The following is a 234,125-nucleotide window of genomic DNA, read 5'->3' on the forward strand; positions in this document are numbered from 1 at the left end:
GCCAGAATTCCTTCTGAAATGGAAAAATGTTGGTGTGATGATGTGATCATAGACTAAGTACTGTATTTGTTTCCCTTTCACATCATTCTAGTGTGTCTTACAAATGGATCAGAGTTCTCATCAAGAATTAAGCATTAGGAAGCTGCCAGGCATTCCAATAGCACTTGGCTTATGTGACTTTGCTCTACAAAAGTAACCAAGTTATGCTAGGTGAAGTTTTTAAATGGTTTTATCCAAAAATCTAGAGGAGAACTTAAACCAAGTGCATGAGGCCTCCTTAGTCATTATTTACCTAATCCAGGACAGAAGCCCAAGATTCTGACCGCAGACTGAGCAGCAGACCCCTACAGGGCTGTGGAGATCAATACTCTAACCACTCCTTGAGGGATCCCAGCCTCCCTCATCTATTCCTACCATGGCCACCAGCAGGAAGTGAGGCCACAGGCATCCCACAGGCCAACTTGTTTCTCGAAAATCCACAGCTGTTATCGGACACTGAGCCTCTGTCTGACAGCTTGACTGTGAGCAATTGGCTGTCTTGAGAGCTATACCACGCAGGGCAAGGACATTCCAAAAGGCTAGGACAGGCAGGTTATAACTTTTTAGGGGTTTGGTCTTGATTCCCATTAACAGTTCTAGAACTCAAACCAGGACCAAAAATTCTGTATATTTCCACTGCTACTCAAATATATAGGTACATGCATAGAAAATGATCTAGAAGTAACAATAGTAAGCTTGAGGGGGGTGGGGGGACTTTAACTTTGTCTGTAACTATTGAAGTTTTTATAACTTATATTATCTATGTAATTTAAAGTCTTAGAATTCTTCTGGGGTGGGGAAAGATTGATAAATTCACCGCTTTGTCATTTTATAAGAGCAGTTGTTCTGAAGGAGTTAAGGACAGGAGAATTTGAGAGAAATGAGGGTCTTTCATTCTCTCCTTAACTATGGAAATCTGGAAGCAAACACAGCACCTGAAGACGGAATTAGGCTCTGAGTAACTCTGAATAGGGAAGGTAGCTTCGTAGTTGGGGAAAGAAGCTTCAAGAAATGGGGTTTGATGGTCTACTGATCCAACAGTTCTCACATTGGATTATTTCTGTTCTAACTGCTGAGTGAATGAGAAGTGGAAAAAGATCCAGAACAAAGAGTGACCACATGACTGAAGGAAAGAGATGACATCTGGAAGGGTGGACATACACTGGACAGTCCATGGAGGCAGGAAGGCGAGCTGGGGGCGAGGGGCAGGGGATAGGTGCCAAACCGTCACCACCATATTTTCTTGCTAGTTGCATTGGCCTAAATATTGTTCATTTTGAAGATTCAAGATCTTTCAGGTTGCAAGGAAGAGGGGCACATTCAATGGTAACTCAGGTAATAGGGAATACACCATGTAGATTTCATGCAAACACACTGAGAGCCAGGTGAGACCTTTAAGAAAGAACTTCACGGAATCTGTGTGTCAGCCCGAGAGGAAGGTGGCAGCATTTTACTGGCAGAAAGTGAAAAGAAAGGGCACCGTCAGGCTTTCACTGACTCCCCACTGTGGGGGGGATTTCAAAGGTTTGTGTTCTTGAAGAGCTCACTGTTTAGTGAGGGAGCCAATGACGGTAATTCAGTGTGACAGATTCCGTAAAGAAGTGCAAAGTGAGGAGGGAACGGAGGGGAGATTGTGACAAAATTATCTGGGCAAGTTTTCTGAGGATTTGCTAACTGGGTTGGTGCGTGCAGGATAAGTGTGACTGAGGGGCGCTGAGGATTCAGCCCCAGTAGGACAAGAACCAGGACCACCAGGATCAAAGATTCAGACCTGGTAACAGAGAGGGTTGTAGAGCTTCAGCATAACAAAGAATACCCTGAGGTCTGCTTAGGGGAACATCGTAAGAGGTACCGTGTATGAAGTTAATAACTCCCACAGGACAGGCTTCCCGGGTGGCGCAGTGGTTGAGAATCTGCCTGCCAATGCAGGGGACACGGGTTCGAGCCCTGGTCCAGGAAGATCCCACATGCCGCGGAGCAACTAAGCCTGTGCGCCACAACTACTGAGCCCGCGCTCTAGAGCCTGCGAGCCACAACTACTGAGCCCATGTGCCACAAATACTGAAGCCTGTGCTCCTAGAGCCCATGCTCCATAACAAGAGAAGCCACTGCAATGAGAAGCCCGCGCACCGCAACGAAGAGTAGCCCCTGCTCGCCACAACTAGAGAAAAGCCTGCGTGCAGCAATGAAGACTTAACACAGCCAAAAAAAACCCTTTAAAAATAACTCCCACAGAAGAGACTGAATTAAAGAATCAATCTCACAAGAAAGCTGAAGAGTTGGGTCACTGTTTAGCATTTTGAGAAGCTTGCTTCTGAACTGGTTCAAAGATGCTAACAGCAGAAAGGCAGCAGGGGGCTTCTTTCTTTTCTCCTTCCTTCCCTCCCTCCCTCCCTTCCTCCATTCTTCCCTTCTTTCCTTCCTCCTTTCTCTCCCTCTTTGCTTCCTTCTTTCCGTCATTAAGGAATTGTTTTTCAGGAGAATCAAGAATGAGAATATTTCATGACCTATCATTAGGAAATTGCAGTCAGTGATTCAGTGCAGGAGAATGAGGTACTATGTTAAGCTAAAGGCAATAGAAGTTCACAGAAGAAACAGGGGCAAATGTTCCACTAGGGAGAAAGCAAGTCACTAAAATAAAAAAACATAGCTATTAAATACATCCCACTTGTAAGTATTCAGAATTTCCAAGTAAGAAAATTAGACTCCTTGATGATGCCCTTAAATTCTATTATTTTTATTCTGGGTACAATCTGACATGTCTGACAAGAAAAAAGTAATGGAATAATTAATATGATCCTAGTTTTTATACATATAATTGTATTTTTCGCTTTATTAAATCTTAAGATATTATTGTAAAAGACATTACTAAAATTACATGTATATACTCAGTTCCAAGAATAATGGTGTGTCATTCTATATTTGAAGAAAAACATCTGTTTTTAGAGAAAACTTTCTTCTCTAATGCATTTATTCATTTAGTTCATTTGTTCTTTCCAGTTCTTTGCATGATTCTCTTTAGTAATAAAGTGAAGGCAATTTACCCAAAGATTAATATTTTCTTGCTAGTTGCAGTGGCATGAATATTGTTCATTTTGCAGATTCAAGATCTTTCAGGTTGCAAGGAACAAGGGCACACTCAAGAGTAGCTCGAGTGCTAGGGAATGCACAATTTGGATGAGGGAAATGTCTCAGTATCAAAGCCAGTAGGTTTCAAAGAAATCAAAGCAGTACGAAAATCATGTGTTAGGAGCTCAGAAGACACGGAAGTTGAGAGTCTGTTGTCCCCTAGGTTAGGGCCCTGTTCCCATGGATACTCATCAGCGTCTCCTCATCCATTTCTCCCGTAACTATTTTTTTTTAACATCTTTATTGGAGTATAATTGCTTTACAATGGTGTGTTAGTTTCTGCTTTACAACAAAGTGAATCAATTATACATATACATATGTTCCCATATCTCTTCCCTCTTGCTTCTCCCTCCCTCCCACCCTCCCTATCCCACCCCTCTAGGTGGTCACAAAGCACCGAGCTGATCTCCCTGCGCTATGCGGCTGCTTCCCACTAGCTATCTATTTTACGTTTGGTAGTGTATATACGTCCATGCCACTCTCTCGCTTTGTCACAGCTCACCCTTCCCCCTCCCCATATCCTCAAGTCCGTTCTCCAGTAGGTCTGTGTCTTTATTCCTGTCTTACCCCTAGGTTCTTCATGACATTTTTTTTTCTTAGATTCCATATATATGTGTTAGCATACAGTATTTGTGTTTCTCTTTCTGACTTACTTCACTCTGTATGACAGAATCTAGGTCCATCCACCTCACTACAAATAACTCAATTTCATTTCTTTTTATGGCTAAGTAATATTCCATTGTATATATGTGCCACATCTTCTTTATCCATTCATCCGATGATGGACACTTAGGTTGCTTCCATGTCCTGGCTACTGTAAATAGAGCTGCAATGAACATTGTGGTACATGACTCTTTTTGAATTATGGTTTTCTCAGGGTATATGCCCAGTAGTGGAATTGCTGGGTCATATGGTAGTTCTATTTTTAGTTTTTTAAGGAACCTCCATACTGTTCTCCATAGTGGCTGTATCAGTTTACATTCCCACCAACAGTGAAAGAGGGTTCCCTTTTCTCCACACCCTCTCCGGCATTTATTGTTTGTAGATTTTTTTGATGATGGCCGTTCTGACTGGTGTGAGGTGATACCTCATTGTAGTTTTGATTTGCATTTCTCTAATGATTAGTGATGTTGAGCATTTTTTCATGGGTTTGTTGGCAATCTGTATATCTTCTTTGGAGAAATGTCTATTTAGGTCTTCTGCCCATTTTTGGATTGGGTTGTTTGTTGTTTTGTTATTGAGCTGGACAGGTACATGTAAACAAATGAAATTAGAACACTCCCTAACACCATACACAAAAATAAACTCAAAATGGATTAAAGACCTAAATGTAAGGTCAGACACTATCAAACTCTTAGAGGAAAACATAGGCAGAACACTCTATGACACAAATCACAGCAAGATCCTTTTTGACCCACCTCCCAGAGAAATGGAAATAGAAATAAACAAATGGGACCTAATGAAACTTCAAAGCTTTTGCACAGCAAAGGAAACCATAAACAAGACCAAAAGACAACCCTCAGAATGGGAGAAAATATTTGCTAATGAAGCAACTGACAAAGGATTAATCTCCCGTCATTATTGATCAGTCAACTCATTGAGTCTTGCCATTCTAACTCCCTTGAGAGGACTGAACTGATTTAGCCATCGCTGTCCAGTAGAGGGCTCTTTTGGTAGTCAGAGTTCTTGGCTGCATGTAATAAACTGCGCCATTTTCTAGGGCTGCCCTAGCAAAGTACTACAATCTAGGTGGCTTAAATAACAGAAATGCATTATCTCACAGTTCTGGAGACTAGAAGTCTGAGATCAAGGTATCGTCAGGGGTGGTTCCTTCTGAGGGCTGCCAGGGAAGGATCTGTTCCAAGCCTCTCTCCTTGTCTTGCAGATGGCCATTCATGTTCACATGGCACTCTTCTTATATGTGTCTGTGACTGAATTTCCCCCTTTTATAAAGACACCAGTCCTAATGGATTAGAGCCCACCCTAATGACCTCATCTTAACTAATTACACCTGCAGTGATCTTATTTCCAAATAAAGTTACATTCTGAGGTACTGGAGCCTAGGGCTTCAAACTATGAATTTTGGGTGGACACAATTCAACTGATAACACAAACCCAAATCAAAACAGTTTAAGTTAAAAGGGGATATTACTGCAGATCTTCAGGAAGGACAGGGGCTCAGGGACAGTGGAAACCAGAGCCTGGAGGACCACCTTGACTCTGGTCTTTACTTCTCTGTAACAGCTTCATTTACTTCTCTTTCATACAGTTTACATCCACAGGGCAGGGGATGTGATGATTGACAGCTCCAGAGATCCACATTTCCATCATCAGAGAAGAGATGAATAATAGATTCTCTGGCTGCAAATTAAAACATTTCAGGATAAGGGCTGTGTTGTTCTGATGTGGTTTCAGAGCCCACCCCTAGACTAACTGCTGTGGTCACAGTTCTTTCCAAATATGTGCCACATGGTCAGAAGGAATGTTTCTCAAAAGAAGGAGGATATTTTTCTTGGTGGAATAAACAAAAGATACCTATTACCTTGTCCCTGGTGGGTAGAGTTCTCACAAAAGACCACCTCCAAAACTGCTTCCTGCCATTGGACCAGGTCCCTAATAATCATCTAATCAGTGTGGCTATGGTCATGGTGCACTGTGAAACCACCTGGTACCAAGCATGGCATCCTACATACAGGGATCTCTTTAGTAGGGATATATGGACAATGTAAGCTTTTTTTTTTTTTTTTTGGCTGAGCCGGGTTCTAGTTGCAGTACACAGGATCTTTGCTGCCACGTGCAGGATTTTTAGTTGCAGCAATGCGAACTCTTAGTTGCATCATGTGGGATCTAGTTCCCTGACCAGGGATCGAACCTGGGCTCCCTGCATTGGGAGCATGGCGTCTTAGCCACTGGACCACCAGGGAAGTCCCAAGGCAAGCATTCTAAGATATCTCAAAATTGCACAACGTAGCAAGAAAGCCCATCATATAGATGAATTTTATAAAGCCAGTTTATAAGTTGTTTTCTTATATATTTGCGCTCTCTACTTAAAGTCAAATGCAGAGGAAAATATCCTAGTTAATTGAGCACTGCACATGTAACATTCTCCAGTTCATTCAGGTTTTACCATGTTTTACTTATTCTGAAGTGTTCTGGTGACTAGAGATCATGTGTCAGATAAAAGAAAAAACCGAACACTACATTTCCAGAAAACTGTCCACACAAAAACCTGCACACAAATGTCTACAGCAGCTGTGGTCACAGTTGCCAAAACTTGGAAGCGGCCAAATTATCCTACAACGGGTGAAAGGATAAACAAACTGTGGTCCATCCAGACAATGGAATATCATTTGGTACTAAAACGAAATGAGCTGTCAGGCCATGAAAGGACACGGAGGGACCTCAAATGTGTATTGCTAAGTGAAGGATGCCAGCCTGAAAAGGCTGCATACCGTGTGTTCCAGCTATATGACACAGTGGAAAAGGCAAAACTATGGAGATAGTAAAAAGATGAGTGACGTGAAAGATAAACAAAGCCTGATGCTAGTTCAAGTGATAAGGATTTTGGTCAGTTGCAAAAGGGAAAAGAACCCAGCGTGGATTGAATTTGACCTTGATCCATGCTGAGGTGACTGGGTGTTTAAAGGGAGAATGAAGATGGGAGGAGGGAGACGGGGTGGGTCCATGTGAAACCATCTGGGTTTGCTAAGTTAGGCTCCTTCCCTCCCACAGAGGCTGGGAGAAGGGGGCCCTATCTTCAGACGTTGGCTGGAACAGTCACCTCTTTGGGCAACCTTGAGTTTTCTCAGGCAGGCACTTTAAGAGGGGGTAGGATCATCCTAGCGATACGAACTTGAGATGTTAGAAACCATGATAGTGTTTGACCAAGTCTTCCTGGGCCAAGGTTGAGGCCTGGTGGAGAAGAGGGCTCAGAGGAGCCTGGGTAGAATTTGGAGAGAATTACTGTCAGTGGTTACCAGAAGCTTGGTGGAGCACAGGGGACTTCAGGGGTAGTGAAGTTATTCTGTATAATACTGTCATGGTGGATAGATGTCATTATACTTTGTCAAAACCCACAGAATGTACAACACCAAGAGTGAAACTTGGGGCTTCCCTGGTGGCACAGTGGTTAAGAATCCGCCTGCCAATGCAGGGGACACAGATTTGATCCCTGGTCCAGGAAGATCCCACACGCCGCAGAGCAACTAAGCCTGTGTGCCACAACTACTGAGCCTGTGCTCTAGAGCCTGTGAGCCACAACTACTGAGCCCGTGTGCCACAACTACTGAAGCCCACGCACCTAGAGCCGATGCTCCGCAACAAGAGAAGCCACCGTAATGAGAAGCCCACGCATCGCAACGAAGAGTAGCCCCCGCTCGCTGCAACTAGAGAAAGCCTGAGCGTAGCAACGAAGACCCAACGCAGCCAAAAATAAAATAATTAATTAAAAAAAAAGAGTGAACCCTAATGTAGACTATGGACTTTTGTTAATAATAATGTATCAACATCTGCTCATCCATTGTAACAGGTATGGCACATTAATGCAGCATTTTAATAACAGGAAAAATATGTATGGTGAAGAGGGGGGTATATGTGGACTCTGTATTTTCTGCTAATTTTTTTCTGTAAAACTAAAACTGCCCTAAAATAGTCTATTTATTTTAAAATGGAATTTTCAGGTTTTTTCATTAGGTTTGAGTGGAATCATTAAATTTGAAGTGAATAACGCTAGTTGTTATTTTAATATAATATGTTACAGACTTGAAGATAACTTTAGCACGCTATGTGTAAAGGAAAAGTTACGATTGAAAAGTTGATTGCTTCAAAAGTATTGCATAATGTTAAAAATGTTCAAAATAAAAGGTAGCTTCCTACCCCACCCAGGTGATTTCTCTTAGGAGTTTGAAATCTCCCCACAACTACCCTATTTTGGTCCTCACAAAGTCTTGCGTGTGACGGCAGGGAAGCTATTATAGTTCCCACCTGGAGTCACTGAGGCGGTTTTCAGAGTTTGGTTTCCATGAGAAAACACCCAAAAGGCACCTATTCAGTGCCTGGCACAGAGGTCCTAAAGAAATAATATTTTCCCTCTCTATTGGAAAAGGTACCTCTTTATTTGGAAAAGGTACCTCTTTGAGGTAAAGCATTTTAAAACATGCTCAAACAAAAAGACTGAGGCTCTAAAAGGAAAAAGTTTTTCCCAAAACTGAGACAGGAAGCTAAGGAGCTGGGAGACTTCCTTCTTTATTTCCAGGGGCTACTAGCTTTATTAAGGCGTTAGCACACCCAGTCCCAGGAAGGCATAGCCTTTTGATTGAAAATACCCAGTATTCGGTGAACATTGAGAAGGGCGCCCTATTTGGGTAATGCCTCAGATTAGATAACCAGCTGTCAGTAATTTTAGCGTTTGCTTGGTTTTATGAAATCTTGTATTGACTGAGGCATTCTGGTTCAGGTTTTGTTTTTTCATTCTCCACCTGTTTGTGGATAGATTTTTCTGAGTGGTGTGGAATTCCTTATTTTACACACTTACTTACATTTCATGCTAGACATTTGATGAAGGAAATTGAGCTGCTCTTTCTATTCCCTTATGAGCAGGAGATCCTGGGGTAAACATTGCTGTGTGACAAACCAGGACCAGTAGGAGTACTATGGAAACAAGCTTTGAAAAGAGAGGGAATTACCTAAAATTAGATCAAGCCAAAGCTGCCCTATTAGGTAAATCCTGTTGCTAAATTGCTTGCGGCAAGCGAAGCATGGGATAACACTGTGTTGGATGAAAAAAAAAAACTTTTTTAAGCCTTAGCAACAGGAAAATGTGTCAAATATCTAGTGTTATCAAGTTCTCTCTTATTTTTCTTTCTTACTTTTCCAACTTGAAAGAAGACATGGGGAATTATATATAGACAACCGATTCAGGGCATGGGGGTGGATGACCCTGTTTTAAAAAATGTTTGAAAGTAAGCACGTTAGTCACTTTGAGATCAAGTGATATTGCTGAGAAATTAGTGATCTTTTTCTAGAACTTAATGGACAGACTGTTTTCAAAACTAACCATTTGTTCTAGTTGCCCTACTTTCATTAGGGCATTACGAAAGGCTTTGAGGCATCATGGGGATTGAACTTCCTCAAGAAAAGGGCCATAACACAAGTAAGGGACGGGAGAACTGGGTATCTTGGCAAAGTTGCAATTACAGCTGTTTGTGATTTCTACAGGAGTTCCTTCTCCAGGGCTATGAATTCAGCCCAGTAGGAGAACTTTGAGCTATTGATACATACTTTGTCTAGCTATCTCATGCCTCTTGGGGAAATCTACAGGCTGCAGAAGGTCCCAGTAAGTGGGGAGACAGGACATTGTATCGTTCTTTTCTCTCTCCCTCCTGCACCCACCACTTATAGCATAGTCATCTGACTTAAATCAAAGTAAGAGCTCATAAATCATTAAAATCATAATTTTGAAAACTATGTATAAATTTGGGAAAATGCTTATGATGTCATATTACACAAAAGAAGCAAGACACAAAAATGAACTTTGCTACACACCACTGTAAAGCAATTATACTCCAAAAAAGATGTTTAAAAAAAAACTTTGCTGTGATTACGACTGTGTAATACTTACGGATACATATGAACGTGGTCTCCAAGACAGCAGGACAAAATGAAAAACATCTGGTTTCTGGGGAGATTTTTAAAAGATCTCTGAGTCGGGTTTGCTTTAATCTTGCTGTAGTTGGTACAAAAAGAAAAAGAAAGGCAGAGTGACATTAAAAATATTGAATAACTGGTATCATACACCACGGAGGCCGCTCCAACAAGCTCCCATAATTACAGAGCGAGCCAGATGGTGGCAGGTAAACACAGCCTTGCAAAGCCGGGTTGCACTGAGCATTTCCCATGGGTCTGGGGGTTGGGAGTTGCTGCAGTCCCAGCAGGATGCTAGTGGGTAGATGCCCCCCAGCGATGCCTTATCTGGAACCAGAGCAGTGGGTGGGGTGGGTGTGAAGCACTGGGTGGACTCCGCCATCACCTAGTAACCAACCAGCACTGTACTATTTCCACACTTTGGCAACCGGTACAGCTGTACCAGTGCCTGCAAGCAGATAGCACTCCTGATTAAGAACCATCCTGAAAGAGAATGAGATGATGCTTTTAAAGCCCTTACTGACTATAATGCCCAGCACCTGGTAAATACTGCATACACACTGGCTGTTGTAATAGTGCTGTATTCCTGATTTCACTTTTGTTCTTATTAATAAGCAAAAAAGCACACAGCCTAGGGGTTCCACCAGGAGAGTATGGAAGTAGGGTTGTGCCCATCACACTTTTTTTCTTTTCTTTTTTTTTTTTTTTACAGAAAGAGGTTTATTATCCCTTAATTTCGCTGTCCCTTTCCCCCAAATCTGCCCATCAGGTATTGCCTAGCTCAGCAGCCCTCTGGTCTTTGGTGGGGAGATGGGGACAGAGAAGAAGAAATAGCAAGAACTTGAACCTGGGAAATGCTGCTTCATGTCAGCACTGTCCTTCCAAACAACATTCATGGAAATACATTTCCCTAGACAATGAGGACAGGGGCCAGGAGTTAGGAAACTCCAATAAGGGTGCCACGTACACATCAGAAAAGCAGACACAGTGCTACAGCTGATCTTCTAACCTTCTCATTTTATCCATGAGAAAACTTAAGCTCCAAGAGAGTAAGTACCTTCCTCAACTTGGTAAGTTACTTTTTTTTGGTAAATGCATTTTCTTGTGTGTCGTTCATTTTACTTTATAAACACAGATACCTACTTCCAGGTATCAAGAATGTGTTAAGAAACACGGCTGAAAAGCACAAAAAAGGATCAGCAAGAGTCTGTCATTACACATAGTGCACAGAATGATTAGTGTTCAGATGAGTTCTGGAGGGGAACAGGCAGCCTAGGGATCCCCTCTAGCTATGACAGGCCCAGTCCCTCCTGGTAGAGGAAGCCAATGCCTGTTACTCAAGTTCCTCCATCTCACCCATCATGGGGAGTGGGGGGTTTCCATTACAAGCCCAATGTGGCTCATCCCCTTCTTCTTCCCAGGAAAAGGAGCCTTGTGAAGATGCCCCCAGAGTCATGAACACTGCAGCCTCATCAACACTCACGTCTGTGGGTTTTCTCCCTACAAGCACCATCATTTCCAACAGAACGCTGTGCTGTTTCTAGTGGCTGACATTTAGTGTGTGTTTATCATGTGCCAGGCGTTGTACTAAGCAGTTTATATGGATTACTTCATCCTATCCTGTTAGGAAGATATTCTTATTCTGTGCATTTGCAGATGGGGAAACTGAGGCTCTGGATGGATGGATAAGTGGTGGGTAAAGCTGAGGTTCAAACCCATTCTTAACCATAAAATTGCCTTTACGAATGATGGTCTAAAATAAGGTAAATTCAAACTTCTTCAAATCTAGGGATCGATAAACGTAAAATAATGATATCTAACACTTATAACAAGCTTATGAAATAGGTGCTATCATTACCTCTGGTTTATAGAAATGCCTAAAGTACTTCAGGCTCTTTTGATAAAACCACATCCAGAAGAAGGAGAAACACACATAGATACAAGCACAAGACATAAGCAAACACACGTGCATTTAGACTTGGATGAAGAAATATACTCATAGGCAGAAGCATATTGTCTTCATCAGCTTGGACTGCTATAGCAAAATACCACAGACTGGAGGGCTTAAACAACAAACATATATTTCTCACGGTTCTGGAGGCTGGGAGTCCCAGATCAAGGTACTGACAGATACGGTTCTTTGTGAGGGCTCTTTCCTGGCTGGCAGATGGCTGGCTTCTCCCTGTGTGCTCACAAGGCCTTTCCTCTGTACCTGCAGGAGGAGAGAGACAGCTCCAGAGTCTCTTCTTATAAGGGCACTAATCCCATCACAAGGGTTCTGCCCTTATGCACTAATCTAAACCCAAATACTCTGAGAGTTACCTCAGTAACCAGAGGGGGAAAAAATTCCCATTATAAACAGGTATTTGTTTTGCAGACAAAAGAGTATTTTCCTTGGAACCCCTTACTAAGACACAATTCCATGAGAGAGGTATCATTAATCCCATATTACAGATAAAGAAACCGAGAATCAGAAAGTTAAGTAATTTACTCAATTGTTTTAAACGCTTGCCAAGTTCGGGGGACCCCCTTCTATGGAATAGGCATACTTTGATTCCCTCTCTCTCTCCTAAACTTTTTTTTTTTTTTTTTTTTTTTGCGGTACGCGGGCCTCTCACTGTTGTGGCCTCTCCCGTTGCAGAGCACAGGCTCCGGATGCGCAGGCCCAGCGGCCATGGCTCACGGGCACAGCCGCTCCGCGGCATCTGTGATCTTCCCGCACCGGGGCACGAACCCGTGTCCCCTGCATCGGCAGGCGGACTCTCAACCACTGCACCACCAGGGAAGCCCACATGTATATATTTTCAAAGATAGCATGACGTGACACCATAGAGCTTTTGTGGCTACCTAGTCTCTTTTGAAGAACTGTTAGAAAAACTAGATGATTGGCAAGAAAATCTATAGAAGGGAAGGAGGCAGGAAGATCCACGTTTTCAGCAAAGATGGATGGGTGCACTCGAGCCTCAATTAGCCCTTGTTCCCAAATATTTCAAATATTACTTTTTACTCTAAACACTTTTGGGTTGTTTGAATCTTTTATGAATAGAATATATTCCTGTATTGTTTAGCATAATTAAACAAATTAAAATGCCTACAATTAAAATAATACCAATTTATTTTATAATATTCATAAAATTCAGAGAAGTAAAAAAGATCATAAAAATCACCACTAGGGTCGTTTGAAAATGACTCTAAAGGCAAACTCATTTGAAAGATTGGTCATATACAGGATTCTCTTGCTCTGCTAAGCTTCATTCTGAAAATCAGCTACCCATAAGATATGTCATGAAACCCACCTCCAGATAGCTTTAATCAGTTGACTTAATTTTGCTGGCAGCTAATAAAGTCCCATCTCAAAACACTTCTAGTAACCACAGCTGATTGCAAAAGTACTGAGGGAACATTGTGATAGAAAGCTGAGCTGAGAGATGTCTAACGCACGAGAAATTTCTCGACTGGTATTTAAAAGAGACTTTGACTAAAACTGATGACTGTACAGCCTGATTCAACCAATAACGTGCGGCATTCCTGCCAAGTTTATTACCTGCTTAAATCAAATCAATAATCTTGGTTATATAAAGCACGGTTCAGTGGTTTCAATTTTCTCTTGTCATCAGAAGGACTGAATAGGAGCTGGAGTAACTAATGGAAATTCCTTTCATTCTTCATCAAGCTGAGTTAGAGGTTTCCTGAAGCCAGATTTTCTACCAACTGTATAAATTGTTAAAAGCCTCACACCCAGAAAGCTATTCACTGCCATTTTCTTCCTTGATGCACTTTTCCTTAGACCTACACTGTACTCTTCTTTGTTAGCACTGTTACATTATTCATTTTAAAAGTCCCATTCATTTTATAAGTGTCCTGGGGCTAGGATGCTTCTCCAATCCATTTTTGTTTGGACGGCTATCCCATTACCGCATTTAGGCCTCATAATGCCAAGAAGTCATCATTAATGGCACAGGTAACAAATCCAGTACTATCTGCTAGGTACTTCTGTGATCTTTAGAAAACACCCAGCACTGTCCGCATGAAGGAAAGGAAACCCAGCGAGACTGGGTAACTTATCCAGCTCATGGCAGTCAATGTCTGATGGATCTCCAACTTCAAAGTAATTTTGCCCCAGCACCACCTGGATTCTGGTTCAGGGCAGCACGATGCCTGGTATGCAGTGACAAAGGATGGAGCCTGGCTCTGAATCCAGGCACCCGAGGCAGTTTTCAGTCTCTCTACACCATTGACTAAAAACAGCTTTATTAAGGTATAATTTACACACCATCAAATTCACTAATTTTTAGTGTATGATTCAATGATCTTTAAAACTTTTACAGAATTGTGCAGACATCACCACAATCCAATCTGAGAACACATCCATCAAAAAAAGCCCCCCAGCCCATTTATAGTCACTCTCTGGTTCCCCGCCCCCATTACCAGCCCCAGGCAACCACGAATCTGCCTTCGGTCTCTATAGATTTGCCTTTCCTGGACATCTCATGTAAATAGATTCTCACAATACGTGGTCATCGTTTTTGTCTTTCTGACCTCACAACGTTCAGATCATCATTTTGACGTGGCAATGTATTCCGCTGACTGCTGTCTCTTTCTGCCACGTAGTCACATCTTGCCTTGTTGAGACTTAAGCTCCCTGGGGGTAGGTAGGCACAATTTCATAGCCCCTGTAGTACACTCTCTCAGTGTCCTGTCTCTTTCTCCTTGTTCAAACCATTTCAGCGCATGCCAGCCCAAGTTCAAACTGCTGGAAACTTCCTGTTTCCTTTTTAAGTGGAGGGCTGTTGGGCTATCTTTATGGCAGGGGCAAGGAATTAACTTTCCCTGGGAGCAGCCCTAACCAATGGCTGACTGGACACAGTGTATAGATACCCCAAGTCTCTCACTTCTCAGGAGCCCTTGGAGGTGTGTGTTCTGTACTGACTCTCAAAGAGTTTCCCTAGAGAGACCAAGTTCTCCTTGTCCACAGTAGCTCCTGGCTTGATTGCTGACCCCATACTGGCTGCCTTGCCTTCTGAGTCTCCCTCCCCTACTCCCCTTCTAGTGTTTTCTTTTCCCTCAAAATAAACTACTTGCACTGGGATCTTTGTCTCAGTGTCTGATTCTGAGGAAACCCAAATTCAGACACTTCCCGCCATGTGCTCAATACATATTGAGCCCAGGGTAGATGTCTGTTCCACCCCAAGCTTCCTATTTCGCTACTTTCATCAATTCATCCCTGTTACATAATAGCCAACTGGTATAGGGTGGCTATAATAAAAAACAGATAATAACAAGTGTTGGCAAGGATGTGGAGAAATTGGAGCCCGTATACAACTGTGGGAATATAAAATGATGCAGCCACTGTGGAAAACAGTCTGACAGTTCCTGAAAAGATTCAACATAGAATTACCATATGACCCAACAATTCCAATCCTAGGTACAAACCCCGGAATCCACACAAAAACTTGTACATGCATGTTCATAGCAGCATTATTCATAATAGTAAGAAAGTGAAAACAATCCAAATATCCATCAATTGATAAATGGACAAATGAAACATATTATATCCATACAATGGAATATTAGCTTTTAAAAAAAATGAAGTACTGATTCATGGAAGTACAAATGGATGAACCTTGAAACAGTATACTAAGTGAAAGAAGCTAGTCAGAAAAAGCCATATATTTATGGTTCCATTTATATGAAATATCAAGAATGGGAAAATCTACAGAGACAGAGAGTAGCTTAATGGTGGCCTAGGGTAGAGGGAGTGCAGATAGAGGGTTTGGGAAATGCCAACTAAAGGGTATCGTGTTTCTTTGCAGGGTGATGAGAATGTTCTAAAATTGATTGTGGTGATGGTTACACAACTGTGTGACTATAGCAAATTCACATTGAATTGTATACTTTAAATGGATAAATCTTACAGTATGTGAATTATATCTCAATAAAGCTTTTACTTTTTTTAAGAAATGCTAAGAAGTGTGGTTATTTACGAAATCTCCCAGGTCACCCTCCACTTATGTTCACAAACATGCCTTTGTATCTTGGCCCTCAGATTTCTGGCATCAAGATAAGATGGCAAATAAGTACATGTAAAGATGTTTCACACCATTAGTTGTTATTGAAATGCAGATTAAACCATAATGTGATATTACTACACACCTATTCAAAGGTCTAAATTTAAAAGACGGACCATACCAAGTGCTGACAAGGATGTGGAGGAACTACAGCACTCGTGCACTGCTAGTGGGAACGTAATACGGTATAGCAAGTTTGGAAGCACTTTGGGAATTTCTCAAAAAGTTAAACGGACACCAGTCATATTATCTAGCCATTCCACACACAGCTATTTACCCAAGAGAAAAGGAAATATATGTCTATACAAAGATTTGTACACGAATGTTCATAGCACCTTTGTAAGAGCCCCAAACAGGAAATAGCATTTTATGTACTGCATGTCTGTTTACCCACAAAATTCATATGTTGAAACCCCAATCCCAATGGGATAATTTTAAGAGGTGAGGCCTTTGGGAAGTTATTAGGTTTAGATGAGGTCACAAGTATGGAGCCCCCATCATGGGATTAGTGCCCCTATAAGAAGAGAAAGAGAATAGAGCTTCCTCTCTCTGCCCTGTGAGGAGAGAGGGAGCTCTCTCCAGAAGAAGAGAGCTCTCACCAGAATCAGGCCATGTTGGCACCCTGATCTCAGACTCCCAGACTCCAAAACCATGAGAAATAAAGGGCTTGTTGTTTAAGCCACCCAGTCTACGGTATTTTGTTACAGCACCTGGAACGGACTAAGACACAGCCCAATGGATAACAAATGGGTTAACAAGTCTTGGTACATCCATACAGTGGAATGCTACCCAAGAATAAAAAGGAATGAACTACTGATACCCACAACAACATGGATGAATCTCAGAAAAATTATGCTGAATGGAAGAAGCTAGACAAAGAAAAAGTACAACGATATGATTCCACTTATATAAAACTAGAAAATGCAAACTAACCTATAGTGATAACTGATCAGTTGTTGTCTAGGGAGGGGGGTTAGGACGAGAGGCAGAGATTACAAAGGGGCATCATGAGAAGACCTGGGGTGTGATGGAGATGGTCACCATCTTGACTGCAGTGATGGTTTCAGGGACACACACACACACACACACACACACACACACAAACTTAAACTGTACACTTCAAATATGTGCAGTTTATTGTATGCCAATTATATCTCAGTTTAAAAAAAGACATCTCCAAGCTCTGGGTAGTTTACTATAAAATGTGCTAATCATAATCTTAGATTTCCATATTCCATTTTTCAGGATGAATTTAACTATATTGTTAAAAAAAAGAAAACCAACCTTTTTAAAAAAATTTCTCTATGTTTTTTCTCTTTTTGATTTTTAGATTACTATATGCACAGATTTCCTATGGTCTGCTATACTTAAATAACAAAACAGGGTATAGAAGAGAATATGGGTGAGCTAAAAACCATGCAAGGAAATACAAAGGTCATCTAATCTGAGGAACTATTCAGTTCATAAAAGTTTATTTTAACATTCCACCAAATGGTCGTTTCAACTGTGCTTAAATTTTAAAAGATGAGGAACTCACCTTTTCCTAAGACAGTCTATTCCATTTGGACAGTTTTATATTAAAATGTTATCTACATATTGAGCTGAAATCTGTCTCTCTTTTTTTGGCTGCACCGGCATGCCATGCAGGATCTTACTTCCCCAACCAGGGATGGAACCCGTGCCAGAAAACCAACCTTCGATACCTACATTTTTTAATCTTCAACTTCCCACCTGGCTCTTGGGTCTGCTAGCCCCTCTGACTTTGGCATCTGTTGCAGCCACAGGTAGGAGATTCCCTTTCCTAATCTGAGCCCCAGAAGAGCTCCACCAGCTGGGCTACTGCTCAGTCTCCTGCAAAGAGCTTCCAGGCTCGAAAGGGAGCAGACTGGTGGTTACAACACAAGTAACAAATACAATGATAGAGCTCTGGGGCGCAAAGCCTAGGCCCTGACTCGCCCTACAGGCCTGGAGGAAGGCTCTGAAGAGGAAGTGTTGTCAGAACTGAAGAGTAGGAACTGGTGAGGGAGGAGGCTGGAGAGCTACATGGCGTGCAACATAGCCAGAGGAGAGAGGAAGCCCAGTGGGTTTGGGGGAGCTCAGGCAGTGGTTGAGAATGGTTGGCAGAAAAGAAAGAGATGGGATGGGGGGTGATGATGGGGAGAAGGAAGCTGTGGCGGGAAGAGAGGAGGCTGGAGAGCTGAATGCCCTGGATCTGAGGGGTACCGGGGACCCACTGAAGATCTTTATTTAGGGGAGAGCTATGATCAGAGTTTCAGCTTAGAAGGCAACTTTGATGTAGGCAAATGCTAGGATGGTATAAATAATTCCAGCTGAACCTACCTGGTCTTACATCTCTGTATCCTTCATCACTGCTTGTATTAGTGTTCTGTTGCTGGGTAACAAATTACCATATACATCATGGCTTCAAACAACACACACACTTACTAGCTCACAGTTTCTGAGTCCAGGCTGGCTTAGCTGGGTCCTTTGCTTAGGGTCTCACAGGGCTACGCTGAAGGTGTCTGCCGGGCTGTGTTTCCACATAAAGCCTCCAATGCAGGAGAATCCACTTCCAACTCATTCAGGTTGTTGGCAGAATTCATTTCCTTACAGGTGTAGGACTGAGGTCCCTGGCCTTTGCTGGCTGTCAGCTCAGGTCCTAGAGGTTACTTGCAGTTCCCTGCCCCATGGACTTCCTCAGCAGGGCTTCTCCCTTCATCAAACCATCAAGGACAACCTCTGTAGTTCATGCCGGCAAGGTAACACCTTATGTGTGTGTGTATATATATATATCTGTATATACAGTGATATAATTGTACAATGTATATCATAAAGTAATCATGGGAGTGACGCCCTACCCCTTTTACCATATAACATAACCTAATCAAGTGGGGTATTGGTTAGAAGCAAGTCAAAGTCCCTGCCCACCATTCATCAAGTGAAAGGGATTACACATGGCTTGAACTTGGGGGATGCCCTAGAATCTGTCTTCTGCACTGCCCAGATGTAAGGACTTTCAGCCTCAGGCTCCTCGTCCAGCACGCGGGGAGAGACGTATATATCTTCATAGTTCTTTGCTGCCACTTCCAGACCTTGCTCCTCCACCCTCCAATAAGAATATTGCTCCTTCAAACTCCACCGTTTGTCTCTGTCCATCTTTTTTTTTTTTTTAATATTTATTTATTTATTTGGCTGTGCCGGGTCTTAGTTGCGGCATGCAGGATATTCGTTGCAGTCTGCGGGATCTTTAGTTGCTTTAGAAACTCTTCTGTGTCATATTATCACACCCTAGGTGATGTCAGGGCTTCAGAAAAAATAAAAGCACATAGCTGTCCTTACATAAACATTGGAGACTTTTGCCAGGCAGGACTGGGGTGTGGTCTAATACATGTCATTGAGGACAGTAAACTTTGTTTACTTAGAGTCAAATCCTTAACATTTTCTACTCATTAAAGGACAAGGGAAAATAGTAAGTATAAGATCCCTAACTTGGGAGCTGGTGACCCACATTTACCATGGTAGACACTAAATATATAAATTACTTCATATGCTTTTTCTAATTATTTTTAAATTTCTAAAACTATCTTGAAAAATTTCAAAAATATAGCAAAGTTGAAAGAATTTTACAGTGAACACCTATATACCTATCACCTAGCTTCTACTACTAAGATTTTATTATATTTTATCAATATCTATCCTTTTGTTGTTTCCTCCACCCATCTACAACCTATTCTATTTTTTGGGGGGGACAAAGTAAATTTCAAACATCAGTACCCTTTCCCTTAAGTATTTAATTAAGCAGAGTTCAATATCTGCTTAGTTTTTTTATTTTAGTGTAAAATTTACTTTCAATGAAATGCAACTCTTAAGTGTACATACACTGTTTTGAAGATGCACATTTAGGGGTGGGATAGGGAGGGTGGGAGGGAGACGCAAGAGGGAGGAGATATGGGGATATATGTATATGTACAGCTGATTCACCTGATTCACTTCGTTATAAAGCAGAAACTAACACACCATTGTAAAACAATTATACTCCAATAAGGATGTTAAAAAAAAAGAAAATGCACATTTACCTGTGAGAGCCTAGACTCTTAAGCACCAGCGGGGCAAAGTTTAAGGTGCTACTTGCCTGATTTGCTTTTATTTAGGCTCGGTGGCAAGGCCGGGACTCACCCTCAGGGTCCTGCATGTAAAGTTGGATCCTCTTTTTACTTAAAATTTTTACATTTTGTTCATCATGGATTTTTTGCATTGACTCTGGTTTCCTAAAATCGTATTAAAATATTATTTATCTGAATTATGGAATTTTTTGCACGCTGATGCCCCTTAAATTTTGCAGTAGGAGTGAATGCCTCACTCACCTACCCTGCTAAGTAGGAAGTCCGAAGGGAGGACCTATTTGGAGCAGAAAAAGTCTGGAACAGGAGCTGAATCCACTTGCTATTCAACACAGAAGCCAGGTGGTTCAATCAATAAAAATCATAGTTCCGGATCACTTCCCTTGCGTACTTAATTACTAACCCCGATTGATAAGCAAGGCACTATCTGGCGATGACAGTCACAGAGCAAATGCCCATCCACTGGCAACGTTGAGGAGCCACATTAGGACTAACATTTTCCCGAGCTCAGGAATGGAAGTAGGAGGGTCCCAAATTGGGTGGCGTGGCCTTCTGGCGAGTCTCAAGAATCAGAGAAGACGTTGTGGAAAGAATTGGTTTTGTATTAGTAAGCAGACCACTGGAGCTAGAAACTGGGAGCTAGTGGTGGCGCTCTGCTGGGCGGAGTGCCTTACCTGAGCAGCCCGCTGGGCGTGAAATTGACTCGGAGCCGGCCACACAGGTCAACCTTCCTGCCAGCGGACGGAAGGCTGCGGCTTCCCGTAGGGCGATACCGCGCGCAGCCCACCTGCCCCGGCTGCAGCCCGGACGCGGGAGACGGGCTCTGGGGGCCTGATGGGCTGTGCGCTGCTGGGACTTTGTTGCAACGCACTGATTCTTAGCAAAATGCTTTGTTTGCCTCTGGAGCCCGTAGCTTTGTTCCAGGACCCGGGACCTTGATTTTTAGTGATTTCACAACCTGGGCCATAGCAGGGTAGTTTCTGTATGATCTAGCTCTAGGAAGTAGGAAATAAAAACGGAGCCCATTACTGCTGCACAGACCTTCAGCGGTAGGGGGAAAAAAAAAGTGCATTCTAACGGAAAACGATGCATTGTCTATTAACATACCCTCTGTCTTAGCAGATTCTGATTTTTTACTTCTGATTCTGAGCTATCTGACGACTCTAAGAGCAGCAGATAACTGGTAGCCATGTAAATTCCATCCTAACTGGAAGAGGTCCAGCTGACTCCCCCTCCTCTGCTGGTGGAAAAAAAAACAGCTTTGCTTCCTTTACTATTCATTTCAACTTTGCTTTTACTCCATGTATATTTGTGCTTCTTGACTTCTTAATTGAAACAGCCATAAAATCTGCCTGATTCTCTCACTGAATGAGGAGCTAAATAGTATCTCTGACATGTGTCCGTTTTTTTTTTATTTGAATGAGTCATGAGTTTATCTTCTCCTGAAATTTGTCTTTAACAGCCTCCACTTTCTAAGTCTCTCTAGGATGATAAAGTAAACACTCAAGTTGGTTTGTGTAGCCCCTCCAAGGGGAAAGCATGCGTTTTGGGGAAGCAGGAAGGGATGGGGGCTCACATTGCCTGAATATGTTCTGTGCACCTGCTACTTTACAAACAAAATTGAATTGAATATGCACAATCCCAGGAAACAGCAATTGCTACTCCATTTTATGGAGAAGACAACTCATGTTCAGAGATAATTTCAGAGATAAATACTATTCAGAGATAAGTATCATCGGAGATAACTATTATTCAGAGAGTATGTTCAAAGATAAGTAATTTGACAAATATCACTTAAGATTTGCAGTTAAGATTTGAAGTCATACCCTTCTAAGCCCCAAATTATGTCACACGGTTGCCATCCAGTGTGAGAAGGTGGCCCTGCCATGTGTAGAGTTTTTAGGTTTGAGGAATATTTCTCTGCCACGTCCTGGGTCACAGGGATACTCAGGATACGGGTCTGGCGTACTGAGGAGACCGTTGTTAATTTGTTCAACAGAGGAGAGGCCTTACCAACGTCAAAAGGAGAAATAGGTGGGGTTCACCGGTTACTGCATTTCCCTCATTCTCTGATCCTGCTTCACCAGGAAAACCAGGCAGAAAGCTGTCTGTGAAGTTTGCTGTCTGTGAAGGGCCGTGAGTTGGGGGTTAGACTATTGATGGGAGAAAGAGAAGGGCAAACAGGTCTTGCCTTCAAACTGACCTCCTGTCAAAACTGTTCTGTAAAATAGGCAATTGAATAGCCCAGCATGCAGTTTGTTGGGATAATTTAACAAATATCAGGGTGATCAGACTCTCCGAGAAAAGACAGTTGGAAAGGGTTTCTTTTGCCAAGAAAAAAAATGACTTCATTATGTACACTAGGAAGCTTTTAGATAATGTTCTAGCTGGGTTGGCCAAAGACCTAGAAAGCCCTTCCATACCGTGATCACTATGGATCACAGTATTTGGCATTTTGTGTATATTTGTAGTTGTAATGTGGTCAGGTTATTCTTTATATTAATTTCCATTTTGTGCTCATTGCATTCTTTCATATAGGACATAGAAATTTCAAAGTAGCTCCAGCTATAAGATACAGTTTAAAAATAGCTTTAGTACCAACTGTTCATTTAAGCATTTAAAAAACGGTATGGAAATTTTAAGAGTCAACAAAGAAATAGTATAGCAGGCCAGTAAGTATTTCCATATTCTGATCACTGTGCATACATTACTACTATTCTAAAAATAATATGAATTTAAAGGACATTTTTTTTCTCCAATGGGGGAAAATCACAGTAAAACAGGCAGCATTGTATGTGCAGCTTTGCGTAAGTGCTCTAGTGTCTCCTGCTGGACACAGTTGAGTACTGCAGGTGAGGCTGAACTATTGGGCCACGGACTCCTTTGGCATTCTGCTCACGCCTACAAACTCTTTCTCTGGATAATGTTTTCAAATGCATAAAATAAATGAAAGAGAATAACAAGGGAAATAATTATATTGAGTAAATCAACTCTAATTCAATTAAGAAATTAAATTAAAAATAATTATATTGAAATATAGTGGTGAGGATATAAAAATAGCTTAAGATTAATTTATAAGTTACTTATTACTCAATTAAATAAAAATATCCAGCTTTGGGTTTAATTACTGTAATTTCAAAATAGTGATGAGCTTAAGCAATATTCTGAGATATTTTTAGCAAACATAAACTTGCATGAAAATATCTGTGATTTCTATTGGTGACAAAGTTTTAGGTAGTGTGTGTATTCACTTCCTAGGGCTGCCATAATGAAGTACCACACACTGGGTGGCTTAAGCAACAGAAATTTTTTGTCTCACAGTTCTGATGGCTAAACATCCAAAATCAAGATGTCAGCAGGGCCATGTTCCTTCTGAAGCCTCTAGGAGAAGATCCTTCTTCGCCTCTCCCAGCTTGTGGTGGTCCCAGCCTTTCCTTGACTGATGGCAATGTCACTCCAACATCTGCCTCTGTCTTCACATGACCATTTTCCCTCTGTGGCCGTGTGAATCTCTCTCTTCGTATAAGAACATCAGTAATATAATTAATATAATATGATATAATAGATTAGTCTAATTCAGGACACCCTGAATTCTATCCATGGAACATAGGTTAAGAACCTCTAAAAGTTATTTCCAGTTAATACGTATTTATCACGTTCATACTTTGTTCCCAGGAGAATCTTAAGTCTTGAGAAGAACGTGAAAGATGTCCCAGCTTCCTAGAAGGGATAAGACTTATACCTGTAGAGCAACCAGAAAGCAATATAGGGCACTGGGAAACATTGTGGGATGAATTTCATACTTTATGGGCTCAGGGACTGAGAACTGGGAGAGGTCACATGGGTGGGACAGCTGGGCAAGTTTTATTGAGGACTTGGGACTTGATGTGGGTTTAGGATGGCCGCAAGATGTGAATCATCAGGACACGTGTCAGACCATGGAAATGGTATGAGCTAAAATAAAACCTCAAGAAAGAAAGTCAGACACCCCAAAAAGATTTAATAGTCAACTAGCCTAAAAATTAAGTTTGGAAAAGCTTACCAATTATAAAAACATATCATTATAATCAAAAGTATTAATTGAATTCCCAGAAATAAAATTGCCTGGTGTGATCAATTAGAGTTGACCCTTGAACAGCTAAGGTTTGAACTGCGTGTGTCCACTTGTATGTAGATATTTTTCAATAGTAAATATTACAGTACTACATGATCTGTGGTTGGCTGAATCCAAGGATGTAGAGGAACCTCGGATACAGAGGGCTGACTATAAGTTACATGTGGATTAACAATGAACTATTTACAAAATTAAGTAAAAAGTTTCTGCTGAAATGATTTGCAATATCTATTTCATCATTGACATATCCCGTGCAACGTCTTAATTTTCCTAATCTATAAAGAGCTCTACAAGCCAATAAGAAAAAAGAACAAGAAAAATGGTCAAAGAAGACTCAACTGTACACAGAAAGGAAATAGAAAAGCCTCTTAAACATATACTAAGACGTTCAACATCACTCTTACAAGAAACATTCAAATTAAGTTATATTGAAATGCCATTTTCATCTCTCAGACTGACCCAGATCAAAACATTGGATAATATGCTCTGTTGGTAACAGTGTGGGGGGATAGACATTCTTATAATATAAGAATATATTGGTATAATATCTTATACCAGTGTAAGTTGGTGTAATCTTTGTGGATGTCAATTTAGCAATATTTTATAAACACTGTAAGCACACTTACCTTTTGACCCAGAAGTTCCACTTCTTTATCTTACAGATATATTTGCAAGAAATTACTTTTGTGAAAGGTTATTAACTGCTCCATTGTTTGCAAAAGATTGGACATGATAGGAATGTCCATTAACAGAGCACGTTAAATAACCTCTGGCACAGATCTATACAATGAGATGCTAGGCAACTTCATAAGACAAAAGAATGAGAGTTCCTTAAAAACTACTATGGAATGATTTCCAAGATACGATGAAATGGAAAAAGCAATGATGCATGCACATTTTGGCTCATCTATGCATAAAGCATTCTGCAAGGATACACATGGGGCAGACAGCTCTGGTTGCCTCTACAGCAACTGGATGGTGGGGGGTGTGCATCTTTCTGCACCTTGTGAATTTCCAACTCTGTGGGTGCATGACCTATGCAATAAGCAGACTGCATTTTGGTAAGATTTTCAAATTACAAGTGTTGATATTAACTTACTTTTGCTTATCCATTCATTCTATTCATTCAGCCAGTAGTTATGCAGAAACATGAGCACAGTGGGAAGGCCCCGTGCTCTCCTGGGAGAGCTGCTTCCAATTCACAGGTCTTTAGAGCTTCAGGCGTCTCAGGATGGACAACGTCCCACTGGAAACCCTTCCCCGACTCACGGTGACCAATTCTCAACAGTGCAACCTCAGTGAGTTACGATGCTGTCAGTCTCCTCTGTGTCTCTCTCTGTCTCTGTATCTCTCTATCTCTGTCAGTCTCTCGTGTCTTCAAATGTCCCCTCCCCATAAGCAGGGGACTAAAATAAGCAGGGCTTGTGGTGCAAAGTGCCATCCCAGTGCTGTCCCAGTGCAGCACCATGAACCACTGAAGGGCCTGACCAGGGTGGGGCGTGAGCAGATTTTTTGGAGATAAAGTTCTCTAGGGTGGAGCACGTGAGGGCAGGGATACGAGGTAGGTACCTACTGCAACTTTTCCAGTAACGTTCCACATGAGTGAAAAGCAAGCACATGTAGAAAAAGATGACTGAGGTGTTATCCCAGGTTCTCTTCATTACGCATCCCTGGACAGGGATATGTGAAACCGCTCTCCCGCAGAAATAAATCAAGCAGATGCCACAACACCTGGAAAACATTCACCAGCACTGCAACATAACTGCAGAATTCCCCAGGCCTGCAGCGACTTGCCTGCACCGTCATCCTGCCAGGCCTGGTCTGTCAGTCAGAGGTGTCCACATCTGATAGAACCAGAGGGCATCTGGTTCTATCAGATGCCCTTTGTCCTGGTGATGTCAGCCTCACCTCTGCCTCCAGCCCCAGGGAGGGTGAGCAGCTCCAACAAGATTCGCTCTGCTCGGCCCTGATGGGTCTCACCTGCAGCAAGCGAGGCTTGCCTCTTGCTTCTCACCTGTGGTCGGCTGAAAAATGGCCCCCAAAGATCTCTCCATGTTGCAGTCCCTGGAGCCTGTAAATGTCCCCTTCTTTGGGAAAAGGGTCGTTGCAGTTGTGACTAAGGATCTTGAGATGAGGAGGATGACCTAGGCGGGTCCTAACTGCCATCACATGTCCTTGTAAGAAAGAGGCAGAGGGAGGTTTGACACACAGAGGAGAAGGCAACGTGAAGGTGGAAGCAAAGGTTGGAGAGATGCGACCACGAGCCCAGGAACGCCGTGGCCACCGGAAGCTGGAGGCAAGGAGTAGATTTCTCCCTAGAGCCTCCAGAAGGAGCAAATCTCCAAGACACCTTGATTTGGGCCCAGCGAAACTGATGGTGGACTTCTGGCCTCCAGAGGTATGAGAGAAAAAATGTCTGTTAGGCACCCAGTCTGTGGTGCTTTTGTTACAGCAGCAGCAGGAAATGAATGGATCTCCCAGGGCATCTCCAGAGGCTGGCACTCAGCAGACAGCCTAGGCAGGCATGGGTTACGGCCCCCAGGGGCCCCCTCAACCAGTGGGGGGCCAGATAGTGAACTAAGCAAGGGGTGCCACTCTCTCAGTCCTCCCTGGGCAGGTGGACAACTCTGAGATCATCCTATGCCCTCTGCAGAGGCTTCTGGTGGGCAACTCGCAAGCCCGCCTTCTATGGTTTTCCCTCCTCTTATTTCCCTTCACCCGTCCTTCACTGCTGCCGTCTGGGATCACGTCCCATCAACCAAATTACCTGCAGCACACAACCTTTGTCTCAGCTCAGGCAGAGTCCCCCCAAGGCAAAGGCAAGTCTGTACCTCCAAGACTTGGATTCAAGTGAAATCCAAGCAAAGCCTTACGGAATTTTAAAAAATATGAGATTAAAGGATCAGCCAATCAGGAACAGTCTCATGAGCACTATCAAATGGGCAGCGTGACACCAACCATTCCCTTCTTTACACACATTCTAAACCGGCATTTCTCGGACTAGGAGTTTATTAAAAATAGTTGGCACAGTTGATGAAGGAGGCACATGGCCCTTAAGAATTAAATTTAGCTATGTTTTCATTTCAGTGATAATCTAAAAAAAAAAAAGATAGGACCAACTGAATGACTCCATCTGGGGAAGCCCCATGCAGGGGGGTCTTTGTGATATGTGGATGGCTGCGATGACGCCCGAGATCACCTGTGCTTACAGGGTTTTACTTGTAACGCGGTTTCTCAGAGAAGTCTCAGTTTTCTTTGGTTCACAAGGAAGTCTTTTCATTTAAAGGGGTCCGCGTGTAACTCAGGTTTGTGACCTTGGAGTGTTTCCCTTTATACACACACACACACACACTCTCACAAAATCACACACACAAATATATCTGAAGGGTAGTTGGGCTCATCAGCACACAGCTGGAGGGTCACAGTTACCAAGGACAGATTTCAGGAATCAAAAGTTACCAGCAGAATGTAAATTGGTGCAGCCACTATGGCAAACAGTATGGAGGGTCCTTAAAAAACTAAAAATAGAGCTACCATATGATCCAGCAGTCCCACTCCTGGGTATATACCCAGAAAAAATAAAAACTCTAATTTGAAAAGACACATGCAACCCAATGTTCATAGCAGTGCTATTTACAGTAGCCAAGACATGGAAGAAATCCAGGTACCCATCAACAGAAATTGACTTAAGAAGATGCCATATATATGCACACACCATGGAATATGAGCTATAAAAAGAATGGAATAGTGCCATTTGCAGCAACATGGATGGACCTAGAGAATATCATACTTCATGAAGTCAGACAGAGAAAAACAAATATTATACCATATCACTCACATGTGGAATCTTTAAAAAATAATACAAATTAATCTGTATACAAAACAGAAACAGACTCACAGACATAAAAAACAAACTTATGGATACCAAACGGGAAAGGAAGGGGGGAGGGACAAATTAGGAGTATGGGATTAACAGATACAAACTACCATGCATAAAATAGATAAGCAACAAGGATTTACTGTATAGTACAGGGAATTCTATGCAATACCTTGTAATAACCCATAATGGAAAATAATATGAAAAAATATATATACCTATAATGAATCACTTTGCTGTCCACCTGAACCTAACACAATATTGTAAACCAACTATACTCCAATTAAATAAAAAGTCACCCACCAAGTCAAGCTTCAGTTATGTGAGAATCACAGCTATGGTTCTGTTTACACTTCCAGTGTGAAACTGTGGACCCTGTATCAAATCAGGAGGATGCATGCCAGCCCTGTTGCTCTCCATAATGTGTTACACCTGAGCAAAATGCTTTTTGCATTGTTATTTCCTAAAAATGCTTTGGATCAGATTAATTTGCCCAGCCTTGCAGGCCCACTTCACCTCCCGGCTGGACGTCCTGGTTGACCTGCACAGGTGAGTGGTGCAGGGGTGCCGGGAACCAACAGCCTGCCCTCCGATTTCCTCCGTGAAACTTTGATCTGGGGAAATGACCCGGCCAGAGGTCCCAGCAGCTAGTTTCTTCTCAACAAGACTAAAACCTAGATGATTGTATTTCTTCAACTAAATAACAGAGCACAGAACAAGAGGTCAAGAAACCCAGAGAAATTCTTTTCTCTAAATCATTTGCCTAACTTAAAAGGCACTCATCACAAGCTGCGAGGCTGGAAGTATCCCGGCAGCTTTCTCTGTTGCGTTTTTGATAGGAGAGTGATTTTACTTCTGTAAGAAGTGTGCGACAGGCCCTGGTGTGTGCAGGCACATCAACTATGGAGAGAGAAAGAGCTGTCAAACGTAGCTCTGCTATATAAGTAAGGTCTTGTCTTTGAGGCCTTAGGTGCTGAAGGGTTTCTCTAAGATGCTCGGGGCAAACGTTCAGGCAGTTGAGTAAAAGGGACTTGGGTACACATATGCATAGAAAAGAGACTGGAAGGAAAGACCGCAAAATATTAACCAATGATTATCTCTGTATGTTAGGGTTGGCTATAATATTTCTTTTCTTCTTTATGCTTGAGTACATATTCCAAACTGAATGCAAGGAGCATCAGTTACTTTTATCAGAAAAATAGTTTTAAAGTTCACGTTCTTCAAAGACAATCCCATCTGAGATGGACACAGGTGAGTGACAGGTGGGATGTGGATGAGATCAGGACATCAATTCATCAACACTCTTTATCCCAACCTCAGCGTGTGCCCAGCACGGTGTTGGGTGAGACAGGACAGGGGAAAAAAAGGGAATGGACACTTAGTATTTACGAGATCCCAGACACAGTCCGTTCATATGTTACTCCCTTAACTCCTGCAAAAACCCGCTGGGTGGGCTGTTATTTTTCTCACTTTACAAGGAGGAAACGGAAGCCCAGAAAGTGAAGCAACTGGGCCAGGTAGCAGCAAACCCTGCACCTCCCACCCTGGCAACTCCGGGCCCATGAGAGTTCACTCACCTTGGGCAGAGGGTGCAGCAGGAAGCGGCATAACCCAGCGTGCCCTTCAGTCACTTACCGACCAAAACCAACCAAAACCGCCTGGACTTTCTCAGGAGGCAGAGCCCAGCTGGAGGCTGTTACCTGCCTGGCAATTGAAGGCAAACTGAGCTGGAGGTGGGGGAGGGGCAGTGAGAGGTGGGATGGCCATGTGTCCCCAAAGCCCTTGGAGGCATTGCCAAGTAATCAGTGAAATGCACTTAAAGCTTAAAGACTGGCTGCCGAGTACCTTATGAAACGGAATTCCAAGTTGGACTTACTCTTATTGTTCTCTTTGTGCTGTAAATTCAGGCACTGTACTAATAAACCCGGTAAAAGACTAAGGCACGCATAAGACTTTTTTTTTTTTTTTTTTTTTTTGTGGTACGCGGGCCTCTCACTGTTGTGGCCTCTCCCGCTGCGGAGCACAAGCTCCGGACGCGCAGGCTCAGCGGCCATGGCTCATGGGCCCAGCCGCTCCGCGGCATGTGGGATCTTCCCGGACCGGGGCATGAACCCACGTCCCCTGCATCGGCAGGCGGACTCCCAACCACTGCACCACCAGGGAAGCCCCATAAGACTTTTTTTTAAACATTAAAACCCACTAACCTCCCCGCAGATGTCAGACTTTTAACCTGATTCAGGGTCTGTGGTTCTCCTTCTGTGTGTAAAATCTACGTGAGCAAACATCAGCTTACTGCTGAGCGTGAGTCTTCTGACATCAGCAAGGAGCAGCTTGTTCTTCTCGGAAATTCAAGCTCTGAAGCCTGTTTTTCTTACAGAGAAACAGTAAGGTCACCGAATAACCCAATAACCCATCCCTGAGTCCTGAGGCCTTTCTGACCTATGAGTCTTTGAAAGCACTTCTGTTTACTTCTCCTTTGTGGTGACAAGAGTGTGGGTGTCACCTCAGGGAGCCCACTGAGAAACTTCACTGAGTGAGGTCATTTGTATGAGTTAGCCAGGGTTGTCGTAACAAAGTACCACAGACTGGGGGGTTTAAACAACAGAAATTTATTTCCTCACAAATCTGGAGGCTAGAAGTCTGAGATCGAGGTGTCAGCAGGGTTGGTTTCCTCTGAGGTCTCTCTCCTTGGCTTGTAGACGGACGTCTTCCCCCTGTGTCCTCATGTGGTCTTCCCTCTGTGTATGCCTGTGTTCTAATCTCCTATAAGGCCACTAGTCATATTAGATTAGGGTCCACCCATATGACCTCATTTTAACTTAATCACCTCTTTAAAAACCCTATCTCCAAATACAGTCACATTCTGGGGTGCTGGGGGTTAGGGCTTCAACAGATGAATTTGAGTGGGTGGGGGGACACAGTTCAGCCAATAACATTGCTGGGAGGAACAGAGATGCCATAGAAATGCTCTGCTTTATCCTTTATGGATCAGGGATCAGCCTATGGGAGGCCCCGTTAGGAGGCGACTTTCTCCACCCACTGTGAGCTCAGGAGGGAGGCTCTGGTGCGGATGCTCCCAGCCCTCTGCTTCTACTAACTGGGACTCATGCTTCCAGCTCAGACCATGCTCTGAGGAAAGGGATCCCTAATCCAGGCAGCTCAGATGCCCGCTAGGACCCTGCAGATCTCTGCGACAACACCTTGCCGTCCTGGAAGAGGGCAGAGACATTCACACCAGAGCAACCCAGGTGATGGGCACTCTACCTGCCCACTGCCTTGAAGCAATTCTGTATCCACAGGAGTTTGGGGCTGGGGAGGAGGGGGTCTTACAGGTCATCCAGAGTGCAGGGCACCATGGTGATTTGGAGACACAAATGCCATGCAGAGAGGCAGTCAGGGCCGCCCTATCCGGCTGCCCCCCATCAGCTCTAGAAGGCTGCAGCTGGATTTATTCACTCATTCAACTGAACTCTGCAGGGGCCAGATCTGCGCCGGGCACAGGTGCTTGTGATTCATTCACCAGCGAAACAGACAACGCATGAGCTCATGGAGCCTTTATTCCAACACAGAGGGATGGGAACAGACTCGGGCTGCACCCAGAAGTGTTTCCTGTGAAATGTCCACTCCGTCCCAGGGAACTGGGGACTCCCGGCCTCCTCTGCTGAGGGTTTCTGGGTGGTTTCCTGTTTCAGCCCCACAGCCAGGGGAAATTTCTGCTTTTTGCTCTTCTGAACTCTAAGCTGAGACACGCACATGCTTGATGAGGGATTTTTCTGGTCAGAGGAAAGTTTTATGTCCTGTGTGCATTTCTTAATATACTCTGAAAAACTCAGTTCAAGTGTCACTTCCTGTACGAAACCTTGTCTGAGCCCACCAGCCCTGCTTCTGTGCTCCTGCAGCGTGTCACCGTGTGGTGCGGTTGTTTGTCTGGATGAGCGTGTCACCGTGTGGTGCGGTTGTTTGTCTGGATGAGCTGTACGCCTCCCCCAGCCGCTGGGTTCCACGGGGCAGGCTCTCTGCCTTACTGTCTATGTACCTGCCCTAGGGCTACTAGTGTCTGGCACAGAGAATGTGCTGGATTAAATGACAAAACAGAAAACCAGGTGGAGTACCTCCACCCTGCCTTCGGTCTGGTCCTTAGGGTCCAGCACCATCATACTCTTTTTTTTTTTGTTTTTTGCGGTACGCGGGCCTCTCACTGCTGTGGCCTCTCCTGTTGTGGAGCACAGGCTCCAGACGCGCAGGCTCAGCGGCCATGGCCCACGGGCCCAGCCGCTCCGCGGCATGTGGGATCTTCCCGGACCGGGGCACGAACCCGCATCCCCTGCATCGGCAGGCAGACTCTCAACCACTGCACCACCAGGGAAGCCCCATCATACTCTTTCTGATACCCAGATGGTGGGTCTATGACCATGTGATTTCAAAGCAGCAACGAGTATAAAAAATATTTTGAGATATTGGCAACAACTAAAGTGTGGTGTGAAAATCTGTTATTTCTCTCGGCACGGCTAAACCTTAGGGATTGTTGCCTGTGTTCATAATAGAAGGCAATGCTCAATTTCAGTGAGAGGTTAGGGAAAATAAAGATGTAAATTTTTCCTATTTAAGTTCATGAACCCTCTGAGTTTTAGTCATAGATTCTTTGAAGGATCCACATACATGTGATTAAGATCCTCCAGACCAGAAGTTTCATCCCCCAAGTCGTACTTAGCCCTTTCCCCTTGTAACCCCCAAGCCAGCTCGGGTGCAAGGTTCTGTCACCTCCCAAACCTTGGGTTGATCTAGAAGTCAGATGCCCTCCGCTCCTATGCTCCACCTGCATGGCATCCTCCAGCTGCAGACAGAAGTTGGCCCTTTCCCTGCTCCCCCACTGGGCCCCAGATGTGCAAAAGCATCAGTCGCAGGTAACTACACCAAACAACCTATAGCCCAGTAGACAATCCCTTCTCCCCAGTGGCCCTCCTTGGCCGCCCCAATGCCAGGGTTTGCTTCCTTTTCTTTTTCTCCTTTCTCCCCAGCACTGCCCAGTCTCTTTGGCTTTCCCCTTCTACCTTTTCTTCCTCTCCTTTTCATGCCAGAGACAAGTCAGCTCTGTCCCAGCCCTGCCCATCCCAGCAGCTCAGGTTCTTAGCCCAACATGAGGCTCTTCTTGGGTAGACATTTCAACAATTGCAAACTGTTTATCAAAATGTTTCTTCCAAATGCACCTAGAACTCTCCTCGATATTAACTTGGTTGAATACAATTTTCTCCATCTTATTACAACAGGGTCAAAGGTTCTTTGAAGAATCTTGCTCCTTTGGGATTTTTCCCCCACTGATGTGCCCTTCTTGGAACAAAGATACGATCCGTATCTGTCACTATCTCTTCTGTTTCATTAGCCATTGGCCTCCTGTTCATTTGGGGTGATCTACTATATCTCAGTCTCTACATTAAACACAAATACTTCATGACAAGTAGGTTTATCCAACAAATACAGGAATTGGTTATTAGGGAACCTATCAGTGTAATTCACGGAATTGAGGCATAGTTATTTCAGTAGGCACTCCAAAAACATTTGACAAGCTGGATATTGTTGATAAACTCTTAGCAACGCAGGCACAGAGGCCACATTCCTAACCCTAACCAGGGTCTACCAGAAGTTTGCAAAAATCATGACATGTAATAGTAAAACACTAGAAAGAAGGGGTACCTGCCATCACCGCTTCTCTTCAACCTTGTAATGTGGATCCTTGACAATGTAGGAAAATAAGACAAAAGGGCCTGAATCTAAAATGAGAAGAAAAATATTGTCACTATTGCAGGTGATGTGATGAACTACCTAGAGAATCCAAGACCCCGAATGAAAAACTAATGGGAGAATTTGGGGAGGTGGCTGGACACAAGACCAACATACACAGATCAATGGCTTTCACATCCATTTGTGTGGGTGTTTTTAAGAAACGATAGAATATAACAACTACTGGTGAGGATGTGGAGAAATTGGCTCCCTGTGCATTACTGGCGGGACTGCAAAATGGTACAGACACTGTGGAAAATGGTGTGATGATTCCTCAAAAAATTAAACAAGGAGTTCAAATTCAAATTCTGGATATATAACCAAAGAAGTGAAAGCAGAGACTCAAACAGATGTTTGTACACTGAGGGTTCCTACTCTTCACAGCAGCAGTATTCACAGTAGCCAAAAGGGTGAAGCAACCCAAGTGTCCATTGACAGATGACTGGATAAAACAAATGTGACATACATCATACATGTACAGTGGACTATTATTCAGCCATAAAAAGCAGTGGAGTGCTACGTTGGGGACGAAACTTGGAGACATTATGTTAAGTGAAAGAAGCCAAACACAAAAGGACAAATATTGTGTGAGGTTCCTAGATCAAATTCATAAAGATAAAAAGTAGAACAGTGGTTGCTGAGGGCTGGAAGTAGGGGGAACTGGGGTGTAAGTGTCTAATGGGTATAGAGTTTCTGTTTGGGAAGATGAGAAAATTCTGGAGCTGGATGGTGATGATGGTTGCCCAACAATGTGAATGTACTTAATGCCACAGAACCATTCACTTAAAAAGGGTGAAAAAGGTCAATTTTCACCTTTTATGTGTTTTACCACAATTAAAAATCTATGGTTTTCTTAATCACTAACTCTAACTTATTAGAAAAGGTAAGGGGAAAGGGATCCTACTCACAAGAGCAACAGAATCCATAATATAACCAAGACTGAAACCACTGACTCTCCTGTTACAGTCACTGTAGCTCTACAGGCAAATAAATGAACAAAGCTGAATGCAGAGTCCAGAACTCCCCCTCATTCCACTTCTAAGAATCTGTCCTAGTAACAAAAAGTGTAGACATGTGCCTGGGTACATATGTACAAGGAGGCCCACAGAAATGACATTTGCAGAAGTGAGCAACGTTGAGAGCGATGTAGGATAAAACCCATGGTTCAGTGAGGAAAGTCACCTCCCATTTTGCAGCTGTTTCAGAGACGAATCAGAGCTCTGCGTCCTGACCTGCAACGATCCTGGTGATATATTGAGAAGCAAGTTTTCACATAATTCCTCGAGCATAATCTCATTTGTTTATAGGCAAAATAAAAGCTATGTAGTTGTATATTACCTAGAGAGGTAAATGCATGGAAAAGTGTCTACAAGTATGCATATCAGACCGTTGTGATTTGTCCTAGGGGAACTGTCCTTTATGAATTTTCTATGAGAATGTATTCAGGTAATACTTGGGATTTTTTTTTTTCTTTAATAAAGTAGGAAGAACCAGTTTTCTCAGTCCTGTGACAAGCTGGTGTTGTCTATGCACCTACCAGGTCCTCTCTGTGGAGCCAGCATTAGGGCATCGGTGGAGGAGGTGAGGACGATAGTTACACGCCTCCTGCTGGCCTTCCAGAAGAGGAGGTCTGCGTGGGGCTGTTAAGGGAACACCAGGATTCCACCTGAGACCCTCCCTTCTGGTACAGCAGTCGGTTACTTTGGGCGTCCCGTAACCTTTAGCACAGTCATCCTTGACTTTGCCCTTGGCTGTACATTGGAATCCCGTGTGAGGACTGACAAGCTCCTGACCCTAATCTGCACCAGGGGATTCCCATTTTTTTGGTGCAGGGGTGGCCCTGACCTTGGGCCATCTCTCTGAACTCAGGGCTCCTCTGTTCTCCTGTTACAGCCCTCAAGGTGTTACCTAGTCCGGCACTTCTCGCTTATGCAAGTGATATCTGAAACCAAAGGAGAGGCTTTTTTGACATTTGACCTAACTGGTTTCTGCTCATCACTCTATCCCATTGAGATGTGTTTTAACTTTTTCCATCCAGAGAATCTTCCTGCGTCTCCATCATCATGATGGGACATTCTCTCTGTCTCCTAGGCACAGAAGCCTCACCCGGACCAACCTCTCATTCATTTGGGTCCTTGGAGGAAGGCATGGTTTCTGTATGACTAAAAATATCTTTCCCTTCCATTAATAAGAAACCAAGACCCAGGAAGACCATTCAGCAACAAAAAGAAACAAACTGCCGAAACATGCATGCCACACATGAACCTCAAAATCGTTATGCTCAGTGAAAGGCACCGGATGCCAAAGGCCATGTAGTGGATGATTCCGTTTACATGAAGCATCCAGAAAAGGCAAAAACATATGCAGAGAGAGCAGATTAGAGGTTGGCCGGTCTGGGCTGTAATGGGAGGGGGTGGCCATAAACAGACACAAGGGATCTCCTGGAGGTGCTGACTTGAAACAAACCAACTGCCAGATATTTCTCTAGCGAAGATGGGTTTATCTGGGATCAGCAGAGAATTACACTTCCGCCTCTGCAGCCATGGCGAGCCACGTGCAAGTCTCCACACAGCAAGGGAAGGAGAACTCTTTTATAGAGGGGAAGAGGAAGTCTGGAGGGCTGCTGTTGTAAACAGAGTCCATGGCTTTTCATTGGCTGAGTTCTTGCCAAGAAAGAAGAGGAGTCTGTTTCCTTCCTGTTGGGCTCTGCTATGGCCACAGGACATGACAGCTGCCCCTTCTGACTATTTAATCGAGGTTTCTGCTCATTCATTTTTTACAGGTGGGATGTTCCGGAACTGGATCGTGGTGATGGTTGCCCAACTCTAAATTTACTAAACACCTAAATACCACTGAATCGCACTTTCATGGTATACGGATCCTACTTCCAGAGTGCACCAGACTGAGTAGAATTAAGCCCTCTTTCAAATGGATGCTGTTGGAGAATGTTAGACAGCTGGGGTTCCATGGCTGCTTGGGGGAAGGGTGCAGTTTAGCATCTCAAACAGCTCAGCCTTGGCTCCCAAATCACACACCCCTCCCAGCCAAACCAAAGCCCTAGGCCAGCTGGACCCACCCAACTTTTTACACTGCGCCCTGGGGTCTCTCTCTGTGCCCAGTCACCTTGGCGGAGGTCCTCTCCTAACCTTTAACCTTTGACAGGGCTCCCGCCGAGGGCGGCGGGCTCTGCATCTCCACCAGGTCCACACAGCTGCCCGACTGGCCTCTGGCAGAGTGTCAGGTGCCCCTGTGAAGCCCGTGAGGTTTGTTCTCCGAGGGCAGCGGGAACCCGAGGGCACACCACTCACTGGCTCCCGAGCTGACTGGTTAGAACAGGGGAAACTGTAAACCCATTTTCAGGGAGTGACAGAGGGAGAGAGCTGCTCAGTTCTTAATGATAACTGGCCCCCTCCCCCTCCCCCTCCCCTCCCCTCCCCCTCCCCTCCATCTTCTCCCGGCATCCCCTCTGCTCTCTCCTTCCCCTTCCCCTCTCTCCTACCTCCTCCCCTCCCTCCACCCTCCCTCTTCCCACCTGTATGGTATTGGGCACCATCTCCTGTGCAGACACTGAGCTAGGAGGTGGGCATACAGCAGTGAGCAAAGCCAACCTGGACCTGTCTTCAGAGTTCACAGTTTGTTGGGGGAGATATTAACCTAATAATCACACAAATCAAACGCTGACACACACATAAGGTGTTGGAAGGAAGGGCCCATCGGGCAACAAGAGGTTCTAATTTACAGGGTCCTTGAAGAGCACTTGGCCCAACAAGGTGATACTGAGGTGGAGGCTGGAAGGCTGAGAGGAGCTCTAGGTGAGGAGCAGAGAGAAGGCCCTGGGTGAGGAGGTGCACCTGGGAGGAGTGAAAGGCGGTCAGTGATTGGGGGGGAGGGGGAATCTAGCCCCTCCCCCAACAACCTCCACGGCCTTTCTGCCTCTTCCCACCAAAGCCAGGCCCCCGAGGAGAGATACACTCCCCGGAAAAACAGGGGATGCCGTGCAAATACAGCCTCACGTCACCTGCTCTCCACCCTCTCCCTTCCTGCTGCGTCTACCTGGTCAAAAATGATGAATCTGCCGTCGGTGGGCTGGGGGCGGGGTTTATTCTAAGACCTTGGGAAGGCACTGCTGAGGTTTGACTAGGGTGAGACACACCCAAGTGATGTTATAACACCGCTGATGGGTGAGGGGCGAATGACGTGGGAGCCCTTTTCAGCCGAGTGGCCCCGGGAACTTAGGTCCGAGGTGAGATGGATCCCTTTCCTCCCAGGAGCTGTCTTGGTGGACGTGGTGGTGGGGATTGGCTGGAGCTGGAACGTGGGGACCCAGGCCAGCGCACTTGACGCCAGCCCTGGTTTTGATGGTGAGGAAGGGCCCCCTGAAAAGCCCTGCCAGGGCCCTAGATTTGGGGACGCACTTCCTCCTCCCCCAGCCCTCCCTTCCCCTCCCCCCCACCTCGAGGCCCCTTCTATTTATAGCGCTTCCTCTCCAGATCTCTGAACTTGAAAGATGTCCTTGAAACACACACAAAAGAGAAAAAAAATTCTGAAAAATGTCAAACCACAGGTTCTTTCCCCACTCTTCAAGTTTCTAGGTTTGTACTATTCCTGGTTGACCCTAAAGTAGAAAGGGTCAAATGGGTGCCCCGAGTTTTAATGGTTCAGAAGGTGCTGGTTGTTGGGTCCTGGCTCTGGCAGCCTCCTGGGGACCAACTCAAGGGTCAGGGGACTTGAGATCCTTTCTCGTGGGTAAAGTACGGGGCCACAAACACACAGCACCATCTAGCCTGTAACTTTGACAAGATCAGCGGCAGTGATCTCAGGTGGTGAGATGGAAGTTGGAGAGTACACTGAACTGGAAGCCAGGATGTCATGGTCTAGTTCAAGCTGTGTTTAGAAACATCACTTACATCTCTGAGTGTACCTTCCACTCTGTAAATTTAAAAAGTTGGACTAGACCCGTGTTTTACAAGCTTTTTTGACCCAGAGCTCACACACCCATAACAAAAGTCCCATGAAATATTCAATAGTATTTATGTTTATTGTGACACTTTTTAAAAATTCTGTTCCATTAAAAAAAAATTTGATCATAACCAACTAAAATAATTTCAAAACTTACTATAAATGGTTAAATAGTAAATTTTATGTTATGTATATTTACCATAATAAAAAAATTGAAAAACCCATTGTGAATTTTACAATGGCTGAAAAACACTGGGCTACACCATCCCTGAGTTCTCCTCCAATTATTATTTTTAAAATCTAATTGTGCAATCACAGAGGAAAAGTGCCTCTTTGATAAAACGTTCATTAAGCTTAATTTTTTTTTCAGATAATTAAAAATGTTTTCTCCCTTGCTCTCTTTTTCTCTTTTAAATATCAACTAAGTATGGCATCAACTAAAACTGCACCCATGCATACTCTGTGGCCCAGCAATTCTGCCCTGGGCATATCCCAAAGGAAATGGGTGCATATGTTCCCCCAAAGATGTGCTCAGGAATGTCTGTAGCAGCACTATTTGTAACAGCCTCAGCTGGATACAACTCAGATGTTCATCAGCAGGAAAATGAATAAATAAGTACTGATCTATCCCAGCAAAGGAATAAAGACAGCAATGGGAGTGAATGAACTACAGCTATTAACAGTATGGATGAGTTGCACCAAAATACTGTTGAGCAAAAGAAGCCAGAGCTGGAAGAACACATTCCGTGTGATTCCATTTATATCAAGTTCAAAACCAGGCAAAAATAATCTAGTATCATCACTAACATAGTAACCTTGGGAGTCAGTGACTGGATGGGGCTGCTGGGGTGCATAGACTCTTCTGGGCTTTTTATCTAGTTGCTAGTACATGGGTGCCTTTCGTAGGGGTTCATAATGAACCCCCCGCCCCAAAATGTGTCACTTTTCCATGAGGATTATTTTGAGCTAAAGGCAATCGATACCCTGCGGGTTCTAGAGAAATTACTGCCCCTCCCCTAACTACCTAAAAGAATTTCAATTGTGGATTTTTCCCAGAAAAAGAGTTGTTACCAGAGTTACCTTTTACCAAAGTGGCCCTATCTGTATGTCAGGGAAAGCGCATCTAATTACCCAACATCTGCTCTTCTTCTTATCCCCACATGAATGACCCTCCCGTCCTTGGAAACCCCAGGTCCTGATGGCATTCCTCAGCTCAGGATGGCGTACAGACCTCATCTTACCTTTCTGTCTCTGACCCTCTCATGTATGTGTGGGTCTCTGACCTTCTCCTGTATGTGGGGTTCCTGTATATATGAAACTAAATGTGATTTTCTCCTGTTAATCTGTCTTATTTCAATTTAATTCTTAGACCAGCCAGAAGAACCTAGAAAGGCAGAGGGAAGTTTTCTTCCACATCCTCACCATTCATCTCTGGGAAACCTCCCTGACTACTCGGGACCAGGACAAGCATCCCCTCGGGTGGTCCCTTAGTGCCCTGAACTCACTCTCTCAGCTGCGTCTGTCTCTCCATAGAGGTCGCCTGCCTGCTCATCTGTCCACTTCACCAGAAGGAAGGACTCTGTCGCTGTTGTATCTCTAGCTGGTTCTGGAAGTTCAGCATAATGTAGACATTCACTCCACCTGAGGGAATAAATAGGTTACTCAAGTGTCTAGAAGTCTATCAAGGATTAAATGGATTTTAAAAAGGAGGAAGAAACAAATACATCTGTAACCACCCCCAATCCTTCTCCTCCTCCATCATTAAAAAAAAAAAAAAAAGGGCTTCCCTGGTGGCGCAGTGGTTGGGAGTCCGCCTGCCGATGCAGGGGACGCGGGTTCGTGCCCCGGTCCGGGAAGATCCCACATGCCGCGGAGCGGCTGGGCCCGTGAGCCATGGCCGCTGAGCCTGCGCGTCTGGAGCCTGTGCTCCGCAGCGGGAGAGGCCACAACAGTAAGAGGCCCGCGTACCACAAAAAAAAAAAAAAAAAAAGGATAAAAGGCATTAGTTTTACAGACCCCCGCTCCCCTCCCCCAGCAGTGGCTGTACCCAGAACTAAGCCACGTGGTGCCTCTCTGCTTATGCTTGGGGCTGAAGATGCTCATGGAACAGAGCAAACCACAGAGATGAGATAGGGGTGCACCCCTGCTTCCCTTGGGCAGGCACAGATCACATCAGAAATCAATGCCCTGTGAAGCTGCTTTAAGGGTAACACCCAGGGCGGTCGCCAAGCTCAGACATCACCAGCCTCAGCTGCAGTGGCTCCACCCGCCCCAGAAACAGCAGCACCGAGTCCTTCGTGTCCTTCATATCTGGGTGATACTATCCCTTGGCCACCTCCTTAACCTCCAGCCCCAGCTGCAACCTCCTTGAAATTGAACCTATCAGAAGAAGCACCTGGATCTTTGATGAAATTGGCTGTGTGGCCTTAGACAAATCACTTAACTTCTCTGAGCCTCATTTTCCTCATCTGTAAAATGGGACGAATAGTGCTTCTTTGTCGATGAACTGAGGTGTAAATAAATATATAATAGTTAAGGGCGACAGAGAGTAAGTCCTCAATCAAGGGTGCCACTACTATTACTGTCATTGGTATTGATTTTCTGGGCCAGGTGGAAGATGACAAATATTATAGATTACAAGGAAGGAAGTTGTCAAGCCACCTTGAGAAAAAATCAGGACAATCAGTGGGTCAGGGAGTCGTACCATAGGTCCAAATCCTAGCCTTTGGGGGACAGTATTTGCTGAGTCATCATGTGTTTGGGGCTGAGAGGAGGTGGGTGTAGGGATTAAAGGGCTCTGCATTGTGAGGAGAGCCCTGAAAAGGAACCAGGAGCTGAGGGTTCTGGTCCCGTCTCGCTGGAGAAAGCCAGGAGGATTTGGGGGAAAAAAAAATCCCATGTGTCAGTTTCTTCACTTGGAAGACAAAAATGTCAGACTAGATCAAGGGTTCTCTACCTTTTCTTGTGCCATGGACCCTTCAGGTGAAACTAAGGACCATCCTCAGGGTGATGGTTTAAAATGTATGAAGTAAAGTACATAAGATGACAAAAAACTGCTCATGTTAAAATACAGTTATCCAAATGTTAAAAACCAGATTTCTAATATGATGTTCCTTCCATATGATTATTAAGTAATAACAACTGTAATCTCAAAGCAGTGATGTGCAAACATATTTCAAGGTACTTGAATCACCTGTAATGGGCTATGAAGAGAGTCATGATTTCTGTCAGTGACAGAGTCACAGGTATACTTCATTCCACTGTGACCGGCTGCCAGGGCCTAGGCTGACAGGTTGCAGTTAGAGCCTAGTGAAAATAAAGAGGTAATTGTTCTCCCACCCAGGTTCACAGGCCTCCTGAATCCTGGCCTCCCAGGGACTAGGCGAGGTCTCCCACACCTTCCACTGTAGCAGCCCCTGTAGATAAAAGAGCCGCTGCACTTCCTACCGCTGAGGAACTCAACAGCTGGTTGAAATGAAACACCCCTGCCCAAGAAGTGACTGGAGAACAGCCCCTGAGAGCGTGAAATCCCATGCATAGTACAGGTGGTAAGCACAGGATGGCGGCCAGCGAGGGCTGCTACTTAGACTGGACAAGATCATAAAAGGGCAGGAGAGATGGTAACTTTGTAAGGGATCTGCTAGGTTCCAGGCCAAGCACGTGCTAGGGGACTGAGCAATGTGTTTCTATGAACACAAGGAGAGCCCACCATGTACTTTTCAGTCATGTGTACACACGAAGGGGACCAGAATATGCCACCCACTTGTGCCTCTTTGGCATAAGGATTATTTTGAGCTGAAGGCAACTAAGAAAAATAGCAGACAGAGAAGGAAAAAATATCTCTGCCTTCTTCCTATTTGGCTAAAAGCAGGATAGAAATTTCCATTTGTAAAGGCATTTCACCCTCCTTACCAGGAAGACAGCAACTCTTAATCATCTGAGAGGACTCTAGACTCTTAGCCCAGAGCCAAGAGAGGAAGGTGCATGATAAACCTTACTAGACAGCCCTCAATCTTCTACTCCTTTCCCCATCTATTACGGCATCCCCACACTCCCTCCCTGCTTTCCTCTGTCTTGTTAGTTTCCACCACTTACTGCTCTTTGTTTTTTTTTTAAACAAATTATTTATTTATTTTTGGCTGCGTTGGGTCTTCCTTGCTGCACGCCGGCTTTCTCTAGTTGTGGCGAGTGGGGGCTACTCTTCGTTGCAGTGTGCGGGCTTCTCATTGCGGTGGCTGCTCTTGCTGCAGAGCATGGGCTCTAGGTGCACGGGCTTCACTAGTTGTGGCATGCGGGCTCAGTAGTTGTGGCTTGTGGGCTCAGTAATTGTGGCACACGGGCTTAGTTGCTCCGTGGCATGTGGGGTCTTCCTGGACCAGGGATCGAACCCGTGTCCCCGGCACTGGCAGGTGGATTCTTAACCACTGTGCCACCAGGGAAGCCCTACTGCTCTTTGTTAAAATGCTGTATAAACTTATTCCTATCCACTTTGGTTCCTCACTTCTTTTCTGTGAAGCCTCCCGGGCCAAGTCAGAGTAAAATTGTTAACGTCAGATAAAATGTGTGCGCCCTTCTCCTGTTTGTTCATCCTGTTCGTTAGTCTCTTGTCCAATTAACTGACACAACTGCAGCCACTAAACCCAGGAGGGCAGAGGAAAAGTTTCCCCTCCCAGCACACACAGGTACATATGTGTTCCCGGCTCGAAGCTGGTGCTCAGTAAACGCTTGTTGAACGACCCATGAGTGAACAGTGTGGGGTGAGGGTATTCCACAGTTTGTTGCCCTTCGTAGGCCTGCTAGTCTGCCCTTTTAGTGGGAGAGCCCTAAATGTCTTGAGGACACGAAGGAAGGTTCTCCTGGGGTTTGCCTTCTGTGTGTAAGTCAGGCACCTCTGGAAACGGCATTAGTTCTTCCTTCTGGGCCGTGGGAGGGAAGTTGATGGTAAAAGGTGCAGGTAAGACAGGGCTTCTTTACCAAACTTCTCTCCAACTGATCTGGAGCTTTGGGGGACATCTTTTAGGGACCAGTCTACACAAGGGAAAAATGGGGTCCCATGGCCTTCATCAGTGGGAGGTCAGTTAGGGGGGCGTGTTGACCCAAATTCTAGACAGGGGAGGGGTGGCGGGGAACCGAGGCGTGAGGGATGTCACGCCAGAGACACAGAGCTCGGGGGTGGGGCTGGGGTCCAAGGCCGGGCTGGAGAGCCGGCTGCTGACGGAAGCGCCTTCCTTCCACGTGCAGAGAATGTTCAGAAAGAAGCTCACGCTCACATCCCTGGGGCGGCAACTTGGCAGCGTTACAGCCCTGATCCGGGGGTGGGTCTGATGCCTCATTGATTCGCCAGCTGTGTGGTAGGGAAACGAGGGGGGCGCGGGGAGAAGGGGTGGCTGGGGAACACCCTGGTTTCATCTGCTGTCCAGCCACCGCCAAGTGCAGCCCTTGGGAGTGCAGCCCATCAGAGCTGCACGTGGGCTTTCGGGCTCCGTTAGAGCGCCTCGCCTGGATCACAAACCCAGGGAATCCCGAGCCAGGCCGAGTCTCCCCTCGCTTCCCGACCCCCAGCCTGAGCTTGGCAGGGTCCCCAGACGGTACTTCTTGCTTTACTTCGCTCATCACCCCCTCATGGGGGGAGGGGAGGGGGGGAGAGAATGCTGGCTGCTTCTGAAGTTCCTGACTCTGGTGGCTTGGGAGTAACATCTATGGCCTAAACCCCTGCCTGTGGGGGGCAAAGAAATGGAACAGAAGGGAAACCGCTTCCTAGAGCAACATCCCCCCACTCCCTCCTTCTCGGGAGGTGTGGGAGACAGGCCTGCGTGGGAGGCCATGTGTCTGAGCGAGCTTGTCCTGTGGCAGGAAGATCACCTTGGCTGATACCCCGGGTGGTTTTTTTTCCCCTTTCTTTCTTTCTGTTCTTTTTTTTTTTTTCAGCAGGGGTGGGTGAAGGGAAGAACAGTGTGGAGGCTAGTGCGGTGCACTGATTCAATTCCTGCAGAGGGGAGAGTGCTCGGGGCGCCTTCGATGCTCCAGGGCCCCCTGGGAAGGCAGCTGGCCGCTGCACGAGACTCCGCCGGGCTCCCTGGCGTCACCCTCGGTGAGTGAGGTAAGTGGACCAGAGGTGAGTCTTTTCGGGCACCGCGGGAAGGACGTCCCTTGCTGGGGCTCAGAGAGATTGTTTTGCTCTTCACACACCCTCTCTTTCTGCTTCTGTTGGGAACAGGTAGAGCATCCCTATCGACCCCAGCCACCAGCCAGGACCCCTGCCGTGCCTGACCGGGAGGAAGGACACGTCAGGCCAGGAGGACCAAAGGTCAGTGTCAGTCTCATGTCATGGAGCAAAACCGGCTGACAGAACTGGGCTGCTTTCACTGGACCACACCCTGGGGTGCAGACCCTTAGAACCTTCTGGAAGCTCTCTGGATCATTCTTCCCTACATGGCTGCACTAATTGATAACCCCTAACAGGGGCACACCTGGCCCTCCACAGTCACAGCTGGGTGAGTCTCAAAAGGCACATACTCTTGTGAGTGGGAAATGCGTCAGTAGCTTCATATTAAGACGTAAAAGACTGTAGGGGAGGGGACATGTCCCTTCTTCCCTTCTGGCTTCTTTGGCTGGCCTCATCACGAAATGGACAAGAGACAGATTAACAGGAGAAAAAAAACAAAAGCTGAATAATGTGTATACGTGGGAGAGACCCAGGAAAACTGAGTAACTCGCCAAGATGGGCAAAACCGTCACCTTAAATGCTTTCCTCAGCTGAAGACAACAGAAGATGTTAGGAGTGGGGCAGCTAGAGATGAGAGGCGAGCGGGAAGAGCACAGTAAACAAGGGTAAGGGAGCTCTGCAGATTTAAGTCCTTGCCTTCTGCGTTGACTAGAGTTTCTACAGACTGAGTCATTACCCCTCTTCTTGGTACGTCAAGGGAGACACTCTTACAGATATAAGCGTCTTTTACAAAGGGCAACTTCGACTTGGCTTTCAGAGCTTCTTCTGTGCCTGTGCCTTCTTAAAAATAACTAGCTTAAAAGAATCCTTAGGCCAAACACGTGTATTTTGGGGTGGCAGATTCTGCTCCCCTACAAACCAACAGTGGGTCATTTCCTAAGAGCAGATGGGATGGAGTTGGAGAAATGGGATACTTTGCGCTTGTGGGGGGAGAACCTGGGGGGCGGGGGGGCAGGGCAGAAAGGGGCCAAGGAGCACACCTTCAGCAGGTGTGGGCCAGAGCCCACGGTGCACAGAGCAACCGAGCGGTCAGCCACTGGGCAGTCAGTGCTCCTGCTGGGGAAGGGACGCTCACACGGAGGTCTGCACCCGCATCGACAAGCAGGAAGGCCAGAGCGGCAGGTCCGAGGCGTTAGGGCCCCTCTCTCGACGGCTCCTCATTTGGGACTGATCTCCCCGGACTCACATATGTGACAGCACCCGCCTGCCCCTCTTCGGGATGTGGATGTGACTTCTCCGTGGGTGCCCTGGGAAGGGGGACCACGGGGCTCCCAGCATCACCCACCATCCAGACAGCTTGTTTTGTGCCAAATACCAAAACAGGAAGAAGATTCGGAGAGGCCCGAGGGGCACGGGGTTACGGAGGTTGCTAAGGTGTTGAGGGGTGAGTCACGGGGAGCAGGTACCTGTGAGTTGCCCTCAGATGCTCGAGCACCAGGTGTGGGGGCTGCTGCAGAGACCGGAGGTTTCGGGGAGGAAGTGGTGCTTGGTGGGGCCTTGGGGCTGTGCGGTGTACCCGGCGCCCTGGGCTGCGGGCCGGCGTGTGGTTTGCCCTGGGGAAGAGGCCCAGGAAAGTCAGGAAGCGGGGGACACTTGCTCAGGGTGGTGTTTCCTTAGGAGCCAGTCCCACCCCTGTGCCCAGTGAGTCGTGAACAGACAGGAAAAGGGACACAGAAAGTTCCAACAGGCGTCAAACCGCTGCTCTGTGACTGATTGCCAGTGATTCCAGCGGCTGAGTCGACCTGTGGCTGAGACCCTCCTGAGCTAAACTGGCCCCTTGAGACACCCTCCTCGCCCTGCTGGGGGCACAGAGCCCATCCCCTCAGCTCCCACCTCAGTGCAACCTGAGGACCGGATTGTTCAGTGAAGGGATGAATAAGAAGAGCCTTCCCTCTGGATTCAGAGCTGGCAGGACCCCTGGGAGAGCGTAACTACCCACCTATCTCTATCTAACTATCTATTAATCTATCTCTATCTGTCTATCTAGTCACCATCTCTATATCTATCTAATCTATTATCTATCTACCATCTATTTACCTACCCACCTATCTAACCATCTATCTATCTATCTAATCATTCTCACTATATCATCTCCATCTATCCATCCATCCATCCATCATCCTGAGGTTCAAAGGACTTTTCAGTGTTCCTCTCTCTACTGTTCAGATGCACTTTTCTTACTTTCCATTTGAATGGAGGCCCTTATGCACATAGAGACAGAGCTCTCTATATGCATAGGTTGCAACGAGGCATAATCTACAGCAGGATCCCTACGAGCTAGCTCCAAATCGGTAAAGGAGGGAACAGCTGTGTCCTGACTCAAGTGAGGTTTTGGGGCTCACGGAGCTGGTGCCCTTCAAGCCAGCACGTGACTGCAGAAGTTCAGCACCTCCACCTGGATCTCTGGTCCCGTGAGCTATTGTGACCCTTGGGTAAACAGCACACCCTCTGCAATAACAGTGCTCACGTGTGCCTCACAGGGACAGTCACTCAGGCTCCACCTGCTGCACAGAGAGCATGGGTTTTCTCCAGGTATATGCCCAGTAGTGGGGTTGCTGGGTCATATGGTAGCTCTATTTTTAGTTTTTTGAGGAACCTCCATACCGTTCTCCATAGCGGCTGCACCAATTTACATTCCCATCAACAGTGTAGGAGGGCTCCCTTTTCTCCACATCTGGAATCTAGAAAAATGGTATGGATGAACTTATCTGCAAAACAGAAATAGAAACACAGATGTAGAGAACAAACTTATGGATACCAAGGGGGGAAGTGGGGTTGGGGTGCGTTGGGAGATTGGGATTGACGTATATACACTACTATGTATAAAATAGATAACTAATGAGAACCTACTGTAGAGCACAGGGAACTCTACTCAACACTCCATGGTGACCTAAATGGGAAGGAAATCCAAAAAAGAGGGGATATATGTATACGTATAACTGATTCACTTTGCTGTACAGCAGAAACTAACACAACATTGTAAAGCAACTATACTCCAATAAGAAATTTTTAAAAATAATAAGAAAAAGATAATGATAGTAGTAGTGGTAGTAGTAATAGAACAATAATCATAATAGTAATAATGTCTAACATGTTAAAAAAAAAGAAGATATATAAATGGCCAGTAAACCTGTGAAAAGGTGCTCACTGTCAGTAGTCATTAGGCAAATGCCAATTGAAACCACAAGAAGATACCCCTGCACACCCACCAGACTGGTTCACCTGAAAAAGACTGACCATGCCCAGGGCTGGTGAGGATGAGGCGCCACGGGAATCCCATACGCTGTCGGGAGTACGCAGAGCGGCTGCTTTGGGAAAGTGATGGCCAGGACCTACCTACTAAAATGAAACGTGCAGAACCTGTGATTCACCAGCCCCACTCCTAGCTATGTACAGTACTCAGCAAAATAGATATTTATGTGTCATCAAAGACGTGTGAACGAATATGTATAGCTGAACTTGATATAACAGAAATGTTCACCAACAGTAGGATGGATGTAAATAGGTGGTGATGCATACATACAATGGACTATCATACAGCAATGAGAAGGAACAAACCACAACTACACTACAGCGTGGGTGAATCTCACAAACTAATGCTGACCCAGAGAAGCTCTGTGGGTGAGAATACACGCACCCATGGCGTATGATTTCATTTACTTAAAGTTCAGAAGCAGGCATACTGAGTTGTGATTTTCGAAGTTAGGATATTGATTACCCTTGAGTGGAGGTAGAGGCTGGGGGGGGCAAAGGAGAGCTTCTGGGGGTGCTGGTGAGGTGTCTCCTAATCTGGGGGCTAATCACACAGACGTGTTCACTTTATGAAAATCGTCAAGCTCTACTTTCACGATTTGTGCACACTTTTGCATGTGTGTTGTGATTTGTAAATGGCTGCAAATTCTTTGACCTGCCTCCTATTGAGAGATGGGAGCTATGTCTCCTCTTCTTGATTCTGGGTGGGCTTGTGACTCACTTGTAACAGCAGAAGGCGGACATGATGATACCACACTTCCCGGGCCAGCTTAGAAAAGCTGATGCAGTGTTTCTGAGTACAGTGTGTTCATAGAAAATCTGAGGGTCAGGAAGGCCCACAGATCAGGGGATGATTGCTGTTGAAAAAGAGAGCTCGTTACTTACAGACCCCAAGAAGAGGGGCCATGCCACATCACTGGGCAGCCCCTCCAGGGTCAGCCAGGCCCCAAGATGTCAGAGCACTAGAATATAGACAATAAGACACGTGGTTAATAGACGGAGATTCTACCTGGTTTCCGGGACACTTTCTTTTGGAGCCTCCACCTACTGTGTAAGAAACTGAGGTACCTGCAGGCCACCATGCTGCGAGGAAGCCCCTGCCTCACGAGGAAGCCTCGTGCAGGTGCTGTAGCTGACAGTCCAGTTGAGGCTTCGGCCCAAAGTCAGCGTCATTTGAGTAAAATCACCTCCGGGTGGTCCCAGCCCCTGCCACTGAGTAACCCTCAGCCGTCGATTCTTCCCAGCTGAGGCTCCCAACAGTGGGCAGCAGAGAAAAGCCAATCCCACTGTGTCCTGTTCAAAACCTGACCGTGAAAATAATAAAGTGTTTTAAGTTGCTAAATTCTGGGGGTAATTTGTTACATAGCAACAGTGAGTGGAACGGTATGTCACACGTCCACATAAATTTACTTCAAAAGAGGTAGGCTTGTATGTACCACATCTTCTTTACCCATTTACAAAACAGAAACAGACTTACAGATATTGAAAACAAACTGATGGTTACCAAAGGGGAAACACTGAGGGAAGGGATAAATCAGGAGCTTGGGATGAACATACACACACTACTATATATAAGATATAACCAACAGGGCCTGCTGTAAAGCACAGGGAACTCCATCTGTGATAACCTATATGAGAAAAGAATCTAAAAAAGAATGAATATATGTATATGTATATGTAACTGAATCACTTTGCTGCACACCTGAAACTAACACAACATTGTAAATCAACTATAATCCAATAAAAGTTAAAAATAAAGATATATGCTTTTCACGGGCATGTGGCTTCAGCAAATTATTAAGTATTACTCAATAGAGGCGTTAACCCCACAGATACAATGTTACATTTTAATTTTTTGTCTCCCCAAGGACCTCTATGACATGGCTTCCTGCACGGCTGACCCAGACAGCCTCGTCCACCACGCCGACTCCTGCCTTCCTCGCCACCCACCCCGGGTGGCCAGCGTGATGCTCTCTTTGTTCTACACAGCCCTCTTGGTCTTCGGCACCCTGGGAAACATCCTTGCCCTTCGCCTTGCTTATCAAAAGGGCAAGAAGATCAACTCAACAAATGTCTACCTGGTCCACCTGGCAGTGTCCGACCTCCTGTTCACCCTGGCCCTGCCCGGAAAGATCGCCTACTACGTGTTGGACTTCAGCTGGCCTTTCGGTGAAGGGCTCTGCAGGCTGATGGCCTTCATATCCTATGTGAACACTTATTCAGGGATCTACCTGATGGCATGCGTGAGCGTGGACCGTTACGTGGCTGTGGTCCGCACCCACCAGTGTCTCCGGCTCCGTGGACCCCGGCGGGCCAGGCTCATCTGTGTGGCTGTGTGGGTCCTGTTGTCTCTGCAGACGGCGCCCCTGCTCCTGCTCTCCATGACCAAGCTCGTGGCCGGCAGGCTGACCTGCATGGAGTATGACAGCGTCCAGCCAGTGCTCACGCTGCCCGCCGTGGTCCTAGTGATCTCCGCTCTGAGCTTCTGCGGGCCGGTGGGCGTCATTCTCTTCTGCTACGTGAGGATCACCATGAAGCTGTGAGGACGGCCCGGGACAACCCTCTGACAAGCGGGAAGGGGCACCACCGCAGGGCCTGCCTGCTCACCCTGGTGGTGCTGGTGGCCGTGCTTGTGTGCTTCATCCCCTACCACTTCAATGTCATCCGGTTCATGGTGAGAAAGGTGCTCCACCAGCCAACCTGCCCCGAGCAGAGGGCTTTCAAACTGTGCCTTCAGCTCACGGTGTGCCTCATGAACTTGAACTGCAGCATCGACCCCATCATTTACTTCTTCGCATCTACGCGTTACAGGAAATGGCTCCTCAGCATTTGGAAGCTCAAAGCGTCACATCCTCCGACTCCCCCGCCCCGGGAAAAAGTTCCTCAGAAGCACAAAATATCAGCCAGACTGGAGGCTCCTTGCCCTTAGAGGAGAATGAGGTCTAATAGGTCGTGGGCTTTAAGACTGCATCTGGGGGTAGGGGGTCCAGGGTTGGGGGCTCAAAGCTTATACAATTTGGACGGGTGTGGGTTCTTTAAGAAAAAGAATACAAAACAATAGATGTAAAATTAGGTACAAGGTCTTGGATGGTAAGTGAGGAGCCCTGGAGCTTGCACTCATTAGCTTTACGGTGAACCGACCTCTGATGTATCCTAACAAACGCCACTGCGTCCTTGGCCTCTGAAGGGTGTGCGGTTTCTTCCAGGAAAAGAATATTTTCACAGCAAATGCAGTCACAACCAAAAGAATCATTGGCTGAGTACCAGATCCACAATTTAGACAAGGTTTCCAAATTGGGGTGGCAAGTTGTTGGAAAGAGTAAAAATAGTCCCCCCCTCAAAAAAAAAACCCCTAAATTTCTAAAAGCTTGGCGCTAACGTTTACAAAAATGCCAAGGTTCTCCTGAGAAAGTCAGAAAACATGGGGAGGACGCACTGACTCCAAGTTACTGGCCCAGCCGCCTCTGGCGTCGGGGGAGTGGGGCGAGGGACTGGGTGTTGTGCACTTTTGTAGGAAGAGTCTGAATCTGGTCCCAAGCCCCTTATGACATGTGTGACTGGGGACATCGCTGGGGGAGAAAGTCAGGAAAGTGGGCACGAGCTTTTCATTTGTTTTGTGTGTGTCAGAAAGTGCTTATCCATGGGAGTGTTGTTTCCATTCGGTCAAAACAAACCTTTCCGGCGCTTTCTTGAGTTTAAAACAAGGCACAGAGCGTTTCCACTTGGGCGATGTTGAGTTCTGTAAAATAAAACACGCATTTCCCTGCCAACGTGCGGGGAGCACCAGGGCCAGTGTGACGTCTGTCTCCGCGGCACGGGCCCAAAGCAACATGCTCACGGCCTCCGCGGCGCCCCCTTGACCCTACCCCAAAGCTCCGGCTCCAGACGGGTCCCCCCTGAGGTCGTCCCTGGTCCCTGACCGACAGTGGCCTCCTGCTCCAGACGATCAGCTGCTTCCACCTCCCAAGTTCCAAGTTTGGGGCACTTGACTCTCGTGCGCAGAGCTTCACGGTGGCTCTCCTGAGAGGGGGCTGTCTCACGGGGCACCAGACTGTCAGCTCCTGAGACGTCCGGGGCACGGCCTCCTCCTCTCAGCCCCCCGCATCACAGTCCATGTTACTCCTGGGACGGGAGCTGGTGCTCAGTCCGCCCTCGCTGGTTTGAGCTGATGAGCTTCCTTCTTCTCATGCTGCTGTGTCCCAGGAGAGGCTCTCAGGGGCTCATGTCGAGGCTCTGGGCGCGCTTCTCTTCCATCCAGCCCCCGACTCTGGCTCCGCTGGGCTCGGGGACGGGAGGACACTCAGCTCCAGAGTGACCCACAGACACGGAGCTGTGGCCCCTGTGGCCAGACAGGTCCCAGCACTGAACATCGATCCTGGGGACGTGGTGCTCGTGGTAGAGGGTGCTTCCTGCCTGCGGCTGGGGCAGGAATGGTGTTTAAAGGCTGGAAGAATTTGCAAGTCTGCTCTTGGGGCCTGTGGATTGAAGGTGCAGAACCTCAGCTGAAAGGCCCATCTCTGCACCCTGAGTACCTCTCACAGGAGCCCACAGCTCATGTCCACACCTGGCTGGGGTGAAAAGCTCACACACCCTGTTTGCACTAACCCAGCCCTCATCAAAGGGCATGGAGGTGGCAAGAGAGGGCCTGGCCAGCCTGCAGTTTGCTGCCCTCACAGCCAGGGGCTTCCTCCGTGGAGAGCGGCCAGGCCAGCAGGGCTGCAGACCTGTCTGACTCCGGACGTTACAAATCCTTCTTGGCCATCCTCCCAAGCATTTCTCATCACCTGTCCTCGCTGCTCGTCAGGCTCCTCACATCCAAAGCTGCTTGGGGCTGGTTTGTGCTGAGCACCTGGAAACAGAAAGGAGGAAGTCACATCCGGAGGGCAATTGGGAACCAAACAGGATCAGGAAAGAGGACGAGATCGTGAGCTCCGGCCGGAAGCAGCAACAATGGGTCGGGGAAAGCCGAGGCCCGGTGCACTGCCGGCTTCCAGCACTGCCGCAGGAGGAGGGTGATGGCTCTGTATTCAGACAAGGCGATGACGGGTGTGACTTACAAAGAGGGAAATCTGAATTCTGAGGACTGAACCAGCCAGGGATGTTCCAGAGCCGGGCTCAGAGTGCAGACGCCCGAGCTCAGGGACTCAGGAGGGAGAAGCGTCCTGCTGAGGACTCACACCCACGCCTGAGCCTCATTTTCCTTGTCTGTAACAATAGGGACTATAACATCTACCACATGGGGTCAGTGTGTGTGTGGTGGAGGTGGTGTTTCATGAACCAGCACCTGTGTAAACCACTCAAAACTACAGACAGCATTTAAATGAAAACTGGCTGTGGCTACGGAAGTTTGCCAAGTGGGCTGGCACAACTCATATCAGCAGGGATAGACATCTCATCATTACCGGGACCAGAAGGTCCCAATGCCCAGGCCACACCCAGGCCCCCAGAGCAGGGGTTCTCGAAGTGTGGTCCCTGGAAGAACAGTGTCACCACCACCTGGAGACTTGTTAGAAATGCACATTCTTGGGCCACGGCAGACCTGCTGAACCGGCTGGTCTGGCGGGGGGGCCCAGCGCTCAGTGTCCTAACAAGCCCTCCTGCTGCAGCTCAGCCTTGAGAAAACTGGCCTGAGGGGTCCTTGGAGACGCCAGCAACTCTCTCGCCCACGGTATGAGTTTGCTGGGGCTGCTGTAATAAAGTACCATCAACCAGGTGACTTAAAACAACAAAAACCTTCTCGTGCAGTTCTGGAGGCCAGAAGTTCAAAATCAAGGTGTCGGGAGGGCTGGTTCCTCCTGAGGCTGTGAGGGAGGCTGTTCCAGGTCACCACCAGCTTCCGGCAATTTGCTGGCAGCTGTTGGCATTCCTTGGCTTATAAAGCATCGCCCCATCTCCGCCTCCATCTCCACATGGTCCTCTCCCCACGTGCCTCCGTCTTCATGCGGCATTTTCTTCTTTTGCTAAGGACACCAGTCATTTTTTTTCAACATCTTTATTGAAAGAAAGTATAATTGCTTTACAATGTTGTGTTAGTTTCTGCTGTATAACAAAGTGAATCAGCTGTATGTATACATATATCCCCATATCCCCTCCCTCTTGCGTCTCCCTCCCACCCTCCTTATCCCACCCCTCTGGGTGGTCACAAAGCACCGAGCTGATCTCCCTGTGCTATGCAGCTGCTTCCCACTAGCTATCTGTTTTACATTTCGTAGTGTATATATGTCCATGCCACTCTCTCACTTCATCCCAGCTTACCCTTCCCCCACCCCGTGTCCCCAAGTCCATTCTCTACGTCTGCGTCTTTATTCCTGTCCTGCCCCTAGGTTCTTCAGAACCATTTTTTGTTTAGTTTCCATATATATGTGTTAGCATACGGTATTTGTTTTTCTCTTTCTGACTTCCTTCACTCTGTATGACAGACTCTAGGTCCATCCACCTCACTACAAATAACTCAGTTTCGTTTCTTTTTATGGCTAGTCGTTTTGGATTAGGCGAACCATTATGACCTCATTTTAACTTGATTACACCTGCCAAGACTTCACCTTAACTTGATTACACCTATTTCCAATTAAGGTCATAGTCACAGGTTCTGGGGGTTAGGACTTAATCTTATTTTGGGGGACAAAATCCTACTTATAACACCCACCCATTTCTGAGCACCCCTGTTTCCAGACACTCTTCTCTGACTCTCATCCCATCCCTGACCCCTCTCCAGCTCTAAGCCCCTATTATACCACATCAGAGCCCCATGTCCAAGATGAGACTTGGAGGAAGGAGTAAAAGGGGTCTGTTTTAAACACTAGTTGGTCCAAAAAAAGTTGAACTGCCATGGTTTGTTTTTCAGGTCCAATCAAGACAACCTCATGTCAAAATGGAAGCATCAGAGTGACCCCCTCGGAGGGTCCCCTCACTCTGCATGTGGGACCTGAGTTCAGAGGAATGTGTAGGGCCCAGGGCAGCATGGGCTCTGTAATGAGGAGCCCTGAGTCCCATTCCGGGGCACAGACAACCAGAGGAGGTGTCGGGGAGATTCTCCCCTTGGGTGGAGGGTCTCATGATGATGTCTAAGCATTTTAATTGCTTGACATTTTAAGGAGGAAGAACGGAGTTTCATAAATTGAGCTGGTAGATACCCAAATGTCTCTACGGGCTCTCGGCATTCTCCAGAAATCTCATTTTCACTGAGAATTCCTGCTCCCCTGGCATCGCCACAAACCACAAGTTAACCACGGTCCAGCTTTCACTACAGTTTTCTCTCTTCGCCAAGTGACTGCATACGGGGCAGACACAGAGACAAAGTCCCTCTGGCGTGTGTGTGGGTTGTGGGCCCAGGCTCAGGGATGGACTGTGCCCCCCCGTGGGGACTCCAACCCTGAAGGTCAGGTCACACCTCAGGCCACATGAATCCCTCGTGACAGGGATGCCGTTTCCTCTGTAATTGTTGAAATCTTGAGGTCTACACCACCTTCCAGTGCTCACATTCTTTGATTCCAGGAAGCCCGGACATGTGCCCTGTTGCCTTGGTAGCTCCGCAGTGGGGCAGGCAGGGGAGGTGGCCCGTCCCAAGCCAGTGAGGCGCCCTCCTGCGTGTCTGTCTGTGTGCTTAACGCTAATGCTTCACAGTATTCCCTTTGGCCGGCTGCACACAAAGGGTAAAGTCCCAGAAACTGACAGAGGTAGGACATTACCAGACATTCAGTCCCAGGAACACTCATCAGCTCTATCTGCTGCTGCCCCTGACAGTAGGTGGCAGCTCAGGGGGACGGGAGAGAGCCCTGCAGAAAGGACAGGCTGGCGACACGCCGCTTCTCTTGTAACTTACAATTCTGTCTCGGGGCCGGATTCCTCCCCAACATTCACTTCTTCATTAATTCATACATTTATCAAGTATTAGCCTAGGCTCTGAGGATACAGTGGGGATAATGGAGCCACGGCCCCTAAAACTCATGGATCACAGACCAGAAGGTGACACATACAATTGTAACCAGACAAGGACACACAATGTGCTAAGTGTCCAGTGGAGACTGATGAACTACAGGAGGAGAGGTTGGGGAGACCAGGAGGACTCCCAGGTTTGGGGATAGACAGTTGGATTGATGGTGGTATCACTCCCAAGGTTGGGAACAGAGGAGAAGCTATAGGGAGAAGGTGGGCTTGGGTGCCCCTGGGACGGGCGTATGGAGGTGTACAGTACAAAGCAGGACATCTAAGGCCTGAAGCCTAGAAGAGAAGTCTAGGGTCAGACTTCAGTCAGACTGGGGAGCATGAAGTGGATGTTATTTCCAGGGGGAGTGGACGGTCTGCTTTAAAATGTAGGTTTTATTATTATTCAGGTGCGATGAGGCAGGTTACCTGCCTCCTTTCTGCATCACTGTGGAGTCGGGTGAGAAGGGGCATTTTGTCAGTGTCGTGTCCTTTTTTTTTTGCGGTACGTGGGCCTCTCACCGTTGTGGCCTCTCCCGTTGCGGAGCACAGGCTCCGGACGCGCAGGCTCAGCGGCCATGGCTCACGGGCCCAGCTGCTCCGCGGCATATGGGATCTTCCCGGACCGGGGCACGAACCCGCGTCCCCTGCATCGGCAGGCGGACCCTCAACCACTGCACCACCAGGGAAGCCCGGGAGACGTTTTTGACAAAATCAAAGCAATGGATTCTGAGGCACAAAACAACACTCTGAGGCACAAAGGAAATCCCAGAGGTGCTGCCAGCTCAGAATCAAATACAAAGGTCAGGAAAGGGCCAGGTGACCGTTATCAGTGTACTTCCTTCCAGGTCTGCTAAGGCAGTGTGTGTATGTGCGTGTGTGAGGGACAGAACAACAATCCAGAAGCTGGAAAAGGTATTAGGGGCTGAATTGTGTTCCCCACTTCCCAATTCATATGCGCAAGTCCTAACCCCCCAATATCTTGGAATGGGACTGTATTTGGAGACAAGGTCTTTAAAGAGGTAAAATGAAGTCATGAGGGTGGGCCTTAATCCAAGATGACTGGTGTCCTTATAAGAAGAGGAGATTAAGACACAGGCACACACAGAGGGATGACCATGCGAAGACAGAGGGAGAAGACGGCATCTACAAGCCAAGGAGAGAGACCTCAGAGGAAACCAGCCCTGCCGACACCTTGACCTCAGACTTCCAGCCTCCAGAACGGTGAGGAAATTAACTCCTGTTCTTGAAGCCCCCCAGCCTGTGGGACTTCATGGCAGCCCCCGCCAGACGGTACAGTAGTCTTCATCTCTCCACCTGATTTAAGGAAAGTAAGTGGATCCTGGTCTCTTTCAAACTTCACACCTCCTACCACCTGTTGAAAGAATGACGGAAGCCAAGACACAGTGAATGTTATTATTCTCACCGGTTTTCTTTCTTTCTCTAAAAGGCCTACTGGGCCCCGGGCAGCCTCGGTGAGTCGCTGGCAGCTCCAGAACCTGGCCTCAAGGGCGAAAGGAGGATGTTCATCAAGATGCCGGCTGATGTCCTTCCAGCTCTGAGCACCGGGATTTCTGCGGGCGCGACGGGCAAGCCCAGCAGGCGCAGCCTGGTTTCCTGTGAGTCCGCGGGGTTTGCCCGGTGCCTGTCTTGGTGTATCTTTGGCAGCTTTCGTTTTGACTTCGGTGGGGGGACTTGATTCAGTTCAGAGGTTTAGCCTCAGGCTGGTGTCCGCCCTCATCTGGGAAAACAATGGCTGGCGTGGGGCTGGTATCAAACAGTGTTGGAGAGAAACCTGAAAAGAGAGGGGAGGAGGAGAGAGGAGGGCAGAGCCAGGGAGAGGGAGGCTGGGGACGCCCCGCTCAGCAACAACTGCGCGGAACGTCTGGTCGATGCTGTCGGGGCCCAGGGCAGGGGGCCCCCAAATGTGTCCCCAAATGTGCACCAATGGCATATTGGTTATTTTGAATTAAAGTTACTTAAGAAAGAGCTGATGTAAGAGGGACACTCTGACCCTGTCTCTGTCTCCCTGAAGGCAGGAAATAAATCTCTCCTACGAAAGGTCCACTCCCTGCACCTGGAAGTAGAAGGACACCCTAAACTCCAGAGAGGGAGAGTTCGGGCAGAAAGCCTGGATAAGCAAACCTTGTTACTTATTTCATTGACTACCCCATGCCCACATTCTGTTTAGATTCTTCACTAATTAAGCACCAAAGCCAAAGTGTCTTTGTCCTGTCATTTCCTCACAAATTTGTTTCTTTGTCTAAAAAGTATAGAAGCTGCCTCCTTTGGCCACTTCTTAGGTCTTGTTTCTATGAGACCTCCCTGCGTAAGAATTCATATTTGTTTCTTTCTCTCCTGTTAGTCTGTCTTGGGTCAATTTTATTATTAGTCCAGCCACAAGAGCTCAAGAAGGGTCAGAGGGGGAAACCCCCCTCCCAAACAGTGCTCTTCCTAGGACCTCGCGGTTGGAGGCAGGGAAGCTGGGAGCTGGGAGACAGGCTTGCTGCGCCTGGGATGCTGAGCAAGAAACCCTGTCCCCTAATCGTGGCACTGGAACTGGTGACACCCTGTTACTCACTTGTTCCAGCTCAGTGAGGTTTTGGGGGCCATCTAGGCAGCGGAATAAGGAATCAGGGGCAGAGGCCACTAAACTTTCTTACTGCCGCCCTTTGGGAGACCTCTTTGGCGGTTCTCCTAATATGAATGCCTTTCTCGTTATCCTTGATTGATGCTACGATAGAAATTCTCTTAGCGGACCGCACTTAGCCATCTCAGGAGTCGTGTGGGTCTGAGGGTTGCCCACCACTCACAGCCTGCTTGTGACTGGTGGCCTCTCCCCAGCCCCTGTTCTTCTGTGCCCAAAACTGGGGCCCTGTGCACCCCAAGAGACAGCTGTGTTTGTTCCCAAACCTTTTCACATCAGTTGCTATCAAAATTAAATAAGTATTACATAAACCAATTAAAGTATAAAGGCAAAAAGAAAGAGTTGTTGTTACAAGAACTCAGTTGAAGGCTTTCGAAAGTTTGATAAAGGTGAATTGCTTACAAAACCAAATGTGCTGTCAAAATAGATATGAGTGTAACATTTATAGGACGTTGGAAGAAATGTAAAAATCCAAGATGACGCACAATCTGATTGCTTTGCTGAGTTCTGGGGCTAACTGTAATTAAAAAATCCAAACTGGAACTCATAAATGATGCAATATGGGTGTGGATTATGAAAGACACAAGTTTCTAATTAGTACAACTATGATTAAAAAAAATAAAAAAGGCCTTGGCGACATCAACACCAGAAGACTGGTGAATTAATTACATTGACAAGTTTTAACTTAAAATATTTACTATATGGGCTTCTGTGTATACATACACAATACATAAGCATATATGTATGTATGCACATATGTATGTATATATACAGGTCTTCCTTGATTTATGATAAACCCACTGTAAGTTGAAAATATCCTAAGTCGAAATGCATCAATACACCTAACCTACCAAACATCCCAGCTTAGCTCAGCCTACCTTAAACGTTCTCAGAACACTTACACTAGCCCACAGCTGGGCAGGATCATCTAACACAAAGCCTACTTTTTAAAAAAAGTGTTGAGTACCTCATATAATGTACTGAATACTGTACTGACGGTGCAAAGCAGAATGGCTGTCTGGGTGCAGAATGGTTGTTGACCCTTGTGATCACAAGGCTGACAGGGAGCTGCGGCTGCCACTCCCAGCATCATGGAAGAGGATCGGACTGAAAAGAATATTGCCAACCTAGGAAAAGATCAAAATTCAGAATTCAAAGTATGGTCTCTACTGAATACGTATCAGTTTCATATGATCTTAAAGTCGGAAAATTATAAGTCAAACTACTGTAAATCAGGGCCCGTTTGTGTGTGTATATATGTTCTGCATTTTACCCAACTTTGTAAGATTAACTGACTAACTACCAGTTCCCAGCCTAGGACGAGAGGGCTTTTGGCAGGTGCCATTTGTATTAGAAATAGTGGAGCAATATTGTCAGTCATAAGAAATATATATATTTGGTCATTCAGATGACCAAAATTATTTCTCATATATATTTGGTCTGCATCCACATTTCCTGGCTCACAGCTCCTAAACCCTTGGAATATCCTAAGTGTAGAGAATGATGTAGGTGTCTTCTGTTATAAGAATGAGGTGATTTTTGGAAGCATCTAAGGATGGGGGCTGATTGCCAGGAGAACTAACCATCTGATTAGAGGGTTGGAACTTTCTGTCTCACCCCCTGACTTGCAGGGAGGGAAGAGGGGCTGGAGGTCGAATCAACGGCCAATTGCCAGTGATTTAATCAATCGTGCTTATGTAATGAAGCCTCCATAAGACCCCCAAGGACAGGGTTCAGAGGCTTCTGGGTTGGTGAACACGTAGAGATCTGGGGAGAGTGGGGCTCAGACATAGCGCAGAAGCTCCGCACCCTTTCCCCTTACCTCACCCTATGCATCTCTTCATCTGCCTGTGGATTCCTATCTTTTAATATCCTTTTAAAACAAATCGGTAATCTAGTGAGCAAATGAGTTTTCCTAGTTCTGTGAGCTGTGCTTGTAAATTAGCCGAACCCGAGGAGGAGGTTGTGGGGACTCTGAGTTATAGCCAGGTGGTCAGAAGTACAGGTAACAACCTGGGCTCGTGACTGGTACCTGAAGTGGAAGCATCTCGTGGGACCGAGCCCTTCACCTGTGGAATCTGATTCTATTGAATTCTTGGACACCTGCTGGCATCTGAGAATGTCCTGTCGATGTGGGGAAGCCTACACACACACACACACACACACACACACACACACACACACACACACACACACACACACACACACACACACACACACACACACACAGAAGTAGGTCCAGGAATGCTTTAGAGTGGCCACTCCCCCAGATGGCGGAGACTGTATTTTGTTAATTTTTCGCATCCTCACTCACTCACTTGTCGGACCCCCGGGGAAGTGGGCGAAGCTGGGGCAGAGCTGGTGGCGAAGCCCTTGCCCACAGGGGTTTAGTGCGGTTATTTCATCCCTTGGTGCGTGAGGCAGGCAGTGGTGAACGACTGGCATTCATAGAATCGCTGGTTACCTGTCAGGTTCACCAGGAGCGTCACTCAGCTCAGGTTCTGGGAGGGTCCCCTGGAGCGCTGCAGCTGGTTCTGGAACGCGTCATCCTGCTCTGTGGGGTGCTGGCCCCAGGCCCCGGGTCCCAGCCCCTTCCTCAGTCCTCAGTCCCAGTAGGTCTTTGTCCTGCACCTGAGGCGCTTTTGTGTTCCCAGTGAATTTGAGGTTCTTGATGTCTTGCTTCATACAAAGAATTCAGTGGGAGACAAAGTGATAGGTAAGAAGTGGATTTATTCAGAGAGAAACACACTCCACAGACAGAGTGTGGCCCATCTCAGAAGGCGAGAGAGACCCGAAACATGGCGTGGTTAGTTTTTATGGGCTGGGTAATTTCACCGGCTAATGAGTGGAGGATTCTTCCACTTATTTCGGGGAAGGGACAGAGATTTCCAGGTATTGGGCCACCGCCCACCTTTTGGCCTTTTATGGTTGGCCTCAGAACTGTCGGGGCGCTGGTGGGTGTGGCATTTAGCAGCTAATGTATGACAATGAGCGTATAGTGAGGCTCAAGGTTACTGGAAGTCGTATTCCGCCATCTTGGACCTAGTTGGTTCTGACCAGTTTTTGTCATGTCCTATGGCTATGTCATTCTTTCGAAGGTTGTGCCTTGCCCCCTTCCCTCCTGTTTCAACTGGACCCCACCATGGTTAGGCTGGGAGCATAGATGGGACCGAAGTGGATTAATTCCCACCCAAGCCACAAGCCCCACCAGATATCACAGTCCAGAGGAGGCCTGGGTCTGGCACTCTGAGGATATCCACCAGCTTTGGACAGGTGGGATAAGGTTTGGACCATGTAAGGAATCTCCCGGAAAGTGTCTGAATCCATGGAAAGTCCTGAGGACATGCTGTGCCCTCCCCAGATCTCTACCAGGAGCTCGGCTGCAAGTGTCCTCACTGTGAAATGAGTGGCACAGTAGGAGAAGTTCCCCAAGGATGCTGTCTTCCCCCCACCACCCCCATTCTAATGCCCTGGGGCTGCAGCCACATTCTGCCAGCCTGGGCCCTGGGGCCCTCCCAACGTAGGGGATGCACTAGGCCCTCTCGGTCTGAACCTCTGGAAGAAGTCTGCAAGCTCTTAAGGGGGGATGTGAGATTTCTTTGGAGAGTTTCAACTTTTTGTTGAATATTTTGTAATACAGAAGAGTACTGTTGGTTAGGTTTCCTCTAACCTTCTAGGTTCTTCAGGCTGGTCTAAGAATTAAATTGACATTAGACAGAGAAAATACAATTTAGTTTTTCGTATGTACAGGAAGCCCACATACACAAGAGGGTCAGAGACAGAAAGATAAAATGAGGTCTAGACGCCATCCTGAGCTGAGGAACGGGGTCGGGGCTTCTGAGGATGGGAGGGTCACTCACAGGACGAGAAGAAGAGCAGATGTTGGGTAATTAGATGTTTGTCCTGACACACAGATGGGGCCACTTTGGTGAAATTTGTCTCTGGTAATAATTCTTTCCTGGGAAAAATCCCGTTTCAACTCTTCTAGGTAGTAAGGGGAAGGGCAGTAGTTTCCCTTGAACCCACAGGATCTCAACTGCCTTTAGCTCAAAATAATCCTCATTATAGCTCATTCTGAACCCCTATACTACGTACAGCATCTATGTAAAATATTAAAAACAAGAGTGAAACAGGCACCCTGTATGCCCCATGCCCTCTTCCCATATATCCACTTCCTTCCCTCCTCTGCCCAAAGCAACAGTATCCTCAAATTTGGAGTGGTTTTGAGCTCCAAATTTAGAAATTTCATAGATGTTTAAAATGGCCCCTCATAGAAACACTCAGAAATAAGACAGGCTGGGAGTGGGTGTTGGGCTTTACTTGTTCTGCTGACACCGGGGCTGTCTCTGTCCACTCTGCTGAGGGGCTGGCTTTTCCAATTATTTGCTTGACTGTTTTGCTTGAACAAAACAAGTGAGCTTTGCCTCTTTAAACAGGTCCTTAAGGCACCAGCAGGTGTTGATTTATGGACACTTGATTTAGGTGTCATATTTATGTCTGTGTAGATTTAAACTGGACAGGACCCAGCCTGCTGAGGAGGGAGCCCTGACCCTCCATGCCCACTGGGGGGTTTTGAAAGGACCTCTAACCCTGGCGGCTTGATGCACAGGAAAGGCTGGGGTCAGGTACAGGCTACCGAAAGAAGGGTTTTACAAAATTTGCACAGAAAGTACTAGGCTGAGCAATGTTCACACACAACACAGTACTTCTGTGGAACGTCACTGCATAATCTTACAATAAAAACTCCGCACACACAGCTCTTAGAATAGCAAAAGAGCAAAACTGACCACGGTCCCCTGTGAAGAAATGAAATGGAAATCTTGTAGGACGGAAAAGTCAGACACTTGGGCTCGGGTCCCCCACTGCCCACCCAGGGGGCCCAGTGCATCTCCGCAGGGGCAGGGGGACCAGAGAGGCTGAGGAGCATGGAGTTGGGACCCCGTTTCCCACCACAACACAGGCCTTCGCCCCTGGGTTCCCTGCGGCCTTCTGATAACTCCTCCCCTTTACCTTTGGCCTGGAAGTGAGGGGGAAGCGTCACAGGGATCACCTGACAGCCACAATCTTCCTACTGAACTCAAGTGCTATATTCAGAATAAGGGGTTTACAAAGGCTGTGAGGCGGCACCACAGGAACCCAGGGCCTCCGGTTAAAGACCCCGAAAGACATCAAGGCCAGTCTACCGGGCCACTTTTGAAAAGGAGACTTGACCTTAATGCCAATTTAATCTCACGGGGAGACACTGCATCACCACCAAGGCTCCTGAGAAGTCTGGGGGGTCAACATCCTTACCTTGAATGTTGACAGTGTTAGGAGAGCAGCTGCGGTTTCCCAGGAACCCCGGGTAGTTGGGGAGAGCTGGGTGGACCTGGCTTTGGGGACATTTAGTGGTTTGGAAAGACAATTCTGGCCCCATAGGAGGAATCCTGGCCTCGCACAGTGGCCCCGACATGGTCGGAGCTGCGGGGAGTGGGGCAGGAGGCAGGCGGCCAGGACAGTCCCCAGGGGAAAGTCTGGAGGTGGAACACATGAAACTTTCCTTCTTTCCTCCCACTGCCCCTGCAGGTTGCATGTGGGGCTGGAATTCCCCAGCAGGCTATCAGAGCCCAGCTCTAGAGCAGCCAGAGGGACAGATGCTAACTGTGGGAGGGGTGACCCGATTCCAGGAGCAGCCCTGGGCAGGGCCTGAGGGACTGGAGCACAGGTGCTCAAGTTCCCTAAAATGTTTACCTTTTGAATCCGAACTCAGTCTAGGTTTATGAATCAGGACTTCGAAGGCAGGGTTTCCTTTATCTGGGAAGGGGAGGGGTGGCTCACTGTGGACAATTTCTTCTTTCTTATTTTACAATCTGGAATCTGCTCACTTGCACATCAGGCCCAATCTGATAACTTTTGCACAAAACCAAAAGCCTAAATGATCTTTTCTTAGGAAACCAAACCGAATGGCTCGCTGATGCACCCCTACGGCACGCGTCCCCATGCATGAACGCAAATGGGGTCCTTTAGGGGTCCCATCAGCCTGAAAGACTTCCGGGTGTCTTGACAAGAGGTGTGGGTGTCCTCAGGAACTCACACTCCGGCGGTGGGTGCTGTTTGTGTCAAATGTGCAGGAAGCAAGAGCAGGTCAGGGGTGGGAACTGCAGCAACTGGTCCGAGAGTGAAGTCAGACGTGGAGGGTGTGCAGGGGTGTGGGTGGGGTCAGGGACGCCCTAGAGGGTGGTGACAGACGAAGGGGGACAATGGCCTGGAAGCTGCAGGAAAAGGATTTAAAATAACGGGTCACCGCTGGGAAGGTGAGACCTTGGCAGCCGCAGGGAACTGGAAGAGATTGAAAGAAGCCAAACCTGAGGGGTCCTGGCTCTGCCACCGTCGGTGCATGTCCAATGGTCACGCCACCTATACGGACCTCGATTTCTAGTAAAGGACTGAAGTCGAGGGTCACCGAGGCTCTTTTCAGCTGGACAAGGCTCTCTCATTTAGGAGGGAATCCTGACAAGAAAACAAACAAGAACTTGGGGTGGTGAATCCTCTTTGCACCTCACCCTGTGATCCCAACAGCGGGCTCTCTCTGCTCCCCATCCTCTGAGAGAGAAGCAGTGAAAAGTCTCGAGTGAGAATTTTGCCTCCGGTTTGATTTCGCTTCACTAGGCGCTCTCTGGAGGTGAGAAGGAACTCAGGAGATGGTGTATTTTTGGATACGGTCGCTCTTTTTTGCACTGGAAGCCCAGAGGGTGGGTTTAGATTTGCTGCAGAGGTCATACACAAATCCGCACTCTTTGGCCCTCTAGTCATGCCCTGCCAGTGACCGTGGTCAAGGACGTCCCATCACTGTCAACTGTACTTACACCTGAGATGGGGACACTCAGATCAAGTCAGGGCCTGTGCTTGGGACCAGCTAGGCTCCCAGAAACTCACCTCAGCCCTATTCTGAGCAGCCTGACGGCCCCAACAAGCCTCAGAATGGGGCCTCACAGGGCCAGTCCTACTTAAAGGAATCAAAGGACTCCTCTCGCTTCAAAGAAAGCACCCAAATCTTCTGAAGAAAGATGAGCAGTCTGATAAAAAAAACATTTTTTTTTGTTTGGATAGTAAAGAATAGTACAGACTAGAACAAAGTTTTATTTAGGTAAGTCTAATAAAGAAACACCAAAAAGTAAAACACATTAAAAACTTTATTGTAAGTACCACGCATGTCTAAATTTGCATCAGTTTGCAACCCTTCTGCTGGCTTTGCAGAACACAATAGTTGCAAGTTTCCTTAAATCTTGCTTTAGATCTTTTCAGGCTCATCTGCTCCGGCCACCCCCTCCTCCCCACGGTGGGGTCAGTCTACCCTGCCTCAGGCTGATATCCGATCACCCCAGGGCCAGGCGGAACCTGCCTCCAGAGGGGCTGGCCCTGCAGCTAGGACGCCCCGTACTGCTCCAGTGAGCCCACTCTTCTCTTTGTCCCATTTTTACTCCTAGCCTGAGTGGCTAACTGTGCATATTCTAAGCAAAATTAACTCCAGTTAAGTTTCATGGAGTATTCCAGAACCTCGAATCGGTACCTGATTATTATTTTTTAATGGAAGCAGGGAGTAGTTGGGAAAAATCCCCTAGACTGGAGTGGGCTGGAACAGGTGGAAGAGGGTTCAGTTCCCCGTCTCTCCTTCATTGGCCGGGTCTGGCCAACTCTGCGTGTGGCAGATATGAACTGCTCATCCCTAGGGAGGGGGGACCCTGAACTGCCACCCGGGTTTGAAAGCAAATTTGAGGGGGAAAAAAAAAAAGCAATGAAAAAAGTCCATAAAGAAAATTTGACAGGTCCTTTCTGAGTACCAGTCCCCTTTCCGGCGCGTATGATCAGATATAATGTAGGAAGATGCATTATAGTAAAAAGAATATGACAAGAGCAGTAATTTCCCATCTGGAGTGCTGTTCAACTGCTTGCAGAAATCTGTAATTTTAATGCATTTTAAACACAGTAGGAATGGGAGATGAATTCTCCAAACCAAGGAAAATACTCCATAAAAAAATAAAGATAGAAAATACATGCTTCCTTCGTGGCAAACTTATCTTGGATACTTAATGGTAATGATCTTGGAATTAAGGGAGGGAGCAGCGGGGACCACCCTTTGCTCAGGAGGACAGGGAGGACATCTCGCCAGAGAGTGCCAGGTCCTGGGGCTGAGCCGGTAGCAGGACGGCACTGCTGTGGTCAGCAGCCTGCCGGCCCCTGTGCTGTCCGCTGGGACCGTCAGTGCTGCAGCAGGAAGTTGGTGGCCACGTTAAGGTCATTATTTGAAGCTCTCAGGGCTTCCAAAGCGTCACCTCTGGAAAATCCCATCTCCATGAGCCGGGCAACCTGAAAACAGAAACAAAGCCAGAAAAGCCTGATGAGGCTGACGACACTACCACTGACCCACCAGCCCCCAAATGTTCCTCGTGTGAGTTCTGTAGGACAGGTTAAACAGCAACAACAACACAACCGGTTTTCATTTTAGTGTGGAATCTGAAGCTTATAAAATTACAACCGGCTCACCTTTCACGGTGCTCACTATATACAGCCGATAAATACGCGTTTCCTCACTGAGTCCTCACTTTAGAGACGAGGAAGGGGGCTTCTGAGGGTCAGTGACCTGCCAGGGGGCGGCCGAGCTGTGGCGCGGGGCCTGGGAAGCAGGTCTGCACCAGCCACACTCCTTCAGGGTCGAAGTTGACTCCCGAGGAAGAGCGTATCCAAGCTGCAGGCGTCCTGAGGCTGGCGGGCTCCGAGGGTGCACGCGCCTTTGCGTTCCTGTTGGCTCAGGCAGAGCACGGCCTTGGGGAGCCCGCCCCCAACCCCACCCCCGGCGTCTCACGGCAGGTGCAGCGTCCCCGGAGTCCCCGCCGGCCTGCGGGCAGCAGCTGCGCAGAGGGGGCGAAGCCTGGGCAGAACAGCGTGGAGGAGGCAGCTAAAGCCACCGAGGGCAGGGAGGCCGAGGCCTCCATCTTTAAGACCACAAATCCCGAGTCTGTGAACGTAGAGGTTTCCTGTACTTTTACATACAGGCAGTCTCCAAGGTCAAAACAGGCAGCGTTACTACAGTGTATTCGTAACCTGTTTTCCCACTTTAAAATGTATTATAAAAACATTTATGACCCTGGACTAGCCGCAGGTGGTGGTGTTTTTTGTTTTTACTTATTTTGAAATATACTACATTTGCAATAATATATAGTGAAAAGTGATACTCTTACAAATGTTGAGATTTCCAGGAGGTGTGAGTTGACAAGGGGCTGGGGACTTAGTCACCACTTCACCTTCCTTCCGGTAGAACGCGATGCCCTGGGGCTCCCCAGTGGTCAGAGCCCCGCTGCCTCTCCTTCCCCCCAGCTGAGGGGGGTGTGCGTGGGAGGGCGAGGGCAGGTGGGTCAAGCGGGTGGCCGCAGGGGTGACTGAGACCCCAGACTCCTTGTCCCTCAGGGGGCCTTAGGGAGAGGCTAACCGGTTGGGAGGAGACTCGGCCCACTTTTCAGAAGCTGGGGTTCTAGCTGGTGTTTTTTGAAACTGACGCTCTGATCCCTCATCAGTGGATCGTTGAGACTAGGATTAAAAAAAAGCACACAGCGAGGGTCCTCCCTCCAAGGAACCTCATTCCAGTTCTCCACCTCCACACACGCCTCCTAAGGGCCGGCCTGGGGGAGGAGACGGCTGACTTCCAGCTCAACTTCCGGGGGTAATGGACCGACTGACTGCTGGCGTGGGCAGAACGGCAGGGATCCCTGCTTCCATCTCCCGCTCTGGGAAAAAGTGGCCCTTTCGGGAGTCTCAGGAACACTTCTTCACGCACTGGCCGGGATGCAAAGCTCTTCCTCAAGGGAGCCGAATCTGAGTCTAACTAGTTACCGCCCGTGGGACTTCAAAGGCCCTAATTTGTCTTTTGAAGCCACAGGAAACAGCCCCATTCCCTTCTCTGCACGAGGCGCTCAAGTGGCCTCCCCACCTCTGCAGGCACGCAGCTCCTGGTCCGTCCCAGGCTGTGTGGCTCCGTGTCTCCCACCTTTGCTGCCGGTGTGTCCTCTGCTGGGAGGCTCTCCCCTTTGCCCTTGGCCTGGTTAACTCGTCTTTATCCACTGATCTCGCGGCCTGTGGCCCTTTCCCACGTTTCCCAGCCGAGGAGAAACCCAGAGTAGGGGTCTCGTGGTCCCACTGACCGCTGTCCTGTGCTCCTCCCAGCTGTGACTTAGGGCCGACAGCTTCTCCTTACCACCATACTGTAAGGGCCCTGGCTGCCTTCGTTCATCCCTGTGTTTCAGAATCCAGCACTTTCCAGCCTGCCCCTCCCCTTCCAGCGCTCGTCCATTCGTGCTGCTGCAGAATATGGTACTGCTGGCGTGGTCTGCCCAGGGCAGAGGGCGGTTAGACGGTGCCACCCCAGCCCTTGGCACAGTGGGTGTGCGTGCACGTGTGTGCGTGTACACATGTCCCGAGTGTGTAGCTACAGCATCCTGGGGTGGTGAGTTAGCAGGCCTGCTATAAACCCTGAGTGAAATGCGCTCAGGCTGGGCCTCCGAGTACGTTTGTATCTGTTCTTCCAGGGACTGGGAGCATCTCTGTCGAACTTCCTCTGATCGTTTTCTAGCCAACCAAAACTACTGTCAGCTTAAATTCTGTTGTTTCCTGTGCTAGCTCCCTCGAACTCTATCATCCCCACATCTGATTAGCACACTTGCTAAGCTCTACAACTCACGTCACTCAAGTTAAAATGCCAAGCATTCGAGGGCAAAGGCAGGGCCCAGCACTCACCAGCCCTCCCCTTTCCATCCAACGGCTCATCAACAGGTTTCTTGAATTTTAACCAGTTTCAAACTTCGTATTATTATCTGTCGCAATGTCACTACCACTTCTCCCAACGCGGCAAGAAGTGCACATGTCTTGGTGGCATCCTGTGTCAACAGGATCAGTTTGGTGCCTTCAGACCACAAGGCTCTTTACCTCTCACAAGTATCTCCTCGATAATCTATTTCAGGCTTCTGCCACACGTGACGCATGAGTTTTGCCGTTCAATGATCAGAATCCACACTCTTGCCTTTCCTTGGGGTCATTTCACACTGAGTGGCACTCGGGGACCCGCTGGATGTGCGTCAACAGGGAGAGACCACCTCACTGGTCTGGATACTGTGGCCAGGCTATTTCATACACTCCTGGATGGAAATGACCTTTTACAATGCTTATTCCAGTCACTTCCGGTTAAGGACCACTATCTTTAGTGGAGTGAACGTGGCCAGTGAGGGGGTGGGCAGCTCTGCCTGCCTTGTCTCTGTCACCCACGGACATGATGCCACGGGCCAACGATGTGGCCGCTCTCAGTGACGGTGAACAGTGTGGCAAATGCTACACTCGCTGTCACCTCTGTCACCTCTAGTACTTCAAGCGTAGCTAACGCCTGGCTGCTCCTTTGCACCCAGCCGAGAGGAGCAAATCCACCTGTATGGCAATTCACGATTCATAACCTGGAGCTGATGCCGTGTGAGCCTCGCCCCGGCGCTGGTACCGGGCGGGGCTGCCGGCCACAGCTTCCAACTGTACTGGAGTTCTCTCTCCACCGACTCCCGAGTCTGGTCCAAAATCCAGGAGATGCTGAGCACAGGTTGCTGCACACACAGAGCAGAGCAGCCGTGGCACTGCGGCCCTGAGGGAAAAGCTCTGGCCGGGCCGCCCCCGAGGGCTGATGTCTGGTGTGAGGAGAAACGCGTTCTCTGCACACAAGGCTTCCTCCGGGTTCATTCTCTCCTCAGAAACACAACCACACGTGCCGTCACTGGCTTTGACAGCTGAGCTGGGTTTTTCTCAGGTCTCCGCTGAAAAGGATGTTTGCTGTCCTGTGCAGGCAGTGGCTGAGTGGCCATCACAGCCCTTTGCCTAAAGCTGGCTTTGGAACCTTTTGCATTTCTTCAGGGGTGAGAAGACGAGTGTGATCAGAGGATTTTCACTGCTGGATGACCCGGTACTTTGACCAGATGAGAAAGCTCACAAAGTAGAAACAGCGTTAACGCTATTTAAAAACTGAACAAGCACAGGAAGAAAGGGCATCTGTAAGTTTCCTTTAGTGTCCAAAACTGTAAACATCTACAAAACTGAAATGGCACGCTCGGGCGTGGGTATGAGGATAACAGTCAGAAAACCAGAAGGACAGAGAGAGGGGTTCCGACGGTCATCCTGCAGAGGACAGCACTGGCTGGGGCGGCCGCAGCCAGGCAGGGGGCTGTGCCTCCCTCCCACTGCTGCCCTTCCTCGGGGGCTCAGCAGCGCACGGCCAGGATGGTAAGGGCCGCAGCAGAGAGCTGCAGCCCCTGTGGTGGACACCGAGAATCACCGTCGTGGTCCTCCGTGGTTGGAACTTGTGCCCCTACTACCTCAAGGTAATTCTTACTCAAGAAAATGAATAAAACCCCACTTTAACACTCTGCTACTCTTTGACACAAGTGAAGTAGGACATTCATTCCAATGAGATTTATAGCAATTCCTCTCAGTTTGAAACACTCCTTTGCTTGTTTTGTTCAAAGACTGTGGTTTTCTTTAACTTCCCTTTAGCTAAGGGTGTCAGAAACAAATCGTTTTTGGGGTTCTTACTTCCCCAATTCTGACTCTTGCAGAAAACAACGCCCACCTGAAAGGTAGTCCCGACCAGGCCCCTGTGGGCTGCCCATGGTGGCTGGCCGCTTCCCAGGCCATGTGCGCACCCTGCCGGGAGGAGTGACCCCAGAGAGGCCCTGGGAGGTAGGCTTGCCCTTCCCTGCCCTCATTATAGCTGTCATTTGTCACCAGTCAGGGCAAGCTCAATGCCAGAGCCCTGTGGGTCAGTGCCACTCTCATTCCCTATCAGCTGACCCCCTCTCTCCTCCTTGGAACTGCTGAACCCCTGTGATCCCACGGCTGGCTGAGTGGACTGGACCTGCTTATCTTATGCTCCCGCCCGGCCGCAGGTGGCTCAGCGGCCCCTCATCTTTGTACTCTCCTGCTTGCTTCAGGGTTTAGTCCTGAGAAGGCCCTGGCTACAGGCTGGGGGGGCTCGTTTGCTTGCATCTTTCAGGACTCAGCAGAATTAGGCACCCCTGAAAGTTGGTTTATTTGACTGCCACTCAATATTTCATTCTAATGGATAACATGTTCTAACACTAGCACTAGAGATTAGAGGTGGAAAGGTCTGATGAAGGACCAACCTCTAACATATTTTTAAGTGAAAAAAATTGTTCTTTTGAAAAAGAAGCCCTCCAACCACACCTTCACGTTCAGCCCTGCTCTAACCGCCACTGGGGCACCTGCTGTGTGTCAGGCTCTGTGCCAGGAGGGAAATGCGGAAGAGATGCTACTGGCCCTCATGGAGCTCACCGTCCGCCAGGGAACCAGATGACATGGGCGTCTCTATACCAACACCCAACTCACTGTGGTCCAGATACTCAGAGCAGAAGCACTAAGTTTTCATAAGGTGAGCATTTTGGAGTTTAGACAGGTTTCTCAGAGGCAGTGGTGAGGACTCCAGAGATGAGGAGAGAGACTCACCGAGATTCAGATTCTCTCATACTGAATACATTTCACTACTTATCCGCTATGACTGCGAGGGTCTGTGTGCCATCTCTCTTGGGCCGACGGATATTTCAGAGGACATGAATGGAATCCACACGACGGGTCTCACGTATTATAAACGTACGAAGTGGTACCATATCTCGAGTGGGCAAGAGTCTCATAAGCACCTGCACTGTAACATGTTCCCTGGGCAGGGATGGAAGACATTGCATACGTGGTTATGAGCATAACATGCCCCTTCTTCCACATCGAGTCCATCCTCCAGGGAAATCCAACACTGGGATTCCCTGTTTAAAATCCTGTATTGTTCCTTAATGCCTATAGCACGGAAGCAGAGGTCCATGCCCCGCTGAGGACCGCTGGGAAGCCTCCCTACTTCTTCCCCACGTGAAGCCCCTGCCCCGGCAGTCACTCTCCGCTCCAGCCTCACCCACCTGTGCTTCCCCAGATCTGATGTGCTTTTCACCAGGCCACATCTTTACAAAGAGCACTGCCCCCCACCCTCCCACACTGGCAATCCTTCAGCAGCATCGGAAGATTTGCTCACAGTTGGCAAGAGCTGCCCCTGAGCCAGGCTCCACGCTGGGCTCTGCATCACGTGCAGGCAGGAATTGCTTGCCTTACCTATCTCCGTAGTTCAAGAACCTAGCCCAGTAGTTAGACTGGGCAGAGCGGACAGCTGATAACTGCTGGCTGACTACAAGGAAGGAAAGACGTGGCTGGAAGTGAGGAAGTCAACATTTGTGAAATCCATGTTTGTCCTCCTTTCGTTAAATGCCAGCATTGGCTCAGTTAGTCCTGTTTAACTTCCCTTTCCGATTTCACCTGTGCGTCCCATTAAGCATAAACCGAAGGGACACCTTCTAAGCTTGGGGAGGGCTTAAGAGAGACAAACTTGGGAAGCTTTTTTCCCTTTTGATTTAAAACAAAAAAAAATGAGGCCAATATGACAAAATTTCATTATTTGTTAATTTTGCGTATGGGTGTAATATGAAAATCCTTGGTTAAGAAGAAAAAGATAAAAAGAGACAGAAACGCAGTAATGCATACACTTATTTTTAAGATACTAGTAGGGTTTGGGGTGGCATCTGCAAGGGGTGATGAACTGGCAAAGGTGCTTGTTGAAAAATAGTAGGAGTGGATCGTGAAGAACTAAAAATCCAGAAACTTAATAGCAATAGTAGAAAAGGTGGCAAACATTTCTATGGCCATATGTTAGAGTCTTACTAGACTTAATGGGGGATGCACATTCTTTCTTATAATATTCTTTGTTTTCAAAATAGATGGACTACATTTCCTATCTTTAATAACTCTCACTAAAATTCCTGAAGTATTTGCTCACATCAGAAAAAACTCAAATAATCACTTCTCTTTTCCTTGGTTTAGAAAATTACTAAGTTTCTTAAATGCATTTAAATCACATGACTGATGTTTAAATAAAGTACAGCACATCTAATTGAAAAATTAAGCATAAAAAGGTTTTGTTAATTCAAACTATCTTAATGTTACTAACAAATAATTTTTTTAAAAAATAAATTTATTTACTTAAGTATTTTTGCCCGCATTGGGTCCTCGTCGCCGTGTGTGGGCTTTCTCCAGTTGCCATGAGCGGGGGTCACCCCTTGTCGTGGTGCGCGGGGCCTCTCCCTGGGGGGGCCCCTCCCACCGTGGAGTATGGGCTCCAGAGCGCAGCCTCAGCAGTTGTGGCGAACGGGCCCAGCTGCTCTATGGTACGTGGGATCCTCCCGGACCAGGGCCCGAACCCGCGTCCCCTGCATTGGCAGGCGGATTCCCAACCACTGTGCCACCAGGGAAGCCCCAAATAATATTTTAGACAGTGTCTAGCCTCCAACTAACCAAGAGATCATATGTAACTATACACTTGTAAACGTTACTGTAAATGTCTTGAGCTAAGAACAACATCCTTCTTCTCTTTTACAGTCTCTTGAGCACCTACCACAAAAACTACTGAGGGTCTACAGAGATAATGTTGAGGGGGACCTCCGTGTCTTAATGCGGGGCAGTCTGTAAGGCCATTTCGGGATAATCAAGAAATAGAAAAGACAAGATCTAGAAAAGTCAATGAATAAGGAAGCATGTTAAAAACAACCTCTCACGTATTTACGTCTTTTCATAACAGAGCCAAGAAGAAGTAAATGATATTTAGAACTGATACCGACATCGTGTTAACCTCGCTCTCGTCATTCTGGGAGGATCAAGGAGAATGATTCATTAAAAAAAAAAAACAACCCTAAAGACTTCAGTTACACACATTCACCTTGTTATCATTTTTTGACAGTTTTTTTCCCTCAAGTGTCAAAACTAAGAACTATTTCACCTTTAAATACTTTCTATCATCAACGGCTGCTCTGTTGTGAGGGATGTGACCTGGGTTCTATCAAGGAAACAGTAATATAACAGAACTTTCTTTTCACCTGAATTTGAGAGTATTAGTTTATTTTTTAATCTGTTATTATAAATGCCTTACAAATGCTGAGTTACTCGGCTTTATTTTTTAATCGTGGGGCTAACAGTTTTTTGGAAATTCACTAATGGAGGTGGAAGAGAACTATAGGCTCCTTAATCCATCTCTCAACCCTAACGAGCTGCTCAAAGGATGAGTCTGAGCTGAGAAGTTAAGGGTGAGGGGTTGGGTCAGCTCGTCAGGCATATTCCATTGGTTTCTCTCACTTGTGGTGGCCTAACCCAGAGGTGCCAGTGGGGGCCCTGCCCAGAAGCCCCTCCTGAGTTCCAGAAAAAGTCAGGATACATACAGCTTTGCCACAGAGACCGAGTGCCTTGGGTCGGACTGGCTTTTGTTGGCTCTGGGAACAGGGGATGGGGAAAGTGCGTGGGGTCACTCGCTATGAAACACTGACCTTGATTTGCTTTTATGAGAAGAAAGCAACATTTGCAGTATGAAATTTAAAAGGGTTGTTACTGAAGTGCTCTCAACCTACTAGCTTAGGTTTTCAGAACCTTTCCAGTGTGAAATAATTACAAACTTCTAGAAAAATTTCAAGAAGAGCACAAAGAACCCATTACTCTTCATCCACATTCACCAATTATTACTTTGCCACAGTTGCTTTCTGTCTACACACACACACACACACACAGACACACACTCCCATTTATTTTTCCTGAGCCACCTGAGATTAAGCTGCATACATCCTGTCCCTTTAGATCAACCTATTTCCTCGTTTCCTCTAATCTACAATACATACAATATAATTTCAGAATTGCTGTACTCATACCACCATGAAAGATAAACCCATGAAGAGTTTGAGGTTTGCAGTTCTTTTCTTTTTTCTAAGAGGGCATATTATGTTCAAAAGTTACCGAAATTAATTTTCCCTCTCCCTTTTGATTATATTATTCACTTAAGATACAGCTGGAACATTTATTTCAGTTTCTTTTTAGCTTTATGATTGTCCCCATTGCTGATTTGCTTTTTCAGTATGTAAAACATTAACTTGGTTCCTAAGTGAAAACCATACAAACAGAGAAGCTCCCTGTCCTTCTGCCTCCTTCTCTCCCAGCCTGTGTAGTGAACCAACTTCAGTAAACATGAAATATCACAGATTTAAAAATAAGCGATCACAATGCATTTTTTTTTCAAATTATGCCTTCCTCAAACTCATAAGAACCACAGTAGCCAATAAAGGGCCCAAGTATCTATCACTGGTTTACCTGATACCAGGTGGTTTACCTGATACCAAAATCTTTGTACTTATATGCTTGATTTCTTTCAAGTCTCGTTCACCAAAACTGCTTGGAGTGTGAAGCATGGGTTTAGGGTAAGTACCAGGTGTTACTGATTACCTGCTCCTCCGAAACCTCTAGAGGAGGGGACGCTTGTTGCTCAGACTGCCGACCATCCTGATAGTTTACGTTTCGTCGCTGACGTAGAGGAGGGAAAAGACGGTTCCAGTTGATCATTCCTCCCTAAAAAGAGATCAATGCACAGCGATCAGACAGGGGAGGAGCAGAAACATGGTAACGCACTAAGGAGCTTTCTCCTGCAATGCAGTCACAGCTGCAGACTGGAAATAAAATGTCCGACGGACCTGCTGTGTGCAAGCTGAATCAACAGGCTAAAATCGGCAGCCTGCAGTAGGTGCACAGAGAGCAAAGAAGGTAGCAGGTACTGCCAGGGATCTGTGCAATTTGACTCCAGAAGGCAGTGGAAGACACATGCAGTCACTCCTAACCTCAGCCCCGTGGTGTCCCCACCGACACTGTCCCAACTCCACTGGACTCGGGAAGACGCGAGTGGAGGCTAATTCAGGGCTGGCAACCAGAAACCTGGAGCTTCCTTCAGCAGCTCTTTAAGATGGTGCTTCTCCCCCTTTCTCCTCCAGCTCCTCTTCTCCCTGTTCTTGTTCTTTTTAAAAATTTGAGTAAATTCTGAGCAAGGTCCACGGAGAGAGACTGCAGGTGGAGATAAAACCCAGGTTGGGGGACAGGCTCGGGAATGTGAAGGTAAACCTCACACACAGGGACAAGAGGTTCACACCTGTCCTCTGTGTGGCTTTATGGATAACTTCACATTGGTGGCGATGTCATTTCTTGCCTTTTCTATGTCATCAATGAAAAAAAGCCACTATGTGGCTAGACAGGCAGCCTCCTCCACCGCATGCACCGCTTTTTAAAAGCACTGCATGATGCTTTTAAAAACTTGACTTTTGGGCTTCCCTGGTGGCGCAGTGGTTGAGAATCTGCCTGCCAATGCAGGGGACACGGGTTCGAGCCCTGGTTCGGGAAGATCCCACATGCCGCGGAGCAACTAGGCCCGTGAGCCACAACTACTGAGCCTGCGCATCTGGAGCCTGTGCTCCGCAACAAGAGAGGCCGCGATAGTGAGAGGCCCGCGCACCGCGATGAAGAGTGGCCCCCGCTTGCCGTAACTAGAGAAAGCCCTTGCACAGAAGCGAAGACCCAACACAGCCATAAATAAATAAATTAAAAAAAAAAAAACAAAAAAAACAAACTTGACTTTTTTACCTATATGCCACCTTTTAAATTTATCAACTTAAATCTGTTTCTGGAGGTCTTCTAGTTCTGGAAGATTTAGAGACTAAGAAAACCTAAGATTTTTCCTATTATAATACAGGAAAATTATAATACCTAAACATGCTAGATAAAATTTAAAAATATTTCATATGCATAGCTGAACATAAAGGGAAGATGGAGGCCCCAAGGTGCCAGAAACAAGCTCTGGAAAACCAGGGCAGTAAAGAAGAGAGGATATGGTGAGAGGGGGAGCACATCCTGCTAGTCCAGAGCTACTTGGGTGTTTTTTTTTTTTTTTTTGCGGTACGCGGGCCTCTCACCGTTGTGGCCTCTCCCGTTGCGGAGCACAGGCTCCGGACGCGCAGGCTCAGCGGCCATGGCTCACGGGCCCAGCCGCTCCGCGGCATGTGGGATCCTCCCGGACTGGGGCACGAACCTGCGTCCCCTGCATCGGCAGGCGGACTCTCAACCACTGCGCCACCAGGGAAGCCCGCTACTTGGGTTTTATCACCTATTTGGGTTCAGGAGAGGAGGCCTTGGGTCTGAAAGAGGCAGTGACTTTAAGCTCATTACCTCCTTAAAGGCACAACCTCAAATGGCAGCACCCCCAGTGAGAGAGGATGAGAAAAAAACCAACCAAAGAGCAGATTTTCCTGAGGGAGGGAGCAGAAATCTCGGTCTGCCTGAGAGGTGAGAACTGCAGGGAAATTTGGGGTTCAAGTTACACCACATATCTGCTCTAAGAACCCATCGAAAAGTACATAAAATTCGTTCTGGGATTGGAGATGGATACACCCAAGGAGCCAAGCAGAGGCAAATCTAAAGTTATTCTGGAGAGACACTCTCTCATCCTGGAATTAGATGAATTAGATGGGATTCACAGATACAGCTCCAGTGGGGGAAGACTCGGACCCCAAACTACAAAACCCATGAGGAAAACACCCATCATGAGCAGGAGTCAGTGTGTACAATAAACAGGAGGATTAGATCCCCAAGGACGCAAATTTACAACATTCTGAGAAAAGCTATAAAATTAGAAGTTTTAAGATGACTGAGATACAGAAGGAGTTAAAAAAAAAGAATAGGACACTATAAAAAAAGATAGTTTTTTTAAAAAATAGGGAAACTAAAAATAGAGATATTATGCAAAACTGTTCTGGAGAGATACTGGTAGAAATAAATTCAAATATATTAATGATCACACTAAATATACACTGACAAACTCGCAAGCTGAAAGGCTGAGACTGTCAGTTTTGAAATCTCTCCCATTCCCCCCAACCCAACAATAGACAAACTGAAAATATAAAGACATAGACAAGTTGATGTAAAGAGATGGAAAAAGAAATATTAAAGCAAACTGATGTTTCTATATTCATGTCAAATAAACAGACCTCAAGGGCAAAAGAGGCATTATTAGGGATAAAACCACTAAAATACATTGATATTATTTATATATAACATTACAGCATCAAAATACAGAAAGTAAAATTTAACAAAATTACAAGTGAAGTGGAAACATCTAGACATATATTTAATTTTTAGCATATACTGATAGATCAAGCAGACAGACAATTAATAACAATATAGAACATAAATAACAAGTTTGTCTAGATGGACATCTATAGCCTGCACTCAATTTTTAGAGAATATACATTCTTTTCTGTTATAAGTAAATTATTTATTAAAAAAGTGACAGTGCACTAAGTCCTATATAAAATATCTGCAAATACCAAAACATAAATATTATACAGACTATATTCTCTGACTACAATGCAACTAAAAATAAATATCAAAATTATAATTAATATAAAACAAACAAAAATGCACACATTTGAGATCAAAAATGAAAAATCATAATGGAAGTTAGAAGATATCTAAAAGTGAATAAAATTGAGACTACTACCAATCAAAGCTTGTGGGATATAATTAAGTAGTTGATGTAATTTTAAAATATTGAGCTTAAAGAAAATGAAGACTGAAAATTAAACAGTTAAATACAATTTAAGAAGTTAGAGAAGGTAACAATGGTCTAAAGAAATTGGTAAGAATGAAGTACAGAGCAAATGTTAATAAAGTGGGAAACAGAGACACAACAGAAGGAATCAATGAAAACCCAATGCTGACTGTTGAAAAAGTCAAATAAAATGAATAAACCTGATGCTTAGTGAAATGACAGAGAAAGAAGCACAAATTATATTAGGAATAACACAAGGAACATAATGACAGATATTAAGTAAGAATACTTTATTTGTGCTAACAACTTTGATGAAATAGACAATTTTCTAGAAAAATATAACTTGCCAAAACTCAAGAAGGAATAGAAATTGGTAATCAGTTTTTTGTTTTTTGTTTTTTTTTCCTGTACGCGGGCCTCTCACCGTTGTGGCCTCTCCCGTTGCGGAGCACAGGCTCCAGACGCACAGGCTCAGCGGCCATGGCTCACGGACCCAACCGCTCCGTGGCACGTGGGATCCTCCCGAACCAGGGCATGAACCCGTGTCCCCTGCATCGGCAGGTGGACTCCCAACCACTGCGCCACCAGGGAAGCCCTGGTAATCAGTTTTAAAAATTGTTCAGGAACGTCGACTAAAGCTGCACATACGTGGATGCCTCAGCAAATTCCATTCCTGGACAACATAAATGCAAACACATGCTCACCAAGGGCAGGGACCAGAACGTTCTCAGCAGTGTTGCTTGTAAACCTCAAAGACTGGAAACTACCCAAATGCCCATTAAGTAGAATGGATACTTTATAGTATATTCACATGATGTAGTATTATATAGCAGTTCAAATGAACAAACTACAATTATATGCAACAATATGGCTAAATCTCTCAAATAAAATGTTAAATAAAATAAACACCAAAAAGTACATTTGTATGATTACTTTTATATAATGCTAACTTTTCTGTATGTTATACTTCAATAGAAAGTTACAAAAAGAAATAGAAAACCTGATTAGATGTTTAGCCATTAATGTAATTGAAATAATACTTAAAAATCTACCCACCAAAAATCTACAGGTGAAGTCTATGAAAATTCTGAGGGCCTGCCATCTTACACAAGTTGTTCTAGAGAACAGAAAAGAAGAAGAGCTCCCCACCTAATTTTTTGAGGCCATATAACGCTGTTTCCAAAAGTCAGAGAAGGCTATTATGAGAAAGAAGAATTATAAAACAATCTATTTTTCATTTATGGAAAGATGCAATAATCCTAAATAAAAGATTAGCAAACTCAATCCAACAATGTTCAAAAAAGATCATCATCTTATCCATTATGATGTACTATATTAGGATTTATCTCAGGAATCTTAGAAAATATAGTAATGTAATTCACACATTAACAGATTAAAGGAGGAAAACCAAATGCTCACATTCAACAGATATAAAAATAATTTAATACAACTTGATGAAGAGACAAGAATGCCTATTATCACCACTTGCATTCAACATGAGTCATGGCATAATGAGGATGAAACCAACCACTTGTGAAAGAAAATGCAGAAGGATGGAAAGGGAGAAACTGTCATCACACATGATGATTGTCTACCTAGAAAATGAGAACCAATGAGTACAAAATAAAAAAAAAAAGTAACATTCCTTGCCTGTGATCACTGAGAAAATATAAGTGCAAAAAATTCCTATTTACAAAGAGAAATAAAAACCATTAGGTACTTAGGAATTAAATCTAACAAAAAATTTGCAAGATCTCTATGAAAAATGGTAAACTTGATTGAAGGATATCAGAAGACCTAAATAAGTGGAAAGACAGCACATTCCTGCCTGGAAGACTCAATACTGTCATCTTTTCACACTCGGCCAATTCCAGGCTGTAGCAGAGACTGCTGGTTGACTTTCAATATCCACATTCTCTTTCCTTTAAAAATAGGACTTTTTTTGGGGGGAGTGACGCACAGTTAGTACATTTCTCAGCTTCCCCCACGAGGACTCAGTTCTGCTATTGGTATGCAAGCAAAAAGGGCACCTGGGACCTCCAGAAGAGATCTCTTTTTATTTCTTTTAAATGAGTTAAATTAAAAAAAAATTATCTACAATGTTGTGTTAATTTCTGCTGTACAGTAAAGTGATTCAGTTACACATATATATATTCTTTTTCATATTCTTTTCCATTATGGTTTATTACAGGATATTGAATATAGTTCCCTGTGCTCTACAGTAGGACCTTGTTGTTTATCCATCTTATAAAATTAGTTTGCATCCGCTAATCTCAAACTCCCAATCCATCCTTCCCCCACCCCATTCCAGAAGAGATCTTAAAGGGAGGGATGCACCCTTCCTCATTGTTTCCTCCTCCTTCCTGGAGCCCAGGCGGGCTGAGGACAGGGCAAGAGCCAGAGAAAAGGAGCCTCGGGGTGCAACTTCATGCAGGGGCCCCACCAGCTCGGGGCTATCAACCTGACTTCTTTTAAACGAGACAAACTTCTGCCTTGTTTAGGTTTCTGTGATTTTGTTTTCTGTCATATGGAGCTAAACCTATTCCTAATGGGTATATATTCAAAATTCACACACACGCGCATGTGCGCTTTGGTTGAACGAGACAACCTCAAGGGTCAAGACTAGACCTGAATATTTTCAAGAAGTATAAGGGAGGGTTTTTTTTTCTACTAGTTATTAGGACTTACTGTTAGACTACAAGAATGAAAGTAGGACGGTATTAGCACATGATAGGTAAACAGGTCAAAGAAACAGGAGAGACAGTCAACAAATCAAAAGTAAACATGGGCACTTGGTATATGATGGAGGAAACATTGTAAGTCAGCAGGAAAAAGACACACCACTTAATGAACAGTACTAGGACAAATGGTTATAGAGATGGAAAAAGAGAGGACCTCCCTGGTGGTCCAGTGGTTGGGACTCTGTACTTCCAATGCAGGGGGCATGGGTTCGATCCCTGATTGGGGAACTAGGATCCCTGGGGAACTAGGATCCCACATGCTGTGCGGCATGACCAAATAAATAAATTAATTTAAAAAAAGAGATAAAATTTGACCTTTACTTCATATCGTATACAAAAACAAATTTATTTTATAATAAACCCCACAGGGACTTCCCCAGCGGTCCAGTGGCTACGACTCCGTTCTTCCAATGCAGGGGGTGCGGGTTCGATCCCTGGTCGGGGAACTAAGATCCCACACGCCGCGTCGTGCAGCCAAAAAATAAACAACAACAACAATGTGATTAAACCAGCCAAGATGACTAAATATAAAAATAAAATAAAATAAAATAAACCCCATAGATTAAAGATTTAAATCTGGAAAGCTAAACTGTTAAAAATTTTAGAAGAAATAAGAGGCATTCTTTATGTTGCTGGGATAGGAAAGGATTTCTAAAACAAAAATATAAAGGATCAATCATAAAAAAGGATTGCTAACAATTACTACAAACAAGAACTTTTGTATGATTAAAAAAATAAAGCTAGAAGGCAAAGTACAGATTAAGAGAAAATGTTTGTAACATATAACTGACAAAACAGTATCCAGAATATGTAAAGAATCAATGAGAAAAAATAAATAATACAAGAGAAAAGCGGACGTATATGAATAAATGTATATGAATAAACAATTTACAGAAGAGGAAACCCTGAGTCAATAAACATAAGAAAAGATGTTCAACCCCACTAGCATTAGGAAATGCAAATTAAAACAGCAATAAGTCATTTCATACCTGTAAGACTGGCAAAAATAAAACGTCTAACAATACCAAGGATACGGATGATGTGAAGGAAATAGGAACTCCATATATTGTTGATGAGAGTTTAAATGGGCACAAACATTTTAGAGGACAATGTGTCAAGATCTAGTAAAACTGAGGATGTTCTGATCTAGGAATTTCATCTCCAGGGAGCTATGAGTGCCTAATGGGGCATTTATGAGGATATTCTGTGAAGCACTGATTATAATATTAAGTAAGCAAATGTAAAAAATTCAACTGTCCCTAAAGAGGGAAATAAATTATTAAGTGGTTCTATTATATATGTGCAGCTAGAATAAATGAACTAGATCTAATGGATAAATCTCAAAAATACAATGAACAAAGAAAGTTGTATAAGAATATGGATGTACAATACCATTTACATAAATTAAAATATATTTAGAATAGTATACTATTTAAACTATTTTACGGATAGTTTACATATACACAGTTTACATATACATACGGCAATTAGTGGTGATTCTGCTTCCCAGGGGATATTTGGCAATGTCTGGAGGCATTTTTGGTTGTCTTGGGTTGGGGGTGGGAGGTTGGGGACATGATGGTGGTGCTGTTGGTATTCAGCGAGTAGAGGCCAGGGATGCTGCTAAACATCCTATGAGGCACAGGACAGACCCCGCGACAAAGGATGGCCTGGACCAAAATGCCCACAGTGTCCAGGCTGAGAAGCCTTGATATATACTCACAGGTGGCGAAGATACAAACAGGCACCGGCAGTGGATACCATACAAAAGCATCAGACACGACACAACTGCTATGGAACGCTGGGAAGAGGAATGAAACTTTGGCTGATTCTGTAACATTTTATTCTTCAAAGGGAGAGTGAAAGAGTAGGCAAAACAAAACAAAACCAAACCTCAAGCTGTGATAGTAAAAAAGTGCTTAAAAAGCAGAAAGTTACAGGAGCTCTAGGTTCTGGGATGTTTTGACACTAATCTGCTCTTTCTGTAGGTTCAGCCTGAGCCTCTGCAAACAGGAAACGCTTCCTTCACTTTGTCTTCTTCAAAAGCAGTAACCACATATTCAAAAGAGGAAGAAGGAAACAGCTTGCATTTTGAACAGCCATTTTATGTTATTAGTTGTAAGGAGATCTTCAAATGAAGTAAAGTTTCTTGTGAAAATTAATAAACAACTAATTTTCCAACTGAGAGCAGTAAACGTTTGTTAACGGTTCATCAAGTGGAAGTCACATGGAGTAGAACTCCACCTCTAAAGGCCTTGGCGGGTTTCTGAAGGGACGATCAGGTCAGGCAGTGTCTATACCGAGAAGCCTGGTCAGAAGAGCCCCCCAGGGTCCTCTGGGGGCACTTGCAGCTCCCACGGGAGAGAGGAGCAAGGTGCACGTTCTGGTCCTTGCTCCCATGGAGCTCCTGATCTCCTCGGGGAAGGCATGACATCCAGAAAGGGAAAAGCCAGAAGCAGGCAAGATGGTCTGTAACCAGGAAGGAAGCCACGAGGCATCAGTTAAAGGGCACGGCCAAAGCTCGGGGGTAGAACTACAAAGAGGATGGGGGCTTAGCGGAGTTTTCGAGGATGAGGATGATTTCAACAATGCAGAGGAGAACCAGGCATTTTTTTCAGCCTGTTCAAAGACAGGGGACTGAGAATGGGTTATTCCTACTTCAAGGGCCAAAGCAACGCTAAGGTGAAATAACAGAGGAACGAAAAATAGAGGATGCTGAGTGACCGAGAGCAGTCTCCAGTGCCAAAATACCTGGGTTCAAATCCCAGCTCTGCCACTTATTATGTGAACTTAGGCTTCAGTTTTTTTTTTTTAAACTTCTCTGAATCTCAGTTTTCTCATCTGTATTATGGGAATAATAACTATGCTCGCCTCATAAGGATATGAGAAATAAATGAGTTAATATACGTAAAGCATTTAAAACAGAGCTTGAAAACTTCTAAAACCTTATTACATACACATTAGCTATTAGTACTATCCAATATTTGCATTGTATCTTACAGTGGTATTTCTTGCCTTCCCAGCTAGCCTATAGCACCCTGGAGAGCTGCATTGGGGGTAAGATTTGCATGAAACTCCCCAGGTGGCCGGCACAGCTCTCAGCTCAGTGCAGCCTGAGCTGAATCCCCAGCAAAGAATGATTACAGAGCAGGCACAATGAATGTGATGGTTTAGGACAATTAAAATTCTTTCCAAAAGCATCCTCATCTTATTTTTAAAAGGTCAGTCACTGGGGAAAAAAATGCATCCTTTATTCTCCATCTTTGGTGATCTGGAACCCTTTATCAGAGTGCTACGTTTTGAACTGTAAAGCAGGCGGGGCTGCCTCCACGGCACTGTCTGTGGCTGCCTGCGGACCATGTCGGGAAGATTCTGGGGGAGGGTATGGGTTCATCAGGAAACAGTGACATGACTGCTTAGTGATACCTGCCTTGGGCACGGAGGAGGCAAGGTGGCACCTATACAGGAACTACTAACCCTGCTATAGACCATGGCTGTCCAGTATTTTCCACATCATGGCACACACAGAAAGATATATTTGTGTGACACACAGGACAGAGAAAGCTGCATGCAATCAGCCTGGCAGCTTCAGGCCCTTCCCAGCTGCCCCAAAGGCTGAGGGGATCAACACCTCATCCGGCCATCTGTGACCGTGACACGGTGTTCGGGAAGTTCTGCCACAGACCTTAAGGAAATACTTGTACATTTAACGTGAGCAATTTACACCGGGGACGGGCTATCATGGAGTTGAGACGCAGAGGAGACCAGATTGTTTCAGGTGCATCAGTTAAGGTAAAAATCAATGGAATTATTGTGTGTCTACTCAAGTACCTGGTAGTACCCGAAGCCATGAAGCTAAAAAGAGAACTAAGACAATGTCTGTGCCTTCTCGAAGCTCCCTGTCTGGTATCCTAACCATTAAATTGCTTTTTCTTTTTCTTCCAGGTTACTCGTAACACCCTCTGCTTGATCAGTGGTACCTCCTCCGCTGTCCGCCCGCCATGACCCCTGGCTGCACTGGGCCCTACCGTGCCCCTCCCGACACCTCTCTCTGGCTTCTGTGGAATCACACTTTCTTGGTCTTTCAAGCCGTCTGGTCTGAGCGTCCCTCAGAGACGCCTTCTCCGGTTCATGTCCTTTATACGCTGGTGTCCCTTAAGGTTCTGTTAGGATTATTCCTCTTCTCTCTCCACGTCTGTCCCCAGGGTTTTAGTCTCCCTGCATGTGCTGGAGACTCCTACCCGCTTTCCCCCTCCAGGTGCTGCCCCTCAGAGCCACACGACCAACTCTCCTGATGCTTCCCCTTAGGTGTTCCAGAGACATGTCAAATGGAGCGCATCCCAAACAACACTCATCGTCAACCCCGTACCTCCTCCTCTGTCCCCAGTCTTGGGGAATGACACCAATGTCCTTCCACAGCACAAGCCAGCTCACCAGGCTCTGGTAATTATAACTCCTAAATACCTTTGGAGTCCATCCATTTCTCTCCATCCTGACTCTCACTGTCCTATTTTAGATGGCCATCAAGGGCGGGCATGGCTTCAGAGTGATTATCCTGAGATACAAAGCTCATCATGACAACCTAAGTGCCCATCATCAGATGAATGGATAAAGAAGATGTGGCACATATACACAATGGAATATTACTCAGCCATAAAACGAAACGAAATTGAGCTATCTGTAAAGAGGTGGATGGACCTAGAGTCTGTCATACAGAGTGAAGTAAGTCAGAAAGAGAAAGACAAATACCGTATGCTAACACATATATATGGAATTTAAGGAAAAAAATGTCATGAAGAATCTACTTAAAAACTCTTCAATGGTTCCCCGTTGTCTTTTCATTAATCTTAAAATACTTTTTTTCTTCATTAATAGCAATCGCAAAAATCACTACTTGGTAACATACTTTTATTAAAAAACGTTTTCCAAAACAGAAAAATAATTAATGAGAAGAATGTCATTATTTTCTATTTTTGTAAACTTCTTTTGTGTGACGTAACGAAATATAGTTGGATTCTCGTATCTGCTTCTGCAGTCAATTCTGTTACACGCTACTCTGGCTTCTGAAGTATATAAAAAAATCTAGCCACGTATAGATATATAGGTAGAAAAAAAATCGGAGTATATTAAGAGCCTTTTCAGATAAGCGTAGGTATTCTTCTTTGATACTACTCAAGTCCCTACTGGCTTTAGGATGCAATTCAGGTTTCTCACCAGGGCTCGCCAGCCTCCTGTTCACCGTTCCAATGGTTTTCCTCACCATTCCGGACTCACATTCTCGACTCCTGCCCAGAAGGCTTCTCTACTCCCCTGAGTCCGGGGTGAGCTGCTCCTCTCATGTACCCTCACATCTCACTGTACCTTTGCAAGGACAGCACTTGGTACATTACCCTTCAGTGACATGCTCCCTGGTAGGAATCTCATAGCAGGTAATGAGCCCCATGAAGGCTGAGATTATTCATCTTCTCTCTGCAGGCCCAGCCTTGCCTGCCACCTGGCATATTCAAGTACATAAGAAATAGCTGCTGAACGACTAAATCGTGGACAAATACACAGCAAAGCATATTGCTGAGATAAGTTCTATGGGATTTTCTTCAGCAAAGACCTCACAGCTCGTTGTAACACAGGCCCTAGTGTCAGGATGGACAGGGTGGGAGGGGATGACGCAAGGAGGCTCAGAGAGCAGAGCACACCACATGGCTGATATGGTCTTTAAGGGCACGAGGCACCTTCTCCCTCTAACACAGGAACCAGCAGTTTCAAAGGACCACTGCTGGGAGACTGCAGATGGGGACTCCTCGCAGAAGGGGGCATCTGGAACGCACTGGACTGCTCTGAGTGCCCCTTGGCGGCTACAGCTCACAGTGTAACTATGGGTATGCTTGGCTTCATTCCTTTATCTTTTACTTGCAGTGCACTGTACTGGGGCCAGGTAAAGAGCGCTGTGACACACAGAGAAATGACTAATTTCCTACGGCCCTGGAAGAGCTTAGCTGAGTTGACAAAACAAAGGCACATTAGAAAGTAAACAAGAGGCACTGAGGATGCAGCGTGTGACCAAGGGCTACGTGAGAGGTATCTTATTAGACTTGGCACTAACAACAAGCACTACCAACATAGAGGAGAGAAACACTGCCAGAGGCTGCTGTCATCAGCTGATAGCTTCATGGCAAAACCCGAAAACAAAGGAAAAGAAAGAAAAACAAAACAAACCCCATTACCACCACCACTCGCGCAAACTAGCCATACATTCATCACACGGATGAAGGATGGAGGGACAATCACGAGGCCGAGAATAAATCCTATCACATACGTGGAAAGCAATTCAAGGGTCACGCCGTAGGAATACGGACAGTAGAAGCACGCAGGAGACGGAAGCTGGCCACGGCGTGTGAGGTGCCACGTCCTCACGTTTGCACAGACGCCACGGAAACAGTCATTAGAGTATCCTTCTGGGCTGCCGGGCAGTGAGCCGTCTCAGTAGGTGTTGGGAGAAAATAATCAGCTAGAGGGAAACTAGATGGTGACTTGAACACAGCCCCAGGCTAGTTTCACAGCTCTCAGTTCCACCTCTTCTTTGTGGTTCATCGGCCAGCTTGGGGGGTTCAGACACTTTGTATTGTATTATCCTTTGCAGCAAAACACAAAGCAGTTTCTGCGCAGCGAGGTGAGGAAGAAGAAGATGCTGCAGCTCTCTGCCATGGCTCCTCCTCGCTCTGGTCGCCAGGGCTCTGGGGACCACGGCACTGTCTGTCCGCCCCATCGCTGGGTTCGGAAGGCTGTGGCCACAGGTGCTGGTCTAGGGGCTGAACCGAGGAGGCGGTGAGGAGGCATCCAGAGAGTCTACTATCAGGAATCTGTGCCACAGCCCAACACGCAACTCGAAGGCTCGGCCACTGCTGCTCCCTGCAAGGAACACTCCAGCTGTGCGCGCCACCAGACATGCATCCTGCGTCCTCTGTGTTGAGTGATGACTTGTCTCTTGAGGGGCCGGGGCCTCCCACCACAGCTGATCCTACTTCTCCCAAGACATGGGTATGGTTTTTACAACAGGCAGAGGAAAGGAGACTCTGGAGAAAGAGCAGCAGGCTTCAGGTTCTCCCTGGCAACGGGCTCCCCGCCTCTGGGGGGCGAGGAAGGAGGGTGGTGTTGGGAACATGCTGAGCCAGACAGTGCTCATGTCTGCCGTGTTTCCCGAAGGCTGCCTGACTCTCCTCTGAAGGGGACCTTCTCCTCCATGGACAGTCAGGATCAAAGGTGTCCCCACCTTTTGGGGGGAGGTTTGGTTTTGATTTGGGGAGAGAATGGGAACGCTCAGTCTCTTGTGAGGAGGAAGTGGTGGGGAGGGGCAGTGAGCTCCCCAGGTTGGGGACATCTGCTGTAGGAAGATGACACCTCTCTCTTGCTTTAAGGCTTTTTTACTCTCTTAATTTCATTTACGTGCTTGTGAACACTGAACACAAGTTAGTAAGAACTGCACAGGATAGGATACAGCTTCCTTGAAAATACGAAGGAAAGAGCACCTTCTGGCACAGGGATGACCGATGTCTGCGTTACATCTTTTGTTTCCTCCCTTCTTTGTCGGCCAATTTTCTGGTCATTTCTTCTGCTCCTTAACCTTAGCTCTACGCAGCAATTACCAAATAAAAGTCAAAATTAAAATTAGTTCTGGTACTTGTTATTAAAAATGAGACTGGGAATTACTCAGGATTTCCCCTCTCTTTTTACATCTCCTCCCTCAGAGTTGTCACTCATTTTCGCCCTTCAGCGATCACCTCTCACTCCCTTACTCGTCCTTCAACCAACATTGGGCCAGGGTGGACAGCACTGCCTGAAAGCCCGGGGACCCTTTTGGACTCAACTCTCTCCCTGATAAATCAAATCCAGCCAGTTAAGTACCACTGATTTTTCCCTTCAAGGGGGTCTGTTTAAGTCTTTGTCGTCCCCCTCTGAGATTAAGCCAACAGCCTCTTAGATGACCTCACTGCCACTAATACAGGCCTTGGTTTACGGTGCTTCCCAGATAACTGCATTTGTTACAAACGGAAGGTTTCTGGCAATGCTGCACTGAGCAGGTCTATTGGTGACATTTTTCTAACAGCATTTGCTCACTTTGTGTCTCTGTGTCACATTCTGGTAATTCTCACAATACTTCAAGCTTCTTTATTTCTATTGCATTTGTTAGGGTGATCTGCGATCAGTGATCTCTGACGTTACTGCTGTAATTGTTTGGGGTGATAGCAACACTGGGGGCTTATTTTAAGAAATTGCACAGCCACCTCAACCTTCAGCACCCACTGCCCTGATCAGTCGGCGGCCGTCAGCATCGAGGCGAGACCCTCCACCAGCATAAAGATTATGACTCCTTGAAGGCTCAGAGGATGGTTAGCATTTTTTAGCAATAATGTATTTTTTGATTAAAGTATACACATTTTTAAAGATATAATGCTATTGCACACTTAATAGACTACAGTGTAGTGCAAACATAACTTTTACAATGCACTGGGAAACCAAAAAATTCGTGGGACTCACTTCATCGCAATACTTGCTTTAATGCGGTGGTCTGGAACCAAACCTGCACTGTCTCCAAGGTGTGCCTGTATTGTCTCCATCCAACCTGCACACCATGGCGGGTGAGTTGTGCATGAGTTACCCCACCAAGGCCTTTCACAACACCACTGTCTCAACTGAAAATCTTACTGCATCACATCTAGATTATTCTGTCCTGTTTTGAATGTCCTCCAAAACCAGCCTCACCCTAACTACTTCTTACCTCTTCCCTGCATATTCCTTCCACTGACTGTGTCCCTCACTTATTCAGACCACATTTGCTCCAATCGTGTCTGTTACCTAAAATGCCCTCCCCTGTCCCCTACGACCATCTGCCGCCCTACAGGTTTGTACAGAGCCCAGTTCTTGTTTTGTGCCTCTAACTGGCTTCTTTCTTGACAATCCAAATCCTTACTGGTCTCCCTGTCCGCTGAATTTCTACAGAACTAGGTCAAGTTGCCAATCTAAGAGAATGTAACACTGAGTCTAGGTTTCCTCATCTGTAAAACAGAAAACTGGACTAGATGGTCCTTAAACTAATAATTATTAGTTGCTTCTTCCTAATCAGTATATTAAAGAATGTCTTGAAAGTCAAGCAGTTCTCTCTCAAAAAGAGACCTTCACTGTTGCAGCAGAAGCCCAGTGGCCTCCTGCCAGAGCTGTTGCAGGAGGGATGCCCAGACAGACACTGGTCTAGACACCCTCCATTTTATAACCTCCAGTACTGTTTATGAGCGTTACCTGCACTGATCAAGGAGCTCTAACAAGCATCTCTAATGATCAAGGATCCTTGAGCAACCACCCCTACTAGACGGCAGCGATGGACAGTTTACGAATGAGGAATGTGGATTTGTGGAAATGAAGTGCTAACTCTCACAGTGGTCTCTCACAGCCCAAAGCCCACGTTCTGAACTATCAATGAAACCTGCACCTGCACCCCTCACTCCACCCTGGGAATCCAGGCGCAACCAGGGTGCATACACCACTATCACTTAAAAAAGTATGATTTAAAAAAAAATCTTGGTATCACTAATCTGTGCTCTAATCTCGGACAGGAGATCATGACTCATGAGTCCGGAAATTCCTGTACTCCTGCTTTCTTCACAAAGCCACATCTGTCACCCACAGCAAAAGACTGCAGGGTCTGAAGCTGGGGTGGGTTCCATGAAATTCAAGGCTTCTTGAGATGATCAGAAGGGTTCTTGCTGAGACACTCACAGGTGGTCCAGGGGTCTGTCCTGCGCTGGAATCGTATTCTGGTTTTTGCGGTACGCGGGCCCCTCACTGTTGTGGCCTCTCCTGTTGCGGAGCACAGGCTCCGGATGCGCAGGCCCAGCGGCCATGGCTCCCAGGCCCAGCTGCTCCGCGGCATGTGGGATCTTCCCGGACCGGGGCACGAACCTGTGTCCCCTGCATCGGCAGGCGGACTCTCAACCACTGCGCCGCCAGGGAAGCCCCGTATTCTGGTTTTAAAACCCACAGGGATGACTTTTTTTGAGGAGGAAAAATTTACAAAATGATTATAGGGACAATTTTTCTAATATTCCCCTGTTTGACATTATGTCTGCTTCAAGGTACATCTCTAAATTCATTCATGGTTTTAAAAAGTGATTAATAAGTGAGAAAATAAAAAATTATGAAAAGAATTAGGATTGCTGATAACTTCTATCTCTCCAAAATACCAGGTATGTCATCATCGTTTACTTGTTTCCTTAAGTACCATGAGATTGTACCACACTCTCCCTTCTCATGAACACCAAGGCAGAATGGAAAATAGAAATGATTTTCTCAAGGTCACTTAATGAGTCAGCCTTGGAAAGGGATTAAAATTTGTATTGATCCTATCTTTCTGTTCTGAATTTTGTCAAAAAGGTCAGTATGACCAACTACAAGAGCACCAAATACATAACAGTAGTTTCTGCAAGGAGGTACAGATTGAGAAAAACAGCTTAGCTTTAATTTCACTTGAAAATAGAGTTCTTGCACCTAATTTTCATTTAATTTGCAGATTTTTATCAACCAAGCACTAGTAACTTACTCCGCACCTGATACTATACACTTCATACTCACAAAAGAAAAAAGTCATAAAAGAACTAACTCTAACTGATTAGATTGCTTTGTTGACAAGGCAGCACAGCAACTTGAAAAGGATGGTTTTTAAATCAAATTGCACCAAAACGTGAAAGAGCAAAGCTAAAAAGGAAAAGTGCTGAGAAGCATGCCACATGCCCGTGTGCTGTCTTCAAGGCTGCCTGGGTTCATCTCGGCTGAGAACATGCTCCCTTTGGATTCAAGGTGGACTCCTTTGCTACACACACACACACACACACACACACACACACAGGTTTAGGTATACAGTTTTCAGGGCTCCACTCCAGACACACTTTCTTGACCCTCCATGGCTGGGCAAGGGGCTTCTCCTAGAAGAGGACTTGTGACATTTTGCTGTAACTGCCTCTTCCTACTCTCAGCTCAGGGAGAGGAAAGATTGTGCTGTCTTGTCTGCTCCCCAGAGCCTGGCTGAACACTAAATAAATCTTGTGGAAAGGATGCTCATGGAAACTAAGAGGTGAGTAAGCAGCTTCCTCAGAGACCAGATGCAGGGGCGCTGATGGACACTGGCTCCGTGGGGTGGCACCCGCCAGGAGGAAGGACAATCAGACATGCTGCTACATGGACAAACCTCAAAAACATGAGGCCATGTGAAAGACACCCGTCACAAAGGACCCAAAAGTATATGATTAGATTCAATGTCCAGAATAGGTCAATCTAGAGGGTCAGAAGATAGATGCGTGGTTGCTCAGGGCGAGGTGGGTGGTAGGACTGGGGACTGACTGCTAATGGGAAGAGTCTCCTTTTGAGGTAATACCAGTGTTCTAAAATTCAGTGTGGTGATGGTGGGATAACTCTGTGAGTACACTAAAATCCACTGAATTGTACTCTCTTTTTTGGCCACGTCATGCAGCTTGCAGGATCTTAGTTCCCCGACCAGGGATCGAACCTAGGCCCTGGCAGTGACAGTGCGGAGTCCTAACCACTGGACCACCAGGGAATTCCCTGAGCTGTACTCTTTAAGGAGGTGAACTATATGGTATGTGAATTCGATCTCAATAAAGTTATTAAAAAACTTAAAAAAAAATGAGAACCTGAGAGCACTTTCAATACACTAAAAATATTTTACTAAATTAAAAATCCTTGATTAATAAAAGGAACTCACATGATTTGCAAGGGGGATGTGACTCATAATAATGTATATGTTAGATGTTACCTAACAACGATTGCTGGGGTGGATAAAGAGAAAATTTTCACAGCCGCAAAATGTTTCTAAGTGAGGGTGAGAGAATACACCTCACCCTCGCTTAGAAACTTAGCTAACCATTCAACCAAATACTGAGAAAATAACTGAAATGCATGTGTGAATAATGGTGAGCTGCTGTAGGCATCAACATCTTCTCTCCCTGCAGGTCAAATAAGCTGCTCGCTACTGTTAACAGGGGTGATAATCAATCAGGTAAACACGGGCAGCCGGAGGAAGTGAAGACATAATGGAAAAAACGAGCACCAAACGACTTCACTGCTTTGTTGACAAAATTCCCACTTGGCTCATACCAAGCATGATGCGTTCTTAGTGGGCTTCACCGTAATTCTACTTCTAGAGTAAATGGACATTTTACAGAAATACCTTAGAAAGTCTTATCACCAAGTTTATGTTGTGGTATGTGATGGCATTATCACCACCAGCCAACAGAGAGAATAGGGGTCATACAAGTAACAGACGATCACATCTCAGAGAATACAGACTTCCTGGGAAACAGAGCTGCTTGGAAAGCTGCTGGCTGCATAATCTTCTAGAGCAGGGGGTGGGCAAAGTTCTTCCGTAAAAGGGCAGGTAGTAAATGTTTTAGGTTTTGAAGACCAATAGGCAAAATCAAAGATATTATGTAGGTGCTTACAGAGCCACTAAAAATGTAAAAACCATTCTTAGCCTCGGGTTTGGCCCATGGGCCATAGCCTACTGACCCTTGTTCTAAAGGTTACAAGTTTTAAAGAGTAGTAACTATCCAATTAGCTCCTAAATCAGGACTCTCTCTCAAACTTCCTGAGAGCCCAAAAACAGATCCCCAATGCAATCAGAATAACTAATATTTGACAGATCTTTCTGGTATATCAAGTAATTTTGCATAAATTATTTTATCCTCATGACAACCCTATTAGATAGACTGTGCACAGATCTCCCCGTCAACCCAGTGTTGATTCCTTAACTGCAAATTTCTTCCCCTTTTCATTTATATTCTGCTTTTCTATCGTGATGGCATCATGACCAGCAAAAAGGGGAATCCATGCTAAGAAGCTGCAGAGACTCCTGCAGCAACCCTGCTGTTCAAATGTTCATCATTACAGGACATTTCAGTGACTGTTCTAGAGGTGTGAATGCACAGAGGCTCGCAGAGCTTGACTGTGGCCATGTAGTCTCATGCAGTGAGGACACGCTGCCTCACCACCAGAACTCAGAGAATCCTCACCATCTCCCAACTGGTCTTCTTCCTCCAGTATCAGCTTTCTCAAGGGTATTCATGTCATGGCCAAAGTAGTCTTATTTATTTATTTGGTCGCGTTGGCTCTTAGTTGCGGCAGGCGGGCTCCTTAGTTGTGGCATGCAAACTCTTAGTTGTGGCATGCATGTGGGATCTAGTTCCCTGACCAGGGATGGAACCTGGGCGCCACCAGGGGAGTCCCCAAAGTAATCTTTATTAAAGACAAATCTAACTTACTCTTCTGCCTAAAGCCTTCACTGACTCACTACTTCTAGCAGGACAAAAGAAAAAACACCCCTCAGTGTAGCACCCCCAAGACCCCCGATGTCCTGGCCTCGGCTTTCTCCCCAGCCTCTCTTTCACTGCTTCCTCCTTAGGGGAGCCCTGAACTTAGGCAAATGCAATCACTTGTGTTCCCACAGCTGTCTCAAGCCCTTGTGCTTTTTCTCACACGGTTCTCTAGGCCTGAAATGCCTGCCCGAGTGCTGGTCTCTTCCAGATTCCCCTCAACCACACAGGGCTTTGCTGAGTCCCTCAGGGAGAACCAGGACTCTTTTGCTGGCGCAAACTCCAATAGAAACCTAGCACTTCGCCTTGACTCATCTCTCTTCCCCCAGGGGCTGCAGGCTTCCTGAAGCCAGGGCAGCGCCATTTTCTCCCTCACTGCTGCACACTGCAGTGGAACCAAGAGAGGCACAAATAAGTGGAGCACACAGCTCCTGTCCTTCAAGAATTCAAATGCTACTCGGTGAATGAATAAAGCACGAACCCATGAAAAGTTACGTAACGGTCCCAGCAGTGGAAAATGATCCGCAGCTGCTGGTACCAAAATGACTCGGCAACGTCACCGACCATGGAGCCAGCACCCCTACTGGGGGCGGGGAGCGAACCTGAGAGCAAGAAGCTGGTGGGAGTAGACTCAACGTGTGACTGGCACGCCGCCGCTACATCAACGTACAGAAGAGTGGGAAAGCTCTGCCGTGGGGGGAGATGAGAGCTGGAAGAAAGGGACCGGGCGTTATTATGTCGTCCACTCAGCCCTCATCACAGTGAGTCCATAAGCCAACGAGCCGAAAGTTTCTGCGTAGTGACCACCGTGGAAGTGTCCAGAAAGGTCATGTCACTGGGCCTGATGATGAACTTCAGGACACTGTGCACTGACCCTGTAAGCTGCAGATGAAGCAAGGTCTGCAGAGCCATCACACTGCTCACTGCCCTTTAGAGCCATGGAGGTGTATTCGCTGCAGAGCACGTTACAAGTGCTTCAGAAGTGCAACGTCAGAGTTCACTTTCAAGAACCAAGATGTGACTCCCGTGGCAATGTCCTAGGATGAGGCTGGCTGGTCAGGGCACAAGTGATGCTTGCCCTTCCTCTGCTTCCAAACCCTGCACTACTTCTTAACGTGGTGCGTGCGTTCCCGCTGAAACTCCTTTCAAGAGCGAGCCAACTCTTGCTGACTCTTGTGATCTTCTCCTCGTCATTGTCTCTGCCTGGCCTTTTTTGGGGGGTGGGAGGGTAGCCTCTGAATCTGTTGAGCACCCCCTCTCCCACTCTTCCTGAAACACTCCTCTCCCGGCTGCTGTGCTACTGAACTCTCCCGGATCCCTCCCCGCCCCCTGGAATTCCTTTCTTCCTCCTCTCTGCTCTCCCTGAACATGGGTCTCGGGCTGTCTTTAGTGGTTTGTCCTCTCAGAGGATAGCTGAATAGTTTCCAGCCAGGACTACTCACCTGTATTCAGCTGGGCTCAGTACATTAAGAAATTCTGTAAATATTTATTATGTACATATCGAGTCACTAATTCTCCAAATGTATGGGTGCCTACCACATGCCAGGCATTATTCACACATTAGAGACACAATGGAAAAGCCCCACCCCCACCCCAAGACACACCTCGGGCACAGATGGGACGTGAGTCAATGGTGAGGGGCGGGACTGGCAAGGTCAGGAAAGACGCCAGAGGCTCTAAGGACAGAGAGAGGGTCAGTGCTGCCCGGGAGGCTGGAGGAGGGGATTTCAGAAAGTTTACTCAAGAGTGAGCAAGAGTTGGGCAAGCAGAGACCGTGTGTGGGTGAGATGGGGTGCAGTGGGGAAGTCGGTACAGGGGAAGTTTGTTGTTGGCAGAGGGAAGGGTAGATGAAGAGGCAAGAAGTGAGAAACAACACGGGGCTGACATGAACTGTGAACAGTTCGGAGTGATTAGCCCGAGGCTGCTGGGGGCCGGGGGAAGGCAGGGGCTAAAAAGCAGGCAGGGGCCTTGTGTAGCCAGCAGAACTGCCTTGTAGGCTCAGGAGGGCCTCGGAAGGACTTTGGTGGGAGTGAGACAATCAGGTTTGTGTCTTCACAGAGCTCGCCCTGGGGGCTGGAGTGTGGGGCAGGGCCGGGAGAGGGGGGCAGTTGTGACAAGCTTTTATTAGGTGAGTGACATCGGTGGCCTGAACTAAGGCAGGGGGATGAAGAGAGAGGGAGTGGTGGGTTTACAGCGAGAAGGTAGACTCTCTGGGGTGCAGGTGAGGGAGGCGACACGAAGGACACGGATGCAGGAGGGAAGAGTCCAAGGGGAAGCCACAGTGTTCTGGTTTGGGCCCCTGGGTGGACGATGGTGCTTTCCATCCGGGAGGGAGTGAGACAGAGAAGCCAATTTAGCAAAGCAAGGGTAAATTTCCGGTGCCTGTGGGGCATTCAAGTGGAGATGCCCGGCAGGCAGTAGGATATTTAGGTCTGGAGCCCAGGAGAGAGGAGGTCTAGACCATAGGTCTAAGTCTGGGAGCCATGAGCTTAGCACAGAGGGGAGAGCCATGGACTGCGAGTGTGCAGGGGGAGAGATCAGCGGGCTGGACCTCAGCGGACAATGCCGGTTAGGAGCCCAGTGAGGAGCTGGCCATTATCCCGGCCAGGCATTCACAGAGCAGAGCGCTGGATTTCTAAAATCTCCTGTTGGTCTTTTCCTCCATGGTCTCTCCTTTCTCCACCCATCTCACATGCTGCAATGAAAGGAATTTCTCTGAGATACCTGTCCTACCTTTACAACTGACTAAACCACTTTTGACAGCCTCCAATGTCAAAATCCAACTCTGCCGTCGGGTTGAAAAACACCTCCCTCGATTACAGTCTCTGTGTTACTTCTCTCTGTCACTAGGTACCCTACCACCTCAGCCCCCCATGTCTCCTCGAGGCCTTCCCCTTTCAGGCCTCCTTATCACCTCCACGCCTCCCTCCCTCTGGCTAGTCCTCTCCTCTGGGATGACCTGCCTCATCCTCTCCACCCGCGCCACATCCTGCCCATCCTTCTAGCCCCTGAAACCTCCTCTCACAGTAACAGGACCCCCAGTGGCGCCTTCCTGGGTGTCTTACTGCCCCACGCACTCCGGTCTATATTTCACCGTTCTTGGATATTTCTCTAATTCAAGTGTATCTGCTGAGCTCCCTGGCGCTGATCACAAAGTCATTAAGGGAAAAGACAGGTTTTTCACTTCTTAGGTGCCCACCGAGTCCCCACCAGTCTTGGTCACTGTCTCAATAATGACCACTGGCTGACTGCGACCGCAGAGCCAAGTGCGGAGCACAGGCGGGTAGGCGACAGCGAGCACAAAGCAGCAGCTGCCGGGCGGCGAGACAGAAGCAGGCAAAAGACGCGCAAGGGAATTACACTCAAACAAGACTTCGGCGTTATTCTGGAGTGCTTGCAATTAAAAACTGCAAACAGATCAATCTAATGTACAGTAACTAGGAAGTGATTGGTTTTTTGACCAAATAAATTCTGGGTTCTATGAAAAACATTTGAAAACCCACAGTTTGTTAACAAGTGAGACTTATCTTAAATGCAATAACAGAATTTGAGAACGCCTACAGTAAGATACAAGGACACTAAAACAATCAAAAAAGGTATTTTAAAAACACAGAAGATGGAAGCACAAGTTCTAACTTTGATTGAACACTAAACTTGGCATTGAGTTTCCTGACAGCCAAAGTAAAAAAGGAAAGGAAAAAAACCAACAACACACACACACACACACAGAGGCCCTGGAATCGGACACATCTGGGCCCCTAGTCTGCAGCCCTGCCGGCAGCTGTGTGTCTCTGGGCAGACCGGCATCCCCGAGCCTCAGGGGACACGGAGGAGACAGCTGTGTTTCTCGAGGCCGACGCTGGGAAGAAATGAGGAGGGCACTGAGTAAGCCCCGGACTAAAGAACCACACGCTCTTCTCTCCAGCACAATGAGAAGTCTGCGGCAAGAGCCCAGGGGCTGGGATTCGGAACTGTGGGCAAGACTGACCTCGGAAAGTGGAAGAGCCTGCCACGCGGCGGGGAGAGTCACAGACCAAAGGACGTCACTTCACAGCTGCCCGGCTGGAAGGCCCTCTCCAAGAGGGCGGGGATTTTGGTCTGGTTTGGTCATGGATGCTTGGGCTGTGCAACCCGGCAGATACTATGATATTCAAAGTATCTGTGGTGGGGAAGACACCGGGTGGAGTCTGCAGTGAGCCACAGAGGACCACCATGATGCGGACGCCCAGGGCACTGGAGCACGGGCACACATACACAGCAGAGAATTACACACTTTCGAAACACTGCTGCTGGAGCCTGGGGGACAGGAAGTGCCTGACCACGGGTACAGAGTGATCGCGTGGTCAGAAGTGTGAGACCTACCAAGTTCTGTGATCAGGTGCGATGAAAGAAAGCCATCGTCCGACGTAAGTGGTGTATCCAGGGTCAGCACGAGCAGGGTGGGGGGCGCAGGCGAGCTGCACAAGCAGGTCCACCAAGACCACCATGTCGATAACCTCTGTTGCATAAAAACCTCTTCTCCAGTTCACACCTCCTGCTACATGGGGGTGGGTCCCTAACCACCAAGTGACAAGGAGGAAAATGGCCAAATTCGGTTCATGGATGGGTTGGCTTGGTACACAATTGAAAGCTGAAAAGAGACCATGGCTGCACTACAGCTCCACTCAGGGATCACCTTGAAGAACAGTGACAGGGACTAATGCTCCCAATGGGTAGAGCTTGGGCAGTGCATTTGGTCGCCCGCTTTGCATGGAAAGAGAGGTGGCCTGAGGTAAATAACACCTAGGGACTCACTGGACGTGGTGAATGACTTGGTTAGGTGGTCAGGGGATGGGAAGGTAGGGGACAAGGAGGCCTGGGAAGAGTCATGTGGGTCCAGCCAAGGAACAGGCATGAAGCGTGACATCTGGGTTCCAGTGTTTACCGTGAACATCCAGCACAGAAGAGAGAGACAGGATGACTTGGCAGACTGACGTCAGCCAGCCTCTGTCACCGGCCATCCCAGGGCTGGCAGGTGAACAGAGCAGCCAAGATGGCCAGGAAGGAGCCCCACTGTGCATGGGCCCCACTCACTAACGTGGACTTAGCTTCCAGGGTAACAGAAAGCAGTGCTGAGCCCTGATACGTACGCCACCACCCATCAAGGAGAACCAACAGTCATAGAGCCAGGTAGACTATACTGGGCCCTTTTCAGTCTGGAAGGGGCACCATTATGGACTGAAACATGCCCCCCAAAAACTCACAGGCTGAAGTCCCTAACCCCCAATGTGACCATATTTGGAGACAGGGACTTTAAACAGGTAATTAAGGTTAGATGAGGTCATAAAGATGGGGACCTCCCTAATCCAATGGGACTGGTGTCCTTATAAGAAGGGACACCAGGAACACGCAGGCGCCAAGAAAAGGCCATGTGAGGACACAGCAGGAAGGCGGCTGCCTGCGAGCCAAGGACAGTCCTCACTAGAAACCAACCCTGACGGTATCTTGATCTTGGACTTCTAGCCTCTAGAACAATGAGGAAAAGTTTGTTACTGAAGCTGCCCAGTCCGTGGTACTCTGTTCGGGCGACCTGTGTTGACTATTACAGGCAGCAATTCATTTTACCTGGAACTGACACCTTTTCTGGTTATGGGGCTGCCTGCCCTTTCTGTCGCTAAGCACCACCTCTGTGGGTTGACAGAGGGCATGAGGTACCGACCAGGGTTCCAGATGACATCACATCAGACCACAAGGCCCGCTTTTAGCAAAGAGGGCGCGGCAGTGCCAAGACCACGGGATACACTGACCCTCACACAGCACGACCCAGGCGCTACCAGCTCGCCAGACCAATGGGTAGCCAGGTGAAGGTGGGAGTAAGACGCCAACCTGGAGATGGTACCCGCCAAAGACAGCGCTTGAGGCTCTAGTGTGCAGTACAGACCCTAAATCAACCACCTTCACACGGGTGCTGTGTCCCCAGTAGGCGGAACACATGGCTCTTGTAAACAAGGGATGGAAGGAGAAGTGGCCCTGACTATCCTCCCTCAAGGTGACCCACTTGGGGAATCTGGGCTTCTCGTTCCACAACTCTGGATTCCGTGGTTTACAGAGCTCGGCTCACAGGAAGGGAACGCTTCCATCGGGGACGAAGCAAGAATACCGTTACATCTTAAGTTACAGCTGTTGCCCAGTTTGGGCTCTTGTGCCAAAAGACTGGCAGGCAAGGAAAGGAGTCATTATCCTGGCAGGAGTAATTAATCCTGACCACCAGGAAAAGCTACGGCCACGGGCACAGAAAGGGGAGGGAAGATCATGGGCGGCACTCGGGTGATCTGCGAGGGCATCTCTTGTACTTCCTCACCCAGTTTCTACAGTAAACAGACAAGTGCAGCAGCCACAGCTGGGAAGTGCTTGGAGACTGGGGACCCAGACCCCACAGGGATGACAGCATGTGTCGCTTTATCACGTAAGCCTTCCAGCCAAGGGTGCGGACTCTCAAGTGGACAACAGACGACGGAGATGGTCATCAGTGTATCCTCGAGGCCGGCTTCAGCAGAAGGGGATGCAGTCTGTCCTGCTGACCTTCCTCTTGAAGGTTTCTCCTGGGAAAAAAGCACCACTGCAATCTTGGAGGTGTTGCTCCGAGAACTTAAGTAAAACAAGAAGATCCAAGCAGCACGAGGGGCGGATGCTCTGGACGGGTCTGCGACCCAGATCCTCCCCCTCCTTCAGGACCAGCGCTCCATCTTCCAGCTGCCGGGGGGCGGGCACCTGATGGTTCTCAAGTAACATCTGCTCTGTGGATGGCGTGCACCTGGGGAGAGGCGCCTGCAATCTGCGCCAACACCTTTCTGAGTCTGGGACGACTCGGAAGGTCTCTCGCAACTCCGGGGCTTGGGCACCGTAAGCTTAGCTCGGGCCTTCTCTGTGACTGGGGCTCGAAGTCTCCCTCTGCCCTTCACCACCACCCCCCAAAGATGCTCATCCTGACGGCATTCTCCGATTCACTTCACACATGAGAGTCTGCCTGGGGACACCAACCTCAGAAACACAACCTCTCATTTTGCTCATGAGCACAAGACCACAGCTATCTACCAGGGAATCTCCCCCCAGGTAGCCTGAAGGTACCTCAGTCAATGTATTTCCCATCGCCTGCTCTTCTGATGTTGGTGGGATGGTGCTGTCATTGATCCCTCTCCTTGGCTAAGCCAGAAACCTCAGGATCATACACTACTTCTTTCTCTCCCTCATAGCTCTGTCCATTCTATCAGAAAATATTTATACTCATTATTACTCAGTTTTTTGGACACCGGCTGTTCTGAGTTCTCATACTTTTCATTATTTCCTCTGTTTCCTCAAAGGATCTACCTCTTCCTCCTGCTAAATGCAGGCTTAGCCTATAGCCTACATTCATCCTGGATGTGATTCTCCTACAGGACTCACCTCCCAACCCTACACACTTAATCCATGACCTGCACCTACGGCTCTGACCTCTCCAAGAGTGATGTCTGTCCTCCATGTTCAACTACATCAGGGGCACCTTTATTGTATGTTCCAGAGTCACCTCAAATTCAAATACACCTGTAGGGAATAGCCTTCACTTCTCTCTTTTACCTTCAGACTCGGCCCATTGATAAGGGGCCCCCTTCTTCCCACCCCAGATAGAAACTCTGGGACCCACCTCTCCACTGACGTCCAGGGACATCACATCTGATTTCACTTTCCAGACCACACGCGATGAAGACCTACTTCTCACACGCAATGCAGGCAGGAGATCGGGAGATGGCAGGAGAGAACAGAACTCTCTCTCATACCCCAGAGGGTAAAGGGGATGGAGACAAGAAACGAGGAACCCAATGCACTGGATCACAGAAGTGCCAAAGAAGGACCAGGTATGAGGTTTCAGCCTGACGCAGAGTAACCCTGGGAAGACCAGTGTGGTGTTGGATTGCTTGGATAGAGCAGTTTTTGTGGATAAATGCTCAGTATTTCCTGACGATTAACGACAAGGCTAAGAAAACAGAGAATTTATCTGATCTACTTGTTGGTTGTTCCCTTGAAAATTTTCTTACCTTCATATTCTCCATTGCAACCAAGGAAAATCAAGAAGTTTGACATTCGCTCTTCAGTCCAGAGCACACAATAATAAGCATTTTAACAGGAAGACACTGTGGCTTTTACAAGATGATAAAAACAGATAAATATCCCGTCTTGTTAACTAGGCTTGGTGTTTCTCTAAGAAATCATGCTTATCTAATAGAAGTGGAGCAAGAATGTCCAGTCTGACCAGTCTTTCAGCTGCAAGTTACTTTTTTTACCTTAAAAAGAAAACACTAACAATAGCCACTATCAGAGACCTACATTCCACTTGGAAACATGTCAAGGTATCTATGATACGATGCACAGGAATGAAATGCAGACTCTACCACACATACAGTCTCAAAGGAGAAGTTTACGCAGGCCCCTGAGTATTTCTGAATTTTCCATTGTGGTTATTGTTTACCTGCTGCTGTCTTTGCCGCCTCACTTGTGCAAACTGTGACAGCATCAGCTGCCGGTCCAGCAGCTCCATCCTCTGCTGTCTCTGAATGTCTACCGTGGCCCCCATCCCGATTCTGGCCTCGCTGGTGGGTTCTGAAGATGAGAAGATGGGCTCAAGTGTCCAAGAACAGAACTTTGCCATCCAGCTGGGGACGCAGAGCACCTCATGAACTTGCAACATTTTGCTGTTGTAGCAGAGCCCGGAAATCTAAAAGAAAAAGCGTCCAACTGGATTGTTGAAATGTCATAAAATGTTAAAGAACATATTTAACATAGAAATCAATAACCGCAAAACACTTCAGATGGTGTTTTCCTTCACTGTTGTAGTGTTAGGTGACAACCAGAACTCCTACCAGGTTGCAGGATACTAAGCAGCACAAACCAACAAAAAAATGAATTTACTCAGTAAACAAATGTGTTTTTATTAAGTTAGAAGAGACAGCAAAATCCTAACTATTTAACACTCAAAGTACTGGTACAATATTTAAAAAAACAATGCTGTCTTTTGAAAAAAAGCCATGAAATATTTGATTATCAAAACACTTTCACACTGTACTAACTCTGTGGTTATTCTCATTGGCAGATGGCCATCAGAGAGAGATACTGAGAGAAAACAACTTTGATATTCGATGATGTGACCCAGCATCAGTATCAAATATGTAAATACAATACATTTATCAGAAAATAAAGACTACCTAAAATGTATACAGTTGTTTTAATAAAATTTGCAAGTATTTTTCCTAGATTTTAAAATCCTTGCCAATAGTTAGCAATTAACAATTCTGTTTACGAATAAGGCTATTTTTCATCTTTAAGGCAATTTATATGGTAAGAGAAGTCTCAGGAGTCTCTATGGTTTCCTAGGTAAAAATGAGAATGGCTATTCCTTTGTTAAAGACAAATCTTTAATTTTGTGAATTTGATTCTTAGGATAAGTTATTCACACCAAATTAAAACATATTTGACCAATTTCTGTCTAACAAGAGAAAAGTACACTTTAATGTTTTACTAATAAAACTTAAATTAACTAATTAGGCAAAAATTTATTGAGCATCTGCTATATACCAGGTGTTGTTCTAGGCACTTAAAGTATAGCAGAAGACAAGATAAATAAAGCCCTACTCTTACAGAGGTAATCGTAATCAATACAGAGATTGGACAGTAAACAAGCAAACACACAAAACAATTCCAGACAAGATCTATGAAGGAAATAAAATAAGGTGACTTGGAGCAAGGACCTTCTTTAGGTCGGGTGGAAGTGACACTTGAGCAGAGTTCTTAAGGATAGTGAGGTGCCAGTGATTTGATGAACTGGAGGAAGAACGTTTCAGGCAGAGAAAACAGTGAGTGCAATGCAGGAATGAGCTTGGGAGTATCCATTAGAAATCTTAGTGGAGCTATCAAGAGGGTTGTTGGATATAAAAATCTGGAACTCAAGAGAAAAGTTTGCAGAGATAAAGATCTGGGAGTCAGTGGTATAAGACTGTGTTTAAAGCAACAGGACTACAGGAGATAATGAGGGCGGGGGACGTTATTACAGAGGAAAGAAGAGGACTTAGGACTGAACCCAGGGTACACCAGCATTTTGTGGATGGACAGAGTAGGAGAAGCCAGGAAAGAAATCTGAGAAGGGGCTGCCAGTGAGAAGAAGGAAAACTAGGAGAGTTTAGTACCACTGAAGCTAAGAGAACAGTGTTTTAAGATGGGAATGGTCAGCTATGTCTAACGTAGCCCAGAGTTCAAGTAAGACAGAGAGAGGAAGAAGATGACTGTTGGATTTGGCAACATTAAGAACCGTCTTGGTGCAGTGGTAGGAGCAAAAGACACACTGGAGGAGGCTGAAGAGTGAATGGAGAAGGACTTTTGGTTTCAAATAATCTCTATGCTACTTCTCTCAAAAATGGTACAAAACAACTAAGAAAACAAAAACAGAAACAAACTTCACATTCACTGAAACTAGAAAGCATCTGTAATCCTCAACCACACTAACAAAATGGAAAACACATTGAGTAGTTAGAAATACTTAGCATATGAGAAGGGTAAATCCAAACGAGGGAGAGGGTCCCACCCACCGCCCCCACCCCCCGCCACGGACTCAGGGATTAGAGGCACCAGGTACTGTGAAGGTGGGAGTGAAGTGGAGGGTCACAGAACTCTGTGCAAGAAGCAACTCCAATGCCCCCCCTCACCCAGCAGAGCCCCCATCTACCCTCTCCCTTCTCTACGGGGAGAAGGTAAAAGCTCTGCAGGGCCTGCATCAAAGAGGCTCTGGAGCGGGCAGAGCAGGCCAACAGCGGAGGCCGGGGGCTCTACACATGTGGACTTCATACAGACAGAGAGGCCTTCCGTGTATGTCTCACAGAACTTCCAGAAGAAGACAACAGAAGAAATATAGGAAGAAAGGGACTATATTTCAACAGATAATAGCTGAGTTTTCCAGAATTAATAAAGAATATAGATACTCAGATTGAAAATGCAATAGTCCCAAGGTGGATAACATAATGAAATTTATATCTAGATCCATTATAGTGAAACAGAGAAAGAAATCCTTAAAAGTGTGAAGAAAAAAGAACAAAAGAGCGTAGCTCATTATATAAGGGTAAGTCACAACCCACAGCAGTCGCACGCTGACAGCGCACCCTGAGGAGAATTCAGGGTGAAAAATCCGGATGAGGCACTCTGTGCTTTAGATAAACACGCCCCTAGAGGGCTAGATGCATATCTCAGGAAGAATTTCAATGACCCCAGATTCTTGCACCTTCACATACAAAGAAAAGCACTAAAATTAACTTGAGATTCTGCTCTTTCTGATTGGCGGTAATCTTTGACTGAGATGTATGCTTGACTAGATGTATTTCACAGCCAAAAAATTCATAATTTGTTATACTGGCGCCTCCCCTACTTCTTTGGAGCGGTTCCTCAGAGCTATGGCCCAGGCTACAGTCCTCAGTAAGACGCTGAATAAACCTTAAACTCACAACTCTTATGTTGTGCGCTTTTCTTTAAGTCAACAAAAGTAACCAGAGATCAAATACTGACTGCCTAGAGGAAGGAAAAACAATGAGCTGCGAGCAGACAACAGCAACAAAAACAATGAGATACTTAGGAATAAATTTAATAAAAAATATATAAGGCCTTTATAGAAAACTAAAAAACTATAATAAGGGACATTAAAAAAAACCTCTAGTAATAAACAAAGATATCATAACATCACATCTACGAATGGGAAGATGCAAAATTGTTAAGACATCAATTTTCACCATATTAATATATATATATTCAATATAATACCAAAGAGACTCTTGGGGTTTTTTGGTTGGAACTTAAATAACAATCCTAAAATTTGTATGGAATATTAAGGTTTAAATTTTTAGAAACATAATGTTGGGAAAAAGAGGCTGGACCCAAAAGATTGCATACATTATGACCCCACTTTGTAAATGGATCAGTCAAGTGGAAAAACCATAAAGCGAAGCATGGCGGTGATGACCATCTGCGGTGCGCCAGGAGAGCAGTCACAGAAGGGAGGGGCACCGGGGCTCCGGGGGCCGGCAGTGCTCTGACCTGCACAGGGTTTTGCGGGTGCGTCCGCTTCATAGTGATTTGTTTGGCTTCATAACATTTATAGTTGACGCACAGTTGGGTGTGTGTTATGTATCACAATAAAAAGATTTAAACATAAAGAATAAGTGATCCAGAAGAGTCAAGATAATTTTTGGGAAACATAATAAGGCCTATCAGATTTCAAAGTATGCTATAAAGTCTGAGTGATTAAAACAGTGTGGTCTTTACGGAGAGCTACTCAAATCGATGTAAAGAGCAAGAGCAGAGAAAAAGACTCGAGTACAAGGCACCTGGTTCACAGCAGAAATGGGTGCGTTAAACGGGAAAAAACATACACGGGCCACACATAAGGATAAAGACAAAACAGCTCTCCCTTCCTGACACCACACATAAATTCCCAATGGATTAAGGACACAAATATAATTTATAAAACTGTAAATCTTTCTGCACAAAATACAGAAGGAACATCTTTTTGGCACTGGGATGAGGACGGATTTTTAAATAAGAAACATAAAGCCCAAACTATAAAAGAAAACACACATTCATCTACTTTACAATTTAAAAGCTACAGTGGGGGACTTCCCTGGTGGCGCAGTAGATAAGAATCCACCTGCCAATGCAGGGGACACGGGTTTGAGCCCTGGTCAGGGAAGATCCCACATGCCGTGGAGCAACTCAGCCCGTGCGCCACAACTACTGAGCCTGCGTTCTAGAGCCCGTGCTCCTCAACCAGAGAAGCTACTGCATGCCCGCACACCACAACGAAGAGTAGCCCCGCTCGACGCAACTAGAGAAAGCCCGTACACAGCAACAAAGACCCAATGCAGCCAAAAACAAACAAACAAATAAATAAAAGCTACAGGGGGCCAAAAGTTACCATAAATGAAGGGAAACACGACAAGAGCTTGGGAGAAGGTCCTTAGGATTCTTGTCCTCAAGAAAGGTAGCGTCAGAACATAAAGAAACTATCCATTTGTAAGAAGACAGTCAACCCAACTCATAAAGCAGATGAAAAGGCAATTTCAGAAAAGGAAATTCCAATGTCCAACAAGCACATGAATGGACGTTTATCCTCACTTGCCTTCAGAGAACTGCAAATCTTCACTGAACAATGTTAAACATAATAAAAATTAGCAAAAATGGAAAAACCTGGTTTCAAGTTTTCGTGAGGATGAGGGGGAACTGAGAATTCTCCCACAGTCCTGAGGGAAGGCAAAGTGGCCCGACCACTGGGGAGAGCAATTTGACAATACCCAGCAGAGCCGCCAAAGGTATATTTCAGGAAATTCTCAATTGCAAAGCTCTGTGTAACAGCTAGGGAACAGTGTCCCAGGAGAGGAATGGTTAAAGAGTGGTTTATTCATCCCACAAAATACTAAACAGCAGTTAAATACACTCGGTGTACATGTATTAATATGTTTCTAAAAAGGTATTACATATTGTATTCATCTTTTTGCAAAACTTCAAAACACAACATGCTAGTATTTACTGCTTATGGACACATACTCATGTAGTAAGTACAGAACCACGGAATGTGGTTTCTTCAGCAGCAGGATGATAAGGGAAGAAGGAAGGGGAGGCGTCGGGGGCAGCACTCTCTGTAACAAATATATATATATGTAATAAAGAAAGAGACAGGAAGTAAATATGGCAAAAATATATAATGAATTGGAGGCGAGGAAGTAAGGATTCCTTTTCTGAAGATCTGGATAAAAAGGAAGATAGAAAATGGACCTGTATAACAGCAAAATCACACTGATTTAGCTGAAGATAGCAAAATGTTGTTATAAATATAATGAAATATGAAAAAAATTGATCAAATCAGAACTGTGAGATTTGAATTAGGTGAAAAATTAAACACTTGTATTTTTTAGTCTCAAAGCGATTGTGAATTTGTCCACTTGTCCAGAGTTGTGTTAACTTCATGTATTTGGAAAATGTTGGTGTATTTGGAAGCTGTCATTAGGCACACATACACTGCCCCTTTTATCATAATAAAGAATCCCTCTTTGCTCTGAGTAATACTCATATAGAAATCTATTTTGTCTTATATTAATATGGCCATTTCAGATTTCTATTTCCATGATTAATCTTTCTTCATTCTTTTTCAACCCTTTTTGTGTCTGTGTTTAAAGTGTGTCTTGTAGACGCCATATAGCACTTTCTTACTTTTAAATCCAGTCTGACAATCTCTGCCTTTTGATTAATGTGTTTACCTATTCACACTTAATATACTTACCTGGACATAGTTGAATTTTGCTGTTTGGTTCTATCTCATTTGCTTTTTGTTCCTCTTTTCTTACTTCCTTTTGTGTTGAGCAAATATTTCTTAGTATTTCATTTTAATTTGTTTAATGGAATTTTGTTAGCAATATCTCATATTTTTTTCTTGTGTTTGCTCTAGGGATTACAATACACACATAATGTGTTTAGAGTTAATACTGAATTACTTCAATTAAAATATAGGAAATTTCAAGAGTATAATTCCATTTAACATCACCCCCATTCACTGTGCTACTTTTCTGTCTTAATTATGTTATACCTATATACGTTATAAACCCATTAATACAGTGTTATTTATGCTTTATGAAATCATATACCTTTTAAAGAAATACAGAAAAAAATAACGACAATGTATAATTGTTGCCTGTACTTAAGGAGCTCACAATTTAGTAAGGGGGCGGGTTCTTAATGGGGGGGGTTTGGTCATAGATTCCTTCAGGGAATTGATGAAGGCCGAAGATTTTCATTCTCTTGCCCATATCTATCCCCTCACCATCACATATACAGTTATGAAATTATGTGTTCAATATTAGTAGGAACGTCCTATGAAGAATTAGGACATCCTACCCAGTAATAAACAAATGCACGGCTGCAAATTCTGGCGGGGATAAAGTAGGGCTTTTGTGCTCATTGGCTTAAAGTTCTATTCTAAGGGTTACTTATTTGAATGTATGCTCTGGAAGGGGAAGAATTTTGGTTGGTTTTGATCACTGTTTTGGCTCTGCATCTAGAAGAGCACCTGCTGGGAGAATCGTGAATGAATGAATAGTCCAAAAAACCCCCAAAATGTCATCTTAGATTCTTTTAAAGAAAATTGGAAAGGTGCCAGTAGATACACTTTTTTGGTCCTAAGTTCATATTTCCCATGTGACAAAAAGGTAGAATTCACCTGTCCACACCTCTGATACACCAGCATGACCCCAAGCTGTCAGACAAATAAAGTGCTACTGTAAAATGTTTCAGGTGGTGAAATTAAAATTCATATTTTAAGGCAAGAAAAGAAAAATTTAAACACAAAATTTTCTCTGCCCGTTTTGTCCTCCTCCACCTCCTCTAGTGTGCTCTGTGCATCTGCATTATGTGTTAGCCAGACCTACCCTACGGCAGAAATACCTGCTCAACCACAATGCTCAATCTTTCTCCTTCTGGCGCTACTATGTAACTCCTCAGATGATAACACTCCTTACTCAATCCTGTAAATGGTCACAATGACCCACCACTTGCCTTGTACACGCAGACACCTTAGATGAACTTTATGTACAATGCCAACATATCATTTTCCTTAGAGATTGGTGCAGAATAGACTGGTCAGACAACCTGGGGAGATACTGGGCTGCACCTTAGCTCTTAGTTTAGATACTGACTTATGACCTTATTAATTTTACTGGCTATATTACTTGTATTCTGCCTATTTTACAAGATTATTGTTTTTTTGCATTACCAAATGTGTGCTAAAATAAATGATGATTAGGTGACTTGAAACCACTGACCAAACATACAGTCCTATAAGATCAATGATTGTAACAGTGTGACTCTGGATACGGGAAGAAGCAACAAGAGGGAACCATTTCCTAGACCATAACAGACTAGTGAGACAGGAGGTCCAGAGGCTTTTGGCTACTGTTAACAGGGCCTAGTCCAGTAATAGCACTGAGTAGCCTATCAATGAAATCCTCCTCTGACCTGGGAATGAGCATTCCTAAGCACAGTGGGAAAAACTGGTCACGAAATGCCTCCCAAACCTTAGTCAATACTAAGACTGAAAGGGAAGGGACTGTAGAATAAACAAAGTTGCCCACCATCCAGTTCTCCAAGAATCAAGTCATTAGCCACTGCAGTCGCTGACCTACAGCAAGTAGCACACTCTGAAAGGATTTCAAGGCGAAGTTCAGGATGAAGCACTTTGTGCTCTGGGAAAACTGACAGAACTGGATCTTAAGACAGTTAGATATTTCAGGAGAAACTGTTGTAAACTTAGTTTCCTGCACCTCTGCATACTTAGAAAAACACTAAGACCATTAGCTAAGGTATCTGTTCCTTGCAAATAGCAGGAGCCTTCTAGTAAGATGTGTGCCTGACTGCATGTGCTCCTTCGTCACAGTCACACGTGTATCGGCCTCCCCCTTCTCTCTGCGGAAGTTCTCAGAGCTCTCTGAAAGGCTGTCTCCTGGGTTATAATCCTTGGGTTGGCTCAGATAAAAATTTCCATGCTTTCTTAGATTGACTATTGATTAATTTTTTGGTCAACACAGGTATTCACACAAAGGATTAAAATATAAAGAGCTTTAAGAATTTAGTTTCCTATAAATATTTGATAATCACATTACCAACCCTTCTTATCCTGGGACTTCTGAATGATAGTTTTCTTGAAACCCCCAGAGTTTGTGAAAAAAGAGGCTTTAAAAATAGACCACCTGCTGGGATTTGCAGTGTCAAGAGGCCAGGGGAAATCCTAAGGGAGAGGTCTGGCAGGCCCTCAGAGCCCGGAAGCCCAAGATCAAGCTGAGAGGCCCAATGGCAAGGGATGAAGCAGTGGCAGTGATCTCGGGCAGGCCAGGACTCAGGGCCAGGATGCTCAGATACAGTGGAAATGAACAAGCGGGCTGTGTCTGTGAAGGGCAGGGAGAGCTGGAACCAGAGCATTCAAGCAGCAGGAGTTGGGAACCCCGGCCAGGTAAAGGGTCCCAGAGGTGAAGCAACCAGAGAGCATTCCGGACCTCTTGCAGTTGAAAGTCCAGGCCAAAGGGAATAAAGAATTTAATTTGCTGTGTGGAAACATGTGAAACTCCCTTGATTACAGAGAGTAAACCTCAACTGTCCTCTGGTCTTGTTTAGTGTTAGCATGAAACCACAGCCAGCGGAGATGAGAAACCATGACCTGGCACCAGCACTCAGGTTTCTGTTGATCTCCTTCTCCAGTCACCTGTGGCTGAACAAAAGCCTACCTGGCAAACTACACTGCCAGGGTCCTAGTGAACCACAGTCCCAACATTCAAGAAACTTGTCATCTAATGGGACAGTAGGACAAACACAAGGGGCTGCTTTCCTGGGGGAGAGCATTGCCATCACAAGATAAAGAGGAGCTGAGGGAACAAACGTTCCCTTGTATCTGGACCCCTTCATGCAGACTTCATATTCACTCAAGTCCCGAGGAAACCAGGCCCACTGAGGCCTCACGTATTCATTCAACACATATTTTACTGAACTTCTATAAGGTGCCAGGCTGTGTTCTAAACACTGGGATACAGCAGGAGGCAAAACAAAGAAAATCCCTGCTCTAACGAACCTTACATTTTCCTGTTCCTTCTCCTTCACTGAAAAACACTAAAGAAAGAAGGAAGGAACTTTGGAAATTACTCATTTTATTCTGCAAAGAGTATGTACACAAGTTAGAAACGCCCCAAGTTATTTGTGCCACTTGTGATTAATTATGAAATGACTGTTGTTTTCGTGACAGAGTCATGTGGCGTTAAGCACTTATTGAAAGAGTCTTGCTAGCTTGTTCTTTGTCAAGTACAAGAGTGATTCAGATGAATTTCCCATAGCCCTCTTTTCTCTTTCAATATTATTTTAAAGTATCTATTTAAACACTGGGTATCCTTCTGATTCTTGAAAAGTTGAATACGAATAACAGAATTAATTAACAGAATTAATTAAACTAATAATAGATTATTTGTTTCTAACAAATTGTCTTAGAAAGCTGCTCTAAGCTTTTTCTTTCAGAAAATCATGCGTCAAGAGGATTAGGTTAACTGCATAAAGCAGAAAACTGCAAATAACAGTGGCTTAAATACAACAGAAATTTATTTCTCCCTCAGGTTAGAAAAGCTCCAACCATCTTAACTGCATTCCAGGCAGCGGGGAGAAGAAAATGAGGAAGAACAAAAGGACAAAAGGCTACTTTAAGGAGCCTTCCTAGAAGTCCCACCAATACGTATGTTTATAGCTCATTAGCCAGGATGCCAGGATTTAGTCTGATAGCCATACCTAGATGCAAAGGAGACTGGAAAACGTGATCTTTTAGTTGGCGGCCCTGCTGCCTCAAATAAGATGAAGGTTCTGTTACGAAGGAAAAAAATACATTGGGAGACAGCTAGAGTCTCTAGCACATGGAAAAAAGTCTTAATCAAATGCTAAAATGTAAATACCTTTGAATTTCCCTTTCAACAAGGAGACCACCTCCCTTTAAACTTATATTCACTTTCATAAACTGATTCAACAAACTAAAATCGAGGGGAAAACAGGCTTATGTTAAAAATTTGCTTCTTACATTGGACTAAAAATAACAAATTAAAAATGAATGTAAAGATCAAGAACAACTTACACATTTACAGATAGAGACTCAACAGGGAAAAACGAAATCCTTTTTTAAGACCAGGAACAAGGCAAGGATGTCTATTCACCACTCTTATTTAACATTATACTAGAGGTCTTAGCTAGTGCAATAGGCAAGAAAAATAAAAGGCACAGATTAGAAACGAAGAAGTAAAACATATAAACCAAACCTATTTCCTGATGACTTGATCATATATGTAGGAAACCATAAGGAATCCACAGAAACAACAAATTCAGCAAAACTACAGTATACAATAGCAATATATAGAAATCAACTGCGTTTCTATATACAAGCAGCAAACAAAATAACTCCATTTAAAATAGCATCAAAACCCCACAAAAAGGAATACATTTAATGAAAGATGTGTAGGGCCTGTACATCGAAAATTTAAAAATTAAAAAGGGGAATTAAAGAATTACTAGAAAAATGTAGACATATTATGTTTATGAATTGGAAGACCCAATATTGTTAAAATAGTTGTACTAGTTATCTATTACTGACTAACAAATTACCCAAAACTCAGTGGCTTAAAACAATAAGCATTTATTATATGTACAGTTTATGTGGGTCAGAAATCTAGGGACTGCTTAGTTGGGTGGCTGTAGCTCAAGGTCTCTCATGAGGCTGCAGTCGAGATGTCAGCCTACCTGCCTTCATCTGGGACTCCTGACTGGGGCTGAAGGACCAGCTTCTAATGTGGCTCAGAAACACAACTGGCAAGTCAGTGCTGACTGCCGGCAGGATGCCATCATTCTTTGCCATGCAGACCTCTCCACAGGGCTGCTTCAGTACCCTTGTGACATGGCAGCTGGCTTCCCCCAGAATGAGTGACCTGAGAGGGAGCAGGATAGAAGTAACGTGCCTCTTATCATCAGCCTTTTGGAGTCACACTCCATCCCGCCATATTCTATTCATTATAAGTGAATCGCTAAGTATAGCCCACACTCTAGAAGAGGGAAATTAAGCTCCATCTCTTGAAGTATAAAATAATCTGTGGCCATATTTTAAAATATCAAAATGGCAATCCTTCCTAACTGATCTATAGTTTCAGTGCAATCTCAAGCAAAATATTAACTGTATTTTTTCTTTTTTGAAGGAAATTATAAGTTGATTTAAAAAGGCATATGGAAAGTCAATGTTCCTAAAATAGCTTGACCAGTTTTGAAAAAGATGAACAAAGTTGGAATACTTATGTTACCTGGTTTCAAGACTTACCATACTCAAAAGTACTCAAACAGTATGGTACTGGCATGAGAACAAACATATAAATCACTGAGATAGAAAAGAAAGTCAAGAAACAGACTCACACTGGTCAACGGACTTTCAACAAAGGTGCTAGGGTAATACGCAAAAGAGAAAAGAGTCTTTTCAACGTTGATGGAACAATGCTAGATACCTGTATGGAAAAAAATACATCTCAACCCTTAACTTCACAAATATTATACTCAAAGTGGATCTTAGGCCTAAATGTAACAGCAAAAACCATTAAATTCTAGATGAAAACATAGGACAAAATGTTTGTGACATCAGATTAACAAATATTTCTTAAGATACCAAAGCACAAACTATTTTAAAAACTGAAACACTGAATTAGTCAAGTTAAAACTTTTGCTTATTGAAAGTCATAGTTAAGGAAACGAAGAGGCAAACCACAGACTGGTATAAAATTTTTACAAAATATATCCAACAAAGGGCTTATATCCAGAATATAAAAAGAACTCTTTTGATGTAATTATAATACAAATGTAACCCAACGAAAAAGTGGGTGAAAGATTTGAACAGACACAACACAAAGGAAGATATACAAATGGCTAATAGTCACAGGAAAAGATGCCCAAATCCCTAGTCATTAGAGAAACGCAAATTAAAACCACAAGATACAATTACACACCACCTAGAACGACTGAACTTAAAATGACTGACAATGCGGAGTTCTGGCAAGGAGGCGGAGGAACTGGAATGCTCACGCACTGACGGTGGAAATGCAAAATGGCACAGTCACTTTGTAAAATAATATGGTACCATATATTTTTCATATGATAAATTCTAGCAATTCTACTCCTAGGCATTTACCCAAGAGAAGTAAAAACATATGTCTACACATAAATGTGTATACAGATCTTCACAGCAGCATGAAAAAAATGTTTAGGGTGACGGGACTGTTTTCTATCCTGATTGTGGTGGTTACAAAACTGTATACAAGGACCCAAATTCACCAAACTGCACAATTCAAATTGGTAAATTTTACTGCATGTAACACTTTAATGAACAAAAAAGAAAAAAATTTTTCAAAAAAAAGTAAATGTGAAGATCTAGAAAGATTAAGACATTTCTGGATGTATAATTCTCCTCTTAAACTTTATAAAAGAGGTGGGATTTTCGGAGACTAAAACCAATCTTTAGCAATAAAAAACTTCTGATACCTTAAAAATATTCCAAGCTAACATAAACTAACATAAGACTTTCTGATAATATGCTGTTGTTTATAATGAATATATTCAAAATCTCATGCACTGATTTTTACCATAGTTCTTTACCAGAGGTTAAAGTCAAGATATAGGAAAAATATCAACACAATCAGCTGCAAAGAAGAAGGAACACTGGACATTTCTATTAAAAAAAATCAGTTTAAAGAGATAATCAAAACCGACTCAAGACTTTCCATCTCCTGATAGGAAAACAACGTAAAGACCCTGCGAGAAAATGCTCTGTGGGGCAACTGCCATGTAATCTACCAGTAATCATCTAAAATGAAAATGCATGCGTGTTTTTCTTGCTAACCTCTTCCTTATCTCCATTTCTTTTTCCTTTGACCAGCAGCAGTACTGACCCAGCTCAATATGTTTTATACTATCCTTTACGCTTTCTCAAAGCCATCCTTTACTTCGTTTTCTTGTACATGACAATGCCAGAAACACAAGACAAAGAGTTTGTTGAAGGTGAGGTTTGAGCTGCATTTTTAATCCATCATATGGAGGACCAGTTAAATATCTTTGATGATATTAGAGAAGAAAGTACAGTATAGCTATAGACAGAATTCTTCATAATAGGGAGAAGGCAGAGGCTGCCAACGGGATAAAGTTTTCTTGGATATTGGTCGGCCCACAACATTTTTAATGAAGGCTGCAGGAAGCTGCTGTGGATATGTGTCTTTCAGCACCTCTGGGTACTTTTAAAACTTCTTCATGACCAAGATCTCCCTCCAGAATCATGTCTCCGTTGACGATGATCAGGGCCTCATCTTGGTGGTATAGTCAAGGGAAGATCTAAGAACAGCTTTGTACCTAAGTGTCTTGTGGTTGAAACAGACATGGATGAGAGCCTTGAAATGTGCAGTGGAAGGCACTGAACCCACTGAACTGCCAGAACACCTGGCCTTTGGTCCTGGCTCTATGATCCATCAGCTGTGCAACCTCAACTTCAGCCTCCTCATCTTTCAGATGGTAAGCCCAGGTTCTCCACCGCCGTAGAGAGAGTGTCAAGAACCTAGTGAGGCAGTACACGCTGACAGCATCCCAACGATCACAAAGAGCTACAGCGTTTTATTGCACAGAAATAATTATTTTGATAATACTGAATTCTGAAACTCAACAATTAGTTATAGACTAAAGATAAAATGCCAGACATTTTGCTAGGCACTGGAGATTATAAAATAAAGAATAATGTATAGTTTCTAAACTGAAAGGGCAGACTCAGAAAAGGCTTCAGAGTGAGAACTTAAATGAATAAGTTTTTTTCTAGGAAAAGAAGGCATCTAATGGTGAAGGAATGGATGTAGTTGGAAGAACCTGCATATGGTTATGGAAAGCCACCTCTTAAGAGCACAGACACCAAAGCTCCAGTACCTGCATTTGAATGTTGTCTCCACTACTTATCATCTTCCACTTCTACACTAGGTTCTTTCACAAGTCCAACCCACCTCACAGCTCTAACCAGCCTTGACCTCTCTCTGCAGCTTCTGTCCTCATTTTCTTTTTCTTTTTATAAATTTATTTATTTATTTTTGGCTGCGTTGGGTCTTCGTTGCTGCGTGCAGGCTTTCTCTAGTCGTGGCGAGCGGGGGCTACTCTTCATTGCAGTGGCTTCTCTTGTTGCGGAGCACGGGCTCTAGGTGCACAGGTTTCAGTAGTTGTGGTGTGTGGGCTCGGTAGTTGTGGCCCACGGGCTCTAGAGCACAGGCTCAGTAGTTGTGGCGCACGGGCTTAGTTGCTCTGAGGCACATGGGATCTTCCTGGAGCAGGGCTCGAACCTGTGTCCCCTGCATTGGCAGGCGGACTCTTAACCACTGCACCACCAGGAAAGCCCTGCCCTCATTTTCAATGAACTGCTAGAAAATCATCTTAGTCCCTAAAGTTCAACTGAAAACCTTGGGCATCAGATGAGTTACCTGACCTGCTACACTGTACCCTTCTTTTGGTGAATTGGGAAAAGAAATCTAAGGGAAGCAAGAATAAGGAAGAAGAAAAGGAAGCATGAAGAGCAGAGAAAGACGTGAAAAGCAGGGCAAGGCTCAGAGGACCCAACTCCCCATCCTCGTTCACCCGAGATGCAGGTCAGGATTCGAAAACTTACTCCAAAGAAGTTCTGATTTCCATAGCAGATTATGCTAATTCCATTAAGCTTTCTCCTTGATGATATACCATGACTTGGAAAGCCCATCAACATAAGGTTCTGTTTGATGCTTTTTCTTTTACAGTTACCATAAGACAATGTTTTATTTTTTTTTGTCTTTAAAACTCTTGTTGGGGGAAGACAGACAGACAAATCACAGCCCACAAATGAGCCATCCTGACTCCTTCAAGGTTGCTCAACTCTCTCCTTCCCCCCTTCTTTGACTTACAAACCCTAATAAGACTTCTATAATCTTGCACCATCGTGAAGTTTTTTGTTTGAAAAGCTTTAAAGATCCTCACTGCCTACAGATAAAAATACAAACTCAGACCACATCCAAAGTCCTAACGAATCTGGTGTGAATCTATGTTTCTAATCTTGTTACTGAGTAGGACAGATTTTCTTTCACACTAAGGTTGCTTGATCACAAGATAATCAAAGTCTGACATACTGTACAGAACAGGTAACAAATGCAGGAAATGACTAGATGGTAAATGGACAGGTTGAAGGGGAGAAGCCTGGAGTCTGAGAAGTACAGGCCTGTCTGTTCATCTGCTGCGGAACAGCTTGAAAGAGGACCAAATGGTGATAAATATGTGAACTGTAAAAAGAGAAAAACTGGCAAAAGCAGGCTCCTATTTTAATCGTGCTAGAATCAGCTCAGGCCCGAGACATCAGCTTTTGAGAATTAGGGTACATCCCAGGGGTAATGACTCATAACTATGATTCATAAGATGGCAGAAAATGAAGAAGTGCAAGGATACGGAGGGCCTGAAGACTTTCTGCAGAACCACAAAAGACCTTAAATAAAGTTCGATAAGAAAGCAATATTTTCTTTAAGGAAAAAAAAAGTATTAATGTGTAACAAGACTGGAGGAACTGTGAACATATAGAGTGGCCTCAATTTTTGAAGGTCTCTCACCAAAGACGTGAAGAAGAGTAGTTAGACATGAGGTGCGAATATGATGAAAGTAGGTGTATACTAACATTTTCAAGCACTCACTTACACTGAAATATTTCACTTGGCTACAACAGCCAAGCTTTCCAATTACAATTTTGCAAACTTTCATGAAAACAGTCGTAGTTTAGATATTAAATGTTGGTGTTGGGGGCTTCCCTGGTGGCGCAGTGGTTGAGAGTCCACCTGCCGATGCAGGGGACGCGGGTTCGTGCCCCGGTCTGGGAGGACCCCACATGCCGCGGAGCGGCTGGGCCCGTGGGCCATGTCTGCTGAGCCTGCGTGTCCGGAGCCTGTGCTCCGCAACGGGAGAGGCCACAACAGTGAGAGGCCCACGTACCGCAAAAAAAAAAAAAAAAAAATATGTTGGTGTTGGGAAGAATCCGCCTGCCAATGCAGGGGACACGGGTTTGAGCCCTGGTCTGGGAAGATCCCACATGCTGCAGAGCAACTAAGCCCATGAACCACAACTACTGAGCTGAGCTCTAGAGCCCGCGAGCCACAACTACTGAAGCCCACGCGCCTAGAGCCTGTGCTCTGCAACAAGAGAAGCCACCGCAACGAAGAGCAGCCCCCCGCTTGCCACGCTAGAGAAAGACTGTGCACAGCAACGAAGACCCAATGCAGCCAAAAAAAAAAAAAATGTTGGTGTTAGAAGCCAGAATTGTCAAAGGAAGAACAACGCAACATTAAAACATGTATCAATGGTACGTGTGAATACAGTTAAGTCCCCTACATACAAACGAGTTCTGTTCCGAGAGCACATTCATAAATCCAATTTGTTTGTAAGTCCAACAAAATTAGCCTAGGTACCCAACTAACACAATCGGCTATACAGTACTGTACTGTAATAGGTTTATAATACTCTTCACACAAATAATACATGAAAAAAAACCCACAAAAAATAAAGAAAACATTTTTAGTCTTACAGTACAGTACCTTGAAAAGTACAGTAGTACAGTACAACAGCTGGCATCCAGGCACTGGCATCGAGGGAACAGGCAAGTACCAGCTACATCACCGCTGCTTTTACGCTTGCTTCCTGACATCCTGGGCTTGAAATAAAGATTCTGTACTACTGTACAGATACTGTATAGAGTACGGTGCTGTACTCTATACAGTACCGTAAAGGACACAAAAGCACAACCACTTGTAGAGGATGCACGCACGTGACAATGTACGCCAGACACGTGAACTAACTTCACTGGACATGTGAATGCGCACTGCCATCTTTGAAGGTTCGCAACTTGAAGGTTCGTATGTAGGAGACTTACTGTAATCTTAATCTTTACGTAAACCGAACGACCCTTATCCTTTCTGGCAGCAGCTGGAATCCCTGAGGGATCACAAAACAGAACTGTGGAGAGACAGCTGTCCTAGTCAAATTAACTCATTATTGCTCCTCATAAGCTAAACACACTTCCCCAACCCCCCTCCACCCAGGAAAAATATTTAGTCCTTATTCTCTTCTGTGACATCACTGAAGACAGAAAGTACACTCCCACCTAGCAAAATACTGTCCTGATATAATTTATCTCCTCCTCCTCTTTTAGTCAGCGGGATATTTTTAAGCTATGTATTCAGAAACATTTCTAATCATGAAAGAATGGGTGACACAAGCAGAGAGAAAAAGCAGCCTAAGCAAAATAAATCCACCAATAACTAAATAAAATAAACCCAAAGCTGGCAGCTTTTCAGAAGAACATGAGTAAAGGTTTTGGTTTCTATGACAGCAGATAACACATGACTTAGGTTTATACAAATGTCTTTTTATAAAAAAAAGCTCTTTCTCTTAAAAACACAGATTGAAATAAAATTACTTCCTTACTACATATAGTATGTTAGGAGAACTACTGGTTTCAGAGCTAAAAGGTGATTATTTTATCAACAGGTTTTCTAACATTCCTCCAAAACACTGAAAACCATCTGTGCATTTCTTTCTGGTAGTAAAAGTTTTATTTTCTTTTTAGTATTTTATTTAGGATAAAAACAACCCCCCCCCCCCACCGCCGCCACAAAAACAAAAAAGGGAAGTTGCCTGATAAACACAGGGAGAGGAGAAGTCAGGTTGAGCAAGAGACATCTGGGACAAGCTGTGGCTTTGTGGATCTCAGATCTCCATCCCTCAATCAGTGGTGTGTAAACCAAACATTCACAAATAGTTTGAATATCCTCCTTTACAATTATCCTTCTCTAAAGTATACCATATTATATTAAATATTTCATAACAAATGTATGATTTTTCTGGAAAAAGTCAGAAACAAAATATTCATTAAATTCAAAACAAGCACTAACATCTATGGTATAGCATGAAGGAAAACTGGTGTAATTATCCCTGATATTAATCATCTTAAGTAAACACAGTATCATCTAACTATGGTGGAATAATAGTAAAGAACAAGGCTGATATGAAGATTTATCAGATCTGTGTAATGGTAGGAAGTCAGTAATATTAGTTGAATTAGTTACTATAAAGTGAAGATTCAATTGGCTCAAAGGGGTTTACTAATAGTGGGATTATTCAAATGCTAGCTACATTCATCTGGGGATTATATTTCAAGTACTGAGCAATTCTATTCACTCTTCTGAAACTAGGAATTTTAATGTTAAACATTTGTTAAACTTCTGATCCTTTAAAAAATTAAATCAAGCACCTTACCACCTGTTAAGCGTCTGTACGAGAAAAGACTGATCACAACACACATACTTTAGATTTTAAAAAGACTAGAAAGAGATAAAAAATGCAACCTCCAATTCTAGAGCACCGAATGTCACAAAGGGAAACTTTCTGAGGTGACAGCAAGAACTTATTTTAAAACCAGGAATCTGAAAACAGAATAAAGAAAGAAAATGGGATGCCTTAAAACAAATGAGTCACATAATGAGTTATTAAAGAGGGGTTCAGATAATGTGAGCAAATCAATTAACAGTAAACTAACACAATGAAATATAACACAATAAGGTACTTTTCAAATTTTTGAATGCTTTAGGAAAATATCCAAAAAAGGGCTCAAGATTATCACTGCTAAGAGAAACAGAACTTTATCATGAACAAAAGAGTGAATTCTCATGCTGCTTTCATTATGAAAGCAATGAACTACCTATTGTCTGCAGGCTGGTTAAGTACCTGCCAATCAAGCTGGCAGTTCAAGTGGGGATGAGATTAGACTGGGCAGAGCCTGGCCACTGTGCCCCACAGGATTAGTATGACCCCAGGCTGTCCTTTAAATCACTACAAGTCTTAAGAATACCAGGTGGCTCAGATGGCTTGAAGACCCCACAATGGAGTTCAGCTCTGTGTTCCTGAAGCAAATCTGGGCATCTGAGAAAAATGTTTAGGGAGGGGGAAACAAAGTGACTTCAATCCCCAGAATTTTGGCTGGATGTTGTGAGGAGTGAAGGATTAAGTTGTATATGAAAAGAATAAACATAGAAAAGGAATAAAACAGACAGCATAAAGGAAGGAAAGAAGTGAGCAGGCTTAAAGTAATGACCCAGTGTCTCAAAATACCATTCACCCAGGAAACAAGAATAAGTAGTGATAACTTACTTAACATGTCTGCAGTGGAATGCAGTTATTTCCAAATCCTTTCCCTTTGATGTTATACATGTTACTATAAATCCAGTCTGTAATTTTCTTAGACTTTTCCAAGAAAGAAATTGAAAACTGTATTTCACATATACTAGTTATAAACTTATTTTTAGATAAATTTGGGAGTTCAAATTTAAGCCATGGATGAAAAATAAAGCTCAATTTCATGCTTTAGATTCACTTTCAATACCTCATAGAGTTTATTAAAATAAACTTATATGCTTATTAAAATAAAATAAAATACAATACAGCAGGGTGGGGATGGGGAAGATGAAGGCGGTCTGGCACACAGAGGAGACGCCGCCCTCTTCCTTCTCTGGCCACACACCCTGATGAATCTTCCATCAGTTCCAATCCACCTGACTTTCCACTTAACCTTATTTTCCCCCTTGCATGACCATGTCTCTTTCCAAAACAAGCAGAATATCTCTCACTAATTTTGGTAAATCCAACTTCTTCATTTTCTTTTTCTGCCATTTTGTCCTACTATGAGTTCAACTACTAAGTAATTTAAAAATAACACTGACAAACTCAGCTAAAACTTTCATTAAAATTACCTTGAAAACTGAGACAAACTGGCTTCTTTCATCTCAATTATCCATGCAACTGGCTTTTTCATCACTAAGGTAGCTCTGAGATGCAATCTGACACCTGAATATGACCCATGATCTAAATATGACATTTTTCCTAAAGTTTGTTCAGAAAAGAGGGAGAATTGGGGGAGGGGGGAATCACACTTACAAGTCCACTTATGGCTACAATCCAGATGTAGGAACCAGAGGTGAAAAGCTATAAAAGAAAAAAAAAGGCAACTAAAAATGAAATTCGACTGCCAGTCACAGCATATTTATTTTTACATAACTCCAGCCATAACCATTTATGTTAAGTCTTAATTATATATATCTTAATATAAACAAATAGAAAATTAATAAATATCAATTCTGTTATATAAAAGAAAACAACATACTAATTTTTCTTTTCTTTTCTTTCTTTTTTTTTATACCAAGACCTAACTCAGCTTTTCAATAGCCTAAAACAGATTGGTTGAACCCAGCCCACTCCCGTGCAAAGAAAAATAAGTGAAATTCAAGCATATTCTTAATTACAAATGGACATTAATTGGCTTAAACAAAGTAAAATACTATATAGAAAGAAATTATTAGTATTAACAACATACAAAATATGTAGTCACCATCCAATGCTTGGTGTTAAGTAATGACATGTAATATTAGTTTATATAATTCTCTCATTTCAATTTCTTGTTATTGCTACTCTAGTTTTAGATGGAAGACATCTGCCAGCATACAGGTCCATGTCCAATGCTGCTCTGCTTAACTGCTGACACTCTCATTCCAGTTTACCCAAGAAAGAGCAAACTAAGTAATGGTATCGAAGTTCATTAATGGCAAAAGCAGTTAGAATTGGGTCTTATGAAACCTCTCCCTTTGTTTTCCAAATCATTTACCCCCAAGGGTGTGCTCAGGGTTTAAAAAAAAAAAAAAGTCACAAGACATCTCAAAGTGTTCCTGCAAGAAAGAAAAGATTTGTAGCCTAATAACAGGATATTATTGGGACGATTGGTGAAATTTGAATAAGATATAAATTTGAATAAGATATAAATTTGAATAAGATTGTATCAATGTTAATTTCCCAATTTTGTTAACTGAACAATGGTTATGTAAGAGAATGCCCTTGTTTATAGGAAATATACACTGAAATATTTAGGGAATAAAATAAAGTCACATATACAGATTAAAAAAAAAGACTTGTAGCTTCGCGTTTGTTCACATTTAGATCTTTAGATGGGGAGTTTAAGCACTTCTGCTTGTAGAGAAAGAAGCGGGTTCATTGCTGACACTGTGCTACATGAAAACCTCAAAGTGGCGCCCATTTATCAAGAATACATAGAAAAAAAGATACACAGAAAGACGACAAAGGTAAGAGATGACAAAGCACAGGTAAAAAAAGAATCTGACAAGCTGTGCTCTTGTGTTAGCTAATGTGGAAATGAACACTGGCTACAACTTCAAATTTAATCCCTTGATCTAAAATTTAATCCTTTGATCTAGCATGGATGCTTGTTCAGTGTGAATGACTGATAATAACAAGGATGAGAATTATGTGGAAAAATATTTTTCTGTAGTCTTTTTCTAAAAGTATAGAGAACAATAAAACAGCTAATACTTTCACAGCACTTACTGTATGCCTTCTCTCCTAGCTGGGCTTCTTGAGGGCAGGTGCCACATCTCATGCTTCATTTTCTCCTCCACAGCCCCCAGCACCGGGCATTACATGACTGGCTCTTGGGCCATGTGTACTTAAATGACCCTTCACAAATATTTTTGCTCTCCTGATCATGATTAAAGTCATTCATTCACTCATCCATTCATGCGTCAAACGTCCCTGGTTTTAAGAAGTTGTTGAGTAAGAGACAGAGGCATAGAAACATGTGCGAAGATCCAGAGGGGAGGGATGGAAGGAGAGAACAGAAGTTTTGGGAACAAAAGGTTCACGCTCATGTCAAGGTGGGGAGGGGTGGGGGCTGACATGGGACAGGCAAGAAGAAACCCTGGATGCCATTCATGCTAAGGACTTCAGATTTTATCAAGAAGCCAGGGGCATTTCCACCTCTACTTTCTGACACCAGCTTCTACCTCACCAACAAAACAAAACAAAACAAAAAAAACAACCCACTCACAATCTCAGAAAAACCAAAGGTGGCAGCCACAGAGACATAAATGATTAATTAATAATAGGAACCAATTGACTTAGTTCTTATTATCTGTTCAGATTACCCTAAAAACTCAATGCTATAATCTCTAATCCTTCAAATGACCCTGTAAGATAGATATCGTTGTCCCCACTTTACAGATGGGCAAATGGGGGCTCAGAAAAAGTGACAGAGAAAGAAAATAATTACCAGAGCAACCAATTAAACCAAAGTCTACGTGACTCCAAAGACTTTCCACAATGCTCCACTGAATTCCTACTCCATAATTAATAAAACAATGTTTTTCACCCTCAAAGATGCTCTATAACTAGAGTCAACAATGAGGCTTAGAGGCTTCCATAACTTGACCCAAGTCTCAAGGTAATGTGTGCAATGTCAGAACTGGAACTTGGGTCTCCTGCCCCCCATCCAGGGTGCTCTTCTACCGTTGCATTCTGCCTTCTGTTGTAACATCTTAAAAAAAATTAAACATGCCACAGCAAATCCTAGTAGTAAGAGTAAAATGCGGAAATGGGCTATTAGGTTATACGAGTATCAGGGAGGATAAGGGAGAGTGTGACGCTATATAGGTTGAGAGATGAAGAATAAACACATTTCATGAGAAACGGCTGTAAACTGGTTAGGAAACACCCACCCCAGATGAGCCACTGCTAACACAGGACAGCAGACTAGAGAAGTTAGAGGAAATGCTGAAGGTTAAAAGGGGAGGGAGCAGGGCATTCTACAGTGACACTGGTATCCGGTTCCACATGCGTGGGGTAAGGAATGTTACGAGCATAATGGTGGATCGAAAGGCCAAGCTACACATGGTACCACAGGAAACAGCAGAATAAAAATTTACATCAAAAGGTGTGAGAGTGAAAGAAAAGTGACAGGTACTACAGGTTGAAAACTGAAAATCACATGTATCTTCTATCATTGCGCCTGGAACCCAGCAGAGAGCAATCAATATTCATGGAATATTGGTGAAGATACTCTTTTTCAATTTAAGTCGAACAGTCAGTCCTCTAATGGCCTTCGTCTCAAACCATCTAGTGGATGGTGACAGTGCAATCAGGCCCGTGCAGCGCAGGAGCTATGAAGCTGGCAAAGCATATCTGGTTCCGCTTCAGAGCTTTGTGACACTCTATTCAATACATTAATTTTGACAGTGGTTCTCCACTTTCCACCTTTTGACTGTTCTCATTTGTTTCCACTTCATACTATGATTTTTAAAAGACACTTAAACGCAATTGTACAATGAAATTAAAATATTTTCCACCGATACAAATTACAGTGAAAGCTCTTATCAGATTTCTAAAGGCTATGAAAGTATTCTAGTATCTTATATACCTTGACGTTCTTGTTCTGTAACACTTCCTTTGAACGTTTGATATAGATCACGAAGCCAAACTTATGGGAAAAAAACACACTGTTTTCAAGGAGATCAAATGAGAAAAAGACCAAAAAAAAAAAAAAAAAAAGAGAGAGAGAGATCTGGTTAAAGAAACATGAACATAAAAATGCATACTGTACCTGTAGTCCCAATATATAAATCAGCGTCTTGTTTGTGATGGACAACGGGCCCAGAATATGTGCCACCTGGACTCTCGGGATGGAGCAGTAAAACGGTACAAACAGAGCAAACACAGGTGCCAGGCTATGCAAACAAACACACAAACAAAATCACTATGGTGTAGCACCCGATTTAAAATACCATGGTAAATGCATATTTGAAGGAACACTGCTTATCATTTTATTTCAGTCTGAAAGCATGGTCTTAGATACACAAGTGGGTTTCTATACGTACATCACATCCAAAATAATTTGTACATATATACATTTTATGAGACCTTTAATTATCTAACCCTTGTCGACCCTCTCAAAACTATTGCAGAGAGGTGGTTCAGCATCTACTAATGAACTGTCAGCACTGTGAGAAAATTTAAAGTTGATGCTATGTTTTCTTCTCACGAATGACTTGAAATCTGATGAAAGAGACTAGATGAACCAAAAGCAAGAAACATTACAATTCATCACAGTCAAATCCAAAATCTTCATCTCAGACTTTGTCCAATTACATTTCACTCCAGCACCTGACAAGGCACGCTGCTCCTGTCCTCCCTTCCTCAAATTCCTTCCTGCTTTTGTCTTAAACCCTGTTTCTTGCTGGTCTGCCCATGTGTCTCCCACCACTCCTCGCCTACCCTCTCCAGGGTTCCATTAGAGGCTTTTCTTCTTGCTCCAGTCTCTCCTGGTATAATCCTAAGCCCTTCTATGGCTTCAACTAAAAAAATGAAGTGAGTCCTCAAACTGTCCGGCTGTCCCCTCACCTTGGCTATGAAACTCGATTTGATACCTTCAACTTGACATATTCCAAAGTCACAAACGTCTTTCTACTTAAAGTCTTGTTTCTCTCTAATCCATCTGCTAACACTGCCAACAGTATTGTCTTCCCCAAATACAACTCTGATCATGTCACACCCTTGTTTAAAACCCTTCCTTCCACAGGTTGCCAGTATCCAAAGAGGAAATCCAAACATCAGCACGAAAGAGCAAAGTCCTGCGATTCTTTCTTACCAGTGTGGTTCCTTGCAACCGTCTTCCTCTCCCTTCCCCTGATCTGGCCCATCCCCTCTCACCCCCTCCCCGCCCAGATGCTCCCTGGGCACCTTAGGCTCTGATGACTATTCACTGACACAGGTTATTGTTTCAACACAAGAGTGTCGGTTGCACTTTTCTGCTTAGGAAACTTACACTTACGGTGTATGACAGGGCTTAGCTCCTCTTCCCAGAGATTCCTCCACCCTCCTGCTGGTTAGCTGTTCTCCTTCACCCTCACAGCTACCCCAGTTTCACTGTTGTTGTTTTTTTTTGCGGTATGCGGGCCTCTCACTGTTGTGGCCTCTCCCATTGCGGAGCACAGGCTCCGGACGCGCAGGCTCAGCGGCCATGGCTCAAGGGCCCAGCCGCTCCGCGGCATGTGGGATCCTCCCGGACTGGGGCACGAACCCGTGTCCCCTGCATCAGCAGGCGGACTCTCAACCACTGCGCCACCAGGGAAGCCCTCAGTTTCACTATTTGAGTGAATCTGTGTGAGAGGCAATGGGCCAGCCACAGCAGCTCCGTCCACATCTCTAAGTAAGAAGCAGCCCCGAACCTCAAGGAACTAGAGCTCCAGGACGGCGAACTCACATTCCTACGAGGGCGAGGCGGGAGACATGAATGAGGCATGTGGTCTGGACACACACTTACACCCATTCTTCATTAAACTCACGGCTTAATTTAATTAGTCTTTTATTTTCTCATGTTTTGGATAAGTGGCATCGTACAAAGAACGACTGCTTTTACCATAAGAAAAATGCAAGAAATATTTTTCACTTCCACAAAGAAATGTTCTCATTATCATCTCTGTGGAAACAACAGGTCCCTCTCGTGCATTTTCCCATCTTCGATAGAGAATGTATTTAATTATGTAAAAAATTATTCACTGTCCTCTCGATTCTATTAAAAACAAAACCAAACCAAACACAGGTTGAAGATGTGATAAATGGCAGCAGCATCTACAGGCAGCTATAAGAATGTAGTAAATGCTAGAAGAGGGAAAACCCCAACCAGTGAACAGCTGAGCGCCAGGCCCTGGTCAGGACCGGAGACCCGAAGACAGGTAAGATGCAGCCTCCCGCGGTCTCGTAAGGAGACGGCAGGGACAGGGCAGCAGAGGTCTGCAGACAGCTCGGCGGACAGGTCTGGAATGCTTCACTCCTCTGGCCCTCCTCCTGGGCTGAATACATCCCAAGGCAGGGAAGGAGATACATGCCTGTGGTTATCCCAGCATTGGACCCAGTGCTTGGCACAGGAGAAAAGCTCATTAAATGTGGGGCAATGAAACAAGTCTTATTCTTGAACAGCTGTATGATCTACATCTTAACTAACTACATAGGGTTGTTAAAAAAACCTCCCATTAGATTATTCATTTTATGAGAAAGCACCACGTTCTATTTAGCGTTGCATCCCCCTAGTGCCTAATGCGGACACTTACCCGTAATCGACCGGTAACATTTGTTAGATTAAAAAAAAAAAATTAACGAAAGCAATTTTAACAGAGGGTTATTTAAATTGTCATTCTAAATATCAATACTACACACAAACACAGCTGATGAAGCAGCTGTGCATTCTTTTCGTTAAAAAGAACAAGTTAATCGCTCCTGGGCTTAAAATCCTGCAATGACCCACCGCCAGCCAAGAGTAAAAGCCAAAGTCGTGACAAACACGCACAAGACCCTGCGTCCCCCACCCCGACCTGCCTTCTACTCCGTAGACTCCCCCTACTCGCTCTCACTGCTCCCCGGACACAGGACTGTGCCCCAGGGCGCGTGCTGCTGCTTCCCCCTCTCCTGGCCATCTTCCCACAGACAAGTGCATCACTCACTGCCTTACACCCTTCAGGTCTTCACTCAAATAGCAACTTCTCCAAGAAGCCCTCCTTGACCACCCCACTCCAAACTGTAGCCCGCACTCACCTCACAGCCCCACCCCTACTCTGCCTTCTCTCCTTCCTCTCCCCACAGCACCAATAACCTCCGAATTTACTATGCGGCTTATTTATCATCTGTCTCCACGACTAGGATGGAAGCTCCTCGAAGGCAGGGATCTCTGTCAGTCTGTTTGCTGCTTTACCTCCACTCTCTAGAACCAGGCCTGGCACAGGGTAGTTGCTCAGTGAGTACTTGCTGGATCAATGAATTTCTCTTTAAAATGGTAAAACCATACAGCAGAATTTGTCTTTTGTTTTAAAGAACCCCTTTTCTTGTTTTGTTGTTTTTAATGGGATTGAAACATACAGTTTCATAGATATACTCAAAATATGGCCTGTTGTTCTCTTGGTAATAATAAGAAAACTCTATTTTGGTTGCACTTGAGTTTCTCACTACAGAACATGACTTTAGGTACCTAACTTATAGAAGGTCTTCTGTTTACATTTAGCAATGAAGTGTAAAGAGTGAAGCTATAATAAAATCTGAAGCAGAGTTCTTGTTGAGGTTACATTCCAATGTAAACTAAGAAATACTGATAGGAATTTTAATGACCCCAGCTCATATCTTATATACCAAAATAGAAGAAGTTTCAAAATTCCTTAGAAGTTATTCATCACTGTGTAGTTTTAAGTGATGACTAAACACTAAACCACATCTACCCATAATACAAAAAGCACATAGTTCAGACCACGGTTACACAGGTTGTTTTGTAGAAAATTTCCATTGCTATTTCTATACACACTGAGTGTTTTTAGTCACTGACCAGTTTTTCTCTTTTCCTTATTTTATGACAACATTTTTTCCTTATATTGGCAACAACAACTCAGTTTGACCTTTTTGTATTGTGAACAGCTAACTTCTGGAAGTCCTATCTGGCTTAAGCATATAGAGCTGAGGTTCAGAAAAGAGGAACACGGTTCATAAAGAATTCATTCACTAACGTCACTAATATTTATTGAGTATCTACTCTATACTCACAACTGTGCTTGACAGAACAAATAAAATAGTAGAAACTCTCAGTTCAGGTCACAAACGTCCATCTCTTCTACAGAAAAGGACATGGACTCCACTTTTACAGTACAACTAAAGAAATCCTGGTAACTTTCAACAATAAAAATAAGGTTTGTGAGCTCATGAAATTATCTCACACTAAACCTCAACGGCATCTCAGAGGACAATTACCCTATCACCTCTTCTTTATACACTTGACTACTCTAATACCAAAAAAAGGGGGAGATCCAGTTTGCTAGAACATTTACTTTACCTAGATTTCATGATATAACAACGTTTTACTTAATAAAAACTATTTCAAAAACTAAAAACCAAAACCCCACCAGGATGGCTTTTCAACAAATTGAAAAACTTCTTCTCAACAGTGTCTTCTTCAAGGATTCTTCAATCCAAGTTTTAAAGGAAATAGTTCTAGAAGATTTTATCATATTGATCCACCAAATCATAAAATCTCTGTATTTCCCCCTCACAGAATTATTGGACTAGGAATTATCTTGGTGATCGTTTAGTTCAATACTTTTATTTTATATAATGGGGTGGAGACCCAAAGAATTTAGGTGAGCTGTAGCTCTTCTGTTTGACAAGGTTTCTCTACAGATCTTCAGCACTTTAGAGCTTATAAGAACCTAACAAGCCTCTCAATGGAATCACACCGCTGAGAGGCTAAAGGTCCTCAGCCACTTGGACAGAATCCTGGAGTGAAGGGCCTCTGAGGTCACAGGGTTACAAATTCCTACCAAATGATTCAATTCTCTCTACAACATCCCTCAAAATAGTCATCCTGTTTATGCAAGCACCTGAATAAGAGACAACATGCCATTTTTTTATGATCTCAACTTTTGAGATCTACTTTCACATTTTGATTTGAAAGCTGTCTGGTAACCTCCTCTTACAAGGCCTTCCTTCTACTCTCTGGAGTTAGGAAGACTAACACATACAATCTAAACCCTTTACCATGAGAGCTTCCTAACACGTGAGGGTAATGATCACGTCCCTGCCAAGCCCAGACATGCTCAGTTTATTCCATCATTTCTCCTAAGACCTGGCATCTAGACCCCTCACCACCCATGCTCTAAGGTCATCCGTGCCCTGTAAAACGCAGCCTCCTGAGTTCACTGGGAATGGCCAGATCATCTCTCTTGTTCTGAGCGCTATATTTCCATTATTTTAGCCTGCAAATCAATTTGCATTTTGATAGCCATGTGACACTGTTGGTTTAAAGTGAGTCCATTAAGGCTTGAAGGTGAACAGCACAGGTCTCCTTCATCCTGTGCACGAGAGGCAATTCTAGCTGTAGGATGCCCCCTTCAACTCTTCCCTCGTCATGCATGTGTCCATGCAATCAGCGATCCAGTCAGTTGGTCTCCCGCCTGAAAATACTGACTAATCACTGTACACATGCATTTTTCTCCACTCACCACAGAAATTTCTGTTTCTTTCTCATTAAGCTGTTGATAAGATACAGAATGAGTGAACTACTCCCTGCACCAAGTTTCCAGGCAGACAGAATTGTCAAAATTGACATTTTTTCCCTTAAAACCTTTAAAAACTCACACTTTACACATAATATGGATACAAAATCATCAATAACTATGATTCTTTTTTTTTCCTGGTTAAGGTTTATTGCTTCAGTCTCTTCCAAAGGATTTTTTTTAAACTTAAATCTTTATAGAAAAATTTATAAAGTTCCATAGATATCAAAAATACATAAATTCCAAGGGGTTTTTGGATAACTCTTTTTTAAAAAATCACTAACAGAAAAATTTCACTTCCTATTAACAAAAAAAAGTGCACACGCACACATGAGGCTAACTGATCATTACTGTGCTCAGTCACAGGGTGACAGAAAAAAAGCCACCACCATAAAAGGATGTCTGCATAATCTCCCTTAAAACAACGTGCCAAGGTTAACCTACTTCAGTTTGGGCGAATACTGACTGCCACCACACAGAGGTCCCAACAAGGCACTAAGAGGTAAGTACCAGATATTTTGCTTTTTCAACAAGGTCTTGTGAGTTAAGAAAAACTTTGAAACCCTAATTAAGGTTGAAGGTAAAGGTAAAGAATCTGTTCAACAAAAAGCTATAAACATTTCTAACAAAGATTTTATCATTAATATAGTTGAGACTCTCTGGTGACAGGCAGTTCTAATAAGCTGATACTAAGCTGGGTGAAAGCAATGGATCATGCCAGAAATATCTTTGCCAAAAAACAGGGCTAACTTTGTACTTCTGTGTGAACTCACAATTACAAAAAAACAGTATCAAATATTAATCATCAAATACTGCCAGTATTTCAGGATACTTTATGAAGGAAAGGAACAAAGTTATTTTAAAATGGAGTATTCCTACACTTAAATGTACTTATGTACTTATGTACTTATAACAAGTTTTACAGCACAATTTAAAATAAAAGAGTTAGTACATGTTACTATTTGACCACATATGTAAGCACATAAAAGTCTTTCCTATACTTCTATTATTTCTCTACTTTTATACTTTCTATTATTTCTCAGGATAGAATCACAGTAGTAGAATTCCTGGGGCAAAGGGTACACATCTAAAAAAAAAAACAACTTCAGATATAAATTGATATTTTTCAGTTTACAAAAACATTTTACCAATTTACTCTCCCACCAGTGACAGTCTGGGCCTCACTGCTTCTCAGCCAACATGAGTATTTTAATTCTAAATATAAACTATTAATCTAACAAGTGAAAAAAGAACATCTCTTTGCTTTATATTTATTTGATGATCAGAAAGACTAAACACATCTCCGTATTTTTTTCTAGAACTTCTGTGTGCCCAAAAAATATCACAAAACAATGAATTATATGCAGTGAATTGCCAGTATTTACGTCCAGGTTGGGAATGGAGGTAACAGAAACTTGGTAAAATATAAGCTGTGCAGAGACTTCCTCTAAAGGAGGGTGTGTTTTTTTTTTTTATTTTGGCGGGGGAGGTGGTCTCACTTTAAGTACAATATAGTGTAGTGGTTAAGAGCATGGGCTCTGGAGTCAGGCTTGAACTGGGGCTCCATTATTTACCAGCTGTGTGACTCTGGACAAGTTACTTCCCAGGCTTCAACTGCTTCATTTGTAAAATGGGGAGTAATCATACTGCCCAGGTCTTACAGTACTGGCTCTCACAGTAAGTGCTGGAAAACTGCCTGTTACCATTCTCTCTTCCCTCTGCCCATTAAACCACGGAAGGATGAATCCAACATGCAAAGTTTCCTTGCCCTATCATTTCTATGGGAATTATTTTTCTTGAACTTATTTCTAGATCTTTAGAAAATATTTTACATAAAGACCGAGTCTGTGGATGATTATACATCTAACTGTGTTTTCTGTCTGGACTTTGCATTTGCGAGTATTTCAGTGCATGTTTTCTCTTGGGGGTTAATCATAGTTTTGGACATAATACTGCAAAGAGCACACCGCTCCAGAAAGCATTCTCACTCACAAGGTTCACCTATCATGTGGTGGTGGGAATTCCTTTTATAAATCACTTTCAACTAGCTTCTGAGAGCTTTTCAGTAACATGACCAGTCATTTAATGGAATAAATATGACTTTCATTCATTTATGCTTTCCAGAGGCATTTACTAGATATCTGCTGCTGGCCAGCTCTGAAACACTCTATGGGATAAAATGAGATAAAGCCATCATCCTTAAGAAGTTTACATCTAAAAAAAGAGCTCACCATCCAGTAAAGGAGTTTACTAGTGACAGCTTTCTCTCTGCTATGGTTAAGGGCCTCCTGGAGTTGTTAAAATGCCCTGGTTGTGTATGTGCTGAGGATGTGCAGTACCCTCCAGTCTGTATCCTTCTTAGCTTGCCAGGAAGTTTGTAAAATAGTGGGCTTCAATGTAAGATGAAATAACACACGTTAAAATCCTCTGAAAACGACAGAGGTAACAAAGATCCTTGTGGTATCTGGAAAGCCCAAAGAGAAGAATAAAAATATTTTGCTAAATATCTGCAAATATTTAAATACCAGTATAAAAATAAATTAACAGCATAAGAGCTATCCTAGGTCTTCACCATCTTCTCTCAGTGGAAATTTTAGTCCAAACTGTTTTATAGACATCTTGTTAAAAATAGTAAAAATCTAAGTTTATTTATAAAACTTTTACTTACTTTGAAATATGCTACAAATAAATTAATGAATTCCTGATTTATATCAGCATATTTCCCTCCTTCCCTCCCTCCTCCCTCTCCCCACCTCCCTAGCCCTTCTCTGCTCTCTGGTTGAGACAGGTGTATGAGTTGGTTTGCGTTAAAGTTTTGAGATGTCTTCCTATTTTACTTGTTTCCTACCAATAACCTCAGATCATGCTAGAAATAGGAGCTAGGGCTAAAACATACTACACTGAATGTGATTTCTGGAGCCAAACAGCCTGGATTAAATCCTGACACTTAACAGCTGTGTCTTTAGGCAAGACTCATAAGTGCTCTGTGCCTCAGTTTCACCCGTGGCAATGGATTTGGGAAAGTTTTGTGAGATTCAGTGAGTGAACATACATAAGGTGCCCAGGGCAGTGCCTGGGACACAGTCTATGCTGAATAATACTGGTTACTATTATCAATCAAATGTATCCTGCAGTCTGATAAGAAACTTTGAGGATCAAGAAAGCTGGGATTCTGCTATTCCTTAATGGATATTTATTGAGCATCAATCATGGGTCAGCTGGAGATGCACAAAATTAACAACACAGCCCCCACTCTCAGGACTTCACAGGCCAGTAGGAAACAGAAACAAAACAAACAGTACAGATGCCAGTACAGAGGGCAGTGCCCTGGTGAGGACACCCCACGCTGCCTTTCTGTGGGGCAGGGGGAGGTGCTGTCGGGGGAGCAGGAGAGGATAAAACCAGGGAAGCTTCCGGGAGCAGCTGATTCTGAGCGAAGCCCTGAAGGAAAGCAGGAGCTGAGGATCCAGGACCGGGGAGAGGAGGCTCCAGAGAGAAGGAAGAGGGTCAGAAAGGAACAGAGCTGTGACAGAACACAGGACATCAAAAGACAGCAAGCAATCTAGTAGAGCCAGAGCCAGGGGGTCACAGGATGGAAGACGGCTAGAGATCCAGCTGAAGAGGGAAGCAGACCCCGAGCACAAAGGAGACCGTGTGGCGTGACAGACGGCTTTCAGTTTGCCTGGGCACCATCTGAACGGCACGGTGCGTGCTGCAACTGCAACTCCACGGAGAAGTGAGGGCGGCCTGAGGCAGGCAGGGCAGTGGGAGCAGCACGCACACAGGGAGACGGACAGACAGAAGGGGGCGTGCAGAGGAGAGGCCGGGGGCCGGCGGGCTGAAGGCAGGAGGCAGCGGGGGACGAGGACACGGAGGCCTGCGTGGTCCCTGGCTTGGCAACTGTCCTGAGGGGGGACCCTGAGCAAATGATCCAATCTCTCCTGAATTTTGCTTATCCATAAAATGAGGATATTTAATGTTTCTGACTAAGTTCTATGAGGTAATAGAGACGAAAATCAAGATCTGAAACTCGCTTGAACTTTAAGGAGAAAGGGTTGTTTCTAGAAATATTTTGGATTCAGAGGATAAAGATTATACTGACTCAGCCCTTCATTATAAGGAGTCTTTGTATATTATGCAGTTGGTTATCCTACATACAGGTCAAATCATGCTACAGGGAAACACAGTATTTGTCTTCCTTACACTGAAATGAGTATTACGGTGGGATTATATTTTCTTCCAGTTCCTAAACATTATGCCATATACTTCAAGTCCGCAGTGCTACCATCTCCTCTGTCTTCATCTCTGAAGACTTTCATACCGTCCTAGTCAGTATTCAAGCTGCCAACAGCCACACAAGGAATAAATAATCAGTGAAAGGTGAAAGAAAACTAGCCAGACTGTGTAAAACCCCAAATGTGCAAGTGGGTGTTTAACCAGGTAACACAAATGTCAGGCACCTTTCACTTTCCCATCAATTCCAACGTACGTGTTTACAGAAGGTGAAGTGTCTTTAGCGGGTGCCCACTGGGTTCAGGACACCGCCGAGGCACAAAGAGGAAAGTGCAGATGGGCCAATGCTGTTTTTTTTTTTTTTTTTTCCTGTTCTGAAGAAGCTCCCTGTGCACTGTCCTGCACATGACCCTGTGCAGACCTACTGAGAGGTGGGCAGGACCAGGCTGTGTCCTGGGGTGAGCCGCAGGGTCACCCTTCCACAAGCCGGAGGATGCAAGCGAGCGAGCTCCCTAGGAGACAGGGAAGAGAGGTGCCCTCAGACGACTCAACTCCTGACACAGACACTCTGGCACGTGGGAGGTTCCGTCTGAGAAAGTGGGGGCACCTGTCAGTGGTCACCTTTCTGGACAATCTTCCCTATATAGTCTCCCAAAAAATCAATCTTGGACACAGCTATCAACCTAGGACTCAAAGCTAGTGAAAAAAAAAAAGGTATCACCTGATAGTGTAGGAAGATCTCTTTGACTAGGTTATCGGGGTGTGTGCTGGCCGTCAGAGCGGTTGAGAGCAGGGTAGTAGTCTGGAACGGCCATCAGACTGCACCAGTGAAGGGACGCGAGGCTGGGCCTGTGCTGGTCACTGCCCGTCTGTGCCTCAGGGATGCCTGTTTCGCACCTGCCTGTTTTGTAGGCCAGTGGGACACACAACTGCTCAGGTGATGGTTGTTGAGTCACCGTAAAGCAGGTGAGAAACATGACTGGTTGAGTGCTAGGCCCCGGTATGTGTGACACTGGACCAAACTCAGATGTCCCTGTTTGCTCAGCTTCAAGAACAAGGAGGCTTTTTCAAGCAACTGACAAATACGTATAAAACTAGGTAACAGGAGGAAGCAGCAATGATTTCTTTCTTCCACGGGGTATGTTTGTCCTCAAAGGCAGTAGACAGCCCCAGCCTGCTGTCCTGATCCATCTGTGCTCATCTGCTTCCCGGGAGACCAAATCCTTGTTGCTCCTTTGAGCCTGGAGCCTTCCTCTGACCCCTCCTTTCCCAGTGACTTTATTTCCCCACTCCAGAAATTTTACCTCAATCTTACCCCTCTTCAACAAAATAACCAAAGGACAGTGTAGCAACAGAAATCAGACAAACAATGGGATCAAACAACAACACTCATCATTTAACAACAGACAAGTATCACTTGTATCTGCACGTCCATTCTTGGGTTGTTTTTGAGAGTGTACTCCTGTAACTTCCTCTTTGGTGCAGGCCACTGTGGGCACTTTGAGTCACAGCATCTCAACGTGTAAACATGGTCCTGAGCAGACTTCATCTCACAGAGAAGTCACCTCTTATTAATGATCATGTCAGCATGACCTGACCCATTCGATTCATTGCTAAGGACTGAATTTAAACAAAATTACTAGAAGTTTAACCCCTTCTTACTTTTAAGTGTTGATGATTATTAAGCAAATAAATATTAGGGGTATCCAGGACATTTCAGGAATCTTAAAGCTAAACACTAAAAGCTGGTATTCTAGCATTTACTAAATCTTTGAATATAATGAGGATTTTATTCTGTTTCTGCCACAAATAAATCATTATCCAAGCAAGTAAATTGGGACTGCAGAAGTACCCTGTGAAAAGTCACAAATGCCTCCAAGTTGGTATCCAGGCTAAATAGTTCTAGAGTACAAATCACATTAGCTCTTAGTTTTCTTTAATACTAATAAATGAGTTTTGAGGGGGCCTTTTATTTTTTCCCTTCTGTGGCTAGAAAGAACTTGACAGCTCATGTCAACATGTCTGGTTATGCAAAAATGACACGATAGTGTCTTAAGAAACACTAGCTACTCTATTAGTGAGGAAATCAATTCTAGAGAAAAGCACACACAGGCCCACTTTCAAAAATGTAAGTGAAAACACTTCGGAGGATATTTTGCTGTGGAAGAACTTGCTGTTTTACACGTTAGGATAATAGTAAAGTGAAAAGGATCAATATTGCGTTACAGAGACAAACCTGAGATAGCCTCGTTTGCTTATTAACAAAAATGTTAAGAGAACTGGCACAGATGGCTGCCCCGTAGTTCCTTGGGTGGAACCTGAATAAGAACCCACACTTCCCGCAGCCCAGGTACTATCTGTGCCCTCAGGGCAAAGCTTGCAATCCTCATTCTTGTCTCTCAGCTGTGAGGCACTAAGGACAACTTAGGGACATTGTACATCCTTTCATCAGAAAGCATTATGAGGAAATTATAATTATTACAGGTACAAGTATTCTAAGGAAAAAAAATTTAGAACAAACATTTCTTTATGCTTTTCTTAAGGCAACAAAATGACGAGCCATAGTTTCAATACTTTCAAGTACAACTCAGTATATCTATCCTAAATACCACGTCAGACGCTGTTGTCTAATAATTACGACAAATACTTAAAATATAGTGAAAGAAAGAAAGAAAGGATTTAGTTATGACTAAAAGAGGAAGGACTAGATACAGTTAAAAGGGGAATTTGCAATCGAAAGCTTAGTAAAGGAGCACTGTAATGCAAAGAGCAAGCAGAACCCGGGTGTGTGTGTGAGAAGAAACATAGCAAATACTGAGATAACACCTCATTCAGACAACAGCACATTCCCAACATCCATCCTTCAGTTTGAGGTCCTCAGACATTAAAAGGTATCATTTCTGAATTTCTAGGATCTAGCATATAGAGGAGGCACTAAACCCAATTTTTGCTGAATAAAAGAATGGAGTAAGTCAACGTTCAGGAAAGTAATCCTGAATCCTAAAATGATTAAAGGAAGGGATAAAATAATATTTCCGAGGGAAGATGATAATAAATTGGGATTGGTTGATATAAGAACGGGATAACAACAGTCAAGTATGTGAAAGTGGCTTTCTCTCAATTTGGAAAAGATAAAATGGACTAAAACTATAGCATTAGTAACACAGGATAAGTAACACCAAAGGTAATATACTAGAGCTGTTGACAGATGGAATCAACCTTCCAGAGGTTACTAAATATCCAAAAGAACACATTTCAAAACAGCCCAGAGTCTCCTTTACTTGAGATCCTCTGGGTCAGCCCATTTACACATCCACGTTGTGCAAGTGCCTTTCTTGGACAGACTCGGGGCAGGGGCGGGCAGCAAACAGCCCTTCCCCAGTCTCCCCCTCAGGGCTCCATGACGCAGCGTCCACCAGTCTGGCCTCCCACTTGGGAAGGCACCTCTCCTGGAGTGGGAGTCCCGTTGTCCTCTGGAAGAATCGTCTCCCTGCTCTGGAACGGCTAGGCCACACGTGCCCCGGCTGTTTGTGTACAGGTGAGGATGGCCCTGAAGCCTAGACCAGTTTGAAACTACAAACTCTCAGTTCTTGAAAGGCAGCGTGAAGCAGCTGCCCCTGCCGAGGACTGGACAGAGTAGGAGGCTTGAAGCCAGGCTGGCAGAGAGAAGGATCCAGCATGACCCTTACCTTCTCTGACAGAGGTTTCCTGGAGTGGAGAGTGGGTGCGTGATGGCAACACCTGGCTTGCAGGGCTGCTGGGACGGTTCTTCCAAACATGACTTAAGGTAGGCACCTAGCGAAAACTAAGGCATAAATCTGAATAAAGAGCAATAGCTTTGAAAAGTATGTCAGAGGACAAGGCTTTTGCAAGAAGAGCTGAATTTCAAAAAAGATTTCTTCAGATTAAAAAAAATTATTTACCTATTTACTCATTTCATAGTCAATTCATGTTTGGTGTTAAAAATTTAGAATATATGATGAAACTCAAAAATTACTTGTACTTGTGAACTATGTTTTGGCCTATATATCCATGCAGGGATGTGTGTGTGAACAGCTGCTTTTCCTACCAGCAAAGTGGCCTGTTGTGGAATCTGCTTTCCTTACTTAACATCATCCTCTGTCAGGAAATAGGCATCTACATTGCCATTTTCAGTGGCTGCATCGTATTCTACTATACGGCCATAAAATACTTAACCAGTTCCCTAATGACGGACATTTGATTTGGTTGCAAATTTTCGCACTTAAAATTAACACTGTGTTAAACATCTTTTTCTTAACTTAAAATGTTCTGAAAACACTGCCTTTTGTGACTCTACTGGGTTTATTTCATTCAGTGAAGCAGCTGGGCATGCATTTGCAACTGGTAGGCAATGGCACATTCTCTGATTCATACATTAGTGTAACTTTCCTAATCTCTACAATAATTATTATTCAGATGGAGGATTAGCAGACTCCACAGTGTATTTTTTCCCCCACCATGTATTTTAAAGGCAGTTCCCAGGAACCTGCTTTGGAAGACTCCTCGAAATAAAATTTACATATTGAGATTTTCAGAAAAACATTTTTTTCACAAAAACTAGAAAAATAAAGGCAGCTCTTAATGCCTGTTCCTAAACTGCAACCCGTGCCTGGAATTTCCACCTCTCCCTCCTGAAAGCCACTTCTCACACGAGGGAAGCCTTTCCCTACTAACTGCAAAAAGTTTTCCTACTTTTATTCCACAACTGCAATTTACACAATTTCCCTTTCAAGAATCACTCCATCCCCCCACCCCCGCACAAAATATAAAGTCCATATTTATTGGTTTTTGTTTGTTTTGTTTTCTATTTCATTAATATCTCCAATTAATTTTATTTTTCTACTTTTTTGGGGCAAACTCAGTTCTTTTCTAGCTTCTTGGAGCTGTATATTTAACTTAGCTATTTTCAATTTTTTAAGAAATGAATGCATTCAAGGTTTTGCATCAATCTCGGATTAACTCTTTAGCTGCATTCCACAGTTCTGTAGTATTTTTGTCCTTCGGTTCTAAGCACTTCAAATTTTGCATTGTGATTTCTTAACCCATGAGTTCCTCAGAAAAATATATCTTTAGATTCCAAGTGCATCCTTTATCTTTTTATTTTTGATTTCTAACTTAGTTGCACTGTACTACTCACAAGGAATGTGAGCTGCTAGCTAATGATTTTCTGAGAAATCTGAGACACCTCTCATGATCTAGTACATGGTTAAATTTGCAAATAATTCTAATGTGCTTTCAGCACAAATTCTGTTAGCTTTTAAGTCATGCTGGGTCAATCTTTTTTTTACCTGTCATATTCTAATAAAAATATGTTAAAATCTCCCATTATGGCTGTGGATTTGACCATTTCTCCTTTAGATTCTGTCAAATTTTGCTGTTACACATACAGTTCATGATTCTTTTCATGCCCTTGGTGAACTGTTCTTTGTAACTTGTGTAGCGACCTTCTTTACCCCTATTAATATTGATTGTGCCTTGGATTCTATTTTTTTCTGATGTTAATATTGCTACTCTGGCTTTCCACTGGTTGGGGTTTGCCTGGTATGCGTTTTCCCGTGCCTGTTTTCAAACTTTCCAAATCGCTTTGAGTTCCCTCTTTTCTAAGCAGCATACAGCTGGATTTTTAAAAATCCAAACTGACAGTCTCTGTCTTCTAATCGGTGAGTTCAAGCCATTTAAATTTGTTGTGACGCATTTCCTACCCTCTTATTTTGTGTTTTCTACCTATCATCCTCATCCTTTGCTTCTTCCCAGTCTCCTTTCTTGTATTCCCTTGATTAATAAAAAGTTCTACTTCCTTTGTTGCTTCCTTTTGCTTTAGGTTGTATTCCCATATTTTCATGATTAACCTATCAACACTGTAGATAATGCACACCTATGACATTAGTGCAATCCTCTCAGAACCCTCCTTGTCCGTCAGCATCACTGTTTTAAGATGGTTAGAACTAAGTTAGCAGAGCTCCAGTTCATTTAATACCGCAGTCGGAGAAGTAGATTTGTAGTCACTGCTTTGATAAGGCTAGGGATAGAGTTCTTTCCTTTAACATACAGTACCATCATCACTAGATATATTCAACTTTTCCCTCAGCTTTGGTGACTTTCAGATTTGTGCATAGAGATAGACCTATCAGAAAATTATCTTTCTTCTAAAAATAACTTCACAGAATTTGTTGCTCTTCTCTTCCTTAGTTTTATCCAAGTTCAGCCTCATAAATGGAGTTTTATTGTAGGAGTTTTCCAATTTTCAACTGAGGACTTGAAATTTCATCTTAGACGTTATTTATAACAAGAAACGAGTTGGAAATAATCCAGATATTCATAAAGGGAGTAGGTAAGCAAATTATGCATTAACACACTGTAATACTGCAGAATATCTATCAAATGTCTATATAAGATCTACACATAGGACAAAAATATAGATTACACTGATCCATGAACATGGTAAATGAATAAAGCAGAACACAGAACACCACATGTGTAATGCGTCCTACAGTGTGTCCATGTAGGAACACATACTGATGCATCAGCGGGGTATCTGCATTAATTTTGAAGTTTCCCCTTGAAGCTCTTACATTTTTTCCCTTTGTTTCTCTTTCTTCTTTTTTGTTGGGGCTGCTGTGGTCATCGTCTTCTTTTCTTTCTTTCTTTCTTTTCTTTTTCAAGAGAACCTAACAAAGGCCTTAGCTTGTTTCTCACAATTTTGGGGTTAACACAAATCAGATCACTGTGGTGAGTCCATATTTCACTACATAAATGTGTGACTGACTTCATTTCCTGGCAGTGACATGCATTTGGCGGAAAAAAAAAAGTCCAACTGATATTCAATTTAAAAGCAAAGTGTTACGCTTCCTGAAATGTGGGGTGCTTTACATGATTTTACTCTTAACCAGACAATGATTCAGAAAAAAGAAGGGGAAATTTCTGCCGAAAAAGTTAGTGCATTCCCTCTTCTCGCAAAAATACATTTGCCCTATTTAAACGATTCTATTTCCTTTGCCAGAGCTTTGCCAAAACCACCAAATTGTGAGAGTAAAAACATAAATTTTATTCTCTGCTGGTTCTGTTACTATATAGTATGTAACCACATTACGTATCACAGATTATAAAAAATTATATCAATCTTGAAATTTTAAAAGTTAGATCTATAGGAGGCAGTTTTTATCGCTTTTAGTTAAATGTGCTTTTTTAATTAAACGTACCCTTCTTGGTTTTGTTAGAGACCTTGAACACTGCTGATGGATATAAAAATGGACAACTTTACTACACCCTCTGCAGCTCCTCTGGAGAGCGACTGTGACCTCTATGCCCACTACCGCACAGCCAGGATCCTCATGCCTCTGCATTACAGCATCGTCTTCATAATTGGGCTCGTGGGAAACCTGTTGGCCTTGACAGTCATTATTCAAAACAGGAAAAAAATCAACTCTACCACTCTATATTCAACCAATTTGGTGATTTCAGACATACTGTTCACCACCGCTCTGCCTACACGGATAGCCTACTACGCACTGGGTTTTGACTGGAGAATCGGCGAGGCCTTGTGTAGGATAACTGCTCTCGTGTTTTACATCAACACGTACGCAGGCGTGAACTTCATGACCTGCCTGAGCATTGACCGGTTCTTTGCCGTGGTGCACCCGCTGCGGTACAACAAGATGAAAAGAATTGAACATGCAAAATGCATTTGCATATTTGTCTGGATTCTCGTATTTGCTCAAACACTCCCACTGCTCATAAAACCTATGTCAAAGAAGGAGGCTGAAAGGAATACGTGCATGGAATATCCAAACTTTGAAGAAACCAAATCTCTTCCCTGGATTCTGCTTGGTGCATGTTTCATAGGATATGTACTTCCGCTGGTAATCATTCTTATCTGCTATTCTCAAATTTGTTGCAAGCTCTTTAAAACTGCCAAACAGAACCCATTAAGTGAGAAATCTGGTGTAAACAAAAAGGCTCTCAACACAATTATTTTTATAATTGTTGTGTTTGTTGTCTGTTTCACACCTTATCATATTGCAATTATTCAACACATGATTAAGAAGCTTCGTTTTCCTGATCTCCTGGAATGTAGCCAAAGATATTCATTCCAGATATCTCTGCACTTCACAGTATGCCTGATGAACTTCAATTGCTGCATGGACCCTTTTATATATTTCTTTGCATGTAAAGGGTACAAGAGAAAGGTCATGAAGATGCTGAAACGTCAAGTCAGTGTATCAATTTCCAGTGCCGTGAAGTCAGCCCCTGAAGAAAACTCACGTGAAATGACGGAAACTCAAATGATGATACATTCCAAGTCTTTAAATGGAAAGTAAAAAGGAATTAAATCTTGCATTTATAGCAAAGTAAACTGTATGACAAACTTTGCAGGACTTTTCTTATAAATCAAAATGATTGTTTAACTTCTAATTAGGATTCTTTTAAATTCCTTTCATTGGGCACTATATTTCTCACCTCCAACTTGGAAGTAAATTGATATATATGCATTTTTTTACACTCGAGAACAACATTAAGCAAAGTTCTAATTTGTAAATGAAATACTACACCAAAAGGGAGCATATTTTAATAACTCACAGTGTAGAAAGAAAAGTTTTGTGTTAATGAAAAATTTAATCATTAATATTTCCTGCCAATAATTTGGCAAAAGAAAAAAAGACTGTTAAAATTGTATATTGCCAGTGTAGAAATGTTAATATTGTAACATATTTCTTTTCTTTTTTTTTGATAACATATTTCTTCAGTTCATGTTTCTTTCAATCTTAGACTTTATCTCCTCGATAATAAGTTTTTTTGTTTTGTTTTGTTCTGAGTCATAAATTTTTGTTTCAAAAAACTCTTTTGGAATAAAGAGCTGGATGCTACAAAATTATGAGTATGTCCTTCAGTGCTCACTGTCAACTCTCAGCAAAAGTTACAGGGAGGATAAAATTAGCAGTAGACAGAGTTTGGACAGCAACATTATGGTGATGAATGCAATGAAAGCTCTTCCCAAACAGCCAGCATAGCATTCAAGGGCCACTGCTCAGGAATATGACGAGGACTTCCTGTGCAAGGAGGCACCACGTGCTAAATTCTCCTTGAGAATAAAAAAGTATACAAATAGCCTTGGTTTTTCTTGGGTCCCTAGGGGATGGTTTCTTATTTATACAGAAGTTGACAGTACCCTGTATCTGTATTTCAGGGGTTTCGGTTACCAGAAAGGGTAGGGAGGATAAGCAGTGGGGTGTAGTTGTCACTTGCCTAAAGAAGATGGGGAGTAAAATGCAAAATCATAAACTTCAGAGTAGCCAGGATTCTTTACAACATTATATAAATAAATATATAAATTTTATATAAATAAATACCTTTTTATGAGTAGCATGACCTCTGCAAATACAATCACCCATCTGCCAGCTCAAATTTGCTTTATTGAATCCCCAAATTACCCCAATACAGTATCCATGTTAGCAATGATACCAAGTTTGATAACGGAACTAAAGAAATGAAATGCTGTGTCATGAGTCATACTTAAAATTTTTATTAGGCTTTATATCCTGGAAATATTTTCTTTCAAAGTCTTCTCTTACTCATTTTCAACTTTTATCCTGTAAGAAAACTAATCTTAATGGTTGATTCAGCACCATTTACTGTGTGCTTTCTGATTTGTATTTTGTTAATTTCATAGATAGCTAGCTGACCTTAAAAAGCCACTGTCAAAAATAGGCACTGGTCCTTGTTTCACCTTACGGAGACAGGTGAGACCACAAGGATGCAAGTCAGGAACTTAGGGCCTCTCCTTCACTCCATCTAATAAACATTTCCAAGTGAAGGAGAAAAAAGGGCAAAACACTAAATTTTATGCAGGGTGGCACTTATGTAGTCATTTGAGTTGGATCCCAAAAGAGAAACCATTGTGAAAGTTGCTGAAGGAAAACCAGAAACAAAGCTTCCTGAATTTCAGATCATTTTCATGGCACACTAGCTCTATGACTATGTTCCAGCATAGACTATTGTATGTATAAGCCAACATGCTGTTTCACAGCAGATAAGAGAGGCCTCTCGGTGCTAATGGTCAGTTCCTAAGATCCTCCAAACAAGGTAGTAAATACCTATGTCACTTGACAAAGAAATGAGTAGTTTTCTCCCTCCTTCTTCCACTATATCACAAGTCTGCGCAAATGATTTTATCCAATCATCAGTAGCCATACTGCCAAGAAGGTAAACTTTAAACCTACTTCCAATCAATCTTTTAAAAAAAAAAAAGGTCTGTATTCTAGTCAATTCAGCTATTCGCTCTCCTTCAAAAGGACCTTACTTCCTATTTCATTCATGAAGCCACTGTTCACACACGGCCTTGGGGCACCCTCCCAGGGTCTTGTAGTATTAGTTGGCTTTAGGTTTATCTCCCATGCATTTCCCTCAGTAGTAGGTAAACTTGGAGAACAGGGACAATGCTGTATAATTTTGTGTTCTGTTACAGAAATAAGGAGGTGGCCTTATATATAATACATTATTTGAAAATCACAACCTATAAATATTTTCTCCAGCAGTCAGGTGATATATTATTAACAATTTTAAATAATAACATGTAGCTAGGAAAAATCATCTAGGAAAGCTGATAGTTACATGGCAGCTAACCATATTTACCTCTTCCATAATTTTATTTTTATTTCTAAAAGGATCATTTGATTAATTTAAAAAAACCTCTCAAAGCTACTTAATTTGAGTCAGTATAAACATGTAGACACTTCAGTGATAGTACAGAATAGATAGTATAGTATAGTAAAGGTTAGATTTTAGAAATGACATCATGTATATATGAAGAGTGCAATAGTTCACAAAAATAGTCCATGCAGTATGTAATGTCTTCCGTTTCACAATCCTGTGAAACAGGATGAGCAGACTGTATCACCCACACTTTATAAAGAAACCTAAATTCAGAAAAGGCACCTGGTAAACTAGAGGCAGCATCAGGAATGTAACCCTAACTTCATATCCCAGCCATAAAAAAGACAGAACTGAATCACACACAGATCCTGAAAAAAGTATTACAAGGCTTGTTTCGTTATAGGCCAGCAAGTTAGCTAACCCTTAAATAGGACAAATAACCAAGAGTAGGTAGATTACAAACTCAGGCTATGAGTTCCCTGAGGATGAGAATGTCGTAGGTTATATACACAACACGTGGTACAGAGCCTCTCCCACAGAAGGCTCTCAGATATCCATCTAATTGAATAGCACCTGTTTTGTACTATTACTAACAAAATACTAAAGCCCTACTGAAATATCTGTGAAGTTCTTAATTTTTCAATGAAATGAAAAGAAACACTCTAAATGCTTAATTACATATGCTAGAGAATATGTAATTGTGTAATTGAAGACAAAGACCCTCTAAGACCCTGCAATATAAACTAGACATATTAAAGAACAGAACTAATTTCCCAAGAAGCCAATTTAAATCTAGATACACAAATATGTTCTGCTTGAAAACAATTTTATATTTCAAGAGGCCAGGGCAGTGACTCTTACCGATCAGTAAAAAGTACCAGGCAATTTTAAAAGAGGAAGCATTGACCTTAAATTAGCCTTTAAAATGGTCTATTTTGGTCACTCTTAGCCCACTGTAATTTGTTATTCTTTGCAAAGCTAAAAACATTTGCTCATTGACTATTCAGGTAAGAGTGAAAAAATGAAGAGCTGATCTGGTGACAACACAGCCCACTCTTTTGAATCCAGGGAAGACTAAATGCACTCATGAGAACCGATGTCACCGGAAGTTTGTTTTATGTTAAACTCCCAAGAACTGGTCACTTAAAAAATAATTCTCAAATTTCTACTCAACTAAAAGCTCAATTAGCTGAGAAGGAATGACTACTGACTGTTTACTATGTGCCACTTTTTTGAGCACCTGACAGGCATTATCTCATTTAATCCTCATTACCTTAAGAGGTGGGTATAACTTTTTCTCCATTTTGCTGATGAGGAAACTGGAGTGCCAGGCCACGGAGACGTGGAGCTGGGGACTCAATCCAGTGCACTACAGGCACTGGCCCCAGTGCCTGTAGCCTGACTTGGAGCACAAGGATGTCACCTCCTACAGAAACATGTTCATTAAGAGATGGCTCCATTCCTCCGCTTCCTGTGGCTTCCCAGGCCTCAGACACTTCCCATCACCACATCAGACTTTCAGCTTATCGTCTTTCTCCACAGGGGCCCCCTAATTTCTCTGCAAACTCAAGCTCCATTCTCTGGGTCACCCACACCTGATCATCCTCTCTCATCCACGGTATTTGGCCAGTGAACCCTGCTTGGGTTTTCTCCTCTTGCACTCACTCTTGCTCGTCTTTTCTTTGTCCCAAATCATCATCCTAGTCCGGATGCTGGCATCACACACCTAAATTACTACAACTTCTTTCCCACTGGTCCCATCAACTGGAATCAGAAACTTTAACCTTCCTTTCAGGTACTATAGTGGAAGCCAGCAGATTAATAATAACAGCAATGGGCTTCCCTGGTGGCGCAGTGGTTGAGAGTCCGCCTGCCGATGCAGGGGACACGGGTTTGTGCCCCGGTCCGGGAAGATCCCACATGCCGCGGAGCGGCTGAGCCCGTGAGCCATGGCTGCTGAGCCTGCGCGTCCGGAGCCTGTGCTCCACAACGGGAGAGGCCACGACAGTGAGAGGCCCGCGTACCGCAAAAAAAAAAAATAATAATAATAATAACAGCAATACTAAATAATTCCTAACAATTACATGGCATAATGCTCTAAGCAATTTATATATAATCAAGCCTCATAATAATTCTGTGAGGCTTGTCCCATTATTATCCTTGTTTTACAGATGAGGAAATTATGCTCCAGAGAAGTTCAGTAAATTGCCCAGATCCACACAGCTAGTAAGTGGAGAGGCAGGCTCTAGACTCTGGCAGTCCGGCTCCAGGGTCTGTCACTCTTAATCACTACACTGTCTCTCTTAAGCAAGTAGAATTATATGCCCAGGTCCTCAGAGAGCCTTGGAAGAGACACTTACTGCTCGAATATCCTCAACTTCCCTTTGGGGGTGCACATGACTACCTCTGGCCAATGGGTTGGGGGCAAAAATGATATAGGTCACTCACTTCCAGGCTGGAGCTCTGGAGAGCAGCGATGGAGCTTCCATACTGCTCTTCTCTCCTGCCACAGCGACCAGCGAGGTTCTAAGTGGTGGGACCTTTGGTCAGCCTGGGTCCCTGAACGAGTAAATGGAGAACTCCCCACCCCTGTACGCTATCCACCTGTGTTGGCCAAGTAGCGCAAATAAGAAATGCATTTATGTATTCAGCCACTGAGATTTCAGGGTTAACTGTGGCCACAACACAGGCTAGCCTCTGATCAACACAGTGTTTAACCTACTTAGAATGCAACTGACCAATACAATGAGTGTAAGAAAAGAAAAATGCACACACGATGCAGTTCTCCCGGCAAACAAACATAATCTTCCTTAATCCCAGTTTCATCGTGTCATTTCACGCTCTAGGACTGAGAGTATTTCCCCATGGACTACCACATGAAGTCCAAATTCTTCTCCCACACTTTCAAGCCTCTGCAACCTCATTTCCCTCCACTGCCCAACATGTACCTTTCAAGATAGTATAGTTGGTCTGTGCTGTGAATATAACAAATATTTGGTTCTCCTGGTTGGATTATTCTGCTTCTGCCATTTATTCTTTACACTCATAGTCTAATCATACCTGCTCCTTTAATTCTCCTTTGACTACTCAAAGCCACGCATCTTCGCTTTCCTCAACTTATTTGGCTTTTATACAGCCTATGCCACATAGTTTTAACTTTAAACAAATATTATCTTGAAAACAAAGGGAGAGAAAAAATACACTGGCCTGGAAACCTGGTTCTGGTTTGACTGCATGTCAGCTACATCACCTCTTTCATCACCAATCTTTCAGCCTTTGTAGATTTCCGTTATCTTATCAACGAAATAACGGCACTCCAGAATATGTATGCTCTTTGCTAACCATCAAACAGCCCAGGGTCTGTTATTTCACGTGCATCACTCTTATATCCCTCAGCTGAAACATTTACTCCATCAGGGCAGAGACCCTGACTTTTACTTCTTCCTATCCTGGGTAGCTCCGAGCACTGCACCTTGCATAGAGATAATGCTCAAAAATATATATGTTGACTACAGGTCATCAAATGTTAGCGGAGGACACTTTATGATTAGTACTATTCAAGTATGGGGATGAGAGGTTTTATTTTTGTGTGTTGTAGTTTGTTAGGCAGTAACAGATAACTAATAGATGCTCAGTACTGAAATACTAATCCTGGAAAATACATGAAATCAGAAACTGGAATGACATTTAAATTAGCCAAGATTTCTTTTCCAAAAAGAAAGTTTTCTGTTGAAAATATAAGAGGAGTGCCACTAGCTTTCCTTCTTCTTCCACATACAAGGAAGCTACAGAGGACTACTCTCATTTATTTAATTTATCCCAGATAATGCATATCCAGACTCTTCAAACTTAGAGAAATCTCTGCAGCACTGTAATTGTTAGAAGGAAGAAACTGTATAAGAGGGTCTGTACATGGGAAAATACATGCTATGATGTTTCAATAGTTTATCTTCCCCCCAAATTGTAAAGACCTGCTTTCTCTATTTGCACACTTACTACGTTGCTTCTTGTTGTTAACAGTGATCTTCAGCTGTCTTGCCTACTTGAGTGAACTGCAAGTCACTCCTGGGCAGGAACCGCACCACCTTCTGTCTCATGTGGTACCTACCACAATGGATCTGAACCAAGAACTCAAGTAATTTTTGACAGGCTTTTAACAGTTTTCTCAGAGTGTGAGAACATTTATTTCTCTTTCCATATCTTGTAAGAATGATTTTTCCCATGCAGGTTGAGAAGAAAAAAAGTGTGTCAGAATGAAACTACACAAAGTCTGCAAAAGGTTTTAATCCTACTCTAAAAAAAGTAATATTTTGATGTGTTCTTACGACTTCAGTTCCACAATTTCCCCCTTAAGTCCTACAGTGAAACATCTGCTTTTTTTTTTTAATATGTAGTGAAAATATATGGGGTTACTGCCTGTGTTAGAGTTTAAAAAAAATCAATGCAAACAATATTATTGGTCTATCATATATTATAATTCAATGCAGTCCCTGTTGTGAGTCCCAACACAGGGTAAGGGCTCTACCTGAGACGGGGCCTATGATGGTGCCTGAACCCACGCACTCAGGTCCCCAGAGACCCAGGGAGGGGAAACCCTGGGAGGAGGGAGAGACCCCAGGGGGAGAGAGCCACGGAGAGGCCGGTCAACTGAAGGCAGGGGCAGGGCTGAGAGATACCGTAGGTCTTGGCCATGAAGAATTTAGAAAGCAAATAGTAAAATGGAAAAGAGAAAGAAAAAAAAGTGTACCATTAGGGATCCAGTTGTCAAATTATTTGAAGTTTGTGTGTTTGACAAAATGCTGATAAGGTGATGGGTACGTGGTAGTCATTATATTATTCTCTCTGCATTCATGTATGTTTGAAATTTTCTGTAATAAATTTTAAAAAATGGTAAGTGCAGTCCCCAACACATTTCCCATACTGCTGTTACATCAGGGGTGGAAGCAGAAATTCAGGAATGGATTCACAGGGGACTGAGAGGCAGAGGCAGGTGGAGGTCACACGGCTGCTGGTCTCCATCTCTCACCAGTTAGCTGCACAACCCAAGTCATATGGGAAGACAGGAATGGGATACACGGGGCCACATTCATATCCTAGGAGCACAGGGGAGGGTGGTGTCAACAGACCTACAAGAAGTCCTAGTAAGAGATGGCTTTTGTTGACAAAGTCACCAGCAAAGAACAGGTTACACCAGGAATCTGCATGAAAAGATTGTCAGGGCTTCATAAACACACACACACACGGGCAAAGAGCTGCTTCCTTTCCCTTAAACCACATCCCAGTTCAAATCTGAATGTTTCAGATTCAGGTACGTTGCTTTGTACATATACATTTGAAGTCAAAGATAAAAGTTATGTTCTTTTGATTACCAGTTCTGTCAGTCAAGTTTCACTTACAGATAATAGAAACCTCTCCAGCTGTTTGGGGCAGAAAAAGATTTAATATACAGACCTAGGTGTTTGTGAAATTTCTGAAAGGGCCAGAAGGGCAGATCCAGGCTTCGCGTCCAGGAACAGGCTCCTGGAACAACACATAAGGACTGGTCTACCATGAAGACTGCTTCCTCTGCCACATTCAGGATGCTGGGAATCAGGAAGTCATTACGTCATTTCAACAGAGTCTAGGGATCAGGAAGTTGTCTGAACACTGTAACCTCCAGGGCCCTGTTGGGTCTGTAGAAATGGACCAGCAAAATGGGCATCTCATATGCTACTGCCTCAGCTCACACTGAACTCAAGCACCATACAAGAACCTGAATCACAGGCAGCACTCTGGATGCAAGGGACTTTAGGAGAGACAGCATCCAGCTTTCCAACCTCTGCTTTATGTGGATATACACTAAGAGGACCCTGGAAAAGATAATGAGCAAGCTAATCCAGGCATATGCACTATACCATAAAAAATATTATTCTACCAAAAGGGAGGAAGGAGTGTCTAATTAAAAAGAGAGAGAGAAACTTAACAGCTATCACAACCAAATGCAATACCAAATGTAAAGGGCTTTTGCAAAGAGAAAAAATGAATATAGGAGAAATTTGAATATAGTTTTGGTAGTATATAATATTAAGGAATTATAAATAATTTTGTTAGGTTAAAGTAATATGTTTATATAAGCAAACGTTGTTACTTTTTAGACCTTACTTAAATATGGAATATTACGATGTCTAGAAATTGCCGCAAAATGCTTAAAAGTATTTAGTTTTTAGGGGAAGAGAATAAGAATAAGGAAGGGGAGCAAAAATGTTAATGATTAATTCTGGGTAATAGGGCTCATTTTATTATTCTCTCTGCTTCTGTGATTGAAATTTCTCATAATAAAAATCTTTAACAGGTTATACCAAAAAAAAACAAGGGAAGTACAAATTATTTTCATCTAATGCTTCCTTCAAAATCTTTAATTTTACCACATTATTAAAATAAGTACCACCTTCTATAAAGTAACTAACATACTCTTCAAAATGTCAAGAACACAAAAGACAAAGACAGAATGAGGACTGTTCTAGATTAAAGAGTAAAGGGACATAACAACTAAACATAAGATGTAATTCTGAGATGTCCCATGGACCAGATTTTTTTTTCTTTTTTGTGACAAAACTGGATAATTGCCAATTTTATGGTAATACATACTGATGTATTCAGAGGTAAAGGGGCATTACATCTCCAACTTGCTCTCAAATGATTCAGAAAAAATACCATGTGTACATAGAGAGAAAATGATAAAGCAAACGTAAAAAACATTAATAACTAGGGCATCTGGGTTTAGGGTCCTATTCCTGTAACTGTCGTATAAGGCCTGAATTATTTCAGAATTTTTTTTAAAAGTATAAAACACAGTGGCAGCACTCGGAAGCTCTGAAGAGAAACAGCACAGATTTTTTTCTGTCTATTAAATTAAAATGAATATTAAGAGCTAAATAACTGAAGTACTTCATAGTGCTTTTTCAGATCCCATTCCATGGGGGATTATTTTTGTACTTCTCATTTTAGCAGCAAAATTTGAGTGCAATCATAAACATTGTCTTTAGAGACTAACATTTACTTTTATAAACATTTGCGACACTGTAGTTGAAAATCCAAATAGGAAGCCTCAGTTTGATGAGTCTATACACACAAATTACTTTCTAATAGAATGAACAGGTGACCATTAACTAGATTTTTTTTTTAACCTAAAAAAAAAAGAAAACGGCACTGAGGCTGTGTTGCACAGAGGGGCATGTCTGTGCTAAAAGTCAGACAGGCATGAATTTCAATCTAGGCTTTGCCACTTAAATAGCCGTGACCCTGATGATTCGATCAATCCTCAGAACCTCCACTTTCTCACAAAGGATACAACCATATCAATATCTCCTCTTGCAAGACTGCTGTGGATGTTCATTTAAATCAGGAACATATGTAAAACAGGGCTCTATGGTACAAAAGAGTCGTTCAATATTTATTTGTCAAGATAACTAAAGAAAAAGAATAAGTTTTGCTGCCAAAAAAACCCCTCCCAATAGAATGTATAATTTTAACATTTCAACACCACTGTATTTTTTCTCCATGTTGTTGCTGATACTAACGAACATATCCTCTGTCTAGTAACTTACTTATACAAAAAATATTTATTAAGGGCCTACTATGAGCTAGGTACTGTTCTAGGTACAAGGATGTGAGAGCTGAAAACAACAAAGACCAAGGTGCCCTCATGAATCTTATGTTCTATAAGCCAACATTAAACATTAAATACCCAAACAACATCAGCTTATGGGAGGGGATAAATTTAAGTATTAATTATGGTTTTATTGCATCAAAGACCGGATCTTTGCCCTCCCAAATAGTCTCTGAACTACCTTAATAATAAACCTCCTTTCCGCTAAAGAAGCCAGAGTCGGTTCTATTACTTCAACTAACAGGTATGCCTGTGTCTTGTAACTGAGAAAGCCTCTTTTCCTTTGACCTCAGATAAAAGAAGCAAATTAGATACTTCAGAACCCAACATATACCATATACAAAAAAATTCAACCCTAAAATAAGTATGAGATTATTTTTGTGTGTTGTATATTTTGCTATGGTTACCAAGGCGTGGTTAGCATTTTGAATTTTTCTTCTTAGAATAATACAATGATCTGAATCTAAAATCTTTCATAAGATGCAACTTTCCAACCAATGATAAAAAAAAACAGGAAGTGAATATTGAATAGAGCCAGACTTTGAGTTCCCTTCAGTATTATCTACTCTGCTGTCATCTAGCCTGATTAACAACATTAAACTTTTCACCATCCTATCCTAATTTAAAGTTACTAACATTTTCACTTCTGTTTGAATAAAACATATTTCCTACCAAACTAGAAATTTTGACATATACTCAAATATTTTAAGTCCTAAGAGGAAGACAGCTAAAATACAGGAATTGAGTAGCAAAGCAACTTACAAAAGCAGAAATGAAAACAGATGTTAAACTTCTTTGAAACAAATTTTTACTAACAGCCTCAACCAAAGCTATTTCAGTCAAGTAACTAGAAATATTCTACCTAGTCAAAAGATCTCAAGCTTCATAGGTCATCGGCTCCTCAAGGGTGTGCGCCAACTCTTTTCAAGGTTCTGTTTACCACCCAGCACCATGCATGGTGTGGGATTTCAAAACAGGTGATAAGCTCTGTAAAAGCTTGGTTTAGGTCAGTGGCCCTCCATCAGGGGTAATCTTGAGCCCCAAATGTCATCTGGCACTATCTGGAGACGTTTTTAGCTGTCATGACTGGGCTGGGGTGCTACAGGCATCTGGGGCAGAGGCCAGGTGTGTTACTCAACATCCCACGATGCAAAGGACAGTCCCCCACGGCAAAGAACTGTGCGGCCAAAAGCGCCAGCTGAGGCTGAGAAAACTCTGGTTTAGGGTAACTGTATCGCTGCCCTTCACATTCAAATATAAAATCACTGATCGTGTGGCTTTACATAGCTTCTGATGACAGCTTACAACGTCTTTCAAACAAGATACAGTACATTAAATCCGTTCCCTGGAAAGATGCTCTGGCCACTGAAACTGTCAATGAAATCCTGCAGTGCAAAAAACCTGAGTCTCCTTTCACAATCAACCAGCAATCTCCAAGCGTAAGAAACTCGCCATTTATGCCACTTAATTTGATTCGGAAGACACTGGGCTTCAAATATTACTAATACCTTGATCATTTCTAATCATTCCTTAGACAATGTCAAATGCACAAGTGAAGTAACAGAAGCCACTTCCTTTCCTTATGCATCTTCTAATATCATCATGATTTTTCTTTCACCACTTTACAGAAAATGGTGCTCAAGGTTTCTGAGCCTGCTTCCTCAAAGAAGACGACAGTTCTCACCGTACAAAGGGTTACAGTGACATCAGTGTGTGGGCATAGTGTCTGGACAGGCATGGCGTGTGCTGATTCCTGATGCATGACATCAGACACACAGCACTAGACACCCGGAAACTAAACTGATGGGAAGTTTGAGAACTTTCTGGTTAAGAAAAGAGCTATTCTGAGAATATAAGAATGGATGGATTATATGTTTTCCTTTAGGTAAGATCCTGGGAATGATTTTATAAATCTACAACATTTCAATCCTTTAAACATATCATTGAACACAAATTTGAAATTCATTTTTTACATTTTTCTTGTAACAGCTTTGAGGTGACTTACAAAAAAAAAAAAAAAAGAAGAAGGAAGAGAAAAGAAAAGAAAGGAAAGGGCATTCGGGACTTCCCTGGTGGTCCAGTGGGTAAGACTCCATGTTCCCAATGCAGGGGGCCCAGGTTTTATCCCTGGTGGGGAACTAGATCCCGCATGCTGCAACTAAGAAGCCCGCATGCTGCAAGGAAGATCCCGTGTGCCGCAACTAAGTCCCAGCGCAGCAAAAATAAATAAATAAAATATAATTTAAAAAAAAAAAAAAAAAGAAGAAGAAAGGAAAGGGCATTAGTACAAAAGAAAAATTGAAGTAACTAGCATGTGGCAGATCAAAATTTCCGTCGCAGCCAGGTCTCTCTGGTGTTTAAGAACCCTCTTTTCACTGCTCCATGCCGTCTCCCAGATGCTCCACGCTGAGGGAGCTTTGATAAAAGAAAGTAAGATTTTGTTCCTAAAAGCACTACGTTGAGAGAGGGGTCAATTAGTTAAACAATTACAAAACCAAGTAATAAATATTATACGTAACTTGTAAGCATAAAGTCATCTGTGAGCACAGAGGAAGGCGTGATCACTTCTGGCTGGGGTAGGGTTTCATAGAGCAGAGATGTCCAAGGTGAGCCTTGAAGGTCAAGCAGAATTTTGCCAGCCAAAGGGGAGAAATGATGTTGTGCTCAGAACCGTCTGATTTATTAATAAATTGATTCAGAGACGTGAAATGACAAGGGGTGACAGATGGTGGTAAATAATGTGATTAGGCTGGTGTGAGGAGCACAAGTGGGGAATGAGAGTAAACGAGGCTGGAAACGTTGGTGGGAACTCAACTCTGAGGTGTCTCACACTAACAAGTTAAACTTTACAAAACAGCAGTAGGAAGTCACAGCTTTATGAAGGTGTAAAGGAATAAGATAAGATCTTTTTGGAGATAAAATTACGGAGGTGGGGGGACAGTGCAGATGATAGCTTTGAGTTGGTGACAGGAAGAACAGCTGAGAGGCTACTGCAATAGTCCAAACAAAAGGAGATGAATTGGAATCCAAAGACCAATGGCTTTTCATTCATTTATTTACTCTATCTGCCCACCCGCCATCCGTTCACCCATCCAACCACCCACCCATCCAACACAGTGCCGACTATGTGGGAGCCACTATGCTGAGGCACGATCAGTGGGTAAGACTGGCACGGTCTCCCGCTTGCACAGAGCTTACATGCTAGTGTAGGAGACAGATATTAAATGGTCTATTACACAATTATTTAATCTCTGCGGTGACAAGTGTTACGAGAAATATTCTAAGAAAGCGCATCACAAGAGACTGTGACCTAACTGCAGGGTGGGGATGGTCAAAGAAAGCTTCTTTGAGAAGTGTCCTGTAAGCCCGTCCTGAAGCCCTGGAGTCCAGGCTATTTACTATCTCACACCTCTCATTCTAAATAAAGATTTGAGAAACTTCTCTTTCATTAGTCAACTTCGCTTTTGTGCAGCCACATTAAAGTACTTACTTCCTAAAATCCCTGGTAGGTTTAACCAAACCAGTAGGTATTGCTGGGAGGGGAGAGGAGGACTGAGGCTAAACGGAGCAGGGTGGGCAGAAGCTAGAAGATAAGAGAAGGGGAAAGAGGAGAAAGTGGGGATTGTGGGAAAAGGAGTGGGGGGATAACAGGGCTCAAGTTCCAAAGGCTTTAGCTACACAACAGCAGACTTTATGAAGAGGGACTCATTAAGGAAAGAATGTCTACATCTTTGCTGTGACCAACACTCAGAAACATAATCCTCTGCAGACTGATAAACATGATGAACTAGCAGCCTGTCAACTTCCATTGCTTTATCTTGATTACGAGGCATTCTATTTTTAGAGTGGAGTAATCTAGGTCAAAATTCCAACTGACTTATATGTCAAGATTGGCAGATTTCTTAGTCTCTCTGAGAATCAGTTTTCTTACCAATAAAATGAGATAATCATACCAATTTCACAAAGTACTTTCTAAAATGGGAATCAAAGGAGATAAGATATTTGAAATATCTATTAGTTCAACTCATCTAATTAATCTAAACACACTAATGTGATCACTTCAAATCCGGAGGCCCTGGCAGCTCTATCTTTGAGAAATATCACTTTACTTCTAAAGTAAAGGCACTGGACATTATTCAAGCTGTGATGATTATTCACGTGTTGAATATTTAGCCCAAGTTCAAACCAGAGGGACAAGTAACTTACAAAGCTAACTGTCACTTATTGTTAACTCTGCCCACAATACCCACTTCCCTTAAAATATCCCAACGGTTGATGTTCAAGATGCCCACAGATGATTATAGGTGTGCTGCTACTCTCCAATTGGCCCTCAGCTGGAGAGAACTCAATCCCTTAGCACTTTTGAGATTAAAAGTTAACACTACCTCTTGGTACCAACTGTTACTACAGTAACAGTGGGGTCCAAATGAAAGTCTCATTTAGAGCAACAAAATTAAGAAAGAATTACATTAAATATCTATGACTGATTTTTAAAAATAGGTCTAAATAACCAAGTCTGTCCACCAAATAAATATGGCAGCACCGTAATATTTGTTTCTTAGCCTCCTGAATTGGCTGTGTCCAGTCCTAAAAAGTTTTATCCTTTGCAATGTCATGAGGCAGAATTAGACCTATGTCAAACATATAATCTGATCATCAAGGACATCAGGAAAGGTCCCTCTATGATAAGACTAACAGGAAATTTATCCTGCTGGAAACTGGGTATTTGCAAAAGTGAGAAGAACAATAAATTCCTGTAGACAGATCCTGAGACTGAGCAGGCCCCTCCCTGCTCCTTTCCCACCAGCACTCCAGCAGATTACAAGTGACCGGTGTGGAGATGCCTAAAACACAATTTGTGCAAAGAAATAGAGAACAGCCTTGAAAAGATGCTCACAGCTGCTGGGATTGGGTGAGAAGAGTAGAGTAGTAACTAACTTGGCAAACCTGAGAAAACTAAACACTAAAGCAGCCACGGTGAAATCTGAGATGCAAACTGATTAACACCCAAGCTTCCCAAGGGCTGCAGGATCAGTGGCACCGAGTTTTTCCAGAACTGCGAAGAGGCAGTCAGGGCACTGATCCCCTCCCAGCACTCTGTCCACCTGCTGACTGCCCCTCTCCGTCCCGGCAGAAAACTCGGGGTGGGGTTATTATCTAGAAATGGTAACAAGGAGGGCCTTGCGACTAGGGGACTCCTATGCACGGTTAAGAATACAAATACAGTACTGGAAATCAAAGTTTATGTATGAAATGTTGAGACTCCCAGACCTACACCCTACAGGTAGTAGGCTGAAGAGCATGCCCTGAGGAATCTGACAGTTCATGAGGGAAAAAAAGGCATATATTTATAGACCCTGATATTGCGAGTTCACAGTGGAACATCCCAACGAGGGGACCCTACCATGAAGTCCATAAGGGTCATTCAGCCCCTCGCACACAATCCATTTTTTCAATCAGCTTTTTTAGAAACTGGCTCTTAAATATAAACAGGTAACCAAAGGCTCAGAGATATTTAAGGAAAGCCCCTAACATCAAAAGCAGAAAACAAGGAGGAAAAAAGGAACTCAGAAGAAACAAACTGTGCAGGGAAATGAAAACCCTGAGGCAGAGGGAGGATTATCCTTAATATCATAAAAGATACAAGAAAAAAGACTACATCTATGAAACAAAAACAGGATGCCAGCAAAAATGAATATTGAAAAAGTAAAAAAGAACTAATGGAAATTAAAACTAGAATAGCAAAAATATTTAAAAGGTACTCAATAGACGAAAAGGTACTTAATGTCATTAGTCATAAAGGAAATACAAACTAAAACCACAATAATATATCACTACACATCCACTAGAATGACTGGAATGAAAAGGACTGCTAACTCTCTTGGTACTCCTGCGCTGGGGGAATCAGCTGTCAGGTCACGTAGACACTCAGGCAGCTTCGTGGTGAGGAACTGAGGCTTCCTGCCAACAGCCATGTGAGTGCGCTACTCTGGAAGAGGGTCTTCCAGTCGAGTCAGGCCTCCAAACCACCATGGTCCCTGCTGGCATTCTGACTCCAACCACATGACAGACTCAGGGCCAGGGTCACCCGGCTAAGCTGCTCCCAAACTCCTGACCCACAGGGAAACTGGCAGCATCTGCCAAAGCTAAACATATGTACCCCTTACAATTCAGCTTTCAACTCCTAGGTGTACACCCAACAGAAATGTATACATACACACAACAAAAGACAGACATGTTCAAGGGTGTTCACAGCAACAGTGTCTATAATCATCCCAAATCAGAAACAATACCAATGTCCATCAACAATAGGATGAATAAACAGCAGTAATTCATACAACAAAACACACTCTACAAGGATAAATAAAGCACGAACTACTGCAAAGTACAGCAACATCAAGATGATATTGAGAGAAAGGCACTAGGTATAGCAGTCCACATTTCCACTTATATAGAGGTCAAAGCCAGACAAAATTAGAACAGGGCTAAAAGTCAGGACAGACCTCGGGGAGGAAGTAGTGACTGGGAGGCAGCACACGTGCATCTTTTAGGAGGCAGGTGATGTTCTATTTTTCCATCTGGATAGTGTTTAGAAGGGTGTCACTTTGTAAAAATTCAGTAGGCTCCAAACTTAGGATATGTACACTTTTCCATGTACATGTTGTACTTCAATAAAAGTTTATATTAAAATGATAATTAGAATTAGAAGACAGAGCCCAAGACATCTCCTAGCAAGGAGAACAAAAAGACAGAAAGAAAAAGGAGAGAAGAGAAAAAAAAAGATTAAAACTAGACTCGTCCAAGAGGCTGAACACCTGGATAGTACGATTTTTCAGAAAGAGAGAACCAAGAAAATAGAAGGGAAATAATCAAAATAATTCAGGAAAAATTCAAAACGAGAATGTCTGACTTCCCTGATTGACAGGGTCCACCAGGTGTAGAACCAAAAGAGATGAAAGCACCTCATCACAAACTGTCACAAAGTATTAATAAGCAGATCTCCACTCAATCTGTCAACAGCAACACTGCAAGGTTGGTACTGGTGACAAGAGGTAGCATTCCCTCACCTATTTCTTCCTTTACATCCTCCCTTCCCCACTCAGACAAATGACCATATTAAAAAACCTGCTTCCTCTCAATATTGTTTATTTCTAAGAGTTTGAAGGTGAATCCCCAACTAGCTTGCATGCCTGATGGGATGTCAGCAAACAGGAATGGGTAACAAACGGGCTCTGTGGTGACTGGGTTTTCTATCCTGCGGGGGCTCACTGCCCCAGGGATCTGCTCTGACATTGCCAAAATGTTTAATACGCCTCAGGGGAGCACAAGTTCAGAGGCCAAACTAACTAGGCATCCTTAGAATACAATCACAACGAAAGAGAAAGAACAAACTGAACAATATTACTAATGAAAGCAGAATTTTTATAACAGATGAACCCCAAGTTATAATATGTATTAATATCTATACTAATATCAGAGAAAATATTAAAAATATGAAATCAGACTACGTGGAAACATTAAATATGAAAAACTTAACAGATGGGACAAATACAGGTGAAGAACAAATTACCAAGCTAGAAAAATAAACTAAGGGATCCTACCAGAAGTCAGCACAAGAGGCTGAACAGGGAGAAGACATGGAGGTAACACGTTTAAAAAAACCATAAGTCATTTTAAGAAGGCACACATATTTCAACTAAAGGTCTCTTAGCTATACAGTTGAGATAAAAATAACGTACACGTAGACACATTATGGTGATATTTAAGAAAGACAAGGGGAAATTCTAAAAACTTCCAAAGGCAAAGAATAAACAATTGACAAAGCGATAAGATCAACCTCAAATTTCTCAAAAGACACGGGATTCAATAAGGTAGTACAGTGATACTATTAAAAATATTGAAGAAAGAGAACTTCAACCTAGAAATTTTGTATATCCAACTTATTTAAAAGTGATAGCAAACGAAAAAATATCTTTATGTATACAAGGACTCAAAGCTTTGCCACACACTGTGAAAATACTCGTGGAAAGAGTACTCCACATGTAAACTGATACAGCCACTATGGAGAACAGTATCGAGGTTCCTTAAAATACTAAACATAGAATTACCATATGACCCAGCAATCCCACTACTGGGCATATACCCAGAGAAAACCATAATTCAAAAAGACACATGCACCCCCATGTTCATTGCAGCACTATTTACAATAGCCAGGTCATGGAAGCAACCTAAATGCCCACTGACAGATGAATGGATAAAGAAGATGTGGTACATATATACAATGGAATATTACTCAGCCATAAAAAGGAACGAAATTGGGTCATTTGTAGTGAGGTGCATGGACCTAGAGTCTGTCATACAGAGTAAAGTAAGTCAGAAAGAGAGAAACAAATATCATATATTAACGCATGTATGTGGAATCTAGAAAAATGGTACGGATGAACCTGTTTGCAAGGCAGAAGTAGAGACACAGATGTAGAGAACAAACGTATGGACACCAAGGGGGGAAAGCGGGGGGCAGGGGGAGGGTGGGATGAATTGGGAGATTGGGATTGACATATATACACTAACATGTACAAAATAGATAACTAGTAAGAACCTGCTATATAAAAGTAAATAAATTTTTTAAAAAAAGACAAGAAAGAGTACCCCACTAAGAATTAAGAGGGAACTACAGAAAGCTGAAGTTAAGGGTGATCAAAAAGGAGAAATAGACAAACCCACAATTGTAGTTCAAGTATTCAACATTCCTTGTTCTGTAACTAACAAAACAAGTGGACAGAAAACCACTCAGGATACAGAAAACATAAAAAAACACATCAACCAACATGACCTAATTTGACTTTCATAGATCACACTATCCAATAACATCAGAATACACACACATTTTTTTTTTTTTTTTGCGGTACGCGGGCCTCTCACTGTTGTGGCCTCTCCCGCTGCGAAGCACAGGCTCCGGACACGCAGGCTCAGCGGCCATGGCTCACGGGGCTAGCCGTTCCGCGGCATGTGGGATCTTCCTGGACTGGGGCACGAACCCCGTGTCCCCTGCATCAGCAGGCGGACTCAACCACAGCGCCACCAGGGAAGCCCAGAATACACACACTTTTTAAGTGCATTTGGAATATTCAGCAAGGTAGACCAAGAAACAAACTTCAACAAACTTAAAAGAATTGGAATCGTACAAAGTAGGTTTTCTGACTACACAGAATTAAATTAGCATTCAATACCAGAAATGTATTTGGAAAATCCTGGAAATTAAAAACTTTTTTGAATACTCCATGAATTAAAGAAGAAGTCATACGGGATGTTGGAAAATTTTTTTAATTGAATGAAAATAAAAACAACATAAAACTTGTGGGATGCAGCTAAAGCAGTGCATAAAGAGAACTGTAAAGTATTGAATACATCTAATATTGAATATTAGAAAAGCAAGGTCTAAATCAATGGTCTAGACTTCTGTTTTAAGAAAGTAGACAAAGAGGATCAAATTAACTCAAAGCAAGCAGAAGGAAGGAAATAATGATAGAAGCAAAAATCTATGACACTGAAAAGTGAAAGTTGCGAAGAATCACTGAAACTGTTTTTTGTTTTCTTGTAAAGACTATTCTTTCTAGAGCAGTTTTAGGTTCACAGCAAAATTGAAAGGAAGGCACAGCGATATCCCACACACATGCATAGCCTCCGCATCATCATTTGTTAAAAACTGATGGACCTATACTGACATAAAATTATCATTCAGTTCGTAATTTACATTATGGGCCACTCTTGGCAGACATTCTATAGGCTTAGACAAATGTATAATAACATATGTCCACCACTTTGGTATTGTATAGAGTACTTCCACTGACCTAAAAATCCTCTGTATTCTCCCTAATCATTCCTCCCTTCCCCTTAACCCCTGACAACCACTGATCTTTTTACTGTTCTCATAGTTTTGACTTTCCCCAGATGTTATATATTTGGAATCATACAGCATGTAGCCTTTTCCGACTGCTTTCTTTCACTTAGTGATATACATTAAGGGTCCTCCATGTCTCTTCATGGCTTGTTTATTTCTTGTTAGCATTGAATAATTCCATTGTCTGGATATACTACAGTTTGTCCATTCACCTATTCAAGGACATCTTGGTTGCTTCCAAGTTTTTGTAATTATAAGTAAACCTACAAAAAAATCCGTGTGTGTATAAACATCTGTGTGTATATAAACATCCGCATAGTTCTTCTGACTTGTTAATATGTAAAAGAAACTGAATTCATAGAGGAATAAAACAAAAACACGTACCAAAAAAGAAAACTCCAGGCCCAGATGGCTTCACTGGCAAAATCTACGAAATATTTAGGAAAAAAATTATACTTATCCTACACAAACACTTCAAGAAAATGCACAGAAGGCAACATGTCCCAGACCAGCACTAACTTCATACCAAAACCAGACAAAGATATTACAAGAAAATTACAGACCGATGTTACACGTGAATATACACACAAAAATTCTCAACAAAATATTAGCAAATCAAATCTAGAAATATATAAAAGGTATAATACATCAAGTGGAGCTTATCACAGGAATGTAAGGTTGGTTCAACATTCAAAAATAAATGTAATTCTCCATAAAGCAGTCTAAATAAGAAAAACCATAGACCATATCAACAGATGCAAAACAATTTTGACAAAATTCAGTCTATTCAAGGTAAAGAACTCTAGGCAAACTATAAACTAAAAGAGACTTCCTCAAACTGATAAAGAGTATCTAGGAAATATCTCTGCTAACATGGTTAATGATGACCGAATGTTTTCCTCCTAAGACCTGGAATAAGACAAGGATGTCAACCCTCTCTACCTAATCAACATCATACTGGATTGTCTTTGTCAGTGGAATAAGGCAAGAAAATGAATAAAAGGCTTACAGATTGGAAAGGAAGAAACAAAAATGTCTATTCTCAGACAACGTGAATATCTACAGAGAAAATCCTAAAGGATCTCCAAAAAAAACAGCTACTAGAACAGCTCTGTGAGAAAGTAGAATGCTGGGTACAAAGGCTTGAAAAGAGAGTAGGAAATGGGGAGTTACTGTTTAATGGGTGTAGTTTCAGTTTTGCAAGATGAAAAAGTTATGAAGATCTGCTGAACAACAATGTGAATATATTTAACAAGACAACTGCACACTTAAATGGTTAAGATGATAAATTTTATATTATGTGGGTTTTACCACAATTTAAAAAAAAAAGCAATAGAAAGCCAGGTTTCTGTTTTAAGCATGGCCATGACTTGGTTATATTTGAATTGTAAAATGATCATTTTTGCTGCTTTTGACCCACTGATGTAATGAAATACATGATATATGCTAATAGGTATCGATATCTTTACATTGAACTATATATCAGTATTCCTGGAATAAATCTTACTTGAAAAAAAGAATCAATTGTATTTCTATATACTAGCAAGGAACCATTGAAAAATTTTTTAAATTTAAATAACATTTGCCGGGACTTCCTTGGTGGCACAGTGGTTAAGAATCCACCTGTCAACGCAGGGGGCACAGGTTAGAGCCCTGGTACGGGAAGATCCCATGTGCCGCGGAGCAACTAAGCCGGTGTGCCACAACTACTGAGCATCTGCTCTAGAGCCCATGAGCCACAACTACTGAGCCTGTGTGCTGCAACTACTGAAGCCCGCACGCCTAGAGCCCGTGCTCTGCAACAAAAGAGAAGCCACCACAATGAGAAGCCCACACACTGCAACGAAGAGTGGCCCCCGCTCGCCGCAACTAGAGAAAGCCCACGCGTAGCAACGAAGACCCAACGCAGCCAAAAATAAATAAAATAAATAAATTAAAAAAAAAATAAGTTCACAATGAAAAATCACAAACTACAAGATGCAATAACAGAATGCCCTAAGGGAGAATTTGGTCATATGAGAACTACAAGTACCAGAACAATGTGTAAATGGGCAAAACGATTACACGCTTTTTTACAGGAATAGGAACCATAATAAAAAAAAAAAACCCAGTATAGCCCAATATGCCTCCATCTCCCAAAGAATCATGAATGGCTCCCTATTGCTCGCCGAGTAAAAGCTAAAGCTGGTACAAAGGCCTGTAAAGCCTGGTGACCTCTCCTACCTACCCCGACTTCACCTCCTACTATCCCCTCCCCCCACCTACTCTGCTCCAGCTACACAGTTGCCTGAGTCAGGCCTCCAGCTGAGGGCCTTTGCGCTGGTAGTTCCCTACACCTGGAATACAACGCCCCCCACGCCCCGACCGCCCCCCGCCCCAGATCACATGGCCCTCCCCTTGAGTCCTCGTTCACATGTCACCCACTCACCGAGGCCTTTCCTGACCATACTGTTTGAAACTGCGACCCTGCTTGCACCCTGGTATTCCCTTTCCCGCTGCTGGCTGACAGGTGGAATTGTTTTTACACAGCATATATCATCACCCGTCATACTATATATTATACTATATTGTTTACTGCATACTATCCCCGATTATAATTCAGAGTCAATGAGAAAGACTGTCTGTTTTGATCAGTGTAGGAACCTCAGAGCCCGGAACACATACTGTCTACCACAAAGCAGGTTCTCAATAAATGTGTTGAATGAAGAAATGGGGAAATCAGAGGAAGCTGATCATTCTTCCAAGAGATGAGGTAGAATTCTCTCATTCATTCATGCATATATACATGCACGCTCAAACACTACTAAGTGTTACCTTATAATACAAGGGAGTGTCAAGGTATTCCTTTCCTTACTGTGGAAATTATTCCTTCATTTCCTAAAAAAACGACTAAAACTGACTTTTCAAAAAATAACTTAGATAAAACATTAGAACATTTTCTAAGTTATAAAAAGTACACAGACAGTATAGTAAAAATCACCCTTCACAGTTCAGCTTCCTGTTCCTTATTTTTATCCTTCCTTGGAAGGCTATTATGTCCACACCATCAACCATCAATTTCTAAATATATATAGAAACTATATAGTTTGTCTTAGGGCAAACTCTTATCTCCTACTTCCTCAGTTTATGGGCTTTGAAAATATTCTATTTGTTGCCGATACCTATACCCTTGGATATTGTATAAAAATGCTAGAAGTAGGCATTAAAATCTACCACTCAATTCTGTGCCCAACAATCAGCTAAGGTACATTATTTGGGAAAATAAAAGCTGATGACTATAACATGGTATTATATTATCACCTCTGTTAAATTCCAAGAGTTTTCTTATTAACTTTTACATACATGTGCATTCTGGTAAAAATATAGCTTGTGCCTCATATAAGACTTCAGAGAAACAAAACGTAAAACAATATTACTGTATCCCTTTGACAAAAATCTCTGCTCTTTGGTTAGCCCAGATAACAGTATTTTTTTTCTTACGATTAGCATTGGGACCAAGTAGGGTATTACTTCATCTTGCATAATTATAAATTTGAAATTGTGCTATATTGAGCGCACTCATAATCAGAACCTAAAATTATTCTTAGGTTTTTTCTCCCGTTGCGGAGCACAGGCTCTGGACGCGCAGGCCCAGTGGCCATGGCTCACGGGCCCAGCTGCTCCGCGGCATGTGGGATCTTCCCGGACCGGGGCACGAACCCGTGTCCCCTGCATCGGCAGGCGGACTCTCAACTACTGTGCCACCAGGGAAACCCTATTCTTACGTTTTTATCATAGGATTGTCACAATTGTTATACCAATGGTGTCTGAAATAATTTGCCATGTAATTTAGGAATAAATAAACACACATATACAATACCCATTTTAAATTCTAACTACTGTATATACGCTCTAAAGACAGTCACAGGGTATCCAAACTGTTCAAGCTGTTTGTATAAACCACAATATCTCTCTAGTATTTTTTGATTACAAAACTATTTCACCATTTGAGTCCCATTTAATAACTTTCAGAGTAAATTTCGTTTTTATCAAATTCTGCCTAACACTGCCATCTAATGGTTAACCACGCGACTGCAGGCAAAGCCAATTAAACTGCTGATGGGCTCACTCAGAAAGGGAAAAATATCCTGAACATGGAAGCTTAAACAGTTCATATTAAAGTTCTATAAGAATTGTTAGTAATATATGAAAAATAGAAATTATTTTGGATACTTTATTTTACAAATGTTTCAAAGATGTCACCCTCTCTACGAACTCATTATTTGGGTCTAGTCATTTTAACCCTAAATTTTAATTTTGTCAAGATTTTTTTCATTCTGTTTCTCTTTAATTTTAAGTATTTATAAAGTATTTTCTGGAAGTATATATACTTCAAAAATTTAAAAATATTCTTTGTTCATAAGCAAAAGCAATTATTTAGATTATATAGGAAAAACACCTCCTCGTTTTACAAATAGTTTATTTCACTAGTATAATAATCTACTACAGTGAATTATGTTCTTGTTATTTTATATTTATTGAGTATAATTGACATGAAAGATTATATTAGTTTCAGGTGTACAACAGAATGATTCAATACTTGTATATATTGCAAAATGATCACCACAATAAGTCTAATTAACATCCATCACCATACAAAGTTACAAAACTGTTTTTTCTTGTGATGAAACTTTTTCTGTAACTAGATTACCAGTTTATTATAAAAGGATGTAACTCAGGACCAGCCAGATGGAAGAGATGCATAGGGCAAGATATAGGGAAAGGACATGGAGCTTCCATGCTCTCTCCAAGTGAGTCACTCTCGACTCTCCCTGAATCTCCGTGTGTTCACCAACCCTAAAACTCCTGATGAGAACTTTTAAGATCTATTCTCTCAGTAACTTTCAAATATGCAATACGGTATTATGAACTACAGCCACTATGCTGTATGTTAGATCCTCAGGAGTTATTTATTTTTATTTTATACCTTTTGACCCCCCCTTCACCCATTTTGCCACCCACCTCCCACCTCTGTCAATCTATCCTCTATATCTATGAGCTTTTTTAAGATTTCACATATAAGTGAGATCATACAGCATTTGTCTTTCTCTGTCTGACTTATTTCACTTAGCATAATGCCCTCAAGGTCTGTCCATGTTGCTGCAAATGACAGGATTTCCTTTTTATATAGCCGAATAAATACTCCGGGGTGTGTGTGTGTGTGTACACGCACCATATTTTTTTAATCTATTCATCCACTAATGAGCACTTATGTCTTTGTTATTTAGAGAATAGGAGAACAAGGTTGCTATACCGCTGCTGGGCTGCACAGAACTTCCTGGGAAACACTGTCCCTCTGCTAGACTCCTATTAATGTCTCTAGTTCTCTAAGCCTACCAGCGAATCCCACAGTAAGGACGAGCATACGAGCAGAGATGCTCAGAGTTTCAAGGGCTTGCACGGAGATTTCACTCCTGCCATCTGCCCAATGTGTATTTCCTGGACATCCCTGCCTGGTGCTTTTCCAGCCACTGCTTGAGTATCTTCAGTGTCCGCAAGTCAGCACCTCCCAAGGGAATCACTTTGCCTCAAGACAGTGAGTGCCTCTGAGTTACCGCTTACCAAGCCCAATAACCTCCTGCAGCATCTCTGAAGTCTTAATTCACCCTTGGCCATGCCCCACCCCCCCAATTTTTAACTCCTCTTTCATACTGCAGCCCCTTTCAACAGTTGAAGACTGTTCTCCTGCCCCATCGTCTCCTCTCCAGGATCAACACTGCCTGCTCTCTCAACTGTTCCTCACATGGCAGGTCTGCATCCCCTCCCTGTTCTGATGCGGACGAGGACCACCAGAGCCGTGCTTGTTGCCCTGTCATACTACCTGCAGCATCCATGAGCACATCAGTGTCAACTGGCAGTCACATCACAATGCCATCTCACAGGCTTTCCTTAGCTTTCCCAGACACACGACTACCGAAACAACAATCCTGCCGTTCAGTGACTCTGCAGTTGATTGTTTAGGCTAAAGAGAAAGACCTGATGTTCTCTCTCTTCAGTGTTTTATAGGTTGATCACAGAGCCCATAACTTGCTAAACCAGTTAATGTATTACAGCTCTTGGTCTTTGAAGGCGACTGCTAGCAGTTCCCCTCAGACCCATTCTCCCTTGTCTCCAGGGACTTGGCTCCCTCGCTAAAGCTAGTTTCCCAGCCTCCCCTATGATTAGGTGTGGCCACGTGACCAAGCTCCTGCCAATGGTGTATGGGCAGCAGTGACATTTACAACTTCCAAAGTACCTGGTGAAAGAGCAATCCCTTATCCTGGACTTCCCTTCTGATTCCTCCCTATTGCTAGAAATGGAAACCTTGGAGGGCACATGGTGAGGATAACAGAGCTGCCCTACCAGCTGGGTCCCAATGACTTCCTAGAACAGAGCCCACCTGCCCACCAGGGATGTTACAAAAGAGAAACAGACACCTGTGTTCTCTGAGCCACTGTGTTCCGGGGTTTCTTTGCTCTACTATTATTAAAATATCTCCCAAAGCATTTGTAATTTGCAAATTTCATTTGCAAACGTGCTACATTTTCAAGGCAATCATTGATACATATTAATCAGGCCCAGCAGGGAATAAGAACACTACAGAAAGGTAAATGTTCTTTCATTTTCATATTATTGCAATAATAGAGACAAACAATTTCCAGAGCATAGGAAGGAAGCACTTGTAAGTGGAAGGCTCTGAAGGGAGCCAATTCTGGGATACAGCTTGTTTCTGTTCACCCTGTTCACACCCTCCCGGATGAAGGAAAGGTGTTGAGGACTGGAGATAAATACTCTTCAGATTAAGTCACTGGGGAAAGTCTCTAAAGGACAAATGGATTTTACTGAGGAAAATCTATTCTACCCTATCTTAACATTTAAAATTTTAAAGCATTTCAATTCATCCTTATCATGAGAATATGATAAATGGGTGGACCTAAAACCATGCCCCAAAACTTCCTCACATCAAAGGAAACAAGCAGAGCAAGAAGGCAGCCTATGGAATAAGAGAAAATACTGGCAAATCACAGTATCTGATAAAGGGTCATTACCCAGAAAATGTAAAGAACTCCTACGTGTTAACAACAACAACAAAAACTGATTTAAAAATGCGCGAAGGACCCGAATAGACACTTCTGTAAAGAAGATGTATAAATGGCCAAGAAGCACATGAAAACTCGCTCAATGTCAATAATCATCAGGGAAATGGAAATCAAAACCACAATGAGATACCATCTCAAACTCATTAGGATGGCTACTATCAAAACAAAAAACAGAAAAAAGTGTTGGCAAGGATGTGGAGAAACTGGAACCCTTGTGCACTGCTGCTGAGAATGTAAAATGGTACAGCTCTACGGAAAATAGTACAGTGGTTCCTTAAAAAATTAAAAATAGAATTACCACATGACTCAGCAATTCCACTTCTGGATATATACCCAAAAGAACTGAAGGAGGGTCTCAAAGAGATATCTGTACATCTATTAGTCACAATAGCCAAAAGGTGGAAGCAAGCCAAGTATCCATCAGCAGATGAATGGATAAATAAAATGTAATATATACATACAACTGAATATTATTCATCCTTAAAAAGGAAGGACGTTCTGACACATGCTACAACATGGACGGACCTTGAGGACATTATGCTAAGTGAAATAAGCCAATCACAAAAGACAAATATTGTACGATTCCACTTACATGAGGTATATAGGGTAGGCAAATTCACTGACAGAAAATAGAATGGTGGTTGCCAGGTGCTGGAGGGAGGGATGGGAGTTGTTCAACGAGCATGGAGTTTCAGTTTGGGAAGAGGAAAGAAGTTCTGGAGATTGGCTGCACAACAATGTGAATGTACTTCAAACACTACTGAACTGTACCTTAAAAATGGTTAAGACAGTAAATTTCATGTGTGTACATTTTACTACAATTAAAAAACATTTAAACCATATCAAATTTGTTCCAAGGCCACCTTTATGTTTAACTCTTAGTAGAACATCAGGCACAAATAACATTTAAAGTGGAATCTTCTCAAGGCCCTAGCCCAGGAATACACGGTCCTACAGAGGAAAACACTTTCCTAAAAACGACAGAATGCTTCCCATGAAGGCAGAAATGGTCTCTAAGCCAAAACGTTTTAGAGGAATAAGGATATGTCTACTATATAATTCTGCATAATACAGAAATATTGAGAAATTAACATTAAAATACATGTATTATCTTCTACCAATTAACAGCTTTTAAAACATTGATTTCAATCTCAACAAGACTTCAAATCGGGTCAAGGTGAAGAGCTCCACGACCCGCTGTCACCTGTAGGTGGCAGTAAAAGCACAGTGTTTATGTCAAAACAACCTTGGATGTCAATCAGTATGGAACAGTGGAAAACATACATGAGCTTACACATGAGTGTAAGTCCTCCTACATGAAATAAATGGTATTAACTTTTCTGATACATCAAATATTTATCTTGCCAAAATACCTTCACCCTAGGGCCTCTCCTCAACCAACTCTAATCTATCTCTTGTCTCACTCTTTTGCTTGATACTGTCTTTGTGATCATATCTATTTAGAAACATTAGGCGTTCATTTTGGGGGGACACCGTATAGTTTTCTTTCCTTTAGAAAAAGAAACACACAAACACTTGTCAAATCAAAAAGCCTATTTACTGAGGGTCTACTGTGTGTGAAGCACTATGCTAGGTGCTCTGATACATGTGAAGACGAATGCACCAGGTCCTTGTCAACAAGACAGACACAAAATATGAAGAATAATACATGAGATGAGAGTACGATCAAGGGATGAATAAAAACACAACTGTAAAAGAGAGAGCCATGGAAACCTCCAACTCCCAACTCTAAAAACCTAGGATTACTGATCTCCAAATAAAGAACTACATTAACATTAGAAGAATAAATCCTCCACTAGAGGCAAGGCTGAAGCCAAGGATCTACGTCCCTCCGTCCAAATGCACACCAGCAGGCTGCCCTGCAGGTCTCTGAGGGTGGTACTACCCACCCACTTCCTTCCCTTTTCTGTTAAGATACTATACAGATAGCACGGCTTGTTGATGGCAAGAGGCCATATGAGTTAAAAGCCATAAACTTCTCGTAAAGAATATCCACATGGGGCCTCCCTGGTAGCGCAGTGGTTGAGAGTCCGCCTGCTGATGCAGGGGACGCGGGTTCATGCCCCGGTCCAGGAAGATCCCACGTGCCGCAGAGCGGCTGGGCCCGTGAGCCATGGCCGCTGAGCCTGCGCGTCCGGAGCCTGTGCTCCACAGCGGGAGAGGCCGCAACGGTGAGAGGTCCGTGTACCGCAAAAAAAAAAAAAAGAATATCCATATGAAAAGCATGAGCAATAAGGAGATACCATGGTTGCAAAAATGCAACTGATTTGTCACTGGGGCTAGACTAATTTTTAAGCATAAGAGGGAGAGTTCTGGTAAACAACAATTCTGAGTAACGCAGATGAGTACAGATTTATTACCAAGGAAACAAAGAGCCCGCACAATTCTTATGTCTTCCTCTGCAGGCTGATTATAATGTCTCAGGGAGGTTCTCCACCACGAAGAACAACAGCTCTCCTGAGAGAGTGGCGGAGGGCAAGTGACAGAGTGGGCAGCCTTGCAGGCTTAGGAGCTGGGCAGCCCTGGACCCGGCCCATCCTCACAGCTGCACTTCCTGCTTGCCACTTACAAAAGTAATGGTTAAAGGAAAAAGGAAAAAGTAGATAGGAAAATTAGTTGGAACAATCTAACAGTCTACTAGAAATGTTTAAATGTCTAAAGAATAAAGAATATCAAATATGTTAAGAAGATTAAGTTGACTTAAAGATAAATTTTAAATAAGATTTAAAACATATACACTAAGGTAAACAACAAGGTCGTACTGTAGAGCACAGGGAACTATATTCAATATCCTGTAATAAACCATAATGGAAAAGAATATGAAAAAGAATATATATATACACATAATTGAATCACTTTGCTGTACACCAGAAACTGACATTGTAAATCAACTATACTTCAATTTAAAAATTTTTTAAAAATACACACTAAAGAAATCAACACAATAAAGGATATGAAAGGAAGGCAACGGCCAGGAATTAATGGGAACCCCACAGGGTTCCGGGTGCTCTGAGTTTCAAGTAGGACCCAAATACCAACAAACACATTCAAGGCTCCCTGCAATGAGGTCTGACTAAGTGACTCCTGGACACATTTGGGGTTCCACCCAGAAGCTGTGAGGGCACAGAGGCCCAAGTACTATCCTACGTCTCTCATCTCCAGTCCTACAAAAACTCAAAAGGAGACAATGATAAAGTACTCACTGCAGTGGGAAGAGTTCCTTAGAACTGTATAATGCCAGAGGTGGGAAGCCCTTCGAGAAAGTCTCATCCAAATTCCCCTTTCTTCCAGCTGGGAAGAGTCATGATCAGAGAAAATTAACTAACTTTTAAAAACAATAACTCAGCTAATTAATGAGTAGCATAGACAGACCTCTTGCACTGTTACTCACTCCCAGTCTGAAAATTCCCAGGAAAAATATGCTGCAAAGAAAAAAAAGGTATTTGAGGCAGGAGAGAACAATACAATGAGAACTAGTATTCGGTGTCTAAAACATATACTTTGCACAAGCTATAAGAATGAGATGATTCACAGATAAGAAGAGATGATTCATAGATAAGAAGAGATGATTCACAGATGAGATGAGACTCAAGGTGTTTAAAAAAAATTACTCACGGAAACAGCTTAGAAGAAGCAGATAGCCTCAAACCCAGTCTTTTTAAAGAAGCCTCTTTGATACAAAATGTAACACTCATACAGAAAAACCCAGCATGCTGGAAAAATCCACTTGCTTCTTTTCTCTTCTCCACCCTGCTCTGTTCCTGAGGCTGAGGGTACAGATTCCACCCAAAGGCTCAAGGGCCCCCTGGCTTCTGCTGAGTTCTGCTAGCGCCTCAGAGGACATCTGGGCAAGGAGGAGCCTGAGGCCAGGGTACTTACTCCCCTTGTTCCTTGTTACTTCACACTTACTGTTTCCAAGGCAGCTGACTCTCCAGGGGTGACCCCTCCAGGATCTAGTAACCTCTCCCTTCCTAAACCTCTTTGGGCCTAAAGGTGGTGGGCACAACAAGGAAACGGTCCTGCCAAAGGTCCCCCTTTTGTCACTAGGTTCCATTCTTTTGTCATTAGATCTTTATACATAAGCCCTTGAATTATTCTAGTTTAAGTGTGCTGTTTTCTATTGAGACCCTTATAGATACAAGGGCAAAACAAAAATAGACAGATTAGTGAATTATCACAGAACAAACACTAAAATAATTAGCACTCAGGTCAACAGAACTTCCCAGCATCCTGGGAGCTCTCCCATGTGCCCTACATATTACATGCTCCCGCAACCCTATGCACGAATCCCTAAACTCTATTTCAGTTTGGTCTGCTTTCTGAAATTCATATAAATGGAATCGTACAATATGAATTCCTTCACGTCTGGCTCTTTTCACTTAACACCATACGCACAAGATTCGCCTGTGTTGTTCCATGCGCCTTCTATGTGATTCATTTTGATTGTGAAAAGCAGTCAACTGCTTGTCGACACAACTGATCTATCCACTCTAAAGTTGCAGAACATGTGGGTTGTCCCTAATTTGGAGCGATTAGAAATAATGCTACTGTGAACATTCTTATCTCTAACTCCTGGTGCACAGGAACACGCATTTCTACCTAGGAGTGGAATGTGAGTCATAGGGTGGATGCATCTTCATTTTAGTACTTAATATCCAACTGTTTTCCAAATTTAAGCTCCCACCAGCCAGGCGCAAGAGCTCCTGGTTGCTCTGTACCCTCACCAACACTTTTCTTTTTTTTTAAATAGATCTTTATTGGAGTATAATTGCTTCACAATACTGTGTTAGTTTCTGCTGCACAACAAAGTGAATCGGCCACATGCATACATATATCCCCATATCCCCTCCCTCTTGCGTCTCCCTCCCACCCTCCCTATCCCACCCCTCTAGGTCGTTGCAAAGCACCAAGCTGATCTCCCTGTGGTATACTGCTGCTTCCCATTAGCTATTTTACATTCGGTAGCGTACATGTGTCGATGTTACTCTCACTTTGCCCCAGCTTCCCCATTCCCATCCGTGTCCTCAAGTCCATTCTCTATGTCTATGTCTTTATTCCTGCCCTGCCACTATGTTCATCGGTACCATTTTGTTTTTTAGATTTCATATATATGTGTTAGCATATGGTATTTGTTTTTCTCTTTCTGACTTACTTCACTCTGTATGACAGACTCTAGGTCCATCCACCTCACTACAAATGACTCAGTTTCGTTTCTTTTTATGGACAAGTAATATTCCAGTGCTGGCTGAGTATATATAATGGAATACTACTCAGCCAGCACTTCTTGTTGTTAGTCTTTTTCACTGTAGCCATTTTGGTGAGTGGGTAGTAACATCCTTCTTATGGTTTTAATTTTCGCTTCCCTATTACTTATGAGGTCCAGTATACTTATACATGTTTATCAACCTTTTGGATATACCCATTTTTGAGTGCTTAAAAGTCTTTGGCTCACTGAATGGCAGAGATCTCCCTCCCAAAATTAAACTTACAGGCTGACAGAATCCAGTTACAAAATCTTTCCTTGGGAATATCAACTCATTAGTGAGAAACAGGGAAAGGAAAGGATGGTCTATTCCCTCAGAAGATTCTTTTGCTACAGATCAAATTACTATTCTGATTATTCTCTATTAAGTAGGACCAACTTCAACAAAATTTACTAAAACAAAGTACAATACCATAATACAGAAAGAGTACAACACAATCTCACAATCTGAGACTCCTGAGTAAATATCCCTGGGTTACACCATCCATACAACTATTGTGTCCTCAACATACTTTGCTGTTGGCATAATGATTAAATTCAGTGAAGCATGTAAAGCACTTAGACCTCTGCTTAATGATTGTTCACCTCTGATAATACAGATAAGAGTAATAGCAGAGATAATAAAAAATCCTATGTAACTTTTTAAACCAACAAACTTCAACCTATAGTCATGTAGTTACTTTTTAGTATACAGATGCCTGATACTAAAATCCTCCATCACACACACCAGTATACAAGTTTGGATTTAAGTAACTCAATAACACACCTCTCATTTCTTTACCAATCCTGACTCTCCACAATACCTTTTTCTTCTACGCTGCTACTTCACCATATCACTAGATATTTTCCCCTAGAAACTCATCTCCCTCTACATGTCTCCTTTAACTGTGAGACCAGAATCTGTAGGAGGTGGCCACGTACATCACAATAACCAGAGAGTTCCAATTAATTGGCTGTGTCCGGGGACCACTGAATGGCTCTCCACACAGTTAGTGAGACGTCACCCTGCAAAATCTTGGCCTGGGATTTCGGTGGGTCCAGGAATGATTTCACTGTCATGTTGATGCCTTCTCCTAAGATCCTCTAAGTGAAAGAATCTTTAAGATCTTTAGGGAACTCTACTTTGATTGCCAATTTAGATCAATTTTATTTTTAGAATTATCTATCATTTTGGTTATCTGGGTTCAACCTGCTTGCTGTGAGGTAAGTAATCATCTGATTGTCCGTATGTCTGTGAAACTGAACAAAAATTGCCAAGGAAAAGGAATTTGGGAAATGTTAAATTTATAATACAATTTAGGAAATCAAGTGGAAATGAGGTCCATACTAATTTGGCTATAAGACTACAGTTGTAAGTTGCTGGATTTAAAATAAAATAGATTTAAACAAATAGTATCTCAGTCTTCTTTATCCAGAAACCACTATTCAATATATCTGCCCCTCAAAAAAAAAAAAAAAAAAAAGAGCAGTGAGTTTAGATGCAAGCTTGAAAAAGAAAGGGGTATGGCACAAAGATTCCGTAAGATCAAAGTGGAAGACCGTCAGGGCCAAATGATAAGATTTTCACTCTAGTTCGGGGCTCCCTCCATGTCCCTCACCACCTCTCCTTTCTGGGGACTGGCTGTCTACCAACTGCTCTGGCTGTGTGTGCTGATGGCCACCTGAGCTGGGAAAGATAAACAGTAACTACAGTGGGCCCCTCATCACAATACTGGTCTGAGGAACTAGGATAAGCCTCACTCACACTTGCTGAGGTACAGAGAAACGTGTTAAGAACGAGAAATACAATTTTATCTGTGGCATAGACAAATCTCTGATATAACATCATGTTTTCTTTTTCTTTTTAATATTTATTTATTTATTTACTTGGCTCTGTCGGGTCTTAGTTGTGGCGCACAGGCTCTCTAGTTGTGGTGAGCGGGCTCTAGAGTGCATGGGCTTAGTTGCCCCGCAGTATGTGGGATCTTACTTAGTTCCGCGACCAGGGACTGAACCTGTGTCCCCCGCACTGGAAGGTGGATTCTTAACCACTGGGAAGTCCCAAAGAGCATGTTTTTATAATGGGGATTTACTGTGTCTATTAACAACGGGAGAGGCCACAACAGTGAGAGGCCCGTGTACCGCAAAAAAAAAAAAAAAAAAAAAAAAATGGAGCTAAAACAGATGACTTTATAAAGTGAAGGAAACTCTGTGAAATCCCTCTTTTGCAAGGTGAAAAATTTCTTTCATTCATATCCCAAAATAAGTAAGGAAATTAAAGCTGCATGAATATTGGTCCCCGAATGAGATAAGCTCCTCTATTTGAATAAAAATTTCATTAGGTTCAAGTATTAAAGAGGCAAACCAGACACTATAAAAGTTTAATTCTTTTCTTTTTTTTTTTTTTGCTACACGGGCCTCTCACTGTTGTGGCCTCTCCCGTTGCGGAGTACAAGCTCCGGACGCGCAGGCTCAGCGGCCATGGCTCACGGGCCCAGCTGCTCTGCAGCATGTGGGATCTTCCCGGACCGGGGCACGAACCCGCGTCCCCTTCATCGGCAGGCGGACTCTCAACCACTGCGCCACAAGGGAAGCCCCAAAAGTTTAATTCTTGATCCGTTGTTTACTTACTTGCTGCCAAATGGTTTGGGGGAAATTTTTTTTTTAACTGTAATTCTTTTCCAACATAAAATTATTGTGTGACGAGCCAGGAGCACAGACAACAATGCTAAGTGCTGCAGGGTCATGGAGAGAAGGACAGTGTGTCTTGCCTCCAGTCTGCCTTGCGACTGGCGGGTTCCCCTCACATTAGCAAGTCAAAGTGTCCCTGATGCTGACACTGGGCTCAGGATATTCGACCCTCCATTTCTTCACCTACTTTTTCAGTCACACATTCAACCAGTATTTACTAACTGACTGTTAAATACATACATATACAACACATGCAAACCCTTAAGGACCTCAATGTAGTGAAGGATAAAAGGCAAATAAACTCCCAATAATAATACAAACACAAGCCACTACAGGGGTAAGAATCCAGTGCTAAGGAACCTTACAGGGGCGAATAACCAACCAGCTTCAGGGGTCAGAGAAAACTTCCTGGGAAAGGCAGCATCCAAGCTAACACTTTTCAGATAAATAGCCGCCGCCCAAGCCAAGAGATGGGAGTGCGGTGGGAAGGATGTCACAGCTGCTGGTGGGACAGCCTGTGAAAGGCCAGGAGTAGGAAATCCCGTAAGGCTAAGATGGAGAGAAAGGCGGGACCCACCTTCCAGCTGTGCCCCTGGGTGCCTCTCTCTGAGAGACCGGCAAGTCAGAAAAAAGAATCTCCCTGTGTACAAGGGGATTTGTCTTAATGAGATATCTGCCTTCCCTGTGCCTGTTGATTTCAGCAGCACACAGAACACTAATCAATACTGAATTTTAGAAGACCTGTCACAGGCTATATGAAATTAAGGCAATGAAAAGATTGGATCTGCAGATAAGAGGTTCCTATCTCCAAGTGAAATATCAAACTCCTAGCCTGCATATGAAACATAACTCCATGTATAAAAAACTGATTACTGTAATTCAGCAATGAGCAAATCATGTCTAGTGAATAAGTCAATGTAATCACCTCACAACGGGAAGTCTTTACAGCAGCTAGGGCAGAAAGGGGAGGGCCCTGAACTTGGCACAGAAGAGGCTCGGCCTGGTTGTCTGAGTTCTGCAGCAAGTCACTGGCCCTCTCTGGGCCTCAAATCCTCATTTACACAAGAAATAGTTGCTGCGGCTGTTGCTTGTGCTTCTAAAACCCATTACTCTGGCATTAACATAATCAAAAGTACTTTAATCACCAAAGGAAAGGATTTAAACAATTTATAAGTCACAGATTTACTACGGTTTTGTCTGAGGAAAAAAAAAAGGAGCATGTGCCCTCAAACTGTCTTAAATTAAAACACCAGTTAAGTTCATGTACCTTTTAAAGGCTGATAAATCACGCATAACCAAGTATAAAGATAATTAAAATTTTAGTACAAGCAAATGAAATTATGATTTTTTTTAAAGAAAAGAGAAAGTAAAAACTTTAATGTAACTAGGCAGGCAGGCAATGATTGGGGTTGCCCACTTCCCTTTTCGTTGGTTTCACTTCCCTTCTTAGGTTAAAATACTCCTAATATGTAAATTATTCCACTAAAGACTTCCAAAGTTCTTAACAATTTGTAGGGATGTTTTCGCAAAAGGAATTACTTCTAGACGTCCATGTGACAGAAAAGGGATATGAAGCATTGGGGACTTAATAAATAAAGCAAACCAAAGTAGGTAAAGGTATATGCAAAGCAGAAGCAAATAATTGAGGGTCCCAAAATTTCTACCATTTATAAATGGTTTAGGGCTTCCCTGGTGGTGCAGTGGTTGAGAGTCCGTCTGCCGATGCTGGGGACATGGGTTCGTGCCCCGGTCCAGGAAGATCCCACATGCCGTGGAGCGGCTGGGCCCGTAAGCCATGGCCGCTGAGCCTGCGCGTCCGGAGCCTGTGCTCCGCAACAGGAGAGGCCACAACAGTGAGAGGCCCACACACCGCAAAAAAAAAAAAAAAAAGAAATGGTTTAGCAGTAAAAAGTGGATATTCAATGATTTTAGGAACTTTGTAGTAAAGGGTTAACGCTGTTTGGAAGTTACCTACTAGGTGCCAGGTTAGCCCTTGGACTTCTCTGGTTTAGAGTCCTCAAAATCCTACCATATGGGTATTATCTCTATTTTAGCACTATAGAAACTAAGCAGGAACAAAGGCTCAGAGTGCTTAATTAACTAGACAAAGTCACACAGCTTAGAAACTAAGTTATACTATGAATTCTATTCAGTCAACATCAAATCTCATTCTCTTTCAACAGATGATGCAGACTTTAAGCACCAAGTAAACAAACTCAAGACATTTTCTCCTTTCTGTATGATTCTCTTAAATATATGCCATCATTTCATGGGGAGCTTATGCGAAGCATGACTTCATAAACAAATCATTTGTGAAAGAGAAAAACCACATCCAGGGCAAAGTCATAAGTTGAAAAAGCCTTATTTCAGAGAGTACTTCCTGAAAGAGACAAAGCAGCAATTACAGCTGAACAAGTACCAACTCGTATACCGAGTATTATATTTGAAACAACTTCTTAAAGCAACGGAAGAACCTAAAACAAAAGAAATACAGCATTTCTTAAATATACCAGTTCTAGAAAGAGCTATTTTAACACAAGCAACTCAAAGAAATCCCTTTTACAGAACTGGGTATACTGAGAAATGTTCCTCTCAAACACAGCCTTTTGATGGACAGGAGGTAAGTAGCATTTAATTAACTTCATCACAGATTATCAGAAATAATGCTGTACTTATTTACTAAATCTCAAAATCCTTGTTTTATTTTAACAATATATTACTGAAACTATGTTGGTGAAGGACCCTCAAATGGGATATACTGTCATCTTCCTACATTATTAACATGTTGTTTCATTTATTTTCAATACTGTTTTACCTTAATAGTAAATGTAAGTTTTTTAAACTTAAAGAAAATGTTGATACAATAAATCATAAATATCTTTAGGAGTCTTTGTCACCTGGTTTCAATTACATTGTTTCACAGTATGTACTTAGTCTTTTAAGAAAAGACTATAGCTAATCATGGAATCTAAAGCTTTTAAAATGCTGACTTAAAAACCAATCACTTTTCAATATTTATCCAAAAATTTATCCATGTGTACAGAGTACAACCTGTATGGTAATGCCTTTAAAACACATGCATCACACGTATTTTAGTTAACCTTAAGCAAATGAACACAACTGTTGGTGACATAAAGTCAGCTTGAACCCAATGAGGGGAAAAAGATTTACTCAAAAATGGTTTGTAAGTAAGGAATTTATGTGACAAAATTCGGGAATAAGGATGGGTGGAGGGAGTTCTGATACAAAAGAAAAAAGGATACAAAATGTCATTTACATTACAATTTTTACTATTTAAAAATTCATGGAAAGTTAATAATGAGTTAAGTCTCTAAAATTATTTTCCTTTGTATGATAATACTAGAGAGTTAATTTTTCTATGTAGTATTTTTCTCATTTTAGAGAAATTAATATTCTAGTCAACACAATATTTGGAAATTTTAATAAATACAGTCTTTTAAATATATAGAATTCTACTCCAAAATCATATTTAACCTAAATATCTGGCAAACTCGCTAGTCAGGAAGGTAGGAAGGGAAGAAAAGAGGGAGAAGAAAACAAATTCATACCTTGTGTTTGTCCTCAGCAACTGCTCAAATTAATTTTAAATTACAGCCCATGATGCCACTACCAGATGGCTAACCTCCCCCAGTTTTCACTAAAGAGAGACTCAGGGCTGAATGAGAGAGAGACCATTCTGCAAAGTGACATTTTTGAGGGAAACTTTTCTTACACCTCCATATTTCAAGGGGGATGCCACAAGGTTCCATCTCTTTGCAGCGAGTCTATTTTTAAAATCACTGTTGTTGATGTTATATCGTGGGTGATAGAAATTTCACACTGAGGGGGTCACAGCTAAACTCCCTTCCAGTAGAAATGGGCATTTGGCGGGGGTGGAAATTAGTTTCTGCAAACACATAAAGTTACTGAGTGACTTCTTACTAATAACTATTTGTCTTTGATATTCCTTTTTTAAAATTAAATTTGACAAATAATACTTACACTTCTGGATCTCGGTAGAGTGAGGGCGTGAAAGTTACTATACTAGCAATATCTTATTCTCAAGGTGTTGCTCTCCGTGCACCACTGCAGCAGTGTAATCCGCTTCTGGGGCACTGGTAAACACCATCTGGAAGACTCAGCATTAGGCACTCCCAATTGTGCATTAAAAACTAGCCCATCTATTGTTTTAAGAGTCAAGTTCTTGTGGGACTTCCCTGGCAGTCCAGGGGTTAAGACTCTGCGCTCCCAGTGCAGGGGGTATGGGTTCGATCCCTGGTCGGGGAACTAAGACCCCTCATGCCGCAAGGTGTGGCCAAAAAAAAACCAGAGAGAGTAAAAGTTCTTGATCTGTATACCATGGCACAAGACACTGCTATTTCTAGACCTATGATAATCTAGAGAAAACATAATACTATGAAGAAGCGTTTGCCACTTAAAAAAAACAAAATGGTTTAATGGCCAATTAAGCAAGCCTTCATTGACAAACTAGTGAGTGCTTGCTCTGGGTCACCCTGCCAAAGTTTCCTTCCTTCACTTATCCATCAATTCAGCAAATATCACTTACTGAGTATCTACTATGTACTCATCAGGCAGTGGGGATTTAGCAGTAAAAAGGAAAAGTTCCTGCTCTCAAATGAGAATTACTGTGAATATTCAGTAAGCAACCAGTTATATGGTTTTTTTAATTAGTTTTCTAATACATAATTTATATATTAAAATTATATTTAATGAGTAAAAATTCATTATTTGGACATTACCAATCTGGGTTACCAAATATTGAAACAGAATGAAGATGATAAAAGGTGGCAAACTATCAATATTTTCTAAGATTCAAACTTCAGAATGGTCTTTCCCCAATTAGTCCCAAACAAAGGATACCTACCACAGGCACAATTGCTACCCAATTTCACACTACAGAGAGAAAATGAATACATTTGCCAGTGCATCATGACACACCAGACCATCTTAATACACTGATATGTTAGTACATATTAGTAATAATACCTAGGGAGTGTATTTCTTAATAAATACTAAGACACATATATTGACTCTATGACATAAAATACTGTCAAAATTAAAATCCACTGATATGCCAAGTCGAGTGTGAGAATGTTAAGCATTTATTTTTTCAACAAGAGTTTTATTCCTCCTATTCTTAACTATTTTACAGTTTCTAAGTGTCATGCCCACAACAAGCTATAAGATGACCACCCCTCACAGTCAAGCTCAACCTGGCCCTTCTATCGACCCGTATCCAGACGAATACAAAATAGCAGCCCTTGTCTTCTACAGCTGTATCTTCATAACTGGCTTATTCGTTAATGTCACTGCCTTATGGGTTTTCAGTTGTACCACCAAGAAGAGAACCACCGTAACCATCTATATGATGAATGTGGCACTACTGGACTTGATATTTATAATGAGCTTACCCTTTCGAATGTTTTATTATGCAAAAGGTGAATGGCCGTTTGGAGAGTACTTCTGCCAGATTCTTGGGGCTCTCACAGTGTTTTATCCAAGTATTGCTCTATGGCTTCTTGCTTTCATTAGTGCCGACAGATACATGGCCATTGTACAGCCGAAATACACCAAGGAACTTAAAAACACATGCAAGGCCATGCTAGCGTGTGTGGGAGTCTGGATAATGACCCTGACAACCACCATCCCACTCCTACTGCTCTATGAAGACCCAGATAAAGCCTCCAACCCTGCCACCTGCCTCAAGATTTCTGACATCATCCACTTAAAAGCTATTAATGCGCTGAACTTCACTCGACTGATTTTCTTTTTCTTGATTCCTCTGTTCATCATGATTGGGTGCTACTTGGTCATTATTCATAGTCTCCTTCACGGTAAGACATCTAAGCTGAAGCCAAAAGTCAAGAAGAAGTCTATACGGATCATTATCACGCTCATGGTGCAGGTGCTCGTCTGCTTCATGCCTTTCCACATCTGCTTTGCTTTCCTGATGCTGGGAGGGGAGGAGAACAGCTACAACCCGTGGGGAGCCTTTGCCACCTTCCTCATGAACCTCAGCACCTGTCTGGATGTGATTCTCTACTACATTGTTTCAAAACAATTTCAGGCTCGAGTCATTAGTGTCATGCTATACCGCAATTATCTTCGGAGCGTGCGCAGAAAGAGCTTCCGCTCGGGTAGTTTACGGTCCCTAAGCAACATAAACAGTGAAATGTTATGAACGGTCATTGTTTGTCTTCGATCTCTTTAAATTCACTTTACTAACTTAGGGTCAGTGGATATTCTGTATGATATCATCAAGTCCCTTCTCTCCCAAAAACAAATAATAAACTTTAAGAACTCTTCCTCCTTTGTGAGATCTTATTATTGCGGCAGCATAATTAAATACACTAAAGTATTTTAATAAATTCATTATCTTTACTTTTAAAACCTGTATAAAACATTTTCATGAATTACTGGGAGAAAAGCATCCAATTCGTGTTTCATATTCAAGCCTTATCTAAATACATAGTTGACTTTTTGGATTTAATTCTATGTGCAGGTGAGTCATGATGTCAATCAGGTCAGCAGGCAAAATATTGGAGCTACTGTTTGAAATAATTTGATTGAATTATTTTCCAACTAGATGCAGCTCCCTTTGGTCTAATTTATACTCCGAATTGGTGGTCTAAATCCAGTACTTTGTATTCTAAACACCAAACTTCCATGATTCCTACACAAACAACTATGTTCAACTCATCACTGTTACTGATGCAGAGCAAAATTTGCAGAAGCAAGCACCTGAGGGTGCTGTAAAGGCCATTGCCATCAGCCCCCACCTACTCTAAATTCATTTTCCTTTGGAAACAGACTATAGTCATTCAATAAACACTTACTGAGAGCCGAGTATGCACCAGACTCTACTTGACACTAGTCGGGGTGGGGGGACCTCCCTGGTGGCGCAGTGGTTAAGAATCTGCCTGCCAATGCAGGGGATACGAGCTCGAGCCCTGGTCCAGGAAGATCCCACATGCTGCAGAGCAACTAAGCCCATGCGCCACAACTACTGAGCCTGTGCTCTAGAACCCACGAGCCACAACTACTGAGCCCACATGCCACAACTACTGAAGCCCACGTGCCACAACTACTGAAGCCCGTGGGCCTAGAGACCGTGCTCCGCAACAAGAGAAGCCACCGCAATGAGAAGCCCGCGCACCACAATGAAGACCCGATGCAGCCAAAAATAAATAAAATAAATAAATTTATTTTAAAAAAGGACAATTAGTCCTGCCAAAGGGCAACAGGGTGCAGAAAGAAAACCAGCAGGTACGAGAATACAAATACATAGCATGTTAAGAAAGCTGAATGACTGATGGGGGAGTGGCTTGAAACATTGGACTGGGGTCAGATTATGAGGGCTTTGAAGGGAAAGAAACAAACAACAATATATGGGGTGGGGAGGCTGCTACTGCTAGGATGTCTGCATAGGTGACCTTACTTAGTTCCCTCCACTGCCCTGTGAATTACAGAGTATGAGCCCCAATTTACAGATGAGGGAAGTTGAGAGAAGTAACTTGCTCAAGATGACACACAAATAATAAACGGCAGAGCTGGAATCTCAGGTAAATTGGGCTATGTGATGGCAAAGCCTAAGCCATCTGTACTATTCTAGACGGCCCTGATGCCACCTTGAAGAAGCTTGATTTTTATTCTGAAGAAAATAAGGACTTAGAGGTTTTTAAAAGGAAGATTAGCATGGTCAAACTTGTATTTTAGAAAGACAGCTTCTGAAAACATTGCATGAAATACTTTGGAATTGATAGGAAGACTAGTTGGAGAGTTACTGCAAAAATCTAGGCAAGAAAAGGCTAGTTAAGACTGGGATAATGACAGAAGGAGTCAAGGAGATGCGATGAAAAGCTGACTTATATAGGACTTCGAATGAATAAAAGTCGGTGCCCTACGCCACTGATGAGAAGAGGGAAAGATTTCCAGCTTGGATGACTGAGTAGATGAAAATGCCTTTAATTAAAATAAGGAGTACAGAAGGAGGAGGAGATGAGAGTGCAAAAAGAGAGGTGATCAGAGGAGGTAAGAGCTTCTGAACATGATGAATTTTCCTTGAGTCTTAGAAGTCACTAGGAAATATGACTGAAGAAAGATCAAGAAAGCAATATGGACTGGAAATAGAGAGCTGGGAAACAAACAACAGATGCTAACTGTAGTTGAAGTCATGGGGGTGGACGCGACGGCACAGAGAGAGCACTTGGAGTAAGCTTGAGAAAGGAGCTGCAAAGAGTAAAGGAGGTCAAAGAGGACCAGGAGAGAGTAGGGTGCTAGGATTCAGGCGAGCAGGTTATTTCATGAAATAACGGGATGTCAAAAGTATTTAATGTGCCACTGAAAGGTCAGATAAGACAAGTGAAAACAAGCCACTGGCTTTAGAAATTAGTTGGATACTGGTGACCTTTATAAGAGAAGTTTTAATAGTGGTGAGGTTAAAAAAGAGAGAGAGAGAATTAAATAGGAAGTGAAGAATTGCAGGAAGTGCAATTCTTTCTCATCAACTTGGCATTGATGAGAAAGAAAAAGGTAACAAGACATTATGTGGAAAACACTGCAAATTATAAAACACATTGACTAAAAAAGTTTCCTCTCCTGAGTTTTTGAAGCTTTGCTTACCATCAAATAAAAGATATATTTACAAAATGCAAAGTTTATTGAAGTAAAGATTTAGGTTCCAAGAAGTCTATGTTTGAGAACGCGTCAAGATTCAAAAAAGCCATGTTATAATGTTTCATGATTTAAAAGGAAAGAGAAATATATTCTCATTGAGGTGATGTCTGAATTAACATTCACACTGTCTTTCAAAGGGGATCCTATAACTTTTGAATTTACTCAAATTTTCAATTCTTGCTACTAGCTAAGATTTAAATAGGTAAAAGCCTTCTGGCCTTAAGAATTAGTAAAAACATTGCCACCAACTTCAAAATTGAATCAATCTTCCTTATATGTACCAGTCACGATTCCATAAAGAAATAAGTGTCATTCATTCAAAGAAATAACTGTCATTCAACTCTATGTGCAATAGAAAATAAAAGTCATCACACAAGGGGACGATGTAAATAAGAATTAAAAGCTATGTTACTACCCATCCACTAAATTTATTCTAACACAAACATACACGATACACATAACCCTTCTACAACTCAGTAGGCCTTATAAAGAACCAAAAAGAATTGGCCTCAATGAGAAACGTTAGGGGAAAACTAATGATTTAGTAATGCTACTTCTTTTCTGAATCAACATGGAATCATTCCTAATGACTACACTATTTACCACAATAGCAGAATAGTCAACTTAAACTTCTTAGTCTAACTGCAATTACAACCCGTAAAACTAAAAAACTGCATAATTATGACACAGAACTTTATGTGTCTCCATTAAAATATTATTCAGAATCATACATTATTAAGACAACTAAACATCAATACTCATGCCAATAATTCAGTAAATCCCACGAAGGGCAGCTATTACCATAAATATTAACAATGTAAGTGTGAGAGCTATAAGATCACTAACCGTATTTTAAAAATAGAGATACAAAGTGAATCTAAATCAAGGTACTTGCAATAGCCTAACAGTTCTCAAAAATATATACTGAAAATTAAAATAAGGCTGAAGTTAGTACACACAAATTTTAAATATGTTACCTTTATTTTATAGTATCTCATATCTTAAAAACTGTCTCAGAAACTTAATTCAGAGATGCTTTAAAGGCATTTATATGTGCTAACAACTCTGCTCCTAAATGCCAATCATTTCATAAACTAATACATGTTTTCTCATTTTGTTTTTAAAGAAGACCAACACAATATGAAAGCACAGACACTCTATGAGTTAGGTTGCCCACTGCAGATTGGCTACAAAGTTATAACCTATATACTGATTTTCTTTTACCTTTGGTGGAAATATATAAACAATATAATTTAAGAAAAGCATCATTCTTCAGAAGCTTAACTTCAGACAAATAAATTTTGCTTCCTAATCTAATTAATTGAATTTTGTATTTTTATGTTTAATTAGTTAACAAAGTTACAAAGACAAAATTTCACTATGAAAACACAATTCTATCTTCAGGACCAGAAGAGAAAATTCATTAAAAATTCTCTAAAATATGAGATTTGAAAGCTAAAAAAAAGAGTGAGTGTAAAACAGATTCTGTGTCAAGAACATAATGAAAATGTTAAGTATACACTAGAATTTTTACATATAAAATCAATTTTACTATATCTAAAAGTTTAAAATATTCTCTTACTGACTTTCATGTGTAATAATGCTTTAAGTCAGATTTAAGTAGTTATGAATTAAGCTAATATTTGAGAGCTACTTACAATCCAGAAGGCAAATTCCTGGCTGCAGTGATACCAAAGGAATACCGCACAGCTTCAACGAGGATAAAGTCACCCACTGCCGACAAAACCCAGGAACCCAGCAGAAAGGACTAAAAATAAAACAGGAAGAACATTATAGAGAGGAGTCTTCTAAAAATAAACTAACATTTATTTAATTAGAACCAGCTCAGGTATATATATATTTTTTAAAGTTTGTTTTTTGTTTGAATAGACTTTTCAAAGTGAGGGAGTAAAACCATATTGGTCAAATGTATTAACTTCCATAATTTCTAAGTATGTTGAAGAAAAGATATTTATAGCATGACTTATTTTTACAACTAATACACAAACCATTAAGCAAAATAAGTGATTAGAATTTTATTAAAATAAAAATCCTTATTAAAATGGTTATCGCTGGGCTTCCCTGGTGGCGCAGTAGTTGGGAATCCGCCTGCCAATGCAGGGGACACAGGTTCGAGCCCTGGTCCAGGAGGATCCCACATGCGCAGAGCAGCTGGGCCTGTGTGCCACAACTGCTGAGCCTGTGCTCTGGAGCCCGTGAGCCACAAGTACTGAAGCTCGCGTGATTGGAGCCCGTGCTCCGCAGCAAGAGAGGCCACCGCAATGAGAGGCCCGTGCACCGCAACGAAGAGTGGCTCCCACTCGCCGCAACTAGAGAAAGCCCGCGTGCGGCAACAAAGACTCAGTGCAGCCAAAAAAAAAAAAAGTTATTGCCCACTCACACTGATATTATTATCTATTATCATCATTATTATTTTATTATGCTAATCGCTTAAATTTAAATTTTTTCTTTGGTTAATGTCCATGTTCCAAATCAGACAGAGGATCATGTAAAAAAAGATAATTGTTAATGAAACACCAAGCTTAACAAAATAAAACTATTTAAAAACAAGAAAACAGAAACATTTTTTTCTATAACCTAAGTAGCAAAGGGAAAATACATAAAAACTTACTGCAAATTTTCTGCTTCCATATCTTCTTTCAAATATCCTAAAATTATAAATAAGCAGACTACTGCAGAAAGTATCTTTCAAATCAAGGCAAATTATTCTTCCACAAATCAACCGCCAAATCTAGATGGGGATTTAAAAAAGAATAACAAATAGGAGTAAGATTTGTTCAGGTCTCTTCCTTGGCACATTTATTACGTTTACATTATACTGCTTATTTTTAATACTCTAAGCTCAGATTCCCCAAGGTAGAACTGAAACTCTCCATATCTCTGTAGCAGCTCTTAGAAATGCACACTGAGGGCTCCTTAAGAGGTTCTGCCAGGAGAGTGTGGCTATTTGCACTCCTAGACAGAGGGTGACTGTCCTCCATCCAGGCAGGTCCCACCTCTAGAGCACAAATGCCCACAAAGTGGTGCAGGAGAAGGGGACTGTTGCCAACTTAGCCAGGTGAACCAAATTAACCCCCCAAACAGAAAGGTACCAACTCAGGGCCACAGGGCCCTGACATTGCCTTACAGCAGTGGTTCTCAGGGCTGGCCATATGCTAGAATCCCCTGGGGATCTTTCTAAAAAAGTACACCAATGCCCAGGCCCCACCACTAGGCTCCCTGACTCAGCTGGTCTAGGGTGAGGTCTTGGCATCAACAACAACAAAAAAAAACACTTTATGTAGGTGATTCTACTGTGCAGACAGGATTAAGAATCATTGTGTTACAGCAACTGAAATCATACTGAAGCTCTATTATATTCCAACAGAAAGCAGCAGTATGGATAAATAACTGAATCACAGGAACTTGGCAAAGCCCACCGAAGCAATGGCATTAATGACATCCCTATGAAGAAAAGATGTCAGTGCTCAAGAGTGGATTATCATGCTTAAAATGGCTAATCAAGTATTTAGCAAAGAAAAGTGGCAGGTTATAACCATAATTTGCACTAACACTCTCTGATATTGTGATTTATAATAAGAAATATATTTTGGTCTTTGCCATTGGAATTTACAAAGTGAAGAAAGCTATAACGGTGTCTTTTGTCATGTTAATGAGGTGACTTTTGGAGGCATCTAAGAATGGGGGCTGGCTTCCAGGGGAACCAACCTTGTGATTAGAAGGTCGGAATTTTCAGTCCCACACCCTGACCTCCGGGGAGGAAGAGGGGCTGGAGGGTGGATCAACTGCCAATGGCCAGTGTTAATCAATCCTGCCTATGTAATGAATCTCCATAAAAACCCAAAAGGACAGGGTTCTGAGAACTTCCTGGGTGATGAACATGTGAAGATCTGAGGAGAGTGGGGCTCAGAGAGAGCACGGTAGCTCCGCACCCTTTCCCCTTACCTTGCCCTATGCATCTCTTCCATCTGGATGTTCATCTATATCCTTTAATAATAAACTGGTAATCCAGTACATAAAATGTTTCTCTGAGTTCTGTGAACTGTTCTAGCAAATTAATTGAGCCCAGGGAGGGGGTCGTGGGAACTCTGATTTATAGCCGTTCGGTCAGAAGTCCAAGTAACCACCTGGGCTGGTGACTGGCATCTGAAGTGCGAGCGCAGTGGGCAGTCCTGTGGGACTGAGCCCTAACCCTGTGGAATCTGATGCTCTCTGGGAAGATGGCATCAGAACTGAGTTCAACTGTAGGACACCCAAGTTGGTGTCTGAGAATTGCTTATTGTTGGTATGGGGAAATCCCTGCCGAGCTGGAAATGGTACCGGAACACCCCTTTTGCACTCCAACTCACAGACAAGACCCAGCACCAGCATTTTTCATGTGATCAACCCATAAATCTTGAAAGCCACAGACTTCTGCTCTTCCCACCAGCAAAAACCCAAGAGAAATTTCCTACTTGGTTTAACTACCACTATAAAAGTAATTCACAGACTCTCAATCTATTAGAGCTGAGAGAGCTTAGCTCCTCTAACAGATATTCAAACTGAGGCAAGTTTTTGAAAATGTTAAGTATGCATGCTAATCATACAAAAAACACATTTAACATTGTTTAATTCTCTTGAAATTAAAAATTGCATTTCCATGAGTAAAAACTGAAGCTGAAAAGAGATGTGTAAAAGGAAATACTGCACTGCTTCATTACAACCTGCTTTGCTGAAATTATCAATAAATACAACTAGAGAAGTTACTTGTTAGTGGAAATATTAATAATAAATAATATTTCTTACAAATTTAGAGGCTTTGAGAGACTAAGAATGGCAGGAAGAAAGGTAAATCAAAGAAGAAGGCCTGCCTTCTCCCCTCCCAGAGGCCAGTGGAGCGGAGCTCACCTGGAAGTCGTCCTTGACTGCCTGAAGGTCGTACACAAAGAACCTCTGGCAGTGTGGAAGGAGGAGGGCCAGCAGGAGGGACAGGGCACTGGGGACCAGTAAAAGACCCTTGGACACAGGTGCTTTGTCTGGAGGGAAAAACGAAACTGCTTTCAGAATGACTGTCCCTAAGATTTTAAAAACCACACGACTGAAAAGCAAGAGAATTCACTTCTTTTGAATTAGAATGAAGACAAAGTTCACACACTCTGGAATTTAATTCTTATTAACATATATTTCCAAAACATCTTCCTGCAGAGGTAAGTGATCAAAGGGCACTGGAAAACAAGCGAAATCGGCTGATGCAGGCTCCACTATCATCTGGCTCTTAGACGAGACCAAACCAAGTTTACTTCCATGGAATACCTTTTCAGAAAACGGTCACCAAAGTATAGAGAAATAGACAGGGGAGTATGTTTTCTATCAAACTGATCAGTTAGCTCCTGAGCATGACTGGGATTCACGTACATAAACATTTACTTTAAGAAATTTAAGAGGCGGTTAAAAGTGCTAACATTGCTGCCTGCAGTGGTCTGCTGAGATTTTCCACCACGGGCACCCTGGAGCCTTGTCTAAATCTCACGCAGAGGAAGAGCAACGAACCATGGCAGCTATGGTAGCCCTCTGCAGTGGGCTAGGAAGGGGAACGTTAACGCACTTCTTAACGGCTGCTGTCTGCCTCACAGATTCTGGGGCTCATGCAGTGCTGTGGAGAAGTTGTTCACAATATAAACAGGCAACCAGCAATGAGGACCTGCCTGTTCCAATGGAAAATCCTTATAAGGAGCCTCTGAAAAAATCTATCTTGTGTGGAAAACGTGTAGATTATAAGAATGTACAGCTTTTATCCCAGTTTATTTCTCCATTTACTAGATGCATTTATGGAAGGCACATAGCAGGTCTTCGTGGGAAGAAACAAAAAGAAATCACAAAAGCAATTAAGAGAGCTCAAATAATGGGGTTTATGCCAGTTACATACAAGGATCCTGCATATCTCAAAGACCCTAAAGTTTGTAACATCAAATACAGGGAGTAAATTCTATAGAGTTATCATCAATAAATTTATTTTACAGTTGTGTGGTGGTAATACTGGCTCAGACTGTAAGATTTAATAACCTTTGAGTAGAGAAGTGATAGGCTAAATCTTATCAAACTATAAAGTATTATGTTTTTAATTCTTAATAATTTGAAATTATATGAGGAAAAAGTGTTTCAAGAGTGACGTTTCCTCTCCATATCAGAATGTTCATTAAGTAAATCAGATTATTTAAAATGTTAATACTTGTTACATTTTCCATACATATGAATTTAAAAAAGGTACTATGGGATTTTCACTTAAAAAAAAAAAAAAATCTCACGCAGACTTCAAACAACAGCTCAGTTCCCACTTCCTTACATCAGTCTCTCCCATTTTAGCCCGAGGGGCTCTTCCCCCAACCTGCATCCCCGTTTCCAGGTACTAGTTGAGGAGTCAGGGTCTGGAACCTGTTTTGCCTTCCCGACTACATTAAAGATTCCCGAGGGAGGCCACCTGCCTTCTCTTCTCTATGTTGGCCATAAAGCCTAGCACAGCTCCTTGAGGGAATGAAATGTCCAGATCATCAACAGGCAAGACCACAGGAAAGCGTCACGGACACTTTCAGACAGAGACATTCTCAGATTGTGTGAGGTGCACTTCAATGGGGAGTGAATCTACTAGTTATGGTTGGTAGTGTGGTAATTGCACTTGTTTGCATATATAAAAATAGCCCAACTACTTCCTCTCTGGTATGGTCTTACAAACAGCTAAACTGGAACCATCGGTAAAGTGGCTGCATACTATTTTCATGACCAAGATGCAATCGAGGCTCCAGGGAATCTAAGAGCTAACGGAGCTCCCCGCCCCCCAGAAAGTGGAGTCCCCTCCACCTAGTACCCCAAACGTACCGGAAAGCACCGTGGTTGTGAGCCTGACCAACCTAAGTCCTAACGCGAGCAATTTCAGCCTGTTTTCCTCACCTGTAAAATGAAGATAAGAGACACTACCTCAAGAGTAGTGAGAAGTAAATAAAGAATGAATATAAGGGGCTTCCCTGGTGGCGCAGTGGTTGGGAGTCCGCCTGCCGATGCAGGGGACGCGGGTTTGTGCCCCGGTCCGGGAGGATACCGCGTGCCGCGGAGCGGCTGGGCCTGTGGGCCGTGCCCGCTGAGCCTGCGCGTCCGGAGCCTGTGCTCCGCGGCGGGAGAGACCACAACAGTGAGAGGCCCGCGTACCACAAAAAAAAAAAAAAAAAAAAAAAAAGAATGAATATAGGGAAAACTGCTCCAACCACCGCAATCACAATCCCAGGAGACTGGGCCTCCTTGGTGAAAGGCAAGCTCCTCCCTTATTATTCCGACAGGACTGAAGACGGAGCAGAGGTGACAGAGGTGCACCTTGAAGGTTTCCTCCTTCAACTTGGACTTCACCGATCCTTGTGAAATGGGTCCCATTATTTATTCATTCCTGCCTCTTCCTTGCTGCCTGCATGATTCCACTGTAGGTTCATGGTCTCAAATCTCAAACTGACACTCTCCACTGACCAGTAATGCTACTGCTCTTCTCTAGTAAGTGTGCTCTCTCCTCAAACCTTCCTGCTCCACACTCCCAATGGCTTACATGTCGCCATATGAACAAATGAATGGTTTGCTTTGGTGTTCTCACTCATATCTCTACAATTAATAAGCACCTACTGCTGCAGACCATGCATTATCCTAGGTCCTGGGGTATAGCAGCAAATGATGGACAAAGTCCCTCCCCTTGTGGTACCTACAGTCTAGACAGCAGAGAAAAGAAAATACACAAAGCAAGGTAAATATCATGTCAGATACAAATAAATGCTATAGAAAAATTAAGCGGTAAAGAGCGAGGCTGTGTTACCCACCATGGATTTCCTGCTCTCTTTTCAGATAAAAGATAGGACTGCTACCCACCCACACCTGCCCCTAACTGAAGTGGCATATGGCAATGTGACTTGCTTTGGCCAAGTCAACATAATAGATGTTACTTCCAGGCAAATACTGGAGAGCCAGTGAATGGCCTTTCCCTTGGCCAATGATCAAGATGGTGGCTATGCTACGAGCCGGACGCCAGAGTTCAAGACAACACGGGACAGGCCCTGCCAGGCGACTCACAATGGAGGGACGCCTGCAGTAAGAAACAAACCTTGTCGTTTCAGGTCCCTGACATTTGAGAGCCGTTTGCTACTGCAGCATAACTAGCCTATCCTGGTTTAGGGGAAAACATAGTGCTAGTAGGGAAAGAAGGGTGCTCTTTTTTATAGCATGATTAGAAGGCCCTCTGACAAGGTGAAATTTGAGCAGACACCTGAGGATGTGGGCCTTGCAGATATCTGGGGAGCAGTATTCTTGGCAGGGAAAAGAGCAAGTCCAAGTGCTGTGAGACAGAAACACACTCAATACGATCAAGAAACAGTAAGGCTGCCAAGGCAGCTAACAGCAGAATAAGCAAAAAGCAGAGAGGCAGGATATAAGGCCAAAGAAGTCGAGGAGCAAACAGTGTAGAACCCTATAGGCCATAAGGACTTAACCTTTCCTTGGAGAGTGACAGGATGCTCTTGGGATGTTTAGGAAAGGAGTAACATGATCAGACATGTTTTCAAAGGATTGCTTTGGTTGCTAAATTGAGAAGAGATTACAGCAAGGCAAGCATAGAAGAAAGGAGACCAGTTAGGAGGCTATCATAATAATCCAGACAAAAGATGATGATGGCCTGGACCAGGGTGGTTTGGGTGGGGGTAGTGAGAGTGGTCAGAACTGGAGTATGTTTGGAAGGTACAGCAGCAGGATTTGCTGGCTAACTGGGTATAATGTATGGGCAAATGGAGAAATCAAAGATGACCCAAAGTTTTTGTGGCGAGCCAGTAGAACTGTTGCCAGTTCCTAAGATGGAAAATTCTGTCACCCTCGCCCTTACCATGCCTACAAGATCTGGGCCCACCTTGCAAACTGTTCCCTAACCCCCATCTCCACCCACCACCTCCTAGGGCTCTACCCTTTATACCAATGCTGCTCAAAGTAACTAGTCCACAAGCTGTTACCAGTCCAGAGTGAGAACAGAACGTGAACCAACACACTATGTCCTGCAGGGAGGAAGTCCTGCTATGAAAAAAATATCACCTGTAGTGAACACGTGCTCTGCTCAAATGTCACCTTATTTGTGGATACCCCATGTAATTCTCTATCCCCTTTGTTCTGGTTTATTTTTTCACAGCACTTATCAACAATTGACTTATTAATAGTGATTCACCAAATCTATGATTCAAACTGACTGTAAGATATACCATTATTTTAGGTGTTACTAAAAAAGAAACACTGTCAAATAATTCTAAGATGGCATCAACTGTAAAGTACAACCCAATATTAGAAACACTAAAATGTGAAAAAATGCAATTTGGAATCAAGAAATACATTTCTCTGTGTATTGTCCATCTCCCCATCCTCAGTCCCCATTAGAATATAAGCCTCTTGAAGGCAACAATTTTGTCTGCCTGTGTTCACTGCTGCAGTATCCCTCATGCCTATAACAGGATCAGGTCCATAAAGGCAGTCAACAAGTGTTTATCTAATGAAAGGTGACTGATATATAAGAGTTGCTCAATAAATACCCAAGCATCCATTGATGGATAAGTGGATAAACAAAATGTGGTATATCCATACAGCAGAATATAATGAATTATATTCAGTCTTTAAAAGGAAGGAAGTTCTCACATGCCACATCATGGATAAACTTTTTGGACATTATGCTGAAGGGAATAAGCCAGACACAAAACGATAAATACTGTATGATTCCATTTCTATGAGGTACCTAAGGAGTCAAATTCAGAGACAGGAAATAGAAAGGTGGTTTTGAGGGGCTGGGGGGAGAGAAGAATAGGGAGCTGTTTAGTGGGTATAGAGTTTCAGTTTTGCAAGATGAAGAGTTCTAGCCACAAATGCACAACAATGTGAATGTGCTTAATGCCATGGAACCATACACTTAAAAATGGTTAAGATGGCAAATTTATGTTATGTGTATTTTACACAATTAAAGACTAAAAATAAATAAAATATTTACTGAATTAATAATGGATACTATTTATACAATCATTTTAATTCTGTCTAGGACTAAACCCCTAAAAATACAGACCTGATTACTTAACTCAGATAACACTACCATTAAGTCCTCCTCTTAAGATGAGCAAAAATCAGATCCCAGAAACCTATGAGGAAAGTAACAGATAATATACAATGGTCCAAGAAGTCCCACATCACAGGACAAGTATACAGTATTACTATGGACAGCAGAATTTACCGATTAACTCAAGATCTGTACATTTTGCCATATGAAGTTTACTGCAAAACAAACAAAAAAAGAACTTTAAATTATTATTAAATTCTAGTTAACAACATGTATGCTTAAGTGTTTAGAGATAAAGTGACTACAACTTACTTTGAAATCCACCAAAAAATAAGGCAAATTGATGAAACAGAGAATGGATATTTAATAAAGCAAATATGTAAAATGTTAATTGCAGAATCTAGGTGGTAAGTATATGGTGTTCATTTTACCATTCTTCAACTGTGGAGGTGGGCAAATAGTGAATCACAGAATATGAGAGCTGAGATAAGACTTCAAAATACATGAAGCAAAAACTTATAGAAACAGGTAAATCCACAAATATAGTAGGAATCTTCAGCACTCCTCTCTCAGTAATCAATAACACAAGTAGACAGAAAATCAGTGTCATGGACTGAAATGTCCCTCGCCCTCCTCCAGATTCATATGTTGAAGCCCTAACCCCCAATTCGACTATATTTGGAGATAGGGTCTTTAAAGAGGTAGTTTAAGGTTAAATGAGGTCACAAAGGTGGGGCCCTAATCCAATCTGTTCTTATTGGAGAAGGAAGTGGCACCAGGGATGCACACAAACAGAGGAAAGACCATGTGAACACACAGGGAGAAGACATCTACAAGCCAAGAAGAAAGGCCTCAGGAAAAACCAAACTTGCCAATGCTTGGATCTTGTACTTCCAGTCTCCTGACTTGTAAGTAGATAAACTTCTGTTGTTTAAGCCAGCCACCCATGCTGTAATACGTTGTCATATCAATCAGTAAGAATATAGAAGACTTGAAAAACAATATCAATTTGACCTGATTGACATTTATAGTATACTCCACCCAACAACAAAAAATTACACATTTTTTTTCAAATGGATAAGGAACATTCCCCAAGACAGACCATATTCTGGGCCATAAAACACACCTCTATAAATTTAAAGAAATTAAAATCATACAAAGTACGTTCCCTGATTACAACAAAATTAAACTAGAAATCAACAACAGAAAGATGGATGGAAAATCCTCCAAATACAGCTGACCCTTGAACAACACAGGTCTGAATGTCAAGGGTCCACTTATACGATTTTTTTTCAATAAATACATACCACGGCACTACACAATCCATGGCTGGTTGAATCCACGGATGCGGAACCATGGATATGAAGAGCCAACTACAGAGTTATACTCGGATTTTCGACTGCATGGGGGTCAGCACTCCAAACACCCACATTGTTCAAGGGTCAACTGTACTTGAAAATTAAACAACATACTTCTAAATAATACCTGGGTCAAAGACGGAGTCACAAGGGAAATTAGAATATATGTTAAATAGAATAAAAAGTAGTACAACCAAGCAAAATTTGTGGGCTGCAAATAAGGCAATGCTTAGAAGGAAATTTATAGCATTAAATGCTTATACAGGAAGAGAAAAGGTCTCAAATAACAATAAAGAGTACAAGCTTTAAAACACTAGAAAAAGACGAGCAAATTAAACCCTAAGCAAGCATACGGAAAGACAGAATTGTGGGCAGAAATCAATGAAATTGAAAACCAAAATATAATAGAGAAAAATCAATGAAACTAAAAACTAACTCTTTGAGAAGATCAATAAAATTGATATACCTCTAGCAGGACTGATCAGGAAAGAAAGAGAAGACACAATTACCAGTATCAAGAATAAAGGAAGGGGGCTTCCCTGGTGGCGCAGTGGTTGAGAGTCCGCCTGCCGATGCAGGGGACACGGGTTCGTACCCCAGTCCGGGAGGTTCCCACATGCCGCTGAGCGGCTGGGCCCCTGAGCCATGGCCGCTGAGCGTCCGGAGCCTGTGCTCCGCAACGGGAGAGGCCAGAGGCCCGCGTACCGAAAAAAAAAAAAAAGAATAAAGGAGAGGACATCACTACAGATGCCATAGACATTAATAGGCTAGTAAGGGGTTGTACAACATTGTGAAATGCACTTAATGCCACTGGACTGTACACTTAAAAATGGTTAGAATGGTAAATTTTATGTATGTACTTTTATCATAAATAATTTTTGAAGGATAATAAGGGAATATCAGAAACAACATTTTAGCCACAAATTTGACAACCTGGATGAAACAGGCAAATTCCTCGAAAGATGCAATCTACTTATCAAAGTCAAAAAGAAATTTGAACAGTCCTATAGAAATGAAGAAACTGAATTCATAGTTAAGTCTTCCAACAAAGAAAACTCTAGGCCCGATGGCTTCACTGAAGAATTGTACCAAACACTTAAAGGAAAAAGAATACCAATCCTACATAAACTCTTCCACCACGTAGAAAGGAGAGAACACTTTGCAATTCATTTTATGAAGCCAACATTACACTGATTCCAAAAACAAAGGTGTTAAAAGAAAACAAGAGGCCAATACCTCAGACCAATTTGCTAATATTTTGTTGCAATATTCTCAACACAATATTAGCAAATTGAATCCAGCTATACATAAACAGGATAATACATCACAACCAAGTTAAGTTTATACCAGGAATGCAAAGCAAATCAATCAATGTAACTCACTACATTGGTAGAGAAAAATGTACTGCACAACTCTATTCACATCCTGTACAATTATGTGCTTATTCTATGAAGCCAATTTTTGTCCATTCATGAGACAAAACTGGTCACCTACTGCTGTGTAGTTAATGACAGGTTATCCCTTTGATCTAACCTTACTCCTAATACTATCCAACGTTTATTGAGCACATGGCAAGTGCAAAGTCCCATTCACAGCACCTCTGCTCAAGATGTTCTCCCCACATCCAGCCTGTCCTCATCACTCGGTCCTCATTTCAGACAGCACCTCAGAGTAGCATTCCCTCATGACTTTTTATTTACTGCAGAGCACTTTTCACTATTTGAAATTTGTCTTTGTTTCCCTCCTTGTCTGTCTCCCTCATCAGAATGTAAATTCAATGAAGGCAGGGTCTTCCTTGTCCTGCTCACTACTATATATTTCTATACCCAGGACAGTATCGGGCATATAGTAGTGTTTTAGTAAGTATCTGGTGAAGGAAAGGATTATATGAGGTAGACATGACCCTCTCCAAATTTATAATATGAGAAAACTGCGACTCAAAGAGTGAGTTACCTGTCCGTGATCACAAATGACTCAGCCTGGGTTCCACTTAAAATAAAAGGCAAGACAAAGACTAGCCGGCAGGTAGTTTATTTTGGAATGTGGTTCCAGGGAGCAGGAGTGAGGGACACAGGGAATGAAACACAGAGAGAGTCAATACAAGGATTCATTACGAAGCTGGCCACCTCTATGAGTTACAGATGTTTCTGTCAAGTGCTGAGTCCCACAGGATTTTCTAAGAAGCCTTGTGAATGTATCTCAGAACCATCACCCAGGGAAGAAACAGGAAAGCATTTTTATCCATCATCCCTCAAACGTCTAGCCACAGAAAAGAAGCCCCAAGGGGAAAACAGAGAAATAAGCTTTACCAAATAAGACCAGGTTACACCAAACAAGAGTATAGAAATACATGGAATAAGAGGTGAGGCTGAGGACACAGGAATGCTGTTCAAGAAGAGGTGTCTGATCTAATGGCCAGGGAGTGGAAGAACAAACCCCGACAATCTGACTACAAATAAAACTGCTCCCTATGCTGCGCGGCCACGGAGCTCCATGGTCCAAAGGGACTGTCACCTGCATGGTGGATTTTAATTGAAAGACATACATAGTCACAAACAGCAATAACAGAAATCCAAGTGGTACCCTCTGTAACAAAAGTAAATGCACTTGTGAATGGAGATATAAAAAGACGGCAGTCTGGGAGGGTACAACACAGAGTGGTGGGTACTTATCAAATGTTAAACTGATCAAAAGTTTAAAAAAAATATATAAACCCTCTGATCCAAAAAAAAAATCTACATCTAGGAATTTAGCCCAAAGTAATTATCACAGATATACACAAAGATTTTTGCTACAAAGACGCTCATCACAGCATTGTTTATGATAGTGAAAAAACTAGAAACATCAATGTCCAAAAGGAAAATAGATAAATTATGTTCTATCCATAAAATGGAATAATACTCAATTTTAAGAACTAGGTTGTAGAAAAATATTTCATGCTTTGGAAAGATGTTCCTAAATAGTAAGTGCAATATTTCCAGTAGCATTATTATATATTGAATAAATAGTTCATAAATACATGGGTTTTTTAAAAGCACCTATCAAAATATTAACAGTGGCAATCTCTGAATGATCTGTTCACGGGAGGTTTTAAATTTTTATGAAAATATTTTAAGACTTAGAAAAAATAATTTCGGTTTAACTAGTTACTAACTCACTTAAAAGTTTCATTAAATCCTTACGCAGTGAGATAAGGCAAATTGCTAGCAATCTGCTGGCCCCCCACGTGAGTGGAGCCAGGAAGTGGTTCATACATGAGGAACCCAAGCAGTGATCAAATGGAAGGTTAAAAAATGTCACTTCTTTACAATGGGTCCTTCCACTTTTGAAAATAGGGATGTAACAAATTTTGAGAATGACAGACAATGCATTAATATAAAAATAAAAATGCAGAACATCTACGGTAAAGACAACATAAAACACCAAAGTTTAAGGTGTTTCCTTTTGGGTCATTCACCTCTTTGGTATGACCGCAGTACGAAGCCATCTCTCTGTGGCAAAGAATAGCAATCAGGCTATGGTGACTGCGTATTATCCTAAAATAATTATTACAGTATATGTGGATTACTTTATGCCAAGCACTGTGCTAAAAAAAGCGCTTTCTGTGTAATACCATCTCAGTGAATGCTTATAGTAAACCTGAGGCAATACTTAGTTATCTGAATATTCTAGGTGAAAAATAGGCTAAGAAAGGTTAAATAACTGGTGAAAAGTCACAACTAGTTAGGCTGAGATCTGGACCAGTTCTGCCTGACTCCAAAGAAAAAGGTTTTGTAATATATAACAAGGAAATCTGATATCTTTATATCATGGTCCATGGTCCAAAGGGATTTTCACTCTTACTATTTTTAGTACTTCACTTGTATCTTTTTGGTTGCTCAAAAAGTTAAACATAGAATTACCACATGACCCAACAACTCAACTCCTAGTTATATACCCAAGAGGACTGAAAACAGATATTCAAACAAAAACCTGAATATTCATCGCAGCATTATCCTAAGAGCCAAAAAGTGGAAACAACCCAAATGTCTACCAACAGGTGAATAAACAAAATGTGGTATATCCAGACAACGAACTATTAGTCATAAAAGGACACATGCTAGTAACACACGCTACAATATGGAAGAACCTTGCAAACATTATACTAAGCAAAAGAAGCCAGACTCAAAAGCCACATATTATGACTCCATATACATGAAATGTCCAGAATTTAAAAATCCAGAGACACAAAGCAGATTGGTGGTTGTCAGGGGCAGGGAAGGGGAGGGAATGGTGAGGGACTGCTTGATGGGAACTGCGCTTCTTTTTAGGGTTGATAAGCATGGTCTACAATTAGAGAGTGGTTGGTGATGACTGCACAACAATGTGAATGTGCTGTTAAGTCAATAATTGTACACTTTTAAATGGTTACAACGGTGAATTTTATGTTATGTGAATTCTACCTGAATAAAAATATGCATCTTTTAGGTACTAAAGATACTAACCACAGGTCTTGGCAAAGCTTAGCCATGTGGGCTGTTACAGAAGCATCGTAGCTGAGGAGAGATGCAGGGGGTGGGGATGGGGGGGAGGAAAAGGCAGTAACCCAGCAACTCTGCCCATTCCCACAAGTCACCGTGTCAAAGTATACTCATCAAAAACCCTGGTGTGGTTCACACCCCTGGAGGAGGGGCTGCCATACCCTACCAGATCGTTTTCCTATTTCTGACTACTCAACTATTTGGTAAACTTCTCAGGGGTTCCACAAGAATGGGGTGAGCTGGTGTTTTATGAAGTCACTTCCTTAAACTTTTTCATCAAAAAGGGGCTAAACCAACGTGTGTAAGTCCACGAAAATGCAGAAACCTGTGCACTACGAGGGACACCTTCTGCATCCACCTTGCTTTACTCTTCAGGCCTATGAGCTTCCTGGAAGGAAACCTGATGAAACACACCCTCAGTGACCAAGTGCGTTCTGGTGACCGTCTCCACAAAGACATTCATAAAATTGCCCGAGAATCAAAAGGTCCCAAGTTTATTTTTGTGACAGTCAATTACCTACGATGCTCAGAAGTAAAACACTGTAAGCCATCCATGAACCCGCTGCTGTTCCTAACACACTGGGGAGAATGTGAAGGCCCTGGGCATCTGCTACACTGACCACTCCTCACCCAACAGGTGGCCCGGGGGCCTGGCTTGGGAGGGCAGCCCGTGAACACTTGTCACTGGACCAACGCTTGTAAAACTCATCAGGAAAATGAACAGGAGAAAAGGCTAGGAAGTTTCCAGAAAAGAACTCCGAAAAAAGGCAAGAAAGAGGAAGATTTGTCCTCTAGAGACAAGAATGTATTCTATATCTAAAATATTCAATAGTATGAATTAGGGGGAAAAAAAGAACGAGCAATAAAATTGAAAAAGAAAGTTCTAAAACAGAGCTGAACACAAAGGCTCGTGACGCCAGAGAAAAGTGTGTCAGATCTGCATGTCAGCAACAGTGGCAACAGGCTCCCGCACTTTAATTTCAGTCCTGCCACTACGCTGGACACTACTCGGGTTTAGCCTTCTTAGGGAGATTTTATACAAACATAAAGCCTTTCCTTAAGTGTAAAAAAAAAAAAGGCAGTCATTGTTAAAAGTGCTAATTAGACAAGGAATACAATAAAATGAAATAATAATTTTAAAAGCCAAAAGAAGTAAGAAAATTATAAATGTTACACATAAATAATGATAAATTATTCAACGGTAGGAACAGCTCTGAAAAAGTGAATCAGAAAGCTTGTCTAGACAAGCTTGTTCTAGACCCATGTGATAAACTGTAAGAGAAAAGAAAAAAAAATTTTTAAGAGAAAATGTGTGGTTATTGGCAAAAAAAAAAAACGATCTGTTGTAAGTTCAAGTACCTAAGGAGGCCAGGCAGGTAGCAGTGAAACAGGGGAGGTAGGTGGCAAAAAGCACGTATCAGTGGATTTTTGTCACACAACAGTTCAGCCCTGGTGTGGCAGATCATCATCTCAAGAACTAAGAGGAATCTGGATTTCTGTCTCAAAGACACCAATTCTAAAATGTTGGAAGGTGACTCTCCTCCCACCCCCCTACCCTCACCACCAACACACAGCTCAAACAAAACACATCTGTGTGGCCTGCCAGTGTTCAAAGTCTGGCCTAGAGAATTATCACTGAGGTGAATGCCTATCAGAGCAATGCTAATTTAAGAGAAGGCTGAGTCGTAAAGACCAAGGCTGGTGAAGGTGCTGCCCTAATGGTAACAGCTCCAGAACAAACCAAGGATGGTTCTATATGTTCAAAGACCCTATGAAACTTCGAATCAACCAAAGTAGACTGACAAGTAAGGATACCGTATCTATAAAGACATACACTTGAACATCTGAGAAGGTAAGCAGGAGAGGGAGTTACCTGTCAGCAGATGTTTAATGTAGACTAAACGGGTCTATTGGGGGGAAGGACGTAAACAAAACATACATCTGCAAGATGGAGAAACCCAAGTCTGATTTTAGAGTTTGATGATACAAGGAACCTCTTCCACTCCTGTCTGCTGGAAAAGCCTACTAAAATAGAGAACCAAGCTTAAATCCTTTTAAGTTTGGACCTGTACACGGCCTTTAGCACCTAATCCATTTGTGAGTAGAGATGCTACTAACATCTTTAACCACTGATGCTGAGACTGGCTGGTTGGTGGGGACAAAAAAACCCCCACTTAAACATTATAAACACTAAAATTAATGCTAAACAGATTCAAGAATCAAATAAAAGCAATGAAACCAAAAAGACAGCTCAACAAAATTTCAGTTCAAGATGACAGGCTCCTATACCTGTCCACTTTTCCCCCCTCCCAAAGTCATACTGAAATAAAAGGACCTTCAAAACACCAGAGAAATGCCTCCTTCCAAATAGTCCAGGGAACTAATGAATAAATACCAAGACCTGGAGAGGAGAATGAGCAAACAGAATTACCCAACAGAATAATTTACAGTATTTCTCAAACTTCAGTCAGTTCCATTACGGAGCCACAATTTTTGTTATATCCCAGTGTTACCTATCCTATTGTTTAATATTTTTCTTTAAGTTATCCTACTATGTTTTAGTTAAATAAATGTATTTTAAAGGAAACTTTATATCACTATAATAAGTGCAAAACGAGTGTCACTTTGTCATCAGTAGGTGGTAACATTAAAAATAAACACAGTTTACTAAATTCTAACTAATATTGTTGCTGCAGAAAGATCTGGGCTTGCCTCCTGTTCTCTACGTTACCAGAGGAAACTAGCTGCTATTAGAGAGGTATTTCAGACTAGCAGCTAAGTGAGACTTTCTCTTTGTTACAATCAAGAGGAAAAAGAACTGAAAAGGGAATTATTATCTTAAGTTTCTTTCAACGGCCCTTAGTGTTGAGCCCACATCCTGTTTAAACCATCCCCAGTATAAATGGCACACGTGCCTGCTGTGGCAGCTGGGCCAGGCCCTTCCACAAAACCCCGCCCCCAGACACACTCCTTTGCATTTCCTCATACACAACCATTCATCTGACCACCCCAGCTGAAGAAAAGGCTTTGCCCCCCAAAATAAAATCCGAGAAATGCTCTCCAAAGAAAGTGGCGATCTACTTAGGGAGGACATTGTAAGGGTCTGAGGGCTGAGAAAGACTAGAAGAGAGCTCGGGCATCTTCAGACGCCCGCAACAGATGCTAGCCTGGGTAACGTGGCACAGTGGGAGGCGGGTGGTAAGAGGAAGGGCAGCTTCACTCAGAGTAAGATTTACACAAAGAGCCAAGCCCCCTACCCTGGCCCACAGCGGGGGATTTTCACCATCTTTGCCCATCTCCTGCTCCCCGCTTCTGCACCCTATATGGAGAGCAGCCTGTTCACAAGCTCTGCAAACTTGAACAGAGCCTACAGGCGGCCCTGCCAGCCGAGGTTCGGGCCTCTTGGGGACAAAGACCTACCCACAAATAAAGAGGAAACCCACACCAGCTACTTACAAATCCAGTCTTTCACTATGTACAAGAATGGTCAAGTGAGCATCCGGAAAGCTCACCCCCGTGTCCTCTGCACCAAAACGTTTACTGCAGGAGGGATGCCAGGGGAGAAAACAGAAGACTCAGAGAAGAAAATGATGCAAGGGTCAAGAAACAGCAAAAATTGAATGTGAACTTAAGTAGTGAAGAAATATTAAAAGAAATTAAGAGACTCCTTGAAGTAGCACAGGTTTTCTGACCTAGGGCTCTATCTTCTTCTATGACACCAATCAGACACCTTGGTTCAACAATGAATACACAATCATAGTAATGTAAATATAGCTATTGTTATGATTTTCTATATAAAATCAACCTACAGACAAAGCATGGAAGGCTTAACTGTCATTACAGAACAGGCTATAAAAACACACAGCACACATAGAACACAAATCAAGAACTGAGAGACAAAAAAGTACATGTTCTTGGGCTAATTTTTCTCATTTTCATAGTGTAGTCTACTGACTGTGCCAAAAACTGATGAATCAAAAAATAAAGGATTGGGCTTCCCTGGTGGCGCAGTGGTTGAGAGTCCGCCTGCCGATGCAGGGGACACGGGTTCGTGCCCCAGTCTGGGAAGATCCCACGTGCCGCGGAGTGGCTGGGCCCATGAGCCATGGCCGCTGGGCCTGCGCGTCCAGAGCCTGTGCTCCGCAACGGGAGAGGCCACAACGGTGAGAGGCCCGCGTACCGCAAAAAAATATAAAAATTAAAAAAATAAAAATAAAAAATAAAGGGTTTTGTCCATTGTTTAAAATTATAAATGTAACCATTACAAGGGGTAACCAAACCAAAACTAAAACATGGAGAGGTTGGAGGTATGCAAGTTCCTCATCTTTCATTATGTGGAATCTATAAGCAGAACCAGTAGTTGACAAATCAATAAAGGCATAAATACATCATTTAAAGCTGTAATAACAGAAGAAACAAAGAAAGAGGAACTTAAAAGCGGCTACTGCTAGTGAAAAGAATTCATATTATATCCTTATATAAATTTTTACCATATGCTTATATTACTCTTATATTAATCTCACACACACACACACACACACAGACACACACACACGCACACACAGGATTCATAAACAAAAAACAACCTACAAGAATATTCTCCAAACTGTTCTGGGACTGAGAAGAAAGAATTTCACGTTTCACTTTCTTCTTTTCTGGGTAGGCTGAATTTGTACCAGCAGTATATATTACCTATATAATCAGAAAAATATAAGATACAAAAATATTAAATGAATATTTAACAGATCTCAGGAGGCCCAGGACTTAATAAAGAAAAGGATGAATTTGGCTAAATAAAATTTATGAGCTAAATCCCTTTATTTTAATGACTTATTTAAATGAAAAACTTTATATGAGAAAAATTTCATGAATAAAATTAAAAAGCGGGGGCTTCCCTGGTGGCGCAGTGGTTGAGAGTCTGCCTGCCGATGCTGGGGACACAGGTTCGTGCCCCAGTCCGGGAAGATCCCACACGCCGCGGAACAGCTGGGTCCGTGAGCCATGGCCGCTGAGCCTGCGTGTCCGGAGCCTGTGCTCCGCAATGGGAGAGGCCACAACAGTGAGAGGCCCGCGTACCGAAAAAAAAAAAAAAAAAAAAAAAAAAAATTAAAAAGCAACTGACAAGTGATTAAAATATTCGTAACATATACCATGACAAAAGCTAGTACCCTTAAAGGACTTTTACTAATCAATTTAACAAAAACAAAACAAATACTCCAATAAAAAAAAGGGCAAAGGACATAAATAGTCAAATCAGTTCAAAAATATATTAAAATGGCCAACAAATATGAAAGATGAAAATAAGTTCACTTTCCCAGGCATTCAAAGAAATGCAGATTAAAACAATAAAATGTCATTTTTCAATATCTCAATTGGTAAAAATCATTTTAAATTATCATACTCAAGTGTTACAAGAGTTTGGTGAGAAAAATATTCTGCTAAACTGCTGAAAAGTGTAAAGTGACACATCCTTTCTGGAAGGATTTGGCAATACAGATCAAGAGCTTAAAAATGTTCCTATTCTTTGACACTATACTTCCATGTTTGTGATCATTTCTTTAGGATGAAGTCAAAGATGTGATCAATAACTTAAAAGACGTTCACCATAACATTGTTTAAATGGGAAAAAACTGGAGAAAAACACTGAAATATAACACGTTGTAATACTTCAAAGTCATGATTCTGTATCTAAAAAATGTTAGGGGAGCACAACAAAATGTTTATTTGAATGCCATGTCTGTATAAAACACGTGTGTGTGGGTGCCTGAGAGAGAAAGAATACACAGGTAAGAGCCTGTACAGAAAAAAATCTAAAAGAATGAGCACTAAAATAGCAGTGATGATTATTTGGGTGGGAGAGTAACGTTTGACTATTCCTTTCTATATTACGTATTTGTGTAATATTTTAATTTTTTTGGCAGCAAGCATGTTTCAGTTTTGTAATAAGGCAAAACAAAAAAATGTTAAAAGTCATCTTTGAACATTATTAATAACATGGGGCAAATTCATTTAAAGTTAAATGAAAAAATCAGAATATGAAACTGTACGTAGCTCCAATTTTGCTTTTAAATCTGTTTACATACATACATACGAAAAAATTTACAGAACACCAATATGCTAACAGGGATGAAATCTGGGTAGCACACTGAAATGGAATTTTATGTTTCCTCCTTTTACTTCCCAAATTTTCTACAATGAAAACCATTCCCACTAAGTCTTAGAAACAACGAATTAATAAAAAGTTAAATTTCCTTGTTGCAGGGCCCATAAGCCTTGGAAGTGCTAATTTCCATCATCAATCTTTAAAAACAACATTAGGGACATCCTGGCTTCTGAACGCTTTCCAAATATTAATACTGTGCTCTTTCCACTGTATCATGCTGCATTCAAGGGACTAAGGTAACATAAGCATTGGAAAATGTCTGAGAACAGTGGCAATATAACATAAAAATCTTGAGAAAAATGTCTGGGAAAGAGAATCATGATTTAAATGAGGATTAAATGATAATTTTCATTTATAATTATAATTTAAATGAGGGCTAAAACTTAAGCAATGTACAGCATGATGACCATAGGTAGGAATAATGAATTGTATACTTCAAATTGGCTAGAGAGTAGATCTTGAATGTTTTCACCACACACACACACACACACACACACACACACAAAAAGATAACTGTGAGGTGATGGATATTTTAATTACCTTGACTGCAGTAATCATTTCACAATGTATGCAAATGACAAAACATCACATACAACATGAATATATAAAATTTTTGTCAATTATATCTCAATAAAGCTGGAAAAAATAAACTGAACAATAAAATTTGGGGTTTAAAAATAAAACAATTTTTTAATTAAAAAAAAATTTTAAGCAGCCCTGCACAGTACCAGTGTGTTCTAGAAAGCACACCTCAAATATGCTGGAGTAAATTCCTTATGAGATACACTTTATCAGGTTGTATTTATTAAAATTCCATAGAAATGCAAGTTTTAAAGTAGCTTGATTTAAGGTAGGTTCTGCCTTCATGACTAAAACTGATACTGCCACAAGCTGAGAATGGAAAAAGTTGGAGAAGTTAGATAATAACTTGACTAAAGGGAAGAGAAATATAATAATAATAAAGGAAAAAGAAAAACGTGCAAATAAAAACAACAATAGTGCATTAGCTCCTACAAAAAGATCCTAATTAGGACATAAAACATCTCTAGTAAAAGCAAAACTGGATCTTGGTTCTGCTTTAGGAAGAAAGAGGGAGAGTCATGGACTGAAAGAAGGAACATGGCGGACACACGAGGAACCAGCTGCAGCAGTCACAAGGGGGGCAATAAAAAGCAACTTGCCAGGACCCAGAATAAGTGTTCAAGGGCTGAGAAATAAGCTCCACTGCTAAGCAGAGCTGCTATACTCATCATGAGCCTATGAATACCCCCGTGGTCAAGAGAGAGAAACGGGCCTTGTGAGTGAGATGAACACGTGACCCCTGAGAGCAGGGTACCGAGGTTTCTAGAGAGCAGGAGGAGGAGAAGCCATGTTGATCACTGAGATAAGAATGCATGACCAGGGCAAAGAATCAGCAATTCCAGCAAGCAGAGGTGGACCACAGGCCAGAGGCAACAGTGGGGTCATCTTTCAATCCGTCCAGCAGTGTCCTCAAGCAGGCCAAACAGGCCCTAGAAGGAGGAAACTGTAGGTGGACCTAAGTTCCTAGGAGCTATGAAAGACACCAAATAAAGCCCACCAGCATAACACTGCATCCCCCCAGGTCAGGGGAGCAGCCGGAATGGGCGCCTCCCAAGAGACTCTAAAAAGCCCACAGCACAGAGTCAGCTTTAACCACGTACCAGGCTCAGAGAGCCACGGAAGAACAATCCTAGTTCCTCACTATTCCTTCTTCCTCCCACCCCACCTTATCTAGAACCCAGTAAGGTCAGAAACAGGAAACTGGGGGGTCAGAGGGGACACAAAAGGACAGAAGCCAACTATACCACTTTCTCTGACAGCAAGTGGTTGCCAACTACAAATCTTAACTGGGAGAAAGAGGGAGAAAAACTCTTACCTTTGAATGAAGGCTGAGTGTTGATTAATACACTGAACTGGACATTTTTAAATTGAGCCTATGTTTTGTGACTTCTGTTCCCTAAGATCACTGCCACTTGAACGCACCTTTTGTCTTTCACCTAATGAGCCATGCTCATTAAACAGCTGTTGAATCAATAACTTGAAGAGTGAATAAAAAGTCATAAGGCCTGATGCCTTCTCATAAAAGGAAAAGGCTTTCCAAGCTGAGTGCATTTTAAAGAGATGGTGAGAGACAAAAATAAAGATTTATTTTAACCATCTCCCACAAGTTATGTATTCAACACATTGAGCACATACCTAAAGAAAGAATATATCAATCGGAACACAGTTTGGTCCTTCCTGGGAGCACAACCACAGCTGCACTGGGAAACTGCAAAGTGTCCATTTCAGGATGATGCTGGGGACAGAGCCTTCGGGCTCCAAGGCAGTACCCTAAAGCTGAAATGAAGAGGGGGTTACAGACCCTGAATGACCCACCCGTCCTTGTGGCTCACCCATCTCCAGAGCGAAATGAATGTCCTCACCATAGGCTGCCACCGCTGGACCTCGCATTCATCAACCTCCCCTAACTGCACCTGACTCTAGGCTCCCTAACTAATGTTTTGGATCAAAACGAGTTTCACTCAAGGGAAAGTTCCAGCTCATTTGAGAACTTTCTCACTCTGATAAGTCTGTACTGGTTCCCACCTCAGGACTGTGTGGCTTGAGTTAGCAAGATATCCTGGGTACTGAGTCTTCAAAGGGATGACTCCAGCTGTGTCTCCCTGAGACTGCCAGCTGTCCATCCCAACGGTCGTCTCTATTTCTACTCTCTACCTCTGGTTCACTCCGTACCTCAACAAAAATAGGTTTTGGCCTTAATAATCCACTGAAACTACTCTTCTTAAGGTAACAATAACTTAATGCCAAATCCAGTAGACCCTGAGGATGTGAAAAACTACGTAGCTGTGGTCAGGAGATATGAAGAAAAAGTCAAAGAACAAGGAATTTTAGAAAGATACAAACTACTAGGTGTAAAATAAATAGGATACAAGGATGTAATATACAGCACAGGGAATGAAGCCAATATTTTATAATAACTTTAAATGGAGTATAACCTATAAAAATATTGAATCACTATGCTATACACCTGAAACTAATATAATATTGTAAAGCAACTATACTTCAATAAAAAAAAAAAGAATTTTAGAAAGAAGTGTTCATCAAGGCCAGTGTGAGAGAACATTCCACTAAGGTAAGGACTGAGAGGCACCCATCTGATGCACACTTTTCAACAAAAACTGACAGGTGGGTTCCTTCACGCCATTTGGGTCACCTTCCCAAACATCTTCGCTGACCACACCTGCTAAAGCAGCATCCTTAGCATTCTTTTAGCGTCCTGCTGAAGTCCTCCATAACCACAGTCTATGCCACTACCCTCAGATTTTCTTCACGACGCTTATCACTATGTGAAAACACATAACTTACTTATTGGATGTTGGTCTCCTTCATCCTGTGTACCACTTTATCCTCTATACACGAACAGTGTGTGGCTTATGTGGGTATTAAGCAGACACTTGTTGAATAAATAAATGAATGAGTGAGAGAGGGAGGAAAGCAAGTATAACACAAATACACTATCTACTAGTCACAGATGTGGGAAATACGCCAGTGGTAGGAAATGGCCAGGATTTTTCCCTTAAAAAGAGAATGTTATTCAACATCCCTGGGGGCGCTGCTAGGCAGATTATTCATCCTCGGGACACTTACTCAGGATCAGAACTCTGAATTACCAAAGGGCTACACAACTTACCTAAAGGAAATCACTTCCCTCTCAGTGGGGCGCATTGCAAAGAAAAATTTCAAAGCAAAGTAAATTTTCCCACCCAGACTTGCCGAAAGACCAGTCTTGGAAAACCAGTGCCTAAACACCACTGTAAGCTCTGCAAACACTGGGACCAAGACTTGTCTAATGTCGCATTCCCAGCCCCTCGCAGTTTCCGAGATGCTCAAAATGTTTGTTAAATGAGCATATAAGACATGGACTTCTGAGGAATGGCCATTCCATCAATTCTTATGCTGTGGATACATTTATTTTAGAAAAAGGGCAAGACAGCTGAGGAGAAGCCTTTGGCCTAGGCCTCTCCCTGGGTGGCAGTTTGGCTCCTAGAATTCAATACTCATCAACCATGTGCCACAGGTAATCACATATTACTACCTTCCCCAGAGTCACCCTGTATCAAATCTGAAAACACTTTGCCAACGTAATAGCTAATACAGCATAGTAACCAATAACAGATTTTGCTTGCCTTTTTAATTCTTTAATGTGTTTTGGTCAGCAAGGAAGGATAAGTCAAAATGATGAAAAAAACCAAATAAAATTGAAGAATTCTACCATTAATTTCATATCCACCAGTGTATGGCTCACAGATCCCAGGAAAATCACACCACCTTTTGAGTATCAGTTTCAACAGTCATGTTCTTTTTCTAAAGGGTAGTTTGGGGAAGATTAATTACCTAGTAGTTGTAAAATACTCTGAGACCAATACCTGAAAGATACCATAAATCAAATTAAGTATGAAACAAGGGAAATCACAAATATTAAACCCACTTCAGAACCTGAGAAGTTGAGAAGTGAGGAAGATTTATAATTATGCCTGTTGCCCTGATACTAACTTACTCCCAGGCTAAGATAAGTATTCTCAGAAAAAGATTCCTAACATTCACAACAGATCATTAATATTTGGAAATGTCAACTGCCTCTGTACTCAGTAAGATTAACTTCACATGTATAGAGATATGAAGCGTTAACAGTGACAAGCAATTGCAAAAATTATAGCTATTCAAACAATTCACTGTTGCTGTATCAGTGCCTAATCTCAGCGCTGTTTAGTTAACATACAGTCCACCTTATCAAAAGTCAATTAAACCATTTCAATGAGAAAAAGAAAGTCGTTTAAAAGGCTATATATATTTCTCTGCTCTCTATCTGCTGACACTCCACAGCTGACACTCCAGTAAAATTTAGCAACATCCAGCAGCAATGTCTCTGCTTTCCTGCCAAACTACTTCCAAACTTCCTTCCACTTTGAAGTACTTTAATCAGTTTTTGTTTGTCTAAAAACTCCTAAGAGAGACTGAGGAGAAAAAAAAGAATCTAAGTAAAACTAAGGGGTCAGCTCCTGAAGCAGAGGTTGGAATTTGCATCCGGGGGAGAGCCAGTTCGGTCCCTCTGTAGCCCAAATGAATGGAGCAAGGTGACTGGGAAGGGAGCAGGCTTCCAGCATCGCTTCCACCCGGACAGCCTCTTCTTTCTAGCTGGCAAACCTACCGCTGAGGGCAGGGGGCCGGGCCATAAGACCAGGGCAACCCAGCCCGACCCTAACTGCCCAGCCCACCTACAGCAGCCCCAGGAGCATCTGAGCATCGCACCTGGGGCTCACAGGTGGGGGGCTGGGGGCTGACTCAGTCCCCACTGACCCCTCCAGGCTGAAATGGGGGCGGTGTCCGCTGCCCCCCACCGGGCAAGAACTACCAAGGTTCCGGCACAGGGACGTCAGATCGACCCCCAAACCGCCTGCAACCCCGAGAGTCCCCGCTGCCCCCAGCCTCCTCAAGGAGGTACCCAGTGTGGTGTTTAGGGGATAGCCAGGATGGCGGCGTCCGGTACTCACAAAGCCCACTGGAACCGGTGCTGGTGAACATGGTCCCGCCGGACCCAGAGGCCCCGCCGGACCCAGAGGCCCCGCGGGGGACAGGGGGAGGGGAAGCGGAGGTGGAGGGAAGCCGGAGACCGCGCAGGCGCACTCCGGACGGGCCAACGAAACCAGCAACTCGACTCCACTCCAGGGGCCGCCTGCGAACGGCGCATGCGATGCTTCTCTGCCCCCTTTCCCTTCCGGCAGGGGAAAGGAAGTGCGTGCGAAGCGAAAGTGGTCTGCCTCTCCGGGTTTTTCTGACGGCCGCGGGAGCCTTAAGAAAGGAGTGGGATGGCGTGGGAGGAGCAGGTGTAGCTCCTGGGAGCCGCACACTAGTGCTTTAGCGTCGCCACTCGCCCTGTGGAGCCACCAAAGCAGCTAATTCATCTGGAATGCCGGCGCTGTGATGTACCTCGCGACCTCTAACCTCTCCCAGGATTGCACGCCGGGTGCGTTCCACGCATGCTCAGTCTTTCTGGGCCGTCCCGGGGGCTGGCTCTCCCGCTGACTGTTGACAGAACTGTCTCGAGTTCCGGTGCCCAGACAAGTGCAGGAGAGGCAGCTCCTCCGAGGAAAGGGGAGCCGGAGCTGGAAGACCCTCCCTGTCGTGGGGAGTGGGACCGTCCAGCTGCCCCCCCCTTTTCGCATGTCGGTCCCGCGCGAAAGCCCCCGAAAAAGCGCCAAGTGCCATGGTCCCTGGACCCTCACCCCTGCCCGCCGCGGTGGCCTGTGTCCAGGTGTCCCAGGCGCTGTGAGTCTGTGGCGGAGCGATCCTGCTCCCCAAACTTCTTCCCTGGAGTCCTGCTGGACCCATGTCATTTAAATTTTTTTCCCTTGCAAAATTTTTACTCCTTACCAAAGCAAAGTCACGGTTTTTAAAGTGAGTTTGAGCTTGAAAACTTTAATGTTATGCAGTAGTTATAGAACGCATATGGGAAAACTGACCAACTCTGAGGCTAAATGAAAAGGATAGGCTACAAAACTATGTACGGTATACTTTTAAAAAAGAAAAATTCTTTTTGAGTGCTCATAAGGGCCAGGCATTATGCTAACTCCGAAATTTGTAGATCAATAAAACACAGTCTCTGCCCTTAAGGAGAGGTGACAGTGGGCCAAAATATTAACACATTTATTTCTAGAAGACAAAAGTATAAAGTGACTTTTATTTTCTTCAGGCTTTTCTTTATTCGTGAAGCGTGTTCACAATCTTGAAATACGTTTTATGTTTAACTTAAGATTCATCCAATTGAGTTATTTTGCCGTAAAATGGTACTTTCAAGGTCCTTTATGTTTGCAGAAGCTGTCAGCTGCAGCCAACGTAGGACAGTGGTTCTCACGGTAGGTGTGGGGACTGCCACCCACACTTTAGGGAGTACCAAAGGCCAAAGCTATCTTTACAGTGATATAAAGATATTATTTGTCATTTTTACTCTTAATTGCTCTGGAGTATCCAGTGGAATTTTCCACTGCACATTCGGAACAGTTGTATAACTTAATGAGCTAGTATTTTCCAGTTGACCAATACGTGGTGTTACAAAATCATGCATGGGTAAAAGATCAATTCAAACTGCAAGATAAACCAATAAATTTTGGTGTCAACAGTACAAAAGATAGGGTTTCAGACTTCTCATTGCAACTAGTCTTTAAGAAACTACCATTTGTTAAGCTGCGGTGTCATATCAAAAAAGAATATCTGCGGGCTTCCCTGGTGGCGCAGTGGTTGAGAGTCCCCCTGCCGATGCATGGGACATGGCTTCGTGCCCCGGTCCGGGAAGATCCCACATGCCGCGGAGCGGCTAGACCCGTGAGCCATGGCCGCTGAGCCTGCGCGTCTGGAGCCTGTGCTCCACAACGGGAGAGGCCAGAACAGTGAGAGGCCCGCGTACCGCAAAAAAAAAAAAAAAAAAAAAGAATATCCATATTATCAGAAGTGACTATTAAAATGCTTCCTTTCCAGCCTCATATCTGTGTGAGGCCAGATTTTCTTTATATACTTAAACTAAAACAATGAATCGGGCTTCCCTGGTGGCACAGTGGTTAAGAATCCTCCTGCCAGTTCAGGGGACACGGGTTCAAGCCTTGGACCTGGAAGATGCCACAACTACTGAGCCCTCGTGCCACAACTACTGAAGCCCATGTGCCACAACTACTGAAGCCCACGCGCTGAGAGCTTGTGCTCTGCCACAAGAGAAGCCACTGCAATAAGAAGCCCATGCACCACAACAAAGAGTAGCCCCTGCTCGCTGCAACGAGAGAAAGCCCACATGCAGCAACAAACACCCGACAAAGCCAAAAATTAATAAATAAACTAAATAAATTTATTAAAAAAACAGTGAATCACAAAAAAACAAAGCAGAAGCAGATATGAGAATCCAGCTGTCTTCTATTAAACCAGATGTTAGACATTTGCAAAAATGCTAAATAATGCTGTTCTTCCCCATAATTTTTTGCTTGGGAAAGTACGGTAATTTTTCACAACAATTTATGACTTATGTTAACATGTAATGGGTATACTATTTTTTTAAACATTTTTATTGGAGTATAATTGCTTTACAATGTTGTGCTAGTTTCTGCTGTAGAACAAACTGAATCAGCTATACATATACATATATCCCCATATCTCCTCCCTCTTGTGTCTCCCTCGCACCCTCTCTATACCACCCCTCTAGGTGGTCACAAAGCATGGAGCTGATCTCCCTGTGCTATGCAGCTGCTTCCCACTAGCTATCTATTTTACATTTGGTAGTGTATATATGTCCATGCCACTCTCTCACTTTGTCCCAGCTTACCCTTCCCCCTCCCTGTGTCCTCAAGTCCATTCTCTGTGTCTGCATCTTTATTCCTGTCCTGCCCCTAGGTTCTTTAGAACCTTTTTTTTTTTTGTTAGATTCCATATATATGTGTTAGCATACGGTATTTGTTTTTCTCTCTGACTTACTTCACTCTGTGTGACAGCCTCTAGGTCCATCTACCTCACTACAAATAACTCAATTTCGTTTCTTTTTATGGCTGAGTAATATTCCATTGTATATATGTACTACATCTTCTTTATCGATTCATCTGTTGATGGACACATAGGTTGCTTCCATGTCCTGGCTATTGTAAATAGTGCTGCAATGAACATTGTGGTACATGACTCTTTTTTTTTTGCGGTATGCGGGCCTCTCACCGCTGTGGCCTCCCCCGTTGCGGAGCACAGGCTCCGGATGCGCAGGCCCAGCGGCCATGGCCCACGGGCCCAGCCGCTTCGCGGCACGTGGGATCCTCCGGGGCACGGACCCACGTTCCCCTGCATCGGCAGGGGGACTCTCAACCACTGCGCCACCAGGGAAGCCCCTACATGACTCTTTTTGAATTGTGGTTTTCTCAGGGCATATGCCCAGTAGTGGGATTGCTGGGTCATATGGTAGTTCTATTTTTAGTTTTTTAAGGAACCTCCATAGTGTTCCCCATAATGGCTGAATCATTTTACGTTCCCACCAACAGTGCAAGAGGGTTCCCTTTTCTCCACACCCTCTCCAGCATTTACTGTTTGTAGATTTTTTGATGATGGCCATTCTGAGCGGTGTGAGGTGATACCTCATTGTGGTTTTGATTTGCATTTCTCTAATGACTAGTGATGTTGAACATCCTTTCGTGTGTTTGTTGGCAATCTGTATATCTTCTTTGGAGAAATGTCTGTTTAGGTCTTCTGCCCATTTTTGGATTGGGTTGTTCCCTTTTTTTGATATTGAGCTGCAAGAGCTGCTTGTATATTTTGGAGATTAATCCTTTGTCAGTTGCTTCATTTGCAAATGTTTTCTCCCATTCTGAGGGTTGTCTTTTCGTCTTGTTTATGGTTTCCTTTGCTGTGCAAAAGCTTTTAAGTTTCATTGGGTCCCATTTGTTTGTTTTTATTTGCAGTTCTCTAGGAGGTGGGTCAAAAGGATCTTGCTGTGATTTATGTTATAGAGTGTGTCTGCCTATGTTTTCCTCTAAGAATTTTATAGTGTCTGGCTTTACACTTAGGTCTTTAATCCATTTTGAGTTTATTTTTGTGTATGGTGTTAGGGAGTGTTCTAATTTCATTCTTTTACATGTAGCTCTCCGGTTTTCCCAGCACCACTTATTGAAGAGGCTGTCTTTTCTCCATTGTATATTCTTGCATCCTTGATCAAAGATAAGGTGACCTATGTGCATGGGTTTATCTCTGGGCTTTCTATCCTGTTCCACAGATGTATATTTCTGTTTTTGTGCCAGTACCATAGTGTCTTGATTACTTTGTCTTTGTAGTATAGTCTGAAGTCAGGGAGCCTGATTCCTCCAGCTCTGTTTTTCTTTCTCAAGATTGCTTTGGCTATTTGGGGTCTTTTGTGTTTCCATACAAATTGTAAAATTTTTTGTTCTAGTTCTGTGAAAAATGCCATTAGTAGTTTGATAGGGATTACATTGAATCTGTAGATTGCTTTGTGTAGTATAGGCATTTTCACAATGTTGATTCTTCCAATCCAAGAACATGGTTTATCTCTTAATCTCTTTGTATTGTCTTTAATTTCTTTCATCAGTGTCTTATAGTTTTCTGCATACAGGTCTTTTGTCTCCTTAGGTACGTTTATTTCTAGGTATTTTATTCTCTTTGTTGCAATGGTAAATGGGAGTGTTTCCTTAATTTCTCTTTCAGATTTTTCATCATTAGTGTATAGGGATGCAAGAGACTTCTGTGCATGAATTTTGTATCCTGCTGCTTTACCAAATTCATTGATTAGCTCTAGTAGTTTTCTGGCAGCATCTTTAGGATTCTCTATGTATAGTATCATGTCATCTGCAAACAGTTGCAGTTTTACTTCTTCTTTTCCAATTTGGATTCCTTATTTCTTTTTCTTCTCTATTTGCTGTGGCTAAAACTTCTAAAACTGTTGAATAATAGCGGTGAGAGTGGGCAACCTTGTCTCGTTCCTGATCTTAGTGGAAATGGTTTCAGTTTTCCACCTTTGAGAATGATGTTGGCTGTGGGTTTGTCATATATGGCCTTTATTATGTTGAGGTAACTTCCCTCTATGCCTACTTTCTGGACAGTTTTAATAATAAATGGGTGTTGAATTTTGTTGAAAGCTTTTTCTGCATCTATTGAGATGATCATATAGTTTTTATCCTTCAGTTTGTTAATATGGTGTATCACATTGATTGATTTGCGTATATTGAAGAATCCTTGCATTCCTGGGATAAACCCCACTTGATCATGGTGTATGATCCATTTAATGTGCTGTTGGATTCTGTTTGCTAGTATTTTGTTGAGGATTTTTACATCTATGTTCACCAGAGATATTTGCCTGTAGTTTTCTTTTTTTGTGATGTCTTTGTCTGGTTTGGTATCACAGTGATGGTGGCCTCATAGAATGAGTTTGGGAGTGTTCCTCCCTCTGCTTATTTTGGAAGAGTTTGAGAAGGATAGGTGTTAGCTCTTCTCTAAATGTTTGATAGAATTCACCTGTGAAGCCATCTGGTCCTGGGCTTTTGTTTGTTGGAAAATTTTTAATCACAGTTTCAATTTTAGCACTTGTGATTGGTCTGTTCATATTTTCTATTTCTTCCTGGTTCAGTCTCGGAAGGTTGTGCTTTTCTAAGAATTTGTCCATTTCTTCCAGGTTGTCCATTTTATTGGCATATAGTTGCTTGTAGTAATCTCTCATGATCCTTTGTATTTCTGCAGTGTCAGTGTTACTTCTCCTTTTTCATTTCTAATTCTGTTGATTTGAGTCTTCTCCTTTTTTTTTTTTTTTGATGAGTCTGGCTAATGGTTTATCAATTTTGTTTATCTTCTCAAAGAACCAGCTTTTAGTTTTATTCATCTTTGCTATCGTTTCCTTTCTTTTTCATTTATTTCTGATCTGATTTTTATGATTTCTTTCCTTTCGCTAACTTTGGGCATTTTTTTTGTTCTTCTTTCTCGAATTGCTTTAGGTGTAAGTTTAGGTTGTTTATTTGAGATTTGTTTCCTGAGGTTGGATTGTATTGCTGTAAACTTCCCTCTTAGAACTGCTTTTGCTACACTACATAGATTTTGGGTTGTTGTGTTTTCATTGTCATTTGTTTCTAGGTATTTTTTGATTTCCTCTTTAATTTCTTCAGTGATCTCTTGGTTATTTAGTAGTGTATTGTTTAGCCTCCATGTGTTTGTATTTTTTACAGTTTTTTTCCTGTAATTGATATCTAGTCTTATGGCCTTGTGGTCGGAAAAGATACTTGATACGATTTCAATTTTCTTAAATTTACCAAGGCTTTATTTGTGACTCAAGATATGATCTATCCTGGAGAATGTTCCATGAGCACTTGAGAAGAGAGTGTATTCTGTTATTTTTGGATGGAATGTCCTATAAATATCAATTAAGTCCATTTGGTATAATGTGTCATTTAAAGCTTGTGTTTCCTTATTTCTTTTCTGTTTGGATGATCTGTCCATTAGTGAAAATGGGGTGTTAAAGTCCCCTACTATGATTCTGTTACCGTCGATTTCCCCTTTTATGGCTGTTAGCATTTGCCTTATGTATTGAGTTGCTCCTGTGTTGGGTGCATAAATATTTACAATTGTTATATCTTCTTCTTGGATTGATCCCTTGATGATTATGTAGTGTCCTTCTTTGTCTCTTGTAATAGTCTTTATTTTAAAGTCTATTATGTCTGATATGAGAATTGCTACTCCAGCTTTCTTTTGATTTCCATTTGCATGGAACATCTTTTTCCATCCCCTCCTTTCAGTCTGTATGTGTCCCTAGGTCTGAAGTGGGTCTCTTGTAGACAGCATATATACAGGTCTTGTTTTTGTATCCATTCAGCCAATCTATGTCTTTTGGTTAGAGCATTTAATCCTTTTACATTTAAGGTAATTATCGATATGTATCTTCCTATTACCATTTTGTTAATTGTTTTGGGTTTCTTTTTGTAGGTCTTTTCCTTCTCTTGTGTTTCCTGCCTAGAGAAGTTCCTTTAGCATTTGTTGTAAAGCTGGTTTGGTGGTGCTGAATTCTCTTAACTTTTGCTTGTCTGTAAAGGTTTTAATTTCTCCATCAAATCTGAATGAAATCCTTGCTGGGTAGAGTAATCCTGGTTGTAGGTTTTTCCCTTTCATCACTTTAAATATGTCCTGCCACTCCCTTCTGGCTTGCAGAGTTTCTGCTGAAAGATCAGCTGTTAACCTTATGGGGATTCCCTTGTATGTTACTTGTTGCTTTTCCCTTGCTGCTTTTAATATTTTTTCTTTGTATTTAATTTTTGAAAGTTTGATGAATATGTGTCTTGGTGTGTTTCTCCTTGGATTCATCCTGTATGGGAATCTCTGTGCTTCCTGGACTTGACTGACTATTTCCTTTCCCATATTAGGGAAGTTTTCAACTATAATCTCTTCAAATATTTTCTCAGTCCCTTTCTTTTTCCCTTCTTCTTCTGGGATCCCTGTAATTCGAATGTTGGTGTGTTTAATGTTGTCCCAGAAGTCTCTGAGACTGTCCTCAATTCTTTTCCTTCTTTTTTCCTTATTCTGCTCCGTGGTAGTTATTTCCACTATTTTATCTTCCAGGTCACTTAACTGTTCTTCTGCCTCAGTTATTCTGCTATTGATTCCTTCTAGAGAATTTAAAATTTCATTTATTGTGCTGTTCATCGTTGTTTGTTTGCTCTTTAGTTCTTCTAGGTCCTTGTTAAATGTTTCTTGTATTTTCTCCATTCTATTTCCAAGATTTTAGATCATCTTTACTATCATCACTCTGAATTCTTTTTCAGGTAGACTGCCTATTTCCTCCTCATTTGTTTGGTCTGGTGGGTTTTTACCTTGCTCCTTCATCTGCTGCATATTTCTCTGTCTTCTCATTTTGTTTAACTTACTGTGTTTGGGGTCTCCTTTTCGCAGGCTGCAGGTTCATAGTTCCCGTTGTTTTTGGTGTCTGCCCCCAGTGGGTGAGGTTGGTTCAGTGGGTTGTGTAAGCTTCCTGGTAGAGGGGACTGGTGCCTGTGTTCTGGTGGATGAGGCTGGATCTTGTCTCCCTGGTGGGCAGGACCCCGTCCAGTGGTGTGTTTTGGGGTGTCTGTGACCTTATTATGATTTTAGGCAACCTCTCTGCTAACGGGTGGGGTTGTGTTCCTGTCTTGCTAGTTGTTTGGCATGGGGCTTTCAGCACTGGAGTCTGCTGGCCGTTGGGTGGAGCTGGGTCTTAGCATTGAGGCGGAGATCTCTCTCGCCAATTGATATTACGTGAGGCCGGGAGGCCTCTGGTGGACCAGTGTCCTGAACTCAGCTCACCTCAGAGGTGCAGGCCTGACGCCCAGCTGGAGCACCAAGACCCTGTCAGCCACACAGCTGGAAATACATTTGCTCTTGATTTTTGCATGTCCCTGGCCTGTGAACGTAAGAGACTTGTCTCCTGAAGCTGTTAAGACAAGTAGTTCTCTGCACCTGCCCACCAGAATCTTAAAAGTTTATATAGAGGCTCTAACTAGGTTTCAGTCGTATATTCAGTGCTGCTGGTGTCAACACTGCCTTACTTTCTCAAAGGCTGCATCCTTGGGTATACTATTTTTAAATTAATATCAAATATTTAAACAATTTACTCAGTTTCTTAGTTAATTTCTAATCCAGTAAATACCAGTAGATACAAACCCATGTTAACAAAAGCTCTTGCAGTTCTCAATTATTTTTAAGAGTGTTAAAGGGATCCCAAGACCAAAAGTTTTGAGAACTGCTGAATTAGGAGATAAAGCACTCTGAAGTTTAAAAAAACAAATACAAGCCCCTCACTTATTTATGTTCACTTCTTAAACATGCTTAATTAAATACATGATAACTCAATTTGGTATGCAGATCTTGCTTGAAAGTATTTTCAGCACTCCATACCCTGAATATACATCTCCTTTGCATTCTGACGACCCGTGTGTGTTGACTGGTAGAAGGCTGTAAGTTTGCCTTAAAAGAAGCAAGTGTTGCCCTTGGACAGGCAACATCGGTCTCATCTGGGATCTTGTTTGGACTAGAGAGTGCCAGGCCCTACCGCAGACCTAGTAAAGCAGTGTTTAGAAGACTCCCAGCTGATCCTATGCACACTGAAGTCTGAGAAGCAGTGATTCTCAACAGGGGCCGATGTTAGACTCCAGGGAACTCTTGCCAATATTGGGAAACAATTTTGGTGTGAGAATTGGGGGAGGAGACTGCTACTGGCATCTAGTGGGCAGAGGCCAGGGATGCTGCTTAACATCCTACAACACACAGGACAGCCTCCCACAGTAAAGAATTCTCCTGCCCAAAGTGTCAGTAGTGCAGGTAGAGAAACCCTACCGTAACTAGTGTAATTCATCTAACCTTTATCACACAGTCCCAGATCTCTTCCTGTATATCACTTCTGTTTTCCATGCCTATATTTCTACTTTGTGTCTTCTTTGGATCATATTTATGGAGACCTAATTCTGTCAATTACTAGGAATCATCACTTGCCTCGCTATGTCTTATTGATCTACTTTCTACATTGGGGTAATAGCGATACACTTGAGAGGGTAAGCCCCTTCCCGGGCAGGGAATGTGTTGTACAAATGTTGTATCCTACCCATTTTGAGTCTCTTGGTGTGAAGGTGTTGTCTTCCTTTAATAAAATAAAACACAGCTTCTCTAAGGTTTTAGCATCAGAAAGAAAATCTCCAGGTGAGCGCTGGGGGAAGGCTGCTGACCAAAATCCCTGATAAACCCCTTTTCCTATATGTTTCACCCTGCCTTTGGCATAGTATTCCTTTCAAATAGTAGAGATAAACTGGACTTTTCCTAAAGATTACTAAGTAGCAGAGGGGGCCAACAACAACAACAAAAATAAGAATCACGAACTTCCGAAGTAACAAGTTCTGAACAGATGACAGCTACCATGCCATAAGGTTATTAGGCCATAACCTATCCAACTTTCTGGCTTAGGATCCCCTTTCCAAATTCCCAGGGATTCTAGTCAGCTACTTTTTGGAGGAATCAGTAGATAATGACTAGGGTTGATGGTCAGTACTTGGATAAAGTAGGCTTCGTACTGCTTCAAATGCAATTTCAGCATATAATATCTATAAAATCAATATTTATGAGAAAGTAGGTGTGGAAGCTTTTTAAAGAGCAGTTGCATCTTTTCAATGATACAGTAATATTCATAATACATGTTTAATGAGTAGGGAGCATTTGGGAAATACGTAAGCGTATTTTTGGCTGTCACAGTGAACTGGGAAATACTGCATGGGGTCCACTGATGCCAGACCAAACCTTTTTACAAAAAAACCAATTGTTTTCTTTCCTAACCAACTTTTGACTCTCCCAGCTCACGCTTCTTATGTAGGTAAAAGCTCGTTTGTATTTATTTGAGTCGAGAACCAATTCTAATTCACATGTGAACATGTATGCCTTGCAGAGTTTTAATTCATGGCGAATTTTCCAGGAATGCCACTAATATTGTTTTGGTTGATATTTGAAAATCAGGAGCTGTTTACCAATTCAGAAAACCACACCACCTACAACAACTCCACTCGTTGCACTTGAGTCACCAGTATCAGATTACGTTTATGGCATTCTTAGTGCTTCTGTATTTTTCACAAAGATGTACAAATTTAGCCCTTATTTTAAAAATACTATATATAATTTTAGATATTAAGAAAAGAGGTTGAGAGTACTCAGCTGAATATTTGAAAATATCATTGGCAACATAGTTTTTTTCTAATTCATCTAGATGAACCCATCAAGACCAAGTGAATATTTTATAAAGAGAGACACGGAGTTGGCAAAGATACAAACTTCAGAGATTTAAGGAAAGTTTGGAAATCATAGTATTGTCCTTGAGATGTTTTTTTGATCCAATCTGAAGGATATGAGGTACCGTTTCTTATAGAATAGCACAAATGATACTGTGGAAATCCAAACAATATAAGGGAAAATTAATTGTAACTGCTGTATAAGAAGTTATTTTTATGAGAGAAAGAAACTTAAATGTTTTCTTCTGTTAATCGAGCAATAATGTTGTATGTAGGAGAATCTATGAGAAATCCAGAAGTAGAAAATAGGGTCTGAAATGATCTACAGTCAAAAGAATGTTGCAAGTGAATTGCAAGAAACCTCTATGATAATGAAGCTTTACTGACCACAAATGTTAAGGTTCATGGGAATAAAAACATTGGGCAGAAAATTTATTTCCATATGTATGGACATTGGATCCTAAGAGTTGTGAAAATTTGAAAGTCTTTAAAAATGTTTCACAGGAAGACCTTTTTCCTTTTCCAGTGTCATTGGGCAGCAGACGGAGCTGCAGCTACAGTCCGCCAGCAAAGTAGGGTTGTAAACATCTCACAAGTAGCAACAGCCCCACTGGTAAGTCACTGCATTACTCGTTGGCGACCTCACTCGCCAAAAGCTTAGTGAAAGGCCCACAAGCCAGTGAATGTCATCACTGCTACTAATAAAATTTAAATTAATGCCTTGAGTAAAAGATTCTTTTGTAAACTTTGCAGTAACATTGAAAAGGAGTTTGACTATCTTATCCTACATATAGAAATAAGATGGTGATTCCAAAGAAAACTGTTTCAAAATATTTTATTTATTCTTTAATACTAACATGCATTTTTGTTTTCAATCAGTAAAAATTAAATAGTGGCATCAAAATATTATGAAGAGATTTGACATATATTGCATGTGTATCAGAAATGTTAAATCAAGTCCTTAATCTGCAAGCGAGATTGATATTATTAAAGAGGAAGGAATTAACCTGAGATTTTTCAACAAACTTACTTGATTTAAGAGAAGCTCTCTTGCCCAGAATTTTCCCAGTTCCGTTATCTATAGCAGATAAGACTAGGTCTAAGATACTGGTTTGGGATTATATTGCTAATTTTGATGCTATTTTAAAAAAATGAGTAGATCTAAAAGTCAGTATGGATCTACAATATCAGATTTGGTGATTAATCCACTTGAAAATGGTGAAAGATATTAGCCAATGTTTGCAGAAAATGTTAATTGGGCTAAAACATGATTTGGGGACAAAAGAATTATTTAATTACGGAAAGATTTGGATTCAGCTAGGACTTCCGTTCATCCTCCTTTAACATGAGAGCTACATTATTTATTATAGTATTTCCAAAGGCATATTTAGGTGAAGAGTTTCACTAAACAATTCTGGCAAAAGCAACAAAATGTAAGAGAACATCTGAGATTTCTTTTAACGGAATTAGGACATCATTAAATTTCATCAATCAGGTTTTTTAAAATATTTGAGATTATTACCCTCTGTTTTAGTTTGGGTCTCCCCAAAAGCAGACTCTGAGGCAAAATTTCAAATTCAGTTTCAAGTTTCTCTGGCAGTGGTCCTAGAAAAGACCACTGGGAGAATGAGAAAGGAAGGATGGATGCCAATAGAGATGAATTATCAAAAAAATTAGCACTGTGGGCAACTGAGCCAGCGCTCCACAGTCATGGTGCCAGAGGGGGAGGCAGCTGGGGTATTTATCCACTGACTCCCATCAGTTACTAAGGGCTACCCCCAAGCGGTGCAATTCCCCAGCACTTCCAGCCCCTGACATGAGTGGGCAGAGGCTCTGGTGGCAGAGCCAGCGCTGCGGTTGGGAAGTATGCTCTCACGCAGTTGGGACTCATGACAGGGCACTGACACTACTGCACCATCCTGCCTCTGGCTTTCTCGTTTGTGTAGCACAATGGTAAGAAAGCTGTGCTGAGAAAATTACATATGGAAATCAGGGTGTGGGGTTTTTTTACGGAAGTGATGGGTTGATGTGCCTTTTTCCCTCTAGTCTTCAGTACCCACCTTAGAAGTCCACCGCATCATTTCTCTAGACTTCTTTCCTTCCTTCCTTCTTTCCTTTTTTTCTTTCTTCCTTTTTCATCTCTGTGTTCTATCACATAGTAAAGGATGTGGTCTCCAGGGTCTGAGTTTTAGAGACAGAACTTATGCTGTAACATGTGGTGGGATTTCAAAACAGGAAATCAGTTTTCTATCAAACTTCATCACTACCCCTCAAAACATAGGGAAGTATGTTAGAGCAACTAATAAGGAGCCTGATTGTGAGACAGTCAAACTTCCTCGTCTTCTCCACCCTGACCATCTGCTCTTTCTTGGAGGCTAAGTGAAGGTTACTTCTCTTTCTCATGTCACATACAAACATGTCTGGTCTCTTGGTACCACACATGTACCTTCTCATCCTCCATTAGTTATTTTTCTGCTGTGCATTCATTTTTCTATACATCCTGTGTGGCATCACTGCTGATCTTCTTACTTCTCTTATATACAAACTAATATATTTACAGGTGAATGCAAGCATTTGTCTCCTAGTGTAGTCATGTCCCAGCACCCACAGATCAAAATATGTATTGTTTTCTTATACATTTCTTTCCTTTGTTTCATCACATCAAAGTAAGGGTGTTGTATTGATTATTAAAATTATGTATAGCATATTTTTCTTGACTTTCATTTAGGATATTAAAGACAGAATTGTAGAATATTTGTTATAAAAGGGAGAGTTGGGTCTCCTAGGATTGAGAACCATTAGACTAGATGTATACAATTTATGCCATGCATACAGTTGACAAACTGGAATTGGATTCTGTATGGCCTAATGTGAATAAAGACAATGCAGTCTTAGGTCATCTTCAAAATTACATATCAGATATATAAGACATTTTCTTACGTCTTGTTTTTAGGTATATGACTTATAAACAGGAGACATAGAAGCTTTTAATTATCTTAATACAACCATACATATTCCATAACACTAACCATTGGTTAGAATATTTATAAGTTATAATCATATTGTTCACAGACAGGATTATTCTATTCCTTATCCATTTTTCTTCTCTGAGGGTAATTTTGATCAAGTGGATGGGCTCTTGCTCATAGTACAGTGCAGTAATAAAAGTGGAACGGATTCCTAGCTTTCCATTGCAAGGTTGTCAATACCACACCTTCACTTCCTAGCCCATCCATGTTGTTTGAACAAATTGAGTACTCCTCATTCAAAGGGGATATTGGATATAATGCTATTAGTTTGTGTTCCCCAAAAAACCAACCTTGAGACAAGGATTTGGGTGCAAATCCCACCTCTCTACTTGAGAGGTGACCCTAGGAAGCATGATGAGGAACTAGGGAAGTGAGATAAGGAAGAGGGTAGTCAGTAATGAGTTGGTTACAACTGTGAGCACTTGGAACTAAGTCCTACTAGAGACCTAAGAGACAACAAAACATACCTCAAAACTGTCTCACCAACCACCAAGGAAGCTGGGCTATTTCACACCAACTCCCTTTCTCATTGGATGAGGTTTGCTCCTGGGGGTTATAAACCCTCCTGCACTTTCAGCCATGCTCCTGCATCCAGAGAAAGTGCTCAGGCAGAGAGACACAGGTCTTTTTATGACAATTGTCCACTGAAGCTCTAGGTGACCTTCAGCGTGGACAAAGAGGATATGGTTGGGACATCACCAGCATCTGCTAAAAGTGGAAAGAAGGAAGTGAGGCCAAATGACCAATTCCCCTTATCCTCTTACCCCAGGCCCCAGGGCAGGACATTTTTATGGGACTAGATGGATGTGGCTGGGGATTTATGCCACGTAAGTGACTTCTCTTGGACCATGATGTAGCTGCCCTGGATCCTTGACAGGGTGCAAGCTGGATTTCAGGGCATCATCAAAACAGGACAGACAGGCCAAACTTCATAATCTCCTCCCGTGCCTAGGATATGTCCTCTTATGAAACTGCCCAGCCACCTCCTGTCCATCACAGCAAGGCCAACGCCCAGGATCTACTTCCCCCAGGGTTGTATCAAGAAGCGGGAGCTTATCTGTCTCTGGCTTACTCAGAAATGTGAGGGTCATTATTGGCTCAAATGTTTAATTTTGCTGTGCATCTCATGGCCAGGTCATGCTGACCAGTAATAGCACATTGATTTGATGTGTTCAATATAATGTTCTAAAACAAGTCATATTCATTTAATCTTTTATTTCTTCTTTTCCCAAGCTGAGATAATCATAACAATTTTGTGTAGGAAACTCCTTATCACTCTTATTTCCATTATTAGTAATATTTACTATAGTAAATCCATAGAAATACAACAGAAATATGCATACATGGAAGAGTATCATTACCATAGCAGCTGGTTAAAAAAAAAAAAGAGAGAACACGTGGCAATATTCCCTAAATTTCAGGAAATGAGCTGGAGATACAAAATAAAGTACTAAAGACTGACGACCGTCATATGACATTTAATTTTGCTTATTGACTTTAGCTTTTCTATTTTTATTATGTAAAACTAAACTCAGGACTCTCTTTTACCTGCATCTTCAGTTCTCTCCCTGTTGTGAGTTGAATTGTGTAGCCCCCCAAAACAGGTATGTTGAAGTCCTAACTCCCAGTACCTGAGAATGTGATCCTATTTGCACAAAGGGTAATTGCAGATCAGTTAAGATGATGTCATAATGCAGTAGGTGGGACGAAAGTCCAACATGACTGATGTCCTTATAAGAAAATGTCCCAGGCAGACGCAGAAACAATGCCATGTGACCACCAAGGCAGAGATTGAAGTGCTGTATCTCCAAGCCAAGGAACACCAGGGATTTCTGGAAAAACACCAGAAAATGAAAAAAGCAGGGAAGGATTCTCCCGTGTAGGTTTCAGGGGAAGCACAGCCTCCAGAACTGTGAGACAATAAATTTCTGTGTTTTTTTTTTGTTTTTTTTTTGCGGCACACGGGCCTCTCACTGCTGTGGCCTCTCCCCGTGGCAGAGCACAGGCTCCGGACGCGCAGGCTCAGCGGCCATGGCTCACGGGCCCAGCCGCTCCACGGCATGTGGGATCTTCCCAGACCGGGGCATGAACCCATGTCCCCTGCATCGGCAGGCGGACTCTCAACCACTGAGCCACCAGGGAAGCTCTAAATTTCTGTTGTTTTAGGCCACCTAGGTTGTGTGCTTTTTGTGGCAGTACTAGGCAACACTCTTCTCTTTAATTCATGCATATATAGATATAGATACATATACAGATATAGATATAGATTTTTTTTTTTTTTGGCTGCACTGCACAGCATATGGGATCTTAGTTCCCCGATCAGGGATCAAACCTGTACCCCCTGCATTGGAAGCATGGAGTCTTAACCACTGGACCGCCAGGGAAGTCCCCTAATTCATATTTTAAAATATCTTATTCCGTCTGGTATTCATCTGTTACCCCTTTCCTCTTTCTTCATTTCCACCTAGGTAAAAGATGAGATTTTACTTCTGCCCACCAACCACAGGGCCACAGCTCACCATGCTCTTTCTAACAACCCCCTTGTCCCAAAGGTGACGATATGTTTGATCTCATATGCCATGTGTCTGATGATAAGACCATGAACCCAGAAATGCACTGATAAAATCTTTCTGCTCATGATCACGATGCTCACAAAATCTAAAACTGCTTTAAGTTAAGGCTGTTGTTTTCTGGTCACTCCAGCATCAAGGAGAAACTACCAGTTACTCACTCTCCTGGCTTTAGCGCCTCTTCACCTGACACCCACCATTGCCACAGTCACGGCTCCCACCTTGACCTCCCTCTGCAGATGAACCTGTGGTCCTGTCACTAGGTCTAATTCTGATGTAGGGTAAGAGTAATTTAAAAGGTTCCAGTCCCCTGCTCTGTGAGGGTGGCTGGATTCCATGCCCTCAGCCTCCTTTGGCACCTTGGGCATCACATTCCTCTATCAAAGCCAGTAGACACTAAGTGCACTCATCGGGTAATTGCCTATCTCCTCCACTCAACTGCAAGCAGGGCCTGTCTTTCATCTTTGTTTCCCCAAATCTTGGCCCAGTGATTGGCACACAGTAGGGCTTCAATATACATATTTATTGAATGGGGTGAATGAGCCACACTTGCTGCTTCCCCAGTTCTACATTTGGGTGGGCTCCAGCTTTTCCCGAGATCCAGTGTCTATCTCATGCCCCAGTGAATGAGTAGTGCATGCCCCGTGCTCCCAGACTTCTCACACTTACAGTTATACTTTGCTGACCCCGTCTGTGACGGTGAATTTTATGTGTCAACTTGCTTAGGCCACAATACCCAGACATTTGGTCAAACACATCTGCAGTTGCTATGAAGGTACTTTTTAGGTGAGATCAGCATTTAAATCAGTAGACATTGAGTAAAGCAGA

General features: G+C 43.0%; 3 protein-coding genes, 1 long non-coding RNA gene, 1 other non-coding gene and 2 pseudogenes across 9 annotated transcripts; 5 read left to right on the forward strand and 2 right to left on the reverse strand.

The window, feature by feature from the left end:
• The first annotated feature begins 50,085 nt into the window (after positions 1-50,085).
• Positions 50,086-51,151, forward strand: LOC137211471 (G-protein coupled receptor 183-like; annotated as a pseudogene).
• A 14,778-nt stretch (positions 51,152-65,929) lies between these two features.
• UBAC2 (UBA domain containing 2) lies at positions 65,930-217,116 on the reverse strand. 3 transcript variants are annotated; one of them, XM_067712916.1, is made up of 10 exons: positions 216,941-217,106; positions 196,095-196,166; positions 194,130-194,257; positions 191,854-191,973; positions 190,880-190,989; positions 127,515-127,638; positions 124,010-124,057; positions 103,887-104,132; positions 76,146-76,268; positions 65,930-67,121 (listed from the first exon to the last, which is right to left on the reverse strand). In XM_067712916.1, the coding sequence occupies exons 1-10, from the start codon at positions 216,969-216,971 to the stop codon at positions 67,014-67,016; spliced, it is 1,110 nt and encodes a 369-aa protein (XP_067569017.1). In that variant the 5' UTR covers positions 216,972-217,106; the 3' UTR covers positions 65,930-67,013. The 3 variants fall into 3 exon arrangements, with proteins under 3 accessions (XP_067569017.1, XP_067569019.1, XP_067569018.1); XM_067712918.1 differs by lacking the exon at positions 196,095-196,166 and having other exon boundaries at positions 216,941-217,116; XM_067712917.1 differs by lacking the exon at positions 124,010-124,057 and having other exon boundaries at positions 216,941-217,108.
• On the reverse strand, positions 93,562-93,633 carry TRNAD-GUC (transfer RNA aspartic acid (anticodon GUC)). The gene has a single exon. It is a non-coding gene; the product is annotated as a tRNA-Asp (tRNA).
• Positions 133,433-146,326, forward strand: LOC137211493 (G-protein coupled receptor 183). 3 transcript variants are annotated; one of them, XM_067713994.1, is made up of 3 exons: positions 140,594-141,019; positions 143,443-143,584; positions 144,471-146,326. In XM_067713994.1, the coding sequence occupies exon 3, from the start codon at positions 144,489-144,491 to the stop codon at positions 145,569-145,571; it is 1,083 nt and encodes a 360-aa protein (XP_067570095.1). In that variant the 5' UTR covers positions 140,594-141,019; positions 143,443-143,584; positions 144,471-144,488; the 3' UTR covers positions 145,572-146,326. The 3 variants fall into 3 exon arrangements, with proteins under 3 accessions (XP_067570097.1, XP_067570095.1, XP_067570096.1); XM_067713996.1 differs by lacking the exons at positions 140,594-141,019; positions 143,443-143,584 and adding an exon at positions 133,433-133,501; XM_067713995.1 differs by lacking the exon at positions 143,443-143,584.
• GPR18 (G protein-coupled receptor 18) lies at positions 185,710-186,770 on the forward strand. Its single transcript, XM_067713146.1, has one exon. It carries the CDS (start codon positions 185,710-185,712, stop codon positions 186,724-186,726), a length of 1,017 nt encoding a protein of 338 aa, XP_067569247.1. The 3' UTR covers positions 186,727-186,770.
• LOC137210870 (small ribosomal subunit protein bS18m pseudogene) lies at positions 194,755-195,233 on the forward strand (annotated as a pseudogene).
• A 333-nt stretch (positions 217,117-217,449) lies between the features above and the next one.
• On the forward strand, positions 217,450-228,428 carry LOC137210871 (uncharacterized). Its single transcript, XR_010936757.1, has 2 exons — positions 217,450-217,715; positions 228,225-228,428. It is a non-coding gene; the product is annotated as an uncharacterized lncRNA (long non-coding RNA).
• Positions 228,429-234,125: the final 5,697 nt, after the last annotated feature.

The sequence above is a fragment of the Pseudorca crassidens genome, chromosome 18, assembly GCF_039906515.1.
Source record: "Pseudorca crassidens isolate mPseCra1 chromosome 18, mPseCra1.hap1, whole genome shotgun sequence".
Taxonomy (NCBI): Eukaryota; Metazoa; Chordata; class Mammalia; order Artiodactyla; family Delphinidae; genus Pseudorca; species Pseudorca crassidens.

What these genes read in the sequence shown, in the direction of transcription:
- UBAC2 (XM_067712916.1), bottom strand. Translation starts at nt 216,971, where the DNA reads ATGTTCACCAGCACCGGTTCCAGTGGGCTTT. An exon ending in CAGTCAAGGACGACTTCCAG is followed by an intron (nt 191,974 to 194,129) that starts GTGAGCTCCGCT and finishes ATCCCCATCTAG; the next exon opens with ATTTGGCGGTTGATTTGTGG. An exon ending in TTTATATATTGGGACTACAG is followed by an intron (nt 124,058 to 127,514) that starts GTACAGTATGCA and finishes TTTCTTTTATAG; the next exon opens with CTTTTCACCTCTGGTTCCTA.
- GPR18 (XM_067713146.1), top strand. Translation starts at nt 185,710, where the DNA reads ATGCCCACAACAAGCTATAAGATGACCACCCCTCACAGTCAAGCTCAA.
- LOC137211493 (XM_067713996.1), top strand. Translation starts at nt 144,489, where the DNA reads ATGGATATAAAAATGGACAACTTTACTACACCCTCTGCAGCTCCTCTG.